The 240,836-nt window shown below is 42.3% G+C and overlaps 7 protein-coding genes across 12 annotated transcripts; 3 read left to right on the forward strand and 4 right to left on the reverse strand.

The window, feature by feature from the left end:
* Nucleotides 1-4,041: 4,041 nt before the first annotated feature.
* LOC124288867 lies at nt 4,042-17,576 on the reverse strand. Its single transcript, XM_046725436.1, has 7 exons — nt 16,483-17,576; nt 9,323-9,449; nt 8,356-8,521; nt 6,901-7,927; nt 6,318-6,435; nt 5,614-5,768; nt 4,042-5,153 (listed from the first exon to the last, which is right to left on the reverse strand). Exons 1-7 carry the CDS (start codon nt 17,433-17,435, stop codon nt 5,054-5,056), a joined length of 2,646 nt encoding a protein of 881 aa, XP_046581392.1. The 5' UTR covers nt 17,436-17,576; the 3' UTR covers nt 4,042-5,053.
* A 5,170-nt stretch (nt 17,577-22,746) lies between these two features.
* Nucleotides 22,747-40,274, forward strand: LOC124288851 (CUE domain-containing protein 2-B-like). The gene is given in 11 exon segments (XM_046725412.1): nt 22,747-22,781; nt 23,138-23,189; nt 25,554-25,628; nt 25,907-26,050; nt 33,780-33,838; nt 34,588-34,736; nt 37,141-37,341; nt 38,712-38,770; nt 38,952-39,012; nt 39,397-39,473; nt 39,475-40,274. Coding segments are annotated over 11 exon segments (960 nt in total). The 5' UTR covers nt 22,747-22,765; the 3' UTR covers nt 39,542-40,274.
* Nucleotides 40,275-50,144: 9,870 nt separating this feature from the next.
* On the reverse strand, nt 50,145-71,543 carry LOC124288850 (pectin acetylesterase 3-like). 2 transcript variants are annotated; one of them, XM_046725411.1, is made up of 10 exons: nt 71,405-71,543; nt 69,387-69,777; nt 67,707-67,788; nt 61,100-61,245; nt 59,516-59,656; nt 58,972-59,148; nt 52,635-54,878; nt 52,513-52,596; nt 52,400-52,440; nt 50,145-52,362 (listed from the first exon to the last, which is right to left on the reverse strand). In XM_046725411.1, the coding sequence occupies exons 2-7, from the start codon at nt 69,709-69,711 to the stop codon at nt 54,427-54,429; spliced, it is 1,323 nt and encodes a 440-aa protein (XP_046581367.1). In that variant the 5' UTR covers nt 69,712-69,777; nt 71,405-71,543; the 3' UTR covers nt 50,145-52,362; nt 52,400-52,440; nt 52,513-52,596; nt 52,635-54,426. The 2 variants fall into 2 exon arrangements, with proteins under 2 accessions (XP_046581367.1, XP_046581366.1); XM_046725410.1 differs by having other exon boundaries at nt 52,400-52,596.
* Nucleotides 71,544-85,348: 13,805 nt separating this feature from the next.
* LOC124288852 (protein O-mannosyl-transferase TMTC3-like) lies at nt 85,349-147,876 on the forward strand. 2 transcript variants are annotated; one of them, XM_046725414.1, is made up of 22 exons: nt 85,349-85,434; nt 85,743-85,987; nt 87,837-87,973; nt 88,087-88,168; nt 88,381-88,480; nt 105,260-105,375; nt 114,878-115,050; nt 116,239-116,491; nt 116,776-116,927; nt 118,663-118,746; nt 118,938-119,075; nt 119,390-119,514; nt 119,778-119,881; nt 126,359-126,441; nt 128,332-128,404; nt 129,626-129,712; nt 130,169-130,242; nt 131,782-131,902; nt 134,021-134,125; nt 134,742-134,825; nt 147,067-147,312; nt 147,445-147,876. In XM_046725414.1, exons 2-22 carry the CDS (start codon nt 85,802-85,804, stop codon nt 147,550-147,552), a joined length of 2,631 nt encoding a protein of 876 aa, XP_046581370.1. In that variant the 5' UTR covers nt 85,349-85,434; nt 85,743-85,801; the 3' UTR covers nt 147,553-147,876. The 2 variants fall into 2 exon arrangements, with proteins under 2 accessions (XP_046581370.1, XP_046581369.1); XM_046725413.1 differs by having other exon boundaries at nt 147,067-147,876.
* A 4,739-nt stretch (nt 147,877-152,615) lies between these two features.
* Nucleotides 152,616-162,179, reverse strand: LOC124288857 (zinc finger protein 236-like). 3 transcript variants are annotated; one of them, XM_046725422.1, is made up of 9 exons: nt 162,061-162,179; nt 159,854-160,767; nt 158,101-158,356; nt 157,038-157,921; nt 156,002-156,438; nt 155,660-155,935; nt 155,341-155,455; nt 154,654-154,823; nt 152,616-154,311 (listed from the first exon to the last, which is right to left on the reverse strand). In XM_046725422.1, exons 2-9 carry the CDS (start codon nt 160,296-160,298, stop codon nt 152,914-152,916), a joined length of 3,981 nt encoding a protein of 1,326 aa, XP_046581378.1. In that variant the 5' UTR covers nt 160,299-160,767; nt 162,061-162,179; the 3' UTR covers nt 152,616-152,913. The 3 variants fall into 3 exon arrangements, with proteins under 3 accessions (XP_046581378.1, XP_046581376.1, XP_046581377.1); XM_046725420.1 differs by having other exon boundaries at nt 155,660-156,438; XM_046725421.1 differs by lacking the exon at nt 162,061-162,179 and adding an exon at nt 161,666-161,950 and having other exon boundaries at nt 155,660-156,438.
* A 59,813-nt stretch (nt 162,180-221,992) lies between these two features.
* On the reverse strand, nt 221,993-226,269 carry LOC124288854. Of its 2 annotated transcripts, none has more exons than XM_046725415.1 (2): nt 226,181-226,269; nt 221,993-222,942 (listed from the first exon to the last, which is right to left on the reverse strand). In XM_046725415.1, exon 2 carries the CDS (start codon nt 222,922-222,924, stop codon nt 222,235-222,237), a length of 690 nt encoding a protein of 229 aa, XP_046581371.1. In that variant the 5' UTR covers nt 222,925-222,942; nt 226,181-226,269; the 3' UTR covers nt 221,993-222,234. The 2 variants fall into 2 exon arrangements, with proteins under 2 accessions (XP_046581371.1, XP_046581372.1); XM_046725416.1 differs by having other exon boundaries at nt 226,165-226,236.
* Nucleotides 226,270-232,660: 6,391 nt separating this feature from the next.
* On the forward strand, nt 232,661-236,125 carry LOC124288861. The gene is made up of 2 exons (XM_046725427.1): nt 232,661-232,769; nt 233,937-236,125. Exon 2 carries the CDS (start codon nt 234,016-234,018, stop codon nt 235,549-235,551), a length of 1,536 nt encoding a protein of 511 aa, XP_046581383.1. The 5' UTR covers nt 232,661-232,769; nt 233,937-234,015; the 3' UTR covers nt 235,552-236,125.
* Nucleotides 236,126-240,836: the final 4,711 nt, after the last annotated feature.

Below are 240,836 nucleotides of genomic sequence, written 5' to 3' on the forward strand. Positions count from 1 at the left end.
TTCACAGTACTGCAAGTGCCTAGGTAGACAATGGCTGGTTCACAGTACTGCAAGTGCCTAGAACAATAGACAATGGCTGGTTCACAGTACAATGGCTGGTTCACAGTACTGCAAGTGCCTGTGTAGACAATGGCTGGTTCACAGTACTGCAAGTGCCTGTGTAGACAATGGCTGGTTCACAGTACTGCAAGTGTCTGTGTAGACAATGGCTGGTTCTGTGGTGCAAGAGGTAGACAATGGCTGGTTCACAGTACTGCAAGTGTCTGTGTAGACAATGGCTGGTTCACAGTACTGCAAGTGCCTGGTAGACAATGGCTGGTTCACAGTACTGCAAGCGCCCAGGTAGACAATGGCTGGTTCACAGTACTGCAAGTGCCTAGGGTAGACAATGGCTGGTTCACAGTACTGCAAGTGCCTAGGTAGACAATGGCTGGTTCACAGTACTGCAAGTGCCTGGGTAGACAATGGCTGGTTCACAGTACTGCAAGTGCCTAGGTAGACAATGGCTGGTTCACAGTACTGCAAGTGCCTAGGTAGACAATGGCTGGTTCACAGTACTGCAAGTGCCTAGGTAGACAATGGCTGGTTCACAGTACTGCAAGTGTCTAGGTAGACAATGGCTGGTTCACAGTACTGCAAGTGCCTGGTTCACAGTAGACAATGGCTGGTTCACAGTACTGCAAGTGTCTAGGTAGACAATGGCTGGTTCACAGTACTGCAAGTGTCTGTGTAGACAATGGCTGGTTCACAGTACTGCAAGTGCCTAGGTAGACAATGGCTGGTTCACAGTACTGCAAGTGCCTAGGTAGACAATGGCTGGTTCACAGTACTGCAAGTGTCTGTGTAGACAATGGCTGGTTCACAGTACTGCAAGTGCCTAGGTAGACAATGGCTGGTTCACAGTACTGCAAGTGTCTGTTCACAGTACTGCAAGTGCCCTGAGACAATGGCTGGTTCACAGTACTGCAAGTGCCTAGGTAGACAATGGCTGGTTCACAGTACTGCAAGTGCCTAGGTAGACAATGGCTGGTTCACAGTACTGCAAGTGTCTGTGTAGACAATGGCTGGTTCACAGTACTGCAAGTGCCTGTGTAGACAATGGCTGGTTCACAGTACTGCAAGTGCCTAGGTAGACAATGGCTGGTTCACAGTACTGCAAGTGTCTGTGTAGACAATGGCTGGTTCACAGTACTGCAAGTGCCTAGGTAGACAATGGCTGGTTCACAGTACTGCAAGTGCCTAGGTAGACAATGGCTGGTTCACAGTACTGCAAGTGTCTGTGTAGACAATGGCTGGTTCACAGTACTGCAAGTGCCTAGGTAGACAATGGCTGGTTCACAGTACTGCAAGTGCCTAGGTAGACAATGGCTGGTTCACAGTACTGCAAGTGTCTGTGTAGACAATGGCTGGTTCACAGTACTGCAAGTGTCTGCCTGGTTCAGGTGTAGACAATGGCTGGTTCACAGTACTGCAAGTGCCTAGGTAGACAATGGCTGGTTCACAGTACTGCAAGTGTCTAGGTAGACAATGGCTGGTTCACAGTACTGCAAGTGCCTAGGTAGACAATGGCTGGTTCACAGTACTGCAAGTGCCTCTGGCTGGTAGACAATGGCTGGTTCACAGTACTGCAAGTGCCTAGGTAGACAATGGCTGGTTCACAGTACTGCAAGTGCCTAGGTAGACAATGGCTGGTTCACAGTACTGCAAGTGCCTAGGTAGACACTGGTTCACAGTACTGCAAGTGCCTAGGGTAGACAATGGCTGGTTCACAGTACTGCAAGTGCCTAGGTAGACAATGGCTGGTTCACAGTACTGCAAGTGTCTGTGTAGACAATGGCTGGTTCACAGTACTGCAAGTGTCTGTGTAGACAATGGCTGGTTCACAGTACTGCAAGTGCCTAGGTAGACAATGGCTGGTTCACAGTACTGCAAGTGTCTGTGTAGACAATGGCTGGTTCACAGTACTGCAAGTGCCTCTGTGTAGACAATGGCTGGTTCACAGTACTGCAAGTGCCTGTGTAGACAATGGCTGGTTCACAGTACTGCAAGTGCCTGTGTAGACAATGGCTGGTTCACAGTACTGCAAGTGCCTAGTGTAGACAATGGCTGGTTCACAGTACTGCAAGTGCCTAGGTAGACAATGGCTGGTTCACAGTACTGCAAGTGCCTAGGTAGACAATGGCTGGTTCACAGTACTGCAAGAGCCTAGGTAGACAATGGCTGGTTCACAGTACTGCAAGTGTCTAGGTAGACAATGGCTGGTTCACAGTACTGCAAGTGCCTAGGTAGACAATGGCTGGTTCACAGTACTGCAAGTGCCTAGGTAGACAATGGCTGGTTCACAGTACTGCAAGTGCCTAGGTAGACAATGGCTGGTTCACAGTACTGCAAGTGCCTAGGTAGACAATGGCTGGTTCACAGTACTGCAAGTGCCTAGGTAGACAATGGCTGGTTCACAGTACTGCAAGTGCCTAGGTAGACAATGGCTGGTTCACAGTACTGCAAGTGTCTGTGTAGACAATGGCTGGTTCACAGTACTGCAAGTGCCTAGGTAGACAATGGCTGGTTCACAGTACTGCAAGTGTCTGTGTAGACAATGGCTGGTTCACAGTACTGCAAGTGTCTGTGTACTGCAAGTGTCTGTGTAGACAATAACTGGTTCACAGTACTGCAAGTGCCTAGGTAGACAATGGCTGGTTCACAGTACTGCAAGTGTCTGTGTAGACAATGGCTGGTTCACAGTACTGCAAGTGTCTGTGTAGACAATGGCTGGTTCACAGTACTGCAAGTGTCCGTGTATACAATGGCTGGTTCACAGTACTGCAAGTGTCTGTGTAGACAATGGCTGGTTCACAGTACTGCAAGTGCCTAGGTGTGGGAACCAGACAAGCTAATGTCCACACAGAGGCACTTACTGGGCTTTATACCAGTGGTCTTGACCATATGTGTACCTAAATAAAGTTCTGACCAAGTCTTCATGCTTGTTTAAATGTCATTGTCTTCATTGTTAAACATGAATTATGGATATATTCCATATAGACAAACAATAGAAGAATGACATAATTTATATAAAAAGATTTATTGATTTTTCATGTACAAAGTCTCTTTACAAAGCCTACAAATATATGGTATGAAATATGATTATGAGTGAGTGAGTATGGTTTTACACCATTTTAGCAATACAGTGCACTCTGTCAAACTCGGACTCTGTCTTTCTCGGATTGCTGTATAAACAGGACTGAACTCACGGTCCCAACGTAATCCTTCTTTGTTGTCATAATAAAAAAGTTCTGTATCTCGGACTCTCATTATTTCGGATTTCGGACCAAAGTGTCGGCCCGATAAGGATAATTCGGACTGAGCAGGAAGTCCGCTTGGCCAATAAACCTTGCATAAACATTCCGTTGATTGGTTTGTGTATTTTGTCTTATTTACTTAGCAGGAAGTCTGCTTTCGCATTAAACATCGTGTCCGAGCGTGAAGATTGGGCGGCGAGAGCCGAGATGTCACTTGTCAGTGACTTGACTTACATTACATGATCGCACAAAAAGATTGAAATAGTAATTTTATATGTACGTTTGACAACTTTTATGAATGTTGTTGTTGATTTTATTCATTAGTTTATTCAATTTATTTAATGAATTCCTCGAAACATCGTTACTTTGCTCTTTGACAATGTTATTGTGGACCCACTGCCGAAGCAGGTGTCCGAGAATCGTTGTTTTTAATAACATTGCGAAAAATAGTTTATAATTTTAATTCTGCTGATAATATATGATAAATTGAAATTTAATAAGTGTTTTCAGACATTGTGAAATGTGATAGATTTAATATATGAATCATAAGTCAGGTAAGTTCCTAGAATTATGTCTCCATAAAAATCTGTGTACTTCGGACTACTGTATAATTCGGACTTTTTAGTCGGTCCCAAGCTGGTCCGAATTAGACAGAGTGCACTGTATTCCAGCAAAATCATGGCGAGGGACACCAGAAATAGGCTGAATATGATTATGAAGTGCCTATGGCAAGAATGAAAATGCATAGTAAGAGATGATTTTAATCACAAAGGTTGCTTGCTATATGCTTCCATCACAAAAATATCTAAACAAGTGCATTACTCATCTGTTTCTCATGTTGACATCTAAGATTGTCCAAAATTAATGTGTAACTAGGAGTTTAAGGAAAGACATTTCAAACACTTCTATTCATAATGTGAATGTTTCAGAAACATTCATGACACTAAATGTATGAAATTAAAAACAAATTTTACTGTACAGTACATCAAACATCTTACAAGTGTATAAAACTGATATCTAAAATATATAGGTATGTGATATCTGTGCAGTGTCAATCAATGTTAATGTACAAGGTGTCCTACTGGACTGATATGTTTTCATTCAGTGGTTCATGAAACATTGTATCATCTGTTCATGATCATGCATGAAATGAGCATGGTATCTTTATCACATGTTTTGTATGTACAGGGTATCAGATATATAACATTTTATACATAATCAACATATGTACAAGTTTTAAAATCAGAATGTGTATCAAAGTTAAGATATATAAAAAGTTTCACCAAAAAATGAAATACATTATCAACAAAGCAAATCAAGTACCTAAAACTTCCACAGTCCCACATAACTCCTTTCCTTTTGAGAAAATGTTACATACCTATCACCTAAAAACAGCCCCATTTCAGTACAATTTGGGAATATGTTTCCTCAAGAGCTTAGGCCATGCATAGTAAAGGCACTTTCCATAAATACATTGGGAGGAGTCAATCCCTTAAAATCTTTTATAAAAACACATAAAATCCAACACTGAATAGGACTGAGCTTCTATTGGGCTAGATGCGGTCCCAGAATTCTTGGGCTACACTAAGAGTAGGGTGTAATGCTGAAGGAAGGATCCAACAGAAAACTGCAAGTTAACAGTAAATAAGAACAGATACAGTAAGCAGGGAAGAATTTGTCCAAAACACATTTGGGAAAAAACAAAGATGCAGGACTTGGTCTGCTGCTCATATGAGTGTGCAGTATTCAGTCCCAGGTCATGTGGTTGTCCACACTGTGACAACCGAGGCCAGTACCATCACCATGCTTGCTGCCACGGATGATGCTCCCGCTATACGGCACTTCAGTGTAGCATATCTGCAATGCATTCATAACAGGTTAACATTAGTTGATCCATCTTCAATAGAACAATCGACATAAACGTATACTGAATGATGCTTATAAAAAGTCTTCAAATGTTGGTTTGTTGTTAAACGCCGCACACAGCAATATTCCAGCTACATGGCGGCAGTATGCAAATTATCAAGTTTGGTAAAGACTATCCAGTGATCAACATCATGAACATCAATCTACATAACTGGGATACGATGACAGCGAGCCTAACCACCTGATCCCATTAGTCATCTCTTACGACAAGCATGGGTTACTGAAGACCAATTCTAACCCAGATCTTCACAGGTACCTTCAAATGTTATTTAGTTGCGAGGATGCCTGTCTTGATGGAGACAGATTACAAATCTTGCTACTCATCTACAGGACAGACAGAACTGACACAAACATGTTGAAGGACAGTAAACAGTAATGGTTGTCTTCATACCTGTTGAGTTGTCCAGCCTGCAACTTCCTCCATTCCTCCTCCATGGTCTGACCATCAAAGAACCAGGCCAAGTCGTTGAAGGGATACTCGTAACCTTGACGACACTCACATTTGTAGCCACCACGTGTAAACTTCTTCCCCTCGAGAGGCACACACTGTGAGCAGATTGAAAGTAAAATGGACAAAAATACAATACATTATTGTGGTAACAGGGGTCAGTGGTGGGTGCTTTATTTAAACCATACATGAGAAATGTTTGAAAGATTTATTGGCAGAGAGGAGCATACGTGCAGTACTTCTTTATAGATATATTTTCATGTAAGTGTTTTGACTTGCACATTCATCAACAAGTTAATGAGAGGGCGCCATTTGAGCTTAAATGGTCAATACATCATATAAAACACCTCAATAAATCATGGAGTATATCTGAGGCAACCATATACATAACCTAGAAGAATGAGTCTGATATTACCAAATACAATATTACAACCTGTCAGAATCTCTCCTGTATCAAGAAATGTTTCAAATATAAGAGGTCACCATTCTAAACTTCACTCCCTCACAAAGATGAAAAGGTCCATGAAGCAATTGTTGGCACCAGAAAATAATCACTGTTATTGTCACGTGATTATTCCGCCAGTGCCAAGAACTGCAACTAGATGAGTCGCTTGGCTGAAAGTCTTTGAGGTATTAGCATTACTTACATATTGACTTTCAAAGTGGCAACGAGCTGTGTTCTTGAAGGAGTTGGCACTGTGGAACTCCGAGGGGCACTGGTTGATGTCCAGGTAATCAAGCTTGGCGTCCACAGTGACCACACCTCTGGACACAGACAGACAGATAAGGTCAGTACAACAGTAGGCAAACAACGTCCACCAATACACATTGAAAATTCAATGCTCTACCAAACCATCATTATTTAAAAGTTGCAGCATTAACAGTTGTCAAACATTTGTATTATACACATGACTCTCACCTGTGTCTGGCAATTAAAAGAAAAAAATATTAACACCTTTATCTAGTTGACGGCAAAACTGACTTTAACCTATTTGGAAACACAAGTAATTGTGGTATTCTTACAACAAAACATACCTTATGAAAAACAAAATAATAATCAAATTTCATACAATAAAACCATAAAGACAAAACTGGCCAACATGCTGAAAATTCCTACTTTGCGGTCTAAATAAGCCTGTATTTAAAACTTGTAAGTGTTACTGTGAAGACCATGGATACACAAAGATCTATGAAACCAATAAATTAACGGTTCCTCAATTTGCAGCTTACTTGAATTCAATCTTTGTCTTCAGACTGTTTTTCCCAAAGAAGGGCACAACGTAGGTGACCACCCAGTCATTGAGCATGTCATCACACTTAAATTGTGGTCTTAACCATTCTCCATCTTCATAGCGAGGTGCTCGATAGGTCAGAGGGTAATATTCAAACCGGATCGAACTGGTTCCCCCTGGATTGGATCTGATCATGGGCTTTGCTGTGAACTTCTTCAGACCATACTGATTGGTTGCCCATCTGGCTTTCATGTCCCTGTACCAGGATGCATCAACGTAATAGTCCTCAAAGCCAGCAAAATCTATTGCCTTGAAATAATCTAGACCCTCATCCTTTGACTCTATTTTGTAGGCATAGGGTCCAAAGAATTCCCGTGTTATACCATCCACAAATCTGGGGTCAGTGTTGTTGATGGGTGGGGACATGCGGAACTTATACCTGTCAAAGAAGACACCACTGGCCTTTATCTTGAAGTCACTCATTACATTGGCAAGAACTTCAGAGAAGATTTGAGTTTCATTCAGACGTCTGTCACCACGGAGGTTACCAAATTCTTCGTATTCATCTACATTCTGCAGGAAGTTGCTGAGGAAGTGTGCCAGTCTGAGTGCAGTGCGACCTTGAGCCTCATAAAGCTTCTCTACTCCATGGCCAGCATCTCCAGGAAGGAACAGCTCATGAGCCTGCTTGGACTTGCAGTTCTGAGCATTGGTTTGATACTTCCTTGTCAGAATGTCATCGAAGCGGATCACTGCTACCTCATCCACAGCATCTCGCTTGTTCCGATGTATCTTGCTCGATGTGTCTCTCTTGATGCGAGCGACCAGCGTATGTCTCTTCTCCCTCAACAGTTTCTCTTTGTAGTCCTTGAGTCGTGCAACTAGGTGGCGCTTCTGTCGGGGACTGGGTCGGGGACTCTGAGCTTTTGTGAGGGACATCTCCAAAAACTCAGTTTTCTTTGACAAAACTGATCTCTTCTTCCTCTCCACAAACTCTGGCATCACGTTAGGGATGACTTGACGTTCTGGAAAAAAGGACACAAGAAACAGTTTGAAAAGATGCAATTTGTTTACTGCTGCAGAGTGTAACATTACAAAAAATTATCTTGACAAACTATTCATATTGTACTTGATGTTTACGTAACTTTGACAAGGCCTAAAGACACAGTTTCATTATTTGGTTTACGCCGCTTTCAGCACTTTTCCAGCTGGGCCACCAGAAATGGGCTCCACACATTGTACCCATGTGGGGAATCGAACCCGGGTCTTCAGCATGACCACTAGGCTACCCCGCCGCCCCACACAGTTTCAGAGGTAATTTACCTTAAGAAGGAGTACAAATACACTCTGAAATGTCAAATTTAACAAATAAAGAAGTTACTATCTAAAATATGTTTGACTAACAGTAACACCTGGACACATCACATTATGCTATATAAGGACTAGTTCTCACCCTCTACAGCTAGGCAGTCAAAGCCCACTTCATACTCTTCTCGAGTGGCCTCCTCAATCTCCCATCCAAGGAAGGGTCCATCGTGGAACCAGGGGTAGTAGTACCCGGGTTGACACACACACTGGTAGCCTCCCCGCTTGAAGCCGTAGCCACTGATTGGCTCACACTGTAGCAACAAACACAATATGCAGTGCTCCTTGTATTTCCCTCAACCACACTGGGATTTAGGGGTTTAATAATATGTATGATGAATACATAAATAAAGAAATAATGTGAAAATAAATAATTTTTCATCACGCCTGTTGTCCTCTTATCTACATTACACCATTATAGTGGAATGTGACTGTTGGTGAAAGTTTTCACCATCAAGTCAGGAAAGCATGACAGTGTAACAAGGTTTAATTGATCATCTCAGCACTATATCATAACTTATTTGTATTATACAAGATAAAAGGGGACACACATTCTAGATTTGCAAGATTTCCAATTAGACAGTGGATGGGAGCCAAACGCCAAATGTACCGACCAACCCTTGCTCTTCACCCAACCCCTTACAAAGAACATTTGTTGTGAGAACCCCATCCACCCCTATACAAATGACTACTCCCTAGATAATGTTCTATTTCATAACATTTATATTTTTATAAATAAATACTTATTTGTGTCATAGTTTTATGGAACTGCACATCACTACTGTACATATCACAATATTTTGTGTGAAGAACACATTAATTGCAAAGCATTAGAGATATTTGGAATTGGTTCAAATGTGTGGGGTTTTTTTTAAAACACCTTTACAAAATAAAAGGAAAAAACCCCATGTATAACCATGACTAAAATTAAGTGATAAATATGTAATTTTATAAGATATAAGAAGACAATTCCTGTTTAACATTAAAGTACATTTTTCAAATTTCCTCATCCCATTATTCATCCTAATTTGAATGTTTCTCAGTGTAGTTATTACCATGGTAGTGTTCTTGCATCGGTCTGTTCCAGCAAAGTAGTTGGGCGGAGGGTTCCCCTCAGCAAGTGGACACTGGTTCATGTCAATCCGTTCAAATTCAGTGTCCATTGTTGACACAGCCACAAACCTAGGTGTGAAAAGTAAGATTTGCAATTTATCAAAACAGATCCACTTGTCCAACATGGCACAATTAAACCAAACTTCACAGACAATACAAATCCTTGTCTAATACTGCTAATCGTGAAGGCCCCTTTGTCTGTCTGTGAAGACCTGCATGTAAACTTTGTTCATTCACTCATATTTCCCACCAACCAGGTATTTTCACATGGTGAAAACACTCTGCCTACTTTGCAACTTGTAAGTTATGATGAAAAGTGGGTATCTCCACAAACCCCATGTTACTAAATCATCAAGGCTGAAAGTAGTCAGGTTTTTTTATATCTATTTACAATCTATACATATTTATATAATTTTGTAATTCCCCATTACATTTGTTAACATATTTGTATACAAAGGAACAGTTCTCTTTTCATACATGTGTATTTACATATTTCTTAATGGTGAATCATTGTTTGAACTTAAAACAGATTTCAACTGTTTTTGGGTCAGTAAATGAGCACTTTCTATCTTCTCATTGAATTGTTGTATCAGATCAGGGAAAAGTTGTACACCATGTATTCCATTTCTTGATATTTCCACTGATACTTCATTGATACAACACGTGAGACAACAATATGAGACTAGTAGACATCCTTGTTTTTAACCAATGGATCATAGAACTATACTGGTTACCGAACAGTTATCGCCATATTTTAGCAGTATTTACAAAATTACTCAGCCGTTCGTTAAATCAATGAAACAGAATTAATTATGATACTTAATTAGCTATTCACTGACGTGTCCAGCTCGTTCACTGTCACCGATCATGATTTTATATAACACGGCGGAAGGGAATCATGGCAGTATAAATAGATCTTTTCTCACAACTAACCATAACAGATATCGCCATTCAGAATTCCTCATACATACATACATACATACATACAAACATTTGTACAGCGCCTATATCCAGTACAACTTCTCAAAGGCCATTCGTGAAATAATATATATTTATATTATACAGTAAACTCGAATAATTGATTGCGTGACTACTTGAGTGTTTCTTTTACTGTAGCTAGATCGATAGGGAATGAAACATTAACACTTGTGAACTTGACTTGCTATTATATAGGTAGTGGGACATACCCCTGACTAAGTTAAAAAAAAATTTCACTGTTCATAACTTTATCTTTAATTTTTCTCTTATGTTACTTGAAGTGAAGAATTTTTTGGGGATGTCCATTACAAATATCGTGGGGATAAATACCGGATTTGTAATTGATCGTAACTGAGCAGGTGCGATACTGATGTCTTGGCGATAACTGTTACGCGGCGATAACTGTTCACTAGCCAGTATATATTCATAATTCAATTTTTTAAAAGTTAAACAAGTATCAAAAAGACATTTCCATAACTTTGAGTAATTAACAGAATTAAAGGCTTTCTTAAAATCTATAAAGGCAACATATGATTTCCTTTTCTGTTCAATGGGACATTAAAGTGAAGCCATGGCCATTGTGTGGTAATCTTATCTGAAGCCTGCTTGAGATTCTGGTACAGTCATCCCTCACAATAATGTTCTTCGCGATACCGCAGATTCGGTTAAACTGTGGGGTAATCTGTGGCTCCGATCAAAAAAGAGTTGCCCAGCGATCACACATCTTTACGTCATTGAAAATAGCACATCACATTGATTCTCCGCTAAACGGACATTTCCCATATTTCATCATGTTCATTGTCCCTGTCGTCTTATAAAATATTTTGTCATTGAAATGTATTTTTCTTCTCACTAAAACAGAGGCCCCGCACATACAGTATCACAATTCATGTCACTTCAGTGTTTGTGTAAGTAATTTTGGTATACACCGCATCGTGACGTAGACCTTCGTTACCTTCTGCAAGTACCTGATAACAATTCCGTCCATGTTATTTGATTAAATTTAACCCCATTTTCATTCATTAAAACTGTTTACAGTAACATAAGAGAAAATGTGTGTGAAATGGCCTCCCTTCATTCTATATGAGTACAACTTCCGCTTACCATGTTCGTGATTGTCCTCTTTTCGCGCCTTCCGCGATAGCACCAGTTTCACATTATGCTCAGCAATCACGAACAGATTTCTGCCTTGTCATCCAAGGACCCCAAGACCCGTGGTATTGACTCATTGAAGTAATATTTGACAATATATTGCCAGCATTCTGTTTTTACAATCAAAGTTGGACATGCCGCGGGAAGTCAATGGTGACTTGTCAAACTGTCTCCTGTATCTTGTCCGTAATATTTGACCAATTTTGGGATAAGTACAGTACATTTAAAATGGATGCATACAGCATGTTTAAAACCCACCCTATAGATATTCCTCTGTAACTATCTAGGTTGCTCCACTCACATTTCTAATGTAGTGGAACCATAAAAGCACTGGTCCAAGCTTCCAGGAAAATATCAGAGTCTTATTGAGTTTAAACATTCTCAGAAGATTTTACAATTCAACAATAATACAATCAAGAACAGTTTTGAAAAGCTCTGTATAGCCTGAAATGTATTTTTCCATCCAAAAGCATTAAGGATTTGCTTTTTTTCTCATTATGCATTTAAAATTTGAAAAAAAATAAATTTATAAACCAATGTAAACATAAGGATAAAAAAACACTTACTACCGTGAATGGTATGGAGAGCACAAATGTTAAAATCCATGAGACAATGTACTGCGTTCTTTCTCATAGCACACCTCAAGTCCTGAGTGGCTGCCTGCATGTGAGTGGAGAGAGGCCTGGCTAAGATGCTGACCGACCAGCACCCCTCTAATACCTGGCCAATAACAATCACTTGCACCACATGTCACATCACGTTACAAGCTACACACAAATAGGTATCATTACCAACTTTCGGACCATGGATTGCTTATTTGGCAGGCAGGTTGTCACCATCATGTGACCATAAGTAACAGGACCTTGTCAAGAGTTCAGAGTGTTGGAAGTTGAAATGCTGAGCCACTGGCTAATGATGGTAGATTGTCTGATCAGCATTCTGTTTCCATGTGACTGGCAACAGTGACCTGAAGGTATCCCTATACCTTGATGTATTGGATATATCTGAGCAACAGTTACTCTTATGACCAGCTTTGGTTACCGGGCCCCGTTCTCAAACTAAAGCAATCGTAGCGCTACAACACTCGCAAGTCTATGTTAAAGTATGGGAGTTACGATCATCTTAGCGCTACAGCACTCACAAGTCTATGTTAAAGTATGGGAGTTACGATCATCTTAGCGCTACAGCACTCGCAAGTCTATGTTAAAGTATGGGAGTTTCGATCACCTTAGCGCTACAGCACTCACAAGTCTATGTTAAAGTATGGGAGTTACGATCACCTTAGTGCTACAGCACACACAGTGTATGTTAAGGTATGATAGTTACAATCACCTTAGGGCTACATCACTCGCAAGTCTATGTTAAAGTATGGGAGTTACGATCATCTTAGTGCTACAGCACTCGCAAGTCTATGTTAAAGTATGGGAGTTACGATCACCTTAGGGCTACAGCACTCACAGTCTATGTTAAAGTATGGGAGTTACAATCATCTTAGCGCTACAGCACTCGCAAGTCTATGTTAAAGTATGGGAGTTACGATCATCTTAGTGCTACAGCACTCACAAGTCTATGTTAATGTATGGGAGTTAAGATCACCTTTGTGCTACAGCACTCACAAGTCTATGTTAAAGTATGGGAGTTACGATCATCTTAACGCTATGGTCGCTTTGAGGAAAGGTGCCCAGGTGACCAATACTAGCCTGCAATCTCCAAAGGAGTTATGAGTGAGTGAGTTAAGATTAATAGTCACATCGGCAATATTTCAGCCATATCGTGACTAAAACTAGTTCTAAATTTATAATACATACAAATAATATATAAACCCTGTCAACGAAAGACAGTAAAACCACTAGATTATCCCAGATTGAGTTAAAACTAGCTAGCATATATCTTTAAAAGTAGAAAATTATTTCTGGACAATACAATGTAAAATTGGGCTATAGATCGCCAACAACTGAAAGTAGATCACCATACTAGGGACCATGGGGTCTTGGCTACCTGCATGGACCCTAGTTGGATTTACACCATCCCTTCAGCCGCTGGCGATTGTAGGACAAGTTTAGCCGAAATTTAAAGGAACAAATATACTACGGTTAAAAATCTGGTAAGCAAAACTTTAACTCTGAAAGTTTTGGGACTTACGTACCCTCTCAGGAGGGCAATAATTTTACGCTACTTCAACACCCTTTGAGGGTACAGCCACCCAAAGGAGTTATGAACTAAGTATTCAATCTTCCCTCACGACAGATCCTGTGATGGTGACATTTCGTCAACAACTTTAGTACCTTTATGTAAATCATTCCATTCCCTTTTCTTCCATCACACTGATCCAGCATACACAGCTGTGAAACATAATACTTCTACAAATAGTTGTAGGATTTATTAAGACTTCCATAGAAGTTGATAGTCATCACCAAGTCAGCATGGTAAAACCTCCATGGGAAAAGGTACTGTTTAAAAGAAGGGTATTATATAGGAAGGAAAATATATATAGTGCATTCTCAGAAAGCAATATAATATATGTCCCTGTTACAAACGTAATGATTACATCTTATTTAAAGTTCACTACACTAGCTGATAACTTTACTTTAGAGTCAGTAATAAGGGGTCTACTGGACAAGCTAAAAATACTTACAATCACATTATTGCATTGACTGCTTTTAACACGTTAAAATGTATGTGAAATTAATAAGAACAAAACAACTTAAAAAAATATTTAAAATTCACAATTTGATTAGGAAGGGCACTTAGAAAAATATCTGAGGGTTGATGGTTATCATGGTTATTTTACAAAACTGTTTACAGCATACAGTATGACAAATCAGACTGCTCAGAGTAGTTTCTGTGGCTGGTTACGGTCATGACATCCCAAAGTACGAGGGGCCTGTGAACCCCTTCAAGTGTCGTCATTATACGAATATCGCCAGTGTAACAAGCTAACAGACAGACGGTGAAAGGTGTAACAGCCCACAAAGTTATCGCTGCAATGACAAACATACTGTTATCTGTTCCGCCTGCCAGGTTACACTTGTCAAGCACCCATAAAACCCAACCCTTATCATGCTCATTGTTCAGTGTTCCCCTGCAGTAGACCAGGAATACACTCCCCATAGCAATATTATACTTTATGAAGTGAGTCCTTGCAGACATTGTTCATGATGATGGCAGCCGTATACTTTGTAACTATGTAAGACGCCTATGTACTTAATTAATTCTAATGACCATGTGAAGCTGACGTGGAGGAGTGGACTCTCAAACACATATTGGAAACATTAAAACACAAAAAACAGCAACACTTTCCCCTCATCATTGTGCTAATGAGTGACACATTGACTCGTGATTGGAACTGTTGTTTAGTGGTATAAAGAATGAAATTATGGCTTGTGAAAACAAAAAGTAGAAAAATTACTCCTGCAGTTTCTAGACAGCTGTGAGAGCATGACAGCAATTGAGTAGTCCTTATGGATTTGTACTAGCCCCAAGCTAACAGGGTGGCGGTGATGGCACATGCTGATGATTCTGTCAACTTACATCGCATTCAGGGACAGAATGAACTAATTAACCACACAGTAATGGGCTACAGATATTCACTCACATGTTATCATTCACATTTCATGTTTAAAGGTTGATTTTCTTCTCGATGGGCATATAATCATAACAAATTCTGGGAATAACTTTGTTTGAAATGATATTTCAGGTCACAATTAGCACGTTGTTCACAGAACAATGTGGCAGTACAGCCTGCATGTAAGCAGTAAATACAGCTCTGTACAGAGCTGCTGGTGCTGAAGCTAGAATGCTTCAATTGGTGATTTGAGGTTACATGCAGTGTGGTAATATGTTTGTGTTTATCAAATTCTACTGCATATGTACACATGCGACTCAAAATTAATTTGATAATATTGATAGTGACTTATTCTGCATGTTTAACACTGCCCTAGTTTGCCTACTGTTCTCATAGATACCTAACCAAATTCATACCAGTAAGCTGCGTTGCCAAAAAGTAGAAATATCTTCAATAATAGCCCTAATCATGTTAACTGTGATGTGTGAAATTAGACAATTATTGTTTATCTCAAAAGTAATATGAGTATGTTCATAATAATTTTTCGTAAGTTGAATCTAGACATCATCTTCACTTTATTCATCTGTACTCCCGTCTAAAACAGCAAATGTTGCAGAATTTCTTTATCATTTTATTTTGTTCAACCTAAAGTGACAAAACGATTACACAGATGCTATTAGTATATTAGTATCTGTATGACTACATGCAAACAAACAAAAAATGTATTTTTAAGCAAATCTGTTACTGTAGTTAAAAGCTCTTGTAAATATTTTCATACATATTCTTGTACTGTAGAATATTGATGGTTCTACCTTTGTACATGCAACTATCTATTTAGCCCTTCTACACTGCCATTCAGGGAGAAATTTCTTCTAGACTACTTCCTCATCTAGGTAGAGATGTAATTAACATGACTGATAGCATAATGCCACTGATTTTTAATTGAAAAATTGTGTATTATAGACTTAAAGTCTGCATCAAAAAGTGCTATAGATAATAACAGTCAACCATGAAAGCGTAATAACTCTTTATGACTTTCTATGGATAATGAATTTTTGTTTTTATTGTTTGTCCAACATTTCACCTTTTCAGTGTTACTACTGTTTCTGAATGAATATCACCAAATGAATTCCCCAGGCTCAGAAATAGACCTCGAATCCATTGACAAACCATCATTTAGTTATCAAGAACAGTTTCATCTTTTCTTCAGTTTCTAAATGTCAATTGACTGAAGAGAGACTGGAATTTTTTTTATTTACTTTGAGCCATGCAAAGCCTCTTTAAAGAGTGAGTGAGTGATTATGGTTTTATGCTGCTTTTAGCAATATTTCAGCAATATCACGATGGGGGATACCAGAAATGGGCTTCACATCCTGTTTAAAGCAGTAAATACAACATGGAACTCACCTTGGTCTTCTAAGATGGATGTAAGCGGAATATCTTGGGAAGTACTCCACAACTGGGGCAGTGGCACTTACAATCCATTTGTTGGACCTTCCACAGTCAAAGTAAGGGGCTGTAAACAGCACTGGGAGGGACTGATCGCCATCACTCTGACTTGGCTGAGGAGGGCCAAAAAAGGATGTATCCTCAAACTCATCCTTGGTGAAGTGTCCAGTAGTATTTGAGTACTTTATGCCAACAGAATATGTAAACTTTCGCAATGAGTCTGTTTCTCCTGTTATATCTGGCATCCAGAGGGAATACCAAGGATTGGTCTTGTAGGCCGAGTTTGTGTAGTTGGAATCTCTTCCTGCTCCATAATCATGAATGTCCACGGTGTTGTTGGTTGGCTCTCGCAGAAAATTGGTTGGTTCGTTATAATCATCAGCTCTCCATGCTCTCGGTCCATAAAACGGTATGGTATTGTTAAAAGGTAAGGTAGAAAACCAGTTCGGGTAGCTGCAGTTGAAGTCAAAAAACAAGGAAGAAGCGTTCAGGAAGCCTGGACTTGCAGAAACATCAGCTGCCGCGGACATGTAGTAATACATTATGCCTGGCTGGTAACGGAAATCATATGTATTGTTTAATTTCTGATAAATAAAACTATAGAAGTAGGCTCGGTTGAGGGCCATGTTATGCATATGTAACATAGCAGATCTGTTGGAGTAGATCACAGTGCTCAACAGATTGTTGTACTTTGGGATCTGGGCTATGGTTTCCATTGGGAGAGTTAACTGTTCGGCTGGTTTGGAACGACAATTTTCTCCCGTTACAGAAGAAAACATGTCATTTATAGTGTCAAATTTGTCCGGTCTCATCCAAGAAAACGGAGCATCAGTTTCGATAGCAGGTTTGACCCATGACAGTGCGCAGAGGCCAAGAAACACCGCCAAAGTCACACGTACTAACATCGACATGGTTACCTATCTTCTCGCGAATATTTTAAGTCCACATTAGGTTAATTGTCTTCATAAACAAACCTTTTCCGCGTTGGATCAAGTATACCTGGATTCAAAATGGCGGACGACACTCACCTTATTCAAATGAGTGACGCTTTGAGCAAAGGGTCAGGTAAGCGAAATGCACAGGTGTGCTAGTAAAGTAGGTCACGGTTGACAACGACTTGCCAGCATATTACCAGAAGTAAAAAGCTGAATATTTTGTAAATCTTAGGTTTTATTTACTTCAAACCATTTTGTATTTATACATTTATTGACATTTCTGTGTTTATCATTGCACACCTGAGAGCGACGGATTTGCACATGCTTGCCGCCAGAGCGCGCTGTTAAAGCGGAACTCTTTTCATACCTGCGATGTTTGTCACAGATCTAATTATAGCTCGCCTTCTCTATGACTAACTCCATTATGTGATGATACATACTCTGTCCAGTTTTTTGGGTATAATTCCACGTTAAACGGCTCTTTGGGTGTACAGAAAACGTTCGTTAAGTCATTGGTGACACATGATTTTTCTGTATTTATTGTAAAAAAGGCATGGATATTTTGTGTCCATCTTTTAATAGGCAACACTACTGGATATAAATTTCAAAGGTCTAAAGGTCTAGAAAAACATGAGGCAGTTATTGTATCTTTTTGTCGAAGTTGTATTGTCGCGAGTTCTCACACCTGAAGGTTCCCAGGTAGCATTCAGACGTTGGCCCAACGTTGGCAATGGTTTTGCCAACATTGCCAACGTTGGGCCAACGTCCGAATGCTATCTGGGTTTATGTACATGTGGAACTTCACATTCGGTCTCCCATCCCAAATCTTGCAACAGGTAGTTGTATGTACGGGTGTCTGTGTGTACGAGGTGACTATATGCAACCAGTCACACGGGTAGCTCTCCGTGTGTACGATTTGACTATATACATAACACCCACTTACTATGGTTAACCGACCGGTTGTACGATCGATGGTGACAACATATTATAACCCCTCACAAGGAGTGAGTTTAGTTTTACGCCGCAATCAGCAATATTCCAGGTATATGGAGGAGGTCTGTAAATAATCAAGTCTGGTTATACACGGTAACTCTATATGACCCATCACAAGGACGGGTGTCTGTGTGTACGAGGTGACTCTATATGACCCCTCACAAGGACGGGTGCATGTGTGTACGAGGTGACTCTATATGACCCCTCACAAGGACGGGTGCCTGTGTGTACGAGGTGACTCTATATGACCCCTCACAAGGACGGGTGTGTGTGTGTACGAGGTAACTCTATATGGCCTTTCACAAGGACGGGGGTCTGTGTGTACGATTATATATAGACACCTCGTGCATATGAAGACCCGTCCCTGTGAAGGGTTATATAATATAGTGAGTGAGTATGGTTTTACGTCGCTTTTTAACAGCAATATTAGAGTAATATCACGGCTGGGGACACCAGAAATGGGTTTTACACGCACATTGTGCTAATTTGTGGGGAATCTCGTACACACGAAGACCCGTCCTTGTGAAAGGTTATATAATATAGACACCTCGTACACACGAAGACCCGTCCTTGTGAAGGGTTATATAATATAGACACCTCGTACACACGAAGACCCGTCCTTGTGAAGGTTTATATGATATAGACACCTCGTACACACGAAAACACGTCCTCGTGAAGGATTATATAATATAGACACCTCGTACACACGAAGACCTATCCTTGCGAAGGTTATATAATGTAGACACATCGTACACACGAAGACCCGTCCTTGCGAAAGGTTATATAATATAGACACCTCTCACACACGTCCTTGTGAGGGGTTATATAATATAGACACCTCGTACACACGAAGGCCAGTCCTTGCGAAGGATTATGTAATATAGACACCTCGTGCAAATGCCTTTGTGAAAGGTTATATAATATAGACACCTCGTACACACGCAGAACCGTCCTTGCGAAGGATTATATAATATAGACACCTCGTACACGCGTTCTTGTGAAGGGTTACATAGACACCTCGTACACACGTCCTTGTGAAAGATTACATATAGAATCACCTCGTACACACGAAGACCCGTCCTTGTGAAGCGACGCATCCACGTGTTATCCAACGACTGGCGGACTGTCACAATGCTTGAGCTCGATTTTGTAGAGCCTAGTTTCAGATAATTAGATCTCGTGCTCTTTTCGATCGTCAACGTTTTTGGGTTGTTATCGCTTGTTCCACCGCCTGTATTTCTTATTATAGCTAAAATACATGGCATTATCATGAAACGGCCGTCCCATTATCAGAAATTTGCGGGCCGCTGCAAATGATATTGGACCGCTCAACCTTAACGACGGGCCACTATCAGTTCTGTTGTCAACTGACGTCATAGTGGGTGCGTGGGCTTACGGTTCATTCGACATTAATTGGCTTTCGACTGGAAGATATTCTGGGTCAAACAAGTCAAAGCAACCCGAATTCCCGCTTTAAATAGTGGTAATATTGGCTTTCTTGTTGGTGCTAACCTTAACAATTGCATTATTAAGGCTGTTGATGGACCAAAACCGAACACGGACGTAGTTTGACATGTTGCAGGCTATGGTCTTGTCAAAGGCCAAGGTCGAATATCGTCACTTTCTGTTGTGACGTCACTTGAATTGTTCGATGACGTAATTGCATTCGGGCAGTCAACCCCGTCAAAAGTTGATTTTGGTAAACTTACAGTCAAATTCCTTCATTGTTTCCTTTTTCTTTTCAACACAAATTCCATGTAGTTTAGCAATAATAACGGTAATGCTATTTTTGAGGGTATTATCATTTGCAGAAGCCCTCGGGCTTTTTCAACTGCCCTCCTTCGTCGGGCAGTTAATGGAAGACCTCGGGCTTCTGCAAATGATAATGCCCTCAAAAATAGCATTACCCTTATATTATATCTAAAATACATGGAATTATCATGAAACGGCCCTCCTGTTATCAGAAATTTGCGGTCCGCTGCAAATGATATTGTACCGCTCAACCTTAACGACGGGCCACTATCAGTTCTGTTGTCAAGTGACGTCATAGTTCGACATTAGTGGCTTTCGACTGGCAGATATTCTGGGTCAAACAAGTCAAAGCAACCCAAATTCCCGCTTTAAATAGCGGTAATATTGGCTTTCTTGTTGGTGCTAACCTTAACAATTGCATTATTAAGACTGTTGATGGACCAAAACCGAACACTGTCATAGCTTGTCATGTTGCAGGCTATGGTCTTGTCAAAGGCCAAGGTCGAATATCGTAATTTTCTGTTGTGACGTCACTTGAATTGTTCGATGACGTAATTGCATTCGGGCAGTCAAGCCCGTAAGAAGTTGGTTTTGGGTAAACTTACAGTCAAATTCCTTCATTGTTTCCTTTTTCTTTTCAAAACAAATTCCATGTATTTTAGCAATAATAACGGTAATGCTATTTTTGAGGGCATTATCATTTGCAGAAGCCCTCGGTCTTTATCAACTGCCCTCCTTCGTCGGGCAGTTAATGGAAGACCTCGGGCTTCTGCAAATGATAATGCCCTCAAAAATAGCATTACCCTTATAACAGAGAAGTGCTTGGATAGTCTGATTTGGAGCCACTGTGACGTTACATACATATGACGTCACTGTCATTGTGACACCTTCTCCTGTGATGTAACAATAACATTCCTTGGTGATAGCCTTCTGTCAGTGATCGTACACAAAGAATAGTGACTGCATTTATGCACAGACAGAGACATGTATCATTCTGTGAAGTAAGTCTGTTACAATAATAATATTCATCAAAGCAGAATATATACAGATGTAGTTAAGTTTTAGTGGGTTTTTTTGCTCAACTGAATAAAAATCAAGCGAGATTATGTCGTGGTCTGTTTGTCGTCAGACGTAAAAGTCTTCTTTTCAGAAACCGCTGAAACCAAGAAACTGAGATTCCACATGCGTGTCTCACGGAGTATGAAATTCCAATTTGTCTAAGACACGTAGCCATAGTTATAAAAATATGTATAGCCATTACAGTAGTCGGTCATTTTTATCCAAAAGTTTATGAAATTTGGTACATGTGCACCTAGTTATGGAGTTCAACATATATGTTCCGTTGTTGTGATATGTTCAGTTTGGACACTTGCACGTTGACAATTGTAAGACCCTTTTTTCACTGACAATCTTGCTTGCACGTTGACAATTGTAAGACCCTTTTTTCACTGACAATCTTGCTTGCACGCTGACAATTGTAAGACCATTTTTTCACTGACAATCTTGCTTGCACGTTGACAATTGTAAGACCATTTTTTCACTGACAATCTTGCGAAGTGGTGGAGTAGCCAAGCGTTCGCTCGTAAGGGCGAAGACCCTAAATTTCTCACATGGTCACTCCGAGTGAAGCCCATTTCTGGGCCTAGATCTTCGAAGCTCTCTTAGCGCTAAGATAGTCGTAACTGCCATACACTAACATTACTTACGACTATCTTAGCGCTAAGAGATTCGAAAATCTAGGCCCTGGAGTCCATTGCAATACTATATATTTTACTTACGTTGCTGTAATATTGCTAAAAGTACTTCTTATTCAACCACTCTGGAAATACGCTCTCCTGAAAAACAAAATGCTTTGATTTATGTTTTAGCAACCAGGAAATCATCATTTCCCATTATTCTATATAGTTCTATAAAATAAACTGTCATGCAGAATATATAATGAGAGATTATAAACACGTGCTAACTGTCACTATAAAATACACGGCAAATGGTACATGCAAAATGTTAAAGACAACATACCAAGCATAACCACCAAAGATGAAAATGATCACAGTGAAGCAGCTGATCACATAAAAATTCTCAATGTCTTCAGCTGATCATTCGCTCAACTCACTTAATTACCCATAAGTACGTTGTTTTACAAGGTAGTCGTTGATAATGTTTCACATTTAAATCAAGGGTTGTGTCACAAATGACTTATATGTTATTAGTCTTCATAATTGATTTGCATAAATTTGCATATTTTTACCTGCCAATTTAGCGTGGAAACATTCTCTCTAAATCGCGGTTATCTCCCTTATTTAGCGACCTCCTATTGGGTTTTACAAAACGTTAATTTCGGAAATAACTTTTACAACAGAACCCTTGAATCTGTGCTGAAAGATCTCTGATGATACATGTATAGTACAACACTATCATTGTTTATAAAATAATGACGAGTCTATTAGATGTGTAACTTCTGTTTAGAAACATTCACACTCGACATGACATATTCATATTCCGTTTCAGATTTTGCTAATTTGATAAACGTCCGCGGGATCATATGAAAAATTAAGGTTGAAATGGTATTCTTAGCAGGTATGAAAACGCGCAATGAATGTTTTGCATTAAGACTTATTATTCATCAATCTGACAACATTACACTCCCAACATTTTTTTGGATAACAGCGAGTGTAATGCTGTGATCAAATGCTACCTCCCGTGACATAACTTTACATCGCCTTCATCAAGAACCAACAATGGCAACCATAACTGTAAACAATAATTCCTGTGTTGTCTCATTTCGCTTTTGCAAGTGCATTTTGTGTTTGTCGTGCACTCCCCAGGGAACATGCCGCCTAGGTGTGCAGTGCATATAAGTGATACTGTTCTCGAAGTAGAAATTTAAAGAACAAAGAAATATTGTAATTGTCTGTTCGCGGCCTATCCTGCAGGTTCCATCATTGGGAGTATGAATGGTGGTTGCGTAAGACCTAACGCAACAAGGTAGGTACCGGCATAAGTCTGTATGATGACAAATAATCATGGTGCTGGACACAGCTATTACCGTACGTGTTGTGGACGTGCTCTCTCATTGCATTAGGGTGTTATAATTAGTCCTGAATAATATATGAGATTATTGAAACCTTGGTTGTAAACACGCCAGGTAAACATAAGTCTGTAATTATCCCATAGTTTATAGTTCCACCTGACTTGATGTGCACAGTCAGGTAGTAGTTGGTAGGGAGGTTGTCAGTTCAGGTGAATCACCATACCAGAACTCCAGATAAGATTTAGCTCATGTGGGTACTGTACCCACTGTATTTTTTTGGAGTGGGTATTATGAATGTTGAGAGGGTATTTCATTTTCCGTTACCCACTGCTTTCAAATATGTGTGTATTTCAAGTCATTTTACTCACCTAAGAATATGTCATTGAGTAAATTTACTAAGCCAGTATGTTCTGCCTCATGTCATACCTAATCAAAACCAACTTAAATATAATGGAAATGATTTCATAAAAAATCACTCATCCTATACTGACAGTACAACACTTCTCCTATACTAACAGTACAACTTGATAACAATCGATGTCTTTTTCATTATGCAAGCGATTTTTATAAATATATTCTGTACGCATTTGTTTTAAACTTTCTGCGTATCTAACATTTTAAATGCGTAATTGGTACGCAACAATTATTTTTCAAATCGGTAATTGGAAATTTTCTATGCATATTTTACCCGGATACACGGCTTATCTGGGCCTCTGCCATACACAGTCTCAAATGCTCATATTATGGAGTTTTGTATTTCTCTGTTTACAATATTGGATATATGTTTATGTGAGATCCATTATATATTCTGTGAGATCCATTTATGTGAGATCCATTATATATTCTGTGGAAACTTATATTTCCTGAAGGTATGTACAACAGTTTTATTTTCAGTGTTCAAGTCAATGTAATTTGGAGAAAAACTTACTTTGTTTTTGATTTAAAGTCTTTGAACTTAAGATTCAGTGACTTGAGAAAAATTGAGAAAACAGTGTAGCAAATGTCAATCAAGTTAATATTTAGTGAAAAAACCCATTAGGAACAGAAGCATTTAATAGGGTCGGTCAGGTTATCGTAACCTCAAGATTTTGTATGTAAGGCTTTACCAGCATAGTCATGTCTGTCATTTTGTATTTTAAGATGAACTTAAATTGATGACAGAAGTAAGGACTTTTCAAATATAAAATACACCATTATCCTGTTAATAGTGAAAGATGCCAAATATTAATAAATTCTACTGGTCAAATGTGTACCTCAACCGCCATTCATTTTGATTTGGAGTGGTCACAGGTGGCCAAACTGTCACAGGTCCTGCAATTTGCTGTGCAGCATTCTGTGGGCACACCAGAAACCTATGATCGAGGTGCAAGTCCCAGTTAATTTCCTGATGGTTTAGTTTTGATTGACCTCTGAATGTGCTGTTGTTTAAAACTAGGCCTGTGTATTGTCAAATAATTTGTACTGCAATATATTACAATTCTAGTACTCATATTGCCATACCTATAACGATTATGTTAGGAGCTAAAGCGTTGGACACTAAGTGACATTGATTGTACATGCAAAGTGTATTTTCTACATACTAAAGCCCTATAAATAAATATTATGGTTGTGATAACAGAAATCTCAAATTTAGATTTTATTTTGAGGGATTCTATTTTCTTTGTTATAAAATTTATTGTTTGTAAAGTATGCTGTTTTATCAATGAAATACAATGGAAACCTTTAGTATGAATGTGTAGATCTTAACTTAAATCATAAAGATAATCATAAAACTTGATATACTTTTGTAAACAAATATGCCAGTTCTGAGAAAAAACATTGCAATATGTATGGTTTTAAAGGATTACTGCGATATACCGATATGCTGGTAATACCATGCAGTCCTATTTACGACATTTAAACAAATGTTAAACAAATAATATTTGTAAATGTAGGTAAATTGTTGGTGGTATGCGGTTGTGCGATTGTGCAAGTTACGTCCCCTTTCGGCGGAAGTGAAAGGAGCACATGGCATAATAGATGTGATGCGATGCGGTGCCAGTTGTGACCTCGTGATGTGTGTGATTCTCCTTGCGATTGATTGTAGTTTCAAGCTGACATGTGCGATTTGCGATGTTTTTTAGATCTTCAATGTTTTTACGAGGCCACGGCAGGTCTCGTGAATAAACTATTGGATATCAAGCTGTGTTGCGATCTATGATCATAGGATAAGTTTTGTCCAACGACAGACAGTTACAATATTTCAGGTAACTTGCGTACATTCAGACATTTTTCTGGTAAGATAAATAGATGTGATGGTTATCATTTTGTGATTTCAGTATGGACCGTGAAGAGGAAGTAAAGAAAGCCTTATCTGATTTCCTGCAGGAACACAACTTGCATGATGCTGTCAGGTAAAGAGTATCTGTGTATATAAGATTGCACTGCTATAATTTGTAAAGAGCAATAATGTTTGTTTTTTTAGAGACTTGTGTGCTGTTGCCCCTGTAGATAGCAAGGCAGATGAACGCTTGTTCACTTTACTGACGTCATTAAAGAGGCTGCAATTATTGCTGAAATCTCAAAAATGAAGTGAAAGACTTGTGGTTGTATATTGCCCAAAGAACCACTCGGGGCGTAGTTAGCCAATAGCTTGGTACTCTGCTAGCTGACTGGTGTACTTTGTTTCCAGCTGTGTGGATGATATTGTGCTGACATATCTCCTGAGTATCCTCGATGAACTGGGAGATGCTGACAACACTGAAGACAGTGTGGATGCTGAACACTTCTGTGAAATGATGGCAGCTTACATGCCAGGCTTTGAGAACATCAACAGGTACCATTACATTTTTTGTTTTTAATTTAGATTTTATATTTCCTGACTCCCTGTTACAGGCTTGACAGGTGTTTGTAAGGTATCATTACATTACCATGGTTACTGTCCATAGATGCTTCAGTCTCATTCAAGACTCTCCTGCTACCATTCCATTATAGTCATGTCAGAATGACCTTCCAGTCAACATTCAATCATTACCATCATCTGTCTCTTGCTTCAAATTACAAACATTCATAAGGGATGAGATTTTGCTTAGCTGTGAGAAATATTACCCTACAATATTGCCATAACAGATGCCAATGTGTGACCATCAGGAACAAGACATCAGTCAGCGTTACCGTACCACACGGTGTGCCACAAGGCTCCGTATTGGGTCCACTGTTGTTTGTTCTGTACACTGGTCCAGTTGCTGACATCATCTCAACTCACAATCTGCAGCACCATTCATATGCAGATGATCCCCAACTCATCAAGGCAATTTCTTGCAAAAATCCGTCTGACGGTCTAGCTGGAATTTCTGACTGTACAAGACACATCAAATCTTGGATGACAAATCATATGCTGAAACTAAATGACACCGAAGCTCTTCTGATTGGATCCAAACAACTGCTGTCGAAAATCCCTACCAGATCTGTGACAATAGCTGATGCTGTCGTCCCTGTCTGTTCCACTGCATAAGATCTGGGTATTGTCCTCGACTCCTCACTTTTCGATGGAAGCTCAAGTCTCTCAGATCTGCAAAACCTGCCACTTTCACCTTCGTCCCATCAGTAACATCCGTCCCCTATCTCTCAGTGGATGCTACCCATGCCTTGGTCAGAGCCCTCATAACCTCAAGATTGGATTATTGCAACAGTGTATTGTTTGGCATTCCTCAGAAACTCTGTGACACTCCAGAAAATCCAAACCACTTCTGCCCGCATCATTTATCGTCACCCTAAATGCTGCCATATCAAGCCAGTACTGAAGGAGCTTCACTGGTTGCCCATCAAAGCCAGGATTTAGCATAAGATACTGTGTCTGACCTACAAAGCCAAGCATGGTCTTGCTCCCCAGTACTTGTCTAACATGTTGTCATCATACTCCAGTTCACGCAATCTTCGTTCCAACAGCCAGGATCTGCTCACTGTGCCCAGCTTCAGACTGAAATTTTTTTGACAGCATTCTTTCACCTATGCAGCCCCTACTCTCTGGAACTCCCTTCCTCATGACCTCAAAACTATTGACAATTTCGACTTGTTCAAGTCCAGACTTAAAACCTACTTCTTCCAGCAGTATCTCCCTGAATGTGCTCTAGTATTACTTCTGTACATATGTACATACTTGACTCTGTAGCGCCTTGAGCATGTCTGTCGAGGTGGATTGGGCGCACATATAAATATGCATTATTAGGTCTTCAGATGAAAATCTGGAAGACCTACTGTTATTATCCGAATATTATTATTATTTGTACAAATTTTGTACCCGCTCTCCTGAACTAACCATTGGGGCGATTTTCATGAAACGTTCAGGGATGATAGCCTGTGTTTAAAAATCTTCTTCTCCAGAACGGCATATACCGTATATTACCGTCTATAAGACTACCCCATAGATAAGACGACCCCCAAACTTGACCCTCAAAATCAGTCTCAAAATCATATCTCTCATAGATAGGCCACCCCACCCCTCCCCTCCCCCACCCCCCACTCCGCGATGGGTCGTGGCCAACAGAGACCAGACCAAAGGCATCTTGGATATAAAATGTACCGTATGTATGTATGAATATTACATAATAAAGATTACCGGTATATTGTGGAAACCTGTGTTTGTTTTCCTTTTTATATCCCAACGATCACTGCTTGCATCAACGACGAGACGCCATTTTGTGAAATTGAAAATTGGATATAGAACGTAAGTATATTTGGTGAGCATATTTCATAATAAAGATTACCGGTATATTGTGGAAACCTGTGTTTGTTTTCCTTTTTTTATCCCAACGATCACTGCTTGCATCAACAACGAGACGCCATTTTGTGAAATCGTTGAGTATAGAAATGTGAACCCAAGAGAAAAAGTACCCTCGGTAAATAAAAACTGAAGTCAATTTTTGATTCTAAACATATTATTTATATGTCCATTGAGAAGCATATGTGTCCATATTTCATGAAGCATGTATATATGTATATATATATATAACAATAAGAAAAATAATATATGTTATCGGTGTCCATTCACAATAAATACTGACATTTCATGAAGCATGTAAGAGAGTTCTGACATTTTGTTTACAAGTCACTGGCCGTAAATCTTTCGAATTCAGTGTCACTGTCCTCGTCCTTGTTTTTGACCACAACAAAGTCAGCAACATTTACCAATTATCTCTCTTTTTGTATATGCCTGTATATATTGCTCAATTCCTTTGCTTTGTTTGACTGTGCATTCCTGTTTGTTAAAATCCTGGTTTTCCAATGGCCAAGTTGTTGTTGTTGAGTTCGGTTTTACATCACATCGGCGTTATTCCAGACATATAGTGACGAGATCAAGTCCGAGTTTTACAAATTTTAAATACAAAGTCCAAAAAAGAGTTGTTTTTAACATATTACATTACTATTTACAAGTGAAGAATGACAGAGCACCAAACTCAAAAACAAGCAATCTGTGACTCACATTACATAGTTATAATTTATGGTACAGGTCAACTTCCCTCAGGTAGCTAACAATCAGATGCCCGCTCACGAGGGAAAACAGATCTTTCAGATTTCAGATTGAATCTCTTGCACGCAGTCAAGCAGTATATGCTTGATGGTGAACACTTTATCGCAAGAGACACACACGAGGTCCATCCCCATCCGTTTCCAGCAGATAGTCATGAGTTGCCAATTGCTGGCTTTCCAATGCCCAAAGAGCAATGCGCTTTTGGTAAAAACTGAGACTCCAGCAGTTTGTTTACCGGTCTGACTGTGCCAGGATCGCTCGAACCCTTTCTGCTACATCATCATGATTGCAGGAATCCAGCACATAAACGCACAATATCCTATACATTTAAAACAGAATAAAACTTCACACACAAAACTGCAGCCATGGCAGTCGTACTTTCAAATCATCTTAACTGCACAACAGAAATTTTGAATGGGTGTTTCACAAATGCACAATATACACATTAATTTATGGCTGTTTCACACAAATGCAATATATGCACATTTATATTCTATGCGTCAGATAGCTAGGATCATGGCGATTCCAGAACACTAATCGTTTTGGCCGTAGACCCAAGGACAGTGGAGCTACGGCCTGTTAAAGAGAGAACTATTTCTTCTCCGGAACTATTTGACCCTCGTGACCCTGACCGCTGTATTTGAAAGATCCGCCCTCGTGTCAAAAACGTGTTCTGGCTGTGTTTTGGACGGTTTCTAGCCCTTAAATATACTTCAAACACCCGTTAACTCCGAGACCAACCGTCCGATCAATGCCAAATTCATCTCACAAACACTGTAATGGACGCTCCAGCTGGCGTCTAAAGAAACAGTACAAGTGAAGGTAGCCACGGGAGTGTATGGGGAAGTCTGAACACCGTCCAGGAGGCAATCCTAGTTATTATCCCCCGCAACACGTTTTGCGGGGGGTATTAAAATGGACTCCTTCGGTGCGTCCGTCCGTTCCGTCCATGCACATTTGTCTTTTCCGGAGCAGAACTCTAAAACCGTTCAATATTTCTTCACCAATCTTGGCACATAGATAGATCTGGTGGAGTACTGGTGCCTTTTGGTAGTTTTGAAATTCTGAATAAAACATTTTTGGCGTTTCCATGGCAACAAGTTCGACTTAGAATGAAATTAGTGGTAGTGCTCTTTTCCTGAGCAGAACTCTAAAACCGTTCATTATTTCTTCACCAAACTTGGCACATAGATAGATCTGGTGGTGTACTGGTGCCTTTTGGTAGTTTTGGAATTCTGAATAAAATATTTTTGGCGTTTCCATGGCAACAAGTTTTGACTTAGCCTGAATTGGTGGTTGTGCTCTTTTCCGGAGCTGAACTCTAAAACCATTCACTATTTCTTCACCAAACTTGGCACATAGACAGATCTGGTGGTGTACTGGTGCCTTTTGGTAGTTTTGGAATTCTGAATAAAATATTTTTGGCTTTTCCGTGGCAACAAGTTTGACTTAACCTGAAATTGGTGGTAGTGCTCTTATCCGGAGCAGAACTTTAAAAACCTTTCAATATTCTCCTTCCACTTTTTTATATACACACCTAAATATTTGACATAATCATAACTCGCAGACATAATCATGAAGAGTATTTTGCCATTGCGGGGGATATTGATGACTTTGTCTTCTTGTTATTATTATTACAATCTTGGCTGTCTATTAGACTTCCCTGAATTCTTTTTCAGCAGAGGTACTCATACGTATTTTTATGTCTATTAATTCCTATGACAGTTGTAACTATATTTTGAATAAAATATTTATAAAACAAAAAAACACCCCTGCAGGGGACTGCAGGCCTGCAACCAAGAGAAGGTAACTCTTACCTCGCAAATCACTCTCCATGCTGTCGTTCACATGGCGAAGACATGCGTGCTGTCCAAAGAAACTTTTTTCAAGTTGAATTCCAAGAAACAAAGGCAAAGATGAGTGAGAAAGAAACATATACTGTATGTTTGGTTCTTTTCTAATCACATTGGCGATATACTGAACGCGTTTCGAAAATATTTAATTCATTAATGCTGTAACTTTTCTGTCGCCTCACCACAAGATGGCGGATGGGGCATCCTAGTTTCCCTTTTTCTATGTGCGTTTTCACTTGAATGGCTTGTAAGCTTTAGATTAGAGATTGTTGTTGTGTTTTATAATTACATCGCAATATATTTATGTTTTGTGACACGTCATCGCGTCTAGCTTGTACTTTTTGTTGTTGAGGATGTCACATGGCGAGTGATCTTTGTCTGTACGATCGCTACTAGTTGAATATCGTGCAATCGATTTTTGCAAGTTATGTTGCATTTTGTGTTATTTATTTTTGCCAAATTCTCCACTTCAAGCTACGTGTTTGACAAGATGGCAGATATGGCGAGCGACATGCTACATTCTTCTACATGTTTACATGTTAAGTTGATGTTGCTGCGTTGCTTTTATGTTTTGTTTTGCTTAACAATATATAATTATGGCCCTTGTGTTAATTATCACCCTTGATTCTTCATTGGTCTACTCTCATCTGGCTATTGACAACATTCGTAGCTGTGCCAGTCAGATGTTGAGTGCGGTAATGGTTCTGCGTTGTTTGTGGATGTCTATGTCCCATTACTCCCCAGCTACACAACAGGAACTACTTTCACTTCCCTACAAGATGCGTTCTACTCTCTTCCCTGGGGCTTTAAAGGAGTCCGAGAGGCGGTTATCACTTATAAGGAATCTAAACCTTTATGAGAGCAACCCCTCCTCTCCCCCACCCTCACCCCCACTACTCGTGCACTGCCCTCGACCCTTGCTACCTTACATCCCCCCACACCAGGGAGAGGGTCTGCTAAGTGGAGTGCTCCAGCAGCCTATTCGTGTGATAGGATAAGTCAGCCATGGCTTCCCATCAGTAAATATCCTTCGGGTGCCCTTGGTGACCCCGGCAGACGACATCTCGCCGGCTTCAGGGGTTGACTGCCTTCTGACACATATCCCTGTTGGCAGCCAGAAAGCCACCTCAAATCCCTGGGTCCTGTCCACATTCAGGGATGGCCATTTGCCACATTGGAAGCCAGATGCACCGTCATTCTCTGGAGTACTCCATGCCGAGATCCAGTCTCTACTGGACAAGGCAGCCTTTGAGACGGTTCCAAAAGGTCGGGAAAACATGGGGTTTTACTCCACATATTTCAGTGATCTCTTCTGTCGAGGCAGGGGAAGGACTCATACCTCCATGTACCAATGCAGCCCCATTTCCAGAAGGTTCTCCTTTGACAGGAAGTGCTACCAGTTTTGTGTGCCAAGGGTGTTTCCAGCTCAGGTCGCCAGATCGCAGGGCAGGTGTTGTCACCCGTACCTAGACAACTGGCTCTAGTCAAACAGTTGAGTTGGGAAGCCACACAAACAGTGTCAGACATTCTCACAAACTGGGCTGGATTGTGAAACTCAAGAAGTCAGAACTGGTTCTGATGCAGGATCTGATCTTTCTTGGAGCCAGATTCAATACCAAGCAGGGCCTTGTCTACCTGTCTCTAGACTGAAAAAAAACTGTTAAGGTCCAGAGGACAACTCTTCAGTTCCTTGATTACCCCAGAGTTCAACAAGGACATGGCTCTAGTTGCTAGGAAACATGGCGGTGACAGTGGACATGGTGTGGCGTTGCACGTTTGAGGATGAAACCCATACGGCAAGCCTTGGCACAGCTGTGGTCCCATTCAGAGAGCCAAGAGAAGATTCTCGAGATGCCAGGGTGGTTTATTCCTTACTGTCAGTGTTGGAGAGATGTCGGGAATCTCTCCAAGGGGTTCCTCCTGGGAACCCCTACGTCGAGACTCTTGATTCAAACAAATGCATCCATCACGGGTTGGGGTGGTCAGCCATTTTGATCCGAGAGTGAGGCCAGCCTGCACATCAATGTGCTGTAATTGAGAGCAGTCAGGTTCATGGAGCAGGTTCAAAGCCAGGTGGTGCATCTAGAGATGGACAACCAGACGACAATAACCTATATCATGAAGCAGGGAGGCATGATGTCATCGTCACTCCTACAGGAGGCGTGGCAGTTTCTGCTTTGGTGCGATCAGTATTACATACGGGTGATGCCTCCTTACCCTCTCCAGAGATAGACAACATTCAAGCAGATGCGCTCTCTCTATGCATACACGAGCCCCACACGAGTGGATGCTCGATCTGGACATATTCAGGATTATCTCCCAGTTGTAGGAGTCATTCCAGGTGATCAGTTTGCCTGATCCGATCTGGGGGCATTAACTTCCGACACCTTCGAGTGCGATTAGACGGACAGGGAACTGGGCTTTCCCACCAATACCACTGATACCCAGGCTTCTCTTGCAGCTAGCACCCATGAAGATTCAGGATAGAATACATCTTCAGCAACCCATGCTTGCCACAAAAAGGCGACTATGCTTGTCGCAAGACGCGACTAACGGGATCAGGTGGTGAGGCTCTAGTTGATGCAGATCTAGTTGAAGTACTGGAGTTCTTTCAAGCCAGCCTCGTCACTTCCACAGTGAAGTGACTCCGTGGCTATTTCATCATTTCATATACCTGTTGATGGTGCACTTCTGGGGCAACACCCTCTTGTACAGTGTTTCCTAGCAGGCATGGACAGGACCAGACCGACTATCCAACAGATCAGCTCTACATGGGATTTGTCAATCATTTGCTGTCCGGTCCTGTATTTCACAATCTGTCCTTGAATGAATGTGTCCTTTGAAGACACATGCTAACACCAATGGTCACAAGCCGTGAGTCCCTTTACCTTACTTGTCAGCAGTGATTCTCTTACTTTATAATATTTATACAATGTATATATACAGAGTGAATGTAGCCCCATATGTTATCGACTTGTTCAGTTTCAGATACATGCATGTCAACGACATCTTACTATGGGAAATGGACCCAACACTATAGTTTAACACTCACTCAAATATTGATATATCCAATTACCTCTGGTACCGGTTTTGAAGAATATGCTGTAGTCAGTTTCTAAAAGGATTTTAAGCCACAGGGTTTGTTTGTAGTTGTTTTCTCATGTCTCAACCTATTGTTGCAGTGTTGGTGTGTGGGAGTGGATGTTTTCACTGTCCAGCAAGCTGGCTGCAGAAAGTAAAGGTAGTTATCCTGACAGCAGGCAGCATGGCTGTGGTATCTACTTGTCTTCATCTCTTCAACACACTTTAAAATTTGATTACCAAGACATGTCAGTAATCATTCTTCAATGAACATCATGCCCTACAAATAATGAAATCAAATCCAAAGAATCTTTGTTCATGCTCGATATCATTTCCGGCAACACTTGCAGTCTATAACATGCGACTTCCACTTCACCAAGTTCAGTGTTTATCACATAACCACGAAAGGAATTTAGTGGTTTTATTATTCTTGTTACAAGTTCAGTGATGTATCAGTCCACCTTGACCAGGTCATTGACATTGATTGCAGTTAACTGGGTAGCCATGTTTACGATTAGACAATTTTTTATTGCAAAACACGTTAAGTAAACAACGCCATATTGTTAATGAAGCATTAAATAAGCATCAAATTTAAAATCCTGTATGCATGTTGTTGTTTTTGTTCTATTTTAAAATCTCGAATCAGTGCAATTACGGCATGGTCAATTCATCAGTGAATCGATGAAATATTATGAATGAACGTCGTGGTGTGAAAGTAGTTCCGAGATCCAATGAAAATGTACAAATATACGATCGACCAATCAACGTCAAGAATCACTAAATTGCACACTGCAAATATCAAAAAGATATTACACGGGATCTCATCACCCTTATGGCTAAAAAATATGCATCCTCACTTCTCTCAGGAATGTTTCACAAGTTGTATAATGAATGTCCACTGTTACTCAGAAGAGAAGGAGACCATCCCATCCTCCAGCACTGTGGACACAGGGGATGGTGACAGTCTGGCTGTTAGCAGGAAGGCAACAGGGGAAGTTGGAAGGACAACGACCAGACACAGGGACAGGGACAGTCAGTCAGACGGGGAAGACATGAAGGTTTGTGTCAACTAAACAGCAATAGCAAAAGATCCAGAACAAATGTCATTTAAACTGTATTCCAGAAAATCCCAAAACTTTGGAAATGTCTGTTGCTTGATTATCTGTAAAGCAAAAATATCAGGATGAAAATGACCATAAGCAGTTACTGGACAACCAGTCCACTGTAATACAATCAGCATGTGTATGGTTGTTTCAAGTCAACATGGAACATGGTCAAGGATAATACTGTAGCAAGGGCAAACAGTATGGAAAATCAGAATGGTTAGTCATCTAAACCAGGCCCTGATTTCTTGAAACAAACTTAAGTCTTTACTCCAATTTAAAACTGAGTTTGACAAATTGAAACAGCTGAATTTTTAACTCAGCTGCATTTTTATAATGAAAAAGCCCAAACAACTTAAGTATCCTATTCACAAAACTCAAATTGTCTGCTATGTTTGAGTTTATTATCGATTTCAGTTCATGCCGGGAAATGCATTTTCTCAAATTTGAGTAAAAACTCTAACTTAAGTCAAAACTCAGACTTAAGTTTGTTTCGAGAAATCGTGGCCAGATCCTAGTTCTTGCCATCACTAAACAAAAATCTGAGGACTTAACGTTATGGGGCACTTCAAGACATCCTTTTGCAAACTTTGACTGACCAATGAAATGACTTACAGGAAGTTGAATGAGCATATCTTGAGTTTTATGGCCCAGGTTTTAAACTGGTGACTTCAATTCCAGACAACTCTTAGAAAAATATCACTTCTTACTTTCAAAACTGAACGAAAAGACCTAGTACTACACATTGAAGCATGGTGTAGACAATGATTTTGACAGTATCAAGGTTGCATGTTTGGAAAAGTCTTCCCCTTTCCTAATCTGGTAAGTAATGCCGTCATTGGTTGGACTGACTGACTGACTGAGTTTGGTTTTACGCCGCTTTTAGCAATATTCCAGCAACATCACGGCGGGGGACACCAGAAATGGGCTTCACTCATTGTACCCATCATTGGTTGGATGGTTTGACATGACTTGTGCTTGGATGTCCTCAGCTCTGTATTAGTTTTAGTGAGAACTAAATCTGATTTCGATAAGATTGGAGTTTAACTGACAGTTTCAGGCCATTAAGCGGAAACCAGTATGTTTGATAGAACACTCATGTACATTTTATGAGTTGTGATGAGAATCATATCATTGAGAAGAGTCATATATCAGTGCACATGTCCTTATGCAAGGTATCTAAATACCTAAATGCTGAACCTGAACGGTTCCTCTTCACAGCTCATTAATCAGTGTTACCTCCCCTTGTACTAAGCTTTCCTCTCATAAGAAATCTGCTAAAAATGTTTGCACAGGGAAAGGCAAAGCAGACTTTCGTGGATGTAAAGATTCATGGGTGTAAACGTACAAATAAAAGAAATATTTATTTATTAATATATATAGAATATTTCTAATCCTGATACAACCTATCGCAAACGTATAACAAAGTTGGTGTCATGGTCAGTAGTTAGTGATGTAGATCTGTCAATAACCTGGACCAGGTTACTAGACTTAGCTAGATTAGCTTGATGAGTGCCCCATCTTCACTAGTCCTGTATCATCTGTCACATCACATCAACTGCTGCACTTACACCACTAATCCGAACTGGCAAAGGTTTCTGCTTCCACTACCAAAACAGGAAGATAGTAATACCGTCTAACGATATGTACACACTACATGAAATGACAGGAATGTTGTCAGTTATGGCCAGAAATCCCGAACAGTTGACATGCCCATCCTGCTGGTGATAGCTTGATCCTACACGGACTTTCCTATTGTCTGCTTTTGAAGACGAGGCTTGGCTCAAAACAAAAAGCTGGATATTTCCCAGCATGGTAAAAGATTATGCACCTAATCCTTGTATTTTCCACATCTGACAAGGCTGCAACACATAGATAATACACATGCTTGTATGCAGTAAGTGGTATATAATAGTAATGAAAGGTTTCATTGACAGCCACAACAGTTGTTGCTAGATCACAAACTGAGAGGTAACTGAATATATTTTTTGTCTCAGCATTTTGCCAACCATGTGATAAAAATATATCACAAATATGGGTAAGTCAACTAATTGGTTGCAGTATTATCATATGTAGAAATGAAGAAAGGATTACTTAAACATTACACATTTAGAATCCAACTTTTTTAGGGAAATTAAATGGACTAGCAAACACTAGTGTTGAATCTTGACAAGGGAAGAGAAGATTTTGGGCTGTGACCTGGAGGGTGGTCCCAGACAAAGATGCATGTTTGGGGTTCCATATTATGGAACGAAAAAAATGTTGCAATAGGAGGTTGTATCAGGATTAGAGATTATCTGAGCTTTTTCTTCTAGAAAGTAACCCGTACTTGAAGTGAATGTTGTGACTTTCTCCCCAGCCATCTGTATCAGACGGAGGTGTGAGAGAGTTTGACAGCCAGGTGGTGCTGCTGTGTGAGATGTTCCCAGACACATGTGCAATGGAGGCTAGGCACTGTCTCTCTGTGTCACATGGACAGATAGACGAGGCAGTCCAACTTATTCTCCACAGACAAGAAACTGGAAACTCTATCATCGAACAAGGGGAGACAAATCGACCTGTGAGAATTTACCTTTTTGTCAGTGTTTGGCTAAGAAAATGTATGGAGATGGTTCTAATTCTTGCCCTTAAACTGTATGGATACATTACAAAAGTGTTGTTTTATTAAACTCAAAGGAATACAAATGTGAATCTTTCAAATTGAGTTGAATCTTTTTATGCCTTGATTTGTCATAGTTACATCTTGTTTTGTCATAATGATTTCTTGATTTGTCATGTTGATGCCAAGATTTGCTGACTACATTATCCTCGTTTGACCAATGAAACATATGGCATTCTCAAAAGTAATGGTTCTGGTAAAGTGTGACACTGGCACCTTTAAGTTTCATTGCGTTCATAATCAGTGTTATCACTTGTTGTCTAATATGTCACCAGATGTAAGAAGCACCATGTTCTTGTACTGTTGTCAGTATGATCAAAATATACCCTGTACTTTCCAAGCTCCACTCAGTAGGAAAACTCTGTATACATAAAAACAGTTTAATGTAAGTGGAATGATAGAACTCCTATGCATCTATTGTTTATTGTGAGAACATCAGTTTGCCTGTCCTGAATGAAGGCTGTCAGTAGATATTACTGTGTCCCAGGAAGTTAACAGCACATGGACTTTCTCTCGCTTGCTGTAAATATTTGTTACATTTCACAAGTACTGTATTGTCTCACTTTAGGGTATGCCAGTGATTTCTGTTCTTTCTGGTATTTCTTGCATTTAGAAGTTATTTCAAACATGACTACATGGTTTGGATTGAAAATGTAATCCCCTGCTCATGGATTTACAACACAAACACTGGACTTCCATAATTTTCATCGAGGACAGAATGATAAATATGTCAGAGAACTGAACCTTGATTTTCGAGGCTCTCTTTGCTCTAAGATAGTCGTAAGATAATGTTAATGAATGGCACTTAAGATTATCTTAGCGCTAAGAGAGCTTTGAAAATCTAGGCCCTGGTTGTTATGAACACTTGCTTAGTTCATATTTGAAACCGCCTCCGTGGTGTAGTAGTTAGAGCTAACCGTCCGCCTGGAGAGTGGAAGGTCGCAGGTTCGGTACCCGGACGCATCATACCAAAAGACATTAAATTATGGTACTTGTTGGTCCCTGCTTGGCACTTGGCATAAATGGGTACAACAAGGACTGGTCGGCTCGGAGTCAGTGTAATGTGTCTCTGGGGTATTCATGCTTCACTGCGGCATGGTATCTCAGTGGGCTAGCACTATAAAACCAGCTTGAGTCTGGGCTAGTACAAGCAGCCGCACATACACATACACACGCATGCACGTTGTCTTATGAGCGAAATATTCTTAAGTACGACGTTAAACCCCGTTTCACTTCACCTTGTTCATATTTGAGTGGGATGATGGTTTCAGGTGCGGAACAAAGGCTGCATGTTGGCTGACAAACAACTGAAGGAGCTAACATTAGCAAGGTGGGTCCCTCTTGTGTTATCTTGTCTATAGCAGCTGTCATGGATTACAGTGTCATGTCAGTGAGGTCAAGTTGGTCTTGTGAGTTTCAGTGTAAGAGAAGGATTAATGTTGAGCCCTCTCATTAACTGGGAAGTCTCAACATACTGGGTGCCCAGACTGAAGTGATTCATGGTGTTTCAGGTACAGTTTTGTTGACACAGACGACGACAAGAAAACACACAAGCCCCCACCGCTCAAGCAGGTTAGTTTTCTTGGGACAACTTTCACCTGCACTCAGTAACTGTAAAGTATAGAGAGATTAGTCCTTAACTCAAAACTCATTTCCACATCAGCAAGAAAGCATTGAGTTTTCTTGAACTATTAACAAAACATGGGGTTTTTTTATAGAAAACAACCAGGACATCACTTTCTGGGATAGATATTGGGGATAGATCTATATATTGTATTTTTCAGTGTTTGTTAGGATTATAAACCCCGTTAGAAGACACTCAGGAGCAGGACCTGAGGAAATTCCTTCAGGTTCAGTTTCTTATACCTTCTTTACTGTGCCATATTTATCTATAGGTAACATACCCATCTGCCCTACACATTGTACACCGCTGATTGTTATATCTGTGTTTGGCAGGAATCCAAGAAGTTGATCCGATACAGAGAGGGCCAAGTCGTCAGCACCAAGGGGGAGAGATTCTCTGAGGTTAAAAAATGAATCTGAGGAAATGAAGAAGACTTATGTATCACTCAAACCAGCTCGTAAATATCGCTTCCACTGAGTGCATCCACATCTTTCAACCAATCCAATTCCTTGTTACATTGCAGGTGCTACTAGACCTCCAGCACGAACCAGATCAACTGTTAACACTGACACTTTGTAAAAACAATGCTCTGTTTATCACTTATGGGTACTGTGAGATCTCAGTTGTTTTCAACTGCAGTTTGTCATCCACATTTTAGATTTGTTATAATTGTTGGGCTAAGAAACTAATGGTGGATCCTCATGCAATGACTTACTTGGTGGCAATTTTATGTTTTAATTGCTATACAAGGGCCAGAGCACATAAATGTAAATGCTTTTATACTGTTTTGTTTGTCATATAATGAAATCAGATGTTTACTCATGACACAATATATCTCTGTAGAAGATATGATGTTAAGATACAGAGGCATCCTACCAGTGTTTATGATCTTATTTCTGATGTTTTCCAGGTGTTAGAGCACCTTGATCCATATATGTATTTTCTTAGCCTAATTTGACATACCCCATTCCATGGTGAATTCTCCACCTGCTTGCCATGCATCTTTTATACCTCAGCTGTCAATGCAGTGTTTTATTGTCATATGTATTATCATGTACAAGTTTCAATCTCAAACTAGGTGTTGTTGCTAGTTGGTGGTTTTATTGTGTAGTAGACAAAGTAAATATCATATGTGTGTGTGTGTGTGTGTGTGTGTGTGTGTGTGTGTGTGTGTGTGTGTGTGTGTGTGTGTGTGTGTGTGTGTGTGTGTGTGTGTGTGTGTGTGTGTGTGATGTTAAGGTTTGTGTGCTGTCATTTTCATCCGAAATGTGTGCTGAATATAATATATATTCAGTAACCTAAAAATAGAATTGTGTGAATTGTTTTTATCAAACTGAATTAATTCTTATCCTTGGAAAATTGTAAAGAAATATGAAATACTGATGTAGATGAAGCACCAATCAGTCTGTTATTCCTCATTGTCATTTCATGGTACTTAAGAAGTGCAGGCATTTCTTTTCCCCCATCAAGTATGTTATTTACATGCTGGCAGTATGCACATTGTTGTGTTTTCCTAGATGTTCATCGTACTGTCATGTGGTGTTGTGTGGTTACCTGTAGAGATGCGCTATCTATAAGGTATAGTGTATGTGATCATAGATCTCTCCACTGTGTGATACTGGGACAGCCAGACTGGTCAATGAGAGGAGGCTGTGCTGCATATTGGATACTCATCAAGAATTTAATGGACATGCTGATACAGTTATCTCCAGACTTTCAGCTGGTCTTCACATAGATCAAGTTAATATCCTTCATACTTCTGAAAATCAAATCAGGCTTTTCATAGAACATTTCTATACATGTATTTAAATGATATGTTTGCAGTCATTAATGTGAAAGTTTAGTCTACTCAATCAAAACGCAAAGTAATTTGGAGTACTTACATCAAAAGTATAAAATATTGAGATTCAAAAGTTTCCAATATTGAGCTTGAAAGCTGAAAAAATAGAAATACTCATCTGTATGATGGTAGATTTTACTACTGTTTCACCTTGAAAGCTTAGATATTTCTTATTTTTGTACAGTAATGCTGATGTGTTTTGTGAATAAATGTTGACATAACCTGGGAAGTGTTAGGTGAATGTGTCTTCACTTTGCTCCACACTTTATGGGGGTATTTCAGAATTTTCCTTGGCTTTAAGTGTAGTTGTGTGCATAACTGAATGTAGCAGGTCTCTCCAAATACACTACCTCTATCACATCATAGCCATTGTTGTCCTCATACTACCAAATCTTAGTGCTAATCAAAACATCCAAATGTACATTGCATACTCCCACCAAATATACTCCGCACCTGCACTAGGTGCAGTTATTTCCTCTGAAAGTGAAATTATTTGTAGCTGTTTACACTCCAAAAAAACAGTTGATCTTCACACCTGTATTCTTTTTCAGAGAGATCGTCCTTGGGGTACATATAAGCATTTTCTGCACTGAAAATGTCCTGTGACAGTTGTATCAATGTTTTTTAATAAAAATATTGTACAATAAATAAAAATCTTTTTATTTATTATACGGCCCCCACCTCGTGGAGTTACCTCCCGTTGAGCATGCGCACCAACTGGGTAAGCACCTAGGCCCGTATCATCATTCCTTCTGCTGTCACTGCCATGTACGGATATGTCGGGCAGAGCTGAACTCCTTCAATCTTTCAAAGTTTAAGAGGATAATGTCTGGGACGCCACCACCTGTATGTATGGTCTTTATTTTGTCCTTGAAAGGAACAGTAAAGCTTTGCGGTCGGTTGTCTCATAATTGTGACTTTGTATTAATTATTTTACACTAACTTTCCCGTAGTTTACGCATGTGTTGCTATTCCATGGCGGGAAGTTTAGCGTGCCACGTGGTTGTAATATTGCGTTTTAACCAACTATTTCTTCCCGTGGTCGCATTCACGTAATTTTCAATGTTTTGTACGTGTATATTATGCTGCTGGTCCGCTGTTAGCTACATGCTTGCGTGTTTGCTTTCAGGCATTTACCGGTTGTACTGTCTGCGGGCAAAGTATTCCCCGTGCCGACAGTCATGAAAAGTGTCTAGTTTGCCTTGAAAAAGGCGGCCATAACCCTGACACGTGCGAGATATGTATGGGCTTCTCCCCTGCGCCCAGAAGAGGCGGGCTGCAGACTTTCTCTTCTATCGGGAAATGCGAAAGGCGGGAGGGGAACTGACCCAGGTGCCCCTGTCTAAAGCTAAAAAGCCCAAAACTAAAGGCAAAAAGGCTAAATCAACTGCTCCTAGCGGTTTTGACATGTCTCTAATCACTCAATTATTCCAGCAGCATATGGACTCGGTGAAGTCCCTTGTTCACGAGTCAGTTGGAGGTCTCCGCCAGGAGTTCCTTGCCCACTCGGAGCAGGGGACGGAGAGTCTGGGGGTGGGATCGCCGAGCCCGGCTCGATCCCTTGGCCTGGAGGCGTCTGTTGATCCGTTGCCTCTGGCTTCGGGTCCGGACGCCTCGGCTGCCCCGGAGGGGGAGGCTTCGCTCCCAGTCCCCCTCTCGGAGGAGCAGGGTCCGTTTAGGGTTCCTGGGGTTCCGGTCCCTGCGCCGTCCCGCCCCATGAGAGCGGAGGTACCAGTTTTGCCTGGTCTTCCTCCTGCGTCTCGGGACCGGAGTTCGAGCATGGTGTTGGGTACTGAAGCGGGGCGCTGCTTCGGTTCTTCCCTTCCCTCTCTCTGTGTCTGGTGCGCGGCCGCCCACTGAGTCGGGGTTCGGGTCCTCTTCGCAAGGAGACACAGCCTCGGACTCGGAGGAGGATATCCGAGTCCATGGACATTGGGGAGGTCGAGGAGCCGGAGGGTGCCTTCCGTTTCTCGACGGCAACGCATTGCTGAGTATATTCCCCAGGCCGCGGTGCCTACCAGCCGCTCGGATTCGACTGAGTTCCGCTTACCAGGCGAGGCGTTTGCCCCTAGGCAACCCACGCAGATGCTGCTCCGCATTCTGCTGGCCTTGGTGCAGGACGTGGTGGATCCCCTCCTGGCTGGGTCACGCCTCCGCTTTGACTTGCCTGAGCTTGTCAAGCGGTACCAGCTGGGGGACGATTCCCTGTTCTTAGTGCCAGTGGTCGACGAATGTGTTTTCACTTCGGTCGCCCTGGGGGGAGGCTCGGCTTCCTCCGGAGCAGCTCCGGCTACCAGGCAAGGGCGTTTGACGCCACCTTTTGCCCTCGCGGGCGCCCCCCTGCAGCTTGCTTACCGACCCTACGAGGAGGTTTACCGGAATGCTATGCAGCAGGTGCGGGTGGTGGTCCATGAGGCCTACCTCTCCTCGATTCAGAGGTCGGCCCTGGAGGTGGAGGGGCACGCTGGAGACGTTTCTCAGCATGTCGTTCTCCTCCGTCAACTTTCCGAAGTGCAGGCCCACCTCGCTCGCGACTCCTTGCGGTTGGCAGCGTCGACGGTGATGTGCGCAGTCATCGGGATGCGCACGCTGTGGCTTTCGACGTCTCGGTACTCGGCAGCTACACAGCAGGCCTTGCTGGACCTCCCCTACCGTCTGGGAGCGACGTTGTTTCCTGGGGCACAGCAGGTCATCCGGGAGGCTGCAGCTACCTCCTTCAAGGACTCCAAGGCCTTGTTGGAGCAACCGCGGGCTGCTCGCCCCCACGCTCCCGTTCCGGCTTCCTCCTCCAGGGTGCAGCCTACACCCGAGTCTGCTGGCTGGCTTCGGCCGCTGGGCAGGGGTAGGCGGAGGAGCCGTCCCGCCAAGGGTAAGGGCAAGGAGCAGTCCTCTTCGGCTGGCTCCCAGCCTTTTCGCGGGCGCAGGAGGTCTGCACCGACCTCCCGTTAACCCCACCGGCTGTAGACGTGTGTCCATCCCAGTCAGCTCCGCTACTTGCGACCACTCACGCACTCTTACCCGACGTCCCCGTGGGAGGCCGCCTCTCTCTATTCCTGCCGGAGTGGGAGAAGGCTACAAGCAACACTTGGGTGCTGTCCACCGTCAGTGTCGGCCATCTACCACTGTGGAAGCAAGGTCCGCCAGACTTCACCGGCATACGCCGCACTCCGGTGCCATCATGTCAGGTATGGGCGGACATACTGCGCGACGAAGTCCAGGCTTTGCTGGACAAGTCCGCTATAGAGCGCCTACCACTGGGCGAGGAACAGGCGGGATTTTATTCCACGTACTTCCTTGTTCCGAAGAAAGATGGCGGGTTCCGTCCCATTCTCAACCTCAAGGGGTTGAATCGCATGCTAGAGGTTCCATCCTTCAAGATGGAGACACTGCGCTCGGTGCTCTCCTCTGTTCAGCCCGGCTCGTTCGCAAGGAAGGCGTTGTTACCCTTACCTCGACGACTGGTTGCTCGGAGCGCTAACACAGCCAGCGAGCCTAGATTCTACTCACAAGGTGATAGACATTCTAGTTCGACTGGGGTGGATCATCAACCTCAAGAAATCCGACCTGGTACCCACCCAGGACTTGGTTTTTCTCGGGGCGAGGTTCCAAACTCACAAGGATCTTGTTTCCTTGTCGCCCGACCGGATCACCAGAGTACGGGAGATGGTGTCTTCGTTCCTCTCCCAGCCCCAGGCACCAGCACGGACTTGGTTCCGTCTACTGGGCCATATAGGGGCGACTATCTCTGTAGTGTGGCGGGCATGGTTGAGGATGCGCCCTATACAGCAAGCTTTGGTGAGTCTGTGGGCTCACTCGGAGGACCTGGAGCGGAGTCTCACAGTCCCCGGGTGGTTGTCTCCTCACCTTCAGTGGTGGACCAATGTCAGGAATCTCTCCAAGGGGGTCCCTTTGGAAATCCCGACGCCAGCTCTTACAGTTCAGACCGATGAGTCCCTCACGGGCTGGGGGGTTGTTCTGGGCAGTCTGTCGGTGTCCGGACTCTGGTCCGAAGCCGAAGCCCGCCTTCACATCAATGTGTTGGAACTGAGAGCTGTGCGGTTGGTTTTCGAGCCCGAGAGCATGTCCAGGGCCAGGTGGTTCGTCTTCAGTTGGACAACCGAGCGGCCATGTCGTACATCCTGAAGCAAGGCGGCGCACGGTGTCCCGAAGGCCTTCTTCGGAGACGTGGGACTTTCTCCTCTGATGCGACCAGTGCGCGATTGCCAGGTACTCCCTGTTTATCTCCGGGCTGGAGAACGTCGCGCAGCAGACGCTCTCTCGCCGGATCCTGGCCCTGCACGAGTGGATGCTCGACCGGCAGATATTCGGAGTTATCTCCCAGTTGTACGGGTCGTTCCAGGTGGATCTGTTTGCGTCCGGCGGGACGAATCAGATACCCGTTTTCTGCTCTCGAATACCGGACCCGAGGGCGTTGGCTGCCGACGCCTTCCTGCTGGATTGGACGGGCAAAGTGCTCTGGGCGTTCCCGCCGTTACCACTCATTCCCCGTGTCCTCTCCCAGCTGTCCACCCAGCCAGCTCGGCTGCTTGTGCTACTGGCACCACTTTGGCCATCACAGAGCTGGTTTCCGGTAATTCTCAGGTTTCTGGCTCAGCCTCCTGTTCTATTACCTTTGCGACCGGACATTCTCACTCAGAACGGCGCGCCACACCCCAATCCAAGGATTCAGTGGGTGGCTTGGCCTCTGTCAGGTCTAGCCTCGAAGCACACGGAATTCCTGCAGCAGTTGCAGACACTATTCTGGCTTCGAGGCGAGATTCGACGAACGTTCAGTATGAGGATAGGTGGTCCCGCTATGCGCGCTGGTGTTCAGATAGGGGGATTGCAGATCCCTTTTCTGAGGATTTAGTCCGAGTATTGGAGTTTTTGCAAGCTCGTTTGGAAGAAGGCCTGGCGGCTTCGACCATTCGTGGCTACTCCACCGCTATTTCCACCTTTCACACCCCTGTCGATGGTGCTCTTCTGGGGCAGCACCCTCTCGTAGAGCGTTTTTAGCTGGCGCGGATCAGGTTCGACCTGCTGTCAGGCGAACCAGCCCACCTTGGGATTTGCCAATTGTGCTCGATTGGCTGTCCGGTCCTACGTTCTCATGTCTATCGGCTATTTCCATTCAGTTGTTAACATGGAAGGCTGTTTTTCTGGTGGCGGTAACATCTGGGCGTAGGGTTGGCGACTTACATGCTATGTCGTCCGACCCGGCGCTGACTGTGTTTCACACTGATCGTGTCAGTATTCGCCTCCCGGATACTTACCGTCCGAAGGTTGATCACGCTTTCCATGTGACAGCTCCTATCGAACTTCCTACTCTTACCCAGCCTTCCACATCGGGGACCTCTCCTACGAGCACTCAGCCGTTGGATGTCCGTAAGACTCTCAAGGTCTATATCAAACGAACACAGGGGATCCGTACGGGTACCCATCTGTTCTGCTGTTACGGTGGCGGGAAGGCTGGGGTGCCGGCGAGCAAGCAGACTTTGTCTCGGTCATTTGTGCTGCGTATCAGGCTAAGGGCAAGCCTCCCCCTGAGGGGTTGAAGGCTCACTCGGTCAGGGCAGTAGCCACGTCAAAAGCTTTTGCATCGGCACTCCCCATTGAAGAGATCTGCTCTGCCGCTATTTGGAGCCGGCCTAGCACGTTTATTCGGCACTATCAGCTCGATACACATTCTCGTAATCGTGCGAGCTTTGGCCGTTCTGTTCTCTCCAGTGGACAGTGTCCTGCCACCCTGACCGAGTGAGTCTTGGTTATTTGACGCTGCTGTTCTATATTGTGTTTTATTGACATGTCCGCTGTTGGGTGTATAACCTCCTTTCGATCCTCTACGGAGATCTGGGCGGTCTCGAGTGTTTTTTCCCCCCTATGGTGCACTCTAATCGACCATAAGGTGGGTGGGGTTTGTTTACATTCGCACCATGTGCGTCTGCTTATGCTAACCTGCGAGGTTGTCTATGAGTACATTTCCTCCCTGTCGGTTACCCTCCCATAATGCCTCTCGCTGAAGCTCAACCCGGGACATGTGACAGGTGAGTGATTATGGCGTATGTTACATTATTCTTAACGATCGCTATTTGTGTGTGCCTTGACAGAATTCCCTCCTCCCTGGCGTCCGGTCTTTGGGAGTCTGTGTTTATGCATATATGTACCCCAAGGACGATCTCTCTGAAAAAGAATTAACCAAACCTGAAGAGGTTTTCAATTCTTTGAAGAGAGTCGTCCTTGGGGTAGGGCCTCCCGCCTCCCCGCAATTCTGTTCACTGTTCACTGTTCTTATACAGCAGAAGGAATGATGATAAGGGCCTAGGTGCTTACCCAGTTGGTGCGCATGCTCAACGGGAGGTAACTCCACGAGGTGGGGGCCGTATAATAAATAAAAAGATTTTTATTTATTGTACAATATTTTTATTAAAAAACATTGATACAACTGTCACAGGACATTTTCAGCGCAGAAAATGCTTATATGTACCCCAAGGACGACTCTCTTCAAAGAATTGAAAACCTCTTCAGGTTTGGTTAAATTTCTATAAGGTTTTCACACTTCACATATTGACTCACATTCAACTTGTGAAGTATTTGTGTAACTAAAATGTATTGTGTTGGGAAGGATCCTCCCAGAGCTCTACAAGAGGATGCTCTATCGACAAGTTGTATGTCTGTTATCCATTCTCTTATTGGTCCCTCCTGAACAGTCATTGAGAAAGTAGACGAGACAAATTATGTCATCATTGTGATAGTCTGGCTTGGTTATTTCCACTGCTGATAGAACACCTCTCATGCTGCTTGAAGATCATGATCTTCGTGCTCAACCCTTCTGCGACATACTCTAAGGCCATCTCACTTATTCCACTTACACATGTGGAAGCTATTACAGCCAAGACATTTTGTGGGTTTTCCATGTCTGCCTCTGAAGAAGTAGGAAAGTCTTCTAGACCTTCCTCATCATCAAAATATGACACTTGAGAGATGCAGAGCAAGAGGAATGTATCATTCAGAGGTAACAGTACCTATTGTGATCGATTTCAACAGACATAATATAAAGTTCAAACATGGAACAATTTAAAGATACAGATCTGCACTAGCTTGTTTTTTTCATCTGGAGGGTTATATCAATAGTTTCTCATTCAGTTCTAAAATAACAGAGATCTTTTCAACTGGATGTCATCAAGGTACCACAGACATTCCCCAATTGGAATTTACTCTACACTCCTACAACCTCCATATACAGCTTTGTACTCTTTTACAAGCAGGAGGTTATGTATACTACCTCCATTACACCATGATTTGTCCCTCCTACTTCCCCAGTGTATATAAGGCAACTTGGATGTACCATTATTGAGAAGCAAGTGACAGTGAAGAGGAAAGTCTGTTGAAAATCTGATGATTTTATAGTGAGGACAGCCATTACACAGCAATAATCACTAAGATTAAACAGATCAGTAATCTTAGCATTACACACAATGATAACTATTGTTTGATTATTCCCCAGCCTCTTTGCCTTCACAAACATAAACACAAACACAAGATAAATATGTGAACAAATTGTTTAATACTTGTTGATCAATATGGCACCAATCTTTGAACAGTTATCAATGAGTCATGTTTCTTACATAACCAAACGACAGAAGCTTGAGACAAATATAATCACAAGAAATTTTTTCAATACTATAATAATCACCTACAAGTGCTGTCTGTGATTTGCCTTTATTAGGATTCAGTGCAAGTTCTGGTCAGGTTGTACCTGTATTACAACATATACAATGTTACAAAAATAACATATATTTACCCTCAGTAATCCACCCCTCTAGCACTCAGATTCAAATTTGTTCTGTCATCATAGAGAGAGATAATTCACAGAAAAATATGTTGAAACTGGACACCATGCTATGCTACCAATTTGTACTGCAATTACTATGGATACCAGAACACAATATTGATACTTTTAATGACAATATATAGTAACGAGCAGAAAAAATGCGACAAAAAACTTTTTCTGTAGACTCGATCCAACTATCAAAAAAGCCGAAATACATTGTTTCTAGCTGCCAGTAGCTTGCCTTGTTGGTATGGAATTATCTCCCTTGGGTTCAGGGATGGCTTGATCCCGTGACCTTGTTGCTAGCAGACGATACCGAAGCTTTGCCATGACGTTACAAAACAACAGAAACTGACTCTTGGCATATTACGAAGCAGGTATTACATCCGTAATTAGACTTATGAAACTGACGGGACTGCATCGGGCCTCTGTTTACCGAAATTTGAAGAAATTTGACTCAGGGTTAGGGACAGAGCGACAGCTGGATCGGGACGTCGTGCTACTCTTGGGGCAAATTACAGACGACGTATCGCGCATCTCGCGGCGCGTACCCAAACTGGTCTGCAAAACAGCTTGCCATGAAGGCGTCAAGTCAAGGAACCCCCTAAGATATCAGAATGGACAATCAGAAAATCTTTAAAGCAATCTGGATATGTCAAGCGAGTGCCGAAGAAAGTTCCATTGATGACAACAGCACATATGGAGGAAAGGCTCGAGTGGTGCAGGGAAATGCAGGGTACAGACTTTTCAAATGTAATTTTTACGGACGAATCAAAGTTTCAGTTTTATAGGATCACAAGAAAGAGGTGGTCAAGAGGTGGACGAGCTGCAAAATGGTTCCGAAGTTCTCACCCAGTGTCATGGTTTGGGTCGTATAGGCAAACTCGGGGTAACACCGCTGCTAACTATTACAGGAAGGATTGATTCATGCAAGTACTGTCAACTTATACAAGAAGGCATAGTGGAATCCCACATAGGACAGAGTGGAATACCTTTCAAACTTTTACAGGACAATGCACCTGTAAACAAGTCAAGAACACCTGTAACTGGTTTGAAACGAGTCACGTGACCGTACAGAAATTTCCAGCGACATCACCAGGCCTGAACCCAATTGAAAATGTGTGGCAGATTATGAAGGACAAATTAGAAAAGTTGGAACCGAAGAGTGTCGTTGAGTGGTCTAATCTCATCAGTCAAATATGGGTGGGCCTACCCCAGGACTACATAAACAATTTGATTGACAGCATGGGATGCCGTATTCAGCATTGCATCGAGAGAAACGGTGGAATAACAGACTATTGACTTGCATAAATGTAAACTTCAGTATCCAGAGTGGATGTATGAAAAATATAACTGAATTTATCAGTAAATAAATTTTGAAACGTCTGTGAAAAGTCACATTTTTTCTGCTCGTTACTGTATATAGTTATAAAAGCAATGCACAAATATAAAATATAAAATCCTTTTCAGTTAAAGAAGAACTTCACATCAATGAGTTTGTGGCAAATGTGAAAACAGAAGATACTACACCCACAGCACCTCTGCCGCTACTGTTGGTTCCATTCATAGAACCTGATGCAGGCTTGTTCTATTGTTCACCAAAGAGGCAAACATCTACACCCTTTAGACTTGCCACTTCATGAGTGAAACATGATTGTGATGATAACTGAATTACCTTTCAAGTTAGAATAAAAGCAAGGTCTCTAATTCTTCACCCACAAAATGTGTATGCTTGCACTCATATTCCCGAGGCAAGGGAGTTAACTCACTGTTAAAGTTTCCCTCCTTGCCAAACTAGCCTGGACTTTTGGAGTAGTAGTTTTAATGGACTGACAAGTCATTGCATTGTGAAATCAAAATTGTGTAACAAACTCAACATCGGGTTCATAAACAACATGACTAAGATTTCTATTGATTGCAGATTTGCATATCAATTATATTTTCCAAATATAATTTTCATGTTTTATGCTTTTTGTCATAATGCTTAAATGATTTGATGCACTTTGTCAGGGAAGACCTGTTAAATTACAATCAACATAGAAGGGACACGGGTCAAAATAGCCACTCATGGTGCTACAATCAAGTCATGAAACACTAACCTAGTTCAGCATGAGTGGAAATGACTTCAGTCAGTTAATGCCCTTGCCTCGGGAATATGTGTTTTCATGGTATGAGAGAAAAAAACAAACACTCCTAGACAGGACACTGCACAAATCCATGTAGAATCCACCCTTTATATGTTGAGTACAAAAATATCACATCCCTCATATACAACAAACAGTACAAGTGAAACATGATGTGATCTGATATAAGCATGAAAGATATATTTGAGTATTTGTGGAGTCATATATAGTATATATACGCATACCCTAAAGTAATGAAACATTCCTTTAAATGTCTCCATGGAGTGAATATGTTCCTTGCAGTAAAGAATTTGGCATCCATAATTTTTCCTTCACGTATACATACCATGCAAAAACTAGCATCGGTTGAGTGTCAAACTATACCACATACTTTGAAAAAATTCAATACAATAAAATTCAGTTCAGAAACATACATGAAAGCCAACATGAGGAAATGCAAGACAGCCAGCCAAGCAGGTACGCTGGGAAAGCACACATATGCTTAGATCCTGTTTGTCACCTCCAATAACATCACCTTACAGCCTTCCTAGCCTTATACAACAGCCTGATTCTACATGTGGAAGGTTCATTACGGATCACTTACACTTCGTAATGTGCTGTCATGGTAACTTATCCTCAAATTAGTGGCAAGTTCTCCATGTCACAATAAAATGCAAGTGAATATTAACATGGTTGATTCATGACAATTTGCTGCATGCTTTTTGTGCTATTGAGGCATATAAAGATGTATTGCTGTCATTGCTAGACATCCATGTACCCATCAGGACCAATTCCACAGTGTACATAGCAATAAAACATTAATGGTATCAGGGAAGTCCTCCTTATTTTTCTGTGAGAACATCCATTCATTCCTGGAGTGTGTAGAACCTGGATATGCTGACTTGCCATCTCTCAGACACCTCTTAAAGACAATATACATAAACACACTCAAATAATAGCCACCTCATAAATATCGTTGCTCCTAAAGTCATAAACACTTTCTATCACAGATAGAAAGCATACCCTGAATACAAGCTCAACCCAAAGCATTCTCTTAGTTTGATTTGACACTTTCTAGGTGTGACCTTTGTTCAAACATAGTTACAGACACTACACAACTATTGTCAAAGACTTAGATCCATGGAAGGGATCAGATTCAAAGATGTCTTTATCATGGCTGAGTGAGACATCTCTTGTAGAATGACATCATATGACCATCTATTGTACATTGGAACATGCCCATGCAGTGCTACTTCCCTTCCACAAACAAGGCACACTGACACAAGTGTTCATTGTGAGAGAGTTACGTATGGTTGGTAGAACAGTTTTATCATATAGAGAGACACATGTAACTTAGTCTTGATAATACTCTTGACATCTGACAGTAATACACAAACGAGAGGATAAACCATTACAGAGGAAGTATTTTGCTACAAACAGAAAGGGCCCAACAAAGTGTACCGAACATGTTTCGTCATCAGTGAAGTGATCCTGCTGCTGTAACCTGTACACCACCAATCAAGTGATCCTGCTGCTGTAACCAGTACACCACCAATCACATCATGTCATGTTGGACATCCAGCTTTACGGCTGCAGTCTCTCTGCTGATTTCTGTGTAGGTCTACACCACCAATCACATCATGTCATGTTGGACATCCAGCTTTACGGCTGCAGTCTCTCTGCTGATTTCTGTGTAGGTCTACACCACCAATCACATCATGTCATGTTGGACATCCAGCTTTACTGCTGAATCTACATCATCATGTCATGTTGGACATCCAGCTTTACGGCTGCAGTCTCTCTGCTGATTTCTGTGTAGGTCTACACCACCAATCACATCATGTCATGTTGGACATCCAGCTTTCATGTTGGACATCCAGGCTGCAGTCTCTCTGCTGATTTCTGTGTAGGTCAAACTGACCTCTCACACCAATTCATAAATTTTAGCCCCTTTCGTCATTCAGTTGACATGACAAGAAATCTCTTCCAGAAACATGTTGGTGCATTTGTTTATGGTAATAGAAGATCATATGATTTTCTAAACAAAACCAACAATGAATTTCTGCTGAATCCATCTCATTGTCCCTTACACTACTATTTCAAAAACCCTCTGATTTTCACCATCCCACAATGATAACGTTTTAGTATTTGAATGATGTATGACATCCCGTATTTCTGTAGATTGTTGAGGAGCTAATGGAAGTAGCTCTGATATGCATATGTTCTGAACGGAAGTATATGTTTTTACATCAGGATACTTCAGTCTTGCCCCAGTACAGTCTATAGACTCATCTATTAATAGTCCAGCCTGGAATCTAACTAAACCATTGCCATCAGGACAACTACAATAGGCACCCTTCATGCAATCATTACACTATGGTAACTGTGAGACCCAGGTCTGTTAAACCAGAAGATTAGTTTGATGAGGACACAACTGAAAGAAGTAACAGGTCACTTTAACTGGCACCTGGGAATAATCATGACATTGTTTGAGGAAGTTGTGTGTGTACCATATTTATGTATAAGTACATAAAATTACTATTTCCTAATACTGCAGGTTATCACAAGAAACTTAGCTTTAAATAATTGTCTGGACGAACATGGTTGTGTACAGAAGAAGAAATTTGGAAAATGCACCACCAATTTAACACCAGAAACCTCATTACTTGCAGGAGAGAGCCACACAACTGTAAGTACTAATCCCACTAGATTCAATGTTGGAAGAAGTGTGAAACATTTTTCGATAATCAAGGAAGGACAATAGCAATGGCCATGACCTTTTCAATAACTCAAGGGTAGCTTATCTGAGTTTATATGCAAGACATGAGTGGTTTTCCTTTGCATACTATGCCGATACTGTAGAGTCTACCATGCCCAATGGTATTAATGTGGAAACATTGCACAGCTCCACCTTTAATTTATTTCGGTCACATTTGTGTCAGAGATTTTGACTTTAGTTTGTCATTAAAACAATCTACAATTAGATACATGTTTATGTCCAAAATAAAGTTTCTTTCTCATTTTTATATTTAAGTTGTCAGAGAGATGAGAGGTTTCAATATATGTTTCTTAAATATATATAAGTATTCATCATTCCTATAACATTGGTAGGTATTTCTGTGGTTGCAATATTAAACAGTTCCTAAATCGCGACAGTTTGAATGTAGAAAAAAATACGCTAGCTTCCCAGTAATTGTTTCCTTCAAATATTAGTGTGGCTGAGTGGGGTTTCATGTAAAATGTGCAAGGTGTGATGGAGGGAGGTATGCGTTGTGTGTCGTGATTGTGATCAACTTTCGGTTTGTGCAGCATGCTATGCGTGCTTGCAGACAACTATAGACAGAAATAAAGTTTAAGAAATGTGTACCTCCACCGTTTAAGATTTCAATCTTAAGTTCAAGTCATCCTACAATCATGCTAGGATCAGTTTGTGCAAGTGGAGTAGGACAATAGCAAGGTGATTGTAAAGTTGATTGTAGGGGCCTAAGGTCGAACGTAACTAAGAATGTTCTGTGCAAGTGGGGCTAGACATATAAGGCAACCACTTACTGCCTTCTAAGGAAGTGAGTTAATAAAACAATTTGCAGTAATGGGCAGAGTCATTTAAATCAATGCTCTCTGAAACATTATATCCATTTTTGTTGTGTTTGAGCCACATTGATACAGCATCTTGACTGGTAAGTTGACCTGCTTTCATGCTGTTGAATCTTGGGTTGACAAGCATGGAGTGGGCAGGACAGGAAGTGAGGAACACCCCGTTCTTCCCCGATGCCAGGAGGTCCTGCGATTGTTGGAGAATGGCCTTCTTCACTCTGTCCAACACCTGCATCTCCCTGGGTGGGCAGTGTCCAGACCTTGTACACGGGATGCTCAGGGTGGCCGATGTGTACCACGTGTCATACAGGGAGTTAGCAAAGAACATTGGTGTAAACACATGCTTATAGAACACCTCTGGTAGGAAACAACGCCACTGCACCGGTTCGGGAAGGCCAAGCGTACATTCCTTCAGCACCAAGGATTCTGAGGGAGAGGAAACAGCATGGTACAATAGAAGAGGAAAATGATACAGTTCTAATATTAACAAAATACTTCCATGGCACTGAAGCTCTTCTGGAACTGAAGCTAAATGTCACTAAGACTGTCAGCATTGATAATTATTCTTTTCCTCCCTAAATTCTGAGCAGTTAAAACTAACACTAAATCTTACAGATTGAACAAAATACAATACCATCAAAAAGGAGCATACATCTTCAGTCTAACAGTTGCAGAGGGGAAGATGTTGTCAGAGCCAAACATCTATTTGAGATAATTTAAGAGCAAGTTCAGAATAAAAGATTCTAAAATATTGCAAAACAATTAACTGTCAATTAACTACATATAAAACAAAAGTCTTTAAATTTTGAAAACAAATCACTATGTACAGTCCATAAATAGGTTGATCAATATGGCTGCCAGATTGAAACATTCTTATGAGTCATCGTTGGTTTAAACAAGAATGTTACATGTCAACTTCCTGGACATGACACATGCAGAGCTCACTGTGCATCTTGAAAGAATTAGGGTCATGGCCAAAATGAAAAGTTAAAATCAAGTCAAATTTCAAAATATTCCAAAACAGAACATATCTCTTAACCCAAAAAGCCACAAACATGTCAAAGATATTTAAGTCAGTCAGCTAAATGTAGGATTTAAATCACACGAATAGTATGTTAGTTTTTTGTGGAGCTTGTATTACCTCTGTGGTTTTGGAGGTTGCAAGTGTTGTGCAGCATATATTACCTTTGAGGTTGTGGAGGTTGCAAGTGTTGTGCAGCATGTATTGCCTCTGTGGTTGTGAAGGTTCCAAGTGTTGTGCAGCATGTATTGCCTCTGTGGTTGTGGAGGTTCCAAGTGTTGTGCAGCATGTATTGCCTCTGTGGTTGTGGAGGTTGCAAGTGTTGTGCAGCATGTATTGCCTCTGTGGTTGTGGAGGTTCCAAGTGTTGTGCAGCATGTATTGCCTCTGTGGTTGTGGAGGTTGCAAGTGTTGTGCAGCATCTATTGCCTCTGTGGTTGTGGAGGTTGCAAGTGTTGTGCAGGATGTATTGCCTCTGTGGTTGTGGAGGTTCCAAGTGTTGTGCAGCATGTATTGCCTCAGTGGTTGTGGAGGTTCCAAGTGTTGTGCAGCATGTATTGCCTCTGTGGTTGTGAAGGTTGCAAGTGTTGTGCAGCATGTATTGCCTCTGTGATTGTGAAGGTTGCAAGTGTTGTGCAGCATGTATTGCCTCTGTGGTTGTGAAGGCTGCAAGTGTTGTGCAGCATGTATTGCCTCTGTGGTTGTGAACGTTGCATGTGTTGTGCAGCATGTATTGCCTCTGAGGTTGTGGAGGTTGCAAGTGTTGTGCAGCATGTATTGCCTCTGTGGTTGTGAACGTTGCATGTGTTGTGCAGCATGTATTGCCTCTGTGGTTGTGGAGGTTGCAAGTGTTGTGCAGCATGTATTGCCTCTGTGGTTGTGGAGGTTGCAAGTGTTGTGCAGCATATATTACCTTTGAGGTTGTGGAGGTTGCAAGTGTTGTGCAGCATATATTACCTTTGAGGTTGTGGAGGTCGTAAGCGTTGTGCAGCATGTATTGCCTTTGTGGTTGTGAAGGTTCCAAGTGTTGTGCAGCATGTATTGCCTCTGTGGTTGTGGAGGTTGCATGTGTTGTGCAGCATGTATTGCCTCTGTGGTTGTGAAGGTTGCAAGTGTTGTGCAGCATGTATTGCCTCTGTGGTTGTGGAGGTTGCATGTGTTGTGCAGCATGTATTGCCTTTGTGGTTGTGAAGGTTCCAAGTGTTGTGCAGCATGTATTGCCTCTGTGGTTGTGGAGGTTGCAAGTGTTGTGCAGCATGTATTGCCTCTGTGGTTGTGAAGGCTGCAAGTGTTGTGCAGCATGTATTGCCTCTGTGGTTGTGGAGGTTGCAAGTGTTGTGCAGCATGTATTGCTCTGTGGTTGTGGAGGTTCCAAGTGTTGTGCAGCATGTATTGCCTCTGTGGTTGTGGAGGTTCCAAGTGTTGTGCAGCATGTATTGCCTCTGTGGTTGTGGAAGGTTGCAAGTGTTGTGCAGCATGTATTGCCTCTGTGGTTGTGGAGGTTGCAAGTGTTGTGCAGCATGTATTGCCTCTGTGGTTGTGGAGGTTGCAAGTGTTGTGCAGCATGTATTGCCTCTGTGGTTGTGGAGGTTGCAAGTGTTGTGCAGCATGTATTGCCTCTGTGGTTGTGGAGGTTGCAAGTGTTGTGCAGCATGTATTGCCTCTGTGGTTGTGGAGGTTGCAAGTGTTGTGCAGCATGTATTGCCTCTGTGGTTGTGGAGGTTGCAAGTATTGCCTCTGTGGTTGTGGAGGTTGCAGCAGCATGTATTGCCTCTGTGGTTGTGGAGGTGGTTGTGGAGGTTGCAAGTGTTGTGCAGCATGTATTGCCTCTGTGGTTGTGGAGGTTGCAAGTGTTGTGCAGCATGTATTGCCTCTGTGGTTGTGGAGGTTGCAAGTGTTGTGCAGCATGTATTGCCTCTGTGGTTGTGGAGGTTCCAAGTGTTGTGCAGCATGTATTGCCTCTGTGGTTGTGGAGGTTGCAAAGTGTTGTGCAGCATGTATTGCCTCTGTGGTTGTGGAGGTTGCAAGTGTTGTGCAGCATGTATTGCCTCTGTGGTTGTGAAGGTTGCATGTGTTGTGCAGCATGTATTGCCTCTGTGGTTGTGGAGGTTGCAAGTGTTGTGCAGCATGTATTGCCTCTGTGGTTGTGGAGGTTCCAAGTGTTGTGCAGCATGTATTGCCTCTGTGGTTGTGGAGGTTCCAAGTGTTGTGCAGCATGTATTGCCTCTGTGGTTGTGGAGGTTGCAAGTGTTGTGCAGCATGTATTGCCTCTGTGGTTGTGAAGGTTGCATGTGTTGTGCAGCATGTATTGCCTCTGTGGTTGTGGAGGTTGCATGTGTTGTGCAAGCATGTATTGCCTCTGTGGTTGTGGAGGTTGCAAGTGTTGTGCAGCATGTATTGCCTCTGTGGTTGTGGAGGTTGCAAGTGTTGTGCAGCATGTATTGCCTCTGTGGTTGTGGAGGTTCCAAGTGTTGTGCAGCATGTATTGCCTCTGTGGTTGTGGAGGTTCCAAGTGTTGTGCAGCATGTATTGCCTCTGTGGTTGTGGAGGTTGCAAGTGTTGTGCAGCATGTATTGCCTCTGTGGTTGTGGAGGTTGCAAGTGTTGTGCAGCATGTATTGCCTCTGTGGTTGTGGAGGTTGCAAGTGTTGTGCAGCATGTATTGCCTCTGTGGTTGTGGAGGTTCCAAGTGTTGTGCAGCATGTATTGCCTCTGTGGTTGTGGAGGTTGCAAGTGTTGTGCAGCATGTATTGCCTCTGTGGTTGTGGAGGTTGCAAGTGTTGTGCAGCATGTATTGCCTCTGTGGTTGTGGAGGTTGCATGTGTTGTGCAGCATGTATTGCCTCTGTGGTTGAAGGTTGCATGTGTTGTGCAGCATGTATTGCCTCTGTGGTTGTGGAGGTTCCAAGTGTTGTGCAGCATGTATTGCCTCTGTGGTTGTGAAGGTTGCATGTGTTGTGCAGCATGTATTGCCTTTGTGGTTGTGAAGGTTGCATGTGTTGTGCAGCATGTATTGCCTTTGTGGTTGTGGAGGTTGCATGTGTTGTGCAGCATGTATTGCCTCTGTGGTTGTGGAGGTTCCAAGTGTTGTGCAGCATGTATTGCCTCTGTGGTTGTGGAGGTTGCAAGTGTTGTGCAGCATGTATTGCCTCTGAGGTTGTGGAGGTTGTAAGTGTTGTGCAGCATGTATTGCCTTTGTGGTTGTGAAGGTTGCAAGTGTTGTGCAGCATGTATTACCTTTGAGGTTGTGGAGGTTGTAAGTGTTGTGCAGCATGTATTGCCTCTGTGGTTGTCGAGGTTGCAAGTGTTGTGCAGCATGTATTGCCTCTGTGGTTGTGGAGATTGCAACCGTTGTGCAGCATGTATTGCCTCTGTGGTTGTGGAGGTTGTAAGTGTTGTGCAGCATGTATTGCCTCTGAGGTTGTGGAGGTTGCAAGTGTTGTGTAACATGTATTGCCTTTGAGGTGGTGGAGGTTGCAAGTGTTGTGCAGCATGTATTACCTTTGAGGTTGTGGAGGTTGTAAGTGTTGTGCAGCATCTCTGCCATGACATGTTGTTGATTCCCATCTGGTTGATCCAAGAACAGTGAGCCATCAACTAGCACATGCAGGGTCTTCACAGATGATGGCAGCTTCTCTCTCAACCGATCAGCTTGGAGAAGAGCCGCCAGCCCTCCAGCTATAAAATAAAAAAAACCAATTAACACAAGTGTTACTTTACACATTAATTTACAGTGAAACATGTCTCTGGTGAAGCAGTATTGATGAAATGAGGTGAAATGGAGTTTTGACATGTTTAATGTACCATTCAAAGTTACTGAAACTTGTATTACAATGAGCATGCACATGTTTGTGAGTTTGGCCACCTGTTCTAGCCTACACTAACACCAGATTAATGGCAAGCAATACGAATAAAACAAATAATGTCTTTTACTGTGTTTAGGTATGATTTGCTGGCAACTTTCTACTTTTTGGCAGACACTCTATCCTCTAGACTGCTGAATGGGTCCAACAGAAGTAGTTTTGGCACTATGATGATGACATACCTGATGAGCCCACGAGGATGACGTTATGTGCTGTGGCCAGGCTAGTGTGAGACATCAGGTACTCAATCAACGTCTCAAACACTGCCCCACCCCTCAAGTAGAGTGACCGGGACTGCACATTCAACACACCTGACTTGTTACCTGTAAAAGAAGAATATGATGACAACTTACATGATGACACCTTACCCAACACGACACTTTACACAGCTCTTGTAGTTTGAGCAGAACATGACTATACCTTACCCAAATCCTGTGATATTTGGAGAACATGACTATACCTTACCCAACAACTATTGTGTCAGCCGAATATGACGAACATCTAAGCCAACCAATGTCATGTCAGCAGAATATTATGATACCTGACCCAACACCTCTGATGTCAGCAGAAAATGAGGACATCTTAGCCAACCAATGTCATGTCAGCAGAAGATTATGACACCTTAACCAACACTTCCAATGTCAGTAGAAAATGAGGACACCTGACCCAACACAAGTGATGTTAGCAGATCATGGGGACACCTGACCCAAAACCAGTGATGTCAGCAGACCATGAGGACACCTGACCCAATGTCTGTGATGTCAACAGACCATGAGGACACCTGACCCAACATCTGTGATGTCAGCAGACTATGAGGACACCTGACCCAACATCTGTGATGTCAACAGACCATGAGGACACCTGACCCAACACCAGTGATGTCAACAGATCATGAGGACACCTGACCCGTCTGTTATGTCAGCAGACTATGAGGACACCTGACCCAACGTCTGTGATGTCAGCAGACCATGAGGACACCTGACCCAACACCAGTGATGTCAGCAGACCATGAGGACACCTGACCCGTCTGTTATGTCAGCAGACTATGAGGACACCTGACCCAACATCTGTGATGTCAGCAGACCATGAAGACACCTGACCCAACACCTGTAATGTCAGCAGACCATGAGGCCACCTGACCCGTCTGTTATGTCAGCAGACCATGAGGACACCTGTCAGGGGTTCAAAAATCCCATCGCCCGACGCCCGGGACAAGTCAGTTTTCATTTCGGGCAATCAAATAATGGTATCTTACTTGTCCGTGGGCTACTAGATAATTTCCACTTATGGTTTCAGACTGCTTGGATTTAATGTCATATCTGCTCAAAATGTAGCTTTTAAATTTCGCAATGATGATAAAGCAGAGTTATCTTTCTTTGCTATTTATCACTTTTCAATAAATTGTCCAGTAAACATTAACATCAAATAGCATGTTGATTTATTCTTTCATAATTACATCATCATGATTATGTCATAAAATCAGGGCAAGTGGAAAATTTGTCAGGACAAGTTACAATCTTAAAGTCACTTGCCCTGTGGCAAGTGGCTTTTTAAAATAATTTTGAACCCCTGTCTGTGATGTCAGCAGATCATCAAGGCGCCGTAGTAACACCTGTGATGTCAGCAGACCATGAGGACCCCTGACCCAATGTCAGCAGACCATGAAGACACCTTACCTAACACCTGTGATGTCAGCAGACCATGAGGACACCTGACCCAACACCTGTGATGTCAACATCAGTCTAAGGTTACCCTTCGTTCCCTACCTGTGAAAGAGCTCCCATCACAGTAGAGAAACTGGGCAGTGTTCCAGGTGAAGAAGTCAGGGTTGACCCTCTCATCGCTGGATAAGATACCCTCAAATAGAGCAGAGGTACGAGCAGACTGGCTTGATCCCAGGTCGGTGAAACTCCTGCGGGTACAGACATGAAGGAAGTCAGATGTTCTTCCATTACACAGGGGAAAAGATTTCTGTTATGTATAAGTGTTGGATGTTAACAGTTATAATCATCTCCTTCTGGACTATTAATGGTACTCTAACCAGCCAAATAGACTTACAGCAAGCTTAGTTTGGAGATATGGCTCTTAGGAATAGTCATCAGCATTGTGGTATTGCTGACTAAACTTTCAAAGCCAAAAACATGAAGACATTGGTTTTTCCCAGACCTTTAAACATGAGCAAGAAATAGAATAGTGTGCATCATATGTTGGGTGTGGCATAAAACTTTTAAGCACAGAGACAAAAATGTATTAGAGACAAAAATGTATTAGTAGTATGCACAATGGGGCTACGGGAACAGGTCCCCCAAGGGCTCAATTAAAAAATGTAATATTTAGATTAATATTGATATTTTATACTTATCCTGACTCATGCTTAATTGCTTGTCTCTTTCGTCTTGCGAATGATAGTGGAACACTTGAATCCCCTTGGACGTAAACTCACTCACCCAGTGTAATCTCCCTTGTGACTGACTGACTGAGTTTGGTTTTACGCCACTTTTAGCAATATTCCAGCAACATCACGGCGGGGGATACCAGAAATGGGCTTCACACATTGTACCCATGTGGGGATTCGAACCCGGGTCTTTGGCGTGACGAGCCAATGCTTTAACCACTAGGCTACCCCACCGCCCAATCTCCCTTGTGACTCTTTTAGGCGGGAAACCACGTCACGTGTTTGGACATGCCCCTCACTCTCTCCTGATTATGCGCCCGACACCTGGATTACAGGGAATCCAGAGTGCCATGAGGGGAGGTTGGGAGGGCTTACCTAATGAGTCAGGATAAGTATAAAATATCAATTTTAATCTAAAAATTACATATTTTTCCTTATCCTGACTCATGCTTAATTGCTTGTAGAATCCAACGGAACAGGTGGTGGGTCAAGTGACTGGATTCCATGCTGATTTACGTCCTTCCTTCCCCCCTGTGGGAACTTCTTAAAGTATATACTGATCCTTCCTTCCAGCCTCCTCTGATGAGTTTGGGGGGACCACAATATGTCAGATTTTCTGGAACCGCTTCTCCTGACAGTAAAAGTGGATTTATACGACTCCATGATTGATTTCCACATCAATGGAGAAGTGACCCTTCTTCATATATGAGTAAGTCCTTACAAGTATAGGGTCTGTCACTCATGCTAGCCTATCTTTAGACGTTCGCACGGACTCTAAGCTTCAACTCTCTGAGTGTCAGCTTTTATTAGTCATGTGATAAAGGGTGAGATTCATCTCAGGGTCTTTGAGGAACTGTCAATTGTTGTGCTACAACAAGAGGCCAAAACTGATGGATACCGGAGACATCCTCGGTAGCAATGTCTCTGAGGTAGTGGTTGGCAAACACATTCTCCAACTTCCATTAGCAGCCTTCCATTATTGTCGAGATTGAGCAATTTCCATGAAGAGCAAGTGTCAACGCCATGAGGATTAGAGGCTCATGGTGGCTCAATATGACGGCTCTCATCCATATTGATATCGCTGTACGTGAGACTTCTGTAGGTGTCTCCGTAGGTAAAGGGATGAAAAGGCGCTTGAATTTTTGTCTCCTTATCTTAGACCTTTGTAGGTAGATTTGTAATGCTCTGTCTGGACATAAGGATAGATCCTGGGTATCCTGTGGTCCAAGGACTGACGAAAGTGCTGGGATGTGGAATTGCCTGTCTGGTTGACCGGGCAATTGGTTCTTTGTTATGAAGTCCCATCTCAATCCCAGATGTATGATGTTGTGATGTGCATCAAATCGTATTCATTCAAAGTCCAGAGCATGTATTTCTGACATCCAAGCTGCTGTTGCCAAGGCGACCAGGAACATAGTTTTATGTGTTAAAAACTCATAGGATGTCCTTCCTGGTGGTTCATAAGCATCACTGGTGAGATGCAGTAAGACTACGTTGATATCCCAAGCAGGTGCTTTGAATTTCTTTTGTTGGTCTTCCATCTTAAAGGAGCGTAGTAGAGCTAGTATCTCTAGACCTCAATGATGGAGTGGATGGACGTCTACAACGATACTGGAAGAATTGGGGAATTCTTCAGGACTAAAAGCAGTGCAACCATTGACAAACAACTCTCTGGCCCACAACTACGCTGTCGACCAGATGGAGAACCTACTCAACGCCATCACAACTCTACTCGAGAAGGAGGCGATCGAAGAAATAAAACAGGAATTCATCACACCCGGGTTTTACTCCCCAATCTTCTTAGTACCAAAGAAACATTTTAAAAAAAAGTTCCGACTTATATACAACATGAGGAAATTCAACCAAGATTATCTACGCAGCCCCGCAAAGTTCAGAATGATACATTTGCCTCAACTGCAACAACTCATACATCCATTAGACTACCTCCCATGAGTGCTCTCTTGCAGACTGCTGTCATCATTGGGCTGTGATCTGCTGGCTGCTTTCGATGTAGATGGGGCCTCCGTCTCTACTTTCTCTTGTGCGAATCTTCGCTCCATAAGGTCCATCATCTGCTGCGTAAACTGCTGCATGAAGACCCCAGGGTTGAAATTCTGCGACGACGACTGCTGCTGCTGTTGCTGCACTGCAGATGACGCATCTGAGAGTGTCGAGGCTTCTCCCCCGGACTGCGGCACTTGTGACGAACTGCCATCTCTATCTGATGTCTGCGTTCTGATGACTGCTGCTGTTGCTGTAGATGAAGACCTCGTCTTCTTCCTCACTGGCACTTCAGGGATGAGGATGGGAGGCTCATCATAGACGTCTACTTCATCTGCTGGGATGATCTCAGTAGCAAACGACCTCGTCTGAAGTGCTGGCCAATGAGAAGACTTTGCCAGAGTCTTAGTAGACAACTTCTTCTTCTGGGAAGAAGATGCCCTCGTCTTCTTCGACTGCGATGATGTTATCATTGAAGTAGATGACCTCTTCTTAGAGCCGGAGCTGCCATCAGACACAGCGACCTGCTCCGTAGACACAGCCGGTAAACTAATAGAATGGTGAATGTCAGTAGGCAACAACAAACGGTTATTAAAACAATCATTTGGTTTAGACATGACTTGAGAAAGTCGTCTACTCCTGTCCTTGGCATGCCTAAAAATGGAATATAAATAATTATTAAATTGAACTTCAGTTAAATGCTGACAAAACTGACAGCGAAGGCTGGAAGAACATGGAGAAATATAATTAGGACATATTAAATGTGGATCAGCAAATGACAATCGGAGTCTACAACGACTGCAAGATTTCATCAAAAATCACCATGATGAAAACACATGTCAACAAGGTGAACAAAAACAGATAATTTTGATCAAATTTCAAACCATATTGTTGGTATATCAATCCTAAAACCTTATACAGCTAATTTAGTAGTAAGGCCTAAATGTTTAAAGGATATAACGCCATATAGGGGACCCAGGCACTCTCACAACCGTCCTCAAGGGCGAAGAAGGAGAGAGTGAGGGGCATGTCCAAACAGGTGACGTGGTTTCCCGCCTAAAAGAGTCACAAGGGAGATAACACTGGGTGAGTGATTTCACGTCCGCTTTTTTGAAGGGAGCTTCAAAAGGGGATTCAAGTGTTCCACTATCATTCGCAAGAAGAAAGAGACAAGCGATTAAGCATGAGTCAGGATTAGGAAAAATTTGAGCCCATGGGAAGTCCCTAATCCCATAGCCCCATTGTGTATACTACTACTGAGGCGCATGCAAAATTTGATGAAAATCAGTAGAATAGTTTCTGAAATATTGACTTTTAAGTGAGCATGGGGTCGGTCGGGAAAAGGCAAAATGTCCAACTTTCTGTCGTAATTAAGTCTTAATTAATCTAATGAAGTCATTGAGAGTGTTCCTAATGCCATTTTGCTATAGTGTAACCATCTGCCAAGATGCATGCAAGATTTCACGAAAATCGATCAAATAGTTTAGGAAATAATCACTTTTTAGTGAGCATGGGGTCGATCTAGCGAAAGGCTAACAATCCAACGTATTGTCGTACTTGTTATATATTATCGAGGCGAGAGGTGTTTTTAGCGGAATGAAACGCAGGTCTCAGCAGTCATCACCTCGCTACCGTCTCGGGGGTTGCTTTGAGCGAAATTATCCGATCTCGTTCCGTACCGAGAACTGTGCATTCATCTCGATCAGCTGAGCACGACCAACAACGTTCAAGGCAAACGACCGTCCACACTGCTGAGAGCTGTGCGGGTGAAACCGGAAAAGTACAACGACGGCAGAACCGAATCTTTTCGTCACGGCAGTACAAGAAATTAATCCGAGGCAACATCACGGAATTGAAAATATCGGTTTTAGACATTTAACACGATCCCGTAAGTATAGGATATCTCAGCACAACGCTGCATATACGACAATGACGGAGTCTCAAGGTCCAGGAACATGCGTTAGAAAATCCGTCAACAGAGCGATCTCCGACCTCAGGGACACACGCGGATTCGACGAAACCAGAGTCAACGGCAAACTGTACGCCTTGCAACTGAAAAACAAACAGCGTCGAACTGCGGCCCTCTACTGCTGCTGGTGGTAAGAACAATGACCTAGGCGATTTCGTCAATACCGAAGGAGCGGTCAACAACACACGATACGACCTGGTCCGCAATGACAAGGACGAATGGACGATAACCCTAGCGTTCCACGACAGGCTGTTCCACCTGAACGACGTCAAGACCACGTCCGTCTCCAGAAACACGCAGTACACTCTCATCTTCAACTACGACAACAAATGGGTATTAGTGCCATCCCAAATTGACTGGAATTTCAACATCAAGTTCGACTCTCCCCACGTTTTCATGGACAACAAAGATCACTACCTGACGAAAGTCGTGAACAACGGAACGCTTCTCGTGGCTTACGTCCCATACGCAAAGACGCAGCGTGATTTGCAGCACGCTGAGGCAAAGAGTAACCCACATGCTGTCAAGCAAACCCGGGACGCAAAACGTGGGATTGCAGATGGTGTAGGAATTCTACAGCGTGGTAAACGTCCTGGAAAATCTGCCAGCAAAATCACGCTTTACATCCAAGTCTACCTCGGCAAACCGCCGTCAGTGCGTAACATCTTCGAAAAATCGTGAAAGGGATCAAACTCCCCTGGGCCAAACAACAATACCAAGTTTGCTCCGTTTAGGTGGGGGTGAACGTTAACGCCTATACCAGTCTGAAAGGAGTCACCGTGACCATGGAAGACACGATATCACTCACCAAAAGTTTCCTACTCGACAACATACATCTCATGGGTTTAAAGTGCATGTCCGAGGAATTATCCGATAACCAATTGAAAACCATTTCGTAATACATTATATATAAACGAGATGAACCATCATCCCAACGTCACGCTAGCCGATCTCGGAGACACGAGGGGATTCGATCTGCCCGGCGAGGAAAACACCTTGTACGCCATGCGCTTACAAGATAACGTGTACAAACGACGAGAAGTCATCATCGAGTCTCAGTTAAACTGGATTATTAACCTGGTCCTGACCTACCCCTATCTTATCATGGATAATAATGATGGTGGCATCTCGCTAAAATATACCGGGATACAGGACACTGCTTGGGAGGTTTGATCCTGGAAGAAGAACGTGGATGAGCGTAGCACCATTACCAGATCAAACAGCTAACATGTTAGTCCCCAATGAGAAAAAAGCAGCATTATTTTTACTAAAATATACTGATGTGCCAGACTCGTGGATCAGAATGATACAAGGCTCTACTCTTATTATCGAAATTACCATGGATAGTAACAGTTCATATAACAAGGCAAGGGATGAGATGTGGAGTTGCTGAGAAGTCAAGTAACTGATAGAAGCCAGAGGTGATAGGCTCAGAACTTTTCAGCCACCACTCTTACTTCAGTACACCATAATGTTAATCTTAAAGTTTGCGAGTACAATTTACATTATCACTATGATGACTAAACTCCATGATTCTTTTTATTATTGACATTTTCTTTAATTTGTTTTGTGCAATAGATTAATTGTTGGTAAGTCTCAAATTGGCATCATAGTAAAGAAATACAGTTCACTCTACCACCTTGTATAGCATATTATAGTTTTGCCCCAAACTATTATAACGTTAAAGCACTAGGATACAAGTGTTTTACAGGCAGGTAGAGCAAACTGAATTTCTTATATCAAACAAGTCATCAAGGATGTCTCAAAACAAGCATGAGTTATGAAGAAATCTAGAGTTCTGTGTGAATTCTGCTCTGCAAAATTAAACCCTCCTTTGGACATAAGCACAATTTGAAATTATCATAAAACACAAAAGATCACAACAGCATAAGTTACCAGTACAGCACCTGCTGGAAACCTAAACTACAAGACACAGTATACTACATCCGTAATATACATGTCATGACAAGGTGGGCTAGTACTGTATGTGAATATGGATCTGGATTACCTGTGATAGCAGTCACTGGGGGACACACACCAGCCGCCAGATTGTAGATGCAGCAGCCAGTTGTTCTCAGCACTGATCTCACCTAACAACACAGCCACACTTAACAAACGATAGATTATTTACATACAGATTTTAGATTGGATACTACACAAATATACAATTTAAACTCCGGTGTGCGAGTGATCATATACTACAACAGCTGAATTTAAAGATCACATGCAACCACAAAATCAAACATAATTAAAACACAATTATCACTTATTCATGACATATAATATACATTGCTGATTATGAAAAAACATATAAACAAAATTATAAGCGTACAATCACAAATCAAAAGTGCAATAGTTTGAACATGGGTTTACTTCCCAAGAAACGAAGCAGCCAGGATACCGAACCCAGTCAGAGCAGGAGGGTGTGCACTCAAGTGTAACGGCTGGTTCATTTGCAGATGCCCTCACGGCTCATTGTGTGTGTATATATAGAGATGTTGGGTTTTGTAAATACATGCTCATTTTTTGTGTATAACATTTTGCAATCAACAGACATCATAACATGTCATGTGTTCAAGTATCACACCTGCCTGTCTGTGTAATTACATAATGTGACAGAGACCGAACTCGGGCCATAAATCAATGCGTTTTGTTTATGGTGTATAGCCTGATTGGTGTTAAGTTCAAATTGCATGTGGTCAGTGATCGAAGTTGTGTACTGAATATTGTCATTAGGAGACAGGCAGGCAGACACATAGGTGTCAATAAAACAGACATTGAGTTTTGTCTGTGACAACTACATATCTATATCATAGTTAGAAATTATGTCAACGCTAAATAATGACATTGCTTTTAAGTGTCGAACTGAGGAAGTGACTCAGTAAGAAGAACGTGTGGTGAAATAGACAAATGAAATTATATAAACAGTTAAATCGGTAATCTACTGTCATAACATATAAAAAGCTCGAGCCTTTGAAATATCAACAAAACATTAGAAAATGAGCTCACACAAAAGCCTTCACCGAGTATTCACCGGACAATCCGCTTCCAAGCTGCGCGAACCTATTTACTTGCGCATGTGCTATGAGCGCGGAGCCCAGATGTTGAAACCACTTTTCCCCCAAGCCCTGGGGGAAAATTAGTGAATCGTTTGAACTCTGATTTCGCGCTTTTTTGTTTCATTGCGTTATTTTTCAACTTTATAAGTTGAATTTGCATTTTTGATGATTTGTTTCGGTAAGTCCATACAGAAAGGTATCAGAATCTGCAAAGTTTGGTTTTACGTTGCATGTGACCTTTAAGTAACTTAACTTTAGATTTAACTTGCATGAAATGCATTTTGACATAACATAATTGCAAGAAAAACAGTTTGCACCCTGGTCCCATACATTCGACCAATGGGATTGGTCTGCTGAGGACTGATCTTCTCCTACTACCTCATCAACATGTGTAACAATTTTTCATCACATTAATCCCTATCCCCCCATTCCCCAAAAAGTTGCTGTTCAAATCTACTTTTTTGCAATAAATAACAAAAAAGAACAGTGTCATTTTTACACTGCAATTTCACAATGTCAGAGATAGAAACTGCTGGTGTGAACCCATGCAGGCAATATGACTCATTACTATGTCTACACTCATCTAGTGACAGAGAACTCTCATCTTCAACACCCGTACACATACTCACCGTGTCTGAGATAAAAGGCTGGTGGGGACCCATCCAGGCAATATGCTCCTCTAGGGGCAGAGAACTCCTCTGGTAAAATCACAAGCTCACCATCTGAGTCACTTTCATTATGGAATTGTACAAAAACAACACGCATGTTCGACAATGCTCGCACAATCACTACTATGGCAATAAGCATAATGGCAAGTGTTATCTGAATATACAGTCTTCGAGAACACACAATTGGAGGAAGAAAGTTTGGCCGAGAAAGTTTTGTTGGGGCAAACTTGAATGTCATGGCTGGAGGTTTTTGTAACAGAGCTTCATCTGATGTCCTGAATTCCATGTTTGAATCTGTATGCTGGCATACATGCACTAGAACTCTTCCAACATGACTGCTTTGCTAGGACCACTGAAATAGTTAGAAACAGTCATCCATCAAGTTGCATTGTGGGGAGCTTGACACTGGAAAGTGAAAATATCTGGTAAGCCTGGCAAGCATTGGAGGTCTGTAGTACAAATAGGAGCAGATCAAGTTACCATAGCTGGTCATGGCTGAAAGTTGACCACTGACAATAGATTACCTAATCTATCTGATGGTTCAACACAGCTGGTTCCAGCTCATGTTAGACAGCCTACTGTGTTACTGCAAAAATCATGTGTTAGTACCTGTTTGAATGTCTGCATGTAAGCAGAGCATTGCTCATTCTATGGATTCCATTGTCGATCATGCTACTTTTTCACCCTAACATATATGATGAAAGGTGTTACCTAATTTCATATGAATCATTAATTGAGATGATAAAATGATTTAATATGTTCATGAAATTGAAGTGTATGTTTTGTCAACTATACAGATTGTTCTTTAACTTACTCTAAAATATGTATGAACCCAAGGTATAACCAAATGTTTTATCCCAATGTCTCATTGAGTGATTGTTGCTTGTAGGTATCTCAATGTTGCATGACTGTCAGGCCATGTTTCCAGAATAAGTTTCACTTCTCTTTTGATTACATATCTGGTGCAAAGAATTTTACTGTTTGTCATCTTTGGCATTAAATAAATATCCAGTCTTTGGAATTAACAAGAACGTAAGTTAGAACGTAATATACGTCACGCTGTAGATCTGTAAGATGGTAAAGGTGTTTAACAGCTAAAGATGAAATATATTCATTCCCATTTTGTGTGATTCCATGGCGTTTTCATGAAAGGGAATGTTTTATTTTCAAGGTTCCGATTTTAATCTTTGATACACTACAAATGTGGTATGCATGGTTCCGTCAATTCTGGATTTTGAATAGATATATATCATGTGGTGTCAACTGTGTGATATATGCTTTAGTGAGTACACATTCTTTTTGATTTTCAGATGAATTATTTTTTCCTTATTCCATGTTTGAATGAAAACAAGAACAAAAGAGTTCATTTTCTTGCAGTTTATGTTGATACTACAAGTTATCAATGAACACAAATTACTTGAGTGTTTATGGGTACCTTACTGGCTGAATGAGTTTGGTTTTACGCCGCTTTTAGCAATATTCCAGCAACATCACGGCAGGGACACCAGAAATGGGCTTCACACATGGGTACCTTACTTCAAACCAGTGCTGCAAATCTAATACTGTTCACTGAGTGCTGAACAAGTATAAACTTATCATTCACATGTTGTAGTTTGGAAAATAATGTTTTCTTGGACTGACGTGATTTGGTTTTTTTTTTGCACTGTCCTCTCTGAATTGTGCACAATTTCGTTGTGACTGACTGTATAACAACAAACATCCAAGCACAAAGTGCATTAAACACATAAATCATCCATATCACTCTCTACATTAGGATCAAAATGATTGTAATCATGTGATAGCATCTCATAAACAGACAAACCAAAGATAAACATGTCATATATGATGCTTGGTCTGGGCAGATGCCGCTGAGAGTGCTATAACTAGATCAAACATCACCCGTACTAAAAGGACCCCAGATTTCGATGATAGAAATGTTGCAGAGTAACTGTACAAAATTAAAGGTTAACTGAACTTACCAACTTGTAATCATTCGCTACTATAGCTGCCCATGAATCCCGCGATATGACATGATACCGCTTTGTCCATGTTGGTAAACACGATATTTACAAGCAATCGTCATCATGAGCGACCCCGACTGTAACAAAATCTCCATACAATGACGATGTCGGGAGCTGAGCACGGGTCGTAAACGGAGATTACCAATCCGAAGTTTACCAAACAGGTTCGATTCTTGGGTAGTTGTTTTTTCGTTGGAGCTTTTTGTTTATTTGTATTTTTGTTAGTATACAATCACCACATTATATTATTTTCTATCATTTAACCTAGTTTTCACACAATTACAATTAATAGGTTTGAGTATCTGGCCTTTCAAAGCTAGAACAAATGTAGATGCCAAACAGCACCGTTCTAATGTAAAAGATAATATATTTACTCGTGCCTTTTGCTATTCTTCGGGTATGCTCTGGTGCTCACGATGCCAAGATGTGCCCATAGTCAGCTGGCCAGGGTGACCAGTGTCAAAATGCCAAACTAGTAACTTATTTACAGAGATTATCTAACATTTAAGGTCAATAGAATGTTTACGAATGATAACCCTGTTTACTAAAATTATCACATACACAGTATTCCCAGAAATCTCAAAGTTCTTAAATTTTCCCCTACTCACAATTTGACCAAGTCGACGGCGATCCGTAGTACTAAACTTCCTTGGCCCCTGTCTTGTGCTCAATCCCAACTCCTGACTGAATATTCTTCAAAGTTCTGTATACTGTAGACAGAGGAGTGCATTTACAACCAGCTTTTTTCCCCCTCTGCTGTCAAGTCTGTCATGTCAACCAAGAACGCCGTCTGCTACATCAGGGTAGATAACTCTTGATGAAGTAAGCTTCGTTCTTCAACCTACAAGAGTTGCCTCCCATATTGAGTACCTTAATTTACTACAAAATGTAACACTTATTTTAAAATTCTATTATCAGTATTAGGAAACACAGATTTTCACAATAATTTCTGGGAATAATATGTGTGTGTGTGTGTGAGAGAGAGAGAGAGAGAGAGAGAGAGAGAGCGCATGTGTGTCTGTGTATTGGGATATCTTGAAACGATTTCTACATCAGAAAATAGAATCTTCAGATGAAGAAATCAAATTATTTCTAGGCTTGCTTAGAAATGACAAATTCGATCTTCTTTATTCATATAAGTGGAATCATCGTTCATGAGTGAAAAGTACAACTAGCACTTCAAGACACCCATCAATATATCTATCGTTTGTTTGACCACGATATCGTTTTAAAGTTAAAGTACCGATTAGTAATACCTCGCACTGTGGTCGTGCATGCATGGTCGTCGCTATTTTAAACACTGTTAGAGATCGACTGTATGTGGTCGCAGAGACCAGGATATATGGTACGGAAGCCTATTAGGGCCACGCTGGTTTTTATGTTGAAAATTCAACTATTCGAAAATTCCACTTGCTATCTTGAAAATTTAAATATCTTGAAAATTCAACATTCTTGAAAATTCAACTGTATCTTGAAAATTTGAATATTCAAGTAGGTATCTTCTTGAAAATTCAACATCCTATCTTGAAAATTCAACATCTTATCTTGAAAATTCAACATCATCTTGAAAATTCAACATCAACTTAGTATCTTGAAAATTCAACTTAACTTTGTTGAATATTCAAGTAGGTTGATCTTGAAAAATTCAACATCTTATCTTGAAAATTCAACATCCTATCTTGAAAATTCAACATTTAACAACATCTTATCTTGAATATTCAACATCCTATCTTGAAAATTTTCAACATCCTATCTTGAAAATTCAACATCCTATCTTGAAAATTCAACATCTTAAATCTTGAAAATATTCTTGAAAATTCAACATCCTATCTTGAAAATTCTTAAAATTCAACATCTTCTTGAAAATTCAACATCTTTGTTGAAAATTCAACATCCTATCTTGAAAATTCAACATCCTATCTTGAAAATTCAACATCCTATCTTGAAAATTCAACATCCTATCTTGAAAATTCAACATCTTATCTTGAAAATTCAACATCCTATCTTGAAAATTCAACATCCTATCTTGAAAATTCAACATCCTATCTTGAAATTCAACATCTTATCTTGAAAATTCAACATCCTATCTTGAAAATTCAACATCTTATCTTGAAAATTCAAGTTGCATCCCATCTTGAAAATTCAACATCTTATCTTGAAAATTCAACATCCCATCTTGAAAATTCAACTTAGTATCTTGAATTTTCAACATCCCGTGTTGAAAATTCAAGAAATTCAGTACTTATTGAAATGCTACGGAAGCCTATTAGGGCCACTGATATATTTTTATTATCTTGAAAATTCAAGATATTAAGTTGAAAATTCAAGATGCTATCTTGAAAATTCAAGATATTAAGTTGAAAATTCAAGATGCTATCTTGAAAATTTAAGATATTAAATTGAAAATTCAAGATATTAAGTTGAAAATTCAAGATACTATGAAGTTGGAAATTCAAGATATTAGGTTGAAAATTCAAGATACTATGAAGTTGAAAATTCAAGATATTAGGTTGAAAATTCAAGATATGAACTAGAAACTTCAACTAAAGCTGTTCAGTATGACAGTTCAAGCAATCGGAGGGAAACAGAAGGTATGGAGCGGGAGAGATATATTTCCATATATTTCTCACTTGGATTATCAAACAAGGAAATTCTTTACCTACTTGCTCAAGACCACGGAATTGTTCTTAGTATTATGACGCTTAAACGCATAACATCTAAGCTGAAATTATATAGAAGGAAAGAACATTCAGATATACTCGATGTTGCTCTCTTTCTGTTGAGAGCGAGCGAAACCTCCACTGGAAAGGGACAAGGTTACAGATGGTTGCACAGAAAGTGTCAAGAAGAAGGTTTAGTTGTATCAAAGGAGACAGTAAGAATAATATTGTGTTTGATTGACCCTGAGGGTGTGAAGCGGCGTAGCAGATGTCGACTCAAGCGCCGTGTCTACAATTCTGCTGGCCCCAATGCGGTGTGGCACATGGATGGATATGACAAGCTTAAACCCTTTGGAATCTGTATCCATGGATGCATAGATGGATTTTCAAGAAACATTTTGTGGCTGGAAGCATGGAACACAAACAATGATCCAAAGGTAATCGCAGGGTACTTTGTGGAGACCATGAAGAGACTGCACGGATGTCCAGAACGGATACGCTCTGATGCTGGAACAGAAAACAGATCGGTAGAACAGATGCAATATCTGCTACGGGATGAACATATCTACAGATACTCTGGAAAACATAGCTTTTTGTACGGATCTAGTGTAACCAATCAACGCATTGAGTCGTGGTGGGGGATTCTCAGGAAACAGTGCATACAACATTGGATGGATCTGTTTAACCATTTGAAAGAGGACGGCTACTACACAGGAGACTTCGTTGACAAGAATCTAGTTCAGTTTTGCTTCCTAGAAGTAATACAGGCAAGTATTTTGACACTTTACAATTCAGTTACATAAATAATCTAAACAATCGAATGCATATGGTACTGAAAGGTTAAGATTGTACACAGTTTGATTGATTTGTTGCTTTATAAGTTGATACAAAAATTTTCGAGCAAGAATGCTACACTTTTGAAAATGTTTCAACTTTGATGTCAAACATGCTCAAATTTCAAACATGATTAATTAATTTGTAATTGTTTTTCTATCCTCCAGAAAGAAATAAACAGAGTGGCACAAACATGGAATTTTCACAGTATCCGGGCAAGTAAGACCAATCCAGGTCCCAATGGAAAACCAACTGTGATGTTCTCACTCCCCCGTTTATATGGCGCCGAAAATCACCTGAAATCTGTCAATGGAGAGGCTCTCACACACTGTGAAGGAGAGTGTACTATGCGAGGTGAACAGCGCTGTGATCCTACTGTACATGACATATGCACCCTTATCATGGAGGAAATGCAGTGCCCGTTTCCAGAGGAGAGGGAAGATCTAAGTGATCTGTATCTGGCATTGAGGAGAGAAATTAGAAGCGAACTATTTTAGTTTTTACTGTTCATGCGATTATAAACAGAAAATAAATCCTCAATTTTCAAAAAAATATACTTATTCTATTTTGTTGTGAAATGCAAGTAGTATGAAAACTACAGACATATCTGATGTAGTGAGTGATCCCCTCATTTTAACAAGACTTCTGCTGTATAATCACCTATGTATGTTTAGCATGTCATCTTGATGTCCTCAGATATGAAACACTTTTTCATCAAAACGAAGCAGTGTATATTAGCACATATTTGGTTCAATCGGAGACCATATAATAGATATAGAATTACTTGCTTACCATCAGCTGTCTTCATCGATTCCGAAAGAAAGTGAAAGAGCGTTTGAATGATGCGGTCTAACAAACACATGGTGAAGATGTGAATAAGTCTGATGTGATGGCTGCTGACTTCTTCTATATAGGTGTGCATGCTTGAAATACAATCTTTCTGTATGCACATCTGATGATACCTCTCGGTAATTTGTTTTAACATATTTTATTTCAAGAGAAATAAATTTGCAATTTGGATCAGATCTTGACCAACTATTGAACCTGACTGAGATGCATCCATCATAGGGTCGCAAATGATCAAATTCAATATGTAATAAATTACATGAAAAGAAGTTATGGAAATTAAAATCCAATGTATAATTCACTTCATGGACATTTAAAATATCAGTTTACGAATTTATTTTAGATTGTGTACAGATTTGTATGATTTCATGTTTTTCATTCACAATCTAAGTCCTTGTGTTGCACCAAGTTTATAAGTTTTCATGTTTTAATATTTTAATGAATTAGTATATTCTTTAGTCTATAGTCTCAATTTCAAATTCAGTTTATAGTTTATTTGCAACAGTTGAAATTCATATTTACTGTGTTTTTAATGAAAGAATATCTATATGGTTGAATTTAGTAGTACATGATTGTACATATAGATCTATGGTCCTATTCTACAATAAATACATTGTACATATAAGAACGTGTGATGTTGTGCTTTAATGTTATTGGTTGCATTTTCCTGCCAAGTGAAAGTTGACACTTTGCTGAATTTTTTTAATTGATAGGGTAATGTAGTACAGCCCATTTAACACGAATATCTATTGGCTCGGAGGAAAGTGACTTTAGTATTTAGTGGCTTCCCTTTGAAAATAACAACAAATGTCTCCATACGGCCCAAAGCATAATCACTGCTAGCCCCAAACTGGCATTATAAAAACATTAACGCTCTTGGATAATGTAAAATCATGTTTCATCGACTGCTTGACCACACCCTCGTTTTGTGCCAACGAATACTTGCAAGTAAATCTTGAGATTAGCCATGTGATGATACGTTTGGCGAGCAGCGGGGATATTGGCAACTGTAATGTTAAAACTGCCTTTACCTGACTTGGTTAGTTTGATTTTTGTATTTTTGGTTTATATTCTCTGCCCTGTCGTAGTCCGTAAATTCTCCAAGTAAGTATCGAGGTCCAAGCCGGAATCATCCCAGTGAATGAATTAAGTCGTCCATGGCCATGCCGAATGTTGAAACAAATATTCCAGACTAATGACGACACGCATTTCGCGAATGATACATGTTCTGCGATGTTGTCAGTTGACATGAGATAAAACTTAAGATTATTGTAATCAGTTTATTCGAGCTGTCCATGTAATATTTAACTGTCAAACGCAGCCGGTGAAATCCCGCTAAGGGAATTAACTCTCGGCCCGGATATTACGCAATATTGTTTACGTGGTTACCAGAGTGCTCATTTGCGAATGTCTGCGCATCTGTTGCGCATGTGTACCGGTAGAGGGAAGTTAGCAGCAGGGTGTCGATGTGTAACAGTTTCATGCCAGGCCGTAGTCTGTCTCACAGTCCCTGAACCACATTAATTTCCCTACTGCCAAGCCCTCTCTGCAGTGCTAAAGCCCTAAATAAAGCAAGTCTAGATTTCCTCAGGTTCAGGTTCTGAATCTCTGGTCTCCCTGGGGCTCATTTTCAATATAAATGGGCTTGTTTGTTACTATCAAAATTATATATATTCAGAGACTAAGCCTTAGTCTAGCCAGGCCGTAGCGCTGATGGTTAGTGGTAAACTGTTGGGGAGGGCCGTCCCTCTATTATATGGTCTCTGGTTCAATTAGTCTGTCTTACAGTCCCTGAACCACATTATTTTCCCTACAGCCTAACCTTCCCTGTAGTGCTAAAGCCCTAAACGAAGCAAGTCTAGATTTCCCCAGGTTCTGAATCTCTGGTCTCTCTAGGGCGCCTTTTCAATTTAAATGGGCTTGTTTGTTACTATCAAAATTATATATATTCAGAGACTAAGCCTTAGTCACCAGGCACATGTGAACACTCAGCTCTCTGAAGTTATTTTGAACCATTGGGCAGGACATGATCACCTTTTTCATGAATGCCTCTTGTCATCACTTACTAATGGTACTAATGGTTCATAGTATTTAATTATAACCTTACCCTTAATTGGCCCTTGGAATCTGTTTCTACATATTAGAAATATTGATCTTTATTAGATCTTTTTTGATGATTGTTTCAATATTACCATTTGAACACGCACATATGCAAGAGATAATCAATGTAAATACACTCAAACAAAATACATACAAGTAGAATCTTTATTGTCTTCCTCAGAAGATTCAACGTTTGATGTAAACCAACTATGCAAAGACTTTACTTGACAATTAAGATCGAAGGAACATGATATTGGCTCCATTAACCTGTATTTTAATCCCAGATCATTTTCTAGAATTTTGGCAGGTAAATGATCATATTTTCTTTCGTCATAATTTGTGATTATCAAAATAGACAGTCAAAATGAAGAGTTTGTTAAAACAGGATCATGACCCCAAAATAACTACTGATAACAGAAACATTTGCAACTTTGAACACAAAAAGGAGAACATGGTAAATTTCAAAGGGCTTCAGAAATGAGCAAAGTACATCACGATGACAGATGTGAATCATAAAGCAGATGAGTACTAGTTACTCTAAACAAAATCCATAACCCAGATTTCACTTCTGAGGACTGAACTGAACTCCGTTCTGAAGTCAAGGTAGCTGTCGTACTGTTCAGGCAGTTCAAGAACACGTCCACATATGTATGTGCTACCGGTCTCCTTGCAAGTCCTGACAAGCAGTTGAAACGGACAAAGATGGGTTTGTGATTTCCAGCGCCATCTGTAAGTAGGAGGTTAGTTCCTGTGCAAAATCTCAGGAAGCGTGGCAGGGAATCTGGTTCAAGTTCTTTCACAAACTTGGTCAAATAGCTTGCAGTTTCTGTTTCAGGTGTGGACATATTCTCTGGCCAGGCAAGGACTTTTAAGACTTTTCTTGGCGTTGCTGTTAAGGACTGGTACGGGGTGTCAAGAGATGTATCGCCGAGTTCAAACCCAAGTGTTGCAAGTTGGTCAAACCAGCAGTTCTTGATGTACATAGGCTGCTGTATGAGCTCTTTGTGTGCTATTTCTGCAACCAGTTGCTCCAGATTACCCTGGTTTGGTACAACTCTGCACTCATGGGAGCTGAGGATATCCACCAACTCATCAGCTTCATAGTCTCCTTTCATAGCTCTGTCAATAGTGTTGGATTCACTAAAGGGAAGGAATGACAGGAACTCGGATATGAGGTGACTCTTTTTTTCAGAAAACAAATCCATACCAAAGATACAACATGACATGAATGCTTTCGAAAGATGTATCGGAAAGTACTTCTGTTGTTTCCAACCAAAGAAAAGCACGGAGGCCACAGACTTCCACTCGGCATCATCATAGTCATGGCGAATGAAAGGTACTTTGCATACCCTACCAAAGGTACACTCTTCATAGAAGCTGTCCCAAAATTCAACCAGAGCATCTCGAACTACACCACCGTTGTCTTCAGCTACTTCTGTGTCTCCGTTGGGCAATACCATCTGAAGGGTGAAAACATCTTTCTCAAAATTAAACCTCTTCTGTCGAAACTGTGATTTCAACTCTTTGAACACATGTCCTCTATGAAGACGTATGACATGGTGATTGACTGATGACTGTTCATCAGCAAGCTCATTGATTAAGGAATCAATCACATCAATGTTGCTCTGCTGTGATTCGGTAGCAGCAGCTGCTGCACCTGATAGAAGGTTTTCAGGCAGAGGCAATATGTTAGGCAGATAGACGTCATCATCAGGGTTATCTTCAGAAAATCCCATGGTGGATGTTGGATCTCCTGAACTATCGTCGTGAGCTCCAGATGCTCTGCTAGTTGATGTTGATGGGCGGACATTGTCATATTTCTGCTGATTTACTGGTACTGCGTGATTCACATCTTGAACTTTTTTCATGGCAAGGTAAAATCGCAAGTTCGAAAGTTTAGTGATTTCACTAATACTTTGTATATTGACGTCAGATTCTAATGAAACATACTGATAGTCCATGACATCGAACTCGTAATTCACCTCCGGTCCAAATTTGACAGAATATCCGTCAGGAAAGAAAAGCCTTTTGGCTTCAGAAAGGATGTCAGATTTAGTGGATAACTTGGACATTGATGTGTTTCTGGTCCCACCTCCCAACTTAGTGCGGATCTGCGTGTAAATCTGTTTTTTGTCATCAAACTGCATCAGTCCAATTCCGATAGTTTTGCACTTTTTAACTGCATTGACGTGTTGTGGACTGTTACTTCTTGTCTCAACGCACTCCTTGTCAGGTGATGCATGCCTTTTGAGCTTGCCTCGGAGTCTTTCAAACAGACTATGCCTGCGTTCATTTTGACGCTTGTCACACTTACGCGTCAAGAAATTTCGTAAGGCTAACCTGTCTCCATAGTGTGGGATATATTCCCCCAGTTGTTCATCCGTCATTAGCTGGATGCAAGTTTCATCAATCTGAAAAACAGCAAAGATATGTGACAGGTTGAATATAAGTCCCTATATGACATGCTTGTGATTTACACAAACAGTAATACCGGTATTCAATATTGAATGCTTTATTGAGGGTAATGAAGAAACCACAGGCTGATTAAAACAGAATTTCGGACATTAATTGCATGATAAATATAAACTGACGTACTTTGAATAGTTGCTGGACTAACGTGTAGGCACTGAATATTTATAATTTGATAGTAACAAATAAACTCAGTGAGCTGGGAGATTCAGAGACTAATGACATCTACATTGGGGCTGCAATAAACCACCTTGGTGGTACAAATGCATGTGTTGTAAACATATGTACAAATGCAAATTCAAATTCAGTAAACAACATATTAACATTTGTTCTGACAAGAGATGATAGATGTATGATATATTTTGATAAAATCACTATTTTTCGAGATGATTTTACTGATAATATTTTCGTGAACTTTGTTTCATTGAGAAAAGGAGTTAGATGGCAGGGTAAATACTGTTTCCTCAAAGTATCTAATGCTTAGCAATGAAAAATATAATGATATTCATGTGCGATGCTTTTAGGAGTGCATAGTTGACACGTTCTCTCATCCCTTGTAATATTATACCAGCGGCCCTTCTCAATAGGTAAACTATGGTTACATGTTCTAAATCTCAGTAATGGTAAAGAAATGCGTTTTGGAAATAGGAGATATACATCACAATTGGGAAATGGCTTAATGGCTGGGGTCATTATCAATTTGAAGTCACGGCATACAACCATCAGATAACGGTTTTAGTGACAGGAATATGTATTGGCCCTCGTGTAAGGCTCTGTCCTATCTCCATGGGGTCTGACCTCTGAGTGCTGCTGTCATCACTTGTGTTGTTTAGAAACTTCAACCCCTACTCTTACTTGAATGCTAGATGTCGAGGTACAAGATCTATCTGGAACAGCAATAAACTTATCTAACTTGTCTCCAAATTCAAACTTTTCTTTTGTAAAATATGAGCAGGGAGGATATAGATAAACCCCTTAATAAAAGAAAACTGTGTAATGGAAGTAAAACGACCAGCGCCTGTCTTAGGGACCGTTCATAGGGGAAGTGATGACGACGTGTGTGTGTGTTGGGTGGGGGTGGGTGGTGGTGTGGTGGTGGTGGGGGGGGTTAATCAATTTTGTACACATGTACTAGCGGGGAGGAGGTCAGCACTTTTGTACATAACATTATTTTAACATTATGCTTAGAAATATGGGTGGGTCATTCATTGGTTTTGTACATGGAATGCAGGGGGATCACATACTTTGTACATGAATCTTAGAGGGGTTCACCCACATTGTATGTGCTTCTCCATAACAATCATCATTCCACACACCCTCCCCCCACCCCCACCCCACAGCCATACATTATGAACGGTCCCTTATGCTTAAAGCTGTGCACAAGGCCACTCTAGCTTTGTGTCATCCCAAGTGCTTGTTAATTAAGAGTTGACAGATGAGAATGTGAGGTCAGATACAAGACCACTGGCGAGGATGTTGGGAAACTTGTGGAAATCTAGACTTGCTTCATTTAGTGCTTCAGCATTGCAGAGAGGGCTAGGCTGTAGGGGAAATAATGTGGTTCAGGGACTGTGAGACAGACTATATAGTTGCCTAAATTCAATACTGAAATAGGTCATCTTGCCGAAATAATTAACATTACATATTTATGTCTTTATATACTGTGATAAGATGATGAGCAGTTACTTAATCCCACTGGCCTCAAGTACCCACTGGATATTTTGCTTGTAAATCACATTCTGTCATTCACCTGATGAAGGGGCAGGAAGTAGCGCTGAAGGGGTCGTTGTCGGCACGGGTACTACAGATATGTACCGCAGGTACGTTTCTGTATACAGAAACGTACCCTGGCCATAATGAGAATACAGAAACGTACCCTAGGACGATGCCATTCCCATTCTTGATCGGAACTGTCATGCTGTTGTATTAGATACATTTGATTGCGGTATGTATGTAATGAGAATACACAGTAACGAATATTTCGCGATGCATATGAATACCACTTGCAATCAGTTGAACAGGAACAACTACATACGGTTTCGGGTTTGGATTGCGGAATATGGACTCGTCCGCCTTTTAGGGTACTGGGTACGTTTCTGTATTTTGACTTTGTTTAGGGTACATATCTGTGTATACAGAAACGTACCTGGGGTACGTATCTGTAGTACCTGTGCCGACAACGACCCCTTCAGCGGTAGTAGCCCAGAAACGCTGTGTTGTAAACATTGAAGATGTTGTAAATCCATACCATACGTTGTGTTACCTTTCAACTTCTAAATGCTCATCAATTAACATTACCAATTTTCATTGAAAAATGACAGTAGAATTTAAACTTACCTTTCCAGACTTTATCTTCTCAAGGGAAGCATCAGGAACCCCCCTATTCCGCAGAAACTCCTCCATGTTTTCTCAGAGGAGAGAGTCTGTGAGAGTGAGCTTGTGGTGAAATGTCAACACGCTATCTCGAATTTTCAAGATGTCATCTTGAATTTTCAAGATATCATCTTGAATTTTCAACTTAATATCTTGAATTTTCAACTTAGTATCTTGAATTTTCAACTTAAAATCTTGAATTTTCAAGATAGTATCTTGAATTTTCAACTAAATATCTTGAATTTTCAACTAAATATCTTGAATTTTCAAGATAATAAAAAAATATCAGCGGCCCTAATAGGCTTCCGTAGGCTTCCGTAAAATGCTCTTCGTTCATTATGCGCATTTCCAAATTTTCTGTACACGAACTGTGGCCGATGATAATGGAGCAAAGCAGAGACAATGTCACCTCTGTGTATTTTTCGTATATTTCCTTTAGGTTATCTAACTCAGAGATTCTATGCTTTCTTGCACAGTATCATGGCAAGAAGGACATAAGTATAAGGACACTGAAAAGGGTTTTGTCCAGATGCAAACATCACAGGAGAAAAGGCCATTCTGATATCATGGAAGTAGCTAATTGTAATGGTTACAGGTGGATGCATCGTAAATGTCAGGAGAACGGACTCATAGTTTGAAAGGAAACCATTTGGATACTTATGAACCTAACTGACCCAGAAGGAATAAGAAATCGCAAGAAACGCCGCCTTGCGCGCTGCAGTTATAATTCAACTGGTCCGAATGTGGGCGGATATGATTTAGACAATAACTAACGAGTGACGGGAAATAACAGATTATTTTTCCCGAGTTATATTAATTACGTAATTCTCGAGCTTATAACTGCGGCGTGCAAGGTATCATATCAAAATGGTTCCCTTTCAAACTATGAGTCCATTAGACTGACATTCACCTGTAACCATTACACTTACTCGATCCCAGATAGCATTCGGACGTTGGGCCAATGTCTGAATGCTATCTGGGATGTGTTACACTGTTGCAAAATGAACAAAGCCACTTCCATGATATCAGAATGGCCTTTTCTCCCGTGAAGTTGCGCTATATAAACATCCTATAATAATCCTATATTTCTTGCCAGACAGCAGTGAGGTGAGATGAAATTGGGTTTAACGTCGTGCTTGAGTATATTTCGCTCATATGACGACGTGCATACGTGTGTATGTGTATGTGCGGCTGCTTGTACTAGCCCAGATTTAAGCCGGTTTTATAGTGTTAGCCCACTGAGATACCATGCCGCAGTGAAGCATGAATACCCCACTCAGACACATTATACTGACTCCGAGCCGACCAGTCCTTGTTGTACCCATTAATCCCGAGCGCCAGGCAGGGACCAACAAGTACCATATTTTAACGTCTTTTGGTATGACGTGGTCGGGGATCGAACCCGCGACCTTCCGCTCTCTGGGCGGACGCTCTAACCACTACACCACGGAGGCGGTCGCCAGACAGAAGCAACCCCATCCTAACGCTACTACAAAAATACACAGAGATGATATTGTTTCTGCTTTGCTCTAACCACTACACCACGGAGGCGGTCGCCAGACAGAAGCAACCCCATCCTAACGCTACTACAAAAATACACAGAGATGATATTGTTTCTGCTTTGCTCTAACCACTACACCACGGAGGCGGTCGCCAGACAGAAGCAACCCCATCCTAACGCTACTACAAAAATACACAGAGATGATATTGTTTCTGCTTTGCTCTAACCACTACACCACGGAGGCGGTCGCCAGACAGAAGCAACCCCATCCTAACGCTACTACAAAAATACACAGAGATGATATTGTTTCTGCTTTGCTCTAACCACTACACCACGGAGGCGGTCGCCAGACAGAAGCAACCCCATCCTAACGCTACTACAAAAATACACAGAGATGATATTGTTTCTGCTTTGCTCTAACCACTTCACCACGGAGGCGGTCGCCAGACAGAAGCAACCCCATCCTTGTTCACTTGTATATACCAGTTACATCCGCGATATATAAATACCTTTTATGTTCGTTAATTACCTGTAACATTTTCTTATTATATGTTGATCGTTAAATATACACATTAGTGACATCACAAGGCCAGATAGGACAAAATGATATGATAGATGCACAATCGACATGAAAGACATACATTTGTAACCTACATTTAGTTAGCAACTTGTTTATATTTATATCAACATTTTCTCAATTATACTGGTGTATCAAGGGCCAACGTGTGTATCTTTGTCAAAATATCCGTATTTTTCACAATCTGCTTAAAATGGTATAGTATCGAGTATAATCAGAATTACTGCAGTTAACAAGTATCTGAGTTATTAAACTCTTCAGTTACTCAACAATGTTGTCTTTCTGGTTAACACGTGGGTACTGTTCTAAATATAGATACAAAGCCGACAAATAGTGGTTGTATAACAACTAATACATTATATCGGCTGTCGTTATCCTACTTCAACACTAAATAAAGATAACATATGGTATCAAAATAATCTTCAAGTGAAATATGGTATGCTCTGTTATTTTAGATTGTATCAAATGGTCAATTATTAGATATTACACTAAATAATGTAACATTGCTTCTAAATTGGAATTAGTTATAAGAAAATAATATCAGTAACCAAGCCGGGGATTCCAAGATGGCCGCGCCCATGTAGCCATCTGTCAAGTAATGGGTGAACAGGTGAAATTCGTATTACAGGTAGCTGTCTCTTTTTTCTGTATGTTCTGTTGACAATGCAGTCTTGCATGTTGCAAATGACCCTTGAAAAAAATAGTGTCAATGTTCTGGTGACAATACTGAACAGTTAAGTTTCTCACTGAAGTTGTCTATGCGAGTTCATTTCATTAAACAAACAGATGCTTGCACTAAACCTATCATTTGTCTAAAAAGTGAGCATAACTGTTAATTACACCGATGAACCTTGGGTTGAAATGAAATCAATAGAAACATAGGACATATTGGATTTCTTGTATTTTATTACTTTTTGTACCTACCTTGATATACAGGAGGATATGGACAGAAGTAACAGTTAATAAGTTGGCCACGGACAGGGAAACCAGCGATAATGGAGACTTTTACACTCTACTCAGCCATCCTCCTTGGTGTGGTCAGTGTATGCTATTTCAACTCACTCAGCTGTGGCTTTGTCTTTGATGATGTTTCTGCTGTGGTTGACAATAAGGATTTGCGACCACGGACCCCAGTTTCAAGATTATTCTGGAATGACTTCTGGGGCACACCAATGGCAAATGTAAGTCTAACCCATCAGGAGGCTATGATCGATTCTAGGGCCTAGTCCATACATTCATCACACATGTAAATAGCCACTGATTTGTGCCCAGTGTCATATCTTATTATGCCTATGAGAGCAGATATGAAAGTAAGCAAAATGAAACTTTGTGCATCAGCTGATGTCTCTAAATCATCTAGAACAATCACAGGCAGTATGTTGTCCTTGCACAGAAATTTCTCAAAAGTATATTGGGAGCACCTTTAGAATACAGCACCACAACCTCGCGTGAGGACGATCTCTGTCATAGGTCACGTGTCATTAAGACAAGCAACCAGTTTGTGAGAACCCGTCGGACGCGAACCCGCGACCTTCGGATTGTTAGCTCTACAGCTAACCGACTGAGCTACGTCCACACTGTTGCGCAATGTGCAAATTTATCGAGTCATTCCTGTGACGTCACGGAAATGAACGGAAAGAGTCGAATAGGTCACGGACAATTACGAATGCTACGGGTAGACTTGGTGTCTCGTGATTTTATTCTACGGACAATTGCCGAATGGATCCGATGCCATTTGGCACACTCGTCCCATTCCGTAATCTACAAATTAACGTGTGGCGTGGAATGAGCCGATATAGCCTCAAACTGAAAAGGGTTGTTGACGTCAGGCGTCAGACGTAGATTTCACGGTGCATGCATGAATGACGCGCTTTTATATAAATCAGTGATTTTGTGACAGAAAAGTGATGTAGGGAACACTGTAAGGATAATGTGGATCGCACTAAAGAACGAGGGAGACATGAGCATGTGTAGTGACGGCACGAGGGTGAGTTAGCCTTCGAATCATTACTTTACAAAATTTATGTTGCGTGTGAAAGAGGCTTGAGTGCAAATTCCAGGCCAATTTCCATTAACCCAAAATTTCTACATTAACCCATTTCATAATGTACTTTCGACGTTTTTGGTTTCCCGTTTTTGTGTGAAAAAAAAGTATTAAAATGCAAAAAGGAAAAACTACAAATGGTACTCACGTATTACACCGGACATGTACCTACTATATTGGATTAGGTCCCTAACCCTAAGCCCTAACCCTAACCCCTTTGAAATAATCCTAATAAATAGAATGCATTGACCGAACCACCGGACATGTACCTACTATATCGCATTAGGTCCCTAAGCCCTAGCCCTAGCCCTAACCCTAGCCCTAGCCCTAGCTTTAGCTCTAACCCTAACTCTAATCCCTTGAATTAATCCTAATAAATAGAATGCATTGCCCGAGCCGGCACAAACACGACTGACGTGTCTAGTGTAATGCATTATTACCGCTTCGAAAAATATAATACTAATAAAACAATTTTCTATGTAATGGTGCAAATTACTGTATGACAAAAATATATATGTAAATTAAAAAAATTACAAAATACAAAATACACAAAACATAACACCTCAGCAGCCCGTAATACAAATAAATCTGAGCGTATTAGTGAAAAAAGAAAAATATTTCAAACTGGTACTTGCAAAATATTGCGCATCCCCCGGTATACAACTACTGGAAACTCTCAACATCATTGGGCTTATGCAATGACATAGCTCGTAGAGATGAAACACCAGTGAGCGGAGCTTATACGCACTCGCTGAGCCAGACAACCGTGTTGCCATGCAGGCGTCATAGGGCATTGTTTCGAGAACGTGCTTTCGAACAAAATGACATTACATTACGTAAAAGGGTATTATGACATATTTTTAAAGTTTGTGGTAGTGTATTCTAAAGGTAGGCCGTATATTGTTTAGAAGTAATAGATATAGTAATCACATTTGCAACTGTTTTTCAAACAGCTCTTTTACCATTGTTCAATTTGTAACTGTTAGGAGAGAAGTCACAAGTCCTACCGGCCTTTATGTGTGCTGACATTTCGGCTCAACTACAGTGTCAGTGAGCTTCAACCCCTGACCTACCACTTGGTGAATGCTGTACTGCATGCAGTTGTCTGCATCATGTTCATGAAGTAAGTTCAAATAATACAATGTATTTCACATTATTGCTTGTTTGCCTGATAAATAAAATAAAATATGGTTGTCTGTTCCTGGTTTTCTGTTTATGACCAGTATTCTTGTTCAGGATGTGCGGTATGTTTCTGAAGCAGTGGACATCTTTTCTGGCTGCCTTGATGTTTGCAGTCCACCCTGTGCACACAGAGGCGGTATGTATGCATGTCAGATGTCAAATTTCTTGAAACTTTCAATTCATCAGATTGTTTTGGTAATATATATTGATATTTATTTATGAGGTTTGTATCTTGTAGTAACTGGTGTCATCTGTTAGAAGTTGATAGCCTGTACCTCATCTTCCTCATGTGTTGTTTTAGTAGTTGAGAACCTTGGAGTCATCTCCTCCATGTGTTTCCCTGTACAGGTGACAGGGGTTGTGGGTCGAGCAGAGGCTCTGTCGTCCATCTTCATTCTTGCTGCACTGATGTCATACATCAAATGTACTGGGTTCAGGAAGCCGATAGGTGAGTTGAGCAGGAGTTGGCCATGAAATACCCAATGCTGTTATGATGGTAATTTGGTAATCGGGGAGGATTAATTGCTGAAGACCAGAACATGGGTGTCATGATTATGGTCAAGATCATATCCCAAGTACACGATACTTGTTCTAAGAGCTGAAATATATACATTGTTAAACTTATTTCTATCTCAAGACTTGCACCGTCCTCTCCCGCCTCGACGCTGAGTGGAACGAATGAGAACTTTCTCTGTAGGCCTCTCTTGTCCATACGCCCCAGTTCTCCAGGCTGCTCTCCTTATAGGACAGGTCCTTAGTCATTTGCTAATTCACTCCCCTACCTACCCACGTGGCTACTTCAGAGTGATCATTCTACTTCCTGTCGCACCACTGTGTGGACTTATTGTGAAGTTCTCAGTATTCCTTACAAGTTAACATAAATAAAGAAAGAAATACATGTAAATCATTGGTGGTTGACCCTAAATAGCGTAATTTTGCGCACAGTGTAAAACGATATTTTCTTCCTTGCATCTACACTCATCATGTGTGGATTGCATTGGCCTGTCTTCCTGGAGCAAGCACTGTGGGGAATGTTCTCCCTTATCAAAGATGCTTTTAGAGCAGCCGATCTACATCGTCAAATCGCTGAACTGTTTTGCCACACCAAATCGGTTTAAACATTTAGGATCACCGAACAGATCCAGATCACACGGGTGGAAATAACCCACTGCCCGACGTCCGAGTCCAGTGTTTTTTTCTGTCGGGCAAGCAAATTCATATCGCCAAACCGCTTCCCCTGGCCGTTCAAAGTCACTGAACCGTCATCATTCATTGAACTGTCAGCATTCATCAATCATCTGTTCCTCGGACCTTGCCTACCAACTGAGCTTATTCAATGAAACCCTGCTTGTGTCAGAATTGCTGACCAGTCCAGGAAGTTTACGTCACCTGTCTGGGACCTTTCGGTTGTCCTCTGTCACTTGGTATCCAGTGACTGTGAGCCATTACAAGAAAAGAATTTTGAACAGATAATGTTTAAAACTTTCTTCCTAGTAGTGTCAGAGTGACACGCACTTGATGTTAATCGTGTGTGTTTCGAACGAAAAAGGCATGGCAAAGTATTTCTGGGACTTCGTTGAGACTTCATCGTGAAGAACCAGATGCCCGGTCAACCGGATAGAATGTTTGTTAACCATTTTTCAGTCCATATGATGTTAAAGATTTATCTCTCTGCTCTGTCAGAGCTCTACGTATCTTACTTGCTGCCTCTGAAAAACGCCGCCGATTTCGTAAGAGGTTATTCATCCTGCTTTTCTACACATGAGGCCTGGGTGTTAGCCTCAACGATGGCCTTACATAGCAACTGCTCCCTTCTTTGAGTGGCATTTTAGAAGTTGGGAAGTACAATATAGAACAAACTTTATGGATAACAACTTTTTTTTATATTATTATTATTTATTTGTGAGTGCGACGTTTTGATACAGATTCTTGTACCGTTGTCAAGCACAATGCTCTCTGATGGCCATCATGGAGGATTGTTTCTGGTGTTTTGACACGGCCTTCTCGTAACATTATTTGAGGGATTTTTCGGTTACGGGCGTCATATATCACCCTGAACCGGCTTCCAGTTGACATTCCGATGTTAATTATGTTGTGTATATAAAAAATCAACAAGAACGCGGCCGGTATGGTGGAAAAATTATCAGGGCAAGTAATTTCACATGTGCCACTGTACTGGAGTACACTAGCAATTTTAAAGTTATTTCCACCTATGTCACAGTCCAGTTACGAGCGTCCAAGGTCTGCACCAGTTCGGACCTCATGTCCTGGCCCAGCAGTTGTCGTCGTCCCATCAACGCAGATGAGTACAGTGTGTGTCTATGCATTCGCTCTCGTGTACATACTCAATAAAATTTTGAATTTTATTTCTGATATTTTTTCTTATCTTGACTCATGATCTTTTGGTGTTAAGCCCATTTCTAGTGTCCCCCGCCGTGATATTGCTGGAATATTGCTAAAAGCGGCGTAAAACTAAACTCAGTCAGTCATTATCTTTTGCTTATCTCCCTTTTCCTTGCGAATGGAGAACACTTGAATCCCTCGAAGTTCCCGAAGCAGACGTAAAAATACACTCACCCACGAGTTACCTCCCTTGTGCCCTTTTCCCGCGCAAACAGTCATATGACCTGCCTAACTTGTCACTCTCTCCCTTTTCGCCCAAGCGGATGGTTGGGTGAGCACTGGAGTCCCATATACGGCATTAGATCCTTTTTTTATTTAGGTCCTATTCTTCAAAATTACGCTGTATATAGATTTGGGTGTAACTACTATATAGTATTTGTAAAAAAAAATTGTAAAAAAAATTATTTACATTTGAGTTGTGTTTTCATCGTCATGTAACTTTGTTTACATTTCATGAAATCTTGCAGTGTTTGCAGGCACAGGTTATCCGTAGCTGATCCTCACCCCCAGTGCCTTCGTGCATAAAACCATGTTCTTCCAGCTTGCACTGTACTTATTGTGTTGATTTATCAAATCTTCAATTTAATCAATATTTGTCTTATATCTATAGACGTGCCATGGATCAGGTGAGAAAGTCATCTCAAGTCACGGTTGATAAAACTGGAGATCAGCCTTCAAACCGTATGTTGCTTGCTACTGCTGATGTTCATAATACTGGTGCTATGTTTAGTGCGTTACAGGGGCAGTCTGCTGGTAAGGGGACCAAGAAGAGATCGTCTACAACGAAGTCGACTCTGTCTCAGGCTAAGAAAAAGACGTCATGTTCTTCTACAACGCAGAAGAAAGCATCTGTTACCAGATCGGAGGGCAAATATACGCGTGCTAGTACATCAACGTAGCAGAAATCCTTCAACGAAGAGATATTACCTCCGCACGAAATAGACGTCTTTGATGACCCCCCATTACTTCTACCCGAAGTATCTATGAGATCAGCGACTCAATCGACCTCTACAACTACTAGATGGTCCCCTACACAGGTCACAGCAGGACAGCTGTTTGACGAACTACAGTGGAAACCGCCTAAGTAAAGACCGCTTAACTAAACAGACCTGATAAGTAAACACTTTTCTTTGGTCCCGGCAAATTTCTTCATTAATTATCACTATTAGAGTCCTGTTAACTAAACTCGGATAAGTAAACAATACCGCTTAAAGGTCACATGCAACCAAAAAATCAAACATAATTAAAACACAATTATCACTTATTCATGACATATAATATACATTGCTGGTTACGAAAAAATATATAAACAAAATTATAAGCGTACAATCGCAAATCGAAAGTGCAAAATTGTGTACTTCGGTTTACTTCCCAAGAAACGAAGCAGCCGGGATACCGAACCCAGTCAGAGCGGGTGGGTGTGCACTCAAGTGTAACGGCTGGTTCATTTGCAGATGCCTTCACGGCTCATTGTGCGTATATATATATAGAGATGTTGGGTTTTGTAAATACATGCTCATTTTTTGTGTATAACATTTTGCAATCAACAGACATCATAACATGTCATGTGTTCAAGTATCACACCTGCCTGTCTGTGTAATTACATAATGTGACAGAGACCGAACTCGGGCCATAAATCAATGCATTTTGTTTATGGTGTATAGCCTGATTGGTGTTAAGTTCAAATTGCATGTGGTCAGTGATAGCAGCTGTGTATTGAATATTGTCATTAGCAGACAGGCAGGCAGACACACAGATGTCAATAAAACAAGACATTGAGTTTTGTCTGTGACAACGACATATCTATATCACAGTTAGAAATTCTGTCAACGCTAAATAATGACATTGCTTTTAAGTATCGAACTGAGAAAGTGTCTCGGTAAGAAGAACGTGTGGTGAAATAGACAAATGAAATTATATAAACAGTTAATTTACTGTCATAACATATAAAAAGCTTGCGCCTGTGAGATATCAACAAAACATTAGAAAAATAGCTCACACCAAAGCCTTCACCGAGTATTCACCCGACAACCCGCTTCCAAGCTGCGCGAACCTATTTACTTGCGCACGTGCTATGAGCGCAGCCCAGCTGTTGAAACCCGTTTTCCCCAGAAAAGTCTGGGGAAAATTAGTGAAACGTTTGAACTCCGATTTCGCGCGTTTTTTTTCATCACGTTATTTTTCAACTTTATAAGTTGAATTTGCATTTTTGACGATTTGTTTCGGTATGTCCATACCGAAAAGGTATCAGAATCTGCAAAGTTGTGTTTTACGTTGCGTGTGACCTTTAAGTAAACATCTTCTCACGGTCCCTGGAAGTAAATTACTTAACAAAAGACGCTGGATAACTAAATTAGCAATCACCACATAAACCAACATGAGGGGCAGTCGTGTCAGTCTCCAGTCAAACAAACATCCTACTTACAGCTCGCTGGCGTCAAGCAGTTGACAATACACTGACAACTGGAGGCCAGCCCTGATAAGCTGTTCATTGTTACATATGCATACTTATCCATGCCTATGGTTGTCATTTGCAGGTTTTTATAAGTTTGGATAAGTAAAATACCTGATAAGTAAACAATTTTGGCGAGTCCCTTGAAATTTTACTTATCAGGTTTCCACTGTACCTCTTACTTCTCGGAGTGAAGTTGAGGCACAGAACTCATCAGCGTTCGCAAACGCTTTGTCTACACCACAGCAGCTTCAACCTATGCAGAACTTTGACCCGGGTGAATTTATGACAATTCACCAACCAGATGATGGCCATGATGGAACGTAGATTCCAGGAGGACGCGAAGGCTAGGAAAAGCCTCTCATCTACCGACATCGTGCACAAACCTATGGATCTGTGCAAACCTACTTCTCATAGAAGTACGTCTCAAGACTACGTTGGCGAACGTACACCTTTGCGAAGGTCTCCACAGTCGGAAGACTCTGTCATCTTGGAGGAGGATAGAAGACATGAGATGCCTACTCATCGTTCTACATCTGCGAACCCTCAACATTCGAAAACATTGAAGGATCCAGCTCCTACAAGTAGCCGCTCTAGGTCAAGATCTCATATCTCTCACAGACGTTCGCGAAGTCACTCAGGCTCACATCACAGAAGATCGCCCAACTACAGATGTTTGCGAAGAGATAGCTCACCTCACAGAGGTTCGAGAAGAGATTTATCTACTGATAGAGGTTCGCGAAGAGAGCACTCCCAAGATAGACATTCGCATAGGGAGGACATATCTTCAGACAGAGGTTCGCGAATGTTTGCAGATGGATGAGTCGTTGAGACCTAGCACTAATAATCAGGAGACTTTGGACCTGCTAACACACTTCGTCGTCCCAGACTCAGAGGTTACAGCGTGGATTGCCAAGGGGTTGAACTTGGAGTCTCTTTCTAAGGATAAAGATGAAGTCTACACTTATATGATGCGAAACGGACGACTTCGACTCCATCACTATCCCTCCAATTGAACCTATATCCAAGGTACCTTCTAACCTACGCACAGCTTTGAAAAAGCTACAGACATCTACAAGGTTTGAGAACTCTCAGATCTACAGGCAGATAACAGCAACGCAGACATCTACAGGGTTCGCAAACCCTAGGGGTAACAAACCCTTACATTAACAGGCAGGATGTTGACGTCGACTCCATTACCATATGGCTGAATAAAACGAAGCAATGATGAAAACGGATAGTTTTGTCAGAGTTTTAAAAAGATCTACATGTGCGATCTCTACAGTTACAGTCTGCACAACTCTACACCCTGCACAAACCTTATACCTGTATAAGTTCAGTTTCGGACGACAACCTACTTGATGATAGGAATCACTTCATCTACACAGATGCTGAGGTCTTATAGCGGGTAGCAGATGGCCTGCGGATATTGTCGTTCACTCACTCACTCCAACCCAACAGAGACACGTACTGCATATAAGCTGATGACTTCGACTCCAATATGACATCACCTATGAAGCTGATATCTCAAGTACTGGAGAACCTCAAGGCGACCTTCATAAAGGGCTTAAGGTTAACAACGCCCTTCAAGTATCCTTGAACGGACGTACAGATGATATTATTAACACTCGTCACTCAGCGTGGGGATTAGGATTTTATATCCCATCAACTAGATTCAACATCGGTATTTCTTCAAGATCCATACAGACATACGTCTCGACAGCCTCCTTCGTCATGCTGGGAATAAGTGATTTATATCACTAAACAAGAATTTACACTTGGAGCAACCCTTAGTCGAGAGGTTTATATGAGCGGTGTAGATGTACGCACGTTTTTACTCAACCAACTAATTGCATCAGATCTTATGGAGGCCAACTTGCTACAACACTGGTGACCTCATGCTTGGAAGCTGATTGGTCGACATCAGACAACGCCTCCCACTGACAGAGCAGGCTCCAGCATGTTTTCTGATTTGTAAACAAACCCGTTGTACGGGGGGAATACTTCATCGGCAGCCTTGGAAACAGTATACAACTACGGCCTGTTATCATCATGGGAATCTAATAGATGTCTAGCCTTGACAGCAGGATAAACGATGTTTATTTTGGAAGTTGTCACTGATAAAAGTCGGTATGTGTACCTGTCCCCTGCGATGCTACACTGGAGCCAGCCTTGCTATAAATAGACAACGCTTCGATGTCAACACAGATCGTTTGCGTATATAAGGGGAAGAATGATGTATCATCACTGCAATCAGAGGTTAGCACTTCCAATGGAACCTCCTACCGTTTTGAATATCGTCGCCTCTATGATTATTCATACGAATAACTAAGTCTATCTGCACATATCTGCAGCATCAAGGTTTACGCAGTGCCGGTTATCTGGACGACGACACACACAGGTTCTTCAAAGTGCCAATCAACTCAGACAGCAGCTGATCTTCACAATTAAGTTACTCACACAACTAGGATGGCTAGTGAACCTGATGAAGTTGGAGTTAGAATCAAACAAGGGAATAAGAATTATCACAACACAGAATCGGATTGTGGTCCCAGAAGATCATTGGGTCAAGATACAAGCCGTGATTCCACAAGCAGTCATCTCTCAGTTAACACTACGAACATGGTAAATGTCAACTCGGTCTACTAACTTTGGCACAGGACTTGACTCGCACAGGAAGATTACAACTAAGGCCGCTGCAACGGTTCCTGACAAAACATCTGGACAGCATCGACCTTATCTTGCTGCCAGACAATTTTAAGAGGTACCTACTTTGGTGGACCCACAGGTAGAACGCGTCTGCAGAGGGACCTATTTACAAGAGCCAGCCTTCACACACATCTCTACATAGACACATCGATACAAGGTTGGGGTGCACATCTCAACAATCAAGTTGCATCAAGGAAGTGGTCCAAACAGAGCAGCATCTTCACATCAATCTGCTGGAAATGAAAGCAGTGATCAACGCCTTACAACTATGGTCGAGCTCACTGATCAACAGAATGCTGTTGGTCCACACGGACAACTCTACAGTGGCATTCTCCATAAATCAGCAAGGATCTACAAGATCACCAAGCCTACTACAGCTCACATTCCAGTTGGTTGACATCATGGAGGAGGCAAACATCTGTATAAAGGCGTGTCACATACCCGGAGCCAAGAAAGTGACTTGCAGACGCTCTCTCCCGACCACTGCACCCATCACCTACAGAATGGATACTCCATCCAGAAGCATATTGGCTCATCATAAGGGAAATACGATCCCCATGCATAGACCTGTTTGCCACGAGGTTCAACAAACAACTACAGACGTTTGTCTCACCAGTTCCAGATCCTCAAGCCTGGGCAACAGATGCACTGAACATATCATGGGAAGGACTAAACACTTATGCGTTTCCACCACTGATCACTGTTGAAGATCAAACAGACACTGGCTCTAAAACTGACTTTGGTCGCGCCCTACTTGCCAGCGAGAGTATGGTTGCTAGACCTAATAGAAGATCTTGGAAGTCCAACAATCAAGCTACCAGATTGGCCAAACCTACTCATACGTCTGCACACCAAGCAAGTCCACGGGAACCCAACACTGTTCCAGCTACACGTGTGGACTGTATCTAAACATGTTTGAAGAAAAGAGGATACTCCGCCAGAGCAGCCAAGGCAGTAATGCTAGCGTTACGCAGATCTACTCGTAACATGTATGATGACAAGTGGCTGAAGTTTGTGATTTATGCGAGGCGGAAAGACTTCATTACGATGAAAGTTACTCATCGTCAAGTGGCGGAATATCTGTGTCATCTTAGACAGACTTGACATCGGAAAGGTCCAACATTATCTACATACCTCGCCGCCATCAGTACAGTGATAACCATGAAAATAGGCATCAAGTTGACAAGAGTACCAGAATTACTTGCTCTGCTGAGATCTTTTAAACTGGAAGACCAGCAAAAGAAGCTCAAAGCTCCAGCCTGGGATCTGAATGTAATTCTACGTCATCTTACAAGTGATGCCTACGAACCTCTAGATCAGACTGCACTTGAGTGGCTGACACAGAAGACTCTGTTCCTGCTTGCGCTAGCCACAGCAGCTTAGATGGGACTTCATTGCCAAGAACCAACTACCTGGTCAGCCAGATAGACACTGCTACGTACCAGCGCTATCTACAATCCTCGGACCAGAGGATATAGAGGACCTATCCTGTGTCCGGTCAGAGCCCTGAAGATATATCTTCAAAGAATAAGACAAGGAGATGAAAATTCAAGCGCCTGATCATCCCATTATCAACAGAGACATCAGCAGAAGTCTCAAGAATGACCATATCGTTCTGGATGAGAGCCGTCACATTGAGAGCCTATAAAGCAGCAGGAACCTCCAAGAGCTTCCAACCCACACGAAGACAGAGCATTGGCGTCAACACTAGCTCTGCATGGAAATTGCTCTATATCAGCAATTATGGAGGGCTGCTTTTAGAAGTCTGACACAGTGTTTGCCAACCACTACCTCCGAGACATAGCCACTGAAGACATCTCAGGCATTCGCCAATTTGGGCCTCTCGTTGTAGCACAGCTACTAACGGCTCCACATAGGCGCTGAGTTGGAAAATCTCACCCTTTATCACGTTGACTTGTTGATAACTTTTACTAAGGAAAAGTATTAGTTTGAAAGTCCATGCGCACAGTCTAGGCCAGGCTAGCATGAGTGATTAAAGATCCTGTACGGGTACAGATCTTACCTGTACCTTATCTTATCTTACCTCTTACCTCATTTATGATAAAGATCTTATCATAATCTATGGGTTGTTATAAGATATCTAGTAATAGGAAGATACTACTTTATCTGAAGCCACATGAATCAACATGATTCAACTTGTCTGAGATGGAAGGAAGACAAGAAGTGGTCCCCCCCGAGTTATAACGGAAGTTGGAAGAATAAGATCAATAGGATCAAGGATATGCCGTTTCGCAGTTCCCATGGGGGGATACAGGACACTCATGGGTGAGTGTATTTTTATGTCCGCTTCGGGAACTTCAAGGGATTCAAGTGTTCCACTACCATTCACAAGTAAAAGGGAGATAAGCAAAAGATCATGAGTCAGGATAAGTATAAAAATATCAGTTTTACTTGAAAAATTACATTTTTGTTGTCAATAATTCTGGGATTAGAACTCTTCACTCAATTTTATTGAGACCCGTGAAGCTCTGGGTTCGAATATTGATCTTCAGTAACCCATGCTTGTCATCAGAGGCGACTAACGGGATCAGGTGGTCAGGCTCGCTGACTTGGTTGACACATGTCATCAGTTCCCAATTGCACAGATCGATGATCATGCTGTTGATCACTGGATTGTCTTGTCCAGACTTGATTATTTACAGACTGCCACCGTATAGCTGGAATATTGCTGAGTGCAGCCGATTTAATTTTATTGAGCGAAAACTAAACTCACTCACTCACTTCAATTGATAGCTCAGTTATGAAGTGTATCTAAAAAACTTTTCTTGTAAATTTACATGTTTGACAAATAAAACATCAGGATTTAATTTTTAAACCTTCTTCCCCCTATCCCTCCCACTTCCACAACTCAATCCAGTGAACGGGAAATTTAACGATATTTTTTTTTCTTATTCTTGGAATATTGCTGAGTGCAGCGTAAAACTAAACTCACTCACTCACTCAATTGTATTGAGGTATTGCAATTTCTCTTTAGGTTAAACCAATTATAATTCTTGTTTTACGGCAGGAAGGCAAAAAAATAAAATAAAAATAAATAAATGCTAAAAATATTTTACTTTTGGCAATTTATGAAGTGTATCTAAAAAAAACTTTTCTTGTAAATTTACATGTTTGACAAATAAAACATCAGGATTTAATTTTGTGAACGTGGGAAATTTAACGTATATTTTTTTTCTTATTCTTGAAAAAATATGACCGAGGGATCTGTAAAACAAGAAATAAAATTGGTCTGGCCTTATACAGATCTACAGATGGTTAGTTTCTCGTATTTTGCAATGTTGTTTGACAATCTTGCTTGCTGACCTCTACTCCATGGAGCAATCATGTCAGTGTAGTGAGCAGGGGTGGAAATTTACTTTAAAATTGCTAGTGTACTCCGGTACAGTGGCACATGTAAAATAACTTGCCCTGATAATTCTTCCACTATTCCGGCCGATTTTCTTGCGGATTTTTTAAATTAACAACATAATTAACATTGGAATGTCAACTGGGGCGTCGAGCAATGGGTTATTTCCACCCCTGGTGAGTCCTTCCCGATTTCCTATGGATTTCGTAGCGTTCCAGCTCCTTAGTACCTTAGCACACCGTTGTGACCAAACTGTGGAAAGTAGTGGAAAGCATGTGAACATTAAACTTGTGAGCTTTCCGATTCAGTTTCCTTTTCCCCTCTTTGTGATTGGGTCTGGGGGCTGTTTTGAAGCAGGTGCGGGCCTGATTACTAGTCGTAAGACTTAAATTGTAGGGGTACTCTGATAAATTGTTGCGAAGCAAGATTACTCGCCCAGTTGTGTCCCCCTTGCTGAACATCACATCGGTACACTCAGCGTTGAGGCGGGAGAGGAAGGTGCAAGTCGTGAGATAGGATAAGTATATATATATACAATTTATAGTTAAATTCTTTTTCAGAAGAAGTCCTCCTTGGGGTACATATAAGCATTTAAATGTCCATTTTAAATCCTACGACAGTTGTAACTATATTTTTTAATAAAATATTTACAAAACCAAAAACTTGTTTTGTCTTGTGAAACCACCCCTACAGGGCCCCACCGACCCCCTACAGCCAAGAGCAGGTAATCTCGCCATCTACCTCGTACCTCACTTTTCATGCTGTCCTACCGATATAATGAGTGTAAAAGAGTCTCAATCTGTATGTATGGTTCCTTTCTTTACGCAAGGGCGTTAGATGGACTTCATATGTTGATATTCTCATTCATCTTTTGTTGTAACTTTGCCGTGGGTTCTCTGTTTTCCAGCCTTGTGACAGGCAAAATGGTGGACCGCGCGATCGTGGTTTCCTTGCTACATGTTCTTGGTAGCTTGTAGTAGGGAGTTCATATATTATGTTTGCATATTATATGGTAAGCTTGCCTAAATTCTCTCTCTTTTCAGCGAATTTGTGGTAAGTCGTTGTTGAGTAATTTTGATAGTGTTTGTTTCGTATCACTCAACTTAAATCACTAGTATGTACTACAGGTGTGTCTAGCCTTTTTGTCTGCTTTGCATTGTATGTTTAGTATGTAAATGGCTCTAGCTTGTAGCATTTAAATATCGCCCATGCGTTTTATTTATTGCTATTTACTTGTGTTTATATGTTCGCTGCTTCACAGTTCCTGCTAGTAACACTGGCGTGGTTCTGTTTGTTGCAGTTTAAGCCCTGTGCATTGTGCCGTGCACACTACCGCCACAGGATGGTCATAAAGTGTGCCTCCGGTGTTTAGCCGAGGACGCTCACGACGATCAAGGATGTTCATAATAAACGCCCTTGCGTCAATATTCCTGTTACTTTATGTTGTGTTATGTTACACATATACATATTCCATACGTTTACACACAACGTGGCTCATAGATGGCCGAGGTTGTGTTTTTTGCCTGGGTTTCTGCGCCTCACCCGCATTCTTTCAGGCACGCAGATTTTATGTTTTTCACTAATCTGCTCCAGGCGGGGGATAATATTTGATGAAAGGTTTCTAAAGAAATCCCTTCATCGTTCCCCCACAAAATGTTGCTGCCTTAAATATTGACTCAATTGCTTCACTATTTCAGCAACATATGCAGCAGCAGATGACTAATGTAAAGTCGATGATTGATAGCGCGATGTCCGGGCTCTGTCAGGAGCTAGCGTTGAAACGTGTTAATCTCGATGGTCCAGGTGTCTCTGCTGGGGACGGTGGCGGCCCGGGCTCAGGCCAGGTGAGCGCACCTATCCCTGGCCAACCTACCCCGAGTCTCGGCTCGGGGGATGGTCTGTCTGCTGTTTCTAGTGCCGACCCGGGTTCCGGCCCCAGTAGGGCGCAGGATTTGTCTGCCGCCGATGGGCGTCTGAGCATACCTGGGCAACCAGGTCCCTCGGCGCCCAGAGGCTTGGCTGGGCACACTGGGCGGCCTGCTTCGGCAGTTCCTACCTTGTTGCCTCAGCCCCGCGGCTCGGGTCCGACCTCCTAGGTCTCGGGACTGGGGTTCGGACTCTCTGAACCTGAGGACTAGCACCGACCTGAACTCGAACCGCCGACCCGAGCACTTATATATATATGTATGGGTATTTATATGGCGCTATAGGCTATGTTTGACTAGTGCGCTTTTGGAGAGTACTGGGGGAACTTTGATTTATCAGGCTACCCCTACGTGTCTCAGGGTCGGGGTTTGGTCTGGAACCGCCGAGCTACGCCTCCGTGGATGCTCTGAACCCTGTGAGTAGCACCGACCCGGGCTTCGGCACTGGTAGGGTGCAGATTCCCGGCGCCGGTAGTTCAGGTCTCTGCCTGATGTCTATCGATATCTTGACCAAGAAGCTATCGAGTGTGCCGGGTGTGTCGGTCACCTCGACGCTCCGAGGTGCTTGGGAAACCTTGATTTATCAGGCTTCTCCCATGTGCCTCGGAACCGGGGTTCAGGCTCGTACAGTGGACAAGTCGATTTGATCTTCGGCTCATTTCGCTACTTTGAACTTACCACTGAGTAGGTTCGTCCCTGAGGCAAGTGCGAGATAGAATTGCGGCTGTGTTGCCTCAGGTGTTGTCCACGTCGAATACCCGAACCGTTGGGGTTCGCCTCCTGGAGGGAAGCCTGCTTCCAGCAAGGCATCTGGGACAAGGTCTCATACTCTACCGTCAGTCTGCCTTTCTTTCCCCTTAACAGCTCAATGCTGTATGCTCCACTCGGCGCATCCCATGTGGAGCTGGTGGAAAGGGGAAAGAGCGCCGGTTGTTTTTTCATCAGCGACTCTGGGCGGCATCTGACAGAGGTCAACTCTCATCTGGCTAGGGACTGCATTGTAGCTGTGCCAGCCAAATGATGAGTGCGGTTATGTGCCTATGGTGCCCGGGACTGTTTCCAGGAATATGGAAGTCTGTCTAGCTTTCTCGTTAATTCCTCAGGTGCCCAGGCACCGGCAAACGTTATGTTGCCGACTGCAGGGGTTTACTGTCAAGTTAATAGAGGTACTGTCCTTCAAGATGGAGACACCGCGCTGGGTGATCTTATCTGTTGAGACAGGGGATTGGCGCACGTCAATCGACCTCGAGGTCGCGTACCTCCTTGTTCCATTGCACCCTGATTTCAAGATTTACCTTCGGTTCTTGTTTGACGGGATGCGCTACCAGTTTCGTGTGCTCCCCTTAGGCTACATTACGGCGCCAAGGGTGTTCACCATATTTAGGTTTATTACAGCCCAGATAGCCAGATCGCAGTGCCGGTGTTGTCAGCCATACCTAGGCGACTGGCTCATCAGTGGTTTTAGAATAACTGTTGAGTCTGGGGACCTCACGATCAGTGTTGGTCACTCTTACTAAACTGGGCCGAATTGTCAACCTCACACAGTCAGATGGACAGACGTCAGGCATCTCTCCGAGGGGCTCCCCCTGGAGACACCGTCTCTCTCAGTCCAGCCAGATACATCCCTACCGGGTTGGGGCGATTTTCTGGGCGTTAGTGTTCGATCCCACACACCTGGATTCGAATTACCTTTTCGAACAGACATTCTTACTCTGAACAGGGCGCCACACCCGAATCCTCGGATTCACTTGGTGGCTTGGCCTCTGTAGAGTCTAACCCCCAGACACGCGGAATTCCTGCAACCGTTGCAGACACAATTCTGGCTTTGAGGCGGGATTCGACACCCGTTCAGTGTGTTGATAGGTGGGGCGTGCTGGTGTGCAGATAGGGGGGATTTCATAATCCCTATTCTGCGGATTTAGTTTGGATATTGGAGTTCCTATAACCTCGTTTTGGTTGAGAGCCTTATGACCTCCACCATTCCCAGGTACTCCATGGCTATTTCCACGTTTCACACCTCGTTCGATGGTGCTCTGCCTAGGCAGCACCCTCTCGTACAGCGCTTCGTAGCTTTCATGAACAGGGTTCGACCACCTCGTCGGCGACCCAGCCCACTTTAAAATTGCCAATTATTCTCAATTGGCTGTCTTGCCCTGACTTTTCAAGTATATCGTCTCTCTCACTTCACTTGTTGACGTGGAAGACGGCTTTACTTGTGGTGGTGAGCTCTGGTAGAAGTGTCGAGTACATCCATACGATACCCACTGACCCGACACTGACAGTATTTTATACTGATCATGTCCGTATTCGCCTCCCCCGGATACCTACCACTCTCAGTTCGATATTGCTTTCCACGTGACTGCTCATATCGAACTTCTTCCCCCTACCCAGCCTTCCACACCGGGGACCAATCTTTCGATTGCTCACCCGTGACTGTAACGAACGAACAAAAGGGATCTGTACAGGTACCCATGTGTTCTGTTTGGTGGCGGGAAGACTGGGGAGTCTGCTAGCAAGCGGACTTTATCTCGTTGGCTTGTTTCCGTAATTGTTCGGTTACAATGCTATGGTTTAACTTCCCCCGAGGGGTTGAAGGTGGACTGGGTAGGGCAGATGCCGCTTTGTTGGCAATACACAGCAGCACTGCTCAATGAAGAGATCGGTTCTGTCGCTCTTTGGAGCCGGCAGAAGGCCTTCTTTCGCCATTACCGACTTGACATGCATTCTAAGGATCGTGCTCGGTTTGGTCTTTCAGTTCTCTCAAGTGGAGAGTGTCCTGCCACCCTGACCAAGTAAGTAACTGGTCATTGGTATCGGTTCTGTGTTCAATGTTGATATGGTTCATATCACTACATCGTATAAGCCTACCACCCTTTTGGGTTGGGTCGGGTTTTGGTGTACATACGTCCCTTACGTCCTCTTCACTTAAAGGCAAGAGGGCGGGCCGGTTTTGAAAGCTTTAACCAGTCATATGCTATTAACCCGTCTTGCGACGGAATTGGGTAGGAACCCCCCACAGATCACTGTTTGGTATATGCGTCTCTTTCGAGCCGCATGTCACGTGACCAGGCTAGTGTAATAGTGAGCCAACACATGTTCGGCTACGCTTTTCACTATTCAGGGGATTTTTGTACGCTAACAGTTTTTTCCCTCTTCCCGAGACTTCGGTATTTGGGAGTCTGTGTTATTCAGTATTTTGTGGGATGGTGGTCTACACTTACCCTTTCTCACGCCGAGAGTGTTTGGTGGGGGTGTTTTATCCTGTTTTTCACTCATACTATGCATGGCGTTTGTTGTACTCATTCGATTTCCTCAGAAAGTTTTTAGCGAGGCTAATAATTTCTCTGGGTTTTATCGAGGTCCCGGCAAGCCCTCTTCCAAACAGGAGGGGTGCATTTGAGCATTAGTTTGCAGTACTTATTAGCTCGACTCCTGGGTTATTGGCTTTTAAGCGTTTAAATTTTGTACTCTTTCCCTACCCTTATACCTCTTGCCACGCTTCTCTGGCTGGGGCTATATTAGGGTTGGGAGTTGTTTCGGCATGTCCCCATACATTCCTTTCCATTGTAATGGTTGGGGGTGGGGTTTTATGTCATAATTGATTTGAGCCAATTGACGTATAAGCTTGGGCTCTCTAGTTCCCGCCCTAGCCACGCCCCCGCCTGATTGACATCAGTGGTCAGGTGGCTCGGTAAGTGTTTTTTTTTCTATTTACGTATCGGTTGTAGATTTCACTCCACCACAGGTTTAGTTGTTGCCAGACAGAATGCCACTCCCGTCTCAAATATCTTTGGGGGTCTGTCATATGCTTATATGTACCCCATGGAGGACTTCTTCTGAAAAAGAATTATACAAACCTGTAGAAGTTATGAATTCTTTGAAGAAAGTCCTCCTTGGGGTACGGCTACCAGCCTCCCCTCATTCTGTCTGACACGTTCAGCATGAAAAGTGAGGTACAAGGTAGACAGCGAGAGTTACCTGCTCTTGGCTGTAGGGGGTCCGGTGGGGCCCTGTAGGTGTGGTGTCACAAGACGAAATGAGTTTTTTGTTAGTAAATATTATATTAAAAAATATAGCTACAACTGTCGTAGGATTTAAAATGGACATTTAAATGCTTATATGTACCCCAAGGAGGACTTTCTTCAAAGAATTCATAACCTCTACAGGTTTGCATAAATTTCCAAATAAATAAATATAAATATATATAATGGTGAAATATTTTGTGCAGATAAAGGAGTTTTGGCAAGAAGAAATATCTGGACTCATCGTTGTTTTATTCATATATTGATATATATATATATATGTATGCTAACAAGAAGTCGTGTATAACAGTGACAGGTAGGATAAGCTTTCCTAATTGTTATCTTTCAGATTACACATGGTTGCTAACCACAGTGTGTCTGGTTACAGTAGCAATGCTATGTAAAGAACAGGGAATCACAGTTATCGGCATCTGTTGTGTCTATGAAGTGTTTGTTGCTCAGAGGGTAAGTACTGCCAAGGTAATTATCCAGTCACCCCTCATGGTACTACCAACTGCTTAAGTGTTAATTGTCCAGTCATCTGTTGGGCAAAAATGGAAAGATTATGTAGTCAACCTGGTTGGTCATGTCATTCAGGTGCACCTGCGCAGGGCAATGGTGCAATCAGACGAAATGTTTTCCTGTTCTTTGGGAACAGAGCACATGAAGTATCCGCTACTTTTTGGGAAAATGAGAGATGAGCAAAAAGTATGAGTCAGGATGAGTATAAAATAATATCCTTCCTCTTATAAAAATAGGTTTTTGAGGCTGTACACAAATTTATATTAGTGAATGTTACCATCAGGATTGTTGCAAAAATACACTTCTCTTGTTCCATGAGTATGTTATTATCATAGGGTTCTCGAGTCCAAGTGATGGTTCTGGTGAAACCTCTTATCTAACTGGCGTGCTGGTCTGCTTGGGGGAATTAGCTCAGCAAAGAGTCCGAAGTCACAAGAAGCTAATTACAATTTTATTAACAAGAACAAAAATAACATGGGGTGGCCACAGAGAGTCGGTACAACCCTCTGGGCTGAGGGTTAGAGATGACCTGTGTTGGGAGTCTAAACCTTACTGAAAAACAATCAGAGTTGGTGACTATTTATCTAAAACTGAACTGTTTACTTTATCAAAGCAGTTCATTAAATCGTCTGGACATTACTTTGTCTTACTGAAAGGTTTGAGTCCTTGAAACCTTAGGCCAGGATTTATCTTGAACATCTGTAAAATTGTGCAGCCGTAACTTATACCTTTTTCAATAGTATGTCTGTGAGATGAGTTTTACTACTTTTGACTGGAGTCTTTCTCTAAGCTATTACGGACCGCCTCCATGGTGTAGTGGTTAGAGCGTCCGCCCAGAGAGCGGAAGGTCGCGGGTTCGAACCCTGACCGCGTCATACCAAAAGACGTTAAAATATGGTACTTGTTGGTCCCTGCCTGGTGCTCGGCATTAATGGGTACAACAAGGACTGGTCGGCTCCGAGTCAGTATAATGTGTCTGAGTGGGGTATTCATGCTTCACTGCGGCGTGGTATCTCAGTGGGCTAGCACTATAAAACCAGCTTAAGTCTGGGCTATTACAAGCAGCAGCACATACACATACACACGCATGCACATCGTCATATGAGCGAAATATTCTCAAGCACGACATTAAACCCAATTTCACCTCTAAGCTATTACTGATACATAAGGAAACTAATATTCTATATTTATATTTTCCTAATATCTGAATCCTAATATATTGCTTGTAGTGGTTATAATTAATAATGAATTTTCGTATGAATTATTATTCCAAGATAATGTGTTAAATTATTTTTCCTTATCCTGACTCATGCTTTTTTGCTTATCTCCCTTCTCCTTTCGACGGTTTCAAACCCGTGAAGGTCCTGTTTAGAATATTGATCTTCAGCAACCAATGCTTGTCGTAAGAGGCGACTAACAGGATCGGGTGGTCAGGCTCACTGACTTGGCTGACACATGTCATTGGTTCCCAATTGCGCAGATCGATGCTCATGCTGTTGATCACTGGCTTGTCTGGTCCAGACTTGATTATTTACAGACGGCCGCCATATAGCTGGAATGTTGCTGAGTGCAGCGTAAAACTCAACTCACTCACTCACTCATTCAACGATTACATGGAAACTTGAATTCCTTAGTTCCCTGACAATCGTAAAATCACTCACCCATTGAGTTGCCTCCCTTTTCCTGCCAAAACTGTCCCATGTGACTTGAGCCTAGCTCTCATCACTCTCTCGTTCATCGCCCAAGCAGACGGTTGGGCTGTCACTATGGGTCCCTTTTGCGGCTAATATCTTTCCTATTTTGGCCTATCTATACAAATTAAGGCGGTAAACTGTATTTAGATTCTATATATAATCATAATGATATATTAATTTACGAAAATATTCACTAATTTTCGAATTTTCAAACTCAATTCAGATGACTGTCTCCACATGATAGCATGTAAACAATGAAGGCTACGTATGTCAGCGGCTGATCCACACCCTGAGTGTCTTTCCTGTGTCAACAATTCATGTTCCTTAGTCTCACGTTATAAATATTGTGCACCTTTCTCACAATTTCAGTTTAATAAATACTTACAAGCACGCTTACGCATGGTCATGGAGAAAAACAGGTGTGACAATAGGGTAGCTGCGGATAAGGATGGCTCTCAGACATTCCGTCTGGGGTCTCTCCCGTCTCTGTCGCTCTTACAGAGACAGCTACATGAACTGAACTACAGAAGCTGGTTAAGAAATAGAGATCATCTGCGTTGTCTAAGATGATGATGATATAGACACATCACCACGAGCTCTTGAAACTGTGATAACTTCACAGCAGACGATTCATTTGGAGGAATTTAATGCATTTTCTTGAATCCTGGTTCGCTAAAACAACCATCAACTGTTCCAGCGTCGAGAAGAAAGCAACGTAGACCTTTCTCCACACCATCAGGATCCACGAACCCATCGATCAGCTCTACACGATTTGCGGAAGGGTTCGTGAACCCCTCTGTCAACAATGAACCAGTTGCCTCAGTCTACTGATTTTACACGTCTCTACATGGTTCACGTAAGGGTTCGCGAAACTGTCGAACTACCTATGTCTCTACAGGGTTCACGTAAGGGTTCGCGAACCTGTCAAACTACCTATGTCCTGAAAGGGTTTGCGAACCAATCTACTGCTAATCAATCGACTTTGTCTATACCGGAACAGAGAGAGAATGCATCTGTGAACTCATATACGCATAAGGTTTCTACTATTCAACATCATCAACAGGGTAAAACGACTGGATCACAAGCATTCGCGAACCCTCCGGGTAATTCTACACTACCGTTGGACCAGGATTTAGACTAATATCACATGACAAGTGGTTTTAGCCATGCAACAACAACAGGGCTTAGTGAAAATACAACCTATCAACCAATCTACTCCAACGGAATTGTTGATAACAAACTAGAATTCTTGTTTCTTCATTTATTCTGATTCTTGAGTCTAATTTTTAAACATTAGATTGACTGCAACAAAATGGAAAAAATATAATTAAGTATATGGCCAACATGTTCCCTAAAGTTACACATCTACAATATAGTGACAAACATTTTGGACAATGTAAATTGTAGTACAAACAAACTTGAAAACTTTCACAATACCATGTGCAAAACCAGTATCTTAATTACATTGAATAAACAGCAAGCTTAATATTTCAAACATTTTTCATACCAACTTTAGGCCAAAAGAATACTTGTGAATAAATTTTGAAGTCAAAGCCAATTTCCACAAGTCAAGTCCAAAATAGCTATAAAGCCTAAATTATGAAAAATTATCTTATTATGTTTGGTACAAGTTAAGAAAATGCATTAAATTCCTCCAAATGAATTGTAAAATAAGTGAATAACATTTGGCTTACCATTACTTTAGACCCTCATGAGTCCTGCCTGTGTCACATGTGCTTGCAGCACAAACCACATGGTCATTCTGTCCCCAAGAAATCATCTCCCCTCATCTTAAGGTTGACATAAAATGAGCACTTCTTCAAAAATGAAATGTGGCTTTTCAAAAAACTATGAAATAGAAATTACTAATTAATGTTGCAGAATACTAGTGCAATATGAAATGGTAACATTGTGGAAATATTATTAACTAAAATGTTTACTTCCTAAACCAATCGGGTCATTATAAGTGAAATAAATGAAAATCATTATTTTGACCTTTACAGGAATCAATAGGCGATTCAATTCATGATGAAACAACGACCTCAGATATTAATCTTCATGAATTGGAGGATTCAACTATCTTCACACAAATCACAGACTCAGGGGTCTTATCATGGATAGCAGATGGGTTACCGATAGCATCGCCAACACATAACTCTAACCCAGCAGAGACTTACTGCATAGTAGACGAAGAAGTAGATACACTGTCGATACCACTATTAAGCCGATATCAGAGGTCCCGTCTAACCTCAAGTCAGCTTTCACGAATGCTACCAGATCTCATGGACAACATATGCCAGCGTTTAACTGGAAGAATTTCTCTAACACAACATGGATCCATTCTTCAGGACGCCAGATATAGATGATGACTTTCAGCTCCTGTCGTCCTGTAACTGGCCAGATTGTTATACTAAGTTGTTACTGCATAAATCATGGGCAGCACCAACTTTATTTGACGGAGGCATTAGACCAGCGTCTCGAAAAGTATACCAGGATTCCAAGGATCAGATGCTCATCAGATCTATGCAGACTATGAATAACATGTACCGGCAAACATCACATCGAGGACAGTTTCGATCGAAATTCCACGGCTTAGAGAGAGCCAAAACAGGAAAGCAGCTAGGATTTCAAGGAAGCAAGGGGACGTTCCGGGAGAGGTCATTCTTCAGGAACCCCCTGATGCTCTCGTCAATGAAGTACAGGTTCGGTACGACTGGTCAGTCCAACCCCCAGTCGTTCCAATACAACCGTCAACCATGGGTGGACGTCTTGGTTACTACTGGGAGAATTGGAGAATCCTCAAAGACGACTATGTTCTACAGGTGTTGAGAGAAGGATATGTAATTCAGCTCAAGGTGACACCGCCTCTCACTGCAGCAGTATCCCGAACTACAACAAGTCAGATTGATGGAAGTCGTCAAATCACTACTTGCAAAAAATGCCGTAGAGATCCTAGATTTACACAACCTAACTCCGGGGTTTTATTCTCTAATTTTTCTAGTACCGAAAAAGAACTTCAAGGAGAAGTTCTGCCTCATCTACAAAGTACAATACGAAGCGTTTCAACCAAGACTATCTACTAAAACCAGACAAGTTCAAGATGTTGCACTAACCACAATTGCGACATCTAATCAGACCCAGTGATTATCTAGCCAGCAGAGATATTCAAGATGCTTATCTACATATCCCCATACATCATACATCTAGAGAAAGTATTTACAATTCCTATATCAGGGGCAGCATTATCAGTGGAGGGTACTCCCATTTGGAATTTCCTCGGCCCCTGTGGCTATTTACACATGTGACAAAGCCCACAGACGCGTTTCTACATCAGAAGGGTATTCGCAGTGCTTTCTATCAAGACAGCATAATACAAGCGCATCAATTAACAGATCAACTCAGACATCAACTACAGTTTACAATCCAATTACTAACGCAACTGGGCTGGCTAGTCAATCAGATTAGAACTAGAGTCAACACAGGAACTGCAGTTTCTCGGCATCATATTGTGGTTCCCGAGGGCAGGTTGGCAAGCATATGGGCTTGTCTCCCAACCGCTCTCAATGAACCTCTACCGATAAGAGCATGGCAGAGTCTTCTAAGCCTCCTCATGTCAGCACAAGCAGAGGAAGATTGCAGTTAGTCCACTACAACACTCCCTACAACCTCAGTCTACAGAAGATATCTATCCCTCAGAATCTGAAGGAATATCTACTTTCATGGACAAACAAGTAGTGGTGTTCCAATGATCGATTATAATCGATAATTGATTTGTTACCCTTTTCCAATGCGATGATCGATTGCAAAATTTCAAAATCGATTGTCGCTAATAATTCTTAGAAAAACAGTTATGAATACCCAACTCAGACCACAAGACAACTGGCAGTCACCAATAATTATAACTTCTATCTGCATTATTCACAGAAATCACAATCATATTGCGTCTACTCATGCCTCGAAATTAAGTGTAGTTGACAGAAAATGGATACACATATATATCTTGTTTCGCTAAATGTCATATTTATTGTAGTTGGCAATCACAACAAACTGGCATGTGTATTTCATCTCATTTCATGCGCGTACAACTTTCGCTTACCATGTTCATGAGGGTACGCTTTTCGCTCCAACCACGATAGCACCAATTTCAGTTTCAGATTATTCTCAACAATCACGAACTGATTACTGCCTCATCATCCATAGAGGCCCTAGTTTACAGTACCATCGGTGGAAACGTGTGTGAAATGGCATGCTTATTTTACCTCATTCCATGAGCGTTCAACTTCCGCTTACCATGTCTGTGAGGGTCCGTATAACCTTAGTATTGATTATACATATTTTACATATTATATAGAGCAAAACCTGTAAGCAAAATTACACAATGCTAGGATATATTTCTCTTGGTAAAATAATAGTTTTAGATGATATATTTCTCTTGGTAAAATAATAGTTTTAGATATTATATTTTATCGATCACTTTGGCACAATTCATCCCGTTATATTATTGAGTATGTTTTAACTAGATCACTGGGAAACGTGTGCATGGCTGATTGCTATTTCCGGCTTTACATACGAGACAAAAACACACAGTAATCTTAATCCCTGCATATAATACAATGCCAAGAACTGAAAAGGTAAATAATCTTGTCTAGTGATGTTTAATTGCAATTTGAAATTTGACGTCTTTACTGACAAAGTCGTCTTCTCTTGTCTGTCTGTTCATGTAAAGCGATACAATGTCATTTTCTTATCCCCTGAAAAAAGTTTGACGAAAGTGTAACCCATAGATATGCCAACCCTTTTCTACAGACTGCTATTTTTGGTCCTCAAAATTCAGCTTATCTATGGTAATATACAGAAAATTAGTGTAAAAAGTGGGTCAAAATTTGGGAAAAATTGTGAGGATTTGTTGTGATTGTGTAAAATCTGCAAAAGAGTGAATTGAACAGTCATCTTTTATATATCTTGGTAGTCTGTCAATATTTATTTTTGTACACATTTTTTTGTTGATCAATGTAGACTTGGATTGTTTGTAATTTTGTCTCATATGACAATTAAAACTTATGGAAAATATTATATTGAGGAGCTTTTTAAGTTCTTGTAGATGCACCCCCAAGTCACGCTTTTCACAGAAACCAACCACAAAAGTTGACATATTTCATTTAATGCTCACTATTATGACATGATTAAAAAAATGACAAATATACAGTATTGCAGTATTGTAAAAGAGTTCAAATGTTTACCTGGGAATTGCACAAGTTGTAAGAAATATTTATTCTTAATCAGTGTAACCGATTGTACAATCAATCATTGATCGGATGGGACAATCCGATTGCAACCGATAATCGATTATGAATTTCAACCGATTCCCACCGCTACCAACAAGTCGAAAGTCTGCGATGGACTTATTTACAAGATCCAACCTACAATCTACATCTCTTCGTAGATGCATCTCTACAAGGATGGGGAGCACACTTCAATGAAGAGGTTGCATCAGGAGTTTGGTCCCTAGAAGAAAGAACCTTACACATAAATCAACTGAAATTCAAGATGATTATCGAGGCAGTTGAAAACTGGGTGCATGCATTGAGGAATCAAATACTTATGATTCAGATGGACAACTGAACAGTAGCGTTCTACATAAATCTTCAAGGCTCAACGAGATCAGCACAACTACTGCAACTGATGTTCAAACTCTTCAACCTAGCAGACAACCTCAACTTATGGATGAAAGCTTGTCACATTCCAGGAGTAAAGAACGTCTTAGCCGACGCCTTATCCAGACCAGTCTGACCATCTCCCGCGAGTGGATATTACATTCGGAAGCATTCCAAATGCTCATCACAGACCAAGGTCCTCTCGTAGAGCTATTTGCGACACGCTTCAATCATCAAATTGCAACATTCATCTCACCAGTACCGGATCTACAAGCTTGGGCTCTAGATGCTCTAGCCATATCTTGGGAGGATCTAAATGCTTACGCATTTCCACCACCGATACTACTACCTCAAGTACTATGCAAGATTGCATAAACCAAAGTCCTCAGACTGATTTTGGTCGCGCCCTACTGGCCAGCAACAGCTTGGTTTCCAGACCTCCTATAACTTGTAGGAAAACCAACACTGCGTCTACCAGATTCGCCGAATCTACCGATCCATCCTCACACAAAACAACCTCATGCAACCCAACAGGACTGCGTTAAAACGTATGGAATGTATTGCTTACTGCCTGAGAAAAAGAGGATATTCCACTATAGCTGCTAAGGCAGTTACACTAACTTTAAGACGTTCAACTAGGAATCTCTACGATTATAAATGATGAAGTTTTGACCAGTTTGCTACTTGCAAAGGATTTTCGGCCATGGAAGCTATACATCCTAAAGTAGCAGAATATTTATGCCATTTGATAGCTATTAGACACTTGAAGGGATCTACATTCTCAACATACTTGGCTGCAATCAGCTCCGTTATCACCATGAACACGAGAGTCAAACTCACCAAAGTACTTGAACTCGTCTTTCTACTGAAATCATTTTAACTAGAGGATCGGCAGCAAAAGTTTAGAGCTCCAGCATGGGACCTCAACATAGTGCTGCAACACCTTACCAGCGACGACTATGAACCACCGAGAGACACAACTTTTGAATTGCTACTTTAAAAGACATTATTCCTCTTCATCTTAGCTACAATGGCTAGGATGTCAGAAATACACTCCCTTGACTACGGATGAATTAAGTTCAACTCCGGAGAGCATGCTACATACCATCTTGGACTAAGTTAGGATTTTATAGCTAAGAATCAACTACCTGGCCAACCAGATCATCAATTCCATGTCCCGGCATTGTCCTCAGTCCTCAGACAACATGACACAGAAGACTTGTCATTATGGCCAGTCAGAGCTTTAAAAATCTACTTACAATGGACTGCTACAATAAGGGGGAAGTTCAAACGTCTCTTTATACCGTATACTATATTGTATTGGATCAGAGCTGTCATCCTATGAGCCTACAAAGCAGCAGGGCTGGACCCTCCTAGAGTCTCCAACCCTCACGAAGCTAGAGCATTAGCCTCGACACTCACGCTACATGGGAATTGCTCTCTATCATCCATCATGGAAGGCTGCTTTTGGAAATTGGACACAGTGTTTGCCAACCACTATCTTCAAGACATCATTACAGAAGATGTAACTGGTATCGATCAGTTCGACCCACTTGTTGTAGCGCAACAACTCACAATTCCAGCTCGAGAAACTCACCCTCATCACGCAGGCTTGTTGATGCTAAGGTAACAGACACGTTGCCGTTGGTGGAAAGTCCATGTTTCCCTGTCTTACAAGATAAATCATGAGTGATATAGACTCAGTTATGGTCACACCCTTGCCTTAACATATGGGTCGCGATTATGTTGTGGTAATAGCCCTTACCATATTTTATACTTATCCTGACTCATGGTCTAAAGCCCTCCCAACCGTCCCCTCTCAACACTACAGGCTTCACTGTAAGACCTAGTGTGGGCTTATCAGGAGAGAGTGATGAGAGCTGGGCTCAAGTCACATGAAACAGTTTTGGCAGGAAAACGGAGGCAATTCGTGGGTGAGTGATTTTACGATTCTTCAGGGAACTAAGGGATTCAAGTTTCCATATAACCGTCAAAAGGAGAAGGGAGATAAGCAATAAAGCATGAGACAGGATAAGTATAAAATATGAATTTTATCATAAAAATTACATATTTTTACAAAGTTGTTTCAAACACCAGGCCTCTTTCTGGGAGCTGGTTGATTTCCTGCAAAGCCTGCTGGGAGGGAAGCCACGGGTGCCAAGATGGTTGTCCATGTCAGTTGTGCGGATGGTGTTCCTTGTAGGCAGCACTCTGCTGATGTTGTTTGCCAGAATCAAAGTGATGGGAGCACAGCTGCCAGTGTTTACCAGGTCAGATTAGGCATGCTGAAATGTGTTGATATTTAGGAGTAAAATGCAATCAAACCCCAACTGCTTTGATTATTGTGAGTAGCATCACACATTTTTTATTACTTTAATTAAAAGGATTAATTCCATTAACACTTTTGAATGTACCCAGAAAGTGCCGCTTGGTTAAAGTCCCTTGACTATATTTGTCATTCTAAGATGTTTCTCTAAAAAGATCAAAGGCCCTGACAGTACTTTATCAGGCGATAAAATACACTTTTTTGCATAGCATCACACTGTAATGATGTCACTAAGCCATTTTCGCCTGCCCCCTCGTAACCAAATGTACCCTTGGTAACTGACATCACAATGCATGTCAGTTGTCATCGCTTCTTATAGTCTCCTGCGGTAAACTACTCCACTTTACTGGTGGAAACATTACATTTATGCTTTTCGGTGGGAAGACCGAGAGGTCATTTATGGGATCGCCGGCCTCGGTTAAATCAATGGGCCAGGACGACCTTGGCGTGGGGTCCGGTGGCTTCGGCTTCAGCTGAGAGGGAGGGTTTGCGCCCAGTACTTCTTGATGTGTTCGCTCGGGGTGCCCTTGAGCTCAGAGCCCACTGTTCTGCCAGTGCATGCTCCTGAGACGCGGGACTGTCTTGTATGCGGTTTCCGGAGAGGGAAGCCTGTCTAAGTCCTGATTTCCCCTGGCTACCTCGGCACGGCTTTTGGCTGGGTCTCTTGTTGGGCCACAGTGCTGTTAGAATGACAGGACTGGACTGAGTTCCGCCTTCCGGGGGAGGCTTTTGCTCCTAGGCAGTCTACTCAGACTCAGCTCCGTGTTCTGCCATCTCTGGTCCATGATGTGGTCGCCCCCTTGCTTTCAGGCAGCCTGCTCTTCGACTTGCCTGAGCTTGTTAAGCGATACCAGCTTGGGGACGATTGTCTGGTTCTGGTTCCGGTGGTGGATGAATGGGTGTTAACCTCAGTCGCCCTGGGGGGAGGCTTGGCATTGTCGACTGCTCCGTTAGGTAGGCAGGGTAGACTGATTCCACCTTTTTCCATTTTAGACTTTGATTACTGATGTAGGTTTATCCCATCACTCACCACCTGCTGGTTCTGTTACAGGATTTGACAACCCAGCATCTTAGACTTTGATTACTGATGTAGGTATATCCCATCACTCACCACCTGCTGGTCCTGTTGCAGGTTTGACAACCCAGCATCAGTGGCAGACTTCCCTGCGAGGCATCTGACTTTCAACTACTTGCTGCCAGTCAACTCGTGGCTGTTGCTCAACCCCTCCCTTCTATGCTGTGACTGGACGATGGGGACCATTCCACTCATAGAGAGCATCACGGACTATAGAAATATCTTCACACTTATCTTCTATGCAATGATTGTCAAGTTTGTGACTTATGCTCTCAGCGGTCAGTGTCAAAGATCAAGGTGTATTATCATGGTGAGCTATTTTTGTATGTTTTTTAGTAGAAAGAATATGCCATTGTAAGGTTTTCATCTTGTTTCTGTGGTCACGTTATTTGTGATTTGTGTTTACTTATATGCAGACTATGAACAGTTGCTCTTCACACTTGTTCTTAATGTCTAACACTTGGTGCGGTGTTGTTGTTATAGATGGTAGGTTAATGTCTTTGTTAAAAGGTAAGTTGTTTTCTCTGTTTGTAGAAGTAGTTGTTAGGGTGTAGCATTATACTTACTTCACTTCCTATATTTTGTATGTTTCAGTCTTTATCATTTCTAGTCCTTCCATTTGTTCCTGCCTCCAACTTGTTTTTCCCCGTGGGCTTCGTGGTGGCAGAGAGAATCCTCTACACTCCCAGCATGGGCTTCTGCATGTTGGTGGCGCTGGGCTTCCAGATACTGGTTCACCAGAAACAGTAAGCTACTCAGTGGGGGAGGTCAGCTTGACACAGACTTGGGTACGGGTTCACTAGAAACAGTAAGCTACTCTGTGGGGGAGGTCAGCTTGACACAGACTTGGGTACGGGTTCACTAGAAACAGTAAGCTACTCAGTGGGGCAGGTCAGCTTGACACAGACTTGGGGACTGACTTGGGGACTGGTTCACTAGAAACAGTAAGCTACTCTGTGGGGGAGGTCAGCTTGACACAGACTTGGGTACGGGTTCACCAGAAACAGTAAGCTACTCTGTGGGGGAGGTCAGCTTGACACAGACTTGGGTACTGGTTCACTAGAAACAGTAAGCTACTCTGTGGGGGAGGTCAGCTTGACACAGACTTGGGTACTGGTTCACTAGAAACAGTAAGCTACTCAGTAGGGGAGGTCAGCTTGACACAGACTTGGGGTCACTTGGTTCACCAGAAACAGTAAGCTACTCAGTGGGGAGGTCAGCTTGACACAGACTTGACACAGACTTGGGGAGTACTGGTTCACTAGAAACAGTAAGCTACTCTGTGGGGGAGGTCAGCTTGACACAGACTTGGGTACTGGTTCACTAGAAACAGTAAGCTACTCAGTGGGGGAGGTCAGCTTGACACAGACTTGGGTACTGGTTCACCAGAAACAGTAAGCTACTCAGTGGGGGAGGTCAGCTTGACACAGACTTGGGTACTGGTTCACCAGAAACAGTAAGCTACTCAGTGGGGAGGTCAGCTTGACACAGACTTGGGTATGCACGGGTTCACTAGAAACAGTAAGCTACTCTGTGGGGGAGGTCAGCTTGACACAGACTTGGGTACTGGTTCACCAGAAACAGTAAGCTACTCAGTGGGGGAGGTCAGCTTGACACAGACTTGGGTACTGGTTCACCAGAAACAGTAAGCTATTCAGTGGGGGAGGTCAGCTTGACACAGACTTGGGTACTGGTTCACCAGAAACAGTAAGCTATTCAGTGGGGGAGGTCAGCTTGACACAGACTTGGGTACTGGTTCACTAGAAACAGTAAGCTACTCAGTGGGGAGGTCAGCTTGACACACAGACTTGGGTACTGGTTCACTAGAAACAGTAAGCTACTCTGTGGGGAGGTCAGCTCAGCTTGACACAGACTTGGGTACTGGTTCACCAGAAACAGTAAGCTACTCAGTAGGGGAGGTCAGCTTGACACAGACTTGGGTACTGGTTCACCAGAAACAGTAAGCTACTCTGTCGGGGAGGTCAGCTTGACACAGACTTGGGTACTGGTTCACTAGAAACAGTAAGCTACTCTGTGGGGGAGGTCAGCTTGACACAGACTTGGGTACTGGTTCACCAGAAACAGTAAGCTACTCAGTGGGGGAGGTCAGCTTGACACAGACTTGGGTACTGGTTCACCAGAAACAGTAAGCTACTCAGTGGGGGAGGTCAGCTTGACACAGACTTGGGTACTGATTCACCAGAAACAGTAAGCTACTCTGTCGGGGAGGTCAGCTTGACACAGACTTGGGTACTGGTTCACTAGAAACAGTAAGCTACTCAGTGGGGGAGGTCAGCTTGACACAGACTTGGGTACTGGTTCACTAGAAACAGTAAGCTACTCAGTGGGGGAGGTCAGCTTGACACAGGCGTGTCAGATTAGCTTTTGTGTAGGTAGCTTGATGTTGCCCAGTCCCCTTGTTACTGACCTGGTTGTTTCCGTGGAACCACATTACTGATATTTATGTTCTTCTATCACCAGGTCTCTGAAATTGTTGGTGCAGATACTGATGGCTGGACTCATTCTGACACACAGCATCAAGACAGTTCTACGTAACAATGACTGGTCAGTAGATGTCCACTCCCATGATAACTACACATGTACTTTTGTCTCTTTAATGGAACTGGTGATCCTCATGTCCAATCCTTTCAAATGGATTGTGTCAGTTTCCACTGACTGAAGCTACTTGAGAAATATTTAAATGCAAGTACCTGCAAAATCTGCCTTGACGTCATAAGTTGTCTGTGTGTTGTCAGGGAATCTGAGTACACACTGTTCAAATCAGGGCTGAAAGTAAACCAGAAGAACGCCAAGCTGTTCAACAATGTGGGACATGCCCTGGAGAAGGTGGAGGAATACAGTGAAGCCCTGGAGTACTTCCAGAGAGCTGTCAGGTGAGCAACTCAGGGCCTCGGAGTACTTTCAGAGAGCCATCAGGTGAGCAGCTCAAGGCCCTGGAGTACTTCCTGAAAGCTGTCAGGTGAACAAGGCAAGGCCCTGGAGTACTTCCAGAGAGCTGTCAGGTGAACAAGGCAAGGCCCTGGAGTACTTCCAGAGAGCTGTTAGGTGAGCAACTCGAGGCCCTGGATACTTCCAGAGAGCCATCAGGTGATCAAGTCCAGACCCAGGTTTCAGGCTAGAATGTCATGTCATGTACTCTGTAATATGTTGGAGATATGTATTGTCAGTTTTGTGTGTATATTTGCAGTGTTCAGCCTGATGACATCGGTGCACATATAAATGTTGGTCGGACACTGTCTACCTTGAACAGAACTGAAGAGGCAGAGAAAGCTTACAGGAGTGCCCTAGCTCTCTTCCCCCCTGTTATACCTGGTATGGTGATATGTCCCTGCTGCATATTAAATGTGCCTCTTTCCATCATTGTGTCAAGGTTTGGTTTACCCTTTCCTGTTTTGTACCGTGTTCTCGTGATGATCAAGATACTCACATGGCCTGTCTAAGAAATGATTCGACCTCAGTATTTGGCTCTTGATAAATGTGTTCGTGGTCCTGCAGAGGAAGATAGCTGATGACAAGTAAGGCCTGGCTTGTAGGGAGTAGGGACTCCAGATAATGACTGTTCATGTTCCCTGCAGGTAAGAGCTACACTACCAGGATTGCCCCAAACCACCTGAATGTTTACCTCAACCTGGCAAGCCTGGTCTCTAAGAACCCAGATAGACTGCAGGAGGCGGATGATGTAAGTTTTGACTAGCTGGTGCCTCCAACATCCGGGTCACTGTCATAGCCAGATTGTAGATGAACTAAGTCTTGGCTATCTTGTATCACAGATAAAGATCCGGGGCCACTGTCATGGCTAAACTTATTTAACGTCTACAATAATAGTTCAGGGCAAAAGTGTGCTTTATACATGGTGGTAGAGCGAACTGTATTTCTTTTCTAAGATGCCAAATTTAATACTTTCTAAGGATAATTACAATTAATTTAAGGCAGAAAACAAACGACGGTGTCGGTGACCTAAATTAAGAATCCTCGCACAGGGCTAACTGGTGCCCTGTTCTATTGATGTGTCTGCCCCCCTACGTTAAGACGAACGTTACCAGAAAAACAAATGATAAACAGTTTATGATCAGACTAAATATCTTCTCTAAATTGTTTTAATTACATCTGTGATTAATGTAAACCATATGGGGCAATATGAACGTTGCATTTCTACTACCAACATAAGTTTAGATCAGTACATCCAGATGAAGCTGAGTAGTCAAGTGACATTCCACGATTGAATTGACACATTTTAACCGTCGTAAAACATAAACGTTATGTTTCCACCAGTGATGTTAGCTGCATGAAGCAACTGCAAACCAAGAAACGGATGCAACGGAGTATTTTACTCCGTACGAGGCAATGACAACCGACATGCATCGTGACGTCGCTTACATTGTGACGTAATGTAAAATGGTTCAATTACGAGGGGGCACACTAGAATGGCGCAGTGACGGGATAACGTCATTCAATTGTTTTATTTTTACTTATCCTGACTCATGATCTTTTGCTTATCTCCCTTTCCCTTTCGAATGGTAGTGGAACACTTGAATCCCTTGAAGTTTCGAAGCCGGATGTATAAATACACTCACCCACGAGTTACCTCCCTTTGCCCTTTCCCGCACAAACCAGTTAGGTGACCAGCCTTACTTTCCACTCACTCCCTTTTCGCCCAAGTGGATGGTTTGGCGAGCACTGGAGTCCTGTATACGGCAGTATATCCTTTTTATTTAGGTCCTATTCTTCAAATTACATTGTGTAAGGATTTGGCTATAACTACATTGTATTATATGTAAAAAAATTGGAAACATTATTTGTATTTGTGTCATAATTTGATCTTCATGTAACTTTGTTTACATTTCATGAAATCCTGCAGTGTTTGCAGGCACAGGTTATCTGTGGCTGATCCTCACCCCCAATGTCCTTCATGCATAAATCCATGTTCCTCCAGCTTGCGCTGTACTTACTGTATTGATTTATCAAATCTTCAATTTAATCAATATTTGTCTTATATTTATAGACGTGCCATGGGTCGGGTGAGAAAGTCATCTCAAGTCACGATTGATAAAACTGCAGATCAGCCTTCAAACCGTATGTTGCTTGCTACTGCCGATGTTCATAATACTGGGGCTATGTTTAGTGCGTTACAGGGTCAGTCTGCTGATAAGGGGACCAGGAAGAGATCGTTTACATCTCAATCGACTCTGTCTCAGACTAAGAAACAGACGTCATCCTCTTCTACAACGCAGAAGAAGTCAGCTGTTACCAGATTGGAGGGCAAATCTACGCGTGCTAGCTCATCCACGCACCAGAAATCCTTCAACGAAGAGATTGTACCTCCTCACAAACTAGACGTTTTTGACGAAACCCCCATTACCCCCATTACTTCTACCAGCGACTCAATGACCTCTACTACTACAAGATCGTCCCCTACAACAGTCACAGCAGGACACCTGTTCGACATACTACCTCTTACTTCTCGGAGTTTAGTTGAGGCACATGACTCATCAACGTTCATGCGAGGGCTTCATCTACACCGCAGCAGCGTCAACCTATGCAGAACTTCGACCCAGGGGAATTTATGACACAATTCACCAACCAGATGATGGCCATGATGGAACGTAGATTCCAGGAGGAATCGAAGGCTAGGAAAAGCCTCTCATCTACCGACACCGCGCACAAACCTACGGACCTGTGCGAACCCATGGGCCTGCGCGAATCTACTCCTCATAGAACTACGTCTCAAGACTACGTTGGCGAACGTACACCTTTGCGCAGGTCTCCACAGTCTGACGACCCTGTCATCTTGGAGGAGGATAGAAGACATGAGATGCCTACACTCAATTCTACATCTGCGAACCCTCAAAGTTCGAGAACATTGAAGGATCCAGCTCCTACACGGAGCCGCTCTAGGTCGAGATCTCATATCTCTCACAGACGTTCGTGAAGTTACTCACCTCAAGCCAGAGGTTCACGAAGAGAAGACTCACATCACAGGAGTTCGCCCTACGATAGACGTTTGCGAAGAGATAGCTCACCTCACAGAGGTTCACAAAGAGATGTATCCACAGCTAGAGGTTTGCGGAGAGAACACTCTCAAGATAGACGAAATCAAGATAGGGAAATCTTCAGATAGAGGTTTGCGAAACGAGGATGAAGGTTCGAGAAGGGAAACAGGTTCGCAGATGGATGAATTGTTGAGACCTAGCTCTAATAATCAGGAGACTTCGGACTTGCAAATGGACTTCGTCTTCCAGACTCAGAAGTTACAGCATGGATTGCTAACGGGTTGAACTTGGAGTCTCCTTCTAAGGATAAAGATGAAGTCTACACTTATATGATGCTCAACGATGACTTCGACTCTGTCACAATCCCTCCGATTGAACCTATATCCAAGGTACCTTCTAACATACGCACAGCTTTGAGAAAGCTACAGACATCTACAAGGTTCGACTCTTAGATCTACAGGCCGATAACAGCAACGCAGACAAACCCTTACATCAACAGGCAGGATGTTGACGTCGACTCTATTACCATACAGCTGAATAAAACGAAGCTATGATGAAAACGGAGGGTTTTGTCAGAGTTTAAAACTCAACAAAAGATCTACAACATGTGCGATCTCTACAGTTACAGCCTGCACAACTCTACAACCTGCACAAACCTTATACCTGTATAAGTTCAGTTTCGGACGACAACCTACTTGATGAAAGGAAACCCTTCATCTACACGGATGCTGAGGTCTTATAGCAGGTAGCAGATGGCCTGCGGATATTGTCGTTCACTCACTCACTCCAACCCAACAGAGACGTACTGCATATAAGCTGATGACTTCGACTCCAATATGATATCACATATGAAGCCAATATCTCAAGTACTGGAGAACCTCAAGGCGACCTTTGTAAAGGGCTTAAGGTTAACAACGCCTTCAAGTATCCTTGAATGGATGTACAGATGATCTTATTAACACTCGTCACTCAGCGTGGGGATTAGGAATTTATATCCTATCAACTAGATTCAACATCGGTATTTCTTCAAGATCCATACAGACATACGTCTCGACAGCCTCCTTCATCATGCTGGGAATAAGTGATTTATATCACTAAACAAGAATTTACACTTGGAGCAACCCTTAGTCGAGAGGTTTATATGAGCGGCGTAGAATTACGCTCGCTTTTACTCAACCAACTAATTGCGTCAGATTTTATGGAGGCCAGCTTGCTGAACAACAAAATACTGATGATCCACACGGACATCCTCTGCAGTGGCGTTCTGCATAAACCGGCAAGGATCCACAAGGTCTCCAAGCCTATTGCAGCTCACATTCCAGTTGTTCCAGATCACATAGGAAGCAAACATCTAGATAAAGGCGTGTCACATAGCCGGAGCCAAGAACGTACTGGCAGACGCTCTCTCAAGACCACTACACCCGTCACCTACGATGCCACCTGGATGCTCCATCCAGAAGCGTTTCGGAACATAAGGGAGATAGGATCCCCTTGCATAGACCTGATTGCCATGAGGTTCAAGAAACAACTACAGACGTTTGTCTCGCCAGTTCCAGATCCTCAAGCCTGGGCAACAGATGCACTGAGCATGTCACGGGAAGGATTAAACGTCTACTCTTTTCCCCCCCTGATACTACTGCCAAAAGTACTGTTCAAGATCAAACAGACTCAGACGCTACAACTGAATTTCGTCGCGCCCTACTAGCCAGCGAGAGCATGGTTCCCAGACCTAATAGAAGATCTCGGAAACCCAGTAATCAAATTACCAGATTGGCCGAACCTACTCATACATCCGGAAACGGAAACCCGACAGTGTTCCAGTTACACGAGTGGACTGTATCAAAACATGCTAGAAGAAAAGAGGATACTCCGCCAGGGCAGCCAAAGCAGTAACGCTAGCATTACGCAGATCTACTCGTAACCTATATGACGACAAATGGCTGAAGTTTGAGACTTATGCAAGGCGGAAAGGCTGCGATGATAGCCACTCATCCTCAAGTGGCGGAATATCTGTGTCATCTTAGACAGACCAGACATCTGAAGGGTTCGACATTATCTACATACCTTGCTGCTATCAGTACAGTGATTACCATGAAAACAGGCATCAAGTTGATGAAAGTATCAGAATTACTTGCTCTGCTGAGATCTTTTAAACTGGAGGACCAGCAAAATAAATTCAGAGCTCCAGCCTGGGATCTGAATGTTATTCTATGTCATCTTACCAGTGATGTCTACGAACCACTGGACCAGATTACACTCAAGCTGCTAACACAGAAGACGCTGTTCCTGTTCCGGCAACATAATGCAGTTCATCTAGGACTTAGATTCGACTTTATTGCCAAGAACCAGCTATCTGGTCAACCACATAGACAGTTCCACGTACCAGCGCTGTCTACAACCCTCGGTCCACAGGATATAGACGACCTATCCTTGTGTCTGGTCAGAGCCCTGAAGATATATCTTCAAAAGACTGAGACGAGGAGACGAAAATACAAGCGCCTGTACATCCCATTATCAACAGAGACATCAGCAAAAGTCTCAAGAACGACCATATCGTTCTGGATTAGAGCCGTTATATTGAGAGCCTATAAAGCAGCAGGACTAGAACCTCCTAGAGCTTCCAACCCACATGAAGTCAGAGCACTGGCGTCAACACTGGCTCTGCACGGAAATTGCTCTATACCAACAATTATGGAGGGCTGCTTTTGGAAGTCGGACACGGTGTTTGCCAAGCACTACCTCCGTGACATAGCCACTGAAGACGTCTCAGGCATTCACCAATTTGGGCCTCTCGTAGCACAGCAACTAACGGTTCCTCAAAGGCGCTGAGTTGGAAAATCTCACCCTTTATCTCGTTGACTTGTTGATAACTTTTACTAAGGAAAAGTATTAGTTTGAAAGTCTATGTGCACAGTCTAGGACAGGCTAGCATGAGTGATTAAAGATCCTGTACGGGTAAACATCTTACCTGTACGTGAAGGGGTCGCAACTCATTTATGATAAAGATCTTATCATAATCTATGGGTTGTTATAGGATATCTAGTAATAGGAAGATACTAGTTTATCTATAACCACATGAATCAACGTGATTCAACTTGTCTGAGATTGAAGTAAGTCAAGAAAGTGGTCCCCCTGAGTTATAACGGAAGTTGGAAGAATAGGATCACAGAAATGCTGTTTCTCAGTTCTCATGTGTGGGATACAGGACGTATCTAAGGACAGCTGTTGCATTCAGTGGCTTGACCCACCACCAATCTGTCGGATTCTATAAGCGAAAGATCATGAGTCAGGATAAGTAAAAATATGTAATTTTTTAAGTAAAATTGATATTTTTATACTTATCCTGACTCATGACGAACAAGCCCTCCCAACGCCCCCTGTTGAAGACACTTGAGATTTCACAGCAGATCCAAGTGCATGGGCAGAAAATCAGGAGAGAGTGACAAGTAAGGCAGGTCACCTAAATGGTTTGCGCGGGAAAGGGCAAAGGGAGGTAACTCGTGTGTGAGTGTATTTTTACGTCCGCTTCGGGAACTTCAAGGGATTCAAGTGTTCCACGACCATTCGAAAAGGAAAGGGAGATAAGCAAAAGATCATGAGTCAGGATAAGTATAAAATTATCAATTTTATTTCAAAAATTACATTTTTTTTTTTCAATTGTTCTAACCGCTAGGCATCTTAGAATGCAAATTAGAGAATGTTATGGTTAAAGCAAACTCCTAATACAATGATACACAGTGAGTGTGGATGTCATCATCTGTTTACTCGTACCTGAACAATATGTATATTATAACATGAATAAAAGGTATCAAAATATTCTTAGATATTTAGGATTACTAAGATTAAAAATAAATGAAAGAATATGTCTGGGTATTGATTTGTATAAACAAGTATGTCAGACATGTAATTCAGGTATAGAAGATGAATAACCTTTTGTGTTAATTTGTGTTTCATATAGTGATATTATATATGATTTAAAAACATGAACATGTTGCCAGACATCTTTGTAAATACTTGAATTGTACATATAGGAAGCGACTCCTGTGCACATGTAATCTAGTGTAAATGAATACTATATATGGGCCTGTGGTCTTCATACTTGACTACTTGACTAAAGTCTTCCTGTGATAGTGTCTTGTATTGCTGATGGTGTTTTCTGTGTGTAGTTGCTGAAGACAGCAGTGTCAATGAGGTCTGACTACATCCAAGGCTACATCAATCGAGGGGATGTTCTGGTGAAGCTGGGCAAGTGAGTAATTGAGTTAACATCTGTAATCATACTTGTGTGTTAGAATAGACTTGTGTCCAGGTAGACATGTTGATGTGTGTCCAGGTAAATGTGTTGAAGTGTGTTGAGGTAGACATGTTGATGTGTGTCCTGGTAGATATATTGATGTGTGTCCAGGTAGACATGTTGATGTGTGTCCAGGTCGACATGTTGATGTGTGTCCAGGTAGATATATTGATGTGTGTCCAGGTAGACATGTTGATGTGTGTCCAGGTAGATATGTTTATATGTGTCCAGGTAGACATGTTGATGTGTGTCTAGGTAGACATGTTGATGTGTGTCCTGGTAGATATATTGATGTGTGTCCAGGTAGATATGTTGATGTGTGTCCAGGTAGACATGTTGATGTGATGTGTGTGTGTCCAGGTAGATATGTTGATGTGTGTCCTGTGTCCAGGTATATGTTGATGTTGGTATGTGTGTGTCCAGGTAGATATGTTGATATGTGTCTAGGTAGATATGTTGATGTGTGTCCAGGTAGATATGTTGATGTGTGTCCAGGTAGATATGTTGATGTGTGTCCAGGTAGATATGTTGATGTGTGTCCAGGTAGATATGTTGATGTGTGTCCAGGTAGATATGTTGATGTGTGTCCAGGTAGATATGTTTATATGTGTCCAGGTAGATATGTTGATGTGTGTCCAGGTAGATATGTTGATGTGTGTCCAGGTAGATATGTTGATGTGTGTCTAGGTAGATATGTTTATATGTGTCCAGGTAGATATATTGATGTGTGTCCAGGTAGATATGTTTATATGTGTCCAGGTAGATATGTTGATGTGTGTCCAGGTAGACATGTTGATGTGTGTCCAGGTAGATATGTTTATGTGTGTCTAGGTAGATATGTTGATGTGTGTCCAGGTAGACATGTTGATGTTCCAGATGTTGATGTGTCCAGGTAGATATGTTGATGTGTGTCTAGGTAGACATGTTGATGTGTGTCTAGGTAGATATGTTGATGTGTGTCCAGGTAGATATGTTGTATGTGTGTCTAGGTAGATATGTTGATGTGTGTCTAGGTAGATATGTTGATGTGTGTCTAGGTAGATATGTTGATGTGTGTGTCAGGTAGATATGTTGATGTGTGTCTAGGTAGATATGTTGATGTGTGTCTAGGTAGATATGTTGATGTGTGTCCAGGTAGATATGTTGATGTGTGTCTAGGTAGATATGTTGATGTGTGTCTAGTCTATGTTGATGTGTCTAGGTAGATATGTTGATGTGTGTCTAGGTAGATATGTTGATGTGTGTCTAGGTAGATATGTTGATGTGTGTCTAGGTAGATATGTTGATGTGTGTCTAGGTAGATATGTTGATGTGTGTCCAGGATATGTTGATATGTTGATGTGTGTCTAGGTAGATATGTTGATGTGTGTCCAGGTAGATATGTTGATGTGTGTCTAGGTAGATATGTTGATGTGTGTCTAGGTAGATATGTTGATGTGTGTCTAGGTAGATATGTTGATGTGTGTCTAGGTAGATATGTTGATGTGTGTCTAGGTAGACATGTTGATGTGTGTCTAGGTAGATATGTTGATGTGTGTCTAGGTAGATATGTTGATGTGTGTCTAGGTAGATATGTTGATGTGTGTCTAGGTAGATATGTTGATGTGTGTCTAGGTAGACATGTTGATGTGTGTCTAGGTAGATATGTTGATGTGTGTCTAGGTAGACATGTTGATGTGTGTAGGTAGACATGTTGATGTGTGTCTAGGTAGAGATATGTTGATGTGTGTCTAGGTAGACATGTTGATGTGTGTCTAGGTAGACATGTTGATGTGTGTTCAGGTAGACATGTTGATGTTTGTGCAGGTAGACATGGATGACTATGTGGAGTATTATGTGTTGTAGGAGAGAGGAGGCTCTGCAGGTATACCAGCAGGCCCTCAAGGTGGACGATGACAATGCTGACATCTATTACAATGTAAGTAATCATTCCCCTAAGAGTTGCATAAAGCTGACATAAGTACCAGGAGTAGTGGAAGGGTATTCAGTATATGCTTCTCTCTGTACACCTTTCTGTCAACTGTCACTGATCAATGTCTTGGCTTTTTGGTGTGTAAGAGAATTATTGAATATTGAGTATAACAGGGTGGGACTGTAGTATTTATTGATGATGACTAAGTTCTACCCAGACTATGTAGGAGTTTGTTGCTAAATATTGTTTCTACATTATCCCATGCAAGGTCAAAACAATTCTGCCCATCCGTGCTAGAGTGCCTCGAGCCCACTGGTGTAGAAGGCTTTATCCTTGTGGTGTAAAATGTTCTCCACGGCAGAAACGTTGTCATCATCATTTGTATAATGCTTACCAGACAGTTCTTTCTTTCAAGTTTGGGATGAGTTGGAATTATGATGGTTGAATATCTGATGAATGTGTGACTTCAAAGCCAGAGACATGTATTGCAGTCAGTGCGACAACTGCTCTCTGGCAGTGGCCCCAGCAGATTTATGTGATAATGGTCATTATTGGTCTGACTTTTAAGGGTGCAGTCATTTGTAAGATCCTTTTGAATCTCTGATCCATTTGAAACTGAAGACATTCCCTTGCCAGCGAAAGGAATAGACTTGCCTTCTTTGGAGGAGGAAATGTTTGATCTTTAGTCTTGGGCTTAAAGTTGTAAACCAAAGACTCATCTACTGTTACTTATCACTTAACAGTACTCAAGAGCCACAGAGGCAGAAGCACCATCTTAGTTAGGCTAACTTTTTCATTCTTCTCTTTTATTTTCTTTGCCTAACCTATTTGTCTTCCTGACACTGATCAATATATCATGTGTAGACTTACTAAAAGTCCATTTAAATTGTTGTGTATCACTTGAGCATGTTGATTAAAAACTTGAAAAGATTTGAAAAATATTTATGGATTCCTGATTTATGTGTTTGATCACACAGAGTTTTGTAAATCCTTCAATTAACCATAGTCTTCGTGTTTACAAACAGGATGTCGATTTTGATATATAGTTGGATTGGGCAATGCCAAGACTTGTTAGTCTAATCAAAACATACCAGAAACCCTGGCTGGCATGGTTAGGGCGCAGACTGGACTTTGTAGTCATTTAATTTGCCTCAGGAAGATGCTTGCATGGCAGCTTTGACAAGAATATTTTCAATGCAGTGATGATGGAAGGTTGTTTCTCCACAGCTAGGCGTGGTCAGCCTGGAGCTGAAGCGGTTTAATGATGCCCAAAAGTACTTCGAGGCAGCCCTTGTACACAACCCCGACCACACAGTGAGCAATACTTCTCCCACCCCTTTGATAGGCTTTATGTGATCACAAGAAAACAGACATTTCCCAATACATTTGCAGAAAGTAACATATCCATGAGAGAGAACAATACTTATGTGTGTTTTTCATGTGATATAAAAATATAGCAAAATTAGATGCATAATTTTCTCAGTTCTAAATTCAGTTGAAAGCAGAATTACTGAAGGAATCTTCAGGCATTTATGATATCTTTGACTTAGCTGACATTAGTTATGCAGACAATTTATAAGTTGATGTTCATATGCTCACATATCAAAACCATAGCTTTCTTCATACAAAAGATTCAGCAACCATTGTGCTTTTCTTTTGTTCAATCTTATATTCTTGACATTCAAGTAATTCAAGACATGTTCAGACTTCATGGGGTAATAATGTTGGAATTTGACATTGTTGAATCTTTTTATGTTTGCTTTGTTTCAGCAAACGCTGTTCAACTCAGCAATACTGTTGCAAGAAGGAGGGGATCCCAGGGATAGGCCTGAGGCCTACAGAAGGTGGGAGCAGTTGACCATGGTCCTCACTCACAGCGATGATACTGATGGAACCAGGGTTCTCACTGACAGCAATGGCACCGACCAGGACTTTAGTGACAGCGATGATACGAACCAGGACTTTACTGACAGGGATGATACAGACCAGGACTTTACTGACAGTGATGATACAAACCAGGACTTTACTGACAGGGGTGACCAGTGATGATGATACAAACCAGGACTTTACTGACAGGGATGATATGGACCAGGACTTTACTGACAGTGATGATACAAACCAGGACTTTACTGACAGGGGTGATATGGACCAGGACTTTACTGACAGCGATGATATGGACCAGGACTTTACTGACAGTGATGATACGAACCAGGACTTTACTGACAGTGATGATACGAACCACAACTTTACTGACAGGGATGATACGAATCAGGACTTTACTGACAGGGATGATACGAACCAGGACTTTACTGACAGGGATGATACGAACCACAACTTTACTGACAGGGATGATATGGACCAAGACTTTACTGACAGTGATGATACGAACCAGGACTTTACTGACAGTGATGATACGAATCAGCACTTTACTGACAGGGATGATATGGACCAAGACTTTACTGACAGGGATGATATGGACCAAGACTTTACTGACAGGGATGATATGGACCAAGACTTTACTGACAGTGATGATATGGACCAAGACTTTACTGACAGGGATGATATGGACCAGGACTTTACTGACAGTGATGATATGGACCAGGACTTTACTGACAGGGATGATATGGACCAGGACTTTACTGACAGGGATGATATGGACCAAGACTTTACTGACATGGATGATGCGAACCAGGACTTATCTGACAGGGATGATACGAATCAGGACTTTACTGACAGGGATGATACGGACAAGGACTTTACTGACAGGCATGATACAGACCAGGACTTTACTGACAGCGATGATATGGACCTGGGCCTAGATTTTCGAAGCTCTCTTAACGCTAAGATAGTCGTAAGTGCCATTCATTAACATTAACTTGCGACTATCTTAGCTCTAAGAGAGCTTCGAAAATCTAGGCCCAGGACTTTACTGACAGGGATGATACGAACCAGGACTTTACTGACAGGGATGATACGGACCAGGACTTTACTGATGGGGATGACATAGACCAGGACTATACTGATGGGGATGACATAGACCAGGACTTTACTGACAGGGTCCTCACTGACAGGCATGATATTGATGGACCAGGAACTTTTCCTGACAGGGATGATACGTACCAGGTTCCTTACTGGTTGGGATGAATGGTCTGCTGGTCAGGACATTTGCAAACATTGGACACCACCAGCTTGAATGTTTTAGGTCTCACCATTCTTCATGATTATGATAAATCACCAGTTTCCTTAGTGCTTTACCAGTTGTGAAACAGTTACTCTTTCGGAAAGAATTTCATGAAACACTGCTGCTCCTGCTTTGTAACAAGCTGTTATCTTAGCTTACTTCAATATGGCAGGTACTCTTGATGTGATCTTCTTGTATTTAGGTTGAAGAAGCTGATGGAAGAAGACCCAGAGGACTCCAAGATATTCTTTAACCTGGCTATGCTGGCCATGGATGACAAGGACTTTATAGCTGCTGAGAAATACTTCAAGCGAGCTCTAGAGGTGAGCCTTCCATGCCACCTGTAGGATGAACCTTGATAGCATCACAGACCTAGGAAAGGCCGAGGATCCTCGTCTAACTTGTGAACATGTTTGTAAGAGCATGTATTAACATTGGACCACATATTTTGTTGTGTTGACAGATCAGGGAGACCTTCCCCAGTGGGCTGTTTAACATAATAGTGATGTTTTGTTGTGTCGACAGATCAGGGAGAACTTCCCCAGTGGGCTGTTTAACATGGGAGTGATGTTTTGTTGTGTTGACAGATAAGGGAGACCTTCCCTAGTGGGCTGTTTAACATAATAGTGATGTTTTGTTGTGTTGACAGATCAGGAAGACCTTCCCTAGTGGGCTGTTTAACATGGTAGTGATGTTTTGTTGTGTTGACAGATCAGGGAGACCTTCCCCAGTGGGCTGTTTAACATGGGAGTGATGTTTTGTTGTGTTGACAGATAAGGGAGACGTTCCCTAGTGGACTGTTTAACATGGTAGTGATGTTTTGTTGTGTTTAACATGGTAGTGATGTTTTGTTGTGTCGACAGATTAGAAAGAACTTCCCTAGCGGACTGTTTAACATGGTAGTGATGTTTTGTTGTGTTGACAGATAAGGGAGACCTTCCCTAGCGGACTGTTTAACATGGGAGTGATGTTTTGTTGTGTTGACAGATAAGGGAGACCTTCCCCAGTGGGCTGTTTAACATGGTAGTGATGTTTTGTTGTGTTTAACATGGTAGTGATGTTTTGTTGTGTTGACAGATTAGAAAGAACTTCCCTAGCGGACTGTTTAACATGGTAGTGATGTTTTGTTGTGTTGACAGATAAGGGAGACCTTCCCTAGTGGACTGTTTAACATGGTAGTGATGTTTTGTTGTGTTGACAGATAAGGGAGACCTTCCCTAGCGGACTGTTTAACATGGAAGTGATGTTTTGTTGTGTTGACAGATAAGGGAGACCTTCCCTAGCGGACTGTTTAACATGGTAGTGATGTTTTGTTGTGTTGACAGATAAGGGAGACCTTCCCTAGTGGACTGTTTAACATGGGAATGATGTTTTGTTGTGTCGACAGATAAGGGAGACCTTCCCTAGTGGACTGTTTAACATGGGAATGATGTTTTGTTGTGTTGACAGATAAGGGAGACCTTCCCTAGTGGACTGTTTAACATGGGAATGATGTTCTGTTGTGTTGACAGATAAGGGAGACCTTCCCTAGCGGACTGTTTAACATGGTAGTGATGCTTTGTTGTGTTGACAGATAAGGGAGACCTTCCCTAGCGGACTGTTTAACATGGTAGTGATGTTTTGTTGTGTTGACAGATAAGGGAGACCTTCCCTAGTGGACTGTTTAACATGGTAGTGATGTTTTGTTGTGTTGACAGATCAGGGAGAATTTCCCTCGTGGACTGTTTAACATGGTAGTGATGTTTTGTTGTGTTGACAGATCAGGGAGACCTTCCCTAGTGGACTGTTTAACATGGTAGTGATGTTTTGTTGTGTTGACAAATAAGGGAGACCTTCCCTAGTGGACTGTTTAACATGGTAGTGATGTTTTGTTGTGTTGACAGATAAGGGAGACCTTCCCCAGTGGGCTGTTTAACATGGGAATGATGTTTTGTTGTGTTGACAGATAAGGGAGACCTTCCCTAGCGGACTGTTTAACATGGTAGTGATGTTTTGTTGTGTTGACAGATAAGGGAGACCTTCCCTAGCGGACTGTTTAACATGGGAGTGATGTTTTGTTGTGTTGACAGATAAGGGAGACCTTCCCCAGTGGGCTGTTTAACATGGTAGTGATGTTTTGTTGTGTCGACAGATCAGGGAGACCTTCCCTAGTGGGCTGCTTAACATGGTAGTGATGTTTTGTTGTGTCGACAGATCAGGGAGAACTTCCCTAGTGGGCTGTTTAACATGGGAGTGATGTTTTGTTGTGTTGACAGATTAGAAAGAACTTCCCTAGTGGACTGTTTAACATGGTAGTGATGTTTTGTTGTGTCGACAGATCAGGGAGACCTTCCCTAGTGAACTGTTTAACATGGTAGTGATGTTTTGTTGTGTCGACAGATCAGGGAGAACTTCCCTAGTGGGCTGTTTAACATGGGAGTGATGTTTTGTTGTGTTGACAGATTAGAAAGAACTTCCCTAGTGGACTGTTTAACATGGCCTTGATGCTGGTGAACGACATGAACCGACCAGCTGATGCTCTCGGCTATCTCCGGACACTCCTACAGGTGAGAGTCAGCTGAAAGTATGTTATACTAAGAGGTTAATAAATGACAGTTTTCCTTTCACCAGTCATATCAGCCTGAGACTACCATATCAACCCGAGAGCCTTTTTATCAGAATATGGGCAATATGGCTGATATGGAAATTTCGGCCCTAGGGCTGATATGCATTTTCGGCCTGGGTGGTCAGTATGGACATATGCTGACAGCCAGTATTGTATGTGCAAAGTGGTCCATATTATTGATAGGTATTTGATAAATACAGATATCAACTGAGCTTGGTTTCACACTGTCTAACTGAAGGTGACGGCCAGCAGGTGCTCTACATGGAGCAAGGTTCTACTACATAGTATCATGTAATCAATAATGGTGTCATGTGTTCTCATTTTTTTGTGAAAGCATTTTTTCCATGGGAATCAATAATGTGTGAAGAATTAGGTCTCCAGATGAGTATACTTGTATATAATGCTACATGCTTGGTCTTGGCAGATTGTACTTGAAATCAGTGAGGTATACATGCATAGCAAAATACAGCTTGAACAACTGTATTGTCATCCAACTGGTCATTAAGATTGATGGTCCTTAGTGCTTGTATTGATCTAAAGACCTTGTACCTCCCCAGTACAAGCCAGACCACATCAAGGGACTAATCCTGATGGGAGACCTGAATGTCAACTTTGTTAAGGACCTCAAGGCAGCACAACAGGTATGTGCAGGGAACTTCCAAGAAAACTGTCTGGATCATAAACATTAGGCTCAAAATATGTCCTTTGAAATGCAGAATAATTTATGGTACCAGCTGGTTATAATTGTAATTTTTCCTTATCCTGACTCATGCTCTTTTGCTTGTCTTCTTCTTCTTGCGAACATAGTGGAACACTTGTATCTCCTTAATTGAAGCTCCCTTCAATGTAAAATCACTAATTAGTACTCACCAAGAGTTGCCTCCCTTTGCCCCTGCGCGGGAAAGGCGGCGCCACCTTCTGGCCTCATGCTTCACTCTCTCCTTCTTCGCCCAGTGAGCAGGATGTGAGAGCGCCTGTGTCTCCTTACACACTATATCCTTTGGTTATTCTTAGTTAGTTACCTCCTATAGGTTACTATAGAGGTATAGCTAGTATCCTTCATTAATATGTATTGATAATTACTCGTATTTCTACTGTTTATTCATGGGAGTTCGTGATTGTTCAGCTAGTTTTACGTTGATGAAAATCTGTACTATTTGTAGATTACGTTTTTCTGCTGCTGACCCACTTGTAATATGCCCTAGTTGTTCTACGCCTTGTGCGTTTGATTCACGTTGCAGTTACTGCATTAATCTATCTAATTCTGCTTTTAATAAATATCATCTTTGCGTCTTGAGACGTGCAGCAGATAGGTCACGCAAACAAGGGTTAGACATGGCCGATACATCGGAACCCCTAGCCAGTCAGCTGCTGTTGGTCGACCCCCTCCCGTCTGGTGTTCCGCTAGAGTTTCCCTCGGAGGAGGGGCGTGGGATGCAGTCCGCCGCCTCCAAGAAGCGTCCTGCTTCCCCAGACATCCCATCATCGCAGCCAAAGTCTAAGAGGGCCTCGACGTCTACTCAACGCAGACTCCGTACCCCCAGGGCAGCATCTACCTCCAAGGGAAAGTCTACGAAGTCGTCAAGAACCTTCTCAGCCGAGATCATTCCAGCCGCCGAACTGGGCCTCTACGATGATCAGCCGATCATCATCCCCGACCTACGCCACAAGAAACGACCGGTGACAGCTACAGTGACGTCAGCAGAGATCGCCATGCAGCCTTAGGTGTCTACACCGATGTCGGACGATCTCCCTGAGGGCCCCGCCGCTAACATCGCAGAGAGGGCACCGACTACATCGTCGCAGACCGTCCCAGATGAACTGATGCGGCAAATCATGATCATGATGGAGGACCACTACAGACTGGAGAAACAACCAGCCCAGGGCCTGAGCCTTCGCGAAGTCTCCAACGCAGACGACACCCCAGGGGGACCCCCCGTCAACGTAGCGGCCACGACGAAGCCACCTTCGCGAAGGAAGTCACAGACCACCTCGACGAAGGACCCAGATGTACAGCCTTCACGAAGGTGGGATAGATCATCACCTACCTCGGCTTCATCCTTAGATGCGGACTCAGACCACCAGACTTCACGAAAGCCTTCGCGAAGGTCAAGTCGCCGTTCCCCAGGACCGGACGCAGAGGAAGCTTCGCGAAGGGCACCTTTATCAGGCTCCAAATCATCTTCGTCCAGAAGGACATCGAGGGATTCCACAAGAGCTTCGCGAAGCTATCAACATTCACCTCACAGATCTCCGCGAAGGTCAACCCATAGACGCAGATCGTCAGGACGTTCACCAAGACGATCCCCTCGCCATTCTCCATGCCGATCACCTCGCCGTTCACCGCGCCGATCTCCTCGTACATCACCACGTCGATCTCCTCGCAGGTCACCACACAAGTCTTCACAGAAGTCCACAGTCAGGTCTCCCCTAACGTCACCCGGTACAGTGGTAGAAGCACACAGTCCACCATCTGAAGAGCATCAACCTCTCATCAGCGATCCTGGGGTAGAAGATGATGGAGGCATCATTTTCTCAGACGCTGAGATACGATATTGGATGGTAAACAACCTAGACCTTTCTTCACCTTCCAAGAGTGGTAACTCGGCGCATACTTACCTGCTTCCTGCAGCTGGGGTGAGCAGTTTACAGCTCCACTCTATACAGCCCCGTGGTCTTCCCCATCCATCTTTGACGGAGGAATAGACAAAGTCTCCAAGGAAGTCACTAAGGATTCTAGAGAAGTCCTTATGATTAAGTCTATGGACACGCTAGCCAGCGTCATCAGGCAGACTTCACAAAGATATTCAGGGAAATCTAAATTCACTGGATTACAGAGAGCACGGGATAGGAAGATGGCCAGCTCCAGGGGAAAAGATTTTTTTCGTCGCCCATATGGCAACTACAGAGGAGGATCAGGAAGAGGCAGGGCACCCAGAGGTTCCCGCAACTATAAACGTTGAAAGACAGGTTCGGAACGACTGGAGTCTTCCACCCCCAGCCGTTCCAGTACAACCATCACAAGTGGGTGGACGCCTTCAACTACACTGGGAGAACTGGGGAATGTTACAAGACCCTTATGTCTCCAACATTCTTCAACACGGATATCGTATCCCACTACAGGCCATGCCTCCGCTGACAGTCAACCCTCACAAGTTCGCCTTCCAGGCACAACGACTACCAAAGTTAAGAGAGGCTGTTACATCGCTCTTAACCAAGCAGGCCATAGAAGTACTAGATCAAGTAAACGTCGAACCAGGCTTCTACTCCCCAGTTTTCCTAGTACCCAAGAAAAACTCCAAGGAGAAATACAGACTCATTTACAACATGAGCATATTCAACAGAGATTATCTACGCAAACCGCCAACGTTTCGCATGATACATCTACCTCAGTTACGGCAGTTGATTCGTCCCATGGATTACATGGCCAGTATAGATCTGCAAGACGCATATCTACACATCCCGATACATCCCGAATCCAGGAAATACCTACGATTTACACTAGACGGGCTGCATTACCAATGGAAAGTACTCCCATTCGGGAATATCATCGGCCCCCTGGCTATTCACGAGGATAACGAAACCTATCGTCACCTATCTACATCGTCTAGGGCTACGCAGTGCATTCTACCTCGACGACGGGATACAAGTAGATCAAGATCCACAGCGTCTCAAACTACAGTTAAACTACATCATAAAGCTACTAACACAGCTAGGATGGTTAGTAAACTTACTCAAGTCGGACCTAGTACCATCGCAAGATCTGCAATTTCTAGGCATTCGATTTATCACGACTCTCAACCGTATCGTCGTACCAGAAGACCGATGGCTCAAGATCCAACAGACCATTCCTCTAGCCCTACTCTCTCCGTTACCACTACGACATTGGCAGAGCCTGTTGGGTCTCCTCACGTCAGCCCAAGACATGACAGTCAGAGGCAGAATACAGTTACGTCCGTTACAGGTCTTCATCAATGCACATCTCGACGACCTACAACCATTCAGTCTACCGAAACACCTCAGACCTCATCTACTATGGTGGACCAGAAGGTTGAATGTCTGCGAAGGTATTTGTTTAACAGAGCCAGAATTCAAAACCCATCTATATGTAGACGCGTCGCTCCAGGGTTGGGGAGCTCATCTCGCCAACCGGACGGCACCATTCTACAAAATGCGCCTCTGATGATTCATACCGACAACTCGACAGTGGCGTTTTATGTGAACAAACAAGGCTCAACGAGATCACTGAACCTATTGACTTTAAGCTTTCAACTGTTCGATCTAATCGACGATCTCAACTTACATGTCAGAGCATGTCACATTCCCGGAGCCAAGAATGTACTAGCAGACGCACTCTCTCGGCCACATCTACCGTCACCGACAGAATGGATGCTCCATACAGAAATTTTTGCACAGATTATCAAGCAAATAGGAGCTCCGCTAGTAAATCTATTCGCCACTCGCTTCAACAATCAGCTACCGACATTCGTATCACCAGTCCCGGACCCACAAGCATGGGCAACGGACGCTCTAAGCATATCCTGGGAAGGCCTCAATGCGTACGCGTTTCCGCCGCCAGCGATAATCCCTCAAGTGTTACAGAAAATCAGACAAACACAGAGCCTCCAACTCACTTTGGTCGCGCCCTACTGGCCAGCCAGAACGTGGTTTCCCATTCTAATTCAAGAAATCGGACAACCAACACTAGAGCAACCAAAGCGCTCGAATCTATTAGTACATCCACACACCAAACAGGTACATGGAAGCCCAGAAGTATTCCAACTTCACGTATGGACTGTATTAAAATGTGTTTAAACAAGAGAGGGTATTCAACCAGAGCGGCAAAAGCAGTCACGCTTGCCTTACGCTATTCTACACGTAACTTGTACGACGACAAGTGGCACAGTTTCGAAAATTACGCAGCAAATAAGGGATTTACAGCGAGAGATGCTACACATCCACAAGTGGCAGATTATTTGTGTTACCTACGCCAAAACAAACATTTAAAAGGCTCGACATTGTCAACATATCTTGCCGCGCGCTTAGTTCTGTGATAACTATGAGAACGGGTGTCAAGCTAACCAAGACGCCAGAGTTACTGGCCTTACTACGTGCTTTCCGATTGGAGGATCAGAAGCGGAAGTTCCACGCCCCAGCTTGGGGTCTGAAAACAGTGGTCCAACACCTCACAAGTGAGGCTTATGAACCGTTGGAATCGACAACCTTTGAATTTCTCTCACAGAAAACGCTTTTCCTGTTATCTCTAGCCACGGCAGCCAGGATGTCAGAAATTCACGCACTAGATTATGAGAGGATACAGTTTGATGACAATCAAAACACAGCGCACCTGGGATTAAGATGGGATTTCATCGCCAAAAATCAATTGCCAGGTCAACCAGACAGATTATTCCATATTCCTGCACTCTCCTCGATTCTCGGATCTCAAGATACACTGGACTTATCTCTATGCCCAGTCAGAGCTCTCAAAATCTATTTACGACGTTCCAAAACAAGGCGACAATTTCTCAAACGATTATTCATCCCCTTATCGGCAACAACTCAGACAGAAGTCTCTCGTACCACCATATCTATATGGATAAGAACTGTCATACTTCGCGCCTACAAGGCGGCAGGACTCGACCCTCCAACAGCATCAAATCCCCATGAGATCAGGGCATTGGCTTCCACACTCGCTCTACACGGTAACTGTTCATTAAATACAATCATGGAAGGATGCTTTTGGAAATCTAACATGGTGTTTGCTAATCACTATCTGAGAGATATCACCACCGAGGACGTCTCAGGTATTCACCATTTCGGTCCCTTGGTCCTCGCACAGCAGTTGACAGTCCCTCGTAGACGTTAACACATAGTCTTACGAGATTATTATGTATATATTCATACCAGTATTATCTAGCTTATAACTCTACGGAGTTTTAGGGCTATTTATATACTTAGCTTAAGTCTACTCAGCTTTAAGCTTATACTGATGATTATGTTCAGTTGTATAGCTTCTCCTTGTCGGAGTCGCTTTTATATCTTTATTGCTATTATCATAGTATATTATTATGGTAATACCCCATCTATGGCAATGTATAAACTTATGGTTTATAGTAGAGGAATTATCCTAAGTCAGTGCCATTATGAAGTTCCCGTTAGGGGGTTATTACAGTTATATATATATAAATCACTAATTAATTTTATAAATCCAAAGTATTCTGTTCTTTCCCACCTCCGTTTCCGTAGGATTCTACAAGCAAAAGAGCATGAGTCAGGATAAGGAAAAATATGTAATTTTTAGAGTAAAATTGATATTTTATACTTATCCTGACTCATGAGGTAAGCCCTCCCATCCTCCCCACATAACACTTTGGATTTCCCTGTAAATTCAAGTGTTGGGCTCGCTATATCAGGAGAGAGTGAAGCATGAGGCCAGAAGGTGGCGCCGCCTTTCACGCGCAGGGGCAAAGGGAGGCAACTCGTGGTGAGTACCAATTAGTGATTTTACATTGAAGGGAGCTTCAATTAAGGAGATACCAGTGTTCCACTATGTTCGCAAGAAGAAGAAGACAAGCAAAAGAGCATGAGTCAGGATAAGTATAAAATATCAATTTTACTCTAAAAATTACATTATTTTTTCTTATCCTGACTCATGATCTTTTGCGTATCTCCCTTTCCCTTGCGAATGGTAGTGGAACACTTGAATCCCTAGAAGTTCCCGAAGCTGACGTAAAAATACACTCACCCACGAGTTACCTCCCTTTTCCCGCGTAAACAGTCATGTGACCAGCCTTACTTTCCACTCTCTCCCTTTTCGCCCAAGTGGATGGCGATCACTGGAGTCCCGTATACGGCATTATATCGTTTTTATTTCGGTCCTATTCTTCAAATTACATTGTGTATGGATTTGGCTATAACTACATTGTATTATATGTAAAAAATTTGGAAAAATTATTTGTATTTGTGTCATAATTTCATCGTGATGTAACTTGTATACATTTCAAGAAATCTTGCAGTGTTTGCAGGCACAGGTTATCTGTGGCTGATCCTCACCCCCAATGCCTTTGTGCATCAAACCATGTTCTTCCAGCTTGCGCTGTACTTATTGTGTTGATTTGTCAAATCTACAATTTAATCAATATTTGTCTAATATCTATGAACGTGCCATGGATCGGGTGAGGAAGTCATCTCAAGTCACGGCTGATAAAACAGGAGATCAGCCTTCAAACCGTATGTTGATTGCTACTGCTGAAATTCATAATACTGGTGCTACTAGTATATTGAGTACGTTGCAGGGGCAGTCTGCTGGTACGGGGGCCAAGAAGAGATCGGCTACAACGTAGTTGACTCCGACTCAAGCTAAGAAAAAGACGTTGTCTTCTTCTACGTCGCAGAAGAAAGCATCTGTTACCAGATCGGAGGGTAAATCTACGCGGCCTAGTAAGTCAACGCATCAGAAATCCTTCAACGAAGAGATATTACCTCCGCAAGAAGTAGATGTTTTTTTATGATCCCCCGTTATTTCTACCCGAAGTACCTACCAGATCGTCTCCTGCAACTGTCACAGCAGGCCAGCTGTTTGACGAACTACCACCAACTTCTCAACGGAGTGAAGTCGAGACACACAACTCATCAGCGTTCGCGAACACTTCATCTACACCGCAGCAGCTTCAATCAACGCAGAACTTTGATCCGGGTGAATTTATGAGACAATTCACCAACCAGATGATGGCCATGATGGAACGTAGGTTCGGGGAAGAAGCAAAGGCTCGGCGAAGCCTCTCATCTTCTGACATCGTGCGCAAACCTACGGACCTGCACGAACCTACTCCTCATAGAACTATGTCTCAAAACGTACACCTATGCAAAGGTCTCCACAGTCTGACGACTTTATCATCTTGGAGGGGGATAGAAGACATGAGATGCCTACTCACCGTTTTACATCTGCGAACATTCGAGAACATCGAAGGATCCATCTCCTACATCTAGCCGCTCTAGATCGAGATCTGATATCTCTCACAGACGCCACTCAAGGTTCGCGAAGGGATACATCTAGTGACAGAGGTTCGCGAAGAGAAAGCTCACATCACTGAGGTTCGCAAAGAGATGAATCCACAGATAGAGGTTCGCGAAGAGAGGACTCTCAAGATAGACGTTCCCGAAGGGAGGAATCTTCAGACAGAGGTTCGCGAAGGGATACAGGTTCACAGAAGGATGATTTGCGGAGGCATAGCTCTACCAATCAGAATAGCCAATGGTTTGAAATTGGAGTCTCCTTCTAAGGATATAGATGAAGTCTCCACTTATAAGATGCGTAATGACAACTTTGACTCGGTGACTATTCCTCCTATTGAACCTATATCCATGATACCTTCTAACCTACGCACAGCTTTGAGAAAGCTGCAAACATCTACAAGGTTCGAGAACTCTGAGATCTACAGGCAGATGACAGCAATGCAGACATCTACAGGGTTCGCGAACCCTAGGGTTAACAAACCCTTACATCAACAGGCAGGATGTTGACGTCGACTCTATTACCATACGGCTGAATAAAACGAAGCAATGATGAACAAGGAAGGTTTTGTCAGAGTTTATAACTCAAAAAAAGATCTACAACATGGGCGATCTCTACAGTTTACAGCCTGCACAACTCTACAACCTGCACGAACCTTACACCTGTAATAGGTTCAGTTTCGGACGACAACCTACTTGATGAAAGGAAACCCTTCATCTACACGGATGCTGAGGTCTTATAGCAGGTAGCAGATGGCCTGCGGATATTGTCGTTCACTCACTCACTCCAACCTAACAGACGTACTGCATATACGCTGATGACTTCGACTCCAATATGATATCACCTATGAAGCCAATATCTCAAGTACTGGAGAACCTCAAGGCGACCTTTGTAAAGGGCTTAAGGTTAACAACGCCTTCAAGTATCCTTGAACGGATGTACAGATGATCTTATTAACACTCGTCACTCAGCGTGGGGATTAGGAATTTATATCCTATCAACTAGATTCTACATCGGTATTTCTTCAAGATCCATACAGACATATGTCGTCTCAACAGTCTCCTTCGTCATGCTGGCTTATATTATCCACAATGGGAATACGTGATTTAGATCACGGAACAAGATTTACACTTGGAGCAACCCTTAGTCAAGAGGTTTATATGTGCGGCGTAGAATTACGCGCGCGCGCTTTTACTCAACCAACCACATTGCATCAGATTTTATGGAGGCCAACTTGCTACAATACCGGTGACATCATGCTTGAAGCTGGTCGACGTCAGACAATGCCTCCCACTGACAGAGCAGGCACCAGCAAGTTTACTGACTTGTAAACAAACCCGTGGTACGGTGGAATACTTCATCGGCAGCCTTGGAAACAGTATACAACTACGGTCTGTTATCATCATGGGAATCGAATAGATGTCTAGCCTTGACAGCAGCATAAACGATGTTTATTTTGGAAGTTGTCGCTGATAAAAGTCGGTATGAATACCTGTGCCCTGCGATGCTACACTGGAGCCAGCCTTGCTATAAATAGACAACGCTTCGATGTATGCTGATCGACACAGATCGCCTGCGTATATAAGGGGAAGAATTATGTATCATCATTGCAATCAGAGGTTAGCACTTCCAATGGAACGTCCTACCGTTTAGAATATCATTGGCTCTATGATTATTCGTGCGAATAACCAAGCCTATCGGCACCTATCTGCAGCATCGAGGTCTATGCAGTGCCGGTTATCTGGACGACGACATACAGGTTCTTCAACGTGCCAATCAACTCAAGACAGCAGCTGAACTTCACAATTAAGTTTCTCACGCAACTAGGATGGCTAGTGAACCTGATGAAGTCAAACAAGATCTTCAATTGCTGGGAATAAGAATTATCACAACACAGAATCGAATTGTGGTCCCAGAAGATCATTGGGTCAAGATACAAGCCATGATTCCACAAGCAGTCATGTCTCCATTAACACTACGACCATCGCAATGTCTACTCGGTCTACTAACCTCGGCGCAGGACTTGACTCGCACAGGAAGGTTACAACCGCTGCAACGGTTCCTGACAAAACATCTGGACAGCGTTGAGCCTATCTTGCTGCCAGACAATGTTAAGAGGTACCTACTTTGGTGGACCTACAGGTCGAACGTCTGCGGAGGGACCTATTTACAAGAGCCAGCCTTCGACACACATCTCTACGTAGACACATCGATACAAGGTTGGGGTGCACATCTAAACAATCAAGTTGCATTAAGGAAGTGGTCCATAACAGAGCAGCATCTTCACATCAATCTGCTGGAGATGAAAGCTGTGATCAACTCCTTACAACTATGGTCGAGCTCGCTGATCAACAGAATAATGATGGTCCACACGGACAACTCTTCAGTGGCATTCTCCATAAATCGGCAAGGATCTACAAGATCACCAAGCCTACTACAGCTCACATTCCAGTTGTTTGACATCACGAAGGAGGCAAACATCTGGATAAAGGCGTGTCACATACCCGGAGCCAAGAACGTGCTTGCAGACACTCTCTCCCGACCACTGCACCCGTCACCTACAGAATAGATGCTCCATCCAGAAGCATTTCGGCTCATCATAAGGGAAATAGGATCCCCATGCATAGACCTGTTTGCCACGAGGTTCAACAAACAACTACAGACGTTTGTCTCACCAGTTCCAGATCCTCAAACCTGGGCAACAGATGCACTGAACATATCATGGGAAGGACTAAACGCTTAGTCGGTGGTATGCGTTTCCACCGCTGATATTACTACCAAAGGTACTGTTGAAGATCAAACAGACACTGGCGCTACAACTGACTTTGGTCGCGCCATACTGGCCAGCGAGAGTATGGTTGCTAGACCTAATAGAAGATCTCGGAAGTCCAACAATCAAGTTACCAGATTGGCCAAACCTACTCATACATCCGCACACCAAGCAAGTCCACGGGAACCCAACACTGTTCCAGCTACACGTGTGGACCATGGACCGTATCAAAACATGTTTGAAGAAAAGAGGATACTCCGCCAGGGCAGCCAAAGCAGTAACGCTAGCGCAGATCTACTCGTAACCTGTATGATGACAATTGGCTGAAGTTTGAGACTTATGCAAGGCGGAAAGGCTTCATTGTGATGAAAGCTACTCATCGTCAAGTGGCGGAATACCTGTGTCATCTTAGACAGACTAGACATCTGAAAGGTTCGACATTATCTACATACCTCGCTGCCATCAATACAGTGATTACCATGAAAACAGGCATCAAGTTGACGAAAGTACCAGAACTACTTCCTCTGCTGAGATCTTTTAAACTGGAGGACCAGCAAAAGAAGTTCAGAGCTCCGGTCTGGTATCTGAATGTAATTCTACGTCATCTTACGAGTGATGCCTAAGAACCTCTAGACCAGACTGCCCTCGAGCTGCTGACACAGAAGACTCTGTTCCTGCTTGCGCTAGTTACGGCATCTCAAATATCATAGATACATGCGCTTGACTTTCGTCGAACCAGATTCGACATGGGGCATTATGCTGCAGTTCATCTAGGACTTAGATGGGACTTAGTTGCCAAGAACCAACTACCTGGTCAGCCAGATAGACAGTTCCACGTACCAGCGCTATCTACAATCCTCGGACCAGAGGATATAGAAGACCTATCCTTGTGTCCGGTCAGAGCCCTGAAGATATATCTTCAAAAGACTGAGACAAGGAGACGAAATTTCAAGCGCCTGTACATCCCATTATCAACAGAGACATCAGCAGAAGTCTCAAGAACGACCATATTGTTCTGGATGAGAGCCGTCATATTGAGAGCCTATAAAGCAGCAGGACTAGAACCTCCTAGAGCTTCCAACCCATACGAAGTCAGAGCACTGGTGTCAACACTGGCTCTGCACGGAAATTGCTCTATACCAGCAATTTGGGAGGGCTGCTTTTAGAAGTCGGACACAGTGTTTGCCAACCACTACCTCCGAGACATAGCCACTGAAGACATCTCAGGCATTCACCAATTTGGGACTCTCGTTGTAGCACAGCAACTAACGGTTCCTCAAAGGCGCTGAGTTGGAAAATCTCACCCTTTATCACATTGACTTGTTGATAACATGTCTAAGGAAAAAGTATTAGTTTGAAAGTCCATGCGCACAGTCTTGGACAGGCTAGCATCCGCTTAGGGAACTTCAAGGGATTCAAGTGTTCCACTACCATTCGCAAGGGAAAGGGAGATAAGCAAAAGATCATGAGTCAGGATAAGTATAAAAATATCAATTTTACTTGAAAAATTACATATGTATTCAGCAGCGTCCGTCTGTCCGTACATCCCGATTCTTGTTAACGTGATATCTGATGAACTGTTTTACCCAATGTCTCCAAATTTGGTGACAGCCGACGTTGGGAGATTACCCAGACACCAGTCGATTTTAGTGATCTTGACCTTATCTTCAAGGTCACCAGGACACTTTGAGCACTTTTCAAACTCTTGTTAACGCGATATCTCATGAACTGTTGTACCCAATGTCTTAAAATTTGGTGACAGCCTACATTGGGGGATTACGCAGAAGCAGACAACAGTCGATTTGGGTGACCTTGACCGTATTTTCAAGATCACTACAACACTTTGACTACTTTTCAAACTTGTGTAACCGCGATCTCTCATAAACTATTGCACCCAATGCCTTTAATTGTGTTGACAGCCTACATTGGATGATTATGCAGACACCAGTCATTTCTTGTATGTGACCAAAAAATAAAATGTAGTGAATATGTTTTAAGTATTTCGTTCTTCTTTAGCGGTGGGAGACATTACCATATTAGTGGCAAACACTTTTATTTAGTTTGTATATACATCCAGTGTTTTGTTTCCTTCCAACAGAACTTTGAGGCAGTGCTGGCCCTTGACCCGAACCACGTTCAGGGCAGCCACAACCTGTGTGTGGTGTATGTGGAGCAGGGTGACCTGCTGAAAGCAGAGAAGTGCCTGGTCCATGCACATAACCTGGCCCCAGAGGAGGACTACATCAAACAGCATCTGAATATTGTCCGCGGCAAGATACAGCAGATCAGAAAACAGATGGCCTCACAGAAGGCGCAGGCTGCAGTGGACAAGCAACCCACCCAGGGCCAACAATCAGCAGGGGCAGGGGACGATCAGCCCCCACCCCAGGCCAACCATCAGCCTCCCCAGGGCCGACAATCAGCAGGGGCAGTGGACAATCAGCCCCCACCCCAGGCCAACCATCAGCCTCCCCAGGGCCAACAATCAGCAGGGGCAGGGGACAAGCAACACCCACCCAAACAGTCTCCCCAGGGCCGACAATCAGCAGGGGCAGGGGACAGGCAACCTTCACCCCAGCCTTGATGTGATGACATCCTTTACATCATATCATCACACTAGTTTGGGACATTAGTAAATCATGTATGATTTTATTTTTTAAATAATTGTGTAAATATTACTCCCATATGTTGTAAATATATTGGTTTAGGATAATTCCCAGAACTTTGTAGACTTGTATGTTCTGGGGCATGGACTAGGGTGGTATCATGAGTGTTATTCTAAGATACTGTCATAATACTGTTGAAAATAGCAGCAAAACCCTTACTATACTGTTTTAATCAAATGCCAAAACAAAGAAATGCAGTCCTGTTTATTCGTATGTACCTCCATTCTATTATGATAAAAAATGTGGACCCATTCACTTTTTTATCTACTATATCAATCATATTAAACCATAAACATGAGGCAGAAACTTTTTTTCCTGCATATTCAGAGCGATTCTGCAGGTAACAAACATTGGTGATATATGGCATTCTGAAGGTTTTCTGAGATACTGTGCAAGGTTGGGAATAACCCAGATGAAGATATGAATGAGTCCAGAGCATTTGTCATAACAGAAAAGTGCTATAATTCACTGGATAAGCAGGGATGGTGTACTTATTGGTTGTGTGGAAAGTTCCATCAATGAATTCTCTGTGGGACAGTTGTATTCATCCTGTACATTGACTGATCATGCTATGATACACAGGTGAATGATTGGTACTTAATGCTTTCCTTGTATTCATGTTAGACAGTTCTCACAGTGGACATGGACAAGTACCAATTTCAGTAAATAGATTTTATAAATGAGAATGTTTATATTTTATTTATATCATGCATTGAATATTTTAGGATTTCATGGAAATCTTCTTATTGTGTTTAACATGTTTATACAATGTCTGGGGCGGTGGGGTAGCCTAGTGGTTAAAGCGTTGGCTCGTCACGTCAAAGACCCGGGTTCGATTCCCCACATGGGCACAATGTGTTAAGCCCATTTCTGGTGTCCCCCTCCGTGATATTGCTGGAATATTGCTAAAAGCGGCGTAAAACTAAATTCAGTCAGTCAGTATACAATGTCTTTACTGTCATTCTCTACATGCTTTGTTTGGGAGTAACTGCTGTCAGTTAGCTTTAGGTGAACCTATGATTGATACCCATCCAAACGACCAGATTGTAAACAAGTACCTCTCAACATTATTTCTTTATACCTGATCTCTGTTGCCTGCTGAGCAGCTCAAGTGACCATGTTTTGTGGGACAAATTTATGCATTACTTGTTTCATAACGGTGTTAGTAGCTACACTGACATTTCATTCATATTAATAATAAGCGTGTATATACATAGAACTCTCCCTGTTGTTAAATATATGCAGCATGTGATTGTTTGAGATCAGTTTGCTATGTCTAGTACATTCTCTAGCAGTCTTTCCCTGTAGTACATTGTGTAATACATTCTTTCCCTGTAGATGTGCCAGAGCATGGGTTGACAGCTTGGGTGCTCACCTTGTCAAACTGTTGTGGAATAAGAACTTGTCTCACCCAAGGCATATCGTGTCAGCTGAAGTAGGATCAACATTGCCTGTTTTGTCATTTTTTTTATTGCAACACAACACAAAAATATTCTATCAGCTCTCACCATTTTGCACACAGGCGCATGTGAAGAGGATTCCTAACTATTTAAGAATTGTACATTGTTCAGTTTTATGAAATGATGTTGGATTGATGGAGGGGTTTGTTGAACCTGACGGTGAGCAGGTAATGGTTGCTGGATGTTTTACTACATTGACTACATGAAGACTTGATGTCACCCAGTACTGACTTCATGCATGGTAAGCAGCAGATGACAACACAATAATGCTTCACTCAAGTTACTGGAATTTCATATGCACCCACATGCTTCATATTTTCATACTTGAACCTACAAATTAGCAGAGCTGTTAAATCATGGGCATAATCAAAATGTCCATCTGGATGTTGCCCAGTGATCATCCCATATACATTCTACCATTGTTGTCAATGTACATAGTTATATTTGATCATGGATTATAATATATGTTACCCATGTACATGATGGTTGTGTTGAGGAAAGGAAGTGTTACATATTTTCCCTGTGTTATCCCGAACATTCCAGTATTGAGCATTACCAGTGTATGAAATAAGGCCTGTCCGACTGCCTGAGACAGGCTAGATTTGTGACAGACGGTCTAAATTTACGGCTAGCCAGCCCGATGGTCTGGTAAAAAGTTTAGATAATATGTTCCATCCTTTCGACTCCAACGCGGAGTCGGATTTCTCTGAAAATGCCTGTTGTGAATAGACTGTTAAAGAGTAGGAGTAGATAATGTCTCAGGCTCATTATTCATTGTAACTAAAATTGAGTTATTTTCTTTGGATTGTCTGGTCTGATCTGTTTTGGGTTGGTAACATTTTTAAGTTACCAGCCCAGATGTCTGGCTGGGTTTTTGTCTTATTTCATACACTGGCATTACACATTAATATCATTGAAATCACACAGTAAAATGAGTTGGTGAGAATCCATTCCAAACTTGTTGGAGACCAAATGTTTCACTTGCTTGCAAGATGCTATGCTTGGGACGAAAGGAGATAAGTGCAAAATGTCGCTTGTGTGGTGAAATGGTTCCCTCCTGGTCATGGTTGTGAGGATGAGATCGAGTCAACTGGTAACCCCAAGTACATCTGCTACTTTAGCTGACTGAGATAGAGTTGCACTCTTTGTTTTACAGGTATTACTGTAATAGCAGTGCTATAACTGAATAGTTTGTTTTGGGTTGTGTGATGTTTCTGAATTTTAACCGGATAACCTATGTATCATTTATTTAGCTAACTGTATCCCACCACCAGTCAGACATTAGTGTATAGTAAAGGATATTGGCAAACGAGACAAGAGGAAGTTAGTTTTTCCAATTTACTGGTACCAAAGACATCGGTTTATTTTTGTACATCAAATGCTTGTGGTGTAATGTTTTGTGGATATATTTATGCCATTGTTAGAAGAACATCTTCACAATTGTATTTCATTTCTACAAAGAATATGCTTTTTGGTCCTGCCTGTTCAAGTTAACAAATGCTCCATGATATCCTGACTGACTGCAGCTGTTGTTGCTCCTCTGTGTCTTCATGAAAACAATAAACATTTCAATTCCAGTGTGTGAGTTTCATCTTTCATCAGTTGGCCATTTTCAAGGATAGCTAATATAATGTTGCATCACTGCAGTGACCATATCGAGATTGGTTCCAGACAGCAAATACGTGATATGACTATATTTCATCATTGGATATTCCTAACATTTCCAGTAAAATAGGTTTGTTAAAACCCAAATCAGAAAGTATTAATAACTTTTTTTTCACTTTACCACATCAGTTGACATCTCACATGTAGAATCAGAAAAGTCTCTCCTTCCAGCTTATTAAATTTTTATTTTATCACAAGCTTCCTGTTTTGGAAAAAACCCATGGCTATCATGTGGGTAACAGTTCCGCCCATAAACCCCGCTTGAAATATATTCTATTTAAAATCCCCCGCCGCGTGAAGCGAGGGATATAGTTTTAGGCTCCGTCCATCTGTATGTACAAATTGGAATATCTTAAGAACCTTTCACTGGACTCTTTTCATATTTGGTACCTAGGTTCATCACAGTAAAAGAAAGGTCCCAGTCAGGTTTGGTGACCTTGACCTTCATTTCAAGGTCACAAGGGGACTTTAACGTTTTACCCTTGTCAGTAAGATATCTCAAAAACCGTTCACTGGATTTTCTTCATATTCAACACCAAGCTTTATCTAGGGAAGACACAGGGCCTATTCGATTTTGGTGACCGTCACCTAATTTTCAAGGTCATGGCGACACTCTGAAGATTTCAGCATGCTAAGTTGCATGTTAAGCTTGTCAGCGAGATACCTCAAGAACCGTATTCTGGAATTTCTTCATATTCGACATCAAGCTTCATCGAAGGAAGGCACAGGGTCCAGTCGATTTTGGTGGCCTTCCCTTAATTTTCAAGGTCACAACGACACTTTAAAGATTTCAGCATGTTAACCTGCATGTAAAGATAGTCAGCGAGATATCTCAAGAACAGTTCGCTGGATTTTCTTCATAGACTTTCAAGACTTCCCTTGCATGTTTTTCAATAATCAATTTCTTTATTACTATTTTTGCATATTTCATACACTTAGACATTCATGTCAAGGTCAAAGTGAGTCTTGAAAATATTTGTGCGTTTCAACAACTACAGAGCAAGATATCAAAAGAGGTTGACTGGTCATGTTTTTGTTTACATTTAACGTCATCTTAAATTACGACCTTCACTTTCATTACTTTTTAAGTTTGATTTGATCATTTGTGGCGGGGGATTATGTAACCTTAGTGACAATGCTTGTTATGATTATTTCTAGGGGTTTAGATTTAGCATTATGTTAGGTTTAGGGTTAGGGTTAGGGTTTCTATATAAAAAAACCACATCCATCCTTAGGCATAGAATGATAAAAAAACAGGGGTTACGTGCGGAAATCTTTCCATGAAGTGACTTGGAAAGACTTCCACACCTATCCCCTTTAAATGAAATCATATTACCTCAATATATATAATTACCAATACTAGTTCCTACTAGTAACCTTGACCTTGTGTCAGAAAATTACCAAGAGGTATGAATGAGTGTATATACATGTATGTTATATTTGGGATTACTCTTTCTTAGTAAAGTACAGATTCTAGTACTTTTGGGGTTAAGTCCCATCCAGGATTCAAACCCACACCCTCAGAGTCAGGCACCTAATCACCAGCACACAACATCAGACACCTAGACCGCTCAGCCACCGCGGCTTCCACAAAAATGGAAGTCAGACAACTGGGTTCGAATCCCGGATGGGACTCAACCCCAAAAGTACTAGAATCTGTATTTTACTAAGAAAGTGTAATCCCAAATATAACATATGTTACATTTGACCACTTTATAAAAAATGGCAGTGTGTATTTTATATGAAAGGGTGGCTGCATAATGATTCCTCAACATTGTAAGGCACCAACAGTTTCTTGATCTGTACACAACAAAAACAAACTTGGTACATGTTTAAAAAACTAACAATGACTGTTCTGGAAACCATTGGTTTTTAATATGGCGTCATTCATGCTTAATTCATTTTCAAGCTTTGCTCTTTGTACAGTAACAGCATATTTACAGAAGTGATATTAATGTGCAACTGGTACATAGAACATACCCATACAATAAATTATTTACATGAATTCATTTTACAATTATACAAAACAAGCTGACTTCACATTGACCAATGAGAAATATGCTCTCTGAATTTATCATGGGTACCACATCCTTATGGTTCTGTTTTAGCATGGGATTTAGTACTTAGATGGATCATAATTTAGAAGTGTTCCTCCTATGATGGTTCTTGACAATGAGAGTTCTCTGCTTCTGCCGCCATGGCCCTGAGGGTGGTCGGTGTAGCTGTAGCACTGTCTTCTGCCGTGATCTCCACCTTGTACATCTCGCCATTTATCTCCACAAAGTCCCCACTACTCAGATGCAGTAACTGCTCTGCTGACAGTTGGATGCTTGACTTCTCCTCAGCATCCTTACTGGTCTCCACTGTCGTCTCCATGGTGATAGGGTCAAGCCCGGGGTCATCCATGACCTGCACCTCCTCAATGACACTGTCTGCCAGGTTGATTTGTCCTGCCAGAGCCTGGAGTCCCTCAATGGCCTCCGCAGCTTCATGTTGCTGGACAAGGGAATTCAGGGAGATGTTGTGAAGCTGGCCGGCATCGATGATCAGGTTGCCTTCTTGGTTAGGTTCAGGGGTCACTATGGTGGCCAAATCCTCCAGAGATATAACACCTTGGACACCATTTGGATCATCATGCGAGTCTGCCTCTGCAGTTGTTGCTGTGACAACATCCCCAACAGTAAGAACATTCTGGTCCACATCTTCCCTAATATTGGATGTGTCTGTGACAAAACAACTGGTTGATCCATCGTCTTTCATCACGATCTCGATATGGTGCTTCTTCCGCATGTGCTGGAAAAGGTTCCTGCGTTTAGGGTTGGTGTATCGACAAAGCACACACGAGTACAAGTGGGAGGGAGGGGTGTGGTCCATCATGTTATGTTTACGCATGTGCACCAGTAAGTTCTTCTTAGTGTTTGTATGGAAATCACAAACAACACATGAAAAGTCATCTTCACGCTCAGACGGCATAATGTTTCTGTGTTGAGTATGCAAATGCTTATACAAGTTGATCAATTTTGAGAATTTCATAGTGCAGTGTTTACATGCAAATATTTTATCCTTAGTACTGTAATCTGTTCGATCTATAAGCTTGGATATATCTTTCATAGCAACCTGACTACCCTCAACAGGAGGGCTTTCATTTGAAAGAGGCTTACGGCGTCTTCGTAACACATCTATATTATGCTGTGAGCGCATGTGGCGTAGTACATGTTCCTTCTGTGATCCTCGATACAAGCAAAGCCCACATTGAAAGGGTTTCTCTTTTGTATGAATGAGCCCGTGTCTACGTAACCGACTCTCACAGTCAGTAACAAAGCTACAATGTTCACAGAACAGTTTCAGCTCAGGACCATTCCGGTGGAACTTCATATGTTGCTTGAGATCCCGTTTGCTGACAGTCACCAAATTGCATTCCTCACAGGTGAAGGTATTTATTGTGCCATCTGGCGAGTCCCCTGGCAAGTGTTTCCGTTTGATGTGGACTTTCAGGTCTGGGTTCTCATTAGCACACATGTAGTCGCAGAAGGGACACTTGATCTGCTTCTCCTGAAATACAAGTTACATATAGGTACACCACAGCTTGGACATTTACCAACTGATGTAAAACTGTGATACACACACAAACATAATTACCATGCTAGCCGACTGTCCCCATAAAATCAAGATGAAGGGTCTTGCTGTGTTTAAGCCAGGACTTCTGAAGGATTATATATTGAGAGGTAATAGTCTACAGTCTAAGCCTGAGTTACAACAGACAAGAAAATTCAACAACCTGATGTAAAATGGGGTTTATCGTCGTGTTCAAGTAACACCTGAATAATTAGTGATGGTGTGCTCCTGTCATGCCCCGATTATTGTGTGTATAGAGCAGTGCAAACTGCTGAGTACCTCGTGTTTATACTTGATATGTCTTTCCAGGTGAATCTTCTGTCTAAAGGTGAGGCTACACTTGAGGCAGGAGAAGGCCCTGACATCTTCATGTATGGCCATGTGTCGCTTCAAGTTGCTGCTAGTCGCTGCCCGGTACTCACATTGGGTGCAGGCATACTCTCTCAGACCTGCAGCACAATAACAACAGCAACATTTCATAGACTTCTCAAAGTAATTACTGGAATTAGTTTTTCATGTTATTATTCGGTAACATGTCATCATGTGTGATAGGGCTGCAACGATATATCCAGATCTCAATTCGATTCGATTCTCGATATTGGACCCTCGACTCGATCATTTTCGATTTGATTCTTCATACAAGTAAAAATATCTGATTTAATATAACTCTCAGATTCAGTTTTTAGAGTGAAATCCATCGTCAACTTGGTGATGTCTACTAACAACAATTCTCATTGGATAATTAGCCCAGCGTAAACCAATCTTGTTTCGCCACATTTCAGCACTCGAAACAACTCGAGATGGAGTGTGGAAATAATTTAAACAGGTATTCAATATTGAATTGAAATAGTGATAATGGTTATCGAAAATCGAAACTAAGGTGTCGATTCGATTTTCAATGAATCGAACCGAATCGTTGCAGCCCTAATGTGTGACCCCTTCCTCATCTTAAGTAAGTGGTCCTACCAAGGTGTTTCTTCTTGTGCTTGTACCAGTTGGGTTTCTTGCTGGTCTTGTAGTTACACAGGGTGCAGTGATACACTCCCTGGGACATTGACTCACTGGACAGGAACATGGAGTCCTGAAACACAGCACGACATCAACAAAATATCCAATCAATTTTAAGCCTGACAAAGACCGAATTACATAAAAGCTAAGGGTACATGATCTTTATCATGTTGGAAAAAGAGCATGTGAAACTGTTTACAAATTGTCAACATCCTTCAAAACCAAAAAAAACTGAACAGTCTTCTCATATAGTCTCACAATCTATTTGTGTACGTACATCAATCCTGGTACGACTTTTGACATATCTCTGTTGTATAGTGGCTCCCTCTGGCAGTTCCACCAGAATGTACTCCTCACTCTTGGGTCTGCCCCCTGGCCCTGGGCTCTCGTATCCCACCTCACCCTCCTGCAGCTCATGCTTGCCCAGGTTCACAGAAATAGTCCTTAAGGTGGGTGCAGACAATGCCTTGTAAATAGTTGGTATTATGGTCTTCTTTCCCTGCTTGTCTATTGGTGTCTGGGTTGAAGCTGAGGAGAACTTGGAATCATCAGCCTGCGAGTCATGTGTCTCATTGGAATCATCAGCCTGCGAGTCATGTGTCTCATTGGAATCATCAGCCTGCGAGTCATGTGTCTCATTGGAATCCAAACATGATGCCATGTCTGCTGCATCTACAGTCTTACTGCCTTCAAGAATCATATCCACTCCAGTAGGTCGTGATTCGGTGTCCAGGACAGGAGATGGTTCACTTGGCAAAGACTGTAATTTATCTGAATCAGTTAGCTTCTTGAATGTTCCTGACTTCTCATCCTTCTCTACAGCTTTGCTGCTGTTACCCTCCAACATGGAAGACAGGGTAACTATCTTTACCACAGAGGAACTCTTCCTGGCGGAGGAAATGATGTACCCAGGTTTGGCTGGTGTCGAGGAGGAAGCATCCTTGAGGAATTGGATGGGAAGCTTTTTGTTCTTGTCTGCCATCTCAGCGGATTTGTTACTTGTGGTCACTTCACTGGCAGAGATGTCATTGCTGCTGTCCAGATGCTGGTCAACACCTGCAGGAGACAACACATCTGAAACCATTGACTGTCGCAGTGGACAGCAGGATATCTCAATCCTGCATGCATTCAATAAACCCACCATTTATGCAAGTATTAAGTTAAAGAAAATATAGTCATAACTGATCTATTTTGGATTTCTTAACCCTAAACTGTGAAACTTAACACAAATTTGGAATGTAAAGCAATTAGTTACGGCTACTGAGGAATATCAGCCCCTGGGTCAAACATGACGACAAAAACGAAGGTCCATGAAACTATTTGATGTTTGTCTGAAAACGCTGAAACAAATTCCTCTCAGCATCCACCTAATCTCAAACTTTTACAGTTATTTTTTATTATACAATATTTCTATAGCGCACATATCCAGGCAATTAGTGCTTGCTCAAGGCACTGGTATTTTTTCTCTCGATCATTGGATGTCAATCTCAACTCCCTGGGGAGTATACAACTCTTGCAGCCACTAGGCGCACCGAGTTATTGTGGCTTTCTCACCCTAACGAGGTACCCATTCACAGCTGGGTGGACTGGGACACATAGTAGTGATACTTCCTATTCAGGCAAGTGCTATGCAATGTAAGTGAACAGGTAGCTACCTGACTGTGCACTATCAGGTGTGGCGGCAGAGTCCCGTGATGTGGTGGTGTCTGACACCTGTGTTGTGGCGATGTCCGACTCCACTGACTGGGCATGTGTAGTGGCAACACTGTCCTCCCCCAGGCTAGACCCCTCTCCATTTGTCTGGTCCTGTTCCAGAGAAGTGACTGTAGCCACCATGCCAGTACATTCTCTTCTGCTCTGGTTGGGTGACAGAGGAGGCGGCTCAGTGTTTGTAGAGATCACATCTGACTCAATCACCTCCTCCATCACACATACGTCAGAAACAGTCAAGGGAGACAACTCATCATTCTCATTCAGATTTGTCTGATTGCTGCATTCCTGCTTATGTTTGCTATCTGCAAACTCCTTTAACGTTTCAGGTTCAATAGTAACTGACTTGGTTTGCCCACTATCTGATTCCCCTAATATAACTGATCCTGTTGTGGTGGGCAGTGTGACTGACTTGGTTTGACCACTGTCTAAAGCCTCAAATACAGTTGACCCCGAAGTGGTGGGCTGTGCAACTGACTGGGCTTGCCCACTGTCTAAAGCCACTGATATAATTGATCCTGTTGGGGGTGGTGTGACTGACTTGGTTTGCCCACTGTCTGCTGCCTCTAATACAGATGATCCTATAGTGGTGGGCTGTGCGACTGACTGGGCTTGTCCACTGTCTGATGCCATTATTACAGTTGATCTTATTATGATTGGCTGCAGTGAGTTCATCTCTGGCTCATCTACAGTAATGCTTGAAGTATTTACGGGGTCTGTCTTTGCAGACTTGTCAGGAAAGGGCACCCGCACTATGTTCTCAGCTGATACTACCACAGGGATACCATCTCTACCAGTCACTTCTAGCCCTTCTGGGATTTCTTTGATGCTGAAATACACAATAAAAAATAATGAGAGTGAAGAACTGAATCAGTCAAAAAGTGAAAATTGAGATTTCCTTGCAACAGATCATGTAACAGATCCATAAAATCATAAAAGTGATGCTCTTTAACCCTCAGTAGAGCAGTAGTACACAGTTCTTGGACACTGCCATGAAACACAACACACCTGAACTTATCTACAGCCCTTGGTTTGGCCTCTGTCTGCAACTGAACCTTAGCTTGGGCCATGGCCAAAGTAGCTCCACTGGAGAATGTCTTTAACTTTGGCTTTTCCCTAAACTTTGTTTCTGGTATATCTTCATCAGTGCCCATATTCAGCTTGATATCTCCTGACTGGCCCTTCTTCCTTGTAAGCAAGTCCTGCTCAGCTGTTTTATTGCTGTTACCTTTACTTTTCTGTTTACCTGTGTCAGCTGAAGTATCTGGAAAAATAGAATAAAAAGTATATAATAGCATTAACTACAACAAGTGTTTGCCACTGATATGGCAATGTCCCCCGCCGCTAAAGAATGGAATATCTATATTTACTACTTATTTTTTGGGGGTGTGTGTGTGTGTGTTACATACAAGATGCCTGAAATGACTGGTGTCTGCATAATCCTGACTGACTGACTGAGTTTAGTTTTACGCCGCTTTTAGCAATATTCCAGCAATATCACGGCGCGGGACACCAGAAATGGGCTTAACATATTGTGCCCATGTAGGGAATCGAACCCGGGTCTTCGGCGTGACAAGCCAACGCTTTAACCACTAGGCTACCCAACCGCCCCGTCTGCATAATCACCCAATGTAGGCTGTCAACATACTTGAAAACAATGGTGCAATGTTTTATGAGATATCACCTTTAAAAAGCGGTCAAAGTATCGTGGCGACCTTGAAGATAAGGTCAAGGTCACCCAAATGGTGTCTGTGTAATACCCCAATGTAAACTGTCACCAAATTCAAAGACATTGGGTACAACAGTCCATGAGATATCACGTTAACAAGAGTTAAGTGTGAAAAGCGTTGCGGTGACCTTGAAGATAAGGTCAAGGTCACCAAAATCAACTGGTGTCTGCGTAATCCCACAATGTATGCTGTCACCAATTTGGCAGACATTAGGTACAACAGTCCATGAGATGCCGTGGTAAGAAGAGTTTGAAAAGTGTTCAAAGTGTCGTGGTGACCTTGAAAATAAGGTCAAGGTCACCTAAATAAACTGGTGTCTGTGTTGGCTGTCACCAAATTTGAAGACATTGGGTACAACAGTCCATGAAATATCGCGTTAACAAGAGTTAAAAGCGTGCAAGTGTCACAGTGACCTTGAAGATATGGTCAAGGTCACCAAAATAAACTGGTGTCTGCGTAATCCCCCAATGTAGGCTGTCACCAAATTTGAAGAAACTGGGTACAACAGTGCATGAGACATCACGTTAACAACAGTTTGAAAAGTGGTCAGTGTCGTGGTGACCTTGAAAATAAGGTCAAGGTCACCTAAATCGACTGGTGTCTGGGTAATCGTCCAATGTAGGCTGTCACCAAATTTGAAGACATTGGGTACAACAGTTCATCACATATCGCGTTAACAAGAATCGGGACATACGTACGCGTTGCGGCGGGGGACAACAATGATGATAGATGACCATTTTCAATACTACATGCAGAACAGAGAAGAAAACACAAGAACTTGTATATGACTATGGCAGGAGCTTTGCTTCTCAGTTACAATGGCCTCATGCTCATGTCTTGCATGTGCAGATATTAGGTCAAACTGATATGAACATAAAAGAACAGAAGTATTTTAGTAGGTAAATATGTTACAGTATGTGCCAGGGTTTCAGATAGGTTCATTATTAAGACACTGTCATGCAAGAATGTCCCATCAAAATATGCACAATCAAGAAAATGTCCAATTAACTTTATACAACTGATATACAAACCCTTTTTACTAGATGAAGTCTGATGCTTCTTTCCTGTTGAGAAGAGATGCATGTCCTTGAAGCGAGAATTGGGCACCATACCTCGTCCACTTCTTCTTGGTGACAAGAGACCTGAAGAGCTCCCCTCCCCAGAAGTTCTGGCTTCATGCTGAATCACTGTGGAGATCTTGCCTAGTTTAGACTCATCTAGCTTGTCAGTCTTCTGCCTCTTGCATGACTTTTCAGATGCAGAACCCCCCATATGTGACATAGTCTGACTTGAGACTGCCTCAGCTGGTGCAGGCAGTTTAGCAATTGTTGGTTTTCTGCCTCTTTTCCTTGTGACAGGAGACTTGGTTTCTTTTGCATGAAAATCAGAAATATTCCTTGCCTCATTTTGGCCAGACTCCTCTGTCTGCTCCTTACCCGGGACTCTTCTTCGTATCCATCTGTAAACTCCTGCCATCTTTCTTCCCCACCTCAATCAGGTCCTTAATCTTCTCAAACTTCTTCTCCAGCTCCATCATTTCCTTCTGATTCTCAACTGTCTTCTCAACCTCAATAAGATCTTTGTGCTTCTCGGCCCTCTTATTTCCTGCAGCATTATTTCTTTCTGCTTCTTCATCTTGGATCTTTGCAGTGATGATGGGAGACTCCTGCCTTCTTGAACGACCTCGACTTCTTTTCACTACATGTTCTTCAGGGGATACACCCTCAGGGTTTTTCTTTTCTTTGTCATGTTTGGGATGTGTGTCAGGAGCTGAAGACCTTGTTTTTTCAGTTGATAATGGGGCCCTGCATCTTGTGAATTTTGTGGTGTCTATTTTCCTCTTTTTGGTGTTTGCACGTCTGTCTGAACTGTCAGTTCGAGCCAAAGTTTGTATTTTGTCATCCACAACTCGTGGTGAACTGCTCCTTGTTGAAGGCATGAGGATCTGTAATTGCACAAAAAAATAGTACAGCCAATTATTTATGAAAATAAGTGTATTTTGGTGCGTAAATAACAAACTTATCAGTGGGGCCAGTTTTATAATTCACTAGAATACACATTAGAATGGCTCAATGCTAAAAATTGAATGGACAACAAAATAGATTGTTTATTTTTATCATCTGTGGCTCCAAACTGATGTGTATCACTTCTAACATTTATCAGAAGCAAAGAGATAAATAGTTACACAACAAAAGTTATAACAGATAATTAAAAAATACAAAGCTTATTAATAAAGTGACATCATTGGACAACTACAGAAATAATTGTGAACATTTTGTTTGTCATCTTTTTCACTTTTGTTAAGGACAAGCTTGCAAAGGAATATTATTTTTACATATCGGTTTGCATCCATTGGCTGACATTAACATTTCTTATTCACATTATAATGAATACACTATGTGAATCTGATAGCAGAAATTAAAGAATGTAACTGTACAACAAATGTGTTGTAAGTGATTAGATATACACATGTACACAACATTCAGTTGATGGAGGTAACTGGTACAGTTAGTCAATAGGAAAGATCTATATTCACTGTTGTGATTCCCTGTTTGCAGTGCACGTTTGCTCCCATTCACATAATACAATCAAACTTGGCCATACAGAATGTACGGCTATATTTCCAATTAACAGAAATAATGGCGATAACTAGTCGGAGATAAGTAATAAAGGTGGTAACTGGTCGGAGGTCAGAAATAATGGTGATAACTGGTCAAAGGTGAGTAGGCCTAATGACCTAGCAAAATATTTTATTGTAACCTGCACATCATGTAACACCAAAACGTTTCAAACGTGCTAAGTGCACGACATGTCGTGTACGATTTGAAGACTTGATTAAACACCTGTTGTTCTCCAATTCAATGTCGACTGCTGTGATGAAACTGACAGTTTTGCCATATTTACTGAATTTAGGTCATGATTAACATCGGCGACCGCCATATTTGTACATCGTTTCATCGTTCAAAGCCACTGGAAGGGACGAGGAACAATGTCAAACATTCAGCACGATAAGCAAAGAATGTAATGCCCAATAGAGGCTCTCAATGGTATAAATCAGCTGGCGAAAGACTGTTTCGCACTGAAGAGCTCTAAAGATCTTTCACGATGGAGGTGAAAAACTCAGTTTTGATGCAAAACGACCTCCAAGTCTAGAGATTGCTTAGAAACATTGGGGGAGTAACTCTGAAGAAAGATGGGCGTTTTGGACTGTTCTTTGGCGACATTAATAGCAAAATACCTTATTAGACTAAAAGCAGGTGTCGATCAGGATATGAATGTCGGCATTTTCCCGTGGGCAGTTCACTCCAGCCTGCGTAAGCATCGAACGGAAGGTGAACTTCGTCGTCGTGATGCTAATCGCGTGCGTAATGATCCGGACATTTCATTGGCTGATTTGTTTGTGGGGTGAATTTCCGCGGCACGTTCAAAGCCTAAATGTTGTTTGTTTACTCGTAGATGTGCACACTTTTATGGCAATCATGAAGTTACTTGGTTCATTGGTGGTGAATAACCATGATAGATCCCCTGATTTTTTTATTAGGTCCCACCGGCACCAGTGAAATGTTTTTAGTGTTAGTGAAACCAGGATCAAAGTTAGTTTTTGACCATACAATCTATATCATCAGTCCATTTTGGGTTTATAAATTCAAAGTATATGTGAGTAATTATGATTATGGATCAAATAGACACAGGAACTTATCCAGTAGAAATAATAAATTGTAAAAACATAAGCTTACAGTAGCTATGACACTCACTTGATTCTTTTCAGGCTACCAAAACAGCCCTAAATATTGTTGAAACTAAACATAAACATGATAGTAGAGTTGATCTGCGTTATAAGATACAGAAGGAAGTATCTACAAAATAAACACTTTTACCATTTTATTGTACTATACATTTATTTCACACCAAATGACAATATTACATTTTTTTTTGTCAAATTGCACTTCAACATTCTCAACTTCCATTATTCCACACTTATTCACATCTACAATATTCTTAAAAAATTCCACATACTCTCATGACTTCAGGGCGGCAGTCTAAGTAAACTTAGGCTCAGTATTTTTTCGTTACACGGCTATACATCCTCGATAATCTCCAGGGTATACGTTACGATAACTCTCCACTATACCCTGGATGCATCTGTGGCCCTTTGAAAATGCAGAGCCAGCAATCAGATAAGCCGCTGTTACAACTGAGCTTGCCAGTGTCAACAAAAATAGCGGTCGCAGCCGCCAAAGTTTGTTCGCAGTGCGACTCAGATTTTGGGGGAAAACATACAGACACATTGACAGGTCTGAAACCTTAAAAAAATATATGCAAGAACTCCTTCTTTCAGAGTATCTGCAACAAGATATTATTGTGTTGACAAGTTTAATCGGTTAGATAATTTAAAAAGCAAAAGTGAGTTGTGATTGGTACGCTCAACTTCCCAGCGTAGACATCTGATTGGATAAAAAGCCAACCAAGGGAGGTAATAAAATCGGGCCGAGCCGTAGATGCATCCGGGGTATAGTGGAGAGTTATCGTAACGTATATCCTGGAGTCTAGCAAACCCTAGTAGGAGGTCACGTCAGCTAACCTTCGAAATTGACCAATCAGAACACAGCTTACCAAATCGTGCAAGTTAACATTAGCACATACCATTTGAACTTTTACCTCGAAACGTTTTTTTGTCAATATCCCAGGATGTAATCTCGCGGAAATATAAGCTAATAGTAACCGAGTCATCAAAAAACCCTAAGCATATATTCTGCAGGTCAAATATCTGTGTTTTATGCAGATTTTCACTTGTTGAGAGATCTTTGTTAGCGACCGTGGAAGACAAAATCCAAAAACAGTTCGTAAGTCCTGCCAAACCCTAAATAGTAGCTGTTGTCTGATTGGTTAAATTCGTTCGGCCGTCTCGTGGTTTGATTAGAGGGTCATAGGCTTCTCAAAGGTTAGCTAACGCGACCTTCTATTAGGGCTTGGTAGATTCAGTATAGCAGTGTAACGAATAATATTGACCTTAAGTTTACTTTGACTGTCAGGGCGGTGGGGTAGCCTAGTGGTTAAAGCATTCACTTGTCATGCTGAAGCCCCGGGTTTGATTCCCCACATTGGTACGATGTGTGAAGCCCCTTTCTGGTGTCCCCAGCCGTGATATTGCTTGAATATTGCTAAAAGCTGTGTAAAACTAACATCACTCACTCACTTCTGTCTTCATTCATGTCCCAAGCCTCACACTTATGCATGCACTAAAATATGGTGAAATATGGATGTAGATGAATATGAGTCAACTTGATGACTTGTCTTGTTTGAGAGAAGCACGACTTAAAGACATATTGTTTTGAATAGAATATGTGTATGTCTAAACTTGTTTTGATTGGACTTAGAGCTGACAATTGATCATGTTTTAAACACGAGTCAAATATTGCTTCATAGGATGGGATGTAGATTGAACAATGGTTTCATCATCTTGTCTGCCTTGATTTCAACTATGGTGCTGTACAGAAGCCCTTTGGCACACCATAACAGCTTCAATGAAACACAACAATTAACAGTCTTGTTGACGCATCTTTAATATTGGATTCATTCTTAACAGACAGGCAAGTACATTTGAACTCTTAACTTTCCACATGTCAAATACGGCTTTTTGAAGAAAACATACAATAATGACATAAAAATTGCAAATGCATAAAACAACCCACAGTCATTGCTGTAGAACGCCATAGATCTTTTAGAATAAATTAAATTAAATTAAATTGCAAATAATATTTGCTTGCTCTTTTTTCAGCAAAACCGATGATTTTTCAGACATTGTAAATTATGATAGAGATGATTAATAAAACACTGATAATACATGATTTTCACTGCCTTGTGCTGACTTTACGCAACAATTATATATAATGATGTAAGCAGTTGTTGATCATTTTGTTGCTGTCTAATCCATTCTTGTGTGGGGGTACTCTACAAACCCAACTCACCCACCCTAATTTGTTGGAGAGTCAAGGATGTTAAACTGGCTTTGACATGCTTGCTCTAAACTTGATGAGATTGCACAGTAGGGGATCAGTGATGGTTTATATTATTATGAATGATAGCAACAACACTGGTGACAAAGCATTTGTGGATCCACATAACTTATAAAGCAGAACACAACCAATTCATTGTCTGTCAAATTATCATGTCAAAATCTTGGCCTGTTTTTACACAAAGCATGGTCTCTCCATGTCTGAACACAGGTCACCCTTCAGATGTTGATGAATTAACTGAACACGTCCTTAACCACATCAAAAGCTTGCTCCCTTAAACAGGTAAACATAACAACAGCTCATTAAGAGCTCATCATTTGAAAGCCCTCTGCATCTAATCCCAAATAAGAAACTCTATGGCCTTTTATTCCAAATGTTGGGAAAATCCAATGATGTGATTCTTCTGGACTTGTGTGTTGTCTAACCAGATCAGTAAGTACTACCTTCATTAAATCAACAACATCCTCAACACAACTGGAGAGGACATAAGGTACCCGATACCAGCAGCTACCCACGGTTATATGATCGATCGTGTCCGCTCATTTGCTGAAAGTGAAATTCTGTGGATTGTGCACAACTGTAAGTCAACTGAGTGGCAGATAAACCCACCCCAACAAAACTCTTACAAGTAAGCAACTGCCTGCTACCAGTGATGTCATTCAGTAAATGTTACATGAGCCAGTTTTACTAATAGTGGCTGCATTATATGTAAGATATAAACAAGGACAAGGAGTTGCTTATTGTACAATAACACATTTATGTTGCTGATATTGTATACCGGTATGTGCTGAATACAAAATGTATAGATGCTTCTAAACCAGTATATGAACTACGCCAGTAAGAAAGTGTTAAATCAGTGTGGCTAAAGCTGCAACTGCTGAAAACAATAAATAGTAGAACATATTTACCATTAACCTAAGTAGTTTTATTCTAAAGGAAAGAAAAATGTAATCTTAATGCCCTTCAACAATACTGCAGCCATTGTGAAATGCATACAAATAACTGTAAGTAACAAAATGATGAATATTTACATCATCTGAACACCTCCCCTTTCATGCAGGGTAATGTACCACAAGGCTGCTTCACAGCACAGAATGTTGAAGAAAGGCCTGCAGGTTGTAGATCTAAACCATTTCAATGAATGGTTGTGAAGGTGAATGGGTAGACTCTTCATACTCTCAATCTACATACTCTAGCAATGGTTTGGCAAATTATGCAAGGGACTTAACTCTGCATACAAGATGTTACACCTGAGATCACTGTGCCCAACCATGTCATACTGTATCTGTATTATTGTGTGAAACTAAGGATGAGGACATCATGAAAGCTTGTCATCTCATACCCAACTTAAACGTAAGGATACAAAATATAGCTTAGCTACTGCCTTTGAACACATCTGGCTAAAGCATAAACAGTAATTATTGAAATAAAGGAAACAACTGACTGAAATAGGCAACAATACAAAACTTTGTATTACATATATGACAAGTTCAGTTATTGTGAATTAAAGTCATTACTGTGCTACAAGTTGTTACTTTTGATAGAGTGACTGTTTTCTTTCATAGTTTTCACAACCATACACCTTGTTAAAAATACCCCCTTCAACTCCCCAACAACCTTCCCTACACAATTCTAAAAATGTTGTTTGTTGTGGTCTGTGGACATTGTGGGAAGCTAAGGGTACTTTCACAACACTGTTGTTAAACTGGTCATTTACTTGAAACATACTTCCTTACTTTCCAACACTTCTATACATATATACAGGCATTGTTTTGCCACACAACTATAAGCACTTTGGCCATTTTTACCTGTACAATAGTAAATACATTGCTATCTGCTATGTATAAATGTTATTTGTATAATGTACATTGTTACTGTTGTCCAGTTTAATCCTTGGGATGGCCTTTTGTACAATCTGGAACACTGTTGTCCAGTTAAGGCCTTGGGAGGGCCTTTTGTCCAATATGGAGCACAGTTGTCCAGTTAAGGCCTTGGGAAGGTCTTTTGTCCAATATGGAGCACTGTTGTCCAGTTAAGGCCTTGGGAGGGCCTTTTGTCCAATCTGGAACATTGTTGTCCAGTTAAGGCCTTGAGAGGGCCATTTGTCCAATATGGAGCACTGTTGTCCAGTTAAGGCCTTGGGAGGGTTGTCCAATATGGGGCACTGTTGTCCAGTTAAGGCCTTGAGAGAGCCTTTTGTCCAATATGGAGCACTGTTGTCCAGTTAAGGCCTTGGGAGGGCCTTTTGTCCAATCTGGAACATTGTTGTCCAGTTAAGGCCTTGAGAGGGCCTTTTGTCCAATATGGAGCACTGTTGTCCAGTTAAGGCCTTGAGAGGGCCTTTTGTCCAATATGGAGCACTGTTGTCCAGTTAAGGCCTTGGGAGGGCCTTTTGTCCAATATGGGGCACTGTTGTCCAGTTCAGGCCTTGAGAGGGCCTTTTGTCCACTGTCACATCTATACAGTCGTCCTTGACCTTCATCATAACTACTGTACAACTGTTGTAGAAAAATAGAGCACTCATTGGATTCTTCTTATTATCAGTGCATAAAATCTCCACAAGTGGTTCTAATGGCTTGCTTTCAGAGACTTAAAGCACCTTGTTGCCATGGTACTGAAATTATTGACAGCTGGTACACTGACAACAACCTCCCTTCGTTTGGCATCATCTATAAGAGAACGCCAGTCCTGTCCTCTCTGAAACAAACAGTCACATTGTCACAGTACATGAACAGAGAGTACCCCATGGAGATTCAAGCTAAACAATGTTCCCAAGCAATCTATGCTTGTCATACAAGGTAACTCACATTTCTCACATTATCAGTCACTAGTGTGTTAACGGACTGCTGTCAGATAGCTGAAGTACAACATGATATAAACTCGCATATCCCCCAAACCTCAGTTATGAACAACACTACTTTTTCACCCATCCTGAGAATCATGTAATAAATACCCCCAAATACAGCAATACTATATTGTAAACCAAAAGTCACTGTGTTCTTTAATCTGATTGGTTGAAAAACGTGATCAAATGGTATTGGATTCGCGGAAATTCTCTGCGTATTAATACATACAAACATCGCTCACACCATTGTATTGTTACGTCGTCAGCTGTGATGACGTCATTAAAATCATATTATGACGTAAGGTCCGAATGACGTCACAAATGAGCCGTTCCAGATGCTACCATGGGAGACAGCCGAAACGGTCGGCTGATGACATTTCACTGCTGTACCCGTACTCGATGTCAATGAGTGCAGTCACAAAAAACGTGTGTGGACCTTTTGGTTTACTTTTGTGTTTACAATGTCGATAAACATCACTATGCCAGGTGAAAAGAGCCCCATAACGACTCACCTCTAGACCTTTTTATGAAACAACAATCTTGATCCATACTTAAAAAAAGATTGGAAACAGCTACTACGCCCAGAAAGTTAGCTTATCTTCAGAGTGGAAAGTTAGCTTACCTTCAGAGTGTCGAGATGGCCAAGGATGTATAGCGAATACTTTGCACGGGTGAGAGCCACGTTCATTCTCCTTCGATCAGATAGAAACCTGCAAGGTCAATCAATTGGATGCTAACACAGACTTGGATACATACAGCACGGCTTGTTCAGTGTGGGGAATGTTACAGACTTGGATACATACAGTACGGCTTGTTCAGTGTGGGGAATGTTACAGACTTTGATACATACAGTACAGTTTGTTCAGTGTGGGGACTGTTACAGACTTGGAAAAATACAGCACGGCTTGTTCAGTGTGGGGAATGTTACAGACTTGGATACATGCAGCACAGCTTGTTCAGTGTGGGGAATGTTACAGACTTGGATACATACAGCACAGCTTGTTCAGTGTGGGGAATGTTACAGCATGGCTTGTTCCTTGTGGGGAATGTTACAGCATGGCTTGTTCCGTGTGGGGAATGTTACAGCACGGTTTGTTCCGTGTGGGGAATGTTACAGCATGGCTTGTTCCGTGTGGGGAATGTTACAGCACGGCTTGTTCCGTGTGGGGAATGTTACAGCACGGCTTGTTAAGTGTGGGGGAATGTTACAGCATTGTTTGTTCAGTGTGGGGGGAATGTTACAGCATTGTTTGTTCAGTGTGGGGGAAATTTTACAGCACAGCTTGTTCCGTGTGGGGAATGTTACAGCATTGCTTGTTCAGTGTGGGGGAATGTTACAGCACGGCTTGTTCCGTGTGGGGAATGTGACAGCATTGCTTGTTCAGTGTGGGGGAATGTTACAGCACAGCTTGTTCAGTGTGGGGGAATGTTACAGCACGGCTTGTTCCGTGTGGGGAATGTTACAGCATTGCTTGTTCAGTGTGGGGAATGTTACAGCATTGCTTGTTCCGTGTGGGGAATGTTACAGCATTGCTTGTTCAGTGTGGGGGAATGTTACAGCACGGCTTGTTCAGTGTGGGGAATGTTACAGCATGGCTTGTTCCGTGTGGGGAATGTTACAGCATTGCTTGTTCAGTGTGGGGGAATGTTACAGCACGGCTTGTTCCGTGTGGGGAATGTTACAGCACGGCTTGTTCAGTGTGGGGGAATGTTAGAGCACAGCTTGTTCAGTGTGGGGGAATGTTATAGCACAGCTTGTTCAGTGTGGGGAATGTTACAGCATGGCTTGTTCCGTGTGGGGAATGTTACAGCACAGCTTGTTCCGTGTGGGGAATGTTACAGCACAGCTTGTTCAGTGTGGGGAATGTTACAGCATTGCTTGTTCAGTGTGGGGAATGTTACAGCATGGCTTGTTCAGTGTGGGGAATGTTACAGCATGCTTGTTCCGTGTGTGGGAATGTTACAGCATTGCTTGTTCCGCTTGTTCCGTGTGGGGGGGGAATGTTACAGCATTGCTTGTTCAGTGTGGGGAATGTTACAGCATTGCTTGTTCCGTGTGGGGAATGTTACAGCCCAGCTTGTTCAGTGTGGGTAATGTTACAGCATGGCTTGTTCCGTGTGGGGAATGTTACAGCACAGCTTGTTCCGTGTGGGGAATGTTACAGCATTGCTTGTTCAGTGTGGGGAATGTTACAGCATTGCTTGGTCAGTGTGGGGAATGTTACAGCATGGCTTGTTCCGTGTGGGGAATGTTACAGCATTGCTTGTTCCGTGTGGGGGAATGTTACAGCATTGCTTGTTCCGTGTGGGGAATGTTACAGCATTGCTTGTTCAGTGTGGGGGAATGTTACAGCACGGCTTGTTCAGTGTGGGGGAATGCATGGGTCAAAGTCTTAACTGGAGATGACATTTCACCTGAGCAGCACTCACTTAACACTGACACTTGTTTCAACATGTAAACCGCTTCTAACAGTCACATTTAGGTGTTTCTCAGATACATCTTACTGACAACTTACAACATGTGTTAACATTATCAACACATAACACTGTAGGCAGTCATATGATGGATCATTTTGCCCTGAGCCTCCTTTCAGCCATTTCTTGAGAAATCAATTTTCAGAACAGACAACTTGAAAAGCCCCCTTACAAAGATCACTCACAACAGGCTACCTATCCGTAACATACCCAATACTTCCATCAGAGCTGCGAGCCCGGACACAAGACATGATGATCACATGTTTCTCTCGTCCCTGGAAGCCGTCCACTGTCCCCACCTCCACATCTCGCACTCTCCTGCAGGAGACAATCATGGTGCATTCAGAAGATGAAGAGTACTAAGAAACGTAACTCATACACAGGATGCTGCTATGGATCTGTAACTTCAACCCGTTCTTCAATAAATTTTGATGAATGTTTTTCATCATTTCTGGACTGCTTTTATGGAATTTAAACAAAACCATCTGTCAAATGGCAATCTTATAGAAAATATACTGTTCAGGATGGCTCTTGTTCTGTTGGCTCTTGTGTGCTCCCAAGTAGAAATGGGAGGATTCCAAATTTACCTACTGGGTATCCGAGAAAAGGATAATTTTGTGTCAAGACACTCTGACAGAATAGGACATGCTCATGATATCAGTCACTGGTTTGTTCCAGATTTCATGACTTACAGGGACATGTGACTATATATAAACTTACTTGTAGCTGAGTGAGCTATTGACAAGACTTCTTTGACTCTGATAAGGGCAGATAACTCCCAGCCTGGTTGCAGGTATCTTGGAGCGAGTAATGATAAGGTGACAAAGTTGTGCCACACAGTTGGCTTCAGCCTGGTTGCTCACAGACCTGTCCGAAAAATAATGAATGTCGTAATTATGTCTCTGGTGAAAGGAGCTTGACAAGGAAAAGTTTAAAAGTATTAAAAGTGTTATCCAGTAACAACCCTAGAAATCTGACATGATAAATATCCTTTGTAAAATCAAAGGCTTGATTTGGTTTATGCCTGGTGTGCACTGTACCACTGCTATTAGCCAGTGTTTGGATGGAATTCAAATGATGTATATCTTGTATCAATTCAATCAATTCTCCAAGAGAATACTCTAAAATTCCTTCCAGAAGCGTTGTAATCTAATCTTGTGGCTGTAGTTTCTCTTTCACTATAACACATGTATTCTATATAGGAGGATTTAGAGACAGCTACAGGAAGGAAGCACACCCACCCTTCAGCTGAGCTCTGTTCCTGCCCATCCTCTATGTTGAACACCAGGTAGGGTAACAGTGGCCAGCTCCTGACTCGCACACCTACTGAACTGAAATCAAGAACACAAGTGAGTGAGTAGGCTTTTTTGCCGCTTTTAGCAATATTCCAGCAATATCATGGTGGGGGACACCAGAAACTCCATTTCCTCGCTGGACAGTGAAAGAAGGACACGTGGCGCAAGAATAAAGGTAGGTTTTTCCTCGCATTTGCATTATTTTGCAAGTATATCAGGTTTGCCATTTGGCAGAAGGATCTAGAAAGTTACAGATCTTTCTGTAATAGCTTGACACCCTCTATATTTATTACAATTGCGCATTAAGCGAGGGCACCCTCCTGGGTATCGAAACAAGATCGCGGAAAATGATCGCTTAACACGCAATTGCAATAAATATAGAGGGTGTCAAGCTATTACAGAAAGATCTGTAACTTTCTAGATCCTTCTGCCAAATGGCAAAACCTGATATACAGGGTACAGTCAGTGAAAGGGTCAGGATACAGTCAGTGAAAGGGTCAGGATACAGTCAGTGAAAGGGTCAGGATACAGTCAGTGAAAAGGTCAGGGTACAGTCAGTGAAAGCATCAGGGTAGTCAGTGAAAGCATCAGGGTACAGTCAGTGAAAGGGTCAGGGTACAGCCAGTGAAAGGGTCAGGGTACACTCAGTGAAAGGGTCAGGGTACAGTCAGTGAAAGGGTTAGGGTACAGTCAGTGAAAGGGTCAGGGTACAGTCTGAAAATGTTAGGGTACAGTCAGTGAAAGGGTCAGGATTCAGTCAGTGAAAGGGTCAGGGTGCAGTCTGTGAATGGGTCAGGATTCAGTCAGTGAAAGGGTCAGGGTAGAATCAGTGAAAGCGTCGGATACAGTTACTGAAAGCATCAGGGTACGGTCAGTGAAAGTGCCAGGGTACAGTCAGTGAAAGTGCCAGGGTACAGTCAGTGAAAGGGTCAGGATTCAGTCAGTGAAAGGGTCAGGATACAGTCAGTGAAAGGGTCAGGATTCAGTCAGTGAAAGGGTCAGGGTAGAGTCAGTGAAAGCGTCAGTGAAAGCGTCGGATACAGTTAGTGAAAGCATCAGGGTACGGTCAGTGAAAGTGCCAGGGTACAGTCAGTGAAAGGGTCAGGGTAAAGTCAGTGAATGCATCAGGGTACAGTTAGTGAAAGGGTCAGGGTACAGTCAGTGAAAGGGTTAGGGTACAGTTAGTGAAAGGGTTAGGGTACAGTCAGTGAAAGGGTCAGGGTACAGTCAAAGAGAGGGTCAGGGTACAGTCAGTGAAAGGGTTAGGGTACAGTCAGTGAAAGGGTTAGGGTACAGTCAGTGAAAGGGTCAGGGTACAGTCTGAAAATGTTAGGGTACAGTCAGTGAAAGGGTCAGGATTCAGTCAGTGAAAGGGTCAGGATTCAGTCAGTGAAAGGGTCAGGGTACAGTCAGTGAAAGGGTCAGGGTACAGTCAGTGAAAGTGTCAGGGTACAGCCAGCGAAAGCATCAGGGTATAGTCAGTGAAAGGGTCAGGGTACAGTCAGTGAAAGGGTCAGGGTACAGTCTGAAAATGTTAGGGTACAGTCAGTGAAAGGGTCAGGATTCAGTCAGTGAAAGGGTCAGGGTGCAGTCTGTGAAAGGGTCAGGATTCAGTCAGTGAAAGGGTCAGGGTAGAATCAGTGAAAGCGTCGGATACAGTTAGTGAAAGCATCAGGGTACGGTCAGTGAAAGTGCCAGGGTACAGTCAGTGAAAGTGCCAGGGTACAGTCAGTGAAAGGGTCAGGATTCAGTCAGTGAAAGGGTCAGGATACAGTCAGTTAAAGGGTCAGGATTCAGTCAGTGAAAGGGTCAGGGTAGAGTCAGTGAAAGCGTCAGTGAAAGCGTCAGATACAGTTAGTGAAAGCATCAGGGTACGGTCATTGAAAGTGCCAGGGTACAGTCAGTGAAAGGGTCAGGGTAAAGTCAGTGAATGCATCAGGGTACAGTTAGTGAAAGGGTCAGGGTACAGTCAGTGAAAGGGTCAGGGTACAGTTAGTGAAAGGGTTAGGGTACAGTCAGTGAAAGGGTTAGGGTACAGTCAAAGAGAGGGTCAGGGTACAGTCAGTGAAAGGGTTAGGGTACAGTCAGTGAAAGGGTCAGGGTACAGTCTGAAAATGTTAGGGTACAGTCAGTGAAAGGGTCAGGATTCAGTCAGTGAAAGGGTCAGGATTCAGTCAGTGAAAGGGTCAGGGTACAGTCAGTGAAAGGGTTAGGGTACAGTCAGTGAAAGGGTCAGGGTACAGCCAGTGAAAGCATCAGGGTATAGTCAGTGAAAGGGTCAGGGTACAGTCAGTGAAAGGGTCAGGGTACAGTCAGTGAAAGGGTCAGGATTCAGTCAGTGAAAGGGTCAGGGTAGTCAGTGAAAGCGTCAGTGAAAGCGTCGGATACAGTTAGTGAAAGCATCAGGGTACGGTCAGTGAAAGTGCCAGGGTACAGTCAGTGAAAGCATCAGGGTACAGTCAGTGAATGCATCAGGGTACAGTTAGTGAAAGGGTCAGGGTACAGTCAGTGAAAGGGTCAGGGTACAGTCAGTGAAAGGGTTAGGGTACAGTCAGTGAAAGGGTCAGGGTACAGTCTGAAAATGCCAGGGTACAGTCAGTGAAAGGGTCAGGATTCAGTCAGTGAAAGGGTCAGGGTGCAGTCTGTGAATGGGTCAGGATTCAGTCAGTGAAAGGGTCAGGGTACAGTCAGTGAAAGCGTCAGTGAAAGTGTCGGATACAGTTAGTGAAAGCATCAGGGTACAGTCAGTGAAAGTGCCAGGGTACAGTCAGTGAAAGTGCCAGGGTACAGTCAGTGAAAGGGTCAGGATTCAGTCAGTGAAAGGTTCAGGGTACAGTCAGTGAAAGGGTCAGGGTAGATTCAGTCAGTGAAAGGGTCAGGGTAGATTTAGTGAAAGCGTCAGTGAAAGCGTCGGATACAGTTAGTGAAAGCATCAGGGTACGGTCAGTGAAAGTGCCAGGGTACAGTCAGTGAAAGGGTCAGGGTACAGTCAGTGAATGCATCAGGGTACAGTTAGTGAAAGGGTCAGGGTACAGTCAGTGAAAGGGTCAGGGTATAGTCAGTGAAAGGGTTAGGGTACAGTCAGTGAAAGGGTCAGGGTACAGTCAAAGACAGGGTCAGGGTACAGTCAGTGAAAGGGTCAGGGTACAGTCAGTGAAAGGGTCAGGGTACATTCAGTGAAAGGGTCAGGGTACAGTCAGTGAAAGGGTCAGGGTACAGTCAGTGAAAGGGTTAGGGTACAGTCAGTGAAAGGGTTAGGGTACAGTCAGTGAAAGGGTCAGGGTACAGTCAGTGAAAGCATCAGGGTACAGTCAGTGAAAGGGTCAGGGTACAGTCAGTGAAAGGGTCAGGGTACAGTCAGTGAAAGGGTCAGGGTACAGTCAGTCAGTAGGTACACAAGGTTCAGAGTGCAAAATTCCATCAATAATCTTGGCCACTTTGGACTACTTCAGTGTCAACCTGAGTACTTACATTCCGGGTAGCACGCCCTGGAACACCAGGTGACTGTGGCCTACCTGTCGGTGTTCAGCTGACCATCATACACATACAGGTTGGGGAAGCTGAGGATGGCAGGATCCATGCGGTACTGTGTTTTCAGCATCAGAACAACATTCTGGTCCTTGGATTTGAAGTATGTGTAAAGCCTCTCAAACAGGGACAGGCCAAACTTCATGTCCTTAGCTTTCTGTTGAAACAACAGTTACACACAGATCTCAAAGGTGTTTGAAAGAGACAACCACAACATAAGGTTAAATGAAAATTGAAAACAGCCCTATAGAGATACTGAACATGATTGCTTCACATGTGACTACTACAGTGATCAGAGTTAAACATTGTCCATTGACTGATACTACATCAGAGCAAGATGGGCAGCGAAGAAAGTCAAGCCAACATCAACTCTTCACTCCCCTCTGACATGCTGCACTGACAGCCACTGATGACAAACTCCCGACTTCATGTACACTGATATTGAGGCTGTGTGGCTGAGGGAAGTGCTCCTAGTGACACATGAAGTGTTCCTAGTTGCAGAAGTGTGAGGTTACTTTTTCCTAAGTCCAATGGTATGAAGTTACCAAGAAAGGATTCACTGGACAACAGAGCTGGAGTTATCTATTACAGTCTGTGCATGTGCATGTCCTGGCTTGGTGTCCTGAATCAGGGCCCAGCTGACATAAAACTCAGAGCTGTTCAATAATGGGAGTTGGTGTGTCCTTCCTTAGAAGTAAGTTTGCCTGGAGTGTGGTGTAGGTGTTGTACCTGGGAGATTACTGTGGGTGGCAGCTGCTCTGGGTCGCCCACCATCACCAGCTTACTAACGCCATACTGCAGGGGGATGAGACAGTCAAGCTCCGTGGACTGGGTAGCCTGCAACAACAACAACACGTGTGGAACTGACACTCAGAATGTGTGTCATTCAGGAAAAGTTCAGCTGGACATGAGGTCCATAGCCACTCCTGATAACAAAAGTTGCTGTCAGTAATGCTGATATTCCTATAAATACTGAGACTATAAGTATTAACAAATAGAAACAAGCAAAAACACATTTCAAAAGTTTCCAATTCTCCAAGAATATATGCATTATTTATGATAACTGTTGCAAGAAACATCAATTTTACAGATTAAACACAAAAAATTCAACACTGACCTAAAATAAATTCTAAGGGACCATTCATAATCTATGGCTAGGGGGGTGATGATGATTTTTAAGGAGAAGCATGTACAATTTAAATGACCCCCCCTAAAAGTAAGTAAAGTAAGTGACTACCTCCCCTCCCTCCTTGCATGTCATGTACAAAGTCAATGCCCCCCCCTTCCCATATTTTTATTTTAAAGCATGAATTTAAAATATTTTTATGCACAAAATTGCTGACCCCCCCTAGAAACATGTACAAAATTGATGACCCCACCTACCTCCCCTGAACAAAATGGGTGACCCCCCCTTAAAATCATCATCACTCCCCCTAGCCATAAATTATGAACAGTCCCTAATATAACAGCAATACTTGATCAAATGCCAATGAAATAAACCCACTGAAATCCTAATGACTTTAAGAAAATATCATGCCCTTATAAGAGAATTGTAAAAAGTTAAGCCTCCTCTGTCTAGTAGTTAAAGAAAAGATGTAAACAGTTCAAAAAGACATTCTGATAAAACTTAGAATTATATCAGAATGAATTGTAGCTTCTTCAATGTAGATGCCTTGAAAGTAATATGGAAAATCTGATTTGACCCTCTTGAACTAATTCAGATGTTATGGATGGCTGGACAAATGAGTGAGGCTTGGTCTTTGGCTATGTGGTTTCAGGCGATAACGTCATATTCCATTATGATGAAATGCACTCTGAGATATCTAGCAGTTGTTTCTGCAGAAGAGTGGATAACTGGGAAACTCCACATGGTTGGCAAACAGCCCATGATAGAGGCTAACTGAACTTTCTGTGAGGTGAGCTAAACATTTGTACAATCGTGCTGTATTTAATTTATTCACACTGTTGCAATAATATATGAAGCCTTCATCAACGGAACTGCAACTCTCTGTTACCTCATCAATGATGGCACAAAGGAAGGGGTTCCTACGGTTGTTGGTGCGAAGGATGTTCATGATGCGTGCACTTCCGAGGCTGCTGAGGGTTCCACAGATGACATGGGCGTCCTGCAGGACTTGCTGCCGTATTCTGGTCTCCTCCCAATGTGTCAGCTGGACAGACTGTCAGCACAAACAAAACACATCAGTTAACAGTGCAAATACTGTGTGATTCTGAGACAAGTTCTGGAAACAAATTCAGGTACAATTTCAGAACAATCAACACTACTGTAATATGAGTCTATTCCATAAAGAAAATACCTAGCTACCACAGTGTGAAGCCCATTTCTGGTGAGCCCCGCGTGACATTGCTGGAATATTGCTATAAGCGACGTAAAATCTCATTCACTCACTCACCACCTCATAGTGAAATATATAGTAAATCTATTTAGGTTTCAAGCGACAGACCACATCTGACTGAACCAGTAAAGCACTACAGAGGGCTGCAGGGTCTACAGCAACAGGTCTGGCAGATGATGATATGATTACTCATCAGTATTACGTCACAAGAATCCACCTTCTGACAGCAGAAGGTCTACTCAACAGAGCAGCAGGCAGACGATGTAAGATCAGACTGGTGAAGAGGTGCATCCAGCGGAAAGTACATTAAGGCCAAAACGGAAATGCAGCCACATAAACAAGAGAGGTTCATACACTGAGACTAAGTCACTGCATGAAACTGGAGTAGATATAACTGGGAACTAATGGTTTATGGTAGTGAGTGAGTTTAGTTTTACGTCACACTCAGTAATATTCCAGCTACATGGCAGCGGTCTGTAAATAATCGAGTCTGGACCAGACAATCCAGTGATCAACAGCATGATCATCGATCTAAGCAATAGGGATACGATTACATGTGTCAGCCAAGTTTATGGTAAATCATACAAAGGCAGGAAGTGACAGGAAGAGTCAAGGCAGATAACTCCATAACTGGTGACACATGATTCCTCAGTGGGTTCATACAAGTTGTTTTCACACTGTGTTACGGATATGGAAGAGAGACTTAACTGTAACTGTTTCATAAAAACACAAGAACAACGCAAGCAGAATTTCCAAGAACACACATAATACAGTAGTACTGACAAACACAGTTCTGGAAATAGGTGTGCAACATACGTGATGAGCCGGTCCACTTTGCTGTTTGTCCAAGTATCCGAGTTCTTTTTCATACTTCCTGAGGTCTGCCTGTCTTCTGTCAATCTGTAAATGAACACACATCTAATCTAAAACATCAGTAAAATCCTAGTGTTTACAGATAAAACTGGGGGGATGTAGATGACTATCAGTATTAACATGGTGTGTAAGCACCAGGTGACTCATAGCTGTGGACTGTAACAAGAAACAAGCATTGTCACTAAGGTGACATAATCCCCCGCCGCAAATTATCAAATCAAACTTAAAAAGTAATGAAAGTGAAGGTTGTAGTTTAAGATGAACTTAAATGTCAACAAAAGCATGACCAGTCAACCTGCACCTTCCCAAGATGGTGTTTTGTGTCAAATATGAAGAAAATACAGCAAATCGTTTGTGACAAGGTGAACATGTACATTGATAAACTGAAATCTTCAAAGTGTTGCTGTGAACTTGATGAAGCTTGGTGTCAAATATGAAGAAAATCCAGTGAATTGTTCTCGAGATATCTCGCTGACAAGCTTAACATGCAGGTTAACATGCTGAAAACTTCAAAGTGTCTCTGTGACCTTGAAAATTAAGTGAAGGTCACCAGAATCGACTGGGCACTGCACCTTCCCTGGATGAAGCTTGGTGTCAAATATGAAGAAACTCCAGTGAATCGTTCTCGAGGTATCTCGCTGACCGGTCCGCTTGTGACCTTGAAATGAAGGTCAAGGTCACCAAACCTGACTGGGACCTTTTTGCATACTATGATGAACCTAGGTACCAAACATGAAATGAATCTAGTCAATGGTCCTTAAGATATTCCAATTGGAACGGACGGACGGAGCCTAATAGTAGTAATACTACATCCCCCATTTGCGCGGTCGGGGGATAACAAGCATGATTAGTGTTGTGAGCACGGACTACACCGCTGGATTAGGACCAAGTGGATCCTGGAACAGAGAAGTGAAAGACCACTTTGCATATAACTGTGGATATAAATAAGAAATCACTAGCAAAAGGGGTAGAGGGAGTCACTTGTGAAACAAACAGATAAAAATTTAATTTTTCAAGTAACATATGTAATTTTTCAAGTAAAATTGATATTTTTATTCTTATCCTGACTCATGATCTTTTGCTTATCTCCCTTTCCTTTTCGAATTGTAGTGGAACACTTGAATCCCTTGAAGTTCCCGAAGGGAACGTAAAAATACACTCACCCACGAGTTACCTCCCTTTTGCCCTTTTCACGCGCAAACAATCATGTGACCAGCCTTACCTGTCACTCTCTCCTGATATTCTGCTCATGCACTTGGATCTGCTGTGAAATCCAAAGTGTCTCCAGCGGGGAGGTTGGGAGGGCTTCTCGTCATGAGTCAGGATATGTATAAAAATATCAATTTTACTTCAAAATTACATTTATTTTTTTATCCTAACGGATTCATGGTGGGTCTAGCCACTTCGTGGATTCATCAGCTGTCCTTAGATACGTCCTGTATCCCCCCCATGGCTGCAAAACAGCATTTCCGTGATCTTATTCTTCCAACTTCCGTTATAACTCGGGGGGACCACTTTCTTGTCTTACTTCAGTCTCAGACAAGTTGAATCATGTTGATTCATGTGGCTACAGATAAACTAGTATCTTCTTATTACTAGATATCTCATAACAACCCATAGATTATGATAAGATCTTGCGACCCAAATGAGTTGCGACCCCTTAACGTACAGGTAAGATCTTTACCCGTACAGGATCTTTAATCACTCATACTAGCCTGTCCTAGACTGTGCGCATGGACTTTCAAGTAATACTTTTTCCTAATACATGTTATCAACAAGTCAACGTGATAAAGGGTGAGATTTTCCAACTCAACGCCTTTGAGGAACTGTTAGTTGCTGTGCTACAACGAGAGGCCCAAATTGGTGAATGCCTGAGACGTCTTCAGTGGCTATGTCTCGGAGGTAGTGGTTGGCAAACACTGTGTCCGACTTCTAAAAGCAGCCCTCCATAATTGCTGGTATAGAGCAATTTCCGTGCAGAGCCAGTGTTGACGCCAGTGCTCTGACTTCGTGTGGGTTGGAAGCTCTAGGAGGTTCTAGTCCTGCTGCTTTATAGGCTCTCAATATGACGGCTCTCATCCAGAACGATATCGTCGTTCTTGAGACTTCTGCTGATGTCTCTGTTGATAATGGGATGATCAGGCGCTTGAATATTTGTCTCCTTGTCTCAGTCTTTTGAAGATATATCTTCAGGGCTCTGACCAGACACAAGGATAGGTCTTCTATATCCTCTGGGCCGAGGATTGTAGATAACGCTGGTACGTGGAACTGTCTATCTGGCTGACCAGGTAGTTGGTTCTTGGCAATGAAGTCCCATCTAACATCTAAGAAAGCCCAACAAATACAGGTATACTTGCTGAAATTTTCAAAGTGTCGCCTTGACCTTGAAAATTAAGTGAAGGTCACCAAAATCGACTGGGCCCTGTGCTTTCCCTAGATAAAGCTTTGTATTGAATATGAAGAAAATCCAGTGAACGGTTCTTGAGATAGCCTAACATGCAGGTAAAACGTTTAAGGCTCCTTGTGACCTTGAAATGAAGGTCAAGGTCACCAAACCTGTCTTGGACCTTTCTTATACTGTGATGAACCTAGGTACCAAATATGAAAAGAATCTAGTGAACGGTCCTTAAGATATTCCAATTCGTCCGGACGTACGGAGCCTAATACTATATCCCCTGCTTCGTGCTAAACGTGCGGCGGGGGATAATAATTTTTACAAATTTTTTACATTTACAGTCAAATCCCGATGAGTCGAATCGCTGGGGACCAAGTAAAAGATTCGGCTTATCGATGTATTCGAGACATAGGTATGTCTGTGAGGGTAGAGAAAAATATGATTCAATATTGATCAATTCCTTTATTCAGCACATCATATCTAAATATAGCACAACAAAAGATAAACTCACTTCTGGAAACCGACTCGAGAAATTCCTCCAGTCCTTCACAGAACTTCTTGTCAATAGTGTGCACTTTTAGAATGCGCTTCCGTTTTGGAGTTGATGTTTCCGATCTGTTTATCCACCCAGATTACTGGGAACATTGTAACTCCGCCATGATATACAGATCATGAATAGTAATAACCAAATGAAAGCTGCTATATAACGCAACCGATTTGATTGAGTTAACTCAATGTCATTCTTCCGTTTCCGTAAAATCACTAATCTGCCTTTTGAACTCACCCGACAATGGCGGAAAGGTGCGAGCCGTGCTGGTTTGTTAATTGGATCAGTTATATGTAGTTGGATCACCAATTAACTTCTCATTGACTGACTTCGGCTTATGTATACAAGATTACTATTGTTTGAATCTCAAGGGACCAAATTTCCATTTTGAGTCATCGTGTGTATTTATGAGACGAATTCATGAAACCGGAAATCAAATGATGACAAAAATAGCAGGGAATGGTCGGCACCGACAGGTACTTCGTGTTATGCATAATATTCGAGACACCGGCATTCGACTCATCGGGATTTGACTGTAATACATAGTAGTTATTGCCAAATCCATACACAGCGTAAGTTTGAAGAATAGGACCTAAATAAAAAGGATATAATGCCGTATAAGGGACTCCAGTGCTCGCCCAACCATCCACTTGGGCGAAAGGGAGAGAGTGACAAGTAAGGCTGGTCACATGACTGTTTACGCGGGAAAAGGGAGGTAACTCGTGGGTGAGTGTATTTTTACATCCACTTCGGGAACTTCAAGGGATTCAAGTGTTCCACTACCATTCGCAATGAAAAGGGAGATAAGCAAAAGATCATGAGTCAGGATAAGAAAAAATATATGTTCTACAAATAAGGATGTGGTGTCCACAGTTTTTGCAACTGAATAAAGGTACTATCCCTCCAAGTTGCAACCTAAATTATCTTTCAGCAATCTGTACTTATTGCTAGTTAGCTCCATAAAATATAACTATAACTGTGGCTAACACACAGAACCTACAGCCCTAGTTCTGTGATCTACCAAAGTTCTTGAAATATATAACCTGGGACTATAGTTCCCTGATCTACCAATGTCCTACTACTAACACAATTAGCCTACATCTACAGTTCCCTCATCTACCAATGTCTTACTACTTACACAATTAGCCTACAGCTACAGTTCCCTGATCTCCCAATGTCCTACTGCTAACACAATTAGCCTACAGCTACAGTTCCCTGATATACCAATGTCCTACTACTAACACAATTAGCCTACAGCTACAGTTCCCTGATCTCCCAATGTCCTACTGCTAACACAATTAGCCTACAGCTACAGTTCCCTGATATACCAATGTCCTACTGCTAACACAATTAGCCTACAGCTACAGTTCCCTGATATACCAATGTCCTACTACTAACACAATTAGCCTACAGCTACAGTTCCCTGATCTCCCAATGTCCTACTGCTAACACAATTAGCCTACAGCTACAGTTCCCTGATATACCAATGTCCTACTACTAACACAATTAGCCTACAGCTACAGTTCCCTGATCTACCAATGTCTTACTACTTACACAATTAGCCTACAGCTATTGTTCCCTGATCTACCAAAGTCCTACTGCTAACACAATTAGCCTACATCTACAGTTCCCTGATCTACCAATGTCCTACTACTAACACAATTAGCCTACAGCTACAGTTCCCTGATCTACCAATGTCTTACTACTAACACAATTAGCCTACAGCTATTGTTCCCTGATCTACCAATGTTCTACTGCTAACACAATTAGCCTACAGCTACAGTTCCCTGATATACCAATGTCCTACTACTAACACAATTAGCCTACAGCTACAGTTCCCTGATCTACCAATGTCCTACTACTAACACAATTAGCCTACAGCTACAGTTCCCTGATCTACCAATGTCTTACTACTTACACAATTAGCCTACAGCTACTGTTCCCTGATCTACCAATGTCCTACTACTAACACAATTAGCCTACAGCTACAGCTCCCTGATCTACCAATGTCCTACTACTAACACAATTAGCCTACAGCTACAGTTCCCTGATCTACCAATGTCTTACTACTAACACAATTAGCCTACAGCTACTGTTCCCTGATCTACCAATGTCCTACTACTAACACAATTAGCCTACAGCTACAGCTCCCAGATCTACCAATGTTCTACTGCTAACACAATTAGCCTACAGCTATAGTTCCCTGATTTACTAAACTTCTACAGCTAACACCCTTATCTTGTACCTGTATTTTGTTCCCTGATCTATCAATGTTCTACTGCTATCACACTTATCTTGTACCTGTATTTTGTTCCGTGATCTATCAAGGTTCTACTGCTAACACCCTTATCTTGTACCTGTATTTTGTTCCCTGATCTATCAATGTTCTACTGCTATCACACTTATCTTGTACCTGTATTTTGTTCCCTGATCTATCAATGTTCTACTGCTATCACCCTTATCTTGTACCTGTATTTTGTTCCCTGATCTACCAAGGTTCTACTCCTAACACACTTATCTTGTACCTGTATTTTGTTCCCTGATCTACCAAGGTTCTACTGCTAACACACTTATCTTGTACCTGTATTTTGTTCCCTGATCTACCAAGGTTCTACTGCTAACACACTTATCTTGTACCTGTATTTTGTTCCCTGATCTACCAAGGTTCTACTGCTAACACACTTATCTTGTACCTGTATTTTGTTCCCTGATCTACCAAGGTTCTACTGCTAACACACTTATCTTGTACCTGTATTTTGTTCCCTGATCCACCAAGGTTCTACTGCTTACACACTTATTTTGTACCTGTATTTTGTTCCTGATCTACCAAGGTTCTACTGCTAACACACTTATCTTGTACCTGTATTTTGTTCCCTGATCTACCAAGGTTCTACTGCTAACACACTTATCTTGTACCTGTATTTTGTTCCCTGATCTACCAAGGTTCTACTGCTAACACACTTATCTTGTACCTGTATTTTGTTCCCTGATCTACCAAGGTTCTACTGCTAACACACTTATCTTGTACCTGTATTTTGTTCCCTGATCTACCAAGGTTCTACTGCTAACACACTTATCTTGTACCTGTATTTTGTTCCCTGATCTACCAAGGTTCTACTGCTAACACACTTATCTTGTACCTGTATTTTGTTCCCTGATCCACCAAGGTTCTACTGCTTACACATTTATCTTGTACCTGTATTTTGTTCCCTTATCTACCAAGGTTCTACTGCTAACACACTTATCTTGTACCTGTATTTTGTTCCCTGATCTACCAAGGTTCTACTGCTAACACACTTATCTTGTACCTGTATTTTGTTCCCTGATCTACCAAGGTTCTACTGCTTACACACTTATCTTGTACCTGTATTTTGTTCCCTGATCTACCAAGGTTCTACTGCTAACACACTTATCTTGTACCTGTATTTTGTTCCCTGATCTACCAAGGTTCTACTGCTATCACACTTATCTTGTACCTGTATTTTGTTCCCTGATCTACCAAGGTTCTACTGCTAACACACTTATCTTGTACCTGTATTTTGTTCCCTGATCTACCAAGGTTCTACTGCTAACACACTTATCTTGTACCTGTATTTTGTTCCCTGATCTATCAATGTTCTACTGCTAACACACTTATCTTGTACCTGTATTTTGTTCCCTGATCTACCAAGGTTCTACTGCTAACACACTTATCTTGTACCTGTATTTTGTTCCCTGATCTACCAAGGTTCTACTGCTAACACACTTATCTTGTACCTGTATTTTGTTCCCTGATCTATCAATGTTCTACTGCTAACACACTTATCTTGTACCTGTATTTTGTTCCCTGATCTACCAAGGTTCTACTGCTAACACACTTATCTTGTACCTGTATTTTGTTCCCTGATCTACCAAGGTTCTACTGCTAACACACTTATCTTGTACCTGTATTTTGTTCCCTGATCTATCAATGTTCTACTGCTATCACCCTTATCTTGTACCTGTATTTTGTTCCCTGATCTACCAAGGTTCTACTCTAACACACTTATCTTGTACCTGTATTTTGTTCCCTGATCTACCAAGGTTCTACTGCTAACACACTTATCTTGTACCTGTATTTTGTTCCCTGATCTACCAAGGTTCTACTGCTAACACACTTATCTTGTACCTGTATTTTGTTCCCTGATCTACCAAGGTTCTACTGCTAACACACTTATCTTGTACCTGTATTTTTGTTCCTGATCTACCAAGGTTCTACTGCTAACACACTTATCTTGTACCTGTATTTTGTTCCCTGATCCACCAAGGTTCTACTGCTTACACACTTATCTTGTACCTGTATTTTGTTCCTGATCTACCAAGGTTCTACTGCTAACACACTTATCTTGTACCTGTATTTTGTTCCCTGATCTACCAAGGTTCTACTGCTAACACACTTATCTTGTACCTGTATTTTGTTCCCTGATCTACCAAGGTTCTACTGCTAACACACACTTATCTTGTACCTGTATTTTGTTCCCCGATCTACCAAGGTTCTACTGCTAACACACTTATCTTGTACCTGTATTTTGTTCCCCTGATCTACCAAGGTTCTACTGCTAACACACTTATCTTGTACCTGTATTTTGTTCCCTGATCTACCAAGGTTCTACTGCTAACACACTTATCTTGTACCTGTATTTTGTTCCCTGATCCACCAAGGTTCTACTGCTTACACATTTATCTTGTACCTGTATTTTGTTCCCTTATCTACCAAGGTTCTACTGCTAACACACTTATCTTGTACCTGTATTTTGTTCCCTGATCTACCAAGGTTCTACTGCTAACACACTTATCTTGTACCTGTATTTTGTTCCCCTGATCTACCAAGGTTCTACTGCTTACACACTTATCTTGTACCTGTATTTTGTTCCCTGATCTACCAAGGTTCTACTGCTAACACACTTATCTTGTACCTGTATTTTGTTCCCTGATCTACCCAAGGTTCTACTGCTATCACACTTATCTTGTACCTGTATTTTGTTCCCTGATCTACCAAGGTTCTACTGCTAACACACTTATCTTGTACCTGTATTTTGTTCCCTGATCTACCAAGGTTCTACTGCTAACACACTTATCTTGTACCTGTATTTTGTTCCCTGATCTATCAATGTTCTACTGCTAACACACTTATCTTGTACCTGTATTTTGTTCCCTGATCTACCAAGGTTCTACTGCTAACACACTTATCTTGTACCTGTATTTTGTTCCCCCGATCTACCAAGGTTCTACTGCTAACACACTTATCTTGTACCTGTATTTTGTTCCCTGATCTATCAATGTTCTACTGCTAACACACTTATCTTGTACCTGTATTTTGTTCCCTGATCTACCAAGGTTCTACTGCTAACACACTTATCTTGTACCTGTATTTTGTTCCCTGATCTACCAAGGTTCTACTGCTAACACACTTATCTTGTACCTGTATTTTGTTCCCCTGATCTACCAAGGTTCTACTGCTAACACACTTATCTTGTACCTGTATTTTGTTCCCTGATCTACCAAGGTTCTACTGCTAACACACTTATCTTGTACCTGTATTTTGTTCCCTGATCTACCAAGGTTCTACTGCTAACACACTTATCTTGTACCTGTATTTTGTTCCCTGATCTACCAAGGTTCTACTGCTAACACACTTATCTTGTACCTGTATTTTGTTCCTGATCTACCAAGGTTCTACTGCTAACACACTTATCTTGTACCTGTATTTTGTTCCCCTGATCTACCAAGGTTCTACTGCTAACACACTTATCTTGTACCTGTATTTTGTTCCCTGATCTACCAAGGTTCTACTGCTAACACACTTATCTTGTACCTGTATTTTGTTCCCTGATCTACCAAGGTTCTACTGCTAACACACTTATCTTGTACCTGTATTTTGTTCCCTGATCTACCAAGGTTCTACTGCTAACACACTTATCTTGTACCTGTATTTTGTTCCCTGATCTACCAAGGTTCTACTGCTAACACACTTATCTTGTACCTGTATTTTGTTCCCTGATCTACCAAGGTTCTACTGCTAACACACTTATCTTGTACCTGTATTTTGTTCCCCTGATCTACCAAGGTTCTACTGCTAACACACTTATCTTGTACCTGTATTTTGTTCCCCTGATCTACCAAGGTTCTACTGCTAACACACTTATCTTGTACCTGTATTTTGTTCCCTGATCTACCAAGGTTCTACTGCTAACACACTTATCTTGTACCTGTATTTTGTTCCCCTGATCTACCAAGGTTCTACTGCTAACACACTTATCTTGTACCTGTATTTTGTTCCCTGATCTACCAAGGTTCTACTGCTAACACACTTATCTTGTACCTGTATTTTGTTCCCTGATCTACCAAGGTTCTACTGCTAACACACTTATCTTGTACCTGTATTTTGTTCCCCTGATCTACCAAGGTTCTACTGCTAACACACTTATCTTGTACCTGTATTTTGTTCCCCTGATCTACCAAGGTTCTACTGCTAACACACTTATCTTGTACCTGTATTTTGTTCCCTGATCTACCAAGGTTCTACTGCTAACACACTTATCTTGTACCTGTATTTTGTTCCCTGATCTACCAAGGTTCTACTGCTAACACACTTATCTTGTACCTGTATTTTGTTCCCTGATCTACCAAGGTTCTACTGCTAACACACTTATCTTGTACCTGTATTTTGTTCCCTGATCTACCAAGGTTCTACTGCTAACACACTTATCTTGTACCTGTATTTTGTTCCCTGATCTACCAAGGTTCTACTGCTAACACACTTATCTTGTACCTGTATTTTGTTCCCTGATCTACCAAGGTTCTACTGCTAACACACTTATCTTGTACCTGTATTTTGTTCCCTGATCTACCAAGGTTCTACTGCTAACACACTTATCTTGTACCTGTATTTTGTTCCCTGATCTACCAAGGTTCTACTGCTAACACACTTATCTTGTACCTGTATTTTGTTCCCCTGATCTACCAAGGTTCTACTGCTAACACACTTATCTTGTACCTGTATTTTGTTCCCTGATCTACCAAGGTTCTACTGCTAACACACTTATCTTGTACCTGTATTTTGTTCCCTGATCTACCAAGGTTCTACTGCTAACACACTTATCTTGTACCTGTATTTTGTTCCCTGATCTACCAAGGTTCTACTGCTAACACACTTATCTTGTACCTGTATTTTGTTCCCTGATCTACCAAGGTTCTACTGCTAACACACTTATCTTGTACCTGTATTTTGTTCCCTGATCTACCAAGGTTCTACTGCTAACACACTTATCTTGTACCTGTATTTTGTTCCCTGATCTACTGATGGTGTCAAGCTCCTTCTTAACTTTCTCAATCCCTGATCTACTGATGGTGTCAAGCTCCTTCTTAACTTTCTCAATCCGTTGTCGAAGTTGTTGTTGCTCTTGACGTACACTGTCTGGCAGGGATGAGCTGTTTTCTCTTTTACGTTTCTCCTCTGAATAAAAGAAGAATTAGACTAATCTATCACAAAATGATGAATATTATTTGTGACACATAAACCAAGACAACAGCCACTGTAAAATTATCCAAAGTTAGTTTTGATTGTCCACGTTGCATTCTACGTTCACATCTATATAAATTCACTGGCAGTGAAGGAAAGCATCTGTTATCATAAGATTTTATGGTGTGAGAACAGCCCAAAGATTTATGGGTACAACTTAATAGAGAATATGTGAGATAGACAATTCAGTACTGTCGGTGAGGTTAACGATAGGGACACTAAAGCACTATGTAGTGTCAGGATGAACATCACCTTACTTTGATGTGTTCTCATGTGAAACAATCAACGTGTCAGTGATTTTTATTTGTATATTTCTCCAGAATTTCCACAGAGTAAAGGACTGTGACATTCAATAATTTTTCTTCTAAGTTAAATAGAGACCTTTTAATCTGTTTCATATACACAAAAAGGAAAAAAAAAACAAAACCATCTAATAAATTGGAGACAAGGTCCAACATATGAAGATGAAGTTTAAGATGCATCCTGGAACATTATCAACAATGATAATAATTCTCTAATACTGGGATTCCCTCTTGTTCCTGAAACTGGTTTCTGAATACACAGGTTTAAATCAAATAAAAAGTCCATGGTGTTGTGTTGTTTTCTTCCTAGTGGACTTCCTATCTGCATGAGTTATCTCCCCCAACGGAAGGCTAGGGAAACATCATAATTTTTCCTGTGGCACACATGCACATATGCGTTGACTTCTTGTCTGATAATGTTTGTTTAATAGTTGTTTCTAAGGTTTAGCTTTAAGAGGTTATCATGGGTAAATCAAAGGGCTCCGAATACATGTTATCCTCCCCCTTGGGTACAAACAAATTGCAATCAAGTGTTAGAGGGACATATTCTTAATAATCTGGTTTTGTCATAGCTGAAGCATCTCAGTATCCAACACACAGTTACATACAGAGGAATCAGTAAGGTCGGACAAAGCAAATAGGCCCTTGTTGCACACATAAATCATTTTGAATTCCTTAGCTGTGATGCAAAATTACTGTAAATATGACAAGCAAATGTCTTGCAGTTAAAATATCATTTTAAGTGATAGCTGATAGATTTATTCTGAAGAAATCAAGTAGCTGACAAAAGTGGTAAACAAAACTCAGAAAGTGAGAAACATGGCGATAGAAACAGAGTGGTTCTATTAACATTGCCGATGCGCATGTTAGTTGGAGGCCAGGTGATAAAACAACAGATGACGAATTGAAACCTAAATTAGAGGCAAATGTCAATCCAGCCACAAACAACGCTACAAAATGAAGACTTACAAATTTAAAGAGGAATGAATAAAAACCGGGAATTGGTTGCATTATGATAAGATTGAAAATAACATGTCTTGTGTCATGTGTCAAAAGTACAGTAGGATAAAAGCGGAAGAATAATAATTCTTTTTGGGCTTGGTGGGCGAGCTGTCTAAACCAGTGAGCTTGTGGTGTCGGGAACGAGCCCACCTGTGACTGGGTGTAAAAACCTTGGAGTCAACTTTGTGTGCAGACTCTTTCAGTATTGTCACAACCGCTAGTGTACAGTACACAACCCTGTGCACTTAAAAGAATCCATGAATCCGTTGGTATATGACCAGATGTTGGCCACTTGAATACGTGCAAACACCTAGTAAACTTGGACAAAGTACTGTGACTATGTGTCCAAATCCACCCAGCTGTGAATGGGTACCTTGTAAGGATGGGGAAGCCGCAATAACTCGGTGCGCCTAGTGGCTGCAAGAGTTGTATGGTCCCCAGGGAGTTGAGATTGATAATACGATGTGCCATTGAGATTGACATCCAGTGATCCAGATACCACCACCACCACCACCAACAACAACAATTTGGTTGGTGCAACTAGGTTCTTTTCTTAGGTTGCACCTGGTGCAAGTAAGTTAACATCTCTTAAACCGAGCACTGTTTCAAGCACTGTGACTCCACATAATGATAACACCTTATAACATTTCCTTGATGGATGTGTCTCCTTCTTTAAACCTGTGTAAAGATATCAATAAGCCTGGTACCTTTAGCTCGCTCTGTGTTGACCAGTTCATCGTAGGAGTACTCCTGGACGTCGGGATGGATGCTTTTCACTTTCCCAAATCGTACCAGCCTCATCGATGAACATCCGCTTCCACCTTTAACACACACAGAAGGTGCGATGCAAACCTAGTTGTCACAAATACTTCACTGCCTTATTCTGCAGCTCTGACTGACAGAAAGAATAAACATAGACACACCACTATGTGACTTTCCTCATGAGTTCATCTTATTGTCACAGAACCAACATCTACTCACCACCGCGTAGAGCTATGAGTCTCCTCATCAGTTCATCTGCAGCACCATTAGATGGAGTACACAGACAGACACAACACTGGCCCTTGCTGTCCTAGAATTAGATGTAAAGTGTAACTAGAAGGTGTTTGCTGCTGTGAGCTGCTGTATAACAGCTTTATGAGCAGCCTCCGACTGTGCTAGGGTTGGGTGTCACCCAATCAACCAAGTCACCCGTCCTCACCAACGGTACTAAACAGTTGTTCAGGACCTCCATTGCCAAAGTATCACATATGATATCTCATGTGCTTACTTTTTTAAACATAAAACTCCTGAATAGCTAAAGGCACAAGTTAAGGATATGCTTGACGTTTGAATAATACTGTTCACAAGATGAATGACTATGATATTTAGAAGTACTTCTAGGTTCTGCATTTTGCATTATGGATTTTTTTTTTTATCTTTATGAATACAAAATTCAGAAAATATGGTGTCTGGTGACCTAAATGTGGTATGTTTGTATGAGATGGTACCTGTATAATCTTTGATATGATGCCAGCGATGAGTGGTATGTTTGTACGAGATGGTACCTGTATAATCTTTGATATGATGCCAGCGATGAGTGGTATGTTTGTATGAGATGGTACCTGTATAATCTTTGATATGATGCCAGCGATGAGTGGTATGTTTGTATGAGATGGTACCTGTATAATCTTTGATATGATGCCAGCGATGAGTGGTATGTTTGTACGAGATGGTACCTGTATAATCTTTGATATGATGCCAGCGATGAGTGGTATGTTTGTATGAGATGGTACCTGTATAATCTTTGATATGATGCCAGCCATGAGTGGTATGTTTGTATGAGATGGTACCTGTAAAAACTTTGATATGATGCCAGCCTTGAGTGGTATGTTTGTATGAGATGGTACCTGTAAAAACTTTGTGACGATGTTAGCGATGAGTGGTATGTTTGTATGAGATGGTACCTGTATAATCTTTGTGACGATGCCAGCGTTGAGTGGTATGTTTGTTTGAGATGGTACCTGTATAATCTTTGATATGATGTCAGCGATGAGTGGTATGTTTGTATGAGATGGTACCTGTATAATCTTTGATATGATGTCAGCGATGAGTGGTATGTTTGTATGAGATGGTACCTGTATAATCTTTGATATGATGTCAGCGATGAGTGGTATGTTTGTATGAGATGCCACTGTATAATCTTTGATATGATGCCAGCCATGAGTGGTATGTTTGTATGAGATGGTACCTGTATAATCTTGATGACGATGCCAGCGATGAGTGGTATGTTTGTATGAGATGGTACCTGTATAATCTTTGATATGATGCCAGCGATGAGTGGTATGTTTGTATGAGATGGTACCTGTATAATCTTTGATATGATGCCAGCGATGAGTGGTATGTTTGTATGACGAGATGGTACCTGTATAATCTTTGATATGATGCCAGCGATGAGTGGTATGTTTGTATGACCTGAGATGGTACCTGTATAATCTTTGATATGATGCCAGCGATGAGTGGTATGTTTGTATGAGATGGTACCTGTATAATCTTTTATGATATATGATGCCAGCTGGTATATATGGTACCTGTATAATCTTTTGATATGATGCCAGCCATGAGATGGTGGTATGTTTGTATGAGATGGTACCTGTATAATCTTTGATATGATGCCAGCGATGAGTGGTATGTTTGTAATGAGATGGTACCTGTATAATCTTTGATATGATGCCAGCGATGAGTGGTATGTTTGTATGAGATGGTACCTGTATAATCTTTGATATGATGTCAGCCATGAGTGGTATGTTTGTATGAGATGGTACCTGTAAAACTTTGATATGATGCCAGCCTTGAGTGGTATGTTTGTATGAGATGGTACCTGTAAAAACTTTGATATGTGACGATGAGTGGTATGTTTGTATGAGCCTGTATAATCTTTGTGATATGATGAGTGGTATGTTTGTATGAGATGGTACCTGTATAATCTTTGATGATGATGTCAGCGATGAGTGGTATGTTTGTATGAGATGGTACCTGTATAATCTTTGATATAATCTCAGATATGAGTGTCAGCGATGAGTGGTATGTTTGTATGAGATGGTACCTGTATAATCTTTGATATGATGTCAGCGATGAGTGGTATGTTTGTATGAGATGCCACTGTATAATCTTTGATATGATGCCAGCCATGAGTGGTATGTTTGTATGAGATGGTACCTGTATAATCTTGATGACGATGCCAGCGATGAGTGGTATGTTTGTATGAGATGGTACCTGTATAATCTTTGATATGATGCCAGCGATGAGTGGTATGTTTGTATGAGATGGTACCTGTATAATCTTTGTGACGATGTTAGCGATGAGTGGTATGTTTGTATGAGATGGTACCTGTATAATCTTTGTGACGATGCCAGCGATGAGTGGTATATTTGTATGAGATGGTACCTGTATAATCTTTGATATGATGCCAGCGATGAGTGGAATGTCCAAGATATTTTTATGGATTAAACTTCTTTTTTAATTTCTCTCACGACGTTTCGAGACCATTCCAGGTCCCTTCATCAGGTGGTATCAGTTTACTTGATGAAGGGACCTGGAATGGTCTCGAAACGTCGTGAGAGAAATTAAAAAAGAAGTTTAATCCATAAAAATATCTTGGACATCAATGTACAACTTCTAAATGCCACTGAAAGACATCAATGAGTGGAATGTTTGTATGAGATGGTACCTGTATAATCTTTGTGACGATGTTAGCGATGAGTGGTATGTTTGTATGAGATGGTACCTGTATAATCTTTGTGACGATGTTAGCGATGAGTGGTATGTTTGTATGAGATGGTACCTGTATAATGTTTGTGAGGTGAGGTGAGGTGAAATTGGGTTTAACATCGTGATTGAGAATATTTCATTCATATGACGACATGCAAGCGTGTGTATGTGCGGCTGCTTGTACTAGCCCAGACTGAAGCTGGTTTTATAGAGTTAGCCCACTGAGATATGAGTGGTATATTTGAAGGAGATGGTACCTGTATAATCTTGGTGATGATGCCAGCAATGAGTGGTATATTTGAAGGAGATGGTACCTGTATAATCTTGGTGATGATGCCAGTGACGGTGTGAGTCTTGCCTGTGCCTGGTGGCCCCTGCAGCAGACAGATCCGTGGCATGTGTCTTGGTTCCTGCACTGCCCGGCACACAGCACTGATTGCCTCGGCCTGCGACTGATTGTAAGATTTCTACAAACAAAATCATTTTCAAACCACCAAACTGTTTCTTCCTATTCCTCAGTTCTAAATGTTGACTTCCAAAATAAAACAAGAAGACAAAGTCATCAATATCCCCCGCATTGGCAAAATACTCCTCATGATTATGTCTACAAGTTATGATTATGTCAAATATTTAGGTGTGTATATAGAAAAGTGGAAGGAGAGTATTGAAAGGTTTTAGAGTTCAGCTCCGGAAAAGAACACAACCACTAATTTCATTCTAAGTCAAACTTGTTGCCATGGAAACGCCAAAAATGTTTGATTCAGAATTCCAAAACTACCAAAAGGCACCGGTACACCACCAGATCTATCTATGTGCCAAGTTTGGTGAAGAAATAGTGAACGGTTTTAGAGTTCTGCTCTGAAAAAGACAAATGTGCACGGATGGATGGACGGACGGACGCCGCACGCACGGACGGAGTCCATTTTAATACCCCCCCTAAAACACATTGTGGGGGATAACAATAGTTATCTTCAATAGAAATCTTCAAACTGTCGGTGTGACCTTGAATATTAAGTGAAAGTCACCAAAATCAACTGGACCCAGCACCTTCCCTAGATGACACTTGGTGTCAGATATGAAGAAGATCCAGTGGATGGTTCTTGAGATATCTCGCTGACAAGGGTAAAATGTTAAAGTCCCCTTGTGACCTTGAAATGAAGGTCAAGGTCGCCAAACCTGAGTGGGACCTTTTGTATACTGTGATGAACCTAGATACCAAATATGAAAAGAATCAAGTCAACGGTTCTTAAGATATTCCAATTTGTACGTACGTAGCCTAATACTACATCCCTTGCTTTGTGCTAAAAGCATGATGGGGGATAAAAATGAGTGATAATATGACTTGTGTATAAATATTCTCACCACAAGTTAAGCCCAAACAGAAATTATGGCTATGATGTAATAGAGCTAAAGTAGTTGAAGTAATTAACACAGTACTCTGTGAGGAAAACAATTTGCCGAAGCCTGTTAGTATCTTCATCTTAGAATGACACTGTAAGTTCCTTATTGGAAACATATTAGACAACAAATGAAGTGTAGCCTACCAGCAGTGCTGGGTCAGGTTTACGTGTATCTTGGTGGAACACTCTCTGGCTGCTTGGGTGTAGGATGTCCCTAAGCAGTGGGCTGCGGGGCAGGTAGGTGAGCCCCTGGAACTGCCGTCGACTGCTGACCAGCGAACACAGTGACTGCAGTAACAACATAAAACCATGTCACACAAAGCATACCACAATGTCACACATAGCACACAAACAATATCCCAACATGTCACACATGGCATACACACAACATGCCAACATGTCACACATAGCACACAAACAATATGCCAACATGTCACACAAAGCATACACACAACATGCCAACATGTCACACATAGCACACAAACAATATGCCAACATGTCACACAAAGCATACACACAACATGCCAACATGTCACACATAGCATACACAGAACATGCTACCATGTGACAAATAGCACACAAACAATATGCCAACATGTCACACATAGCACACAAACAATACGCCAACATGTCACACATAGCATACACACATGCCAATATGTCACACAAAGCATACACACAACATGCCACACAACATGCCAGCATACACACAACATGCCAACATGTCACAAAAAGCATACACACAATCTGCCAACATGCCACACATAGCATACACACAACATGCCAACATGTCACAAAAAGCATACACACAATCTGCCAACATGTCACAAAAAGCATACACACATGCCAATATGTCACACAAAGCATACACACAACCTGTCACACAAAGCATACACACAACATGCCAACATGTCACACAAAGCATACACACAACATGCTACCATGTGACAAATAGCACACAAACAATATGCCAACATGTCACACATAGCATACACACAACATGCCAACATGTCACAAAAAGCATACACACAACATGCCAACATGTCACAGATAGCACACAAACAATATGCCAACATGTCACACACACAACATGCCAACATGTCACACAAAGCATACAAACAATATGCTAACATGTCACACATACCATACAAACAATATGCCAACATGTCACACAGAGCATACCCACAGCATGACACCATGTTACCTATAGCATACCCACAACATACCACCATGTCACACAGAGAATACCCACAACGCACCACCATGTCACACAGAGCATACCCACAACACACCACCATTTCACACAGAGCATACCTACAACACACCACCATGTCACACAGAGCATACCCACAACACACCACCGTGTCACAGAGCATGACACCATGTCACACATAACATACCCACAGCATGACACCATGTCACACATAACATACCCACAGCATGACACCATGTCACACATAACATACCCACAGCATGACACCATGTCACACATAACATACCCACAGCATGACATCATGTCACACACATACATTAGCATTCTCAGCACCACATTGCCACTTATCACCTGTCACCCTACAGTGTTTTCACCAACATCACTCAGTTACAAGCAGTGATTTCGTGCAGTGACTCTCTACAGTCCGTAACAAATAGTGAACTGAACTTGATTATGATCAGCTTTTCATTGAGTATTATACATTTATTAGTTTTCGAGTTTGCAATTCATTGGTCCACTTTTGAGCCAAACAGACTGTAGTAGTAACTGAATAAATTTAGCTAAACCTGTAGAGGTTTCCAATTCTTTGAAGAGAATCGTCCATGGGGTACATATATGCATTTTCTGCGGCTGAACATGTCATGTGACAGTTGTATCAATGTTTTAATAAAAATATTGTACAATAAATATAAATCTTTTTTATCTATTATACGGCTCCGACCACGTGGAGTTACCTCCCTGCTACGCATGCGCGCAGCCAACCAGGTAAGCACCTTGGCCCGTATCATCATATGCATTAACTCAGACTCCCAAAGACCAGAAGCTAGGGAGGAGGGAATTCTGTCAAAGTACACATAAATAGCGATCGTTAGGAATAATGAAACAGACGCCACAACACTCACCTGTCACGTGTCCTGAAGCTTCCGCGAGAGGCATGATGGGAGGGTAACCGACAGGGAGGAAAGTACTGAGACCCAACCTCACAGGTTAAGCAAAGCAATACGCACACAGTGCAGAAGTAAAAAACCCTGCCCACATCGTGAATCTATTAAAAAGCACTGTAGGGGGGAAAAACAAACTCACAACCGACCATAATCTGCTGAGAAATCGAAAGTAGTTAGATATGATAACAGCAGATATATCAATGATACACAACTGAAAGCAGCGTCAACTGTCCAGATAACCAAGACTCACTCGGTCAGGGTGGCAGGACACTGTCCACTGGAGAGAACAGAACGGCCAAAACTCGCACGATCACGAGAATGTGTATCGAGCTGATAGTGCCTGATAAAAGTGCTAGGCCTGCTCCAAATAGCGGCAGAGCATATCCCTTCAATGGGCAGTGCCAATGCAAAAGCCTTTGACATGGCCACTGCCCTGACCGAGTGAGCCTTCAACCCCTCAGGGGGAGCCTTGCCCTTAGCCTGATAAGGAGCACAAATGATCGATACAAGCCAGCGTGATAGGGTCTGTTTGCTAGCCGGCATGCCAGCCTTCCTGCCACCGTAACAGCAGAACAGATGGGTACCCGTACGGATCCCTTGTGTTCGTTTGATATAGACTTTGAGGGTCTTACGGACATCCAACGGGTGAGTGCTCGTTGCAGAGGTCCCCGATGTGGAAGGCTGGGTGATTCAGTAGGAAGTTCGATAGGAGCTGTCACATGGAAAGCATGATCGATCTTCGGATGGTAAGTATCCGGGAGGCGAATACTGCCACGATCTGGATGGAACACAGTCAGCGCCGGGTCTACCGACATAGCATGTAAGTCCCCGACCCTTCGCCCAGATGTTACCGCCACCAGAAATACCAATGTTAACAGCTGAATTGAAATAGCCGATAGACGTGAGAACGTAGGACCGGACAGCCAATCTAGCACGATTGACAAATCCCAAGGTGGGCTGGTTCGCCTGACAGCAGGTCGAACCCGATCCATGCCAGCTAAAAAGCGCTGCAGAAGAGGATGCTGCCCTAGAAGAGCACCATCGACAGGGGTGTGGAAAATGGAAATAGCGGTGGAGTAGCCACAATTGGTCGATGCCACCAAGCTTTCTTCCAAATGAGCTTGCAAAAACTCCAATACTCGGACTAAGTCAGTAGAAAAGGGATCTGCAATCCCCGTATCTGAACAACAGCGCAGATAGCGGGACCACGTATCCTCATATTGAACGTTTGTCGAATCCCGCCTCAAAGCCAGAATTGTGTCTTCAACTGCTGCAGCCAAGCCACCCACTAAATCCTTGGATTGGGGTGTGGCGCGCCGTTCTGAGTGAGAATGTCAGGTCGCAAAGGTAATAGAACAGGAGGCTGAGCCAGAAACCTGAGAATTACTGGAAACCAGCTCTGTGACGGCCATAGCGGTGCCAGTAGCACAAGTAGCCGAGCTGGCTGGGTGGACAGCTGAGAGAGGACCCGGGGAATGAGTGATAGAGGCGGAAACGCCCACAGCACCTTGCCCATCCAATCCAGCAGGAAGGCGTCGGAAGCCAACGCCCTCTGGTCCGGTATTCGAGAGCAGAACACGGGTATCTGATTCGTCCCGTCGGATACAAACAGATCCACCTGGAACGATCCGTACAACTGGGAGATAACTCCGAATATCTGCCGTTCGAGCATCCACTCGTGTGGGGCCAGGATCCGGCGAGAGAGAGAGCGTCGGGAGATAAACAGGAATCACCTGACAGTCGCACTGGTCACACAGAGGAGAAATTCCCACGTCTCCCAAAGGAGCTCTAGGGACACTGTGCCACCTTGCTTCAGGATGTACGTCATGGCTGTACGGTTGTCTAACTGAAGACGAACCACCTGGCCCTGAACATGCTCCCTTGAAGCGCTCGAAAACCAACTGCACAGCTCTCAGTTCTAAGACATTGATGTGAAGGTGGGCTTCGGCTTCGGACCAGAGTCCGGACACCGACAGACTGCCCAGAACACCCCCCAAGCCCGTGAGGGACGCATCGGTTTGAACTGTAAGAGTTAGCTTCGGGATTTCCAAAGGGACCCCCTTGAAGAGATTCGCGACATTGGTCCACCACTGAAGATGAGGAGACAAACACCCGGGGACTGTGAGACACTTCTCCAAATCCTCCGAGTGAGCCCACAGACTTGCCAAAGCTTGCTCCTCAATGGACCCTGCACCAGCACCGAGAGGGGGACTGGGAGCGATCCCTCCCCCTCCGGGGTAGCCGAGGCGTCTGGAGCCGAAGCCAAAGGCAAAGGATCAACAGTCGCCTCCAGGCCAAAGGATCGAACCACCCCCAGACTCTCGGTCCCCTGTTCAGAGTGGGCGAGGAACTACCGCCGGGAGACCTCCAACGGACTGAACAAGGGACTTCACGGAGTCCATATGCTGCTGAAACAATTGAGTGATGATTGACATATCAAAACCACTAGATTGGGATTGAGATTGAGAGTGCGACTTATGCGAAGACCTAGGTTTAGCTTGCTTAGCCTTTTTGGCCTTGGACAGGGGAACCTCCTGGAACAGTTCCCCTCCTGCCTCCCGCAATTCCTTATAAAAAAGGAAGTCAAATGCCTGCCTCTTCTGGGCCCGGGGAGAAAAGGCCATACACAGTTCGCAGAATTCAGGGTTATGCCCTGCTTTCTCTAAACAGCACAAGCATTTGTCATGCTTATCAGCTCTCGAGATATTCTGCCCGCAGACAGTACACCCAGTAAACGCCTGGAAGCAAACACGCAAGCATGTAGCTAACGGTGGAACACAGCAGCATAAATGCGGGAAGTTTAGCGTGCCACGTGGCTGAAATATTGCGTTATTAACCAAGTATTTCATGTCGCGTTGTCGCATTACCACGGGAAAGCTAGCGTAAAAGTTTAATACAAAGTCACATAAATGAGAAATAACACACTGAAAAGTCAATAAAACGTTTCTCTCAAGAACGAATAAAGACCATATATACAGTTGTTGAAGTCTCAGACATTCTTCTCAACAGAAGTAAATCAGCTAGTAACTCGGAACACGTGTAAACGCTTGAGTGACAGCAGAAGGAATGATGATACAGGCCTATGTGCTTACCTGGTTTGCTGCGCATGCGTAGCAGGGAGGTAACTCCATGTGGTGGGGGCCGTATAATAGATAAAAAAGATTTATATTTATTGTACAATATTTTTATTAAAACATTGATACAACTGTCACATCACATTTTCAGCCGCAGAAAATGCATATATGTACCCCAAGGACGATCTCTATGAAAAAGAATAGAAAATATATCACCAAATGGATACCTCATCATGGTAATGGCAGTCAGCACAATGAAACAGGCCTTTCATGAAATCCTCCAACAACACTAGCAGATTATTCTTATTTACAGTGGAATGCCATGCCTCCTTTCCTTCCCTATCTAGTGTTGGATCTGTATCTCACCTCTAGTGTCATGAGTCTGTCATTGATGGGTTTAAACTTGCGGTACCGTCCCAGCGCCGTCAACGTCAGGAGATGCAGCTCACTGCTTGGCTTCTCAACACAGCATTCTGGCCAGACATGACATTAGAGATTAAAAAGGTCTCAGATAAACATATGTTCGGTTTTTATAAGATAAAATTGATAATCAATCTCTTGAAAAAAATAACCTCTGTGTTTTCTGCACAAATCAGAACAACCATTTCACTTAATAATTCACTACTGTATTTAACTGGGGACGTTTCTATAATAATTCACTACTGTTTTTAACAGGGGACGTTTCTATAATAATTCACTACTGTATTTAACTGGGGAAGTTTCTATAATAATTCACTACTGTATTTAACTGGGGACGTTTCTATAATAATTCACTACTGTATTTAACTGGGGAAGTTTCGGAGACATCAAGCATTGATCTGGACCAGGGTACTTATGGACTTACTAAGTAGAGGGTACGTTCGGAAGAGATTAATTGCATTGTCGCAGGGCCTGACATTCATCCTCTCCACATATCCCATGAATGGCTTCCATGTTGGCTGGGCTGGAGCCCTGGTCACTGCATCCTTCTGAGCTGGCAGTGGTGACCCCCAAACATTCATCCCCACCAGGTCTCCTTCCAGTGGATACTGGCCGCGGCGGTACTGCTCTCTCGTAAGTACACCTGCACTCACAAACAGGACACAGCTTCAGACACGCACCCTTAACTGATAATTTGAAACTTCACTGGTAATATAATATGCACTAATGATGAATGGTTAACATGCATTTATTCAGACATTTAAATGAAAAAATTGGTTCTTTTATTTTGTTGATACCAAATTCTTACAGATGGAATTTTTAGACAATGCTGGCTGAGTATGGTTTTACACCATTTTTAGCAGTATTCTTTTAGACAATGCATGACAGATACATATAACAGATCATATTCAAGTAACATCATTAATTCTTGAAACATACCTTGTTACCTGGTTAACAATGGCTAACTGTCCTAAAAATCCACACCATGCTGAATAATATGTCCAACGTAAAGATCGAAAAGACAAGCTGAGATGTCACTTGACTTACATTATTACTCAGCGACACAAAAAGATGGAAAGAGTAACTTAGATTTATTTTAGATGTGGCCCTTTGAAGGGGCTCATTACAGAAGCATGTGCCTGAGAATTGTTTTTTCACTAACACCGTGGAAAAGAGTTAATAACGTCCAATCTGTCAATATAATGTGGTGAATTGAAATGACATGTTTTCATCAGACTCTGTGTGAATAGTATATTTTAACTATAAATTGTATATTCATATACTTATCCTATCTCACAGTATGCACTTCTCTCTCTTGCTTCGACACTGAGTGGAACAATGTAAACTTTTCTCCCAAGGCCTATCTGGTCCAATCACCCAAGCACTCCATGCTACCCTCCTTCTAAGACAGCTTCCTAGTTGTCAAAAAAAGCATGCAGCATGCCCCACTATCTACCCATGTGACCACCTTTGAATCATCATTCTCGTTCTTGGAGCCACAAAATAATCTGCGTAGCCGAGAATCAATCGCGTGAGATAGGATAAGTGTATAAATAACAAATGTATAGAAAAAAATTGCAATTTTTTTAACTTATCCTATCTCACGGTATGCACTGATCCCACGGTCTTGACAGTGTGAACAGCAGGAACTGTGTAGACAGGTAACAACCGTAGATAGCGATGCACAAGGGAGGCCTGTTATGACTAGCGCAACTCCTATGCTTGTAGTGGGTTCTCCTGAACTCCTTGGCTTACTAAGCACAACGTCTCCCAGGGAGATGGGTGCTCCTGAGCGATGTGGTGTTCGGCTGCAACCTCCGAAGAACAGAAGGACGCAAATTGGCAAGTAAAGCCAGGCTTTGCCAGGATTTACAAGGTACCCCCATAAATAACAGTCTTTTGACAATAATCAGGCCCGCACCTGCTTTGAGAAGAGCCCCACAGACATGGACCAGGGGTGGGTGAGAGAGAAGCACAGCTTGGAAAGCTCACAGTTTTAACGTTCAGTTCCAGTCAACATCAAATTGACCCTCACTCCTTTACATAAGCTTAGTCAAAGGATGAGCCTGGCAACTTCGGAGCCGGAACGCAACGAAAACCACTGGAATTCGAGAGTGACACACTTCACTGATGTAATTGCTTCAAAAAGTAGAGGTCAGGAAGCGTGAAGATGGGATTTCTGGAGTTTCAATAGTTCCACTGAAACTTGATATTGAGTGTCCCTTTCCACCTTCGTCAAAATATCCCTGATCATGCCGTTAAATAGTGACCCTGAAGACCATGGTTGACGGAAGAGCCCGGCTTTACACCTGTCATCCCATGAAGACAAATTGATACGGCCACGATGCCGAACTGCCAGAAGATAACCAAAGAAATGTGACAGATGGTCCAGTAACGGCTTTCCGCGTCGGAGAATATGATGCCTCCATCATCTTCAGTAACAGAATCGCTGATATGAGGCCGATGGTACTCTTCCAATGGTGACTGAGGTGGAGTCCTGTCCGGAGACCTTCTTGGAGACCTGCGCGGAGACTTGAGAGGCGAGCGTCGTGGTGACCTGCGTGGTGTCCTGCGTGGCGATCTGCATGGAGACCTACGAGGAGATCGATGAGGAGAACGGCGAGGTAATCAACGTGGAGAACGGCGAGGAGATCGACGTGGAGAACGGCCCGACGAGCTGCGTCTGTAAGGTGACCTTCGCGAAGGTGAACGACGATGATAGCTTCGCAAAGCTCCTGGGGAATCCCTCGATGACCTACCCCGGTACGAAGATGACTTGGAGACTGTAACTGGTGTCCTTCGCGAAGCTTCATCTGAGTCCGCATCTGGGGAGTGACGACATGTCCTTCACGCGAAGCTTCATCTGAGTCCGGGGATGAGAGGATCCTCCTTCGCGAAGGCCTTCGCGAACGTTAATCATCGGAGTCCGAGGCAGGTGACGATCTAGAGGTCCTTCGCGGAGGCTTTCGCGCACGCTGATCGTCTGGGTCCTTCGCAGAGGTAGGCTGTGACTTCCTTCGCGCAGGCTGGTCCCTCAGTGGTGACTTGGTAGCAGCCGCTACGTTGATGGGAGGTCCCTCAGGGGTGACGTCTACGTTGGGGCCTTCGCGAAGGCTCAGGCCCTGGGCTGGTTGTTTCTTCTCCAGTCCGTAGCGGTCTTCCATCATCTTCATTAGTTGTTGCACCAGGTCGCCCGGGATGGTCTGCGAAGATGTAGGCGCTGCCCTATCTGCGTTGGTAGCGACGGGACCCATGGGACGATTGTCAGTCATCAGCGTTGATACATCGGGCTGATTGCGGATCTGCGCTGACGTCACTGTAGCTGAAACCGGCCGTTTCTTGTGATGAACCTCGGGTATGATGAGCGGCTGCTCATCATACAGGCCCTGTTCTGCAGCGGGAACAATCTCGGCCGAGAAAGTTTGTGCGGTCTGCGTTGGTTTCCCCTTGGTGGTAGACGCTGCCCTGGGGGTGCGGAGTCTGCGCTGAGAAGCAGATGCCCTCTTAGTCTTAGGCAACGACGACGGGATGTCTGGTGATGCAGGACGCTTCTTGGAGACGGCGGACTACGTCCCACGCCTCTCCTCCGAAGGAAACTCCAGTGGAACACCAGACGGGAGGGGGGCGTCCGACAGCAGTTGACTTGAGAGGGATTTGGTAGCATTATCAATGCCTGGATGTAGCTTACGTGACCTATCTGCTGCGCGTCTCACGACGCAAAGTAAATATTTGTTAAAAGCAGAATTAGATAAATTATTACAATAACTGCAACGTGAACTGAAGGAACATGGTACAGTACAACTAGGGCATATTAAATGCGGATCAGCAGCAGGAAAACGTAACTTGCAAACCGTACAGATTTTCATGAACGTAACCTACTGAACAATCACGGCATACACCGCCGAACAAACAGCAGTAAATACGAATAAATATCAATACATATTGTTGAAGGATACTAGCTAAACCTCTATAAGGGACTTGTAGAGGTAACTAAGTAAGAAATATCAAAGGATATAGTGCCATAGGGAGACACAGGCGCTCTCACATCCTGCTTACTGGGCGAAGAAGGAGAGAGTGAAGCATGTGGGGCACAGTGGCGCCGTCTTTCCTGCCAGTTGGAGCAAAGAGGGGCAACTCTTGGTGTGTAGTGATTAGTGATTTTACGTATGTTTCAATTGAAGGGAGCTTCAATAGGGAGATACAAGTGTTCCACTATGTTCGCAAGAAGAAGAAGACAAGCAAAAGAGCATGAGTCAGGATAAGGAAAAATTTACTTTTTTATAGAATGGCGGACATCATGCAATTAGTTGCCAGGTGTGCTATCTTGGGTGACCAATGGGACTATACGCCAATGTGAAAAACCTGAAACTTTTTTAGCATATTAGACTGTTAAAAGACACATGACATGGAACAGGATTCTTTGTCAGCTGCAGACGACATTCCTTTATGTGGATATTAATGGATACATCCCTCGAACAAGGTAATAGCCTAATATTGTTGCTACAACTTTAGTCTGTTTTAATTTTAATATTTGCATTTTGTTTTTATTTGTTATAGCATTCAACAGAATCATTTCTTTTGCCGTGAAGTGTAATGAGACAGATAACATACACTAGGTTGAACTCAGGGCGTGTGTGTGAAATATGATTCACGTTGGAAATCTATAAACTGTCTAGATAAGTGTAAGCAGATCGTGTGTATTTGATTAAGTTTCCAAATGCATACAAATACGCACAAACTAATTAGGATTATAAGACAAAATATAAAGATGAACGGGAGAAAAACAATAACAAAAGCAACAACCAGTCCACGAAAATTGCTCTGGATCAGTGCCAATCGGATGGAAGCTGTCATAAAATCCTCTTCGTTGGAGCGAGGAGACTGTGACCGACAAGCAGTGATGATGGGACCCTTAATCTTGGCGGGGCTGGGTCCTTCTACTGATGCTGCTTATTTCGTTTGATCAGCAATACATTGAGCGCAGGCCCTGGTGTATTCCCCAAATGCCTCAAAGGTAAGATGCTTGAATTTATCACATCGACTGTCCCATTTACATTGTCCCACAAAATCGACACAGGAAGAATGCGGATCACTCGAAGAGAAAACCTTGTTGCATTTTGTAATTTTTTTCCTCTTCTTGGGCTGTCTTACAAGGAGGGTAGCATGGAGTGCTTGGGCAAATGGACAAGAGAGGCCTGGGGAGAAAAGTTTACATCGTTCCACTCAGTGTCGAAGCAAGAGAGAGAAGTGCATACCGTGAGATAGGATAAGTTTAAAAATATGAAACATTTAACAAATGAATCATATGACAGATAACTATAGGTTCCTAAAATTATCCATCAATCTGATGCGACTTCAGCCTGTGGTGTTTGGGGACTCATCTTTGCTGATTTACCAGCCTGTGAGTAAGAAGGGCTGATGACCTTGCCTCAGATGTATCTTAACTCCACTGACCTTGCCAGATAAATTTGCTGAGTCCACCCTTGTCCTGCTTGTTACAGATGTCCACACTGAGAAACATAACATTTGTCACCGTCTTCACTTTCTTTTGTTTCCACTCCTTGAATATCTGAAACATGATAAGACAAGGGACATGTAGTAATGGTGGATGGTGCAAGGCAGTCTCACAAATGAAACATTGATAGGATGGTAAAGGAATCAATGTTTCAATTAGCAACCTGAACCACTAGACTGAAGCTCAAGTCTAGTTTGGTCTAGTAACTAATAATCCACATAAAAAACACAAATACTACAGAAAATAAGTTCAGGCGGGTATTCTCAAAAGTCTTTGGCACATACTGTTCTGCTGTAGCAGATATGATATGCCATTCTGTCTCCAATAAACAGAACATGGTGCTCCAGGTGTCTACCGTACATGACTTCAAGCCAAAGTAAGATGCAACCAACCATGTCCCAGGTCTCCATAAGCAGTAGTCTGGTCATGATGGTCTGGTAGTCCTCCAGACTGGTGTAGCTCTCCAATAGTGGGTACACAGATTCTTCAGGCTTCAGAATTGGGGGGTGGGTGGCCAGCAAACTCAGGTTTACCTGAAGAGAAACAGTAAGAGGCCTCTTCAGTGTACTGGATTAGAGACAATTTCTAGGATAGGAAAAGAATGAATGTTTCACTTACATTGTTCTTCCAGCCACAAAGGGTTCCAGGCAAGGATCCTCTGAAGGTAGTAAGTCATATCCATCAGTTTGGACGGATCTTTAACTACATCCTGAGACTTAGCTCCTGCTGCTGTTGCTGACACTGATGGTTTATGCTCTCCGGCAGAACCTTTTAACATTTGTGAAAATGGTAGTATTGGTTCAATAGGTCTGAAGGCCGTCCTTGGTCTCTGATTTGTGCCCATTGGTTTAGTGGCCACTGATGGCTTCAAGAGCAGATTCTGGGGAGGTTTCGAGAGGAGATTCTGATGCTGACCTGAAGATTGAGCAGAGGTGCCTCTTGCATCCCTGGGTACATGCTGGGGCACAGACTTACTTATGTGTCTCACCTGCAAAACAAATATACCCAATGATCAATAAACATAAATTTTTAAAATACAAACATGTTAAATACGGAATGCTTCCTTTTCAAAACACATCTGAGCACATTTGTCACAATAACTTACCTGGCTGGCTTTCCTTGGGTCATTTTCACTGAGTTTCCTGAGCAGCTTCTCAGGTGGCAAGGCATTCGGATGGTGAGCAGGAGGTGGTGTGGACAACCGTGCAGGGGTATGGAACTCTGTCATCTTCAAACTGGATGCTGTTCCTGGAGCCCCTGGTTCAAGACTTTCTTTGTTTTCTTTCCCTGGTCCAGCCAGGGGAGTGGGGGTCGTCCTAATCTTAGCAGGAAGAGGGTACAGAGACAGATCAAAGGAGGTCTCTTTTGCTGGTTTAGTGGAAGCTGCAGGACATGGTGATGTTCTCTCTGGAGGTGGTATAGAAGCAGGTGCTTCCTTTGAAAGAACATTGAGAAAAGATTCCTTCTGCACTGACTTGGGGGCAACCAAATCTTTAGAAGTCTTCCTGTCAGCAACTGAATGTCTATTTTGTGATAGAGGTGATGGTTTAACAGAACCAGATGATCGTGAAGATGAAGGGGTAGATGACTGTCCTGAAATGGATGGTGAACCTAAACCTGGTGATAACCGTGAAGAAGATTTGGATGTACCTGATGAGGATCTTGAACTTGATGCTTGATGTGCTGATCTTGATGTTGATTTGGATGATCTAGATGTTGGTTTAGAGGAACTAGATTTGGATGAACTAGACTTTACTTTAGATGAACTTGACTCTGATTTTGAATGGGAAGAGTGAGATGTGTGGGACGATCTTGAAGAATGTTTGGATGAACCACCAGAGGATTTGGATGATGATGGTTTTGGTGATACTGACTTGGATCTGTCTTTGGATTTTTCATACACATGTGACATGTTTTTATTCAAGACAGATGAAAGCAAGGTTTCAGCATTGTTTTTTGTCACAGAGGAGGTAATAGTTTCAACCTCCATGTCAACATCAGTTGGGGGTTCATCTGCATGTATGCCAGAACCGCTGGTCCTGCCCTCTTTTTCTGGCTTGTGCTTCTCAACCAGCTTGTTAAAGGTCAACAGAGGCAGGCCCTTGGCCATGATCTCCTCCTCATCAGGCAGAACCACATCACTGTTGCTTGTGTGAAGAGCTGAAACATGAAACATGTATTACTATTAACTATGCTTTGTTGAGACAAAAGCAAGACAACAAACTCTATAGCAGAAAATGAGAATAAAAATAATATCAGTGTTTTCTGTTATACCAGGATCATGATCTGTTTTCTGTTATACCAGGATCATGATCTGCCAAGCTTCATCCCTCCACAAAGGATTCTTAAACAAAATGTTAACAGAATACTTTTGTACCATGCCAGACAGAATTGGTAGGTATTTTACAAACATGCAAACAAGTTGAATACTGTTTTGTACAGTGACATCAAACATTAGCAACAATGACAATACTTCGTAGAATACTACCTCACTCGATCACCTTTTCCCAGAAACTTGTTTCTGAATCCACAGGTTTAGCTTAAATATAATTTTCAAAGTCCAAGGCTTTATGTAGTCTTTCTTCCTATTGGTCCTGAAGGCACTAGGGGAATATCTCCCCTATCAGAAGTGCTGAAAACCTCATAATTTAAGAGGTATACCCTGGGATTTCTAGGGGATAGATGCGTGGATCTTTACCTCAAGAGTTAGAAGTGGTATTCTAAGAATTATTATCACTGTTGATAATGTTAAACATTCTTATGAATATGTCCCTCTAACACTTGAATGCCAAATCACACATGCTTGGTGGGCACAAAGCACCCCAACACAAATATAGAAGACAACTATAAACAACAGTGAGTAAATGGTGACTCATAGACAATTAGATCTGCATTTGGTTGTGACAATACCTGAGAATCCATCTAGTTGCATTTATTATGATGGTGGACTATGATGTCATTTCCGGTTTACAGTACTTTTGATGACGTCATCATAATGTCACTTCAGGTTTATATCCTGTCCACTGAATTGTGAAATCGGAGTTGCATCCCTGACTGGATACAACCCACTCGCTATTTACTGTAGTTATAATCACACTATGCAGCAAGAAGTGTTTCAGGTCAGAGTTGAAAATTTAACTCAGTTGTAACTCAGACGGTCGGCCATACAACCGTGAAATAACTCTGAAAATTCTCCGATGGAGCATCTACTTGTGCGGGGCCAGAATCCAGAGAAAGAGCGCTTCTGCTTGCACATTATCTAAACCCGGAAGATATACCGGAATCACCCGTCAGTCGTAACTGTTGGTCGAAGCAGCAATGGATACACAATGTCGCCTTGCTTCAGGATATAAGTCATGTCTGTATGGTTGTCTATCTGAAGACAAACCACCTGACCCCAGATGTGACCCTTTAAGCTCTCGAATACAAACCTGACTGCTCTCAGTTCCAACACATTGATGTGAAGGAGGGCCTCAGTCTCTGACTAGCTTCCAGAGACCGACCGACTGCCCAGAAGACCCCCCCAGGGGTGGGGCATGCATCTGTTTGAACAGGGCATGCCCTTGGAGAGGTTCCTCACATTGGTCTGGAGCAACTTCTCGAGACTCAACTAGTGAACCCACAGACTCGCCAAAGCTTGCTGTATGGGGCACATTCTTAATGGAGTCCACCACACCACATCTATGGTCTCCGCCATGTGACCCAGCAAATAGAGCCGTGTCCGACCCGGACCTGGGGACACAAGAGGAACAAAGACACCACCCCCCCTACACTACTGATACGATCTGGCGAGAGAGAAACAAGACCCTAATGAGTTGTGAATCTCGCCCCCTAAGAAAACCAGATTCTGTGTGGATCCCAGATTGGATATCTTGAGGTTCACGATCCACCCCAGTCAGCCTAGAATTCCTAAAGCCTCGTGTTTAGATTCTGGACTCTCTGGACGAGTTAGTGTCCATGGTAACCAGTCGTCTAGGTAAGGATGAGAACACCTTCCTTTTGCAGCCTCGCTATTTGTACTCGCACCAACATGAGCTTGGTGAATACCCTTGGAGCAGTGGATATGCTGAAGGAAAGCTCCCAAAATCGATAATAAAACCTGTAGTAGTAAGAGAACCACAGGTAATTCTTGAACATGGGATGTATCAGCACATGAAGCTACGCATAATTGAGATCGATCAACATGAGCCAATCTCTGGGCTGAACCGATGAGATCACTGAGCGTAATGTCTCCATTTGGAGATGGAACCTCTATCATGCAATTCAACACTTTGAGGTTGAGATTTGGACTGCTGTCCTTTTTGGTAATGAGGAAGTAGAAACTCAGGTATTCCTCGCCTAACGGTACACGTTCTGTAGCAGACTTGTCCAGCAGAGCCTGGATTTCATCTCGAAGAACCCTTGCCTTGTCCAGGCAGGACGGCACCGGAGTGTGAATGATCGCTTCCACTGTGGTAAATACCCTGCCCTGAAGGTGGTGAGCACCCAAGGATTGGTCATTGCCTTTTCTCACTTCCCATCTCCCACCTTTTCCCATAAACAGAGATAGGCGACCACCCACATGGCTGTCGGTTAAGAGTGAGTGGGTCTCCTCTTGCCAAACACCAGGGCAGAGTAGACACCAACTGGGAACTCTGCAGACTTAGTAGGGGGTTGGGGCAGAAAAGGCTGCTGGGCCCATCCAGCACCATACCCTTTGCTCTTACTCTAAGACCAGAGAATTCCATCTTAACTGCTGATGGGTCCTCTGCAACATCAGCTTCTATTGTAGATGCCAGCATTTTCCTGATCTGAGAAACAAACCATCCAGCTCAGGCCTTGAAAGTGGTTCATTAAGTGTCTACTCTCATCCTTCCATTCTGAATGGACTACGACAGCAAATCCTTGGAAACCCTTGTCAACTCACAGCGACTTGACTAGTAAACCTATATTATTGAAAGAATATAAGTCCTTTCCTTGAAATGATTAACGAACAAGAAGGCCATGATACTTAAGCGATGATAACCCTTCATTAAGTTCCATAACTATCTTCTCTTGAAAGGAGGACTGGGTCAGCTTCCTTTTCATTCTGGTGTTAAATAAGGGAGCCTGTGGCCACTGAAACTCAAGTGCAAAATACTTTTGATCTGGTAAAGGAGGCATTGAGTCTGAAAATATTATTTGCAGCCAATGCAGCCAGCTTGTCTGCGAACATATAATGGGCTGAATTATGGCCCAAAGATTCCATTTTTAGGCCCATTACATCAAGATAACAGTATCGCAGACTGTACAGCTCCAATGCAGTCCATGCAGCCTCTGCAGTACATCTCAAAAGCGACAGGGAATAAAGGTTGACATGCCTGACAATGAGAAACAAAGAAGCATGGCGTATCTACTCATTTCCAGCAATCGGCATGTGGATCCTGAGGGGACATGCGTTTCCCACATGATGAACAATTTTTTGAGTCAAGGGGGAGGAATTTAGTACCATTAGATCTACCATCATAAATAGAAAAAAATAGCGACTTATGCGATTTTCCTGCACTTTCAAGGAAGAGAGACATCACAAAACCTTGGCCTTTAAACTTATTCCAATTAACATGTGGATCAGAAACAAGTTTCAGGAAAAAAAGGCAATCAAGTGTTTGAGGGACGTATTCATAAAAATTTATACAAACCTGTAGAGGTTATGAATTCTTTGAAGAAAGTCCTCCTTTGGGTACATATAAGCCATTTAAAAACCTACAAGAGTTGTAACTATATTTTAATAAAAATATTTACAAAACAAAAACACATTTTTGTCTTGTGAAACCACCCCTATAGGGCTCCTCAGGGCCCCCTACAGCCAAGAGCAGGTAACCCTAGCCATCAACCTCGCACCTCACTTTTCATGCTGAACGGATCAGACAGAATGAGGGGAGGCGGGTGGCCGTACCCCAAATAGGACTTTCTTCAAAAAATTCATAACCTCTACAAGTTTGTATAATTCTTTTTCAGAAGAAGTCCTCCTTGGGGTACATATAAGCATAAGACAGACTCCCAAAGACAAAGAAGCCGGGAGTGGTATTCTGTCTGACAAAGTGATCCAATCAAAGTAACAATCTACAACCGCACGGAAATAGAAAATTACACTTACTTAGTCACCTGACCGCCGATGTCAATCAAGGTGGGGGCCGTGGCTAGGGCGAGGACCCGGATTGTCAAAGCCTATATGCCGATTGGCTTATCGGTGTCACACACCCAGTAATAAACCCCACCCCCAACCCAAGGCTTGGAGTTGTTTAAATACGGGAAACTCGCCAAAACAAACTACTGTCCATAGCACACAGCTAGCCAAGCGCGGGAAAATGGAGAGTAGAAGTAAGGCACCGATATACCAAAGTAGAGCGGGAATAAAAACCACCACCAGATACTGTCACCGATAAAAAAGGGGAAGGAATAAACCCGACACCAAGTGTAAAACAGAGTACATCATCTGGAAAGCTCAATCGGCTTGAGAGGTGCTACTCTGTCCACTGTGGAGAACCGTCTGTCCAGACCGAGCACGTTCACGCGAGTGTTTGTCCAGCTGGTAATGACGGATGAACGTACTCGGTCGGCTCCAAATAGCCGCTGAGCAGATCTCCTCAATGGGTAGAGCAGCAGCATATGCCTTGGAGGTGGCTACTGCTTGAACCGAATGAGCCTTCAACCCCGAGATAGGCCTTTATGTATGTAAGCCATACAAATTGCTGACAAAATCCATCTTGATAAGGTTTGTGTAGTAGCCAGATGACCAGCCTTGCCCCCACCGTAGCAGCAGAACAGCCGTTTCTCCTTACGGAGAGATGCCGTTCTCTTTATATACGCTTTAAGTGTCTAACACGTGCACTCAGCGTTTCGGGAAGATCGATAGGCACTGTGACATAAAATGTGCTAGCGATCTTAGGGCGGTAGGAGGTGCGAATGCTTACCCTATCCTTATGAAAAATGGTAAGTTCCGGATCCAATGACATGGCATGTATGTCACTGACCCATCTACCAGATGTGACCGCCACTAAAAATGCCATTTTCCAACTTAAAAGCTGGAGAGACAAATCCGACAGATCGTAAAAGAGGGGACTGGACATCCAATCTAAAAAGATGGACAAATCCGATAGGGGACTCGTCTGTCAGACAGCCAGACGCACCTTGTCCACGCCTGCTAAGAAACGCTGTACCAGGGGGTGCTGTCCTAAGAGAGTACCCTTGGCAGGAATGTGGAAGGCTGAGATAGTCGTGGAGTTGCCTCGGATAGTAGAGGCGGCTAGGCCGGCCTCTAACCGAGACTGTAAAAACTCCAACACCTTGACCACAGGCAAAGAAAAGGGATCAAGAATCCCTCAGCGCGCATAACAGGCCCATCTATCCACGTACTGTACGTTAGTCGAATCCCTCCGCGAAGCCAGAATTGTGTCTGCAACTGGTGCAGGAATTCCGCTCGCTTGGAGGCGATTCCGGACAGAGGCCAAGCCATCTACTGAATCCTGGGATCTTGGATAGAAGGTCCGGCCGAATTGGTAATAGTACAGGTGGCTGCACGAGCGACCTGACTGGGAACCAGCGCTGAGACGACCACAGAGGTGCAAGAAGCACAAGTAGTCACGCTGGCTGGGTGGCTAGCTGCGATAGGGCCCTGGAGAATCGGTGGGAAAGCCCACAGAACCCTGTCCGTCCAATCGAGCTGGAAGGCATCGGAGGCGATCGCTCTCGGATCCGTGATCCGTGAGCAAAACACTGGAGTCTGGTTCGTCACCCCAGAGGCAAACAGATCCACCTGGAACGACCTGAACAACTGGGAGATAATCCCGAATATCTCCTGGTCGAGTAACCACTTGTGAAGGGCTAGAATACCACATGAAAGCGCATCTGCACGAACGTCGTCCACCCCTTGGAGATAAACAGGCATAACCCGAATGTTGAACTGATCGCACCACAGTAGAACCTGCCAAGACTCCTGAAGGAGTGACGGAGACACCGTACCGCCCTGCTTCAGGATGCAGGACATCGCCATTTGGTTGTCCATTTCTAGACGAACCACCGGGTTCCGAACCTGCTCCACGAACCGCACTGCTCTCAATTCTAGCACATTGATGTGCAGGGTCGCCTCGTTTTCGGACCAAAGGCCGGAAGCTGTGAGGTCTCCCAGGATACCCCCCCATCCTGTGAGGGATGCGTCCGTCTGAATTGTGAGCGTCGGCACCGGGATCTTCAGTGGTATACCCCTGGATAGATTCCCGGTGTCGGTCCACCACCGCAAGTGAGGAATAAGCCACTCCATAGTTACTAGAATCGTCTCATAGCTCTCCGAGTGTGACCACAGCTGCGCTAATGCTTGCTGAACCGGTCGCATCCTCAGACGCGCACGCCAAAATATGTCCACCCTTGCCGCCATGTTGCCTAGCAACTGAAGCCATGTTCGAGCTGAGGCCCGGGGGGACTGAAGGAATTGTAAAACAATCCTCTGGACTTTGGCAATGCAGTGCCGAGACAGAGAGACTAATCCCTGCTGTGTCTCGAATCTCGCTCCCAAGCAAACCAGATCCTGAGTCAGTTCTGAAACAGTTCTGATTTCTTGAGGTTGATAATCCAACCCAACTTGGTGAGAGTATCCATCACTGTCTGTGTGGAATCCCGACTCAAGTGGGTGGCGAGTGCTCTGAGAAGGCAGTCGTCCAGGTACGGGTAACAAAAGTTGCCCTGTGCCCTGGCGACTTGAGCTGGCACCAGCAAGAGTTTTGTGAACATCCTTGGCGCCATGGAGATGCTGAAGGGGAGCACACGAAACTGATAGCACTTCCCGTCGAAGGAAAATCGGAGGCATTTCCTGAACTCGGGGTGCTTCGGGACATGGATGTATGTGTCTTTGAGGTCGACTGACGTGAGCCAATCCCCTGCCTCTACAGATGAGATCACTGAGCGCAGTGTCTCCATCTTGAAAGACGGCACCTCGATCATGTCGTTCAGACCCTTTAGATTTAGAATGGGTCTGAACCCTCCATCCTTCTTGGTAACCAGGAAATAAGTGGAGTAAAACCCCAGATTTTCCTGGCCCGTCGGAACCACCTCGATGGCTGCCTTGTTCTGCAACGAATGGACCTCGGCACGGGGCATATCCACCTTCTCCTGAGAAGTCGGCACCGGAGTGCAACGAATCCCGGAGAAAGGAGGAGGACCTCGCTTCCACTGCAGCAAATGGCCATCCCTGAGCTCGGACAGGACCCAGGGATTTGACGTGACTTTCTCCCACTCCCGAAGGAATAGAATAGTCGGCCGCCGACAGGGACGTCAGGTAACAGGCAATGAATCCCAGCGGTCGGCAGTGTAACAACTGCTTGTGCTGGGACCACTAAGGGCTCCGGAGGGATTACTACTGGGAAGCCAGGGCCGACTTCCCCTTTCTCTGAAAAGGCTGCTGAGAGGAAGCAGCCTTGCCCTTTCCCTTACCCTTGCCCTCGCGTGCCTGAATTGGAGCAATCCACTTAGGCGCTTCCTTCCCCGAAGAGAAAGGATATGCACTGGCAAGGACGGAAGGCTGGGCGCGAGAGGTGAGGGGTTGCTCTAGTAACGGCTTGGAGTCCTTAAACTGGCTAACCGCCTCTGCAGCCTCCCTGACTACTGTCAAAGCCCCTGGGAATAGGGTCGAACCCATCCTGAAGGGCAGAGTAGAGCCTGCTGTGTAGCCGGGAGAATACCTGGCGACCGACAGCCATAGCCTACGGAGGCCCATGACTGCACTCATCATTTGGCTTGCGCATGACCGTATGGCGTCGCATGCCAAATGTGAGTGCACCTCCGGAAGCTGCGTCGCCCACGGCCCCCTGGTCCACCTGCTTCCTCTGCAGGGCAGAGAGGTTCAGCTGAGTGGACGCTAACCTCAAGCTGTTGCACGGCGTTGCGGTATTGCTCTTAAAACGAGCGATATACCGACTTCAACACCTGGTTATTTGAGGTAAAGAGAGGCAAGCCTGTGGCCAGATGACCCCCCCAGGGCGACCAAGGCATAGATGCACTCGTCATCCACCAGAGGGTTGAACAGAGCCTCCTCTCCCATCAAGTAGCGACGGTTGAGCTCCAGGAGATCAAACCGTGAACGGCTGCCCGATAAAAGAGGATTAATAACCTCGCTAACGAGCGAAGGCAAAATGCGTAAATGGGTCTCGGCGACCCCGACATGGAGCAAAGGCCCTAGGGAGGCGAAACTCCATGGGGTTGGGGTCGTCCGAAGGGACGGGCCAAGCGAGAAGCTACCTTCCCCCCAACTGTTCTCGACCCCCATCCTTCTCCATGGCTTCCTCCTCCCGCTCCTCCAGGAGTGAGCTCTCGGTATCAAGAGTCACCTCCGAAGTCACGGGAGCAGGATACACAGACAAGGACAACGGATCAAGAAGAGCCAAGGTGCCTGGCTCAACCGACCCTAGGCTCAAAGCTGAACCTAGTCGCTGAGGACTCAGGGAAGTGCCTGCCGTAACAGAATGGTAGGCACCGAGGTAACCGAGTACCCACAGCTTGGGTGCCAGTTGCCAACAGTATGAGACCCGAAGGACCAGCGCCAGTGAGCTGGACTGTACCGGAGCCGAGGCTCGGGTCAGACACAACTGCACCAACAGAGAGGCCGTCCCCGGAGCCAAAGCTCGGATTATGCACACCCCGGAGGCAGAACCCGTCCGGAGCCTAAGCCAGAGGTAGGGGTGCCTCCGGCAGACGATCCCGGAGCGCCACTAATTCCCGAACGGATACCGATCTCCTGCCCGAGATCGGACATCGTGTCCGAGATAAGTGAGCGAACTGAAGTCATCTGCTGCTGCAATATGGAGGACAAATCTGTTCACGTTAATGGTGCAGAATCGGATTGTGCAGATGTAGAGGGGATAGGGGAAGAAGGGTGTTTTTCCACCATCTTGGCCCACTTACATCCCCCACACCCTACCCCCGTTAACAGCAGAAGAGGAAGAACTCTCCTTGCCCTTAGAGGATTTGGAGGGTGGGTCCTTGTGTAAAACAAGTCGGCAGACCGACGCTTGATAGCCCTGGGGGAGAAAGCTTGACATTTCTCACACCTATGATCATCGTGTTGCTCTTCCGCAAGACAGCGAAGGCAAACTTCGTGAGTATCTGGGGCCGGCAAGTGTAGAGTGCCGCAAGAAATGCAAGGCCGAAACTGTAACAAACAGAACCAGGTAATGGTATCTGTTGTACAGCAAACATATGTACGCATCTGTAAGTACACAAGCAATAGCAATAGAAAACGCACGGGCGATAAAAATTTGCCAAAAGCTAAAGCAATTTAACCAACTTAACATGTATACATGAACAAGTGGAGAAAATGCAAGCTGCCTGTGTTTACATATATAGCATAATATACAGCAAATACAACGTACATGCTAAATTACCAACTCTGACTTACCTTAAATTCACTGAAAGCGAAATTAATTAGGCAAGCCTAGCTTATGGTAAACATATATACAACCGTCCTAGTTTTGTGAACGCCAAGCACCACACAAGGAACGAATGTAAGCCACCCGATCCGCCATCTTTCCTGCCACATGGCTGGAAATGGGAACCCGACTGGCAAAGTAACAACAATTTATGAATGAAAAGTTCAGCCTATAAATTCCATCTAGCGTCCGTGCAGAAGAAATGGAACCATACATACAGCAGGTGACTCTTTACCACTCATTTCCGTAGGAAGAAGTAGCAAATCTTTGATGAACACACACACACGTCTTTCGTGAAAAGACAGCATGAAAAGTGAGGTGCGAGGTTGACGGCTAGAGTTACCTGCTCTTGCCTGTAGGGGGGCTGAGGGGCCCTGTAGGGGTGGTCTCACAAGACAAAAACGTGTTTTTTGTTTTGTAAATATTTTTATTAAAATATAGTTACAACTGTCATAGTTTTAATGCTTATATGTACCCCAAGGAGGACTTCTTCTGAAAAAGAATGTTTAATTGTTAAGGCAAATAAATGACAAACACAGTTACATACACAGACTAAATGTAACACCAGGCATCAGGCCAAACCAACCTGCTGGCTTCATCTTGGCTGAAGGCACCATAGGATCCACAGCTGTCTTACGGGATCTCTCCTTTTGGTGCTGCTTGGCTTCCTGGATCTTCTGTGTCAGGGAGAAGCCAACGTCTTCACTTTTCTGGTTTTTCTTTTTGCTAAATCTGCCAGTTTTTTGTGGCACTGTTTTCCGTGGTGGGACTCTTTTGGACAACCATGAGGTCTTCACTTGTGGAGAAGCCTGGTAAAAATTAGACTTTGTGATAAGCGGCACCTCTGATTTCTGCTTTACTGCTTCTTGTTTATTTGTCTCGGGTTTATTAGACGCTTTACTGTCATCTGGGCAAACCATGATGCTCTTCCTTTGGTTATGCTTGGACTTTATTCTTTTCATTACAGATTGTGCAGTCTTTGGAGAATTGGTTTCTGCTGATTCTCTCCTCTGTTCGGGTAGTCCTCCCTTTCCACAAGATTCTACAAGTGGAGAGTTTGAGCGGTAAGGTTCATCCACTTGAGTCATTACATCGAAAAGATCAACATCCATGCAAGGAGGAACTTCCTCATCACTAGGCCTGTGCCGATTCTCTAAAGCCTGTCGTGATGCAGGATCAGCCTGGGTGGCAGCAGCAAACACATCCCTCTGTTGGCTTATCCTTCCCATAGATTCAGGCTGAACTTGTGTAGCAGCTCCATATACATCCTCTACACGGTCCTTGTCATGCACCTCCTCCTCTGGGAGTCCTGTGGTATTCAGGCACGACAGGTTTGTCTCGTCTAGATCATCCAGAGCTCTGTACAAAGCATCATCATCATTATCATCATCAGATTCTGTATGAGACTTTGCCCCAGCTTTCCGGGCAGTGGTAGAGTCTGTGTGAATGGATGAGGACATTGACTGTGTTTGTGCACTGTATAACTTTTGAAAATTTAATTTGGTCATGGCAAATAATGATAATTTGGATTTTACATCAGTAGGTTTGGGTGTTGAAGTCTTTGACGGCCCCACAGATGGCAGACGAGGACTATCAACCTGTGTATCAACATCAAATACGTTTTCATGACCAATACTACTTTTCCCCACCTTAGATGAACTAGGAGTTTTGAATACTGAAGGCCTGATTTCTACATTGGTAGATGACATTACAACTGACTTAACTGAAGCAGTCTTTCGCTTTTTCTTTTCTTGGCTGCACACATGTTGATCCTGGCAAAGTTCTGTCTTCCGTCTTACTGAGCTAACCACAGCTTTTGACAAATTGATGGCTTCAGATACGCTTGCATCCATTTGTGTTGCAGCCATGTAGAGGTCTTCATCAGACAGAAATGAATCATCTGTTTTTGGTACAGAAGGTTCCTGCTTCATATCAAATGACACTCTTCTTCCTCTTGACACCCTCTTGGAATGCTGTATTCCAGTACTGCTGCCAGCCTGGATTTCATTTTCCTTATGGATTTCTTTCTTGTCATCTAAATCAGGCACTGACTGTTTCACACTGCTGTCATTCTTTTCACCAAGACAGTCATCAACTTCAGTCAATGCACTGAATACACTGTTATCACTGGTAAGAGGATATTGCTGAATAGCAGACTGCTTGTTGTTTGGTACAACATGTAAACCTGCAGGCTCATCATCCCATTCAAGCATCTCATAACTGTCTTCTGCATCGTCATCTACTTGTGTTTCTGCAAAGTACAGGTCCTCAATCTGTTTTGCCTCCTGTACTTTGCCAACAGACATTGAATGAGAAGGCCTATGCTCAGGACTGAATAGGTCCTCTTTTTCTGAATCTGAGCTGATCTCATAAATGCTTGTTCTCTTCTGGGGCTTTGAAGAAATCTGAAAATCAACTTGTTCACTTGAATCATCAGAAACACTTTCAAAGTCGAATGTTCCTTTTTTTCCAGAGGTGGTCGTCCTTTGAGTCAGTTGTTCATCAGATTCATCAGACTCTCCCAGATGATCAAAGGGGTTCTTCTCTTCCTCAGCTATGTCATCTAGGGATTTGTCATAATTAGCATCGTTAACCAGTGTTACATCATCATCCCCACCAAAGTCAAGATCAAACAGCTCTGTGTCAGAGTGCTCAAACACATCAAACATGCTGTCAGTGTCAGAGATGTGGTCTGAGCGGACATTGGTCTGTGAGAGATCAATAAGGGCCTCGTCATCACTGGAATCATAAACAAATATAACATCTTCCTCCTGTGTGTAACATGGCAGTTTGGAGGGAAACTCAAGGTCCTTCTCCTGTTTAATCTTTACGCCTTCGTTTTTCACCTTAATAGTTTCAAAATCATCTGGTATATCAGTGAACTCTTTCTTTGTGTCCTCTGACCGTTCTTGTTTGAAGGCTGCAGCAGACTTTTTGTGAAATCCTGATCTGAGGATTTCAGAATGCTTTGAAATATCAAAATCAGCACTATTTTTTCTTTTCTCTCCCTCCTGATTACTATCATTCACTGGCTTAAACAAAAGACAATTTTCACTGTTAATGCTTTCAGTGCTACCTCCAGATCTACTTTCAATTTTCTTAAGACAGACTCTATCTCCTTCCTTTGAGTCTGCAAAAGTTGTACTGGTACTCTCAGTCTCCACCATGGAAGGTTTAACACAGGACGTAGCTCTTGGCTTTGAGATCTGCTGAGTCAGAAGTGGAGGATCAATATCTGATATGTTGGAAGCAAATTTCTGAGGCACCATTGCATCAACCAGGGACAGCTCAGGAGGATTCCCATAAGCAGTCTGTGATGGTTCCTGGGTCAGTTCCTCATCATCCTCTTCCATTGGTTGTGTTATGTCCTCATCAAGACCAATCACCATAATATCACTGTCATCACCTCCCTGGGAGTCAAACAATGTGTCTGGGGGCTGGGTTAGTTCATCATCAATCTCATCATGCATTGGTTTGGATCCAGGTACAGTTTTCTCCCCAAGAGTAGATTTTGTTTTGTTTGCGTGTTTAACACTTACTGCAGTCTGAGAACCAGTCTGAGCATCAAAATTCCTATTGTAAGAAACCTGGACATGATACTCTTGTGTGTCATCATCCTGTGTGCTGCTCCTTCTACACTCCATCTGGCCAGCAGCAGACACCACCTTCTTCAGCTTCTCCTTGGCAGTCTGAGAAACAATCAAACTGGAAGAGGCCAGTGTAGGTTTTTTTTGTTTGGTGTTCACCTTGCTCATACTGATATTCCTGTGTCTCCTCATCCGAAGAAGACACAACAGCCTTGGACTTTCTGGGAGCAGTCAGCAGGAGGGGTTGTCGGTATTCTTCTTCCGATTCAGAAGTGTGGCATGATATGTCTTCATCTGAAAAACTTTCACAGGCTCTCTTCATCTTAGGCTTGCTACTACTGACAATTGATGATGTCCTCAATTTGTTAGCTTCTTCACCCTTCTTTCTACCAGTACTACTGATAGTACCAGACATGGGCTTCTGTTTAGGGAGCTCACTATCTGCTGCAGAGGAATCTGTTATAACAAAGGAAGCTTCCTTTTTACTAGACTTTGTCATTGGTCTGGATGGGAAAACTGATGTTGAATTGGACTGCGACATATTTCCAACATCTTTTGGCCTTTCCAGCTTACCTATTTGACAGTCAAAATTATTGTTTTTCTCACACACAACACCACCTGGGGCAGAGGTTGTGGAATTGGCAATATTAATTTTCTTTTGCTTGTTTGCGGGTATTTCATCTGATGAAGATTCGGTATTGGAGGTTTCTAGTATCACAAAGTCTGAAAAACTGTCAGATGAAATGTTTGGTTTCTTTTTTGCTGAGAGAGAGCTTGTTAGGTCTTGGTTTCAAGGCAGTAAGTGTGTCTCCTGAGGATTTCATAACCTGAACAGAACTCTTATTACTTGGATTACTTTTAGAGTCAGGACACTGTTCCTTTGCAGGACTCTTCAGTGTTACCAACTTTTCACCCAACATGTCCTCTGAGTCAGAACTAGAACTGTGGATATCTGAGATGACTCGCTTACGATCTGGGACATACTTTGGTTCCTCTTGGGTGACTGACTGGCCTGACTCTGGCTAGAAGCGGAACTGTGTATCTGAGACTGTCTGTGAGTCCTTCTCTTTGGCCAGGATATCTCAGGTAAATCAGTGCCGCCTGCATCCTGTGTAAACATCAGCTCATCAGCAAAATCTTGCCTTGAAGACCTTGTTCCTCTTGTTTCACTTTGATTTTGGAATTTCTTGAAGATAGATGAGGTGTTGTAGATTGGAGACACCTGTGAATTTGCAGCAATATTCCCGGGGTCATGTGGAGTCTTTTTCTTCTGGGAGGATGGTTTGTGTGACACAGTCTTATTATCAGATTCATCAGAGGAGAACAAGTCAATGATGACATACTCCTCATCAGACACATCATCCTCATACTGACTAGCACTTGTGGTGGCTTTTGTCTTTTTAGCGGTAGTGGGTTTTTCAGACACTGGGAGACAGTCGTCAAGATTCTCATCACTGGCCTCCCACCTCCGTCTCTTGCGTTTGTTAAACAGGTCATGCTGCTGGCTGCCACTGACTCCCGGTCTTTGGGGAGTCTGCTTGTTGCTGGTGTCCTCGTTACAGCTGGTCTTAGACTTGGATAACCACATACCAAGTTAGAGGAAATCCTGGAAGAAAACAGATAAAACAAATCAATAAATACAACTATGCAAAATGATAAATCACATGAATATTTTAATGGAAAAATAGTACCATGGGACAGGAGTCACAATAACAAATGACTGATTCAACAGCTGCATTTCATTGGTGCTTCTTTATCTGCAATGATATAAAAATATTTCCTTTATTTTCATATTTAGTGGCCAGAGGTGATAGATGTCATGACCATAGATAGATGCTGACCATGCAAGCCATGTCATTATCTCATTTTACTGTCACTCAGCATCATCAATTGAGCTAAAACAGTAAGTAAACTTTTGGGGTGATCTAAATATACCAAATCACACCCAGTAACTGTTTATTTATTCATCCACTGAAGATATGTGAAAACTGGTCTACCAGCGATATCATCAAATAATAGTTTGTTCTACCAAGTAAGCATCATTCAAGCAATATGGAAGATGCAGTAAAGAGATTTATTGTGTCTACACCTTGGTGGTAAATTCCTGCAACAAAATGGATGTTTTTCAGTGACAATGTGATTGAATCATAGGACACACTGATTGTATCAAAAATGTGATAAATGACAGATGAGTAGGACTGTCTGTATGTGTTGCAAAATACATCTTAGTGCTGACAGAAATACATGCAATCATATAATGATGCTGAGATGTTAGTGCCATAAAAAAATACATGTAATGTGATGTAGCATAGAAGCAAGTTGTGAATCTCATAAGAATGACAAAATGTAAGGGTATAATTCTGGAACATATGTTTAAGTTAGACAGTGAGTTTAGTTTTACATCGCTCTCAGGAATATTCCAGCTATTATAATTAGTCTGGACCAGACAATCCAATGATCAACAGCATGAGCATCAATCTACGCATTTGGAATACGATGACATGTGTCAATCAAGCCAGCAAGGCTGACCACCCGACCCCGATAGTCGCCTCTTACGACAAGTATGGGTTACTGAAGATCAGTTCTAACCCGAATCTTCATGGGTCTCACATATGTATACAAATATTGGTGTTAAACAAATATCAATGCATGGTTAAAGGATATTTATGTTCTTTATCATGTTTAAAATTTTGTACTCCATGACTATTGATCATGACAAGGTATCACTTCACTCCAAGAGCACAAATGGATGTGGTTTACTCCAATTTGGCATTATATTTCATAAGGCAAATGTTTCACCATGTTCTACCATTTCCAGTTCTTATTATAATAGCTGGTCATTGTCATCAGGGCATAGGTGGTATAATTATCCAAGGCACTATCATCAGTTGTGTAAACTGGTGTCCCTAGAACCTATCATGATGGATTCATCCTAATTAGTGCTTGTGGATTTCACTCAAGTGGTACTTACCACTTACTATCAACCAGTTATCTCTAAGGAGCAACTATCACCCCTAACAGTACTTGGTAAACATGACTGTTTCACTTTTGATCATTTACAGGGAAGAAAATTTCATCAACAATTATTCACCATTATTCATCCCAAATAGAAATGTACAATGAATATTTTATGTGGTTTACTGAATTAGAAGTGCTTCTTTAGTATGTTAGAATATGTGAATGCTGGGCTGTGAACAAATGATTAGAACGATATAATGGTCAATGTAATCCCCATTTTACATATGCAACAAATATGAAAATATCCCAGTGTCAGGGGTTTTCGACGATGTAAGACAAAAACGTATTTTTTATCTATAATATCATTTAAAGTTTGTATTTTACTAACCTTGAGTGATAAATGATATATTCATCTATTTCACACAAAAATATCAAGTGTTCCCTACAAAAATAGCGTTGATGAAATCGTATCGGCGAAACTGTTGCCGCTCGTAACATCCAGGTATTTTGTATGGGTTTTCAACGATGAGCCATACTTTTTGCTCAGCACTGCGAGGGAGTGTTGTGATCACGTGGATTCCTTTTTATATATTGCCTGTCACCAGAAGACGACTGTTCTAACTGAATTTTCGCTTGCTAATTTTTGTTATAAAGGGAGCTGATTTTGCATCGTAAGTGGTATTAACAATCTCAGGTAAATAATATTGATGTTTGTTTGCTTTTTATATAACTTTACTTCCCGATTTCTATTGTCAATAAAACTTCTCACGACAGCGACTAGGCATCCGCCCTACCGCTGAAACTTCTTCTGCACTCTGATCGCTGGTACTCTCCCGATATAGCGCGAGCAATGCAATCGTCGACATCACCATAACGTCGAATTCAGCTCGTGTTGGGATTTATTGTTCCAAAACTTGTACACAGGTTCTCTAGTGAGTGAGTATGTTTTTTACAGCACTATTAGCAATATTCTAGCATTTGGCTTCACACATTGTACTGATGTGGGAACTCAAACTCACGTCTTCATCGTGATGAGCAGACGTTCGTGTGCATAAAACATCTATATTTTTGTATGGGCCATCCAAATGTATGTACTAGTCAACCAGATATGCTCCTGATCAGGTATGGGTCTGATGGAAATTTCAGATGAAGGCTAGCCATTTTCAGGGGGCAACAATCTTCATGGGTAGTGACTGTCTATACAGAGTAGTATACCTTTGGGGCCCGCAGTGGACTGATCAAAGTGGCCTTAAACCATATTCGCTCACATTATTTTGTCATAAACTTGTTGACATTTTCAAAAACATTGAAGTCATTTCAAAACACAGACACTGTCTCCATAATAGTATCCTCGTGTCATGGAAGTTCGATCACTTAAGAACATAAGTTACATGCCAATCGAACTAGTGTGACTTGACGATATGTTTACCATCATGTGCTTTTGAGGTATCATAGCATTTTCGAACATTATGTTCAAAGATCTGATATGGATGACTGGGAAATAACTGCATTAAACTTCACTGATGTGTTTCGCAACTAATGATGGAAAATCTGCTGTTTCGATACTCACATGAGTTTGGGATAAACCCACTATGCATCCCGCTGATAGCCAATAGTCCGATGTACGAACATGACATGAGCAATAATATGTCGGTACTGGCGTACAGACATAATTAATTTAGTTGTATGTCAATGTTTCAAGACCTTTGCATGATAGAATGTTGCCCTGAATACATGTGGGTGGGTATTTAATATTTTTTGGAACCGTACGTCGAAAAAACAAACATCAGTTCACAAAAACGAAAGTAGGGACATCAGATCTAATTTTCATAATTTTATCCACACACCTATGCATACATGAAAAACCAACCCCACATCAAAATCACCTTAAATCTAAAGGAGTTGTCACATTTTAATACGTTGGACGTGTACTTCTCCCTTTGTGGTTTCTGGGTTGCAGTTACCCGCCCTTGTTTTAGAAATTGCCAACAAGTTCGGAAACGAAATATGTAATGTGGCAAAACTAAAACGAACTGAGATTCATCAAACATGCAGTAAAGAAAACCGAAATAAAACTTAACCAATTAGTTTAATGTAGGGTTGAGTTTTTGCTTTTTCAAAACAGTCATTCACAAACGACTACGTAGCTAACGACTACGTAGCTAAACGTGAAGGACAGTGGATGTCCAACAGTAAAATGTAGCCTCGATGTCACAGCAATATATTCACATATCGGAGATTATTACGACAATAATGTAACGACAATAATCAGATGATCAGAAACAATGCATGTGACAGGAAAATCATAATTTCAATCTTATCAAGAAGGTCAGGTGTTGCACGACTACAGAGAAGGACATATTGAAACATTTAGTGAGGGTCGTGGATTGGTTGTATATGAAACATACAAGGAGGGGCATATACCATATACTAGACATATATATATATATATGATACTATACTGATGGCAGTATAACGAATAATACTGAGCCTAAGTTTACTTAGACTGAAACATATGAAACATTCATATATATATGAATGAAACATACAGACAGGGGCATATACTAATGTATGAGACATACAGAGAGGGGTATATACTAAACATATACATGAAACATACAGAGAGGGGCATATCCTAAACATATATGAAACATACAGAGAGGGGCATATACTAAACATACATGAAACATACAGAGAAGGGCATATACTAAACATACATGAAACATACAGAGAAGGGCATATACTAGACATACATGAATCATAGAGAGGGGCATATACTAGACATACAGAGAGGGGCATATACTAAACATATGACACATACAGACAGGGGCAGGGCATATACTAAGCATACATGAGAAGGGCATATACTAAACATACATGAAACATACAGAGAGGGACATATACTAGACATACATAGAGGGGCATATACTAAACATATACTGAACCACAAAAGAAATGTCGCACCGACAGCGGTTTCTTTAAGCGCATTCTTTAATTAACTCTAATTAACAATCAAAACGGAGGATTGAGTTCAAACTTGACATTTATGGTGAACACAGTTTTAGGAATCACATTTAGTGTTCACACAAGCAAAATCACCCAAAATGGTACCATTAAGATACCCCAAAGTCAGTATTGTGTGTGGCCTCCATGGGCATCGATGAAAGCGCTGAATCGTCTGTACATTGAATGAATTAGCCGGCGATGAAGGCCATACATAGGCACTTGGGTCCATACTCTGCAAAATGCCCGATCGAGTCCAGTCGCAGTTGTCGGTCTTGGTTGGAGGTCATTCAGTTTTCTTTGAATCTTGTCCCAAATGTGTTCTATTGGACTTAAATCCGGACTGAGTGCAGGATATTGTAGGGTTTGGATGCCATGTTGTCTTAAATGGTCCATGTTGCTCTGGCAGTGTGGGCACGTGCGTTGTCTTGCTGGAAGATGTGATTTCTGTTACGTCCAAAAAGTGGTACAACGTGGGGTCTTATGACTTGGTCAATATAGCGAGCAGCTGTCACGTCATTTCCTCGTCCTGGACCAAGATTCTGGAACACCATGGTGTCAACTAAGTGGTCCAGGCCGATTGCACCCCACACCATGATGCTTGGACCACCCTATGAGTCTCTTTCAACAATACACTCATTGGAAAACAGTTACCCATGCCTTCACCATACTCTCACTCTGCCATAGACTGTCGAAACACAATACATATCGGCTTTCATCAGATAAAAGCACAGTTTTCCATTGTCGATAACGCCAATTTCGATACTGAGTTGCCCATTTTGGTCGGTGATGAGCGCTGAGGACAGGACTACGCTATGATCTGTGACAGCAGAGGTTTCTTCCGTGTAAACGTCGACGCACTGTATCGGCAATGATGGGTCTGTTGTGAGTCCCCATGGTCTGGTGTGCAGTTTCCGTCGCTCTGGGGAAGCGATCCTGCAGATGGTTGCGTACAGTCTGTCGGTCTTGACGTTGTGATGTTACTGAAGGTCGCCCATTGCGTGGACGGCTTGGATGCTATTAGTGACCTGGATACCACTCCTGCAGTCGGTAGATTGTCCTAACATGAACATTAAAATGAGTGGCTACCCTCCGTGCAATGTGGACAACTTGCAATCGTCCCCAGACTTATTTTGTCAAAACAAAACCATTTCAGGCGAGATTGGGATTCGCTTTCATTGGTAGGGTTGTCACGGCATGCACGTGCATTTTCATTTTCACGAATGTCATTGGGAACCTTTTACCGTGTCTGCCTTTTTCGGTGCGTTTGGTCCATATGTTTTTTCATCAGAAAACACACTGATGTTGGTAATAACTGTCAATTTGGATTGAAAAACATGTTAACAAAACGGAACAATCATAAGAAAAACACCACCTTGTAAGACTAAAATTTTGCATTTGATTTTGAAAGGCGACGTTTCTTTTGTGGTTCAGTATATATGAAACATACAGGGAGGGGTATATACTAAACATATATTAAACATACAGAGAGGGGTATATATTAAACATATATTAAACATACAGAGAGGGGTATATATTAAACATATATTAAACATACAGAGAGGGGTATATATTAAACATATATTAAACATACAGAGAGGGGTATATATTAAACATATATTAAACATACAGAGAGGGGTATATATTAAACATATATTAAACATACAGAGAGGGTATATATTAAACATATATGAAACATACAGAGAGGGGTATATATACTAAACATATATAACATACAGAGGGGTATATATTAAACATATATGAAACATACAGAGAGGGGTATATATTAAACATATATTAAACATACAGAGAGGGGTATATATTAAACATATATTAAACATACAGATAGGGGTATATACTAAACATATATTAAACATACAGAGAGGGGTATATACTAAACATATATGAAACATACAGAGAGGGGTATATATTAAACATATATGAAACATACAGAGGGTATGTACAGAGGGGTATATATATAAACATATATGAAACATACAGAGAGAGGGTATATATTAAACATATATTAAACATACAGAGGGGGTATATATTAAACATATATTAAACATACAGAGAGGGGTATATATTAAACATATATTAAACATACAGAGAGGGGTATATACTAAAACATATATTAAACATATAGAGAGAGGGGTATATACTAAACATATATTAAACATACAGAGAGGGGTATATACTAAACATATATTAAACATACAGAGAGGGTGAACATATATTAAACATGCAGAGAGGGTATATATTTAAACATATATTAAACATACAGAGAGGGGTATATATTAAACATATATTAAACATACAGAGGGTATATATTAAAACATACATATGGAAACATACAGAGAGGGTATATATTAAACATATATTAAACATACAGAGAGGGGTATATATTAAACATATATGAAACATACAGAGAGGGGTATATATTAAACATATATGAAACATACAGAGAGGGGTATATACTAAACATATATGAAACATACAGAGAGGGGTATATACTAAACATATATGAAACATACAGAGAGGGGTATATACTAAACATATATTAAACATACAGAGAGGGGTATATATAAAACATATATGAAACATACAGAGAGGGGTATATATTAAACATATATTAAACATACAGAGATATTAAACATACAGAGGAGAGGGCATATACTAAACATATATGAAACATACAGAAAGGGTCATATTCTAAACACATATGAAACATATAGAGTGGGGCATATACTAAACATATATGAACCACACAGAGAAGGGCATATACTAGACATACATGAAACATACAGAGAGGGACATATATGAGACATACAGAGAGGGGCATATACTATACATGTATACTAAACATATATGAAACATACAGGGAGGGGCATATACTAGACATACATGAAACATACAGAGAGGGACATATACTAGACATACATAGAGGGACATATACTAAACATATATGAAACATACAGGGAGGGGCATATACTAGACATACAGAGAGGGACATATACTAGACATATATGAAACATACAGGGAGGGGCATATACTAGACATACAGAGAGGGACATATACTAGACATACACGAAACATACAGGGAGGGGCATATACTAGACATACAGAGAGGGACATATACTAGACATACATGAAACATACAGAGAGGGGCATATACTAGACATACAGAGAGGGACATATACTAGACATACACGAAACATACAGAGAGGGGCATATACTAGACATACATGAAACATACAGAGAGGGACATATACTAGACATACAGAGAGGGACATATACTAGACATACAGAGAGGGACATATACTAGACATACAGAGAGGGGCATGCACTAAACATATATCTTGAATGTAGAGATTGGCATATACTTAACACTTATGATATATTCCCCGGGCATAAATGAACATGCAGACAAAAGCATTTATCTTACCTCACACATACAATCAATGAGTCAATCGTTTGGTCACACACACACACACACACACACACACACACACACACACACACACACACACACACACACACACACACACACACACACAGAGAGAGAGAGAGAGAGAGAGCGGGGCATGTACAGAAATATTGGTCAGACATCTGAATTACGAGTTTTGGTGATGGATAAAGAGGCAAAATGCAAGAAGTGGCTATACAAGTGTCCACTGGTCCACATAGAGCAAGTAGTTGGGACATTTCCAGGACTACTGGTACATATAGAGATCTGTCGACACATACGTGTACACTTTTAACGAGGTATGAGTAAAAAGCTATACACGCCTGTCACATGGGGCATGTCGGTATAGTAACCAGGCATCAGTTTAAAGTCCCAGCTGTTAATATCAAATGTAACGAGGTACCATGTTCCAGTGCCTAGCACCAATTGTCTAGGTCGTACAGGTTGTAATTGGTTAGTGTGAAAGATTAACAATAACTGGTACCCTATGACATGATGGAAATAATACAGGTAGGCTTGAAGGCTTTGTATGTTTCTGGGACTGCCTGCCTCCTCCGCCTGTACGTAACCTATACTCGTTCGTGTGGCAAGTGGCGTTGAAAGAGGGACTGTTTTGTCTGGTAACATATTCCAAATGTGTTCTAAGAATTTAATGTTGAAGTCTGTGAACATATATGGACTTGCCAGTTGTGTATCATGCTTGGTCTTAATTGATCTCCGTTGACATTTTCGAGTTAGTTTCAAGCAAGAAATATTACATTAACTCTCTTCCTGATACACTTTTCCGAGATTCCCATGTTTCCGATTCCATGCCCTTTGCGAACATATTGGGCGTTCATCTCTCAAGACCGTTAAATGTTGGGGTACCTGTTCGCCCAGTTTCAGTAAATACATTTCTGTGTCTTGAGGGGCGGTTGGATAGCCTAGTGGTTAAAGCGTTCGCTCGTCACGCCGAAGGCCCGGGTTCGATTCCCCACATGGGCACAGTGTGTGACGCCCATTTCTGGCGTCACCCGCCGTGATATTGCTAAAAGCGGCGTAAAACCTCACCCACCCACTCACTCACTCACTCTTGAAGAAAGTAGAGGGAACACTCCAATATGTTTGGCAAGAAGTACCACCTCAGGCAGTTCGCCTGAAATTTGGACACATGAGGGGTAGGACACTGACAACGCTGTCCAAGGTGTCTTGTGGCAAGATATTGTTCATTTCCGCGCATTCGTTCCATTAATCTCAGCTAAACACTCGATTAATATTCTCAGTAATCACTTAACCTGGTTACTAATCGGTTCAATGGTTTTCTTATTACCGCATTCAGGTACATGTAACGAAGCCTTGTCACGTGGTTTATGGTTACTGGGAAGTTATTGTTAACAATACGTTTTACACGTGTTTAACAAGGCGGAAAAATATCAAATTTAGCCACACATGGATAATCTCCCTTGCTAAATGAAACATGCTTGCTTCTCGAAGGATTGTCGGGTGGATTCAACAAGTCTGTACGTTTATTGATAACTTGGCTTAAGTGACAAACAAACATATATCCGCCTTGTCATAGATGTTTTATTTCGCCCTGGCAGTTTTACAGTAGTTAAAGTATATTATTTTTTGTTGTGAAAAAATGACAGCATCAGTTGTTTGAGAAGGCATGATGCCAACCGACTTAGTGACGTCACATCATGAAATTAGTAGGGCGATACGGTGTTGGTAAAATACAATGGAAGGAATAATGATTTAGCTCCACACAGTGGTGTTAGAGACCTCGGGCTGATACTTCAATATCCCAGATTACCCCGACACGCAAACCACGCACACCTTGCCAACACTTGCAACAAAATGGCCACATGGAAATAACTGATTCCTCTTGGAAAACCTACACCTCTTCACCGGTTATGCAGTAGTCACGGCTGCAGACGTTGCGGAGAACTTTCGATAGCTGGCTTTAAGAAGACCATGAAATTAACAAGGCAGTTATACGAAGTTATCAAGTCATTAGTGCTAAATTGGTAAGTGTTGATAACAGTAGGGAAACAATTCGTTCTATTTACACTATTGTTGGACCTTATTGATATAATTATCTACTATACTTCAGGCGATGGTCTTGTTGAAAAGTAAATGAAACCTTCCCCACCATTCTTACATTGGTTAATATATTTTACGTTGATGTAGGCTAAACAGGGGTGGATGTGGGTGGTACGTTGATGTAGGCTAAACAGGGGTGGATGTGGGTGGTACGTTGATGTAGGCTAAACGGGGGTGGATGTGGGTGGTACGTTGATGTAGGCTAAACGGGGGTGGATGTGGGTGGTACGTTGATGTAGGCTAAACGGGGGTTGATGTGGGTGGTACGTTGATGTAGGCTAAACAGGGGTGGATGTGGGTGGGGTTGGTTTTTTTGCCATGCCAACGAACACATCATCACTAATATGCGTATAGACGTGTGTGAATGACCTGACGTATTGTTAATTTGACTAACAGAGGAATAAGGATAAGTTCGTGGTTGCCTTGGACCACGCCGTTGGACGTGTGTGGAACCGTGCCCTAGGGGTGGAGGTGGGGTCACACATGTTGGGTTAGGGTAAGGTTGAGCGTGAGGGTGAAGACAAACAAGGGTTAACGGAACATGTCTCATGAACGGCGGCGAATGTGTCTGTGTGATCCAGTGTCTGGTTACTACCCACTGCGACAAGGGGACTTGGGTGTCTTCGCGGCTAGATCTCACAAGAGTTTGTTAAGATATCAGTTCATGGTGTGAAGATAGTGTATGCTGTACAAATCTCACGCGATCAGACACAAATCACGGTACACATTACCGATTTGGAACTTAGGGCTTTTTGTTACGGGTTCTGCTTAGCTAACATACCTGTGTAGCGATTAACTAACTAGCCTACCGATACTGAAACGAATACACAGAATAGAGAGAGGAAAAATAGAAGTTTATGGACAGCTCCCTACTTCAATCAGTAATAGCTTTAGAGTGATACTATTACAACTGTCCGTAGTTTAATAGGCCAAATGTACTAGGACCCAATGTACGCTGTTCAGGAACCTTCATCATATCAGCATTTCAAGTCGTCAGGCTTTGTCCGGGGAAAGGTCAGTGATTATTTTAAAAATGAGTTTGAATATTTCTTGCATGTGATAATAAATCAAACCTATTTCGTTTATTTCAGAATATGGTCGCTTCAACCATATGTGTCTGAATTAAGCCTTCGAAATCGTACCGTTGTACAGAACATTTGACAACTCGTGATGGCCAAAGTGATAGATAGACTGCGTATCCAAGGGGTATCCCCGTCTCGGGAAAACACGTTCAGCTCTCACAGTAAAGTAATCCAGCCGCTTCCACCTCCTACAGATAAAGCATGGGTAGCTAACGGTGAAAGTTTCTACATGCCTGGTCGGCCGAGCTGCAGTAAAGAATTTCTCAATACCAGCACCAACCCTGCTTCCAGGCGAATGGAAGTACTCTCACGCATGCGCACAGCGAACCAAGGCATTTCTACCATGGACACCAACTTCGGTCCGTCATCAATTCAGTTTGTGCTTCGTGGGAAACCAGTACGTGACAGGTTGGGGAAATACGTCGCGCAAGACACATTAAAACTGCTCCCTGACAGAATCCAGCCCCTGCAGCGAAGCCAGCCTCAAGACGTCGATCGTCAAATCAAAGTCCATATTGGAAAGGCTCACAGCGAGCCTAGTAATGGAGCCGTGTTAGAGAAGGAGATGAGAGACATGAAAACAAAAGACGACATCAGTCTTCCTTCTTTCGCATCCCCTTACTTCATGCTTGGTCCAGCGCTGTCTCCGTCGTATGGGAGCATGTCCAAGAGGTCAACTCGATCCCAAGGGGAAGGTTTTGAACTCACTGGCCATAAAATGAAGGGTGCGGATTGCGGGACATCCAGATCTGGGTACAGTGAGATCTACCCCAGCATCGATAGCCCCATCCGGTCATCTCGCCGATTCACGCGTAACGCCTTCAAGGAGAGCCCTTCTCCCATCGTAGCCCAAAATACTCAGCAACTCAACCAATGTCTTAGTGTTAACCAGAGCATTCGTCTTCCCCTGGGAACCCAGACTGAGGCAATCAAGCTGAAACACTTCACCCAGTTCGTGAAGAAAGATGCCAAAGCTAGCTACAATAACCCTTACAGAAAGGTAAAGAAAGAACGTCGCACCGTCGCAAAGACAGACACCCAGTACCAGTTTGACTCTGTCTCCAGTTACGTCCATTTCAATCGGATCTACCAGCAGCCCACTCCCGGCCGGTCAGTGGCTGTGCATGTACCCCAGATGTCCGGTTTCCCAGCCCACTGCACGGACACCGTGCTGCTGCGGATGATGCTTGAGATGAACAGGCCAGGTGCGTTGAGGTCTCCAGACAAGTACTCTGACGTAGCAATTCATAAGGATCTTGAGGAATTCCTCATGGTGCGCTCACCTTCAGCCTTCAGTAAATCGGGCTCCGCCAACAGTAAGAAGACCGGGCGGAACAAGAGTGGGCAAAGCAATGTGGACACGCCTATAGAGGAAGAGGGAGACTGTGCGTGGGCCGGCAACCAGGTGAAGGAATCGACGGAGGTCAGGGAAGAGGACACGCCGGGCATGCAGGGACTGGAGGCTCGGGAGGCCCAAGAGGCTGATAACGGGAAAGAAGCCGGGGAAGAGGAGGATGTTCAGTTGCAGGATGAAGCTCAGCTTGTTGATGAGGGAATTGGCGAAGTGGAGGAAGACGGGTGTATCAAGGAAGAAGAGGGAGTCAATGAAGAGGATAGAGTATGATACATGCTCTGTGGTGGTACGGGACTCGATATAGTGCGAATATGAACAGCTCATCAGACCAATGCAAAGCGAGTTTAAGACCTGTGGTATTATTTATGACAAACACATTGTCTCAACTTACTATTTATTATTTTTCCTCCAGCAATGTGACCGGCATGTTTCTGTAATCTCATAAAGATGTTTGCTCTATGTCGTATGTACATATATCATATTCATCTTATACATTCCTGGCCTTCCCGACACCTAGTGCCTTTTGTCGTCACGCCACGGCAGACAAGGTCCACAATGTATATTTGTGTAGCCTTTTGTGTTTGTCCATAACGATTGGCGGGATGTGGCCTAGTAGTCCACTCGTTGCACCAAAGACACGAGTTCGATTCCCTATGTGGTTACAATGTGTGAACCCAGTTTCTGTAGCCTATCCATCGTGTTGTCGGTCGTGATATTGCTTGTATATTGCGAGAAGCGATGCACTCACTTAATCCGACTGAGCGTCAGGTTTGAGCGGTCATATTTTGTGTATCTGAAACTGAAACATACTGTTATCTGAAACTGAAACATACAGTTATGATTAAACGTATTAAAGAGTAGTTTGTAGTGTATTTAGTCTTGTCAAACGTAAGCACCCTATGGGGTTTGTTTATATTGCCTCGTCAGTCCGTTGCGATGGAGTCGCTGTTTTATCCAATGAATCAAGTGCGCCCGGTTACAGCGAGAGGGGAATCGAGAGCGGCCTGTATCTATACGCTTTACTTCAGTGTGGGATGTAGAAAGGTTTGCACACATTTCATTCAAGAAGTAGTTTTTTTTGTTTACTCCGCTAGTTGCACACGACCTCCATCCCCACACAAAAGCAGCACGTTGGCAGCCCAGGACACGCCAGCAACAGAAATCACTGTATAGTTGTTACAACTTAATCAACTTTATATATTGTAATTGATACAGTGCTACGACAGTGGCGTTAGTTATTTAATTGCAGGAAAGGTTATTTCTACTGCTTGCCGTCCTGACGCTTTAGGTCTAGGAAATCCCCTTTTTATGATGTCATTTTCTGGTAAAAACAGAACAATGATATGACAACTTTATTGAAGATAAAACTGTAAAAATGGCAAATACCTGAATAACTTTAAATTCTTGAAGCTCAGTCTGCACGCCACTGGCTCATAGGAGTACACGTACGTTTTGCCTTGGAGTCATTCTCTTGGACATATTAGGCCCAATTAGAGCCAAAACTTCATCAAATTGCTCTTTGTACTCCTAAGTGTTGACCGAAGCGATCGCTGTCCAGCTCGAGCTCTTTCACAAGACCATATTATTCTCCATATTGCAACATTGTCTGAAGGATATAGTGCATCCAATGTGCTCTATTTGCAGTCTCAAGTATACGTACATCGATCAGTACCAAAGTTTATTTGCGTTGTCCATATACATATTGGTTGTCAATTTTCAGTGATAACAGAAAGACATCGCTGGAATAGCTTGTCAATTTCTTGTACCAAAATAACATCCCTTTCACATTGAAAATCTGAAACATTACTTCCATACTAACAAATCATGTTTTCTATATTTCTTCAGCAAGTGTCGTCCTATTTGATTTGTTAAATGCATTGAAGCGCTACCCAAACGTAGATCCACAGCACTAGCTTAGTGTGGGGAGCCCTTTAATGTAGTCGCGTGTGTTGGCTACACAGCACAGCGGCCCTATATGACCCTTGCACTCTTCACGCTTTACAGCGCCTATACTCATGCCCACAATAACGTCAGACCTGGGCAAAGGTCGTGATACTCAATTTGCAGGTGCATGTTCGTGCACAAGGTTTGATGTTTGCGTGTTTGATGGGAGCATGAATACTCATTCACCTGTATTATAAGCATGAACAGATGCTCATAAAACTCGTGTTTACTTTTGTTTACCATTGTAACAATTACGCAATATTGTGGCCTATACGCTATGGGTATAATACTGCAAACATGAAAGGTGCAAAAGGCTTTTACTTGGCATTTACTGTTCATCGAAACACAACACCATCCCTTTGAATATGTTATCTATAGCAGAGTAATGTTCATGACTCGCTCAGTGCAGGGTCGTTCACATGTGACGACACGTCAACAGGACAACCACATTCGGTTGGTGCATCTACGGATTCAATACGAAACTGTACCATTTTAAGGATTGCATTGCGACACGTCCAATCATATTTCCACGTCGCCATCTCAGGCACGCCTAGCTTATTGTCGACAGTATTTGAGATTTAGAAGACAACACTTGGACAGTAGATTGTTCACAGACGAGTCCAGGTTCCATCTGAACAACTGTGGTCGTGCAAGGGTCTACTGACGTCCTCGAGGAGTGTTCAGCGTTACTGAACGTTGTCATGTTGGGGGGTGGAAAGCTAGTGGTATGCATCACATTTCTTCTTTTTCCGTCTGAACGGTGGACGCTACCGGGACGACATCGGTCGAGATCAGATTGTACCCTTTGTGCAAAACACAGGGAAGTAGTGAGTGAGTTTAGTTTTACGCCGCACTCAGTAATATTCCAGCTATACTAGCTAAATAATCGCGTCTGGACCAGACAATCCGGTGATCAACAGCATGAGCATCGATCAATTGGGATACGATGACATGTGTTAACCAAGTCAGCGAGCCTGACCACCCGATCCCGTTAGTCTTAGCCTCTTACGACAAGCATGGGTTACTGAAGATCAATTCTAACCCAGATCTTCACGGGTTTCACAGGGAAGTAACGTTACATGGCAGTAGGATAATGCCTGACCACAAGTTGCATGTATTGTAACAAACACTTTCAGATAGCATCACATTGTCAGTTTTTCTAGACCGCTTCTCCCATAAAACATGTGGGGGTGAAATAGGGATATCCCCTAGCCTCATCTCAATGCTGCACTCAAACAACGGAGAAGATCTAGATATACAGACATATAACATAGGGATGTGTCTGTTCCAATATTATATATTTGTTGTCATTAAACTTGTAGACGACCCCACTAAACATAATGATATGAGCAAAAACATTTGTATTGTCGGTGAAGCTGGATAATGCACACCGTTGTGTATTGTCGGTGAAGCTGATAATGCACACCGTTGTGTATTGTCGGTGAAGCTGGATAATGCACACCGTTGTGTATTGTCGGTGAAGCTGGATAATGCACACCGTTGTATTATTGTCGGTGAAGCTGGATAATGCACACCGTTGTGTATTGTCGGTGAAGCTGGATAATGCACACCGTTGTGTATTGTCGGTGAAGCTGATAATGCACACCGTTGTGTATTGTCGGTGAAGCTGGATAATGCACACCGTTGTGGCTAAGTAACTGACCAGAATATATTATCAGTGCTATATTGAATGTTGCCAGATGAAAGCCTACAAGCCATAAGGCAGTGCTGATGCTGATAGCACTGAAATACTGACATAAGTGTTGACAACACCTCCGACAAAATGGATTATCGGGAATGATTCTCCTCTTCAACTAATACCGTCTACTGTAATATGGTGATATTAATCACGAACCATAGCACGTTCACTGACCCAGTATTTTTATGTTTAGGTTCTATATGTGGTAAACCCCCTTATACCGCCCTCCGCTTAAAGTCATTGTATACACCTTGAAAATGATTCGCTGCACCCATAATCTTTACCCCCATATAGCCATTCATATTCACATAAAAGTTATGTTTGGTTGTAAGAATTGTTTACACAACATAAACCACCATACGTTAATATATATATAGATATGCACGTGCTACTGTCCAGTTTCAGTAAATTGTTCTTATGTACAGCCAGAGACCATCTATTATATATATGGTCTCTGGTACAGCTCGATTACTTGGAAAACCATTGGAGTTCGTTGTTGATAGGAAAATATGGGACCTCCCTGAACATGTTTAGTATTTAAACGATTTTAGTATTTAAACATGTTCAAATTCTAAACTTGTCTAGATTATGAGACTGTTGTGTTTAGATTGTCAAGTCTTGGTCTTGAGACGATAGCCCACTTTTATGAGTTAGGATACACTCAGTGTGTATTCCTTCAGGTTTTGTTTTTTTCCCGCTCTTTATTAAAACGTATATAAGACCACGATTGTTACATGTCGACCTACATATGCCACAGGGCACCACGGACATAGCTTCATTCGGCATACATTGAATACAAGCTTATCCATTTTACTGTAACATAAAGTCAAAAGTGGTTGACATTATAATTTTATATTTATAAGAACTACGATATATTACTTCTAGATGTTTGATAAATTCCCTTTTGAAAGCTTTGAGTGTTGTAAACATATAAAATGTTGCTACTGTGAAGACATAATTAAGACTTATAATATTAGCTTTATCTAAAGAATCTGTTTCCTGACAACCAAGCAATACGTTCTCTCTGTAACTTTGTGGTTTGAACTGTGTGCAAAAATTATGCTGTTGCCAATCAATAAACTTTAACCAAAACGGTAAGACTGATGAACAATAAAGCATGTAATGATTAATAGTATCAGTTGAATCACACTTAGCAGTGTTCTTAATGTTAAGTTTATGTAAGTAAACATTACATGGAACAATAGAGTGTAAAATTTTAAAATGGAGATGTTTGAATTGATTTTCTAGCGATAAACTCATAATAGGTCTCCATTTGTCTTTTGCAACTTCAGGTCATGGCTTAACTAATTTATGTTGCTATAAATTGTACCAAAATTTAGATTTTATTGGCATCTCATTAACTGGAATGCTGTCAAGAAAGGTCTACACTGGTAGCGTGGGTTTGGGGAATTATTGCTATATATATTTTCCCCTACACTTCTCTTAACAGAATTTATGATGTTTTTATAATCTCTTTTAGAAGTCAAAATGTTAAACTTGAGGTTTAAGTTAGATTGGGATAAAAGGGCGCCGTGTTCATCAACTAACTGTCTTATAAAGATTATTCCTGCTTTTTTCCATTCAATATTCATGAGACTTTTTTTATTACATATAATGTTTTTGTTATTCCATATAACAGCATTATATACATCCTCATCTTCTTTGGAAGACACCTCCTGCCAATACTGTAATACCTTAATCTGACCTTCAATTTTTTCACAATAAAATCGCATTGTAGTAAAAATTGCAGAGAACCCAATTTATGAAATATGTTTTCAATAATACTCTTCCAAAAGCTATTTTTCTTAAAATATCTAGAAATCCATACAAGTTTAAGTGATATATCCATTAATAATAAGTCTAAAGATTTTGTCCCCCCTTCATTCTTATCTTTCGACATCTGTTTTCTTGA

Source organism: Haliotis rubra, unplaced genomic scaffold (assembly GCF_003918875.1).
Source record: "Haliotis rubra isolate DU_JTF1 unplaced genomic scaffold, ASM391887v1 Scf427, whole genome shotgun sequence".
In the NCBI taxonomy this organism is placed as follows: Eukaryota; Metazoa; Mollusca; class Gastropoda; order Lepetellida; family Haliotidae; genus Haliotis; species Haliotis rubra.

Bases quoted from the DNA above. Each gene is read 5' to 3' on its own strand.
- LOC124288867 (XM_046725436.1), bottom strand. From the start codon at position 17,435: ATGTCGATGTTAGTACGTGTGACTTTGGCGGTGTTTCTTGGCCTCTGC. The intron at 8,522-9,322 runs GTAATAACTACA...TTGTTGCTACAG, and splicing joins GATGCAAGAACACTACCATG to TGTGAGCCAATCAGTGGCTA. The intron at 5,769-6,317 runs GTAAGTAATGCT...ATCTGCTCACAG, and splicing joins GCCACTTTGAAAGTCAATAT to TGTGTGCCTCTCGAGGGGAA.
- LOC124288850 (XM_046725411.1), bottom strand. From the start codon at position 69,711: ATGGAATTCAGGACATCAGATGAAGCTCTGTTACAAAAACCTCCAGCC. The intron at 67,789-69,386 runs GTGAGTATGTGT...CTGTGTTGTTAG, and splicing joins AGCCTTTTATCTCAGACACG to GTGAGATCAGTGCTGAGAAC. The intron at 61,246-67,706 runs GTAATCCAGATC...CTGTACCCGCAG, and splicing joins CCCAGTGACTGCTATCACAG to GAGTTTCACCGACCTGGGAT.
- LOC124288852 (XM_046725413.1), top strand. From the start codon at position 85,802: ATGGAGACTTTTACACTCTACTCAGCCATCCTCCTTGGTGTGGTCAGT. The intron at 115,051-116,238 runs GTCAGATTAGGC...GTCCTGTTGCAG, and splicing joins CAGCTGCCAGTGTTTACCAG to GTTTGACAACCCAGCATCAG. The intron at 134,126-134,741 runs GTGAGAGTCAGC...GTACCTCCCCAG, and splicing joins ATCTCCGGACACTCCTACAG to TACAAGCCAGACCACATCAA.
- LOC124288857 (XM_046725420.1), bottom strand. From the start codon at position 160,298: ATGGCAGGAGTTTACAGATGGATACGAAGAAGAGTCCCGGGTAAGGAG. The intron at 155,456-155,659 runs GTACGTACACAA...GCTGTGTTTCAG, and splicing joins AAAGTCGTACCAGGATTGAT to GACTCCATGTTCCTGTCCAG. The intron at 154,824-155,340 runs GTAGGACCACTT...ATTGTGCTGCAG, and splicing joins GCACAAGAAGAAACACCTTG to GTCTGAGAGAGTATGCCTGC.
- LOC124288854 (XM_046725415.1), bottom strand. From the start codon at position 222,924: ATGTGGTTATCCAAGTCTAAGACCAGCTGTAACGAGGACACCAGCAAC.
- LOC124288861 (XM_046725427.1), top strand. From the start codon at position 234,016: ATGGCCAAAGTGATAGATAGACTGCGTATCCAAGGGGTATCCCCGTCT.